The following is a 288,358-nucleotide window of genomic DNA, read 5'->3' as shown; positions in this document are numbered from 1 at the left end:
GAATTTTGGAAGACAGTGGCTATTTTTATTGAACTATTTATGTGGGGTTTCAGAGACACTCAACGAGTTCCTACGTTGACCTCTAAGGTCACTGAGCCGGAGACCAATGACATAAATAAATAATTGCAATCACTTGGATAAATAAATGGGACAAGGCAGAATCGGCGTGGAGTTAAAATGGGAGGCTAGAGACGGCACATATATTTGAAACATTTTCCACATAGAAGTGTTATATCACTGTAAACAAACGCACCACAATCCCTTCTGGCTTTACAGTCTAGCTGAAAAATGTGTAATAGCCTTAGAGCAGAGGTGGCATAAAGTTCTTAATATTTGTATGAGTTTCTTATAATAGCCGCCAGTTTCAGCTTTTCACTGCCTGCCTGTGCCAGCTGCTAACCACTGACTCTAGCTTTTCACATACTACCCACCAGAATGTTGTGGTCAACACCCCATGCCCCTTCAATACAGGGCCTCTCTGTTGGAATTCAGGCCCCTTGCTGTAGTGGTTTTCTTGAGAACTCATAGCTATGTCACACAGGCAGGAATTTTCATCAATTTTCTAGTAAAGTGTTTAATATATATTTCAATAGCCATTATTTTAAGTGGTCAGGTGTTAATGTCACTTATCTATTTTTGTGTAGCTTGCAACCAGTATGTGTTAATACCCTTAAAGCTTGGGCTTGAAAGCTGTGCTCTTCAGAGTCCGATCAGTGTGCATTGGATATCATGCAAATGGACGTGGCCAAGTTTGGGATTTTATTTTGCATTTGTGAAATAGTATTTGTCCTATTTTGTTTTTAATCTCTCTGATTGTGATTTTGCAGTAATATCCGATTGAAAAGAAAACATGCATTTTTTTTTTCGAGGTGGGAATGATTGGATATTCGTGAGGCTTCTATAAAGGCTCCGATTTGTGTAGTTGATGTTCTTTGACTTTAAAAATAGTTAACTTTTGTTTTCTCCGGGGGTACGTCAGTATCCTGCCACCGCCTTCTTGGATGGATGTGCGCTTTCTGTGTGGGCAGAGCCGCACACTAATTTGTGGACATAAGTTGTATGTGCGTGTTAAAATAAAAAGGTCTGCTTGCTGCATTTTCTAAATGCTCAACAGTCGACATGCATGCTTTAACTGTTCACTATTGCGTGCAGTATTAGCTTGTAGAGGATTTTTTAGTGCATATGTTGTGGCAATGCTATTAGTGCTCATAATATTGTTTTATTTAGTCCACATGCACAAAAACAAGCTATATACTGTATATCTGCATGTGAGTTTAGCATGGGTGCAATATAATGTGTGCATATTATCAATGCACAGTATTTTGATGACGTGCCTGTATAATGAATATGGTTTGTACAGTCTGTGTGGCATACTGTGCATATGCATTAGGTGCCTAGTTTATGTGTACATTGCCTAAACAGTAAAGTGTGAATACATGACAAATTTGCTCATTTTATTCAGTGCATTTTGCATGAGTGTCTATAATATAGTGTAAGCATGGGCCAACACGCTGCACCATTTTATCTCATTTATGTTAAATAAGATTTGCACAGGAAATGGTGACTAGCATCCCAAAAATTGCCATGCTCCCCACCCCCCACAATGTGAACCTCTTCCTCCCCCCACCCCGGGCCAAGCCCAGCCCCACCACTCTCAAACTTCACCAACCGCCACTGGGTGTAGACCTGGGTATCTTTCTCTTTCAGTTACAGTACTAGGTATTTGCATATCCACACAAATCCTGATATCATCAGTATCTTTTTTTGGAACTATAAAAATAGGTGATACCCAAGGAGTTAGACCACTGACTGACTCAATTACATCCTGTTGAAGTAACAAATGTATTTCCTTTTCTACTTTTGCTTGTAAATGTATTGGAACTCTTCTATGCGTTTGGGCTACTGGTTTTATTGCTTCATTAATATAAAACGTTATTACTGTATCTTTTAATTTCCCAAGTCTATTAAATAAATTTGGATTTTTTTTTTATATGTGATGTTCTGAGGTCATATTGCAAGTCATTGCTAGTAAACCCACAACTTGGGCAATAACATTACTTCATAAACATGGTCCTGGAAATTCACTTCTTTATACATGTCCCTCCCAAAATTGAAAAATATATACTCCCTTTAACCTGGCCCATCTGGGGGGGTTTAAAAAAATAAAAAAATGTGCGGGACAATGCACTTGTTTTTTTAAACATGTTTGTGGCAAAATAAAAAATAAAAAAAACATTTTTGGTCCCAGGCAGGGTCCCTTTGGGACTCCTCAACCAGGCGTAGGGAGGAAGGGTATTCCTACCATTCCCGCTTGTATCTTTTTAACATTTTTTTATTTTAGGACTCGAGTCCTACGATGGCTTTACACCAAAACACAGAAAGCATTCTTTCTGAACCTAGATCTAGCTGTTTGTCAAATTTGGTGTAAATCCGTTCAGTGGTTTAGGTTGTACCTGTGTCTAAATTTCCAATGAGAAAATGAAAGGAGAAAATGTGTTTTGGGCCTTCCCTTTTTACTCAGCCCCCGCTTGACAGATCACCCTGAAACCTTCCATGTGTACAAAGGTTAAAAAAATAATACTTTCCCAGAAAGTTTTGTGTTGATTCATCAAACAGCACCAGAGTTATTAGCAACACAAAGAATGCATTTCCTACGGAAACAAAATCCTAGCAATAACTACCCAGTGGCGACTGCCAATGGGTAATACATATATCCCCCTGGGCTATTGCTGGAGCTGTCAAACTCTCATGTGAGACTCCTGCTCGACTGACAGACTTTTTTTTTTGTTTTTGTTTTTTTTTTACTTCAAGGGAAGGGGTCCAGGGATGGGGTGGCAGGGTACCCTTATGCTTCCCCCTACTACCTTTCTGTTTCAGGACAGGACGACCGAGCCCCCATGTCCTGTAATGAAGGCGTAGCATTTTTTTCATATTATAGTCAACCAGTGACAGTGCTTGGTTCCATATGCCTACTGAGTCTTGTGGGAGCGCATCTGCCGATTAGGGGGGTAAAGTCTACGCGCCCAATCAGAATACTCTATTGTTTAATTTGTGGGCCCGCAAGACTTCCGTGGAGCCAACCATCCAGAAAGGTCTATTTTTTTCAAGCTTAATTTCTTGAAAATGTCTGAACGGATTGACACCAAATCACAAAATGCAGGCTTTCTGACAAATTTGGTTTTATTCTGTTCATTTGTTTCTTTGTATTGTTGTCTAATCTTTCCAATGGTAATTGCATGGGAAGGGGGTGGTATTTCAGCACCCCTTCTATTTCTCTGCCCATGTTTGACTGATCACCTCAAAACTTTCCAGGAAGGCTTTGAGGAGGATTAACTTTTTTGGAGTGTTTGGTGAAGGTTCGTCAAATGGTACCAAAGTTATTAGCAGAATAAAAAACTTGTATATAACTACACAGTGGCTAGCACCACTGATGTATTACATTTTGTGTGTGTGTGTATTTATACACCCAGACATATATATATCACTGGTGTGAAGCTTTAGTTAGGTCAGATTTCCACGGGAAGTTAATTTGCTAATCACTGTGATTACATTTGAAGAAACTTTCCAAACACAAAGTTCATCCACAGCAGCTCTTCCATGGAAAATGTCAGGGTGATCCACTAAGCAGCGGCCATGAAAAAAACGGGGGTGGTCCCAAAACAGTAATTTGCCATATTAATTTCCCATAGGAAATTAATACAGGAAAACAGCTGAACGGAAATACAAGTTTGGCAATAAATTAAAACTTTGCTCAGAAAGCATGGTTTTCATTGTTTGGTTTAAATCCATTTAGCAGTTTTTGAAAAATGTGTGTTTAAAGAGGCCCTCTGGATGATCATAAAGGGGTTAAAACGTTATTTCTGGATAGTTGGAGTCCATATAAGCTCTGATTGGCTACTTTCAAGAGCCTGATTAGCTGGCCACAACCTGAACAGTATGTTATCAGTTACAGGACGCAGGCACATGGTGCCTGCATCCTGAAAATGAAATTAAAAAAGAAGTAGGCAAGATGAGCATAGCCGGACCTCACTGGACATGTAGGCTGGCCCCAAAGGGACCTGCTTGCTTGATTGCCTGGCCACAGCCTGGACATATAGTTATGGCAGCCATTACAGGGGATGGGGAAAGGGTGTCCGGTAAAATGCATGGTAGTGAATCCCAAAGTTTTCCAGGTCACTAAAAGAGGCACATATAAAGTGTGAAACAGATTTCAGTCAAAAAATAAATCATATGTTTGTGGCACTATATGATTTTTAGGAATTGTGGTGTGTCCTAATGTGATTTTATCCCATGAAAAATACTGATCCTCTGCTGTTACTTAGTGAACCATGTTTAAAAGAAAAGTGTTTTCTCTTATGATCGTTCCCATAGAGGTTATGGAAGGTGCTCCTGAAGCTAAAATGACAGCACAGTTTCTATAGGTTCACACTGTCTTGCTCGGCAATGTGAGAATAAAGTCTAAGTAAAACATGTGCTTCCAACGGCAGCTGCAGCTTGTCAGTTTATTCCCAAGTGTTCTACTTCGGCTTCCCAAGTGTTTTAATGAACAACTAGAGCACTAGCACTCTGTAGTCATGAAAAACTGTAGCATACCTGAAGCCACTTCGATGGAATCAAACCTGTAAACCTTGAAGCATTTTCTTAACAAATTAATACAATGAGGGGGTTCTTTTTGTCATATAAGTTATGATTAGTGCTTTATAAAGCTAAAACGAGGGCACATTTTCTATGAGTTCCCAAATATCTTTTTCATCCATTTCAGTAAAACATTCTGACATGCAGAGTGAAACATGTGCTTCCAACACCAGCAGCAGTCTGCCCTAATAATAATAACCTACAGCTTTCCACTCTGTTCTAATAAACAGCTGGAACACCAACATTCTGTATTTATGACAAAGTGATGGCACACCTAAACGTCATCTTGATGGAATCAAACCTGTAAAACTGAAAGCATTTTCTAAAGGGGATACTGTATTAAATAAGAAAAGTGAGGGAGTCCTTTTGTTAGTCCTCTAGAAAGCTAAAATCAGATTACAATTTTTTATGAGTTCTCAAATAACTCTTACCCTAAAGTAACTATAATTTGCACCCCGCCATGAACAGCATTATCAACAATGATAGCATTTCAGATGTGATTAGAGATGTCATAAATGTAGTCAACTAATATGTCATGAGTGACTTAATATGTGAGGGTAAAAGCAATGCCTGGCGAGGTACAAAGTAATAGTTACTTTAGGGTCGACTTATAGTTACTTGAGATAACTATCACTGGTGAATTTCATTGGTTTTGTTAGTTTCACATGGTATGTTTTAACCTCTTAGCTGCTGGGCCTTTTCTCCCCCCGGTGCTGAGCCCTTTTTTGGCTATTTGCGGTAGTTCGCACTTAGGCCTTCATAACGTTTTGTCCACATAAGCTATCCACGCCAAATTTGCGTCCTTTTTTTCCAACATCCTAGGGATTCTAAAGGTACCCAGAGTTTGTGGGTTCACCTGGAGGAGACCAAGAAATTAGCCAAAATAAGGCTAAAATTTTGTTTTGTTTTAAAAAAAAAAAGAAATGGGAAAAAAGGGCTGCCAAAGAAGGCTTGTGTTTTTTTCCCTGAAAATGGCACCAACAAAAGGTTTGCAGTGCTAAGATCACCATCTTCCCAGCTTTCAGGAACAGGCAGACTTGAATCAGAAAACCACATTTTTCAACACAATTTTGGCATTTTACTGGGACATACTTCATTTTTACTATTTTTGGTGCTTTCAGTCTCCTTCCAGTTAGTGACAGGAATGGGTGTGAAACCAATACTGGATTCCGGAAAGCTAAGCATTTCTGAAAAGTAGACAACACTCTGAATTCAGCAAGGGGTCATTTGTGTAGATCCTACAAGGTTTTCCTACAGAAAATAACAGTTGAAATAAAAAAATATTGAAATTGAGCTGTCTTTTTTAGACACTGTCTTACATTTGGAAGGAAACAAATGTAGAGAAAGACAACGGGCAATAACACTTGTTGTGCTATTCTGTGTTCCCCGATAAAAATGGTACCTCACTTGCGTGGGTAGGCCTAATGCTCGCGACAGGAAAGGCAACATGGACACATCACATTTTTACATTGAAACCTGACGGGTTTTTTGCAAAGTGCCTAGCTGTAGATTTTGGCCTCTAGCTCAGCCGGCACCTAGGGAAACCTACCAAACCTGCACATTTTTGAAAACTAGACACCAAGGGGAATCCAGGATGGGCTGACTTGTGGGGCTCTCACCAGGTTCTGTTACCCAGAATCCTTTGTTAACCTCAATATTTGAACAAACAAACACTTTTTCCTCACATTTCAGTGACAGAAAGTTCTGGAAACTGAGAGGAGCCACAAATTTCCTTCCACCCAGCATTCCCCCAAGTCTCCCGATAAAAATGGTACCTCACTTGTGTGGGTAGGCCTAGTGCCCGCGATAGAAGTAGATCATAATGGCCAATGTTGGTCCTTACATGAGGCAACTGTTGACCCTGGGGTGGTCCATTCCTGACGCAGGCACCAGGTATAGGCACTCAAGTGGGATAGTGTTTTTATCAGGACAGTTGAGGAATCACTGGGTGGTAGAAATGTTGTGGATTGCAGCATATTCCTGTAGTTTGTGTGACAGAAATGCAAGAAAAATTGAGTTTTTATTCAACATTTCAGCTTTGCAGGGTATTCTGGGTAAGAAAACCTTGGGGAATCCACACAAGTCACACCTCAGTGAACTCCCCCGGATGTCTAGTTTCCAGAAATGTTTGGTTTTAGTATGTTTCCCTATATGGCCGCCGAACCCAGGACCAAAATCACAGGTGCCTGCCTTACAAAAACAGTTTGTTTTGTGATTGATAATTTTGATGTCTCCACAATACAATCTGGGCAGTGGAATTGGGGCTTAACTAAATTGGGGAGCTCCCAAGAGAGCACACACTCTGTGCTTGCCGCCGCAATCACCTGCTCTCTGGGTTGGGCTAACTCACTATAGCCCCGTTGCACAAACTTGCGAAGGGACAACAGGACTGCCCTCATCACCTCCCTCACAATTTACTGGAAGAGGAGTTACCCAATGGGAAAAATCACTCCCAGAGTCTGCGCCATTGTCCTATCCCTCAGATGCTGTCTCAGATCCTATGTCAGAGCTGTCCTCTGTAACCCGAGTGACGGCGTCAGCAGCAGTCATCCATCAAGATGCCATCTCTGCCATTGGCTAAACTGTTGCTCTAAAACACTAGCCTACGTAGACAGTCACAAAATTGCTGGGGAATGGGGGTGTGGTGTGGTGTGGTGTGGTGTGGTGTGGTGTGGTGTGGTGTGTGTGTGTGTGTGTGTGTGTGTGTGTGTGTGAGATACGTGCAACAGTAGAGGCCACCTCACCTGCCCTTCTTCCCTCAATCAGCACGTTCTTTCAAGACACTCAAAGAACACCTTGTCACATAACATTTGTCACAGTCTTTAGCACCTCCTGCGCCCAGTTCAACAATCAATTTTGGTGCTCCCACTCCCATGTCCTCCTCCTCGGATTCCCTCATTACCACCCAGCAAAAGTGCTCTTTATCTCTCCAGAGCCACGCCCCATTCCGCACATACATTTCATTTGTATTATAGAGCAGGTAATGGCTGACTTTACTAATGTACTCAGCTATTTAAATAAAATACAGATTTGCTCTTTGTAGTAGGCATATAAACCTTCTGCGCTTCTTTATGGCACTAAAACTGCCACTAGACAAAAGTCTGATCCTATTGTAGGAGAAACATAATCACAAGACTTACTTGACTTTTTTATTGCTGCCTAAAAGCTACAGTTGAAATGCGTCAGTTGAAGTATGTGCATTGCTTTGAGGACGCAAGCTGCAACTGCAAGACAACTGGTGGCAAATATATATATGTGGGTCTGGTTTTCCTGAGGGCCGATCGCAGCCCCCAGGGAAACCACACATGCATTGGCAAAAGTGATCTATATATCTATCTATATCTATCTATCTATCTATCTATCTATCTATCTATCTATCTATCTATCTATCTATCTATCTATCTATCTATCTATATATATCTCAATCCATGTAGATAGATATATCTATCTACATGGATTGAGATATATATATATATATACATATATATATATATATATATAGATCTATATTTTTTTTGGTAGTTGTAGGGTTTCCTTGGGGGCCAAAGGAAACCCTACAACTACTAAAAAAAAAAAGTATTGCCGCCAAAGGGGGTCGCCCTGCCAACGGACGACCCCCTGTCAATTTCTTTATTTTGTTTGTAAAAACAATTAGCCCCTGGGGGTAGCGCGATCGCCTCCAGGGGCCACCAACCTTCAAATAAAAAAATATGGTGGAAGGGCCGGCCTGTTTTCCGAGGGGGCCAACCCCGCCCAAGTGAAATCCCTGGTGTCTAGTGGCGTTTCGTGGCCCTCGATCGCAGCTGTGCTGTGATTGAGGGCCAGGAAATGCGTTCAGGAAGGCCTCGTATGAAAGGGGAGAGTTCTAACCCCCTCCCTGGTGTTGGCCACTGGTCGTGAGCCGCACCAGGGGGGCTGGCACCAAAGGGGTGAACTGAGATATATACCTAAATATAACATCCCTTTAACCTTTGTTTTTTTCAGTGAATTTCTAAGGGACTTGTTTTTAATGTAAAGTTAGATAGCCTTACAATTCCTAACTATAACATCACTTCAGCCTTTGTTTTTTTTCAGTGAATTTCTAGGGTTTTTTAATGTAAAGTGAGCGGTCATTGTAATTCATGGTGGAGGGGGCTAGAAGCAGGGTCTGGCCTGGCACTCTCAGTCCAAGCTTGCTGCCCCTGCCTCTCCCTCCTCCTTGCCCTCCATTGTCCAAGTCCATGCCCCTTCCCCCTTGTCAAGCCCTGTATGGCAGCTGTTCTGCCAGTGCCCTTCCCACCTACTCTGCACAGTTAGCTTGCTACCCCTACCCACCTCCTCCCTGCCCTCTGTTGTACGAGCCCATGCACCAGCCCCCTCCCTCCTGCCCTGCATGGTCCAATGTACTGCCACTGCCCTCTAGTTACCTTGATGTCCTTGCTCACTCCTCCTGCCCTCCATTGTCTATGCCCCTATTACTGCCTCCTGCTTAGTGTCCATGCTCAACTAGCTGCCCCACCCTCCTTCCCCCTGCCCTTGGAAATCTTTGTGCATTCCCCTTCTCCCTCCTTTTTGCCCACCATGTTCCATTGACCTGCCACTGCCCCTCCTATCTACTCTGAATGTTCTGTTGAGCTGCCACTGGCCCTCCCACCTGCCTAGCATGGTCAGATGACTGCTGCTGGTCCCTGCCTCCACCACCCTGCCTTCCACTCTCCGAGTTCCATGCCCTATCCCCTCCTTCCTATCCTCCATGGTCCATTTTGCTGCCACTAACTTTTGCCCTCCGTGCTCTGTTGTGCTGCAAGTGTTCCTCGTGCCCGTCCTATGTGGTCTGTTCTGAAGCCCCTGCCCCCTTCCCCTGCCCTCTCTTGTCTTTCTCCAGGCCCCTCCTCTCCCTTCTGCCCTCCATGCGTCTTTGTGCATGCACCTGTCCATCATGGCTGTAGCGCTGCCACTAGCCCTCCTGCTTACCCTGCATGGCTTTCTGTGCTCCCACTTGCCCTGTGTGGTTAGCTTGCTGCCCCTGTCCCTCTCCCACCTTCTCTCCATTTTCTGTGTGTATACCATTATAGTCTTTCTCTTGCCCTCCATGGTGTGTTGTGCTTCCAGTGCCCAAACTGACTGCCCTCCATGGTCAGCGTGTCCTTCATGCTTCTTTGTGCATACACCTGCTCCCTCCATCTTGCCCACCATGGCTATTGTACTGCCACTAACCCTCCTGCTTGCCATGCATGGACTTCTGCCACAGCCCCTTCCACTTGCCCTGTGTGGTCAGCTTGCTGCCCTGCCCCCTCCCACCTTCTCTCCATTGTCTCTGTGTATACCATTATAGTCTTGATGTTGCCCTCCATGGTGTGTTGTGCTTCCAGTGCCCAACCTGACTGCCCTCCCTGGTCAGCCTGCTGCTCCAGCCCTACCACCTTTCCTCCTGCCCTCCGTTTTCCATGTGCAGGCCCCTATCCCCTCCCTCCTGCCTTGTCTGGTCTGTTGTTGCGCCCTTCCCTCCTCTCTCCTGCCCTTCATGGTCCGTTATGCTGCAACTGTCTCTTCTGTCTGTCTGGAATGGTCAGCTTGCTGCCCTTGCCTCTTTCCCCTCTGCTCTCTGTTGTCCATGTACATGGCCCTGTCCCCTCCCTATTGCTTTCCATGGTCTGTTGTGCTGCACTGCTGTCCCGCTTACTTTGTGTGGTGTAATGTGCTCCTGCTACCCCTGATGCCTGCCCTGTAAGGTCAGTTTACTGCCCCTGCTCTTCTCGCCCCTTTTACTGCCCCTGCCCATCTCCCTCCTTTTACTGCCCCTGCCCTTTCTCCCTCCTTTTACTGCCCCTGCCCATCTCCCTCCTGCCCTCTGTTATCCAAGTCCATATCCCTACTGCATTCCTCCTGCCCTCAATGATCCAATGTACCATACTTGCCAACATTTTGAATACAGCAGGAGGGAGATTTGGGGAAACAAATACCTGAGGAATTGATTTTTCACATCGACTTACATTAAAAAAGAGGACATTTTTGGGCAGGAAACAGATAAAATAAAATCATTTAGCTCTTAAAAACATCGGGAGTCTCCTCCCTGAATAGGGTCTATTGGCATGCATGGTTGTACTGCCACTGCCTCTTCCTTCTGCCCTCAACGGTCTGTTATATTGCCACAGTCTCTTATGCCTCTCCTGTATGGTTGGTTTATTGCCTTTGTCCCCCTTCCTCCTGGCCTCCATGGTCCCTTGTGCTGCCACTACCCCTCCTGTCTGCCCAGTGTGGTCAACTTGTTACCTCTGCTCCCTCCTCCCTGCCCTCAATTATCAGAGTCCGTGCCCCTGACATCTGCCTCCAAACAGTATTCTAATGAACAACTAGATTGCTAACATTCTATATTTATTACAAAAGTGTGGTATGCCTCATGTCATCTTGATGTAATCTACCTAAAGCATTTCTTTTAGAAATTATAAAAAAATGAGAGGGTCTTATTCCCATTTAAATTATGGTTAGTGCTTTAAAAAACTAAAATGAGGACATATTTTCTGAGTTCTCAAATAGACACAAAGCACTTTTGACAGTATTTGCTATCTTGATATTTTTTAATACAGTTGATACAGATGTTGCACTTGTGGTGTTACAGCCAGCTGCAGACTTTGCAACTGGGAAACCAGGTTCAAGTTTCAGCGTCCGCTTGATATACTGTGATTCGGGGCAAATCACTTAATCTCTTCATGCCTAAAGCCCAAAAGGAATGTGTTCTTGTGTAACTTAACTGATACCCATGTAAAGCACTCCAAAACCTTCAAGTCAAGTCTGCGCTATATAAAAATGAAAAAAAAGATTACGTGTTTTGCACACTCTTGTCATTGGGCTAGTGTTCTGCTCTGTTTCAGACTGAGAGGGAACATAGTGAAAAGAATGCAAAGAATGCAGCACTCTTAGTCTGTGTAATGAATTCATTAAGGCACTTCCCAAGTTTCATACACGGAAAAATAACACAAGCTGTTATTTCAAATGCAGCAACACACGTACAGTTCTGAACATAATCACACTAGTAGAATAATAATGATCACAGAAACAAAGAAAATTCAGGGGCATATTTATACTCCGTTTGCGCCGAATGTGCGTCAAAAATTTTGACGCACTTTCAGCGCAAACGTTGCCCCATATTTAAACCCTGACGCCCGAGCCGGCGCACAAGGAAAATGGCGCTATGTGCGCCAGTTTTTGGAAGCGGCACCCCGCCCTGCATTAATGACATGCAGGGTAGGCGTTCCTGTCCAAAAATCGACGCACACAGCGGTGCGTCGTATTTATGCTTCCGGGCAAAAATCACTCCCGCGCGGCAGGCGGTGCAAAAAAATCACGCAAAGCACGAATATCGTGAAATTTTAACGCCTGGGTCAGGGCAGGCGTTAAAATGGGGCAAACACACCTGTACTTAATCAGAACACACAGAACAAACAACAGAGCAGCAGAGCAGCAGAGCAGCAACAGGGAGACATGGAGGTGCTTTTTCTTCAGCGTGCACGTAGACGCAGAGCCCTGCAGCAACAACAGCAGCCACAACAACAACAGCAGGGACCCCAAAGACAGCGCAGAAGGCAGGAGAGGATATTCCGCCCAAGAACAACCCTGCATGGCCTCAGGGAACGAGACATCATCCAGAGGTACCGGTTGAACTGGCAGGCCATTCAGCAGCTGCTGACAAATATTGAACAGCAATTGGCCCCCACTTTAGTGACTCCACGCACTATCCCAACAGAAACAAAGCTGCTTGCCGTACTTCACATGCTGGCAAGTGGCTCCTTTCAGACAACTGGTGCCCTGGTTGGTGGAATATCACAACCATCATTCTCCGCCTTATTACCCAAAGTACTGGATGCCATCATTCGGCTGACACCCCGCCACATCTGCTTCCCTAACACAGTGCAGAAGCAGCAGGAAACAAAACAGGGATTCTACGCCATCAGTGGCTTTCCGCACGTCCTTGGTGCAATCGACTGCACACACGTACGCCTTGTGCCACCTGCTGCGAGTGAACACCTCTACCGCAACAGGAAGCACACACATTCAATCAACGTGCAGGCCATAGTCGATCACCAAGGACTGATCAGCAACATTGTGGCTAAATATCCTGGGAGTGTACATGACGCATTCATCTTCCGTCACTGCACCATCAACCAACACTTCCAGGATGGACGGTATGGCAATGGACTACTTGTTGGTAAGGACAAAAATCTACTTATATACTCACTGCACAGAAACCCTCTAGGATAAACAACCCATACACCACAATAGCAACACCTAGACATGAACACACTGAGGTACTCACATCACTAGCCATGTTTCACAAGTCACCATTGAACCTCTCACACATTGGAATTTACTCTACAGCTTAGTGTGAAGACATTAATGACTGTGGTTGCCTAAATGTCACCTTGCAAATTGGAAGGCTCACAATAACCTGTACAGTAATACAATGCATAAGTTTAAAGGGATGGGATGGCCTGGGTATGTTCATATGAAAGTTTCCAATACACTTTCATGTTTCAACTCTGCATGGAACTATCATCACACCCCCAGTGAGGACACATGGACACCTGTATCACAAGTCACAATGCAAGGGAGGGCACACTGTACTTGAGAAACCAATACATCCTGCTGACAAACAGTTAGCCAACAAACACTTGCTCAGCCAAGGAAAAAAAACAATGCCAAAGTTTTCACCAACAACCATAGGTTGTCACATTAGTACACAAAATAGTCACAGACAACACAACACAACTACTGCCATCAAAGATACGTACAACAGTGCCTCCTACATCTAATTGATACCATTCTGTGTTTCTCTTTCAGCTGATCAGGGGTATGGCATCCAGCCTTGGATAATGACACCATATGGGAACCCAAATACTGCTGCTGAGCGGGCATACAATGACGCCCACAAGAGGACACGCAGCATTGTGGAGCGGACCTTTGGGATCCTAAAGTCAAGGTTCCGCTGCCTTGACATAACTGGCAGTAGCCTACTCTATTCCCCAGAGATGGTCTGTAAGATCATACTCACTTGTGCCATATTACACAATATTTGTGTGAAAAGGAACATTCCCCTCCTTGAACCGGACCCAGACATGCCTGAGGATGACGATGAGGAGGATGCTGGCCTGCAACAGGAGGGGGAACAACCTAACACGGCAGCAGGAGTGCGTAGGCGCCAACAGCTTGTCAACAATTTTTTTACTTAATTTATTATAATCACTTGTATTCCACACTTGTAAATAAACACCGATAAGAGACACCACATCATGCTTTGGCCTATTCATTTCTGAACACCTTTAGTTTGAAATTGCTGAAGATGAATGTCGTCTCATTGAGCAAGAATGCTATAACATTCATCACACCAAAAATAAACATCACAAATGTATGCACAGAGGGTAGGATGTGACATGATACATTACCAACAGGAGTACAAATGTGGCAATTACACATGCCGGATCCAAACAACTGAAACTGTCTCTCATCCAGCCCAAAATTGGAGATCATTTGAAAGTCACATCACACGTGTTCAGAGACAGGGTGGGACCATCCATGTGTACGTGAGCATGTCATCAATGGCTTCTCTCAAGTGTGTGATATGAGCAATACACAATTGGTACAACATCAGCTGCCACTAACTCAGGAGGAGACCTTGAAGTTACAGTGACAACATACACCCAGACAGGTGATAGTGGATCCAAATTCCCACACACATGTACACATATGTCATAAAATCAACCTAATATTTGAAAGTAGACCATCACAGTTGTGTCCCAGTTTGAACCTAGCAGGAAGATTGTAACATGCCACTAAACCAGTTTATGCAGAAAGGGACACAGACAACCAAAAAATTATTCTCATTATCACATCGGGAACGCTGAGAGTCTTGCAAGCATAGTCATAGGAAAATGGTATGCAAGTTTGCTCCAATTCATCATTACTGCAAACGTCAAATGGGCTAATGAGATGAATGAATGGTCAACAGTCATTCATACCATATGGCCTTACATTAGCCTGCTGCTGCAGGTTTGCCATGATATAATAAATATACTCCATGGATACAGTAGCTATTCTGGATGGTCAAATCCTAGGGTGCTGGGGGCCTAAGTCCACCTCTACCGCCCCCAAAACATACAAGAATCATGTACTTGTGAACTAAACACATGCATAAGGCACATGTGTGGCCTACATGTCATAAGTCCAACACAAATCTGAAACACAAAATCATAATGGGACATGGTTAGCCCCATAAAAACTGTAATTGACTCTTCCACTCCCTGTTAGGACTACAGATAAAGGCATCACCATCATAAATGTGGACACATTTTGGAGAAGGAATACATAATGGTATCCCATCCATCATTTCAAAATAGCCATCAGCAATTAAACCAAATATGTCGTCAAATATGGTTAATACATTAGTTAACGTATCCCAAACATTACAGTGTGAATGCCTTCTATACATAAAACAACGGATATGTGTCATATCCAAACACAAATGTGTATCACATCGCACCGTTTGACCATGACAAATCACCTTTCCAAAGGTAAAAACATGAAGACATAAGGAAAAATTTGCTCCATATTCTACGCATACAGCATGGGCGTCATAATTTGTTCACGTACATGAGTGCACACAATGCAGAGTCAAATACAAATGTATCCAAAAGTGTATTAATATTTCGCCTTCAAAGTATAATTTACATCCACAATATTTTTGACTCTGCATCATGTGCACTACTGTACGTGTAAAAAAATTGACGCCCATGATGTATGCGTGGTAAAATTGACGCTACATGGACAATATGTTGGTCATCTCATGTACATTGAAAATGATTAATATTCATATCATATTTTTTCACTCTGCATCATGTGCACTACTGTACGTGTAAAAAAATTGACGCCCATGATGTATGCGTGGTAAAATTGACGCTACATGGACAATATGTTGGTCATCTCTTGTACATTAAAAATTATTAATATTCATATCATATTTTTTCACTCCGCATCATGTGCACTACTGTACGTGTAAAAAAATTTACGCCCATGATGTATGCGTGGTAAAATTGACGCTACATGGACAATATGTTGGTCATCTCATGTACATTAAAAATTATTAATATTCATATCATATTTTTTCACTCCGCATCATGTGCACTACTGTACGTGTAAAAAAATTGACGCCCATGATGTATGCATGGTAAAATTGACGCTACATGGACAATATGTTGGTCATCTCATGTACATAAAAAATTATTAATATTCATATCATATTTTTTCACTCCGCATCATGTGCACTACTGTACGTGTAAAAAAATTGACGCCCATGATGTATGCGTGGTAAAATTGACGCTACATGGACAATATGTTGGTCATCTCATGTACAGGGGTGTGGAATTTATTAAAATATCTACTTGTCCAGGGGACAGGTTGCTTCTCAAATCTACTTGTCCTGTAAAAAGATCTACTTGTCCCTTTGGTGCCATGTAGTGTGGCGACAAATTATGGCAGCAATTAATAGCCTCTCTGATTATGCCAGGGCTACTACCATAGTAGGGCTTGAATACTTGGAGTTTCAATCCCTACTGTAGCAATTTCCTTATTTTGCCACCTTTCTGCAGATCTGCATACTGGGGCTGGAGGAAGCAGTAAGTAATAGTTCCAGGGCTGGAATGCCTTTGAGTCTGCAAACCTACTAACCTGCATGTTTTAAAGATTTTTACCAGCTTCTCTCTAATATTTTCCCATAATAAGAAAGGTTGGAAATTTACTCCTGACAATGGCAGAATTAGAACTTCTTCCAGGGTTGGGAAGAAAGTGGCTGGAGGGAAAATGAACTTGCAAATGCTCAATAGATTTTCACATGAGCAAATCTACACATCGTATTTACCCACGCTAAAATACAGTTCACAAATATTTTATAGGGGTACGACATATACCATGGGTGCACTTTTGTGACTTTCTTTAAGAATTTGGGGCCACAAGTAGGTAGGTTCAGATTTGTGACCTGCAAATTGCGAGTCGCAAATCCGAAAGTAGGATGGTGTCCTTGACACCATCTGTGATTCGCAAGGGCTTCGCAAATGCCCACATCATGAATAATCATGAGGTGGGTCGCAATTTGCGACCCCCTCACGAATGGTGGCCTGCTGGAGACAGCAGACCACCATGTCTGTGACTGCTTTTCAATAAAGCAGTTTTTTTTGTAATGCAGCCCGTTTTCCTTAAAGGAAAACGAGATGCATAACAAAAACGAAAAATGAAACGTTTTCGTTTCATTTTTTCAGAGCAGGCAGTGGACCACACAGGACCACTGCTTGCTCTGAAAAAATGTTTACAGTGACATTCACAATGGGAAAGGGGTCCCTGGGGATCCCTTCCCTTTTGCGAAAGTGTTAGCACCCATTTGAAATGGGTGCAAACTGCGATTGGTTTGCGCCCGGGTTCGCGGTCACAAAACAATCCTACATTGCACTGCGAGTTGCAATTAGGAAGGGAACACCCCTTACTAATTGCGAGTCGCAAACCCGTTTTGTGATTCGGTAACCAGGTTACTGAATCGCAAAACTGGGTTTGTGCATCGCAATGTGCTTTTTGCACGTCGCAAACAGCGAAAGTCGCTGTTTGCGACATGCAAAAAGCTACCTACATGTGGGTCTTGGTCCCTAATTAGGTCTGGTGTTAACAAAGACATTTTGTTTTTATTAAACTTCTATTTCTCTCTCTTTCGGCTGGCTTTACTGTGAGTGATCGCATTCTGCTCTTCCACAAGGAGCATATTGCCACACAAAGTAGTTTTGTTCAGTGTCAGGAACTACAGTGGCAATCAGTGACGTAACGAAACTGGAGGGTGCCCCTTTGCAAAGAACATGGAGGAGCCCCCTCTCCAGACTCACTCAGGGCAGGTGCTGTGCTGAAGGGGCCCCCTGGAGGGCGGCTGCGGGGCCTTTGTTATGCCGCTGGTGGCAACGTGTGCTTTAAGAGTTCAAAAACTTTTTGGGGGGGTTTTGCCAATGTTTGTTACAATGTTGAGGGCCTGGTAGCTCCCACAACAATAAAGTGTTACAAAAGCCATGTCAAAACAAGACACGCATTGATGAAACTAAAAGACTTATAAAAATATGTCAGATCAGTTGGCTTTGTCAGTGTTTGTTTATTTTCATGCTTCCCATAATCGTGTTGAAAATGGTTACACTGATTTTCCATTAGAAATATTTTTGGGAAATACTTGCATGCATCAACACATTTTACTAAATGACACTTCATTTGCATATAATCAGAGAGCATTCTGGGAGCATTATACTTAGCCTCTTAGCCTAAACTTTTCAAACATGTGTGTACATGTTTTTTTTTTTTGTACTGGAACCAACGTCAGTAGTGAAGTGTGACCTTAAAACATTTATTTACAGCACGCACCCTAATAATGAAGGCTTTCAAATAATGAACCATAAATACAAGTTCGAACAGCATTATCTTTTGGAAACACATTACCTCAACTGCAGAGAGTTCAACTCTCTGTAAACAGGCAGCCAAAGGGTTTGTGCTGCAGGGGGTTGGGCCTACTTGTCCCAAGGACAAAGTAAACATAAAAACTTGTTGCCCTTGACCCCAAACAAGATGTCCCGGGCGTCGGGCGATAGGAATTCCACATCCCTGCATGTACATTCAAAATTATTAATATTCATATCATATTTTTTGACTCGGCATCATGTGCAATGTAATGCGTAAAAAAAAAATGACGCACAACTGTGTATGCGTGAAAATATGACGCATAACGGGAAAATAAAAACGGCGGCCATTTTATGCAGGAAGTGATGTAATAGGATATCCTGTTTACCAAATCTATACTGGGAGTTAACTTTCACTTTCACTTTGTAGTCTCAGATTTATCTAGACTGTGTAGTTGTGTGAAAGTTGTTGTCCTGTGTTTTACTGCTTTAGTGTCCTGTGTGCCTTGTATTTTGTCTTAGTGTCAATCTATTATTGTTGTATAACATTGTCTCAGTCTGTTTAGTCTTGTTTTGTCTATTCCTGTGATAGTTTGTATTGTCTGTGGGAGTCTGTTGTGGGTAGCATAGTTTGGGGGGTTAGTTGGGCTATTTTTCTCCTTCTTCTTTTTCTTTCACACCTCTACCTTTCCCCATTTCCCACTTTTACTTTCATATTTCATTTGTCCATTTTTAGACCTCTCAATATGTCAGGTAGGCCTTGCCTGTCCAGGATGGGTGAAGACGAGTTGGGGGGGTTCATATGGCTAGTAAGCAATTTCCTCCCACTGATGCTGGAGGCTGGGGGCCGTGTGATACAGGGGTATCACACGGAGGCGAGGAAAATCCGGTGGGAGAAGGTGCGCCATCACCTGGTCCGGGTCTACGGGAGTCTGCGAAATGTCCATCAACTCAAGCACCGCTGGGCAGATCTGATCACCAGGGAACAGGACCTGCTGGACCACCTGGGACTCCGGATTGGTGGCCATGTTGGTGAGTACAAATCAATTACATGGGAATAATAGAAATCTGTGTGTGAACATGTGATGATTGTTAGCCAATCTGCAAATTAAGTAGCTGACTGTGTGTAATGCTAGGGAAACCTAGGCCCATGGTTATACACATAAATCCCCATTTTTGCAACACATGTACACGCAATAACAGCAGTAAATTCCAACATCTATTTGTATTTTGCTAAGTAGCCCCCTCTCTGCGTCACAAAATGATGCAAATGCTGCGCTACAAAGGTATACATATGTGTCCTAATGTGTATTTGTTGCAGAATGTGTATGAAGACCAATGCTACCAGTCCGATGGCTCATTTTTGCAACACATACCAGATGCCTGTAGCTGCATGTAATGTAGTGTTGCATTTGTGTCAGAAAAGCAACACGTGAACGGCTCTATTTGTACTCTACTGGTCATAATGGCCAGTGAGTACGTCATGTAGAAACAACATACCTACATATGTAGACGCCATAGCTAGACAGAAAATTGGAAACACATGATGATGCTATACATGTGTGTTGGCTTCACGTCACATGAAGTTAGTCATGTTGTCCACACATATGTCACATGTGTGTCTGGTTGCTGTGTGTTGAACCTGTCCACATAGCCTGTTTCATTGTGAGTGGTCATGCAGTCCTCATGGAACCAGTTTTGGAATGTCTCTCTGGGATGCACATGCTGAGATGTATGGATAACATTATTGTTGGGGCATACTAATGGAGGATTAACTTGGACGACACATGACTGTCCTGGCCACTGCATGAGTGTAGTAGGGTGTGTCACTGGAGCAGGAGACTCATCCAATGATAATGTTGAATACAAAGTCATCCATGCAGGATGAGCATGTGTGAAAGTGTATCATTACCATGTCATATTCACACAGTGTCATTGTAACAGAAATTATTTGTCCGTTCACCCAGTCTGAGTATATTCTTCCTTTCATGCTTTACAGGTGGACCAGCCCCGTACACCGTGGGAGAGGTGGCCCATTTTGACGACCCCGATACCTACAGTGAGTGTCGCCTGAGTGCTATTTTCATTGTTTGGTAATGAAGCATGATTGATTACTGTGTGTTCAAGAGAATTCATGATTTGATGCGCTGGCCGTTCATTGGCATTGTTGTTTTAGTGTGATATCAAATAGGAATAATGTTTCTGTAAAGCAATACCTAGTCATCTCTCAGATTGAGGGGCTGTAGGTCATTCAAGTTGGGCGGCAATTGGGAATGGTATGACTCATTTGTAATACACTGGTCAATGTTAGACTTGGTCAGGGACTTGCCATGAACTGAGTCTGCATATCAGACTGACAGTCTCCCAGATAGCTTAGGCACATGGCTTTGATGACAAGTGCTTCTTCCTAGTTGAGGATGGACTGTGTACACTGTAGGTCGGATCTTCCGGGGGTATGTACTTCCACAAGGTGAACTCGAAGTGTGTGTGACTTGAGTGCAATGGCCTAGGTGTTCTGTTGAATCATGAGAATGGGTGTTCTGCCTCCTCTGTGTGTGTTGTAAAACATGCCTCACTGATAGTATGTTATGCTGGGCAAAGTCATATCATTTTGACATGTGTGGACCTGGGATGTGACAAGGTTGGGCTGACTACAACGTGTTGCTAGCCCTTCATAGGTGTTGTGTGAAGGCACATACTTGTTGAACTTTCTGTACACTCCTGGGTGTGCATTGAACATGGGATTGTTGGTTGTTCTTCCCACACCACCCACAAAGACTGGGATGTTACTGTGAAACAGGGTACCTAGGACTGTAGCAAACAGTATGTTACACGTACTTAACACCTTTTGTGACTTGAGTTAGTACCTAGGGCCAGATGTAGCAAAATGTCTACACGTTGCAAATGGCATAAATTTCTTTTTTGTGAGTTGCAAACGTCTGTTTCCTATTCCAAAATGTATTTGGTGGTCATGTACATATTAGCAAAATGAAAATAATAAAGGGGTTTACCAGACCTACTTGCAACTCACAGTGGTAGGCAATCCCATTTGCAACCGAGTACGTGGTTGCAAAGTGAGTCGCTGTTATCATCCACTTGAAGTGGATGGTAACCAACTTGCTGACTGGAAGGGGTCCCCATTGTAAACCTTCACCTTTGTGAGTGGACCAAAATAATCCTGCGCAAAACAGCCCGTGGTCTAAGGGACCACTAATTACCGTGAAATTTTCCAAGTTGAAATTGTTGTGATTTTTAACTAATTGCAGCTCATTTTCCTTTCAGGTAAACGGCCTACACTTGGGGAAAAATAACTTGCTTTATTTAAAAGCAGTCACGTCTATGGAGTTCTGCTGTTCCCAGCAGGCCTCCATCCCCGTGAGTGCCCATAGTCGCTAAGGTGGGGCAACTTGGAACCCACATCATTGATGTTCATGAGGTGGGTTTTAGGGACCCCATAGCGACTCGCAGACGGTGTCAGAGACACCGTTCTGCATTGCAAATTGCTCGTTGCATTTTCAAAATTCCTACATCTGGCCCCTAGTGTGGACATATGATTCTGGGCCAGGGGTTCAATCTTAGCACACAACTAATTCCAAATGCCATTGAGTGAGGAGTGTGATTGTTATCACATAGAATGACATGTGTAGTGAAGTCAGTATGCGGAAGAGCTTGTGCCATGATGTCTAATGCTTTAGGTATGATTTGGATGAGTAGTTTAGGGTGATGTCATCCATCATGTAGAGGCATGGATATGCTAGGTGTGATATGCCCTTATGTATGCATGCTTCACATGTACTTCCTCTGAGCCTTTCCGTGAACTATGTTGTAACAATTGCTGCAACCAATACATTTCTAGTAATGGACAAATGACCCATTGTGGTATTCAACCCACTGCAAATCCAATGCTAAATATTTCCCTTTTCTCTTCACAGCTGCAAACCTGAGTGCCGCAGATCGCAACCAGTTCGAGCGCAGTGCGATGAGGTACAGGCACATCCTGCAGGTGCAGTGTGGGTATCGGAGGATGGCCCGCAGATATCATTCGGATCGGGCCTCCGGGGCGTGGTGGGCCACACCACAGGCTCCCCCAACGGTGCCACCAACAACCACCGCCACTACATCCACCAGGTCTGCCCAAGTGGACCCAGCAACGGACCAAGCATCTTCCTCCAGACCTGGACCCAGCCATGTGGTGGGAGCAGGGCTGTCCCGTGGCCACACAACTCCAGCAACAACATCCACCTCCACTGGCACGCAAACCAGCACTGACCCTCCTATCGACCCTGCGGCCTTCCAGGCATTGTCCCGAAAATTTGACAGGTTGATTCGAAAGGTTGACAACCTGACGGAGGACATGAATGAGGTCAAGAAGAAGGTGCGCTCCATCCGGCGCACACTACGGAGGGCAAATCTGTAGTGCTTTTGCCCTCCTGAACTTTTACCCCTCCCCTCTCACCTCTTTCCTATTTCATACTGTTAGTTGGGTTTGGGGGGTTAGTTATAGGATAAGTATAGGTAATTAGCTTAGTTAGTGTTAGGTAAGAGGGTGGGGGGTCCTTATTCTTTCTATCTTATATTTTTGTGTGGGTGGGTGGGTGGGGGTCAATGTTGGGATTCCTGTTTAAAAAAAAAATATATATATCAAAAAAATATATGTTTGTTTAGGATAGTATAGTATGTGTGTAGGTTAGTAAGTGTTGTCCTGCATGTGTCTTGTCTCATAATGGTGGGTGGGGGGTTGATGTTTAGATCGTTTCGTTACATGTGTAGAGTAAGTTTAGCTTAGGTTAGTTAGGGACAGTTGTGGGTTAGTAGTAGTCAGGTTAGATTAGTGTAGGTTTACCTTTCCCTTAGTTGCCTCTTTTATTACTTCTTTGAAAAAAAAATTTGGTTAACCCTTTACATGATGCGTTAGGTGCTACCTTTTCATGGCCTTGACATCAGTGTAGCAGAAAGTTTTAGTATGCCATTTGTGTCCTATGCTCGCTATCCCCAGGCTATTGAGGTTTAACATGCCAGCTACCCGTGTGCTAACTTGGTAAGTATCCACCATGTGGGAGAGCCACCATTGGTAGTGTGCATTGATCATCAAGTTTTGGTGTTGGCATGTATCCTACTTCACAAAGAGTGCTTCCAGACTTGTTATTGTAGGTAAATAGATAGGTCGGACAGCAGTGTGAAGTTCAGGGAGATCTTTGTAGATGAGGATTTGTTCACACTCTTGTCTTGTTGCTGTCATTGCTGACCTACATCATGTGTTTACTGATTCAGCATGACTTTCCTTCATGGAAGTATACGCCGTAAGGGTGATTGATGCAGTGTAATTTGTTTATGATTCCTTTCATTTTACAGCATTATTTCTAATTTTAGTATTGCATGGTGCCTACATTTCTCAGCCACCATTAGTTGTCTAGAATAGCTATAGATGGTGCATCATTCTGTCCAACACAGCATGATTGTGTGTGCTTAGTCCCTTCATCAGTTATTTTCCTCAGTATAGTAAAGCTAAGATGCAATCCTGGCCACTGCACAGATGTTTCAGTATACATGAAATCAGGACAGTAGTATAGAGAATCTACATGGTTGCCACACAGCCACTTTGGAGTTATGTACTGCACAGTTGAAGTGTGAAATAACACAGAGACACAATAGGTGTGCAAGTGATATTTATTTTTAGGTGGTGTAGTGCAAAATGTCCATTCACAATGTTAGCTGAGTCCGTTCTGGTGCATTCTTACATGGTGATCCTACAGACGGGGTGTGGATGATGCTCCTGACATGCTGGGGTGATGTCACAGACAGTGCAGAGGAACAGGAATTGCCAAATAGTAGGAGAGAAACATTCACTGCCAATGGGGACAAGTCATACAGTGGATTGCCGAACAGTCATTGAGGGTAGTTGTAGTGAGACTGGCATGTGTCAAAACGTAGGACCTTGGTCAGAGTAGGCCATGGTGCAGGGACTAGGGCTTCCGGGTACTCTTGCGTGTGAATGTTATCTGTTCCATGTCTTCTTCTTCTGATGTGTGTGTTGCCTGGTGTATCCTTGTTGTTGTTGGTTGTGAAGGGGCAACACACACCTCAGTGTTAGAAGACATGGAGGCAGACATCCCGGGGGCTGATCCCTGTCGAGTAATGAAGGGCAGTACTGCAGCAAGGAGGGCCTGCTGGTTTTTCAGAATGGCAGCCACATCCCGATGGTAGGCAGCCAGGTCGGCCCTGAGGGGTTCTATGTTGCATTCGTGCACACGTTGACTGGCTTGCAGTTGGAGTTGTTGTGTCAACTGGATGACAGCTGTGCAGATTTCCTTCTGTTTTTTTAAAAGTTCCTCCAAGAGCAATGTTCTGGCTTGCATTGCAGCTGCCTGATTTGCAGTTGACAACATGCACGAACGCACCCCCTCAAGGCTGGCTGCCATAGTTTGCATCCCCACCCGCACCTCCTTGGCCAGCTCCCGCTGGACCCCAACGACTGTTCTTTCGAAGCTGGTGCCAGTGTCGTCAGAGTCCTCAGCTGTGTTGGAGCTGGCAGGTCTTACAATTGGGGTGGCGGGTGGTTCTCCTGTGGTGGCTGCTTCTTCTGTGCTCCTCCTTGTGACTGAAGGTGGGGTTTGGAGGCTTTCAAGGACCATGTCAATGGTCTCTTGTGGGAGGTTGATTGTCTCGTCACCCATGTCATCAGGGAACTCATGGACAGGCATATCGGCAGGAGATCCGTGTTCCTCTGCAATGAAACAGGGTACAATTAGTGTGTCTGTGTTGTGACAATTTTGCACTAAGATACAAGCCTTTGGATGCCTTAACTTTGTACTCTGTGTTTGTCTTGGTATCTGCTGTCCGTCATAGGGCATTGTTGTAGGCCTATGGCCCACCTGTGTGTCACATGTATGATATGGAGCTATCAGACATGTCTGCCAGGTCGCCTCTAGGTGTTGCTTTGTAATTATTTAGGAAAAGGCGTTTTTTCGTCCTACTCCTCCCTCAGTGTTTAACTATTGTTATGGAGGGACATTTTGTTAGGTGGGCTCTCATTATCCTACATGTGATTCTTGGCTTTCTAGGCAGCAGGATAGCTAATGGTGTGGGGGACTAAGTTTGACCCACTTGTAAATAACTCTGTCACCCAGATATTTCATTTTGCTCAGACTGACTAGCAGTGCCTCTGGTCTCCCACATCAAAGGACTGTTTAGACATCCGAGCGCATGACATCTTTGGAAATTCTCAGGGAAGTGGTGGTCACTCAGATCCTACACAATTCTATCTTTTCCGGTATGTTCCCATACACAAATGACAAAGACAGTATTTGTTTAATATGAAGTTTCAGTGTACAACTGACTTGTAGAAATTTAGGTGTGAGCCCCAATAACCCAAACAATACACACTGTTAGAATTGAAATAGTCCGCAGGAGAGTAATACATTAGTACACAGCTATCATGGTGCCTAACAGTTTCTACTCTCCCTCTGCTTGTTCTATGTATAGCACAGCATGTTAAGTTTGGAGCTTGCCTGTCGGAATCACAGGGGAGACATCATCCCTCATATCAGAGGAATGGGCTGGGATCTGGTTGTGCATCAGCAGCAAGGCAGGCAGCATCTAGTTGTGATTTTCTGTTTGGAAACTCCCTCTTGCGTGTCTTGGGACGAGGAAGTGAATTTAAAAGTCATATGTCATGGTGATGACAAAGTTTCCCTACGCAGGAATGCCAAACCTTAACCCCTACCACATCTATCAGCAACGTACCAGACGGTATCCTTGACTGGGGCACAGAGTGAATATGTTCTGGCAAACTCCAGTGCAGAAGTATGCAAAACAGTGTGATTTGACTAATTGACAACACCTTAGGACTGACTATTTGCGACATTAACTGATTGGAAGGGCAATGAGATTCATTTAGTGCAAAGTGCTCTGAGGCTCTTAGATGTGAGCAAATGAGTATAAGTACATTCAGGGTAAGATGCACAAAGGCCTCCAGCCTGAGGCTAATGCGCAAAGTATACGTTTCACTTGCCACAATACACTTTGACTGACTGTGGGTGTTGTGACTGCCCGTCCAGCACACTTGCCTCTCAGGCCCTGCCCCATACACTTTTTATTCACATTGCATGAACTGTACATGTTACGTGGCATTACCTATGCATGTCAATGTTAGGATGTGGTATGGATGTAAACATTGTTGATGTTTGAATATGATGGGGGATCATGTGTGTCTTACTGGATTGGCCTGTTTATCGTATGAATGTCCTATTTGTTTGTCAGACTGTGCAGGTGTGTTTCAGTGACCAGTTGCCTGTGTCCCCTCCTCAATGTTGTTGTCTGAGCAGTATGACATTAGTGATGTAGGCTTGTTAGCCAGGCACGTGAGGGACCCTGACGTATGCAGCATGTGTGTGTCCTTAGTGCTGTGTGGCTCCTATTGCTGTTTACTTAGGCTTATGTATGTGTCAGGTATGGACATTCGGCATTTGAGTGTACTGGTACCTTTGTCTTATTTCTAGGAGTAGTTGCAGATGTCATCCTCACCCCCTAATTTAGGTATGTATGTTCCAGGGTGGGGTTCCTGCCATTTGGTACTATAGCTGCACAGAGATGAGAGGTGTTATTGTCAACTGTTGTGGCAGTTACGTTGCAGTTGTTGTTTTTGCTACTGCATTACAGGTAGGGACCTAGTTGATGTAGAATAGATTTTGCAATACAAGTGCCTGGATGTGGATTTGAGGTAGTGTCCTTCCCACCTGTCACTGCTTTCCCTTGGCTCTCTTGTTGTAATTACAGGATGTCCCCATGGGACTGTTGTTGTTGCTATATTTTGTCGTGCCCCAGCTTTGGTCAGTACTGGGCATGCCCCCCTGCCGTGCCCCTTTCCCCATGCCACTTCATATATGTGCTAAGTTACATGCATTGTGTAGTAGGTATCCCCCCCTGCTTACAGTCCCCATTATTGCATTTGAATTCCCCATGCGACTTACCCTGCATGTGCGTTATGTCGTGGTAGTCTGCGCTGTCCAGTCCTTGAATCCCTGTGACGATCTCCTCCGGGATGACAGCTGCGACCATCTCCTCCATGTGGTCCAGGGCCTCCTGTTGTGCTGGACTCCCCCCTCCAGTCTGCATTGCTGCCTTCCTGTTCCTGGCCATTTTCTCTTTGGTCCTACGTTTGCAGTCATGCCAGCGTTTCTTACACTCGGTGACTGTCCGGCGTTCTTCAGCCACACTGTTAATCTTGTCCACAATTTGTTTCCAGATGGCGCCTCTCCTACTGAGTGGCAATTTTGAGGAGATGAAAAGTTGGTGCTGGTGTTCCGTCACCTCTTTCACCAGGATTTCCTGCTCCTCTTCACTGAAGCGACACTTTCTTTTTTTTTAAAAAATATCCTGGTTCCTGTATGGATCCTCCTGGCTGGTTCCTGGTCTGCTCTCATCCTCCTGGGGTCTGTTGGGGCATCTAGGGTCCATTTTGGCTCTCCTCTGCTGAAAGGGCAGTTTTCGTGCAAAAATTTAATGCAATAGCGTGAAAAAAACCAGCGTTTTCACGATTGCGCTGTCGTAAATCGACCCACAGTGATGTGCGTCGCATTTACGTTGGTTTCCTTTACGACAGACCGATGCTGTGTGCGTCACGAAATAATGACTCCCACCTGTTGGTTGCGCCGCCGTACGTCAAAGTATAAATTTGACGCCCGCATGGCGCTTCAAAATGGCGTTAGACGGCGCTAATTTTTTTGACGCAAAACTGCGTTAGCGCAGTTTTGCGTGAAAAAGTATAAATATGGCCCTCAATACTTCAACAATGGATACCATCTATATATATATATATATATATATATATATATATACACACACACACTATGTATTCATGCATGCAAAACTCAAAGCTAAAAATAAGAACTAAAAATGCATCACCATGGGGTTTGATACCGGCTTCATCCCTTTTGTATGCCAACTTCAGATCTTGGAACCCTGGACATCCGAAAAAAAAAGGAGATTACCTGCAATGGAATTATTATCTGAGCAAGGTGTCCCTTCTCAGATGAGTTCCTTCTTCCCAGCTGTCCAGCTTCCCACCTTATATACTTTTAACAAACTTAAGAGGAAGGTTCTAGAACCCCCCTCCCCCAAGAGTAAATTGTGAAATTCACACATTGACTATGTCAGGTCAGTGTTGAGAAAACGCGCATCAGACTGGCTAAATCTCACTGTGTTTTTCCAAGACCAAACTGTACCCTGCTCTATCATAACATTCTCAGCCTAGTACCTGCTTATCTTCAGCGTTCCCCCATGTTTTTGTTCCTTCCCCTGGTGAGAAGAGCGAAACCCAATTAACAAGCTGTGCATGGAAAAATATCTGCACCACCAATGTGACAGTGTTTGAAGATAAGCTAGGGACAAAATGGAGTCAGTGGTCAAGATGGAGCTGGTGGTTAAATACAGGTCTCATTACAGCTAGACGTAGACTACATTTGGGTGATATTTGTGCTACTTTGGGCTCTTTTGTACTCTGATGGCAATCTTGGGAGACTCCTTTGTTATGAAGCTCCCTTATCTCATTTACTGCAGTATCCTCAGTAGAAAATATTTTACATTTTCCACTTCAAGTCCATCAAGATGATGGTCAGATGTGCCACACTTTGGCATAAATTCAGAATGTGCATGTTTCAGACTACGTGTCAGAATGTTTTAATGAAATATAAGAGGAAGATATTTGAGAACTCACTTAAAACTTTCTATTTTTTCTTTCTACAGTACTAACCATAATTTCTATGACAAAATGAAACCCCTCATTTTGTTGATTCCTAAATTAAATGATTCAATCGAGATGGCTTCAGGTGTGCTACAATTTTGTCATAAGTAAGACTGTTAGCACTCTAGTTGTTCTTTAGAAAACACTGAGAGATTGCAGTAGACCACAAGAGAAAGAGCTGACAGGTTGCTCTTTTTAGAAGTACATGTTTTACTGAGAATGTCAGGCCTCATTCTCATATGGCTGCGAAAGATAGTGTGAATTTGCAGAAAATATGCTCTCATTTTAGCTTCTGGAACACCTTCCATAACCTCTATGGGAAAACAAATTCTCTCAAACATGATTAATGAAATTCCAGCAGAAGGCTTTTTCACAGCATAAATTCACATTAGCAACAAATGATTAATATTGCAACTAAAATCTGTTATCACCCTTTATATGTTCTCCTTTTTGTGACCCTCAAAACCTGCCATTCATTACAATGCATTTCAATGGGGTGCTATTATGTATGTTGGTCCCAAAATGGCTGACATCACTTTCTGGTTGAAGTGCGGACAGCCAATTAGATATCACCATGTGATCTGTGCTTAGGCTCTACCCATATATACAAATATAGATTTTCTTTAATATCTCGAAAGCAACTGAACTGATTTACACCAAATAACAAAAAGCATGCTTTCTGGACCAACTGCTACCTTTTTGCCAAACTTGGTGTAATTCTGTCCAGCGGTTCCGGCTGTAATCATGTTCAAAATCCCTATAAGAATTAAAATGGGAAACACACTTTTTCTAACCCCCCTTTTTTTTCTTGGCCCCAACTTGACGGATCACCCTGAAAGTTTCCATGTTCAACAAGACCCTTGGCCGCACTTGTTTTTGGAAAATTCAAACGGCGCCGAAGATATAGCCACATCAAAAAATGCTTTTTCTATGGAAACTAGGTCATAACTATAACTATCTACTGGTGACCGCCAGTAGGTAATATATACATTTTTACAAAATGCACAAGCAGAAAATAATTTGGCAGCAGGAAAAACCCACTGAAAGGTAGGACTAATTTTGGATTAACCAAATTGAATAGTTTTTTTCTGGCCAAATACATAATTGTAAGTTGTGCAATAATGGCAAGAGAATGACATAAAACGCCCACTGGAGGGCAGACAAAACATGTGAGTGACCACAAGTTCCAGAATGCATTTCAATTGCTTTCCACTCAGGATGTCCACGAGAGGGCCAAAAGTATAAATATCGGCAATTCTAAGAAGGGTCACTGGATTGCCAGACTGCCTTTGATAAAGGCTAAGAGACCGAAATGTGTCAGGACTGCCAAACAGCTTAAGAAAGATTAAAAGTCACTTACCATTACATCTGAGAGTGCAGCTCATTTCTTCTTTAATGAGGGAGTTGGTTTTATATATTTTCTTACTGAAAAAAACAAACATTACAAATATTTTACAGCGAGGTGGAAATGTCACTTAAAACATACTGCGTTAAACTAACAAAACCACTGAAATTTATCAGTTCTAACAAGTACCTATAACTTGTGCCCTGCCATGCACAATGTTGTCAGATTGATGTCATTTCAGACTCTGAAGAAGGCGCAAGTTATAGTTACTTTAAGGCAGGAGTTATAGATACATGAGACAACTATAACTCGTGAATTTGTGTTTTTGTTCTTTTAAAACGATGTTTTAACTGAAATTTCCACCCATCTATAACCTTTGGCTTTTTTTTAAATTCAATATATATATGTATACAAGAGAGAAAACCACAGCACATCGTAGCTGTGTGAAAGTTTCACTTTATTCTTCTATAATGTCTCTAGATGAAAATGACATCTGGCCCAATAGGACATCTTGGGCACAGTGTCAGAAGGCAAATGCAAATCTCATGTTCGGAAAAACAACAGCCGACATGTGTTTCTTCAAAGATTGACTTTGTCAAGGCTGTGGACATATTCAGATGGAATGTGTCAATCACAGATGTTGCTAGTGTATAAAAATACTACAATATCTAACAAGAAAAATTCTTGTGAATGAGTAGAGAGGCCCAGCACCACAGACAGATGACATATCCTGTTTGTGCTGTAAATGTGAGCATGCCATTTTCGTGACGCCTATGAGAATTTAAAATATTCCCGTAATTGTTATGTCAATTGTCTTAACCAGAGAGTACTAATAAAAACATGCCACAGTGAGTAGAAACGTAATCACGAAGAAAGAGAACCCGGGTGCTAGTACTGTGTGGACAGTTAAAGAGAGAATCTGTGTCAGAATGTGATGATGGTGAAGAGAATTATTTGTTATGAAAAGAGAAAACATATGCATGCGGAACAATATGAAGAGTAGAGCAAATCATACCTCCAAAGCATGGAAGTATCCAATGGTGTTCCAGAATTCCAATGGCCGCTAGTCTATTGAAGGATAAAATGCCAAGGGATGGAAGGAGTGTCTGAAGACCATGATAAGCCTGAATATGAAAAAGGGAATTGTGCAAGCGTAAAGATGCAAGTTTAAACTAATGGCCACAAGAGCAGAGGAATGGAGGATAGGGGCAGTAGGATGTAACTAGGTCTAAACAACGACAAAATGCTGGACCAAGTTGCTGTGGTGAAGCACCCGCCGTTTGGGGCTATGGCTGGAAGCGACCTGAGACTCGCATGGCGGCTGCTGGAGCAGGTGAAGGTGAGGCACGCCCACTCTCGGCACAACCACAGACAGCGGCACTGCAGGAGGATTGCTGACCTACAGGGCCGCTGACACCTGCGGAGCGGTCCGCCTCATTGGCGCCGATTGTAGCGGCCTGAATGCACACGCTCGGGTGAGAAGCAGCCGTGCCACAGAGCAAGGACAGAGGCACGAAGCAATGGGCAGCCCCTCTAGAGATCTCTGGGCCCCTGCGAGCCGCGTAGGAGCACTGGCTTTGCCCTGCTACACTTGAATGGACCGGCAGTATGTGGGAGGCCCCCAGAGACCACGCAGAGCACCAGAGAGGATCGCTGGGTCACTTGAGCTTCCTGCATTGGGCCGCAATCACCTGGCAATCGTTCCAACACCCTGGGGTGGGACCCAAGGACATTAACCATCGCAGATGAACATATACACTGGTGGAAACACCCCCCACCTCTGCCCAGAGTATACATTGAAGCTGGGACAATGGATAACGGAGCCATTGCGCCCTGCTGAGTGGGGTTTTGAGTGGAACCTTGGACTTCGGTTTGCCTGCACGAACCACTTGCATGTACTGAGATGAGATATTGCTGGGGTTACCCTTGCTGACGGAGACCAGTGAGCTGTGTAGTGACCAATTGCTAGGGCAGAGTTGAGGGCCCTGACCCTATCTGTGGCCACCTCCTGAGGCAAGATTGTGAGGAGCACAGTTCTGTCTCCCACTTTATAAACCTGCACTGTAACTCTACTTCCAGTGAGGACAATGGGAGGAGAGGGGCCTGTGACAAGGGTTGCTAAAATGAAGACTCTACCTCACCCTTTTGAGGAGCTGCTGCATAATACTAACCAGGTAAGAGGGCCATCTAAACCTTGTGGGGGCTTGTCAAGCACCTATCTTCCTGATATACACAAACTCTAAGCGAGTAGGGATAATATCTCAACTGCTGCCTGGTCCTGCAGGGATAATGTTACTGGCCATCATTCCTCTGCCAATCCACACATAGTTGATCCCTTGTGCGTGCTGATTGCTGTGACAAAACACCTGCTGGACATGGGAAAACCACATCTGGAGAGACTGGGGTGGTGGACACCATGACATCCCCTATGCAACTCGAGTTTGACAAAATATTGGCAGCTATCGCTGATGCCAAAACTGCCTTCCAACGAGACATAAGTGAGGTTTCAGTAGGGCTAGGACTGTTGACAGCAGAGCACCAGAAGTTAGCAGACAAAGTACAAGAGGCCGAAGTTAGGATTGAAGAGCTGTGCCTGGCTCAGTAGAACCTCACCCCGCAGGTCGCAGCACTATTAGATATAGTGCGAATATTGGAGCATTGAGCAGAGGATGTGAAAGGTCGGAACAGGCAAAACATTGTTTGCATTGTGAGCCTCCCAGAGGGACACAACATGGTGGCCTAACTCGAGAACTGGATGCAGACTGCAGTTGCCCCAAATCATCTAACACCCTTCTCCGCACTCGATCGGGCACACAGGGTACCCGCCCGTTCTCTGGCCTCCGGCCGACCACAATGCCCGGTGGTTGCCACGTTACTGCACTTTAGGGACAGAGGTGCCCTATTATAGCGTGTCTCCTTGTTTCTGGATTATATGGCTGCGGGCCAGGCCAAGAGAGCTTCCTACACCTAAGTGAAAAAAGCACTTACAGAAGGTAGCCTCCAATACTCTCTAGTGTTCCCGGTTAAACTGAATATTATGCTACACAGTAAAACTCACTTCTGTGGGGAGCCGCAGGAGGCCTAGGACAGGCTAGAGATATATACAGCCAGAGCCCCTCTGGCAAAAACGCAACAAACCCCGAGAGAGATCAAGCACTGGCTCAAAAAACAACACAGAAGGACCAGAAGTAGAGGCGTATTGAAGACCAATACACAGGCTGAGCAGCAGAGGGCAACGGCACTTCAGGCAGCAGATATCGCCCTACAGACTGGATTGGAATCTGAGAATGGCTCCATGTCAGAGAATCCCTCAGCAGACTGAATCAGAAAGATCCATCTAGGATGAGGGTGGGCTCCCTGTGGTGACACCATAAACAGTGGATGATCTGATTTCATACCGCATCGCTACGTACACACGCTATGCCGCACCATGCTAATGCCTGGGGACTCCCAGAGGGATGGGACTTTACGGAAGAGTCTCAGGGGATGAGAGTCATGGCAAGTGATGAGGAGTCAGTCTTCTTTGCAGCTCCCCCCAGGGGGGGAGGTAGGTATGGAGGTTTAACATTATGTCTCCTGAAAGGTTTTGACGTTACCCAGCTAGAAGTTCGACTGCCAGACTTTCCCTGCATCTGGTGTAAGTACCATGTATGGCCTGGTCATTGGATTAAGAGTGCCTAAACCCCACCACCTGACTTTTCACAGGAGCCCGGTGGCGCTTCGCTCATGTCTCGGATTGTCTTATTGGTTATACTTCCCTTGGGCAGACAGCTGTTGCTGCTCGGCCCTGGGGATGGGGAGTTTGCTGTTGGAGATTTGTAGTTTTTGATTGTCTTGGGAGGACCTGTGTAGATGGAGGGGGAGCATGGATTCAGGGGTGGCTTGAAACTGGCTAGACCTGGTTCACAATAAGGTACTCTGAATAGTTAACAGAACACAAGAACTTCTTAAATTAAACTGGAATGTTCAGGGATGGGATTTGCTGCAAAGCGCCATAATATCCACAAGTACCTGTGGCATAGCGGGGTACACACAGCAATGCTGCAGGAGATTCACCTCATGGGGATGGAGATGGAGCGCTTATGCGATAGATGCTGTGGACTACTATATGCTACCTCCTACTCATCCTATGCTAGGGGGGCACTGGTGTGGGTCAGGGCTGGAACCCAGTTCACAGTCACTTATTGACAAAGAGGGAATGTCTTGGTGGGCAGTAGGTTACTGGGGCGAGAGGTGACTTTGGGTAGTGTTAATGCACCCAATCAAGACCAGCTTACATTCCTCCCGGCTCTATTGGCTCCGCTAGGACAGCTGGTGGGAGGAGAATTTTCTCTGGGAGGGGACTTTAATTGTGCCTCAGACATCTCTCTAGACCGCTCTACACCCTCTACACCCCCTTTACAGGGAGCACCGGCCCATAAAATAGCATTGGGTTTAGAGACTGGTTAAAACACTGGGAGCTGACAGATATTTGGCTCACCCAGCATGGTCTAGAATGGGACTTTTCATATTTCTCCCACATTCATGTCCTTAAAACCAGGTTGGATAGATTTCTGTGTTCAAGGAGGTTGTGCTAATATGTGACGTTTACTGAATATCTAGGGAGCACTCTCTAGGACCACAACCCTCTCCTCCTGCGGATTTGCCTCCTGGACGACAGACCGGCAATCCCCTTGTGGCAGCTTTAACCCACAGCGCTCGAGGACAAACGCTACAGGGAGTCCCTAAACACAGCTATCACCGAGTACTTCACAACTAATTAAGGCTCAGCGTCATCTGCCCTGATAGAGTGGGGGGCCTTTAAGGTACTAGTTCGTAGTCACTGTATGGGTCAGTCAGTAGGTATTTGCAGAGAGCTGCATACATTACGCAACACCACCTATACTTTAGATAGTGCTTTAGGATTAGTCCCCTCTACATATTGAGAACTCTTAGACACAAAGGAGCACTATAATACTCTCCTGGACAGACTGAGATGCCATGACTATAAGAATAATATAGCTAAAACCCACGATGACGAGGGTAAATCTGGGAGACTGTTAGCATGGCTCATCCGTCCTGAACTGCGCGGCACACCCATTACGCACTTAATAACTTGTACAGGGGCACACATTTGCTCATCAGGCCCATTAATGATGAGTTCTGGCCCTATTATGTGGCCCTCTAGTGTTGCTCGAAAGCACTCCTAGAGTCCCCACACAGCAGGTTTCTAGATCTTACACACCTCTCAACCTTACCTCCTGGGGCATGTACTTCATTAGGGGGACCAATCACAATTCCAGAAATAAGACACACCATTAAAGAGATGGCCACAGGGTCAGACGGACTCAGCGGATTTTTACTCGAACTACATGGAAGATCTGGCCCCAAAATTAGAAATTCTCTATGCCGAATCTCTGAGTACTGGCCACCTGCCTGATTCTACCAGGAATGCACTTGTGATCCCCCTCCCCAAAACGAAAGCTTCAGGTGCACCTACCATTGCCTTTCACCCATTATTCATGCTGAACAAGGACTTTAAGGTCATTAGTAAGATTTTGGCAAGAAGACTGCTCCCTTACATGCAGATGCTAAATCATAAAGATCAAAATGGTTTTATACCAAACCGCAGTACTTCCTTTAGTCTAAGAAGACTCTACCATGTTCTAGATCACCTTGAGGTGCAGGCCGAATGACACGATGCACGTCAGTGGATCTTGAGAAAGCTTTTGATTTGATAAAACGGGACTTACGAATGAAAGTCATGTCAAAGATGGGTCTAGGGGACGATGGGATTCGATGGATTACACTACTATATACTGATCCAAGGGTCAGGACAGGCTCCACGATATCCCCTACATATGATATATTTAGAGGGACCAGACAGGGCTGCCCGCTGTCACCCTTACTTTTCGCCCTGGCCATAGAGAAGCTGGTGGAACTGTTTGGAAGGGAGAGTGAAAGCAGCGACATTAAGATGGACGGCCAAGAACATATTATCTCGCTTTATGCAGATTACCTCATATATCTGGCAGATGGTCCCAGGTGAGTGCAGGATGCAATCAAGCGCCTTGAGGAGTTTGGGAGAGTGTCTGGCTTATGCCTCAACAGCACTAGTACCTGTCTGTTCTCTTGAGTGGAAGGCACCCCGTGCCCACAGGATTTCCCCTCTGGGCTTTGGTGGTCGCCCACCTCCTTTAAGTATCTAGGTATCCAACTATATCATAACCTAGAGGGCCTATGCGAGGGGAATCTGGGTGGAACATATTGTTCTCCCCTTTACTCCGTGTCTCCCGAGTGTCTGCTCGCCTGAGTGCCTCCGCCGTCCCCCTCGTCCTTCCGCCGTTTTTCTCCTCTTTTTTCGTACCTTTTGAGGTACTTTTCGTTTTTCAGGCCTCCTCGCCGTTCTCAAGACCTCCCGCCGCTTTTTTTCCCTACCCGCCCGCCTCCCGCCTCCCAGCTGACCCCGCCTCCCCGGCTACCCCTTAAATGGCGGCCGCTGCGAGGCCGCGCAGCGGATGCGGGCACGCCTAAGGCAAGCCCGTCTGCGCCCGTCCGCGCCTGGACCGCGCCCAGCGCCCGAACACCTGGTCCCCACGACCCCCACCCCACCCTCCACCACCGCCTGACCTACGACACCACCACCCTCACCGCCCTCAACCCCGGCCGCACGCCGGGCTGCTACCGCGCCACCCCGAAGCGGACCCACGGATCCTTCACCTGCCGCAACTGCCACTTCACCTGCCCACGAACACACATCGCACCCATTAAGAACGACTCCCACGGAAACAACCTCAACTGCATCGTGATCAACACCCGATCCGTCCACAGGCACGCCACCGAACTGTGGAACCTCATCGACTCAACAAACCCGGACATCGCCTTCCTCACCGAGACCTGGATGAACCCCTCCTCGGCACCCGACATCGCCATAGCCATCCCCGACGTCTACAAAATCATCCGGAAAGATCGCACCAACCGCACCGGAGGAGGCATCGCCATCGCACACAAAAACTCCATCCGCATCTCGACCCACGTCGACGACTCACTCCCCGACGCCGAACACCTCCACTTCGCAATCCACAGTGACCCCAAGACCACCCTCAGAGGCACCCTCATGTACAGACCACCAGGACCACGCACTAAGTTCAGCGAAGACATCGCAGACTTCGTCAGCCCACACGCACTCCCGTCCACCGACTACATCCTCCTAGGGGACCTCAACTTCCACCTGGAGAACCACACCGACAACAACACCACCGACTTACTGGACAACCTCGCCAACCTGGGACTGAAACAGCTAGTCAACACCCCCACCCACTACGCCGGACACACGCTCGACCCCATCTTCTCCTCCAGCAAACACATCTCTTTCAGCCACACCACCGTACTCGCCTGGTCGGACCACAGCTGTGTCCACTTCAGCTTCAAGAAGACCACCATGCACCACCACACCCAGCAACCACCAAGAAGACAATGGAATCGAATCACCACGGAACAACTCACATCGACCCTCTCCCAGAACCAACCGACCAGCACCACAGACCCCAACGAAGCCGCCAACAACCTCACGAGCTGGATCTCCGACTGCGCCAACCTCCGGGCCCCCCCTGAAGACCCAAGCAAACAGCAACAACCACAAGAAAAACTCCTGGTTTACCCCCGACCTCAAGGACTCCAAAAAAGAATGCCGCACCCTCGAGAAGACTTGGTGCCTCAACCAGACCGAAGAGAACATGTCTGCTCTCAGGAACGCCACCCGCCAACACCACCAACGCCTCCGCGCCGCACGAAAATCAGCCTTCCAGAACAGACTAGACAACAACGCCCACAACAGCAAGGAACTATTTGGCATCGTCAAAGAACTCTCCAACCCCGACGCAGAAAACAACTCCATCCCTCCCTCACAGGACCTCTGCGACTCCCTCGCAGCCTTCTTCCACCACAAGATCACCGACATCTACAACAGCTTTACCACTACCAACACGAACCCACCACTGGAACCCGCCACCGACAACACCACCATCCTCACCTTGAACCCAACCACCACCGAGGAAACCACCCGCATCATGAACTCCATCCACTCAGGATCACCATCCGACCCCTGCCCGCACCACATCTTCAACAAAGCCGACAACATCATCGCACCCCACCTCCGAGACGTCATCAACGCGTCTTTTACCACCGCCACCTTTCCGGAGAACTGGAAACTCGGCTTCAGAGCTAATCACAGCACCGAGACCGCCCTCATCGCAGCCACGGACGACATCAGATCCCTGACCGACAAAGGAGAAACCGTGGCACTCATCCTCCTGGACCTCTCTGCAGCCTTCGACACGGTATGCCACCGTACCCTGATACGCCGCCTCAGCAACGCCAGCATCAGAGGCAAGGCCCTGGAATGGATCATCTCCTTCCTCTCCGGAAGAACTCAGAGAGTCCGCCTCCCCCCTTCAGATCCACAGCCACGGAGATCATCTGCGGCGTCCCCCAAGGATCCTCCCTCAGCCCCACCCTCTTCAACATCTACATGACCCCCCTGGCGAACATCGCACGAAAACACGGACTCAACCTCATATCCTACGCCGACGACACCCAGCTCATCTTATCCCTCACCAACAACCCCACCTCAGCAAGAGCCAGACTACACGAAGGTATGAAGGAAGTAGCGAACTGGATGACAGACAGCCGGCTTAAACTGAATACAGAGAAGACGGAGGTCCTCATCCTCGGCCCTACACCAACTGCCTGGGACGACTCCTGGTGGCCATGCTCCGCAAGATCTTCCGCTGGATCCCCACCGACACCAGGAAGACCATCACCCACGCCCTCGTCACCAGTCGCTTGGACTATGGGAACGCTCTGTACGCCGGCATCACCATAAAGCTGCAGAGGAAACTTCAACGAATCCAGAACGCTGCCGCACGACTCATCCTGAACATACCCCGCCACCACCACATCTCCGGACACCTGAAGAAACTTCACTGGCTACCAGTCAACAAGAGGATCACCTTCAGACTCCTCACCCACGCACACAAAGCCCTGCACTACCTCGGACCAAAACTCATCAACCACCGCGTCTTCTTCTACACTCCTCCGCGCACCCTACGCTCGACCGGACAAGCCCTGGCAGCCGTACCCCGCATCCGCAAAGCCACCGCCGGAGGAAGATCCTTTTCTTTCCTGGCAGCGAAGACCTGGAACTCTCTTCCCAGCCATCTTCGCGCCACACAGGACCACCTCTCCTTCAGAAGGCAGCTCAAGACCTGGCTCTTCGAGCACTGACCCCCCCACCCCCTCCAGCGCCTTGAGACCCTTACGGGTGAGTAGCGCACTTTATAAATGTGATTGATTGTTCTCTTAAGGGTTGTGTCACCTTCTGGAGAGCTCTACAACTGTCCCTCATGGCATGGATCTCAGTCTCCAAGATGGTAATGCTTGCTTGCAACTTCGAAAACTAATTTGGGATGGTGACTGGCATTGTGTGTCCCTTGAGGTACTGCAGCTCCCACCGGACTTCGAACTATACTATCTAGCAGCAAAACTGCAATTGATAGCTAGATGGCTTAATGAGTTCCAGCGAAGTGCATTGGACCTGATGGGCCTGACCCTTCACCAGAGTCTTCTCCTGCTCAGGTTACTGCATCCAGATGTAGCCATCCCACGCCTGAACACCATGTTATGAGTGTCTGCGTATCCTTGACGACGATGTCTAGTGCAGACCAGGAGGGAGCTGCTGTGTGCGCCAGCTTTACCACTGGTGTGTCTTCCAACATGAAACCCCAGTCACCAGTTTTACCTCCACCCAGCTGTCCAATAGGACAGAAGCGGGGTTGAGGACAGCAGAGAACTGCTTCTCAACAGGCATGCTCATACTTTTGGAGGAACTATCAGAGCAATACGCATTTCCCAGGGGTCAATTCTTGAATTATGAGGCCTTAGTGCAGACTTTTGCAGATCTGTGGGACAGTGGGCGGGACGAGCCTTCCCCCCCTCTTGCCACACTCCAGCTTTTGCTTTCTATAAGTCCAGCCAGACGGTGGGTTATATGGTTCTCCTGTTCCCTGAATGATAGGGGGAGGAAGCCATTGACAGACTTGAGGGCGTGATGGGATGGCATCCTGGGCCGCAAGATTACATACAGTGAGTAACGCATGATAGTGGTCTACCCTAAAAAGGTTTCCTGTAATAGAAGGCTTAAATATATTCATGACATACCTTACACCTCATAGACTACAGGTAATTTACAGTGGGGACCCACAGTGATGCCCCAGATGCAGGCTTCCTGATGCTGACTTCTGCCACATGACATGGAGCTGCCCTACTCTCCAGGTATTGTAGAATGTGGTTCTCAACCGACTGCACCTCACACTAGTGCGCACTGTTCCATGCTCAATGGAGGCCTGCATATTGGGAAGGTTCCCTGGACCTAAGAAACGCAAAGTTAGTTCTAAGTTTTTAGACTTGTCATAACCAAATGCAGAATAACAATGGCCTGGAAATCGGAGAGAGGGACACTATTTGATATATGGGTGAAGGATGTTGTGGCTTGGGCAGTGGCAGAGGAAAGGGTTCTGTATAGAGAAGATGGCAGGGGAATCTGGGGGTGCCCTTTAGCCGATGGGACGAAAATCCAGGAGATGATACGATTCAGATTAGGGTACCCCTGACGACCCTGGGAATGGACCCCAGGGAGACAGAGCAGATAGGGAGAACGAAAGAGGGACAACTTATGGAGAATCAGAAGACTGCCCAGATTGATGGCCTCATGTAGGTCATGCCCCATGGTGCCAGTCCTGCAACCCCTTTCCCACTCCCGGACTCATGTATTCATACATCAGACATCATAAGATGCAAATAAGAGTCTGGCACCTACTGGTGGACAGACCCCGACCTACCCATTTACCGAAGTAGCCCACACTCTCTGAGACCCTTTAGTTAGATTTAAATTCCTTTTAATTTCTAATTGTTTCAGCTTGGCTATTGAATAGATTGTAACTCGTCCCACTATGAGGTGCTCATTTTCTATGATTAATTTGGGCCACTCCTGTGCTCCCTCCCCCTCCTCCCCCGTCTCCGATACAGAGTCACCAGGGAAATACACATTCACATTACCCAGGAGACTTACCTGAGCCTTAGTTGAGGCCTTGCAGACCGATAAGGGAAGAGTTCATACATACTTGACAATACAAGCTGAGCCTCATGGATATCAATGCAACATACAGTCTTGAGAGAATTGTGCTAAAATCAGGTTTGAACAAATGTGTGACCGCTGAAGTGATATTTCTGTTCAATGTACAAGTGCCTGCATGATACCCCTGATGGTGATGATTTTATGGACTATGTAACTAACTTTTTCAGATATTTCTAAATGCCAATAAAGATATTTAAATAAGGACATGTGGGTTTAGGTTTTAAATGTCCTGGTTTTGAAAAACTCAATGTTTTGTTTTCACCATTGCAAGGCATATCTATTGGGTTATTTACCTCATTATATTCACTAAGTGATAGATTCAACATTTTTATTCCATGCTTTGGAACTCCTAGGAGGTCCACATATAGCAAAGACATACAAAAGTATAACACAAACAAAAATCATAAAAGCAATTAGGGTATTACCATTCTTACAATCATCATATTAGCATATCACAAGGCCAGAAATTCATACTAAAATGTTCAACATAAGTTTAAAAATGATTTAGAAAAGTTAAAAGCTTAGATACAAAACATTTCATTTGGGGGGATTGTATAGTAATTGCATGTCCTCAGCTGTGGTTTGCGTAGAAAACTTAAAGAAAAGAGGTCTCAGCAACTTGCGACAACCTGATAATAAGGCAGGGCAGACAAATAAGACATGTTTCAAATCCTACGGATACTATTTTGCTACAGATTACAAACGTTTGAGCAACCATGCCATTTAGAATTTAATACATTTAATGGTAGCATATCCAGACTCAGTATAATCCAAAAGCGCCTAAACTCATATAGCAAATGCAATGGCAAATATGGTTGCAAACTTTTCTCAGTAACAGAATTTATTAATACCTCAAACTTCTTTTTTGCAGCAGAAGTCAGTATCCAGACAATAACTTAAGTCTGAAGAAGCTTGTTTTAGGCAAGCCTATAACTGGGTTGCAGATAAAGATACCACATTTTGATCCAACCCAAGTTGGTCGAGTGCATACTTAAAGTTTCTGAAAAACTGAATTTTCTCTCTTCAGGTCAAAACTCTCCTTACATATAAAGTGGCTTACTGAGGGAACATCACTTCTCATCGGGCAATAAAGCCAACGTACCACTCCTGCCAAACCTTTTACAAATTAAACTTTAATACCAAATCCTAGTCTTAAAGCAGGTATCATCGCTAAAGTATCACATGAGAATAGATGTGTTAGAATTTGACCTTCGGTCTTATCTAACAAACTCCAACTTGCCACGTCTATTAGCTTCACAGCATACAGTAAGGTGGGAGGAATCTTAACACGGAATACAGAGAGGAGGTGGAAGAAAGGCCTCCTACCTACAGCATTATAGAAAGCACCCAGCCCCTTGTCCGGAGACTGCGCTGTACCAACATGGTTTGAAATATTATCTGAATTACTAAGGGCACTGGACATAATTTTTCCTAGGAAACTATATGATCTAATCTTTCCAATTTTTGGGAACCCAAGTGTCATAAAACAAATTACCATCTTTACGAGGGAGCATGGCTAACCGGCCATAATGGCGGATGCTTCAATTGCTAGATCTGCTCCAGCCTGTAATTACTCCTGGTACGTCACCCACATGGAGTACCATCTGACCCCGGAACTGTGAGCAGGGGGACATCCGTGGTGACTTCTAGAGCTCGGTAATCTCCCTCCTTGGACTCGAGGGCGACAGCCAACAAGGAACATGCTGGAGGGTGTGAAGTCTGGGCCTTCCTGTCCCTGCGGTGTCCTGGGAGCGGGGAGTGAACAACTGCCCGCCACCACGTGAATCCCAGGCAGCGTGCCGATGCAACCTCGCCCAGGTGTGTTTCCTAGGTGGGCGACAACGTGCTGCCAGCCGGGTGTCGAGAGAGGCCTGACAGCGATGGAGGATCACGAGGCCCTGAAGTCAGGGAGGTGAGTGAGATCCCTGTGGAGCCATAGCCTGGTAGGAAGAGGACCTGCGGCGAGACGAGTGCCCTGCTGCCCACTGTCACGCAGGAGGGGCTGCATAATTGCCCATTAATGGACCCCTATGTCCTTGATATGAAACAAGGTGTCCCCAGGTTCCGCTAATGATCCGATCTAGTAAGCAGACCAGGAACCTCTGAATACAGCAGGGGGCAGTCAGCTGCACTGACCATACATACTGCACCACCCACCTACAGTGATGGGGTGACTGCAGCCAGGAGGGGCGGCCCTAAGAGTGAATAGCGCTGGCCTGGGGAATATAGTGAAGAATACCAGGCCCATTCATCAAAGATGGGCTATACAGTGGAACTGTCAGAGGAAGAGCAGGTTAATCACACTGGAATTCGGTGGGAGGCCTGAACAGGAGGCACGCTCTCAGCCGAGGTTCTCCTGTGGGGGGAACAACTGGGAGTAATACCCTGAACACATGGGGGAGGCTAACATTGGTGGCAAGAGGCCGATCCCGGCCGAACAGCCCTATACCGTAGTGCACGCAATTTGGGGTGCTGCCTCAAGGTGTAATTCATATACCCAACAGACATAATAAACCTGAGCTATGCAACAAGAAATCCCGCAAGTTTTAATCGGAGATTCCGGTGACTTGACTTATCAGCTGCTCGAAGACAGCCAACAGTGGTGGCAAGAGGCTATCCATACTGAGAAGTGCACTCCACCCATAAATGGGCCAAGGCGCGACCTGAGGAACCAGAGCAACTGTAGACCCCCGAGGGAGGATAGTCCAAGGTGGCTATGAGAATCCTTGATGTCAACCATGGGTAAAGCAAAAGCCAAAACGCAGGGACCACGCCTGAATTGCACCTGGATGTTCCAGACCGGGAAGCAGCCTGGGATAGATGGACTCCTGGACGGAGGTGAGACAGGTGACCGTGGGGGACTGTTTCCAGTCAAATAACCTTATCCCATTTGGAGACCTAGATGAGAGTAGTGGCCTACCATTGGGGCAATTCCTTACCTATGAAACAGTGACCTGAGCTATATGCGATTTGTGGGATACCTTGAGTACTGAACCCCCTCCACAAACAGTCCTTCAACTCCTCCTGATCATGGGAGCCAGCTCTCACCTTGTCACAGTGCTCAATGGGCTGACTTTGAAACCCCTGGATACACTCAAACCTCGCTAGGAACTAAGCACTGCAGCATATATCATGCCACCCTAGGGGACCCCTCATTAAACACATGCACACTGCCATTGAAGACTGTGTGTGCTGGTGGGGGGAAAAAAGGTAAAGTCAACATGGCACCCCTCTCAGGGTGCCATGCTCATAAACCACTGCCTGTGGCATAGGTAAGTCACCCCTCAAGCAGGCCTTACAGCCCTAAGGCAGGGTGCACTATACTACAGGTGAGGGCATAGCTGTATGAGCAAAGCAATATGCCCCTACAGTGTGTAAGTGCATTCTTAGACCCAGTATGTGCAGTGCAGCCATATTGAGTACATGGGCTGGGGGTTTGTCATTATGAATTCCACAGCTCCACGATTGCTTCACTGAATGCAGATGCCCTCTGTATTTCACCCAATTCTCTAGTGCAAGGCTGACCGGTCTGTGCCAGCCTGCCACTAACGGACACGTTTCTGACACCATGGGTTGAGAGCATTTCTACTCTCTTGGGTCAGGGCCAAAAGCCTGCTGCTCTGGGTGGAGGTGCTTCCCCCCTGCAGAAACTGCAACATTTAGTGGTGATCCTCAAAGCCCCCTGCCTTTTGTTGCACTGCCCAGGGCACTCCAGCTAGTGGAGATGCCCACCCCCTGGACCAGGCTTCACTTCTGGCAGCTGGTTCCAGTGGGAAAATTAGTAAACACCAGGAGGAACATCCACCCCAGCTGGGACCAACCCTAGGGTGCCCAGAGCTGAAGTGAACCCCTCATGACAGAATCCTACATCTTGCTGTGGACAGTGTTATCCAATAGGGTTAGGAATATGCCCTCTTCCCCAGAGGGAGTGGGCACAGGAAGGGTGCAGTCACCCTCAGGGACACTATCCATTGGCTACTGCCTTCTGGCCCCTCTAACGCCCCTAAAGCTAGTATTTAGGGGCACCGTTGAACCTTGCTTTTCAGATTCCTGGTGACCTGAAATGAAGGAGGACTGAAGAGCCGCACCAGCAGAAGAAGACACCAGATGACAATCGACTTGACCCGAGCCTTACCGGAGGAATGTATGCATTTATCACTAACAATGGGTCACTCACACTCTCATCTATTTTTGGGACAATTTTCAAAGTTTGAAAAAGAGTAGAAGGATCTTTCAAATTCTTGTATTCCCAATTAAGCAGAGTAGCAATCCCTCCTTTTGCATGCCCTTTCTTGAATGGGATAGCACTACAGCTTAGTACAAAGTAGCTGTCACACAGAAAGTCCGAGGAGCACCAGGTTTCCTGGATGCAGATCATGTCTGGTTTTAAGCTATTTAAAAATTCCAGTTTCTCCAGAGTATTCATTAAACTGGCTGAATCCCAGGAAACCACTTTTATGTTATTGCTAATTATATGGCTTAGATGCGGGTCCTGATGCACAGGTGGAGTGTATGAGTTAGCCAATTCCATTTCATGCTTTCATCCTCTGCTGAGATTACCCTAGATTCATAATGCCTTACACGTCTCCCTCCATTAAATATGGAGACCTGCGGGAGATTTAAGTTTCCAGCATACTGCTCAGAAATTATTGTTTTCATTGTATCAAGCTGCCTACTGGAGATTTTATTTTCCCCAAGTACAAGGATAACATCAATCCCTCTACATCGGAGGAAGTCACTATTTTGGAGAATCAAGTTAGTAACAATTTTAAAATGGAACTGAACTCTTGTTTTCAACACTGCTGGCAAATGCATTAAGTGATAACTTGAGTTTGGGAGCGATAAGGAAATGATGTTTACACTCAAATGAATTGTGATTAAAAACCCTTTGTAATGGTAGAGTTGGATTTTAAGTCATGGTTCTGAAAATGCCACTTTGAGGAAGTTAGCAATTTTTTGCCCAAACAATTTGTGCCTTCTGCTAGTATCCTGGGTCACATGACTGAGGTTAGTTTAGTTACTAGCCTTTGTGTATCCCTCCCAGACAGTGAGACAAAAAGGGACTATGTGTTGGCAGGATTGGCCATTCTGCCAGGATGCTTTGGGGTGGAGTTGTTCCCTGCCCCACTTACATTTCACCATAGACTACTTGGAGTCTTGGCAGGAAAAGAAGGAACTTTTCCAAACCAGATGTGGGGGAAGAATAGGCAGTTCCCCCAATTCAAAAGCTGACAACAGGTATAAATATTTACCTCCTGGCCACTCATCAAATCACTTCTGGACCTCTGGAAGGCTCAGATGGACTGCCCTGCTACCTTGCTGCTGGAAGGAGTACCCTGCTGGAAGAACTGCACTGCCTCAGGAAGGAAGCCTCAACTTATTTCTTGAACCCAGGACCACCAGGGTGACTTCAAGGGATAGCTGGCTGGCCCTCCTGTATGAGCTACAGTGACATACCAAGCTCCAGAGACCTGTCCTGCATCTGTCCAGCTGACCAGACCCAAATGGACCCACCTGTGCCTTAGTGCTGACCTCTGCTGCAGTGACCCCTGATCTACAAGAAGTGCCCCCCCATGTTGTGAGCCCTTGGCTTTTATCAGAGTGTACTTCTCCTTGCCCAACTGAGGGTTTGTTCAAAACCCATGCAGTGTAACGCAACTCGGTGCAGGACCTTGCGTTCCTGCCTGGAAGCCTTATCATAATCAACACAGCATGACACTAACAAAGCTGGACTTCTCATGCCTGCCACTCGCAGCTCCTGATCAGCGACCTAATTGAAAAAGACCCAGCATGACGCAGCAGCTCGCAACTCTTGATTGGTGGCCTCATTGGAACTGACGCAGCATGACGCAACTCGAGGAAAGTACCTTTGGAGCTCCGGATCAGCGGACCCAACAGAACAGATGGGGGATTAAGCAACTTCACACAGGACTTTGCACCTCAGCCCAAGTACAACGAGGCACACTGTCCAGAGGACTGAGTTCTATCTTGTATCGGGCCTGCGCTCCATCACAGTCAGTCTGAACTTGTGACTTTGTCCTAGTCTGGTACAACCAGATAACCACAGTTAGGACATTGCATTTTCTGCTACTGTTATTTAACGACTTTGAAATTGCATCTCTCCAGTTCTATTCATTGGAGTTTTGCCATTCTAGTATCATTTTACTTATTAAAATGTACTCTATTTTCTGGTGTGCCGATTCCGCATGCCCTGCCAGAACTTTCTGGGTTGGTATTCCGGTTATGGAGGGTGGCGCAGCATTGGACTGGTGGAACAAGAGAATCGGCACTGCAGCACCCCCCAAGCCCCCCGATGGCAGGGTAGTTGGTAAATATTAAGACAGTGCAGCTTGAGCAGTTCAGCAAGTGGGATCTTATTGGCATCTCTAGTCTGGGGGATATGTGTGGTAGGATTCCTGTATGCGGTCCTTCCAGGAACTTCAAGCAGGCTTCTACATGAATCAATCCCAATTCTATCAATTTCTACGACTCCGCCATGCATTACTGTCTCAGAGGTACTGAATCGGTGTGCCCCCAAATTCAGTCACCTGGAAGCCCAAATGATGGTGGATCCGCTGGGATATCTCACATTTATAAATCTTTAGTTATCAACTCACCAGACCGGTTTGCCCACTTGAGAGCCAAGTGGGATGCATGAGTGGACCCCTTGGAAAATGGTGAATGGATGGAGGCCCTGATAGTGCCAATGGAATTGCCAATCTCCTCCAGGCTTCATTTTATTCAAATGAATTTCTTGCATGTCACCTCCCTGACTCCCTCGTGCCTGTGGAGGGCAGGAAGTTGTCACCCCTCCGCTTAAGTCACAATGCGGGGCAGAGGACACAGAGTATTTTCATGAAGTGTGGTCCTGTGCAGTGGTCATGAAATATTGGGTGGCCATTGTCCGCCCTCTCTTGCGGGTACTGGAGCGTGCATTGGACACATCTCCACAGGTTGCTCTGCTTGGTTTGTTGGAGGATATGTAGGGTATGGGGGAGAGTGCACTTGTTGGACTAGGAACATCGATCGAAAGTGATGCATTACCCAGGGATGGAGCCTGGCGAACCCCACTCTGCGAATTGCCTGGCATAAGGCAATGGACTGGTGTGCCAAAATTGAGAAGTCGATATATGTGGGGAGTGGGTGTCTTCACAAGAAAATCTGGGGCAAATGGCAGGGTTTCTATGGGCTGGAGTAATTTGTAGATCATTAATATCTGTGAAGGGTACATGTATGCTGTACTTGACCATGATTGCTGCAAGAGTTGTCACTATTTTTACCTTTCAAAAAAGCAATGAAATTTGGTTCATTAATTTTTCTAAATCGGTATGAGACTTTTTTTGTGTTGTATTTTCACTTTATTACTGTTTGAGGGCTGCATACACACTGCCTCTAAATTAAGCATTGACTACGTTTGTGCCAGGGCATTAAGCACAGGTTAATTTAGTGACTTTTTGTGGCTCACTTTGACTAGGATTGGGTTCATTCCTTGAGAAGGGATTCATTCCTCAACCAACAACCCAATTTCTCACACAGGTTTTTAGTTTGTAATCCATCATTATGATGAATTCTTAAAATGAATGAAGTCAGCGTGAAGAAAAAGAGGCGGATGGATTTTCATATTAGAGAAGTTTTTGTGCAAAAGGTAAATGTTAATTTTAAAAAGAGGCAATGTAGTCTTTCTGTTATGCCTACCACAACCTGGTACTAAAAAAGGACAAAGAAAAACAATGTTACAGGACAACAGAATAGGAAACTGTGCAAATAAGATAAAAAGGGAATAGGTGGTCGATATGCATGGTGGAGAAGTGAAGGCTGTTAGAGATCCATAAAAATAATGGGAGTAATGTGAGAGGGTGAGAAACACAAGGCATATTTAAAAGTAGGGCAGATGGTTAATGATCAAGGGGAACCCCGAGTGTTAATGATAGAGGGGATCCCCTCCTTAAAAAAGCGTTAAGGTGGTAAACCTCCCTGTTAGAAATTAGGTTACTGGTTTACTGGGGTGTGAGCCCTGGTCCTGCAGCAACCACAAACTTTTTCAGGGTAAGGCACAAGCAAACTTCAAATTAACCTGTGCTCAACCCCCTGGTAGCTTGCCACAGAGCAGTCAGGCTTACGTATTTATGCCAACACTTCAAACAGTAAAAAACACTGTGCAAAAGGTATCTCACACCAGGTTAGAAAAATGGAGCAAAATTTCATAAATAAAACAAGACCAAAATGACAAAAATCTAATCCGTAGAACTTGAGTTATGACTTTTTAAAGAATAAACTGTAAAATAGCACCTAGAGTCCCGTTCGTGTGGGAGAAGATCGCCTGGAGCAAGGAAAGCATCACTGGTGGTTGTCACCGTGGCACGTGGAGCAGGCCAGGCATCACAGACGGCTGGATTGGAGCCCTGCATTGGTGTCCACGCAGGCGAACGATGTTTGCAGTACAAAAGATGAACTTGCAGCGGCTCATGTCGCTTTTTATGTGAGCAGCACAGTTCTGGGGCAAAGAGCCCAAAAGCTTGAACTGGAGAACTCAAGAGTCAACCAAAGGGCCCAGGACCTGACAGGCTCCTGTTGGGGTCAGGAACTCATGGAAGACACATTCAGGAAATGTGGAGGACCCTACTATGTTCCTGAGGCTCAGATCAGGAGGCCAGAAGACCTGCCCTTTAAGTCACTCTGGGGCCCGGAGTTTGCAGGTCCATTTCTCCCTAAGGCAAGAAGCCAGTAGGCAGCAGGTCAGCACAGCAAGGCAACAGATCCTTCAGAGTAGCAGTCCAGTAGTCCTTCTTCCAAACAGAGTATCCACAGGTCCAGAAGTGTACTGGAGTGGTGGTGTCTGAGATCCTTCTTTTATACACAAGTGCCCTAGCTCTGGAAGCAAATTCCATGTCTTTGAAATGCATGGAATTCCCTGCCTCCCCTTCCCTCACTCCAAGCTAGTTGAAGTCACAAGGCAGGGTAAATAAGCTCATTTCTGTGGAGACAGTACACAGCCTACTCAGGTATAAGTTCCTCCCTCCCATCCTGCCATTAATGGCCCAACCAATCACACCTAAGCTGTGTATGGCTGTCTAGGAGGGTTGGACTGTTCCAATGGGGAGCAGGGTTGAGATTGATTTGCATATGTCTTGGCCCATACTGGCAGGGGAAGCAAAAACACTGATGGATTAAACCCAGATCTGTGACTAGGGGTGAATGTTTGATTTGTTCAGCATTTCGTCCCATCATGTTTTTTCTTTTTGCAAGTTATAAAATGAAACAAGGTAACTCCAATGTTATCCTATGGGACAGATATGCCTTGCAGTAGTGAAAAACACAAATTTGAGTTTTTCATTCCCAGGACATGTGAAACTTAAAAGTACACATCCTATCTTTTAACTACACCACACCTTGCCCGCTGGGCTTTCCACAGCCTACTCAAAAGGTGACTTATGCATAAAAAGGAAGGTGTGGGCCTGGAAAAGGGTTTATTTTGCCAGGTCGACATGACCGATTTCAAGGCGCACACATAGGCTCTGCAATGGCAGGCATGAGACATGTTTAAAGGGCTACTTAACTGAGCGTCACAATCAGTGCTGCAGGCCCACTAGGAGCATTTAATTTTCATCTCCTTGGCACATGTAGTGAACTTTACTAAGGACTTATAAATAAGTTAAATAAGCCAATATTACTATGTTTAGAAGTGAGAGCACTTTAGCACTTGGTAGAGTGCCCTGAGTTCTAAGTCCCACAAGAATGTATTTAGCAAAAATAGGAGGAGTAAAAGCTAAAGGTTTGGGGATGACCTAGCAGAATGGGCCTTTGCCAACATTCCTTTAGAAAAAGAAAACAGAAAAAAGAAAGAAGTGTTCATGAAGAAAGGCTTTCTCAATGTTTCTTTTGTAAACCTGGTTATCCATTTTTGTAGATAAATTTTTTGAGATCAATGATTTGAAAAAGACGGTGTTAGAACCACTTTCTTCAGGGTGGCTTTTTGTCCTAAAGAAAAACAACCTTCTAGTTAGCTCTGTTGTCGATCACACCAGTGCCCAGAGATACCACTTAAAATACTACATAAATATACTCAAAGTGTGCATTTTATATATGTATATATTAATTCTAATATTTTGTAAAGCACTGCTCTGTGACACAAGCTATTTCATAGTACTGTATAAAGAATGCTATATAAATGTAAGCACTGTCATCCTTCCTAAGTATCCACTACCAACACAATGCTGCGGAAGTCTACCTGTTAAATGAGTTGCTTCCTTTCAGTACACTTCATTCTGAAAATGATTGAACTGAGAGAGCAATGAAACGAGATAAAGAGCTTTTATCGAACTAATAAACTTCACTGTTTGCATGTCTGGTTTACTTTGTGCATGGCTGTGCAAACATAGCTAGGCAATGACTGCTCATTAATGAATGGTTGCCTTTTATTGGTTTGAAGTAGATAACTCCATAGACAGGAAAGCCGTCTTCGGAAACTGAAATTGCTGGGAGTTGCCAAAGAATACCAGAGCTTGTCTTTCTTTATGTTTATCTGCACAATATGCAGGAATTACTGTGTGACCAGTTTTTCTTTAAACATTCCTGCCCGCAATCGGGTTATTCACAAAGGTAACTTACACCTGTGAGTAATTTACAATGTTAATTTACTCTTAAATGTTTTAGTAAATTCAATACGTTTTGCAAAACCAGTGTCTATAGTTACTCAAATATGTAGACTTGCATGTCTCTACACCCTTAACAAGGAGGTGTAGACAAATGTACGAGTGAAAGTTACTACTGCCAAAAAGAGCAAGCATTTGCAATTCTAGCATTGGCTTGAGTTAGACCTATCAGTATTGTAATTTTCTAACTGGACTTTTCTTGCAACTTAAATTGAAATGGAAATTGAAACAATTGACATAACTGAGCCGATTCAAAGCACCATGGCCAGCATGAGCGCGAAGGCAAGACACAAAAAGAAAAAGAAGTTTACTTGCAGTCAAACGTATCAGCAATTGTGCAATTATCCATGTAACAGGGGCAGTCTGCAAGGCGGTAACAAAACTGCCCTAAGGAGGGACAAACATAAAGCATTTACCAATGATAACATATGATTTTTGAAAGGCAAGCCCACGAACAAGTGAAAGTGATGGGCTTATGGAAGGCATGATTAAAAGCCCACAATACTTATAACAGGTCAAAGTGCTTGCACGCTCGCCCTAAACAATGTAGTTCAAAAATGTTCATCCAAGTGGAAGAGTAAATTCAAAGTCCAAAGACATGTAGTTGAAGTTGATAGAAGTTTATTCTTGTTGAGAGATAATGAATCCAATATACAGCTGACACACGTTTCATCACATTGACTTTATCAAGGCTGCAGATCAAATAGGCAAGGAAAGAGATAACAATAAAAACATTGTAGATGGTAACAGGGAATTTTAATCGTGTTAATGTCACAAGTTAAAGAAAAGGAAAGGACTTCAAGGTGATCATGCCATCTAAAAAAGCTAACTGATTTATCTATAGAGAATGATTAGGTACTAAACTACTAGCTGTGTGTGGTTAAGACCCAAGTGGAGAGAAAGACCCGTATTCCATGTAGAAAGAGTATTTTGAGTATATATTTTGGAACCATATAAAATTCCCTGTTACCATCTACAATGTAAACTTCTATCAACTTCAACTACGTGTCTTTGGACTTTGAATTTACTCTTCCACTTGGTTGAACATTTTTGAACTACATTGGTGTGCCCTGGTGTATATAGTGTTCAAATTCTACAGGGAGTGCAGAATTATTAGGCAAATGAGTATTTTGACCACATCATCCTCTTTATGCATGTTGTCTTACTCCAAGCTGTATAGGCTCGAAAGCCTACTACCAATTAAGCATATTAGGTGATGTGCATCTCTGTAATGAGAAGGGGTGTGGTCTAATGACATCAACACCCTATATCAGGTGTGCATAATTATTAGGCAACTTCCTTTCCTTTGGCAAAATGGGTCAAAAGAAGGACTTGACAGGCTCAGAAAAGTCAAAAATAGTGAGATATCTTGCAGAGGGATGCAGCACTCTTAAAATTGCAAAGCTTCTGAAGCGTGATCATCGAACAATCAAGCGTTTCATTCAAAATAGTCAACAGGGTCACAAGAAGCGTGTGGAAAAACCAAGGCGCAAAATAACTGCCCATGAACTGAGAAAAGTCAAGCGTGCAGCTGCCACGATGCCACTTGCCACCAGTTTGGCCATATTTCAGAGCTGCAACATCACTGGAGTGCCCAAAAGCACAAGGTGTGCAATACTCAGAGACATGGCCAAGGTAAGAAAGGCTGAAAGACGACCACCACTGAACAAGACACACAAGCTGAAACGTCAAGACTGGGCCAAGAAATATCTCAAGACTGATTTTCTAAGGTTTTATGGACTGATGAAATGAGAGAGAGTCTTGATGGGCCAGATGGATGGGCCCGTGGCTGGATTGGTAAAGGGCAGAGAGCTCCAGTCCGACTCAGACGCCAGCAAGGTGGAGGTGGAGTACTGGTTTGGGCTGGTATCATCAAAGATGAGCTTGTGGGGCCTTTTCGGGTTGAGGATGGAGTCAAGCTCAACTCCCAGTCCTACTGCCAGTTCCTGGTAGACACCTTCTTCAAGCAGTGGTACAGGAAGAAGTCTGCATCCTTCAAGAAAAACATGATTTTCATGCAGGACAATGCTCCATCACACGCGTCCAAGTACTCCACAGCGTGGCTGGCAAGAAAGGGTATAAAAGAAGGAAATCTAATGACATGGCCTCCTTGTTCACCTGATCTGAACCCCATTGAGAACCTGTGGTCCATCATCAAATGTGAGATTTACAAGGAGGGAAAACAGTACACCTCTCTGAACAGTGTCTGGGAGGCTGTGGTTGCTGCTTCACGCAATGTTGATGGTGAACAGATCAAAACACTGACAGAATCCATGGATGGCAGGCTTTTGAGTGTCCTTGCAAAGAAAGGTGGCTATATTGGTCACTGATTTGATTTTGTTTTGTTTTTGAATGTCAGAAATGTATATTTGTGAATGTTGAGATGTTATATTGGTTTCACTGGTAATAATAAATAATTGAAATGGGTATATATTTGTTTTTTGTTAAGTTGCCTAATAATTATGCACAGTAATAGTCACCTGCACACACAGATATCCCCCTAACATAGCTAAAACTAAAAACAAACTAAAAACTACTCCCAAAAATATTCAGCTTTGATATTAATGAGTTTTTTGGGTTCATTGAGAACATGGTTGTTGTTCAATAATAAAATTAATCCTCAAAAATACAACTTGCCTAATAATTCTGCACTCCCTGTATTTCTGATTGGCCTTCCAGTCAGTAATTTTTTACACCCATGGTGGTTGAGTGTCACACTAGGTTGGCACCCACACTGTACGTCTCTACAAAGACCTAGGATCTTCCCCATAATTAATCATATTTACACGTTGGATTGCATGTGCAAACTTTATGGCATTAACCATCATTTCTGTTGTATGTATGTAATTGTAAAATATGTTAACCACTTTTTAGAATTTAGAGATTACCGTAGCATTTTTATTAACATACAGTTAAACTGCTTTCAATTAATTATATATCTCACTTTATAAAATATTTTTACTATGCATTAAAAAATTTTTTAACGTATCTCGGTATTTACTTCCTTAATTTAAACTTCAGAGAAATAATTTTAAAGTATTTGTACTGGGATGGCTATATGTTGGTTGGATAGCAGCCCGGTCACATCAGCAAACCTATTCTCAAGTCTAGTAAGCTTAAGACCAACTTGCCTTCTAAAAAGACATTATATTAGTATTTCTCAGGAATCTCTTTAATTAATTCCTGCAATGATTCACAGTAGTACTTGAGATCTGGGCAACTCCAGAACACATGTATTAAGTTTGAATTAGGACTACAACCTCTGGGACAACATTCTGGCAACGTCTGGAAAATCCTATGCAACCTTCTAGGTGTCGGGTTTGCTCTATGGAGTATCAGAAATCAGGCGTTACTAGAGCCTTTCAGATATTTGAGACTACTCTTTGGGAGTGAAATACCGTCCAACATCCCTTTTCTGCAGTATACTGTGTAATTAGGCTGTGTCATAACTATTCTGGTGGCACCGTGTGTCAACATACTTCATAGTATACCACAAGAGACTGGCTCCTCATCTCTCTGTGGATTTTAAATATTGCACCAGTGACCCAAATACTAGAATTTGATCCACAGAAATGTGTGTACTCTCTCACAACTTCTAGAAGGTAGTGAGCCTCATGGTTAACATACAAACCTCTCAAAGTTGTCACGTCAACGTTCTCCCAGGGAGCCTTCCCAGTAGTGTGTTCCAACTTAGTTAAGGATGTATCCGTAATGGAATCTCTAGAGGATATGCCTCTTTTGTATCGGTCTGAAGCAAGCACCACCTCCAGCTGTACCTAGAAACCTCTACTAATCTGTGGTTATTCTGCCTCCCAATCCCTGACTACATTACTTCTGTCAAAAGTCCCCCTACACCTACCACTTGCCCATAGTGTTTAATTTCTTCTGACTAGAAGCTGCTTAAACATCTAGCCACCCACTGCAGAAAGGGCTGAAGTATAGTCGCTTTCATAGTCAGGAGCTGCCTAGAAGCTACAGTTTACATAGAACCACCACTGTTCTCTCAAACAACAACCCATTTATATCTCTGGGCTACAGTTTACATAGCGCTTACACTGCATCCTCCAGCAACAACTATTTATATATCTCAAATACATAAAGGGCATCACCAATGGAACTGTGGCGAAACAATATGAGGCGTGTAAGTTTACCAATTTTGGAAGTGCCAATCCACAGGGCAACTTTATCCAAAACCACACAGACTCTCTTGCAGCAAATATCTTCTTACTGAGATTTCCCTCTATCACATCTTGTGGTGCATGAACAACTTGGATCCATAGGTACCTGAAAGACATTGCACATAATTATAGTGGTAGGTCAGGAGCAGTCACTTTTTCCCCTCAGGTCTCAGACAGAATAAGGAGGATTTTTGAATATTCTGCTTCAGTCCAGAACATGACCTAAATCCCTTTAACTGCTCTAGGACCACTGGAAGGCCTACAGTCGGATTCCTAAAATATATTAACACATCATTTGCATATACGGAAAGCAGATGTGTGAGGCTATGCAGGGTCACTCATCTATCTTGCTACTCCTGTCCAAGTGTGGTTGCCCTATGTTCCTTCCCCTTGTGAATAGCAACAGCAATAGGGGGCATCCCTATCTCTTCCCCTGCTCCTCCGGCCATGCTTTGGACATGACCCTGCCACTATGTATCCTTGCTGTTGGCTTAGGCATATAACAGCCTCACCCATTCCCTAACCTCCACTTCAAACCCCATCTCCTTGAGCACCAGCTGCGAATAGGTCCGATTCAAGGTATCAAATGGCTTTTCCATGTCAATTTGGCAAGGATTTAAATCTGGGTTCTCCGCTCAAAAGCATTGCATGATTTTGCTGCAAGATAATTTAAATGGCACGTTTTATCTACATTTTATTTGTGTATTCATTCAAATGCCTGGATTGTGACAAGAGCTATATCGTTGTTATGAAAAATGAGTCATGTATAATGTTAGTGCTCTATGCCCACCTACTTCTTAACTATCAACCCTTATCCAATTTTCACCAGCAAGACCATGAAAAAGGAGGCGAGGAGACAACTTCAAGAGTGTGTGAAATTAAAAAGCATCCATCCGTTAGTCTGGATTCATGGCAGCTATTGATACTGAATCAGCTCTAGCTAACATCAAGGATAAGGCCCCCCCTTTCCAGGTATAAAAACAAGAAAACATCGGTCATACTCCTCGAACTATCCTTTGACATTGTTGATTATGCAATACAGGTAGACAGACAAGAGAAGTAGACATAGTTTCAGCACCAGCTCTTTTCTGGAAACAAGGACAAGTTATTTTCCTAAACCAATTTTTCCTCACCCAACCACGTCCAAATTTAAGAATTGGGTTAGTCAATTAACTGTCTTGCAGCTCATCTTTCTATTTACTCTTCAAGCAGTAGGTGCACTTCCAAATACATACAGATGCTGCACAAATCCACTTTCAGCTAGAAAGCAGATCATTCCTCCAACCTACCTTCATGCCAGGACTAGGTCTTCCACTGCATGAAGGTGAATTTCTACTACATTAATGATGCCAAGACTGAGATCCTAATACTGTGAGTATCACTATCCTTCACTGGGCTACAGTTTGCTGAACCCCTCCATCCACCTCCATAAATGTACACAACCTTGGATGCTTTTTGATGCTGAACTTGTTTGCCACTCGCGTCAACGTTGTGGTAAAAGGTGTCAATTGGTACCTCTCTCCATTCCATAAAATCTTACACTTCTCCAAATCATCCATTGTTTGGAGCTGACAAGCATCCTTGTTACTGCAAGCTTCAACTATTACAATACTATACCAGTGCCTTGCCTACGAAACTCATTGCCAGACTCTAAAGACTACAAAAAAGCCAGAATGTGCTGAAAACTCTACAAGCTCGGTCACTTCTAACCTACCCTTAAAGAACACTACTGCCTTCCAGTTGACTCCAGTGTCAATTTTAAGGTTCTCTGCACCTTCCAAAAACAAATACTTCTTTAGGAGCCTACCAGAAAGCTCCATTCCTCATATTACCACCTATGAACAACTGTTTCTTCAGGAGGCTAAAATACAGATATACTTATGTGCTACTTACCCATTATGTACACAGCTCAAAGAAATGTTATTACAGATGAAATGTATTACCTATGACCCACTGCTATACAGATTCTGAGAGGTTAAGGTGGTTTTATGAGATAGGTATTAGTACTTATGATGTATTGAGCTCTTGTGAGGTACCTGAAATTCAAAACTGGTTTATATTGATAATGAAGTGTTATACAAATTGAGAAGGGTGCTGTTTGTTTGTACCAGGGCCCTTGGTTTACAGGGATCATCATTAAGAAGGTCACCGACAAGCTGTTTAACACACCCAGTGCTATCAGATGAGGAAGATGTGTTGCGCTGTATTTGTTGGCCACTCGTAGCTTGCACTGACCCAAGTTATTCAATAGTGTGTTTGGGGTGGGACTGGGTTTTATGTGAGGGCTTCTGTTTTTTTGTTTAATTGCACTTTCTCACCACATTCAAATTTGTTGGGTCTACTTTTCTAGTGCTGGTCAAACATGAACACTGCCAGTTTGTAGGAAAGTGCCCTTTTTGGCATGGTTGCCCCCCCCCCCCACCACCACCTTTTGCCTGATATTGATGCTAACGTGACAAAGGGTTGGGATCCTGCTAACCAGACCACAGCACCAGTGTTCTTTCCCAAAACTGTGCCATTGCTTCCACAATTGGCATAGTGGAGATGCCTCCCCCCATCACCCCCTTCCCCCCCAGACAAAGCCCCACTTTTTGCAGAAAGTCCAGTGGGAAAATTAGGAAAAACAAGAAGGAGTGACCACTTCAGCTAGGACCACCCTTAAGGTGTCCAGAGCTGAAGTGACTCCTTCCTTGCAAAATCCTCCATCTTGGTTTGGAGGACAGACGGGGACCAATAGGGTTAGATCCCCAAAGGGAGTGGACACCGGAAGGTTGTAGTCACCCTCCAGGACAGTAGCCATTGACCTCAAGAGGACTACCTGCACCCCCAGAGGACACAGATCTCCCGTGGACAGCCGCACTGTCCAGAAAGAAACTCCAACGAAGGACTCCAGATCCGTCCTGGATTCGCAAGTCCTGCCCACATTGCACCTGATGCCCATGGCCCTGTCCAGGTGGCCCAACCTACTAGAGCTGGTCTCCAGGCGATTCTGAGCAAGTGCCCACCCTGGGTTGAACACTCCTCTACAACACAACAACGCATGCAGCCTGACTCTGGAGGACCCCCATGACCACGACAGAACAGGACAGAGATTCCAGATGCCTAAAGGTACCCCTGCACCCACAGCCCCCTGGCCTTGGGGAATCCAACCTCCAATGCAGCAGACAGCCCTCCTCTTTGTCCAACTTTCACCTACAACATCTTTGTGATCCCTGGGGTCCCCCTATAGGAAAGCATTGGGAGCCCAATGCTGTGCCTGCACCCGGCCGCCTGATGGTGTGTGTTTGGTGCTGAACTGTGTGCCCCCACCCGGTGCTCCTCTAAAGCACCCAGGTGTGCCCTCCGAAGACGTGGGTACTTATCTGCAAGAAGGCCTGATTCAGAGTGCCCTCGGTCTCGATAGGTCGGTTAAACCAACCTCAGCTTTGACGTCTGCACACAGCCGGACCCGTGTTGCTGGTAGTGGATGTTTGGGGTTAACTTGAACCCCAACCTTTGGACATCCTTACCCCTAGAGACTGGAACTGTAAGTCTTGTACTTACCTTGAAACTGTGGTAACATTTTCTTCCTCCCTAGAACTATTTCTGAAAATTGCAGTCAACTTTTAAAACAGATATTTGCTATTTTCTTGAAAACCATTTAACTTGCCAAATTGAAACAAAGTGGTATTGATACCTATGTTGTTATTTACTTGCAAAATGTACTTACTTACCTGCAATTTGAATCTTGTGGTTCTAGAAACAAAAATATATTTTTTGCTAAATAAAAACCATTGACCTGGAGTTAGTCTTTAAGTGTGTGTTTCCCTTATTGCCTGTGTGAGTGCAACAAATGCTTTGCACTACCCTCTGATAAGCCTAACTGCTCGACCACACTACCACAAAAGAGAACATTAGTATTATCTACTTTAGCCTCTGGGGAACCCCTGGACTCTGTGCACACTATATCTCACTTTGATATAGTATATACAGAGCCAGCGTCCCACACAGTTGTGTCCACTAGGTATATGCGATTCATATACTGACTCACTCATGTTCCCATTAAGTGGCTAACAAGAAAGAAGGTAGGCATTTTTCAATGATACATACTACTTGATATGACCTGGTTTGTTACCACTGTGTTGATCCTACACATCAAAGGTATGACCAAGAGACAGGAATTGGTGTAGGGAAAGCAATTAAGATGAGAAATAGGTGGGTAGGCAAATCTGCTTGCTCTTCTGTTTCCAAAAAGAAAATGGCCTAGTGACAATGATCTCTAAGAGCTCAGGAATACAAAGCTCTAGAGAACCTTAATTCACCTGATCCAGGTCGACTTTGTGAATAGAAGATTTGCCTCAGATAACACTAGGTTGGTTAGCCATGTTATTCAGAAAGCCAAACTGCTGAATAACCAGACGTCACTGGCACTGGACACACAAAAAGCCTTTGGTAAGGTTTATGGGGTTTTTGTGTACAGAATTGCGAACAGGTTTTCATTGAGTTAGGAACTAGATAAGAAGCACCCTTTGCCTTCTGTTATTTTTGCTAACTACAGAACCTCTTCTATTTGTTATTACAGTAAATCACAACATATCCGGAACCTCCTTCAAGAAAAGGAACCTACATAATAGCAGGATATGCCAATGGCATCCTCATCTTTAGTGCAAAAACAGGAGAAGCAATCCCTACTATACTATAGGTTATTCCCTGAACAAGGACAAAATAGATGCCCTTCCCATACATAACCTGTGCCAATTTTTGTTCATAGACAATACGGGTTTGTTATGGGGGAAATTCCAGGATAAAAAAAAATCTCAGCATCTGATTTGGATCCAATCATATAAACTCCTTAAAATATAATCGAAAACGAATCAGTTAGACAACTTTAGGACCAACCAATGGGCCTCCAAATTTACCATATGTGCGGTTGGGATAGAAACTGTCAAAATAACATCACTACTTGTTAATTTACTTATAAGTATGTCTTCAATCAAAGTTTCTGAAAAAAACTTATTTACTCCTTTCAGATTTCATATGGTGCTCAAAAAAGCCCAAAATCGCATCAACCACATTGCAATTACCAAAACATCTTAGATGCCTCATCCTCCTATATTTCTGCAGCTATTAAACAGATTATCAGGTGAGAGAAGGCCTCCAATGGCAGTCAACCATTTCTCACAGGTAGCCTCTTTCTGATCGAGTAACATTTTGATCAAACTACTGAGTTCAGTAGCAACCATTACTTTGGGACATAAACAAACATAACAATTCTCAAACATATCTAACAGCACGATTCCATGGATGATACTTCTCAAAGATCTACGACATCCCCATTCCCTTTTTCTCTTACCCGAGGTGAACATTTACCAATACAAGTTTCTAAAATTCAAGATCACACACTCTAAAATTCTATCTCTACATGATCCAGACTTACCCAGACTAGGAGGGCAATCACTAAAAGGAGGATGCAAAGTTGAAAACCACCATGAAAATTAAACAAAAAAACAAAAAAAGAAGTCCTTCACCCTGGAATTTCCAATATGTACCCATAGTACACACTGGAAGATTATTTGGCCAATTCTCACCACCTTGAAAATCGTTCCTGCATTACCCCACTGTAGATTTGGGCTCGCTTGCAGTGTGTTATGGTCCTCTTCGAAACTACACAAGTCCCTTGTCACCAAAAATAAAACTGTTGGAGCAGTCAGAAGGAACAATGTCACCCTAGAAACATGCATTTACACTGCCCCCACATTGAATCCTTCTGGGAAGTGAGTTGAAGCACTATGTGCAAAGGTCCTTGAATGATGACTGGACACCTGACCTTCCTTCAATCATCTTTCGGGCTTTACCCCACCCCTGTGCTCATCGCTCTGCAAGCAATAATTTCTCGCCACTAGATCACATGATAACTCTGTGGGGGGGGGGGATGATCCCATTCCATCTGAAATGGAAGAACACAACTATCCGCATGTATAAGGTGGGCTTGGGTCCAATTCACCAGAAGCGCAGACAACATTCCGAAGGTATAGAGTAACAGAAATTGTTAAAGAAAAGGCCTTCTTTCTACAATCACCTAAACCCCAATAATCGAACAACACCAAATTGACTCAAGAATACTACTGGAGCTCTAATGCTTGCAGGGAACAACATCATTATGCAGTGCAAACTGGCTCCAGCCTATCCTTGCTCTTTTTGGACCAATGCAAACTCTCTCCTCTCCCTCTCTTCCTCATCTGCTAAATTATGAGGACCTTTAGGAAGGGGCTCATTAACTGTTCACACATTGAATTAACTTATTAATGGCCGACAGAAGATAGTTATTAGAATGTATTAATATGACAACTCCCTTTTCATGTAAATACAATAGCATGAAATGTTCTATTTCTCTATTCAGAAGATATAAGAATAGGTTTACTAATAAGAAAAACAAGAGTCCTATTTATTGTTTATGTATGCTCCTGATGTTTAAACTTCAACACATTGTTAAGTTAAAAAGAGGATTTCGATCAGGTAACTCAACCTCTCTTGTATTATCAAATATCCATTTTATCCTAAATACAGATTTCAATCTTTATGGCATAATATGCGGAAAAATGCAAAAGTCTTTGTAGAGAGTTCATTGATCGAGGCATACTGAATTGAATGACCAATTTTAGATTTCAGAAACGGTTTCTGCTTTTCATGAACCTAAAAATGATTCCCATGTTGTTTTTGTTGAAATTTCTGAATTCCACATTGATAAGAAAGTAATACTTGGCACTTTCCACAGTATTGATGAGGATGGAAAGATTACGGCTGGTAACTCCATACTGAAGTTGAAGTTAGTCCATAGTTTTCCTGTTTTGTACATTCAGGAAGCGGGTATTCCATCATTTTGTGCAGCTGTCTTTGGATCTTGTGGCTCACAAACTGGGGCCTTCCAGGGTCTCCAATCAGAACTTTTGTTTTATACCTGTGGATGCACTGCCCCAGCCAGTAATGGAGACCATCGGCAAGCTGTTCATCATAAAACATATCACCTAAAACAATAACGCTCCAGCGTTCGGGATCGGAGCCAGTAATATTTTTGGTTAGCACTGGGATAGGTTTCACATTGTTGAGCTCGCAGTTCAATGCTATGGCTGTTGCTGCAACTGAAAACAGAAAATACAGTTAGAAATGGCTTCGGTCAAAAACGCTACCTGTCAATTACTATTTTTTGTATATTGTTTGGGATATAATAGAATACCTAAGACAATGCTTAATTTACCGATGAGCAAGCAATAAGACTTTTGAAAACCCTACAGATCTGTTCTACTGCTCTATGGCTCAAACCTAGTGCCCTTTGGCACCTACACTGATAGATTTTGTTTTTTATTGCAACAACTTTATTTTTGTAAGGTGAGCATGGCATGGCAAAGCGAACGACATGGGAACAACAGATGAAACGTTAGCGGTTTACAGACAATGCTTTCAACGCATGTGGAAGCTGTGGAGCTTCCTCTAGTCACAAATGTAGTTTTGGAAGTCTGGAAAGGGTAACACAGGGCTTATATCAGAATGTTGGGAGAGAAGTAATTTAATATAGCCTTAGAGCCCGCCACAACGGTATATGCCGGCCATTAAAGGCCTGCTCCAGCGTTAAAGGACCGAAGGAGAGGGCCTTTAATAAGGGAGCAGGACTTTGCCATTATAACCCAGCTACGAAGGGCTATTACAACATTCTGCCACTATAGGGCAGAATGCTGTAATAAATAAAACAAAGTCCTCACTGAGCCAGGTACTGAAATCCCCCGGGCTCTATGAGGCCTATGTTCACAGAATTGTGAATGTTGACATTCAGGGCTTTTACCAGCCAGTAAAAGCCTTGTCTCTAATGGAGCTCACAACATTCTAATGTTCTAATATTATTTATAATCTAGAATAGAATAGGTCTGTAAATAGATACTTTAATAAAACGAAAAAACAATGGCAGACATCAGCTGTCTATCAGGGCTGTTATCTCTGTTTTGGGCATGCGCTTACACAGCTGTGATGAAGGAAATTAACAATATCCCAGAGTAAGGGCATGTTAGCTTTCGGTGATAACTCCTTGGAGGGCTCTACATGACACATTAGATGTCTAGCTATGCAAGATGTCGGCACTCCGGTCCACAGTTGAGTAACCTTCAGGTATTCTATAAAACTGACAGTCAGATTATCAGAGAAGTGCTATCAAAAAGCAACATGCCTTATCCTTTCAAATTTGGTTTAAATCTTCGAAGAAGCTTAAACCAAGAATAAATATTTTTCACTTGCAGGTGATCTAAAAACCTGTGATCCACAAAAACAAACTAATTTATGGGTTGATCCTTTTGGTAGCATTTGTAATGGCAAGCAAACTGTACCATTTTGAGGGGATTACAATATTCAGAGGAACTGAACAAGTTACTTACCTTCCGTAATGCCTTACCTGGTCGAGATTTTATATCTAGCTGCAAATTCCTTACCTTAGAATATTACCCAGGCATCAGACTGCATCCGGAAAATCTTGAGAAGTTTCTCTGCGTCCATAGGTGGCGTCTATCATCTCCATGCTGGTGACTTCATCCACGTCAGATCTGATGTGTGCAGTGCCTATATAGCAGCTACACCCGGCACACTGACATCAGTTTCTTTTCATGACTACTTCAACGCCAGAAGCACAGAGGCACGTCAGAAGGCTGATTTAACATGTGTGCCAAAACTATGGGCCTGCTGGGACCTCTTTTAGGTGGGAAGGCTGATTCAGAGAAGCAGGGAGTTTGGAAGGGTTGGTAAGGAATATGTGGCTACACAGTCCCTACAAGATAAGGCATCACTAAAAGTAAGTGACTTGTTCATCTGATCAAGATTTCTAGTCGCAGATTCCTTACCTTTGAATAGATACCAAAGCAGTACCTCCATGGAGCACCGCACAGGCAAAGTGCCTGTCACAACAGACCTCACTGTCAAGGCAGTAATGTTTGATGAACGTGTGTAAAGATGCCCACGTCGCAGCCTGAGGGATGTCCAGGACAGGGACTCTGTGAGCTAATGCAGTGGCTGCAGCTTTGGTTCTGGTGGAGTGATCCTGCAAGCCCATAGCAGATCTTAATGCAAAGTACTATCCATTTGGAGATGGCCTATTTCTGCAGTACTTTCCCCTTCTTTGCTCTAGCAAACCCAACAAAGAGCTGATTGTCCACCCTATTTATACTGGCGCGACTGATGTACTATGAAAAAGCTGTTTTTGGGTCCAAATGGTGGAGTCCCTCCTCCTTCCTGGAGGAATGAGGTGGGGCAAAGAAGGTTGGTGGCGTGATGCTTAGGCTGACATGGAAGGGTGTGAACACCTTAGGCCGAACGGAGGTACAGTTTGTTTGGGAAGAAGCTGGTATACAGAGGGTTAACAGAAAGACATGCAGCCCCCTTACCCGATGTGATGGCCACCAAGAAAACTGTTTTGATAGTCAGATGTCTTAGGGGGCAAGAATGAATGGCTTTAAAAGGTGAACACATCAAGAAAGTTAAAACCAAATTAATATTCCATTTGAGCATAATAAAGGCTTGGGTGGAAACATATGTTGGAGGTACCCAACTAATAAAGGAAAGGCCATTGAATGAATGAATGAGGTGTAAGATACTACTGGAGTGTCCCGGCGTTGGGTAAAGAATGGCCAAGAAAAGGAACGGCATCAGTTAGTCTTTAAGATGGGTTTTCAATTGTTTCCAAAAGAGTTTTTTCTCTGGAATGCATTTGAGGGGAAGAGGAAGGTCATTCCAGTATTTGGCTGCTAGAACGGAGCAGGAAGAGCCACCCCACTTCCCTTTGGTGAAGGGCATGGACAGAAGATGAGCAGACTGAAAGCTTAAGATTCTTCAGCTCAAGAACCTTTTGTGCACGTATGAGGGGCCAGTTTTATATAACGCCGAGTGTGCTATAGTAGGAGCCTTAAAAATTATCCTTTTTTTTTTTTTTTTTACTGGTAGCCAGTGCAGCTGGTTGCAGTACAGGGTGAGTGAGGCAGATTTTGGAAAATTTAATAGAAGACAGGCTGCCATGTTCTGAATCTTTTGCAATCTATGTATAAGGTACTCATGAAGTCCTATACATAGGACATTTGCATAGTCCAGTCTTCACAGGATTAGTACCTGTACCACTGTCTTGTGGTCCTCCTATGGCAGAAGTTTGAAAAATGTCCTCAGCATCCTTAAAATCCAGTATGCAGACTTAACCAAAGCTGCAATCTGAGATTGGAGCGAGAGGCGAGTGTCAATAAGAACCCATAAGTTCCGGCCAGCTCAGTGGGGGAGGGGGGGGGGGCAGGAGTAAAACTGTCTGGCCATGATCCTATCCATCCGGGCAGAGGGTCGACTCCGAATAGCAGGATCTCTGTTTTTCCTGGATTACTTTGCAAGGAATTCGTTTTGAGCGATCCCATAACTGATGTCAGAAAGGCTGAACATTTATTTTTGGCCTCAGGCTCATGATTGTTATAGGTCAGCAGTATTTAAGTATCGTCTGTGTAGGAGACCACCTGAATGTCAAAAGATTCAATGAGATACGCCAGTGGGGTCAAATACATGTTAGCCCTGAGGCACTTCATACTTAATGAGATTAGCTTTAGAGGAGAATGACTTAAACCAAACCACATGTTTCCTATGTTCTAAGAGGGAGCCTAACCAAACCAACGCCTTCCCCTACACCACAATATGTGGAAGACTATGTAGCAGGATCTCTTGTGAGATTGTGTCAAATGCCGCCGAGAAGTCAAGCAAGATCAGTGAAGCATTTTGAACAGCGTCCAGTGTCAACTAAATGGAGTCCGTAATCTTCATAAGTGTTGTCTCCGTACTTTGTAGGGCCCTAAAGCCGGACTGAGACAGATGGAGGAGTTTAAAGGTTTCCAGAAAAGACGTAAACTGGGTGTTAATTTTTTCAATGATCTTAGAGACCCCAAAGTATTTTTGGATCTGCATTAGTTTTTTTTTTTTTAAAGGGGATGACGTTAGCTTTTTTCTAAGCAGAGAGGGGGTACTATCCCAAAATTCAGGGAAGTTGTAAAGAGCTCCTGGTAGATAAAGGCTAGGCTGTTCCTTACCAATCCCATGGTTTGGGGGGAGAAAGGGACCCAGTAAGGAGCTGGATTTATTTTTAGAGAAAACACATTCTAATTCATTGGTTGTTGTGGGGGGTGGGAGGGATAAACTGTAGTAATTTGTCTAGGGCTCTAGGCACTAGTAGCCTTTCATTATTCACAGAGGCCGTATAGGCCACAATCTAAGACTACCACGTTGTTTGTGGGAACGTTACTAAGAGGTTGTCCTGGATTGTATAGATTTTGTCCTCAAAAAAGTAATCAATTGTCTGGTACGATTTAAAAAATGTCCTTGGTGTTATGGTTAGCTCTTTCATTTGTTTTTGATTAGTAAGTGCTACTAGAGCAGCTATAGAGGCAGCCTCAGAAAGCCAGTTGTTCACCTTGCCTGCATCTAATGTAACACTTCCCACGAGTGTAGGCTTGGTGGAATCAAGAGAAGCCTTCAATAGAGATATGTCCACCTTGCTGAGAGTGCCTCGCTCTCCCTAGATTGTTTGGGGCTGACCAAAGCCATGAGAAGGAAGTGGTCTGACCACAAAACGTCCATTGACATGGCAATCTCCAACTTTATGCTAGAGAAGATGGTGTCAATACTATGTCCTCCCTTATATGTGGGACCCATCATCGTCATAGAAAGATCACTGTCAGCAAATGAGTCACACAGTTTTGATGCCAGACTGTCAGTGGAATTATCCAGTTGGATTTGAAGTTCCCTGTAAAGTTTGTATGATTAAAAACTTTATGGCCTCGAGCTTGGGAAATAGAGTTAGGGAACTCGCCTGCATGGCCGGGGGTTAGGGGCAGTAAAATAGAACTCCTGCAAAGGAGCACTGCACAGAGGGTCAGATAACAAACCCCAAAGCTTCTGCCTCCACCAAGTTATCAACTTTAAAGGGGTGCATTTCAGAGAATTTTTAAAAGCAATGGCCACCTCACTAACCCTCTTGCAAGCAAAGTGTGGTGGGAGTGCCAGGTGTAGGTCAAGGCAGGAGAACTTGGTTAGCCAGATCTCAATCCGAAGGAAAACATCTAGTTGTTCTTCCTCAAGTAGATTATAGATATCTAAAGCAGGTTTAGAAGTGAGCTGACATTTATTAATGCAGCTTTAAGTTTCCTGTGGGTGACCACCTGCTTCTTAATGTCGCTAGTACCTAAATTTCAAGGACATTGGCTTTAGATGGTGTAATTCTGCCGAAGTATAAGAAAAAAAGAGGGCTCACCTCTGAAACAGCATTGGCAGGCTGTCTGCCGCTGGCGGGATGCAGCTCGGCTTGCCATAGGTGTGCTTTTGGCTGGGCACGTCCACGGTGTGGCCATGTTTATATGCTCCCAACTGGTGTGGGCTACTGAAAAACTAGAGCACTGCCTCTGTGTTCAGTGCCGCGCCCTCTAATATGACCTCCCCATGCCGTAGAGCGCATGTGAAGGTCCTTAATAAGAGTGCAGGTAAGTGTGCGCAATTGGGCGCAACAATATTGACTAATGCTGATTAAAAATGAATATTTAGCGAGCTAATGGCAATTAAAGGTCAGGTTGATTTCAAAGACGTGTGAGAGACAGAATTGTCTCTTCAAGTTAATTTTGTAGCAGAGTGCATGTTCCTTATATACATGCAAAATAAGGCAGGCTCTCATAACGACTTAAGATCAGTGAAGATAAAAAGTGAACGAGACAGAAAGGCGCACTTGTCTCTTGAGTTAGTATAACACAGAATTCAGATTCAATACAGCATTTGGTAACAATTAGCAATTCTGTTTTGTGATCAAGTTTAGTGTAACAACACGGAACCGGATTCAATACAACATTTGACAACAATAAGCAATTCAGTTTTGTAGTCAAGATCCCTCCTAAAAAAAATGACAGTTACCTCCTAAAGGCCAAACTAGCTCTTTGGGTATACTCTGAGACACCTTTACTACGGTCTTTCTGGATCCCTGCTTTAAATGCAGTAATAATTTGTATAAGTACTCCCAATTCTGGTTGAGTCCACCCTGGTGGTACTGTCCTACCAGAGTGTGGCTAAGCGCCATTAATGAAGCATGCCACTTTATAGTGGGTGAGGCATCTATTCCAAAATCTTTGGATGATCCCTAGGAAACGTTTGTGTGAATTCAACCTAGTTGCCCGTAGGCATCCTCTCAATGTCTCTTTTGACCAAAAGGGCAAGCATTTCCTAAGGCAGCAGAAGAGATGGTCCTCCGTCAGCTGATCTGAGGCTAGTGGCATGGGCAGCAAGGTAAATTTGGTGCACCCCTTTGTCCAAAGTTATGGACTGGCTGCAGGACAGGTGGTGCTTGATCCTGCCACCAACCAGTTACCCATGATGTAAGGGCATAATAAAGGTGTTTGGAGATGGCAGCAGGTGTTGAGGGGGGGGGGGGGGCGGGTGGGGTGGGTGTATGCGAACTGAGCATATCCCTGACTTTTGGTCCCATGAGGCTTGTGGGAGCCATGGCCACGAAAGGACTGGGGAGCCTGTTGGCCATGGTGCCTGGGTGGAAATAGGTGCAGCTGGTTGCCCCTACCGTAGCCATGGAAGGAGCGGGTGGCAGAATGGTGCTGGCATGGGGACATGGAGAGTGGCTACAACAAGGCAATAGCGCTGCTGTCCTTAAAGCACTCGAGCGCTGAATCGGCCTTATCACCAGAGGCAAGTGGCATCAAAGGGCATGTCTATGAGGAAAACTTGGACATCTCACGAGGTGTTAGTTGGACTCAGTCAGGCATGGCGACAGTGGCACCCACAAAGCAATCACTCTACAAAGCCAGTCTGTTGTATTCAGTACAGCATATCGTGAACCTTGTTGCATCCCTGCCGTCTGCAACAGCCATGTCAGGATGTCTCGGGGCTCCGATGAGATCATGGGTAGCATTTGAGACAGAGTGTCATACTGGGTAGATATACTGGCCTAAGAGGCATACAGTGTTCACAGTTTGCAGTGAAAGGCTAGCAGAATAGAACATCCTCTTGCCAAAGTTATCCAGCCTCCTGGATTCCCTACCCACTGATGTGTGCGAGAATGCGCCAAGTTTGGCTTTGTACGTTGAGGCCTGGACTAGACTCTGCGAGGTGGAGTACTGTGTGAAGAAGGCCAGGAGCGGGGTGGTAGGAGATTGTCCTGTGCACAGGAATGCCTATGCAGGGCTTGGCCCAGATCCAAAGCAAGCCATCTTTGAGGCTTCATTAAAATGAAGAAGTGGTTCAATGGGGGCTACACCTGGTTGAAGTACATCCATCAAGATGTTGGTCTTGACTGCCACAGAAAGCAGCGTATGGTATTGAACCTCAGCCTCCCTCCGCACCACTCTGGCAAATAAAGCCCCTACCTCCGTAGCTACACTTGGAGTAGGGACCAGGCCACTGTTTTGCATGCAAGGTCTCCAGACTACTGGAATCAGCCAGTTCCTCGTACCAGTTATCTTTGGCCAAGGACTCTTCAAAGGGGTCAGGACAACTGTTTGGATCCTCAGATCTGCCCCAATCGAATCTCCACATGACCTGGAAGAAAGGGGAGGCTCTTGGTCTGGTCAGTGCTGGAGTCGATGTTGGTCCACCTCCGTTTCAGAGTTGGGAATGATGATGGGGTTGGTGGCACCAGGAACAGCACCACTGGGACAGACTCCAGTAACGATCGTGGATTCGTGACCAGAGTTGGTTTGGATCCAGGAACGAATACAAAGAGCACTGAAGGCAAACCTGTTGGTGGAAGCCCAGTTGGGGCACTTACAGAACCCATCAGGCCCAAAGGTCCTCCAGAGGGGTCGGCTCCCACAAATATGAGGTGCAGGCCACATAAAACTTCTTTAATTTTACAGGTGTTACTCCTTCTCTGGGAAATTCTAAGAGGTACGGATCAGACGCAGACTCAGCCTCCATGGGTGAAGTGTGGTAGTACGATATATACTTGTGGCATTGTTTCCGCACCTCGTCTAAAAACAATTAGACTTCTTGCCCGCCTTCTTCTTCTTGTGGGATTTACCCGATGAGAATTCGGACCACAATGACAACCGACGAGTATGACTCTGAGAGCAGGCCTGGGACCAGGAGCGGTACAGAGTTGTGCTGTGTTGAGCAACCAGGAGCTTCAGGACATGCTCCCGGTCTTGGCAAGCCTTGGAGTCATGGTCCAGCTCCAGGCACCACAAGCAAATTAGGTGGTTGTCTGTCAGACATGTGCCTGTGACAGGCTGTAAAGGGTTTAGAATTCACAGGCTTTTGAGGGGGCATCCCTAAAGCACACCGGGAGTGAAAGCTTCAAAAGAGTACAACAATAGTCGAAAACAATAGTCAAAAAATTACTGCGGTAGCTCTTCCAGATCTGCGCTAATGGAGGAAAAAGAAATGTCACCGCACTGGGGGTGGCGCCTATATAGGCACCGCGCACATTACATCTGACACAGACCCAACGATGCCTCCTACTAGAACGTAAAGTTACTGCTCAAGATGTTACGGATCCAGTCTGACATCTGGGGAATATTCTAAAGTAAAGAATATTCGGCTACAAGTCTCTATCAGATAGTATTGTACAAATGCAGGCGTGACAAAAATTACTGTGTTAATGATACTAAACAAAACTTTGCAATGCAGTCCTTAATTGGTGTTTCAATTTCTATCACACTGATTTCTCTACTCTTTTGTGAAACCATCAGAGGCTTACTTAACATCTAATTCACATTTAGCAAATATTTCCAGGTCTGCCTGTGCATAAATGTTCAACCCTCTAGTCTCTAGAATGCCCAATGGAGGCTCGTGGAAGTGACGTGCAATAGCCAAAACGAGAGAACACAGCCAGACAAAAGCAGACACTGAAGACACACACAGGTATGCAAAAGTCAATTCTCATTCTTCTGCACTTCGATCAAAGCCCGAGGAATCAATTCATTTTGAGAAAATGCATACAGGAGCACATCAACCAATGCTGTAGAAGAGCATAACTCATTTCGCCCAAGCTACCAAAGAAGAGGCCCTGGAGAAAAATTACAAACACAAGTTGATTTAGAGTAAAGTAGGCCCATCTAAAGTTTAAGAAGAGGATGGGCAGAAAGGGATAAACGATAGAAACAAACAAAGCTTAGACGGTCCACCTTACTTTTCTTCCTGTGTGAAATCATTAGATTATATATATGTATGACGAAGTGTGTAGCAATATATTAAGAATGTTGCTCCTTATTGATTTGAAGTATCTATTAGTCTCAAATAGGATTGCTAAGTTTCATGACTTTAGTAGGCCAAGAAGTTGTTACTCACAGTTGTACATTTGCACATTTCTGCAAAGCATAACAACATTTTCAATCATGGCAAACGGAAGCTGGATTTTGAGAGAATAAGGAGTTCAGTATTATATTCATGTATGATATTTTCTCCTCAAGCTCACTTTTTCTTGGAGAATATCCCGCCACCTGCTCATTAAAGTGTTTGTTGAAATGAATACGTTTGTGACACATGATTAGGTTTCACTGACTTGTATTGAGAGAAAACCTATTTAAACTGTCCTGAAGTATATATATTATAGCATTATGCACCAAATGACCATTTTCTAGTGAGAGCCCTGTTAAGTTGAAATGACAATTTTCTTTCATTTATTTTGCTTTGCTTCTTGCTATTTTGCTTTAATTGCAAGTTAGATTTTGGGCTTCTGGCGGTGTTGTTTTATTTTTAACAGCGGGAATATATCAGGCCATGCCTCTTACCACATATCCTAGACACATATTTGCTAGTCTGAACCAGAACAAGAAGACATTGCACCTGTGTCACGAAAAGTCTCCAACCACTTAAGACGAGCACCAGTTTCCTCCAGTTTTAAGAACAGAAGGCTCTAACCTTTAGGCCCAACTACTAGGCGGAATAACCCCACTCCTGCCCGCATATCGGCATCAATTGTGGAAAGTACATGATATTGTGTCCAAGATTCCGCTGTCTCAAACTGTAGAAAACAACTTTTGTGATACTTCTCACTTAGGGGGCAGTGAGGCTGGAGTCATCCTGGAGCACCACAACAGAGGCCCAAAGAGGTGGGAGGATGCTGCATCTGGCGGTCATCCACCACACGGAAGGAATAATCAGGGAAGGATAAAAGGGTAGGCATCACCTAAGGGATTCCTTCATTTTCACAACAGTCTGCAGTTTCACCCTTCAGCCCTACCATCCACCAAAAAGAAGGGCTCGGTAAGACTAATCAGCAGCTTCTTGCTAACTAAAAGGATTCACAAACTTTCTAAATGCAGTCCTATCTTCATTCCCCTCAAATCAATGTCTGGGTCTCATCCCCGCAGCTACAGGATTGCAGGTAATACATTTTCGCTGTCTAAGTGCATGTTCCAGAACACATCCAAAATGGACCCAACTGGCCTATATTACTCAGACTCAGTCACAAACAATTTATTACCATGCACGTTTTAAATGCTCACTTGCTTGACATACACACATGTACAAACACAAAATGTCAGCACTGGTATGGGTGTACAGACAAAAGAAGACCTGTATATAGGTGGGGCTGTAGGTCCTTCCTTCAGTGACACAGATAAAATGGCCTGGTCACACTACTGATTTCCTTTAAAACATGTTAAGCTGCCACCACCACTTAATGCATTACGCCAAAAACAAAAGGGATAGTAGTCCACTTACATGAATGAGCACATGTTTCGGTGTCCCCCTTCCCACCCACAGGTCATGCATGAGAGGTCCTGGACATCTCAATCAGGAACAAGACTAGGCCTCTGCACACACAGATGCCAGGGCTAAAATAAGTCAGCAGACATACTTGCATCACAGATGGATATTTAGAGCAGAGGGGCATGCCTGCTGATTACTATCCCAGGGATAATCCGTTCCCAACAGACCCAGCACCAGTGAACTTAACGTAATGAACTGGCTTCAAATGTAACATCCTGTCATTTAGAAGGAAACTGTGACCCCGCACAAACCCTGAATGTCAAACTGTGCTTTTCTGGAGAATTGCACATGGATCAGCCATTTGTCCAAGCATGACGAGATCTTGATTCATTCTACATGCACATTTGGGGCCAATGGCACAGTAAAAGAAAGGGACCAAAAACAGAAAGTGCTGGCCCACTACAGAACCTAAAGAATCTTTAATGTTGAAAACCAGCTGGGATATGGGACTATCCATTATGAGGATGTATAGCATTCAAAAAAACAAAAGGGAAGAACCCAAGTAGGTCAGAAATGTGTGTGAGTGGTGAGCATGAGGTCTGGTGAGAGTAGATTTTAATAGTGTTTTTGATAACTGAATAATGTCAAATATAATACAATGAGAAAATATGTTCCTACGAATTATGAAATAAAAATATGTGCATACTTTTTTAAGTCTGCTTGAACAAAAAATAGTAAAAGTACATTTATACCAGAGATATAGTTCTAATTGACAGGAAACTCAATCTTCAGGAAGACTCCAGTGCTTAATGTGTTTGTTTACTCAACCTTCAATTTCCTGCCCTAGTTTTCCACCTCAGACAACTGTCTAATTGATAAGAAATATTCAATGATCTTCAGGAAGCCTCCAATGCTTAATGGGTTTGTTTACTCAAGCTTCAATTTCTTGCCCTGGTCTCCCTGGAGACAGCATTCTAATTGACAGGAAACACTCAGCAGGTTTGCAGGAAGGCTCAAGATAAACATTTATATGACAGTCTATACATACAGCTTACAAACACAGCTCCATGCTTGGCTTTGTCGGTCCATCTTGAGACAGGGATGTCTCCCATTAGTGCCATTGTTGAGTTGTGAGCCCTGTCGCCTGCAACAAGAATAACCTGGATATCTTCACCTGGAAGTTGGGAACCAACAACCCCTTTTGGAAGTCCATCCCTCCAAGACAGCCTCCAACAATCCTGAACCATGAAACCTGGCTGATCACTCAGCACTGTCATACCCCATCCCTTTGACTATGACCATCTTTTTGCCATTTAACCCTCCAGCTATTCTGACCCTTTACAAGGATATCAAGTTAGTGCACTAACCAGGCGCTTCTAGTTTTGGTGTCAGCTTTTTCTCCAAGGACAAACTTGCAACCTGAGTTTGAACAAGAAAGCCCTGGCTGAAAGAAAATGACTAGCTGTGTGAAATAACACATTATTAAGGACAGATACATATTTTAGAATCATCAGAGCAGAGACTAAGAAATACATGATCTGCACTTAACGCAGGAGTCAGTGCTCAAGGGCTGTTCACCTGGACTCAAATTTGTTATAGTAATTCTTGTTTGGTATGCTTATAAAGGGCTCACACCTTGGACCGATTGTCAAGCATTCATGTATGATTGTCTGAAATTATTTTGTTCTTGTGCAGAGTACCTGTACTGACTGTACGAGTGTGCTTTGACTCTAGAACTTGAGGTGTCCTGCTCTGAAGGATTAACACCCAACCATAATTTTTTCCATGGGAGCTCCAGGTACAGTAGAACCATCCACCTCTCTCTCTCTCCACTCTCTGTAACCCTCCTTTCTCCCGGGACTAGTCACTGGTATCAGTCATCATTTCTGATACTAAGGATTCAGCTCAAGGGGAAGTGGTGCTGAAATTCTGGGAATTCAGATGAGCCTAGGGTGTGACAAAAGCAAAGAGGAGATAGAAGTGTTAGCAAATTGATAAACTACGTCTGTTTGTTCAAGTAGAGAACAGGCAGCAGCAGCCACTTAAACTGTAAGTGTCACTTCTTTGACTGCCTCTGGAATCAGAATGTTGGTGACGGAACATTCTACTGAATTTATAGTTAAAAGGAAAAGGGAACAAATGGAAGACGATGAGGTAAGGATCCAAGGAAAAGGGAAAGGTAACACATTAAAACATCTCCCACTAGAGGGCTAACAACAGCCGAAAGATGACTTGAGAGTTCAATATATATGTTGGAAATGGCCCTTTTTGCAGGGTTATCCCCAAACTTTTTGCCTTCTTCCTCCTATTTTTTTAGGTCTGTTTTTGGTGGTGTCTCTGCTAACTTTACCACTGCTAATCAGTGCTAAAGTGCAAGTTCTCCCCATATAAATTGTACTGTAGATTGGTTTATCCATAATTGGCATATTTGATTTACTAATAAGTCCCTAGTAACGTGCCCTAGAGGTGCCCAGGGCCTGTGAATCAAATGCTACTAGTGGGCCTGTAGCACTGGTTGTGCCACCCACATTAGTAGCCCTGTAAACATGACTCAGACCTGCCATTGCAGTGTCTCTGTGTGCAGTTTTAAACTGTCAATTCGACTTGGCAAGTGTACCCACTTACCAGGCCTCAACCTTCCCTTTTACTACATGTAAGGCACCCCTAAGTTAGGCCCTAGGTAGCCCCCGGGGCAGGGGGCAGTGTATGTTTAAGGTAGGACATATACTAGTGTGTTTTCTATGTCCTAACAGTAAAATACTGCCAAATTCGGTATTCACTGTCCAAGGCCTATCTCTCTCATAGGTTAACATGGGGGCTGCCTTTAAATATCCTTAAAGCGCAGATTCTCTTTGAGAGCAGATAAAAATGTGGCGTTTAGGGCCTCTGAGCTCACAATTTAAAAATACATCTTTTAGTGAAGTTGGTTTTTAGATTGTTAGTTTGAAAATGCCACTTTTAGAAAGTAGGCATTTTCTTGCTTAATCCATTCTGTGACTCTGCCTGTTTGTGGATTCCCCGTCTGGGTCAGTTTGACAGTTGGGCTGTTCACGCCTCTCCTCTAGACAGTGACACAAAGGGGGCTGGGGTGTAGCCTGCATATCTTGATTAGCCATCTGTGCTAGAGGGGAGGGGAGGAGGGGTCACTCACACCTGAAAGGACTGTGTCTGCCCTCACACAATGCCGGCTCCGACCCCCTGGTGTGCATCTGGGGCCTGGCCTGGACAAGGAAGGATCTTGCAAACACTTGAGACTTTGCTTTGAAGTTTCCCAACTTCAAAGGCAGAACTGGGTATAAGAAGAAGACCCAAAACCCCAGACTGGTAGAATCTTTCTGGAATCAAGAGGAACCTCTGCCCAGGAGAAGAGCTGAAGAGCTGAAGGAGGAGTACTGTCCCTTTGCTGTGTTGCTTTGCTGGACTGCCTGCAGTTGCTGCTTCTGCCTGAAAAGAGTGCAAAGGGTGAACTTTGCTGTGTCCCCTGCTTGAGAAAATTCTCCAAGGGCTTGGAGTAGAGCTTGCCTCCAGTTGGAAGTCTCAGGGACACCAAAAACTTTAGTTTCCTCGACCGGCATCACTGGGAATTGTGTGTTTTGTGCTGTTCAAGAGGAGAAACCACTGCGACGCCACCAACGACGCCGCTGGCCTGCACCGTGACCTGCCAATGCCACACAGAGACGCATTGCCCCGCTTCGCGACCCTGGTCTCACCGAAGCTGTCATCGGACGACTTCACCGAGCCGCTGCTCGTACCGCGACCTGTGGGCCCACACTCCGGCATCGCCTGCTCACACCGCAGCCTGGGCATCCCCGTCGTCTCTCTTGCTGACACCGGCGCCGCTGCCTGCACCATGGCCTGTGGACACCGCTCATGAGGTACACAAAGCAGCGTTCCGTCCCGCGCCACAGCCCCGGTCCACCGACGGCAGCACCATCGACTCCTGTGTCGTCACCAGGCATCCTGCCTGCACCGTGGCCTGTGGACACCGCTCGTGAGGGTCATGAAGCACCGTCCCGTACTGCACCGCTGGCTTGGGCCTACCAACGACAGCGCTTCAGCAACAATGATGCCGATGCCTGCACCGTGACCTGTGGACACTGCACGTCGCATCATCCCACTTCGCACCGCAGCCCCGCCGCCATCCACGCGTGTGACCTCAAGGGCCCGACGACTCTTGCACCGACTCCGGACCCGAAACCGTGACGTCACCTCCGGAGTTCACAGTGAGGATCACGACGTCCTGCAAATCCAAGGTACTGTTTGCGAGTCTTCCCAACACCGTAGCTGGCCCACAACACCGCGGCTGGCCTGAACTTTTGGTTTTGTTGATCACAACGCTGTGATAGCCCCAGGTGGAGCTATCGACTTCAAGGAACTGTAGTTTTGAGTAAATCTTGCATAATTCATATTTTTCTCACTGTATGTTGGATTCTTATCGTATTTGGTCTTGTTTTATATAGATAAATATTGGCTATTTTTCTAAAACTGGTGTGGTGTCCTTTTGTAGTGTTTTCACTTATTACTGTGTGTTATGTGCAAATGCTTTACACATTGCTTCTGAGATAAGCCTGACTGCTCGTGCCAAGCTACCAAGGGGGTGAGCAGGGGTTATCTGAGCGGGTATCTCCCTTATCCCGACTAGAGTGAGGGTCCCTACTTGGACAGGGTGCAAACCAACTGCCATCTAGAGACCCCATTTCTAACACTGGTTGTCAGCGGTGAGGATAGGACTTGCATTTGCACTTGACCTACAGCGATTGGTGTACACTACTACCATATCGCAGACCATTACGTACCACATAAATTTTTATGTTTTTGATTTTTTTCCTCTTTGACCTATTTTGGATCTTGAGTTCAAGTGAACCCCAACGAGGACATGTCTCAATCAAGAGCATCTTCAGTTGTATCCCAGGATTTGTTTTTTAAGGAGGATAGGTTGGAAACCTATTCCATGAAGGAACTGAAGGCAGTTTGTAAAAACCTCAAAGTTCAGATCAGAGGCCTCACCAAAAAGGAGGAGCTACAGAAGGTGCTGAGGGGCCTGGGTAGCAGCCAGAACTGCCAGTGGGCAGTCTGAGAATCCAAAGGAGAGTCTACTGACACAAATTTTAGGGAAGATGTACTGAGGGTGCAGGAGCTGCCAGGGGGGGGGGGGAGGTACCCCCTGTGCCAAGCAGCAGTGCTGGATCAAAAGGACTGACTCAAGAGGAGCTAGAGGACAGGACAGAAGCCAGGAGGCACTAGATTGAGTTGGAGAGATTAAAAATGGAGGCTCAGAGGGAACAGCGAGCCATGGAGGAAAGAAAGATGCTTTTGGACCATGAGCTTAAAGTAAAAGAGCTGGATGTGAGGAGCAGGTCCAGCCAGGATGGTGGCAGCAATTCCTCAGTGCAGTCAGACAGGATTGTTCACATTCCTAAAAACTTAGGGAAAGAGTACAAGAAGGGAGATGACATACAGAGGTGGTTTCAGGGATATGAGGCGTCCATCCACATGAATGGGGTCCCTGAGAAGAATTGGGGAGCAGGATTGTGGAACTACTTCACAGAGGAGGGAAGGGACACTTTGCTAGCTTTGGGTAAGGGGTACAACCTCTCCTACGCTGACATGAAGGAGGCCCTTCTCACTCGGTATGGTTTCACTCCTGACAAGTACAGGGATCAGCTTAGGCAGAGTAAGAAAACTGAGTTCCAGACCTGGTTAGAGTGTGTAGATTTGCTTTGCAGAGCACTGGATGGCTGGGTGAAGGGCAGTAAAGTGACAGATTTTCAGGGGCTTTACAACTTAATTGCGTGGCAGCACTTGTCCAGTCTGTGTTTTGCAGAGAGTTCGCCAGCACTTGACTGATAGTAAGCTGACTGACCCCAGGAAGCTTGCTATGGAGGCGGACCTCTGGGTGAGTACCAGGGTCCACAAGAAGGTTTATGGGGGAGATTCCGCCAAAGGTGGGCAGGGTTCCCAGAAGAAGGAGAGGGAAGTCAAGGGAGAAGCAGACATGTCCCAGGATAAGGAGGGAGAAAAAGAGTCCCAGGCCCCTTCTGACAGGAAGGAGGGAGGTTCTGGTAGGCGGTGGCCCAGGGCACCCCATTTTCAACCCCGGTGCTTTGAGTGTTCCCAGTTAGGACACATGAAAGGGGACTCTGTCTGTCCTAAGACAACCCACATTAGTGGCCCCTCTACCGAGGTGGCTAATGTGGCCTTAGGGGGAGATAGCCCCCAGGGGCAGGTTATAGACCATGCTGTGATATCCCTTAGTTGGGAGGTTGACTCAGAGGGTGAGTTGGTGATCCCTGAGGATAGGAGTCGTCACTTCCACCAGGTAACAGTGAATGGGGTCCCAGTCACTGCTCTGAGGGACAGTGGGGCTAGCCATACAATGATGGTGGAAAGGCTTATCTCCCCAGAACAATACACCGGCCAGGTGTGTAGGGTGACACGAGCCCATGGGCAGGACTTCTTCCGTCCTATGGCCCTGGTATCCCTAGATTGGAGTGGGGAAGTGACCCAGAGGCGGGTCATAGTCAGTCCCCAGAGGCACCCTCACAGTTCAGTTGTCTGGGGGTACCACTCCAAGGCAGAGGGTACCGGATCCCAGCACGATGGACAGGAGGAGGGAGAGCCCACCCCTGTCCCCTGCTCAGCCTGAGGGTACAGACCCAAGGGTGATTGACCAGTCTCAGGACACCACTCCTGAACAGGTGGGAAGGGAAGTGGAAAAAGGGTGCAAGTCACCTGGTGTTACTGCCTCCCACTTTTTAAAACCACAGAGGCGATAGACCCTAGCATGGCCTGGGTCCTGGCTCTTGACACTGACAGCTGTCAGTGGCCTCTGTTGGTTGTTATCCTTGTGGTCAGAGTTTTCCCTGGGAGGGGGACTGAAGTCAGACCCCAGGTGTGGAATGGGCCACATCACACTGTTGGCCCTGGTGGTACTGTCTGCCTACTAGGATGCATCTGTGAGCAAGGTAAGGTTAGGTGCTACACAGATGGAGTTCTCAGATGAGGAGAAGAGGCCCCCCAAGGTTAGCTCAGTGGGCCCTGAGAGTGTTGGCCGAGGGATCAACCTGGGTTCAGAGAGGCATAGAACTCACAAGAGCTCCTGCAGTAGTGGGCCATTGTCCAGGTTCTATCGCCCTGAGCAGGGAAGTCCAGCAAGGTATTGATTGGCCTACCCTGGCTTTAGGCTGTGAGGGGGTTGTGTTGGAACTGGCCCTTTTTGCAGGGTTATCCCCATACTTTTTGCCTTCTTCCTCCTATTGTTTTAGGTCTGTTTTTGCTGGTTTATTGTCTGTGCTCACTTTACCATTGCTAATCAGTGCTAAAGTGCAGGTTCTCCCCATATAAATTGTACTGTGGATTGGTTTATCCATAATTGGCATATTTGATTTACTAATACGTCCCTAGTAACGTGCCCTAGAGGGTCCCAGGTCCTGTGAATCAAATGCTACTAGTGGGCCTGTAGCACTGGTTGTACCACCCACATTAGTAGCTCTGTAAACATGACTCAGACCTGCCATTGCAGTGTCTCTGTGTGCAGCACAGTTTTAAACTGTCAATTCGACTTGGCAAGTGTACCCACTTGCCAGGCCTCAACCTTCCCTTTTACTACATGTAAGGCACCCCTAAGTTAGGCCCTAGGTAGACCCCGGGGCAGGGTGCAGTGTATGTTTAAGGTAGGACATATACTAGTGTGTTTTATATGTCCTAACGGTGAAATACTGCCAAATTCGGTTTTCACTGTGCAAGGCCTATCTCTCTCATAGGTTAACATGGGGGCTGCCTTTAAATATCCTTAAATCGCAGATTCCCTTTGAGAGCAGAAAGAAATGTGGAGTTTAGGGCCTCTGAGCTCACAATGTAAAAGTACATCTTTTAGTGAAGTTGGTTTTTAGATTGTTAGTTTGAAAATGCCACTTTTAGAAAGTAGGCATTTTCTTGCTTAATCCATTCTGTGACTGCCTGTTTGTGGATTCCCCGTCTGGGTCAGTTTGACAGTTGGGCTGTTCACGCCTCTTCTCTAGACAGTGACACAAAGGGGGCTGGGGTGTAGCCTGCATATCTTGATTAGCCATCTGTGCTGGAGGGGAGGGGAGGAGTGGTCACTCAAACCTGAAAGGACTGTTTCTGCCCTCACACAATGCCGTCTCTGACCCTCTGGTGAGTGTCTGGGACCTCGCCTGGACAAGGAAGGATCTTGCAAACACTTGAGACTTTGATTTGAAGTTTCTTTCTGGAATCAATAGGAACCTCTGCCCAGGAGAAGAGCTGAAGGAGGAGTACTGTCCCTTTGCTGTGTTGCTTTGCTGGACTGGCCTGCAGTTGCTGCTTCTGCCTGAAAAGAGTGCAAAGGGTGAACTTTGCTGTGTCCCCTGCTTGAGAAAATTCTCCAAGGGCTTGGAGTAGAGCTTGCCTCCTGTTGGAAGTCTCAGGGACACCAAAGACTTCAGTTTCCTCGACCGGCAGCACTGGGAACTGTGTGTTTTGTGCTGTTCAAGAGGAGAAACCACTGCGACGCCACTAGCGACGCCGCTGCCCTGCACCGGGACCTGCCGACGCCACAAGGAGTCGCATTGCCCCGCTTCGCACCGCGACCCTGGTCTCACCGATGCCCTCATCGGCCGACTTCACCAAGCCGATGCTCGCAATGCGACCTGTGGGCCCCTCACTCCGGCATCGCCTGCTCACACCGCAGCCTGGGCATCCCCGATGACGATGCTCCTGCTGACACCGGCGCCGCTGCCTGCACCGTGGCCTGTGGACACCGCTCATGAGGTACACGAAGCACCGTCCTGTCCCGCGCCGCAGCCCCGGTCCACAGACGCCAGCACCATTGACTCCTGTGTCGTCACCAGGCATCCTGCCTGCACCGTGGCCTGTGGACACCGCTCGTGAGGGTCACGAAGCACCGTCCCATCCTGCACCGCTGGCTTGGGCCTACCAATGACAGCGCTTCAGCAATGACGACGCCGCTGCCTTCACCGTGACCTGTGGACACCGCACGTCGCACCGCCCCACTTCACACCGCAGCCCTGGTCTCACCGACGCAGCTGGACGCAGTCACCGAGCCACTGCCTGCACCGTGACGTGTGGACATCGCACGTCGCATCATCCCACTTCGCACCGCAGCCCCGACGCCATCCACACTGGCGCACCTGACTTCATCAACCTGGAGTTCGATCTGCAACGCGTGTGACCTCAAGGGCCCGACGACTCCTGCACCGACTCCGGACCCGAAACTGCAACGTCAGTTACGCCGCCTCAGGAGTTCACCGAGAGGATCACGACGTCCTGCAAATCCAAGGTACTGTTTGCGGGTCTTCCCGACACCGTAGCTGGCCAGCAACGCTGCGGCTGGCCTGAACTGTTGGTTTTGTTGATCACGACGCCATGATAGCCCCAGGTGGAGCTATCGACTTCAAAGATCTGTAGTTTTGAGTAAATCTTGCATAATTCATATTTTTCTCACTGTATGTTGGATTCTTATCGTATTTGGTCTTGTTTTATATAGATAAATATTGGCTATTTTTCTAAAACTGGTGTGATGTCCTTTTGTAGTGTTTTCACTTATTACTGTGTGTTATGTGCAAATGCTTTACACATTGCTTCTAAGATAAGCCTGACTGCTCGGGCCAAGCTCCCAAGGGGGTGAGCAGGGGTTATCTGAGCGGGTATCTCCCTTATCCTGACTAGAGTGAGGGTCCCTACTTGGACAGGGTGCAAACCAACTGCCATCTAGAGACCCCATTTCTAACAATATACATACAACAAAAAGGAATGGTGAAGTTCCATATAAACACAATGAGTATTAAAGTATTTTTTTTTTTAGCTAGTACAACCATATAGTATGTGCAATAAAGAGAAATGGTGGAAGTCCTATAATGTTTTCGGTAAGAGATTATGAGCAATCTGTAAGCCAATTCAGCACCTACCTCTTGTCTTCTGCTTGCCTGAAACAAATAATTGCCCTCGCACTTGTCCCCTCTTCCCATGTCCAGGGACAGGATGCAAGTGTAGCTGCTGTGTGTGTTTCTCCCTGTCACTCTTTTGACGAAGGAGCAGAGAAACGTCATGCCACAATTAGAAGGCCTAGGTGGGAGTGAAGGAAAATCCTAGGGTGTGGCACATTCAACAGCTGGAGTAGATTAGTCTAACAAAACTAGGAGGGAACACCTTATCAGATGGTTCTCAAAATGCATTAAATATGGCTGTGAATCACTGACACCACTTGCCAGATAAACAGCTTGCAGTATTGCCTCGGTCTAGTGGCAATGATATGACATCCCCTCCCAACATCCTCAGATAAACCGGAAATGCACCAGAAATCTGTAAGATATATTTGTGATAATCAAGGCACAGAATGGAGATACTGTCATACTTGAGGAAGAAAGAACTCAGGGATAAAATGGAAAACATGGACCAAAGTCATCTCAGAAGACTAGAGCCCTTCATACTAATCTAACAATCAACTTCCTCTGACCGAAATAAATCTCACCCTCTTACTTGATCTGATCAGGAAGAAGTGCCAAGGAAAAGCATGTCAGTCCCTTCATATTTATCTCTGTGGCTCAATCCAGATGGTCTCTAACACTTTTACCAGGAGTACAACTTTGCAGCAAAACCTTCCAAATATAGAGTCTAGAAAATAGGATGATAAACAACTCCGAATTACACCGCAGTCACCAGAAGTCTTGCCCAACACTAAAGTCAGGTTGAGGACGTGGTACACTTGGTTCAGTTGTAGCATGGTAAAATTAGGACTGCATATTTGCATCGCTGCAAAGCAGAACTGCCGCTCCAGGAGGTAAACAATCTTTGTGCAATTATGGACTCCAACTTCGCACTTAAAATCCTAATTAAGAAAAAAACAGAGATGCTTTCTTCAATATGAAAACTCTATAATATATCTTTCTTTACTTAGGTCTATCACACAGGATTCAGTCTTGAATTACTCTAGATGTCGGGATTATGCGAAAGGCCTCCAGGCCTCAAATAATCTACTCGCTCACTAACTATTGAAACTCATATTTTAATCAAGTCAAGCTATTTTTAAGACTTACTTGCCCCTTCTGGCGAGTTGACAAAGAACAGGCGTTCAGTTCAGTCATAAAGTGAAAAGGAGGCCTTTAAATCTTCTTGCCAGGTTTGCTCTGTGTTCAGAAACAGAGGTCGAAAGTCAGTTTATCTTTTCTCATTCTGAGTGCAGAGTTCCAGGATTTTTGAGGTGACCTGTCTGACCTGCCGTAAAAAGGGTGAAATGAAAGGCTGTGTAGGTGTTTCCTAGCACACAATATTTAAATAACTAAGTCAAATGTAAGACCATTTTCTGTTCTGCAGTGTGACGAAAAAATATTTTAATAGGATGAAAACAAATAGAAACACGTCACTTGGTGATGTGCAAATGATAAATATGTTTCCTGAAAGTCGGTTTTCACAGATTATTAATACACTACATAGTTTTAGCAGTAAAGCTGCTAGTCGGTGGGAAGGTTTGTGGACATTTCTTGGAAATGTACTGTCTGTAAATGACAATGTGCTACCACATCATGCTTCAGTAATATATTGAAAGTGAGTGTTTATACAAACTGGGAAATACTTCTGCCCTGATGGCAATGCCATTAGTAAACTTAGACAAGTCATGGATCATGTATTCCCTATATGTGGGCTAGATTGGTATTATACATGGAGCAAACGTTTAGTCTATTTAATCAAACAAAATAGGTTTTTTGTTCAGCAGAAATGCTGAACTCACATGTTTGAAGGTGCACTCGTGAGAATGTAGGAAAAGGTGACTGTGTGATTCTAGGCAAATATTTTATTTTACATTTTGAGACCCATTTACTGGTCAAGTAGATTATTCAAGTTACTCGACCTGCAGGTCTAGAAAGAATTTTATGATTTTTCGAGACCTGGCCTCTATGTCAGACTTCCTAAAACATAATAGGCTACAAAGAATCTAGAACGTGTCAACACACATTACTATCACTATACATTATATGAACTTGCCATTACTCATACGATGTCAGTTTACTTTTCTATTTTGAGCTCCACCAATCTGGGCATTAGTGCCCAACTAAGGTCATGTCACAGGTCAAATGTAAAGGTACTGAGGTTGTCGCGTAGGCTCTCATCATTCTAATGAGACTACTGGATTTGAGCAGCAGAATCACCTGCGGTGTGGGGGACTGAGTTTCACCCACTACAGGTGGCACCTGTTGGCCTAATCCAGGTTTTGCTCCGGCTAACTAGCAGTGCCTCATCTCCACCCAAGAGCAGGGACAATTGGGCAGCCAAGCGCATGACACAATGGACTCCTCAGGAAAATCGTGGTCACTCAGATCACATCCGTTTCTCTCATTTACATTAGTCTCACATATACAAGGACAATCAGAGGCAGTATGTTTCAATAAGGTTTTAATTAAGCAACTGATTCTTAAATAATAAAGCATGTACTGCAATAACCAGGATAATGAAGCATGACAGGATTAAAATTGTGACAAGGAGAGTAAAGCATAAAAATAACGCTACCATGTTGTCACTAGAGTCAGTAAAATAATTCCTACCTAGGCTATGTTAGAGCACAGCATGTTAAGCTCTAGTTCTGCCCTTCAGGTTCCCCTGGGAAGACATCATCCCTCATACCTGAGCAAAGGCCTGTAGTCTACAGAAGCAGCTGTAGTGAAATGTTCAGCAATCAGCATACAGTCGTGGTCATCTGGCTGGAATCTCCCTCTAACATGTATGGGACAGAGAAGTGTTTTTATAATAAAACTGCTGGTGTTCTGAGAAAATGTCCCTACGTAAGGATGTGTATGTTTCTATGAACACTAGAGACAAAGTGTTACCACGTTTACTGGCAACCTATCTTACTGCAACCTTGAGAAAAGCACAGAGTGAAAGAAATGTCTTGTTTAAGAACGCAGTGCTGACCTAGGCAAAGAACAGCTAGATAGAGAGAAATAAAACAAGACCGCAAATGTGGCTATTATTAAAATACTAAATGAAGCTGAATAAAATATATCTAGGTTAAAGTGCACAGCGGCAGGCCTAGTTCTCTAAAATAATGTATATGGAGCTATAACTAAAATAACTACACAACACCCTCCCCTTGCCGGTTCAAAGGTGGTTCAAAGCCTAGTTATAAAGCTGTTAAAATCTAACCTAAGGTATATATAAAAATGTCAATAATGACAAGTGAAAAAGACACTTGAGCATGTATAAAAGGACAATTTAAAAATGTGAACTTGTGGCGTAAAAAAGGCAGAATTTCAAAAGTCAGTTTCATTTTGGAAGTTGCCAATTGAATCTGGGATAATTGAAGACAGGAAATCCTCCACTTCGGCAGGTGGTAAAGTAGGAAATTCATCACCAAGGAAAACCAAGGAGCAGTCTTGTTCCAAAGCCTGAGCTCCAGCCAAGGCAGCAGCATTCCATGGTGTGCCCAACAATGAGTTTAGCGCTGCATCCTCCATGAAGAGCAACTCATAAGCAACTTCCCGTAGCAAACGCACCCTCAACGCACATGTCTGGCAATGAGCCCTCAACGAAAACATCAACAGATCAGCATCCAATGAAAGCAAGCGCTGCGTAGAAAGACAAATTTTCAGTGCATGTTCAAACGAGCACCAGCGGCACCGAAACACGGGCTGCACACAGCGCAAAACCGGTCTGAATGACAGGGACCAGTCACACTCCAATTGCTCCAGGAGGGTTGCTCCAAAGTACTGCATCATGCGTTCACGACACAGCTGCGCTGGTGGAAACGCTTTCAGTCCTCCCTGTTGTAACGGGACAGCCACTGCGCAGAAAAAGTAGCAATAGCAAGATGCCACCTACAGCCAAAGTTATCGGAAATCCCCCGAAAATACTGGAGAATATTGAGTGGATGGCTGATGGTATTAAACCGGATATAGAGGAGAAGGTGTGAACGAAACCAGAACCAACAGCCTTACAGAAATTTGCGATTCCAGTAGTACTGGACGCATTAAATATCAGTCCCACGAGCTCACCAGTGTGTCTCAGAAAGTTGGTACTTAAAAGGGACTGTATCTCTGCTGAACTTGCCACCTGAAGCGCGTAGGTCTCGCATGCAGATGTAAGCGCCACATGTTTTTGGAACAATAAAGCCTTGAGTCTGCTCAACTTGTCAAAATTCACATTAGAAGTAGCGATATGGGGCCAAAACTCAGCTACTTCTCTCTGTCTTGTGGGAGGAAAAAGTACGTTCCCGCAGCATGTAACAATCTTAGAGACCGAAACAACATAAACTATTCTGGCTCACATCCTACAACAGTTTTCACTATTGAGGAGAACACAGCAGCCATTTGAGAGCACTTGGAACGCAGGTCTAATCAAGGGGGCTGGGACTCCCTTCAGATAACACGCCAAGTTTGTTGCTGAAGCGTTACACACCCCATGCAAGGACAGCTGTTTACAAACCACTGAATGGCTGACAGAAGTCTCGAATTCACTGACGCTAAGAAAGACCTCTTTCATGCCACTGAGACATTTGTACGAGAATGGCAGCTCTCACACCTCATGGATGTAACTATCTCCTAGCCTTTCATATCTGCCTACTTGAATGTGTTTTAAGCAGGACGTAAATTGAAGTGTTGAAATAGGCAGATTAGTACCCGATTGTATTAACCACTCAGCGGATGGTATTTAAGCCATAGTAAAAGGCAACTTTTCTAACTTTTCAATATTTAGCACAGGGATACTCAAATTACGGCCCGCGGGCCTCATGCGGCCCCTCTGACCTTTACATGCGGCCCCTTGGGCACAGGAGCACTGGGCAGCTGTTTGCTTGACTCCGCACTAACAAAAATATTAAATACACACAATAAATCATTTATTTCAAACTGAATTGGTGTTAAAGAAAGGATGTAACTAGGGACTCTTGCACTTAACTTTAGAAACGCCTTCATTTTTAAAGACATCTTGCAGCATAAGTGTAAAACTAAGACAGTCGCTTCAAAATAAAAAAAGTGTATTTAGTTAACATGCAGAACCTTTTCGTCTTAGTACAATTTATTTTATCAGTGCATTGAGATGTATTCATTTAAAAGTTATAGTTTTCAAACATACATTTGGAAACAAATTTGGAAACATTAATTATTTTCCTTACCCTGAGAACACCACCAATAGTAAATTAAAGAGGCAAGTCACTTGGTATGTGCACTTTATGGGTGGCCTGGGTTCCTATCATACATGAATCATGTATTTCGAGGTCATCTTAAATGTGATAATGGAGAAAAAGGAGGGAAAGTGACACTAAACAATTGCCTAGGATCACACAATTTGGAAAAGTGGGTAAGCCGGGATTAATTCTAGGTTTTCTGGTTTTCTATTGTTTATTTCAGCCACTAGATGTATATCCTTTGCTTCCCCTACACCTACCTTGCCATCAATCCCCCTAGCCACCCCACCCAACCGCCGCTACCCTGGCATCAATGCGGCCCCCAGGCACGTCACAGACCAAACTTTTTGGCCCCTTGGAAAATGTTTGTGAGTACCCATGATTTAGCATGACATAAGTCGCTTCTTTCTTAGCCATTAGTAGTTGTTGTCGCGTTAAATTAAATGAGGAAAATATGTCCCTCGCGCTAACATGTTGCCAGGGAACGCGACCAGCCTTCAATGTTTGAAGTGTCCAACCTAACTGCATAATGGACCTTCGTTGACTCTGTCCATGGTGTAACGAAGACATATCACTTTATATTAGGTCTATTGCAGAAGAAACAATGTTGTTTAAGGTGTATATCCGGTCAAACAGGGTATTAATCCCATTATCTACAACAGCTAATGCCTTCTGTAAGTTTTCCTGATCTATTTGCCTTAACCGGGCAGCAGCTTCTTGTTGGGAAAGCTTCAAAATGTCATTATAGACTGCATATAAAAAGCGCTTTCTGCGTTGTTTTCTGGGGCCTAACAGGAGGTCCTGTAAATCAGTGTTATTAGACAGGAGAGGGAGGTGTTCTTTAACGGCATCTAGTGAGGAACTCTTCAACCATTGCTGGCATAGTTTCCCTACACTGTATGTTGTTACTTTACCTGCATGTTCAGATGACACATAGCGAGGGTCCGGCCTACTACTTCTAAAATTCCCCATGGAGTTTATAAAACGTTTATGACACCCATTGCGATCTATTGGCCATAATAACCACCTGCCAGGACGTGACCGTGAAGCATTAAACGTGCCATTCTGGACCCATTCATCGAGCTGATCTTCAGTTGCATTTATATAATTTTGCCATTTGTAAAGTTTTGCAGGGGCAGGAATACTGGGCTCATTCAATTCCTTAATCTTTGCTAAGCATAAACAACTTGTCTGTTGTACAGTTTCATTTAAAAATATCATTTGAACAGATATCAGGCATGCTCTAAATAAAGCTTCCTTCCCCCTTATTTGCCAATTTCTTGTTTCCCACACACTTTTCAAGTCAATCAACTTCAACCAATATTCATAGCCTTCTATAGCCAGCCGGGAAACAAAGGAATCGGAATAAACACATTTTCCATCTGTCAATAATATGTGTACATTTTCCATTGATGGCAATTTAAAATAATATGACTCAGCATATTTAACATTGTGCCCAGAAAAATATGCACATTTTTCAGAATACGTTTTAGAACTCCCTTGTGGTGGAGTTGGACAATGTTCCCATTGTATGTAATAAAAAAATAGTTTTTGGGGTACTTGCTCTGTGAATGAAATGGTGTCCATAATAATTATAGCAAAACTTATAACCATAATTCTCATTAGATTGATAAACATCTTCACTTTCAAATACAGTGAAATACTGCAATTCAGTCATCATAGAATCAACTGTTGTCACATCCCACTCATCAGAAACAACTCCGGGTATTATTACATCGTTCATGGAAACTTTAAACACATATGGTATTTGAATGACCTCTGTGGGGCCGTATATATGGAATGTGACTTTATCCCAAACAATCCCATGAGGAATTGGTATGGTAGAAATGTTCACGAAAGACAAGTCTCTGCAGACGTTGTGTGAAGAAAAATGGGGTTTTAAGACCTCATCCACCAGTTCAACTGTTGATCTTTTAGGAAGAAAATGACCATGTATTAATAGAAAGAATGTTATGACAAAGCCAATCCAAAGTAGGAAAGCTAATGCAGTCAAGGAAAGCCACAGATGGTTCCATTGGAAAATAAAGTAATTTGTTTTGAGCAAGCTTATAAGCTTACGTGTTTTTGACAGTTCAGATGTAGAAAAGGCAAATGAGTCCGAGAAAGTGTTGGTGATGTCGGCAAAGTATCCAGAAGCAGTTCGTACAAAAGCCGGAGCTGTACTTGTAGGAGGACAACTGGTAGTTGGTTCACATTAAATGACGCCATCCGTCTGTGTTGAAGTTGTGTCAAATTGATCAGTAATTTCTATATCATTTGTTGTAACAGATGTTAGTGGGACTAATGCAAGATCATTTTCCACCCTCCCCAAGCTCAGAGAGGTGTCAGCGCTGCTGCTCAAAACTTGTAGAGTGACATCTTGACCAGTAGTAAGAGGTATTCGGGAACTACTGGCTGCTCCTCTTGGTCTTCTGTGCAGGGTCGGCCACATGGTGTAATTTGATATTGTCGATAGATACAAAGCGCTTTTCTTTAGCACCAGCCAACGGTGGTAGAATGACAGTTCTGGTACCGTGTATTCCCAAGACTGGGACAAGTGCACGATAAGAAGGACCAAACTCCTTTTTCACGTATTAGATCCCCAACTTTTGGAATCCAGCCCGTAGAAGTTATTGGTACACCCTTAATTCCTGGGAAGGCAGCACTAGCAGAAGCGTTGTCGTCACGGAACTGTTGTAATTCCTGCAAGACAGTGACAGGTTCATTTATGTCAAAAGGTGTGTCTACCACCTCCACGCCAAGACCATTAAGATCTGCAACATACATTTGAGTTCCAAACAGGCACTCGTATGAAGTACGACCCCTTCTAGGCAGATTGTTAAGTGCTCTCTGGACTCCATACGTACCTAAGACTCTGGCTGTTAAGGACTGCTTTAAATCATGGTTTCCTCACTCCACAACACTTTCCCTCGGGATGAAATGGAGAGGAGTAATAGAGTTGGACCCCTTACGAAGCCATGGCGTACCTGAATGCCCTTGAGGCGAAAGCAGGGCCCTGGTCTGAGTGGAAAGCTGCAACTGCATAAGTGACGATAAAGACTTGCAAATCTTTAATAACAGTCTGAGCGTCAGCAGAGTGTTGTGGCCACACCCATAGAAATCTGGAGCAAGAGTCAACAGTGACTAAAATGTATTTGCATGCACTGTCCGGTGTTAGGGGACCACATTGGTCCAAGTACACACATTGTAAGGGTTTGTTGGAAATTAGGAGGGGTGACTGCGGTGGGCGTTTGACGGTGGAACCCTTAATTTGTTAGCAGATGTCACAGCAAAGGACATACTGCTTGGCCTGTTTCTCTAGGCCTGGCCACCAATAACGAGCTGGCAATAATGCTATTGTTGCCGCCACATCAGCATGGGCAGATGCAACCCCCTCATGCGCTGCTTTAATCAACTCTGATCTTATGTCATTGTTTGGAATAACTCAAACCCCCATGCCTGGTATTTTTACTTCGGCGTCAAGACAGCCTCCCATTTGGTAGGAATATTTAACAGGAAAAGCTTTTGGATAGGGTGTGTCTTCAGCCGTAGCTTTCACGGCAACCCATAGGTCATCGTACGGTTTCGTTCCAGAACGAGGTACTGCAGCAACAGCAGCCGTAGCTATTGCTGATTTGGCTGCTTCATCAGCCAGTGTATTTCCAGCAACGTGTATTCCAATGCGCTGGTGCCCAAGTGTATGTTTAACATGGATGTTTGGTAGCATTTCCTTCAGATCCGCTACTTTCCCCCACACTAGTCTGTGTTTGATGGTGTTGCCTTTAGAATCTCTGAACCCATTCTGGTGCCAGTAATGGAGGTATTCAATGAAGGACTGGACACAATAGTACGAATCACAGAAAATCAGTGTTAGCTGTGCAGGATCCATGTGTTCTAGTGCCATCACCAGAGCCTTTAGCTCTGCTAGTTGTGCTGTGCAATCCCCTAGGGTTTGCGTAAATGTATGCTGGGGACAGAATTTATTATCCTCCATGTAGCCACTTATGACTGCGCAAGCAGCGGAGTATTGATGTTTTGTGCCTATTGCAGGTTGTGCTGAGCCATCGGTGTACACGACTCTTTGATATTGATCAACAGGCAGTGTATTTGCCAGAACTGGGTATTCTAGTTCATATTGCAAAAATTCTTGACTTTGTAATTTTGGGTTAAAAATGTAGTCAACATCAATGGCTGTCAAAGGCGTTGCCCATTGAATCCAACGTGGATGTAATGCTTTAGCGTTTGGAACGCTGGCTTTGGTAACAGCCTCAAGGGCTAGAATTGGAGAGGCGACAATAATGCGTTTCTACTGGGCAAGTGGCCTTTCATTAATGACAGCCATCTGAACATCAGTGAGAATTTTCTCAGTGGGAGCAAAGCGTTGTTCTGCTGCTGAATACAAATTTGATTTGTGTGCATTCTGGACTGTCTCACCCTCATTGAAAGTTACATAGGTGAAACCAATGGCACTAGCAATTACTCTGATGACCAGATGTTTTTTATTGTCCCTTGTGTGTAATTGTTGTGCTGCACGCATGTCTGTTTGCAAAGCTCTGAGAATGCGTGTTTGTTCGAATGCCTAAAATTTACTGGAAAAGTCTGGACGTATTAAGTCATATAAGGGTTTTATGCGTGATGAGTTATCTGGAATGTAAATTCTACCAAAATTTAGGAAACCCAATAGGGATTGGAGTTTTTTTAATTGTATTTGGAGGTTGTAATTGTGTGCATTTTTCCAAGAATTGTGGCGCTAGGCTCTTTCCTTCACTTGATAGCTAATATCCCAAAGACAGGAAGCTAAGGAAGGCTATTTTTGTTTTCTTGAAGTAGAATTTATAGGCAAATTTGGCAAATCCTACAACAATGCGGGCTACCCGTCTTAGATGTTGCAGTAATTCATCATCCGTGAGATAGATATCATCTACACAGGACAATGCTTCAGGGTCAATGTCGTGCAATACTGAAGTCACATGAGCCACGAACAGTCCTGGACTGTTCTTGTACCCCTGGGGTAAACAACAGAATTTTTTCTGGGAGGCTAGTGCGCTTAAACTTGTTAGGTCTCTACTCTCAGGCACTACATTTTGGCAGAAGAAACCACTGGAAATGTCCAGTGTTTTGTATTTTTTGCACACTGTTGTTCATGATTGCTGTGCTATGTGAGTTTTGTATAGCGTATGTGCGTGTATGACTGTTTAAATGTCTGTAGTTTAAGACTATTCTGTATGAATGATCCGGTTTAGCTACTGGGAATAAGGGATTATTCATTGGTGAGACACAGGGTTTAATTACGCCCTGGCACTCTAGTTGTGTGAGGATTTCCCTCATGGGTGCTGTAAGGAAATGCCTCCGTGGCATAGTTACCCCCTGACTTTTTGCCTTTTGTTGATGCTACTTATGACGGAAAGTGTGCTGGGACCCTGCTAACCAGGCCCCAGCACCAGTGTTCTTTCCCTAAACTGCACCTTTGTACTCACAATTGGCACAGCCCTGGCACCCAGATAAGTCCCTTGTAAATGGTACCCCTGGTACTAAGGGCCCTGATGCCAGGGAAGGTCTTTAAGGGCTGCAGCATGTTTTATGCCACCCTGGAGACCCCTCACTCAGCACATGCACACTGCCTCACAGCTTGTGTGTGCTGGTGGGGAGAAAATGACTAAGTCGACATGGCACTCCCCTCAGAGTGCCATGCCCACCTCACACTGCCTGTGGCATAGGTAAGTCACCCCTCTAGCAGGCCTTACAGCCCTAAGGCAGGGTGCACTATACCATAGGTGAGGGCATGTGTGCATGAGCACTATGCCCCTACAGTGTCTAAGCAAAACCTTAGACATTGTAAGTGCAGGGTAGCCATAAAGAGTATATGGTCTGGGAGTGTGTCTCAAACACACTCCACAGTTCCATAATGGCTACACTGACATCTGGGAAGTTTGGTATCAAACTTCTCAGCACAATAATTGCCACTGATGTCAGTGTGGAATTTATTGTAAAATGCACCCAGAGGGCATCTTAGAGATGCCCACTGAATACCAGTCCGACTCCTAGTGCTAGGCTGACCAGTCTCTGCCAGCCTGCCAGAACCAGACTTGTTTCTGGCCACATGGGGAGAGTGCCTTTGTCACTCTGTGGCCAGGAACAAAGCCTGTACTGGGTGGAGGTGCTTCTCACCTTCCCCCTGCAGGAACTGTAACACCTGGCGGTGAGCCTCAAAGGCTCATGCCTTTTGTTACAGCACTCCAGGGCATCCCAGCTAGTGGAGATGCCCGCCCCTCCGCCCACTTCCCCCACTTTTGGCGGCAAGGCTGGAGGAGATAATTAGAAAAACAAGGAGGAGTCACTCACCAGTCAGGACAGCCCCTAAGGTGCCCTGATCTGAGGTGACCCCTGCCTTTAGAAATCCTCCATCTTGAGATTGGAGGATTCCCCCAATAGGATTAGGGATGTGCCCCCCTCCCCTCAGGGAGGAGGCACAAAGAGGGTGTAGCCACCCTCAGGGCTAGTAGCCAGCTTCTGCCCTCCTGACCTAAACACATCCCTAAATCTAGTATTTAGGGACAACCCAGAACCCAGGAAATCAGATTCCTGCAACCTACAACAAGAAGAAGGACTGCTGACCTGAAAGCCCTCAGAGATGACGGAGACGACAACTGACTTGGCCCCAGCCCTACCGGCTTGTCTCCAGACTCAAAGAACCTGCACAGCGATGCATCCGACAGGGACCAGCGACCTCTGAAGCCTCAGAGGACTGCCCTGAACCTGAAGGACCAAGAAACTCCCGAGAACAGCGGCACTGTTCAAAAACAGCAACAACTTTGCAACTTTCAAAGACTTCACTCTTCCCACCGGAAGCGTGAGACTTCACACACTGCACCAGACGCCCCCGGCTCGAGCTCCAGAGAACCAACACTGCAGTGAGGACACCCAAGCGACTGCGACCTCATGAGTAACCTGAGACAGCTCCCTTGGACCCCCCCACAGCGACACATGCAGAGAGGATCCAGAGGCTATCCCTGAACATGACTGCCTGGGACAAAGAACCCGACGCCTGGACCAAGCACTGCACCTGCAGCCCCCAGGACCAGAAGGAACCGAACTCCAGTGCAGGAGTGACCATCAGGCGACCCTCTGTCTAGCCCAGTCGGTGGCTGGCCCGAGAAGCCCCCCTGTGGCCTGCACCGCTAGAGTGACCACCCCCCCCCGGGTTCCTCCATTGATTTCTATTGAAAACCCGATGCCTACTAAGCACACTGCACCCGGCCACCCCTGTGCCACTGAGGGTGTGTTTTGTGTGCCTACTTGTGTCCCCCCCCAGTGCTCTACAAAACCCCCCCCGTCTGCCCTCCGAAGACGCAGGTACATACCTGTTGGCAGACTGGAACCGGAGCACCCCTGTTCTCCAAACACGCCTATGTGTTTTGGGCCCTCCTTTCACCTCTGCACCTGACTGGCCCTGTGTTGCTGGTGCGGTTACTTTGGGGTTGCCTTGAACCCCCAACGCTGGGCTGCCTATGCCCAGGAAACTGAACTTGTAAGTGTGTTACTTACCTCCGAAACTTAACCTTACTTACCTCCCCCAGGAACTGTTGATTTTTGCACTGTGTCCACTTTTAAAATAGTTTATTGCCATTTTAACTAATACTGTGTATGCTACTGCTCTAATTCAAAGTTCCTTACTTACCTGTGTGGAGTACCTTGCATTTTATGTATTTACTTCAAATCTTGAATCGTGTGGTTCTAAAATAAATTAAGAAATGATATTTTTCTATATAAAAACTATTGGCCTGGAGTTAAGTCTTTGAGTGTGTGTTCCTCATTTATTGCGTGTGTGTACAACAAATGTTTAACACTACCCTCTGATAAGCCTACTGCTCGACCACACCACCACAAAATAGAGCATTAGTATTATCTAATTTTACCACTATCTTACCTCTAAGGGGAACCCTTGGACTCTGTGCACACTATCTCTCAATTTGAGATAGTATATACAGAGCCAACTTCCTACAGGTGCTCTAGCATCATGTTTTATTGGATTTTGGGGTTGTGGTTGATTTTTAATGGGAATTACATGATAGGGGGAGTCTTTATCCCATCCTACGTGGTTGCGATATAACGCGGTTGCCTGTGCTAATGCCCAATCGATGGCGTAGGATTCTGCAAGCTCCTCGGGAACAAGAGGCGAGAAAGGTTTGATAACTTCCCCATATGGCCAATCCCTTTCGGCCAGTAGAATATCATATATTTTTACAACGCAGTCCCAAAAGATTGCTTTGATTGTGCGCTCAATGTCTCCTTCTAACTGTAATGTTACTTTGTACACCCAATCAGGCACGGAGAAACGCATGTCTGCAGTTTCTACTTGTAGGAAGTCATCAGTTGCTTTCACCTCCAGATGCTCTAGAAGATTCTGGTGAACCCTTGTGACCTCTGCCATGCTTGTCTAATAGCGCTAATGCTCACTTCTTGTTCTTCAATAGAGCCCTCTTCTTGAGTGGCAAGTCGAACTGCAACTGCTGCCACCTTTTTCTTTTTAAATTGGGGTTTTTGTTGGGGAAGTTTATTTTCTTTTTTAACAGAAACTTCTGTTGAGCGTTGCGATTCCTGTCTCGGTTTCACGTACTCAGTTCTTCGCTCTGACCGCCCAACTCTCTCACTGCGTTTTTCCGGTGAGTCCTGAAAGGAACAAGATTGGCGTGTATCAGTATATCGATATCTGTCCGGCGTTTTTAGATTATCTCTATTTCTGAGATTATATCTATTCTGTGGGGTCTAAATATGCAGAGATTCTCCTCTTTCTTTTTTAGGTGTTTGTTTTTTATCCCAGCATTTCTTAGTACCCTCAGGAGCTTGCTTGGTAGAATCTTTATTAGTTTTGCCCTGGAATTGTGGTTTTGTAGGTCTGGCCCCCAGACTATCTCGACCAATACTAGAGTAGGTCTCCACAATAATCTTTGGCAGCTCACATTCTTGCTCCTGTGGACGAACTTCCTGGAGCTGCATGCGCACCAGTAATGCAACTGCTTCCCCTTTAAGGTGCCTTAATATAATTGAGGATAATGTGGCAATATTGCCCATTAGTTGCATCCCAAACTCAAGGGCCGGGGCAGCCCTATATTCATCGTGAATTTGTTTCAACACTTCCGGTAAATTGGCAAGTGTCGGTGTGCCATGTGCGGTAGTGTAGAGCGTGGCAAATACTGTGCCCCAAGTATTACAGTTATCTATACTTATCCCAAATGGCAAGCACATAGTTAATATTCTATGCTTATCCTGAGGTCCCGTATGAGGAAATACTGCTTCCATTGCATTTATTTTTTGAGCTAACCAAAACGAAATTTCTTCCTGTTTGGCGGGTACCTTACCCATGATTGAATGAAGAGTCGCAGGATTAATGCCTGGCGTTACTGCATGTGGTTGCGCCGGAGCAGCACGTCCTTGGTTTGTATTTAATGTTTGCATTACAAACTGTACTAATCGTCTATATAGTTCCGTCAGCTCAGCGTATTAGCGCAGGACTTCAGCTACTGTCAATGTTGCTGCATCATGGTGAGGTGTATAAGTGGCCAATAAAGGCAAGGTAGGACCATCATTACTTAGAGGACCTACCCTAACATGTAAAATTGTGTGGGGTAGGGCGCCATCAAGCCAATTATTATGTTCTTGATAAGATAGAGGAATTTCTAAATATGCATATGCTCTGTATTGTGCAGGTATATTTGCAGGTGTATAGTGATGAAATGTATTTGTGTTCCCATCAGCTGCTGGAAATTTGACCCAAGAATAACAAATTTCTGTTCTATAGACTGGATGAGCCTCAACAACAAATGTGACTGGACCCCCCTGGGTCGTTAGGCCATGTGACAATAGATGTGCAGTAAGGGGTGGTCGCATATTGACTGCAATTGCTACCCGTTGTGGGTTCGCCATAATGAATGGTAAATTTGTTCAGGGATAAGCACACCAAATGGGGATTATCCTTTTAATCGTTCAAGCTTGAACAACCTACAGCGTTAGTTAGGTACTCCCTACTTAGCTGAGGAGGAAAATCCTCAATACCACGGACGTCTCCGTATATAGTACTGAGGTGTCTTTGTATGTAGTGAGACAGAGATACTCAGGAGGACCTGAAAACTAGAGCCTGACCAAACGCTGGCAGCGCCATGTCACTTAGGCTCTCATCATTCTAATGAGACTACTGGATTTGAGCGGCAGAATCAACTGCGGTGTGGGGGACTGAGTCTCACCCACTACAGGTGACACCTGTCGGCCTAATCCAGGTTTTGCTCTGGCAAACTAGCAGTGCCTCATCTCCACCCAAGAGCAGGGATGCTTGGGCAGCCGAGCACATGACACAATTGACTCCTCAGGTAAATCGTGGTCACTCAGATCGCATCAGTTTCTCTCAGTTACATTAGTCTCACATATACAAGGACAATCAGAGGCAGTGTATGTTTCAATAAGGTTTTAATTAAGCAAATGCTTCTTAAATAATGAAGCATGTACTGCAAAAACCAGGATGATGAAGCATGACAGGATTAAAATTGTGACAAGGAGAGTAAAGCACAAAAATAACGCTACCATGTTGTCACTAGAGTCATTAAAATAATTCCTACCTAGGCTATGTTCGAGCACAGCATGTTAAGCTCTAGTTCTGCCCTTCAGGTTCCCCTGGGAAGATATCATCCCTCATACCTGAGCAAAGGCCTGTAGTCTACAGAAGTAGCTGTAGCGAGGCGTTCAGCAATCAGCATACAGTCGTGGTCACCTGGCTGAAATCTCCCTCTAACATGTACGGAACAGAGAAGTGTTTTTATAATAAAACAGCTGGGTATTCTGAGAAAATGTCCCTACGTAAGGATGTGTATGTTTCTATGAACTCTGGAGACAAAGCGTTACCATGTTTACTGGCAACCTATCTTACTGCAGCCTTGAGAAAAGCACAGAGTGAAAGAAATGTCTTGTTTAAGAACGCGGTGCTGGCCTAGGCAAAGAACAGCTAGATAGAGACGAATAAAACAAGACCGCAAATGTGGCTATTGTCAAAATAATAAACAAAGCTGAATAAAATAGGTAAAGTGCACAGCAGCAGGCCTAGTTCGCTAAAATAATGTATATGGAGCTATAACTAAAATGGCTACAAAACAAGGAAATGGAGATGCACCGGCCAAATACCACTCAGGAAGAGACGTGAATGAAGATCAAGGTGCTTTGCTTCTGGAAAATCAACACTACCCAATTTCATAGATGTATTATCACACACAGACAGTCCAGATTAGGTGTGGGGGGGCGAGGAATGTGTCTGGAATCTTACTGTCATTGAGGCTATTTATCTATCTATTCTGCACCTCTCATGCTGTCAATTTCTAAAACTGTTGGCGAAACCACCCCTAGATTTTGTATGGGGGTTTCGTGAAAGGCTGTTAAGTGGCAAAGGTCTACTTCAATACAGAATATTTTCATTTATCCTTATTTATTGGAGAGTTTACGCCTACTGAAAAGCTTTACCAGTAGAGTGAAAACCCACAGAATAAGGGCCAGATGTATCAACAATTTGTTTGACCACAAAATAGTTTTTGCAATTTATAAATCCCATTTTTTGAGTCCATAATGTTTTGCTGGACTGTGAATGGAAACTAGTCTGGTATTTGAAAAGGCATCCTTTCCAAATACTGATCCAGTATGCAACGTATCAGTGGTTTAAGACTAATTCTGGTTGGTAACCATTGAAAAGTTACAGACCCCTAATTTGGGGTGGTAACACATTCACAAAAGGGAAAGGCCCTCTGTGGACCACTAACTTTTTGCAGGAAAAAAAAAAAAAAAAAAAACTTAAGACAAGCAAGCAGTTTGGTTTTTAATGTAAACCAGGCGTGGCCGGTACCTTTTGCCCCTCATGTAGAGTGTCTGTCAGGCTGAGCAAAGGTCAGCCTGACAGACACTCTTCATGTTCAGGTCAGGCAGCCAGGAGCAGACGTGCGATTTGCGCAGACTCCTGGCTGCCGGAGCTGAACTTTGCTGGGCTGAAGAGGTCACAGCTCCTATGGGCGTGACCTCCTAGGCTCAGCAAAGGTGACTCAAGGCCCTCCCCTGGGTGACGAGGAAAGCGTCACCCATTGACTTCGACCTGGGCGCTTCAGGTTTAAGCCCTGAAGGGCCCAGGGCGAGTGTCAATCAGTGACACTTCGTCACAGAGTGGGGTGGGGTCAGCAGTCTGACTGACCCCAACCCACTCTGTGACGAGGCTGGGACTGCTGCCTTCCCTCATTGGCTGACCTAACTAAGGTCAGCCTGTGAGGGAAGGCAGCAGTCCCAACCCTCCTTGGACCTCCGATGCTGAAGGGGGGTGGGGGGGGGAGGGGTGAAGAGAGAGAGAGAGAGAGAGAGAGATATCTGTTTAAATGTATATTTGCTGTGTGCGTGTATGTTTGAATGTTGTTAATGGATGTGCGTGTGTGTGTGAAAGTGTGAGTGTATTACCTGCCCCTCCTAAAACTGCTGTCCGCCACTGATGTAAACACAACATGGTGGTCTGCTGACCACTGCAGGCCACAATCCCTGGGACTGTGTCCAAATACGACTGAGTTAAAATTTGCGTCTTACTTCATGAATATTAATGAGGTGGGTCAGACTGCGACCCACTCATGTTCAGACTTTTGTTACCAGACCTATTGGCACGTAGGTCAGACTGCAAAATTCCACACTGGTCGCAGAAATACTAATCGCTAAATGCGACCAGTTTTTGTGACCAAGATAATAATATATCTGGCCATAAATGATCAAGATGGTGCGGAAAGGGATATGTCTTGCCAGCCGAAACCTAGCTGTATGCCTGCCTCAGGACTTGCAGGTGGTTGTAGAAGCTCCACCAGCAAAGTTCAAGACCTTCCTAGCAGGCTGCCTCTCCAGCCAGAAATAAAACTGCTCACCTAGTGAAGGTATTGCAAGAATGGTGGCTGTCCTGTCACACTGGTAAGGGTGTTGTAGGAGGCTGGACTGGCTTGTAGTGAGTACCTAGGGGTACTTGCACCAGGCCCAGTTATCCCTTATTAGTGTATAGGGTGTCTAGCAGCATAGGCTGATAGATAATGGTAGCTTAGCAGAGCAGCTTAGGCTGAACTAGGAGACGAGTGAAGCTCCTACAGTACCACTTAGTGTCATATGCACAATATCATAAGAAAACCCAATACACAGATATACTAAAAATAAAGGTACTTTATTTTTATGACAATATGCCAAAAGTATCTCAGTGAGTACCCTCAGTATGAGGATAGCAAATATACACAAGGTATATGTACACAATACCAAAATATGCAGTAATAGTATTAGAAAACAGTGCAAACAATGTATAGTTACAATAGGATGCAATGGAGACATAGGGATAGGGGCAACACAAACCATATACTCCAAAAGTGGAATGCGAACCATGAATGGACCCCAAACCTATGTGACCTTGTAGAGGGTCGCTGGGACTATTAGAAAATAGTAAGGGTTAGAAAAATAGCCCACCCCAAGACCCTGAAAAGTGAGTGCAAAGTGCACTAAAGTTCCCCAAAGGACATAGAAGTCGTGATAGGGGAATTCTGCAGGAAAGACACAAACCAATAATGCAACAACGATGGATTTCCAGTCGAGGGTACCTGTGGAACAAGGGGACCAAGTCCAAAAGTCACAAGCAAGTCGGAGATGGACAGATGCCCAGGAAATGCCAGCTGTAGGTGCAAAGATGCTGCTACTGGATAGTAGAAGCGTAGGTTTCTGCAAGAACGACAAGGGCTAGAGACTTCCCCTTTGGAGGACGGATCCCTCACGCCGTGGAGAGTCGTGCAGAAGTGTTTTCCCGCCGAAATACCACCAACAAGCCTTGCTAGCTGCAAATCATGCGGTAAGGGTTTTTGGATGCTGCTGTGGCCCAGGAGGGACCAGGATGTCGCAAATTGCGTCAGGGGACAGAGGGGACGTCGAGCAAGACAAGGAGCCCTCTCAGCAGCAGGTAGCACCCGGAGAAGTGCCAGAAACAGGCACTACGAGGATGCGTGAAACGGTGCTCACCCGAAGTCGCACAAAGGAGTCCCACGTCGCCAGAGAACAACTTAGGAGGTCGTGCAATGCAGGTTAGAGTGCTGTGGACCCAGGCTGGACTGTGCACAAAGGATTTCCTCCGGAAGTGCACGGAGGCCGGAGTAGCTGCAAAAGTCGCAGTTTCCAACAATGCAGTCTGGCGTGGGGAGGCAAGGACTTACTTCCACCAAACTTGGACTGAAGAGTCACTGGACTGTGGGAGTCACTTGGACAGAGTTGCTGGATTCAAGGGACCTCGCTCGTCGTGCTGAGAGGAGACCCAAGGTACCGGTGATGCAGTTCTGTGGTGCCTGCGGTTGCAGGGGGACGATTCCGTCGACCCACGGGAGATTTCTTCGGAGCTTCTAGTGCAGAGAGGAGGCAGACTACCCCCACAGCATGCACCACCAGGAAAACAGTCGAGAAGGCGGCAGGATCAGCGTTACAGAGTTGCAGTAGTCGTCTTTGCTACTATGTTGCAGTTTTGCAGGCTTCCAGCGCGGTCAGCAGTCGATTCCTTGGCAGAAGGTGAAGAGAGAGATGCAGAGGAACTCGGATGAGCTCTTGCATTCGTTATCTAAGGAATCCCAAGAGACAGAGACCCTAAATAGCCAGAAAAGAGGGTTTGGCTACCTAGGCGAGAGGATAGGCTAGCAACACCTGAAGGAGCCTATCACAAGGAGTCTCTGACGTCACCTGGTGGCACTGGCCACTCACAGCAGTCCAGTGTGCCAGCAGCACCTCTGTTTCCGCGATGGCAGAGGTCTGGAGCACACTGGAGGAGCTCTGGGCACCTCCCAGGGGAGGTACAGGTCAGGGGAGTGGTCACTCCCCTTTCCTTTGTCCAGTTTCGCGCCAGAGCAGGGCTAAGGGGTCCCTGAACCGGTGTAGACTGGCTTATGCAGAAATGGGCACCAAATGTGCCCATGAAAGCATTTCCAGAGGCTGGGGGAGGCTACTCCTCCCCTGCCTTCACACCATTTTCCAAAGGGAGAGGGTGTAACACCCTCTCTCAGAGGAAGTCCTTTGTTCTGCCATCCTGGGCCAGGCCTGGCTGGACCCCAGGAGGGCAGATGCCTGTCTGAGGGGTTGGCAGCAGCAGCAGCTGCAGTGAAACCCCGGGAAAGGCAGTTTGGCAGTACCAGGGTCTGTGCTACAGACCACTGGGATCATGGGATTGTGCCAACTATGCCAGGATGGTATAGAGGGGGCAATTCCATGATCATAGACATATTACATGGCCATATTCGGAGTTACCATTGTGAAGCTACATATAGGTAGTGACCTATATGTAGTGCACGCGTGTAATGGTGTCCCCGCACTCACAAAGTCCGGAGAATTGGCCCTGAACAATGTGGGGGCACCTTGGCTTGTGCCAGGGTGCCCTCACACTAAGTAACTTAGCACCCAACCTTTACCAGGTAAAGGTTAGACATATAGGTGATTTATAAGTTACTTAAGTGCAGTGTAAAATGGCTGTGAAATAACGTGGACGTTATTTCACTCAGGCTGCAGTGGCAGGCCTGTGTAAGAATTGTCAGAGCTCCCTATGGGTGGCAAAATAAATGCTGCAGCCCATAGGGATCTCCTGGAACCCCAATACCCTGGGTACCTCAGTACCATATACTAGGGAATTATAAGGGTGTTCCAGTAAGCCAATGTAAATTGGTAAAATTGGTCACTAGCCTGTTAGTGACAATTTGAAAGTAATGAGAGAGCATAACCACTGAGGTTCTGGTTAGCAGAGCCTCAGTGAGACAGTTAGTCATAACACAGGTAACACATTCAGGCACACTTATGAGCACTGGGGCCCTGACTAGCAGGGTCCCAGTGACACATACAAAACAACATATATACAGTGAAAAATGGGGGTAACATGCCAGGCAAGATGGTACTTTCCTACAGGTGTCACGAACAAGAAGAATGGTGTTTGCAGGGATTTTCAGTGCTCCGGCTAAAATTAGCATTTTCCCTGCTGCGGTACTCGGCATACACTAAGAAAACACACTTTTCAGGCCTCTATTACAATCTGGTGCCATGAGACTTTTGCTTTACCTCGTCTAGAGCCGTTCGTTGCACCCCAAACAGATTATAAATAATGTTTTCGTGCTGGTGCAACTCACCTTTTGGAAGATCATGGATGAGTCATGATGTTCCTGCATATGTAAGCCATGTTGTGTTATGTCAATAGCTATTTATTGAGCGCACATACACACACCATAGGCTTCTTGGCTCACAAGGGCCCCTTCCTGTGACCGTAAGCGCTGTGAATATGCAGGATATTAGTTAAACAATATGTGACACACTGTATAACGCAGCCTACACAATTAAAAAATATCAAGGCTTCACACAGTGTAACATAAACCGCTGCAAAAATGAGCACAAAAGATTTTAAAGGAAACATTTTCTAGTCATCTTTTGAAAGGTGTGTTTTTGTTTTCTGTCTTGATAATCCTGCACCCTACCCGCGATGCCACAGCATCGATGCGGCCCTTGAGCATACCCCAAACTGTACAATGTGTTCCCCGTGAACGTGTTTGAGTGCCCATGCTGAAGAGGTTCCAGGAGATGACCCCCAGGTGCAAGGCGGTATGTAGATAGAACAGGTGCCAAGTATACATGCTGAGAGTGTCAGTTGTAAGTTTCACACTTTGGGTCCTTTCAGCTAGACAGGCATAAATGTGTCACCCACCCTGCCTTCTGATCATTATCGGAAACGAGGAGGGTGTGGGTGAGAAAGCAAAGAATACATTGTTCTTTCTTTCCTTTTATTTGACTATTTAGTTAGTTATAAATGTTTATTTCGGATTCGTGATCCATAAAACACGCATAGTTAAAAAACATACAATTAAATACAATCAAAGCATCCCGGCCAAGAAAGAGAAGAATCAATAAAACCTTGTATAAAAACAATGACTGACTGCGTCCCATATGCAAGATATCAAATACAAAATTTTCATTCAATTAAGATAGGGCACAGTTCCAACAAGAGTTCGGCAGCATCAAGGAATACATCTTTAGCTCAATATGCTTCACTAAAAGAAAAAAGAAATAGGTTAGGGAAAGAGCCATCATTTATCTCTTTTTTTTCCTCCCTTTTCTTCACTTTTTCAATAAACCCGAAGGGAAACTTGCAGAGCACAGCTGCTTGTAGTTAATCCTTGCTTTGAATGAAGTCTCGCCCACGCAACAAGTCAGCGCTTCGCGTCTATCCCTGTGTATATAAGGACTGTGTGAGAACTGTATGTCAGATCCTTAACTCAGAGCCCCTGCTGCAGTAGAACTGAATGAAGGTTGCTGAAGTCCCCTCATGGCTGATCTCCTATTGCGTAGCAGTGCATTGTTACTTTGGCTCTCTCAAAACTTTTAAAGGCAATGCAGCCACTGTTAAAATGGTTATGGTGCAGCGGCGGCTGCAACAAATCTCAAGGGGAAGGGGATGGAGGGAGGGACGGGGGAATACAAAAAAAATTAAAAAATATATATATATATATAAATCAATCACTTTTTTGCCGTCGTCACCACCGCTGCCACCACCTCCTGCTGCGTTGCCCCTCTGGTCTTCTTGTGGTGTCCCAGCGAGCAATCCTGGCGCTGCTTACATGCTAAACATAACATGTACGCAGCGTCAGGATTGGTCTGAGTGGCTCGGAGTGCCGCTCAGACACAAGCTTGGGGGTCATCTTTTTTCCCCAGCCCAGCTGTGTATACAGGGAGTGCAGAATTATTAGGCAAGTTGTATTTTTGAGGATTAATTTTATTATTGAACAACAACCATGTTCTCAATGAACCCAAAAAACTCATTAATATCAAAACTGAATATTTTTGGAAGTAGTTTTTAGTTTGTTTTTAGTTTTAGCTATGTTAGGGGGATATCTGTGTGTGCAGGTGACTATCACTGTGCATAATTATTAGGCAACTTAACAAAAAAAAATATATATACCCATTTCAATTATTTTTCATTACCAGTGAAACCAATATAACATCTCAACATTCACAAATATAAATTTCTGACATTCAAAAACAAAACAAAAACAAATCAGTGACCAATATAGCCACCTTTCTTTGCAAGGACACTCAAAAGCCTGCCATCCATGGATTCTGTCAGTGTTTTGATCTGTTCACCATCAACATTGCGTGCAGCAGCAACCACAGCCTCCCAGACACTGTTTTCCCTCCTTGTAAATCTCACATTTTATGATGGACCACAGGTTCTCAATGGGGTTCAGATCAGGTGAACAAGGAGGCCATGTCATTAGATTTCCTTCTTTTATACCCTTTCTTGCCAGCCACGCTGTGGAGTACTTGGACGCGTGTGATGGAGCATTGTCCTGCATGAAAATCATGTTTTTCTTGAAGGATGCAGACTTCTTCCTGTACCACTGCTTGAAGAAGGTGTCTTCCAGGAACTGGCAGTAGGACTGGGAGTTGAGCTTGACTCCATCCTCAACCCGAAAAGGCCCCACAAGCTCATCTTTGATGATACCAGCCCAAACCAGTACTCCACCTCCACCTTGCTGGCGTCTGAGTCGGACTGGAGCTCTCTGCCCTTTACCAATCCAGCCACGGGCCCATCCATCTGGCCCATCAAGACTCACTCTCATTTCATCAGTCCATAAAACCTTAGAAAAATCAGTCTTGAGATATTTCTTGGCCCAGTCTTGACGTTTCAGCTTGTGTGTCGTGGTGGTCGTCTTTCAGCCTTTCTTACCTTGGCCATGTCTCTGAGTATTGCACACCTTGTGCTTTTGGGCACTCCAGTGATGTTGCAGCTCTGAAATATGGCCAAACTGGTGGCAAGTGGCATCGTGGCAGCTGCACGCTTGACTTTTCTCAGTTCATGGGCAGTTATTTTGCGCCTTGGTTTTTCCACACGCTTCTTGCGACCCTGTTGACTATTTTGAATGAAACGCTTGATTGTTCGATGATCACACCTTCAGAAGCTTTGCAATTTTAAGAGTGCTGCATCCCTCTGCAAGATATCTCACTATTTTTGACTTTTCTGAGCCTGTCAAGTCCTTCTTTTGACCCATTTTGCCAAAGGAAAGGAAGTTGCCTAATAATTATGCACACCTGATATAGGGTGTTTGTTAGAAATGGGGTTTTTGGTTGGCAGTCAGGTTACCCTCTGTCCAAGCAAAAGCCCTCACTCTAGTCAGGGTAAGTCACACACTATCCAAGATTATCCTGTGCCCACCCTCTGGTAGCTTGGCACGAGCAGTCAGGCTTAACTTAGAAGGCAATGTGTAAAGTATTTGTGCAATAAGTCATACAATACCACCATATAACACCACAAAAGTACACCACACAGTGTTTAGAAAAATATATAATATTTATCAGGATAATTGTAGGTCAAAAAGAATAAAGATGCAATGGAAAATTGTAGAACTATCACAGGAAAGTGATATAAAGTGTCTTAAGTCTTTAGAATGCAATACAGTGTCTTTCAAGCACAAAGTACCTGGTTTCTGGTGGAAAATCTCCTCAGAGGGCCACAGGAAAAGGGATGCGTGGAAAAAGGGTGTGTGCGTCGATTTCTCCTCAGCACACAAAGACTTGCGTCGTTCTTTTCCACGCGGGGAAGTCGGGCGTCGTTTTCCGGCGCGCAGACAGTCTCTTTTCGTGGATCGCGGGGATTACCAGATGTCCCGGGTCTGTGCGTGGATTCTCCTACTTGTTTTCCGGCTGCGCGTCGTTCTGCGGGACTGCGCGTCGAAGTTTCGATCTCACGGCAGGCGTCGCGTCGATTTCTCCTTGGAAGTCGGGCGGCGTTGTCCTTGCGAGGCCGTGCGTCGAAATTTTGGTCTCACGGCAGGCGTCGCGTCGATTTCTCCTCGGAAGTCGGGCGGTGTTGTCCTTGCGAGGCCGTGCGTCAAAGTTTCGCGTTCACGGTAGGCGTCGCGTCGATTTCTCCTGGAAAGTCGGGCGGCGTTGTCCTTGCGAGGTGGTGCGTCGAAGTCTCGATCGTCCCGAGAGCGTCGCGTTGATCAGCATCGGTGTGCGGCGTTTTTCTCGCCGCGAAACAAGCTGTGCGTCGAAATTTTCGGCGCACGGAGCGTCCAAGTGAAAGGAAGAAGTCTTTTTGGTCCTGAGACTTCAAGGAACAGGAGGCAAGCTCTATCCAAGCCCTTGGAGAGCACTTTCACAGCCAGACAAGAGTTCAGCAAGGCAGCAGGGCAACAGCAAGACAGCAGTCCTTTGTAGAAAGCAGACAGGTGAGTCCTTTGAGCAGCCAGGCAGTTCTTCTTGGCAGGATGTAGTTTCTGGTTCCGGTTTCTTCTCCAGCAAGTGTCTGATGAGGTAGGGCAGAGGCCCTGTTTTATACCCAAATGTGCCTTTGAAGTGGGGGAGACTTCAAAGAGTGGCTAAGAAGTGCACCAGGTCCCCTTTCAGTTCAATCCTGTCTGCCAGGGTCCCAGTAGGGGGTGTGGCAGTCCTTTGTGTGAGGGTAGGCCCTCCACCCTCCCAGCCCAGGAAGACCCATTCAAAATGCAGATGTATGCAAGTGAGGCTGAGTACCCTGTGTTTGGGGTGTGTCTGAGTGAATGCACAAGGAGCTGTCAACTAAACCTAGCCAGACGTGGATTGTAAGGCACAGAAGGATTTAAGTGCAAAGAAATGCTCACTTTCTAAAAGTGGCATTTCTAGAATAGTAATATTAAATCCGACTTCACCAGTCAGTAGGATTTTGTATTACCATTCTGGCCATACTAAATATGACCTCCCTGCTCCTTTCAGATCAGCAGCTGCCACTTCAACAGTGTATGAGGGCAGCCCCAATGTTAGCCTATGAAGGGAGCAGGTCTCACAGCAGTGCAAAAATGAATTGAGGGTTTTTTACACTACCAGGACATATAACTACACAGGTACATGTCCTGCCTTTTACCTACACAGCACCCTGCTCTAGGGGATACCCAGGGCACACATTAAGGGTGACTTATATGTAGAGAAAGGGGAGCTCTATGCTTGGCAGGTACTTTTAAATGCCAAGTCGAGGTGGCAGTGAAACTGCCCACACAGGCCTAGCAATGGTAGGCCTGAGACAAGGAAAAGGGGCTACTTAAGTGGGTGGCACAATCCGTGCTGCAGGTCCACTAGTAGCATTTAATCTATAGGCCCTAGGCACCTGGAGTGCACATTACTGGGGACTTATAAGTAGATTAAATAGTTCAATCAGGTATGATCCAAAGTTACCATGTTTACAGAGAGAGAGCATATGCACTTTAGCACTGGTTAGCAGTGTTAAAGTGCGCAGAGTCTAAAAACCAGCAAAAACAGTATCCACAAAGTGGAGGGAGGCAGGTAAAAAGTTAGGGGTGACTACCCTAAGGCTGTCAGGTCTAACATGTGTCCCCCCCAGCTGAAAGTGGGGAGAGCTACCCGACCTCTTGGGAGCTCTCATCGCTAAGGCGGAAGTACCTGGAGAGACCATCAGCATTGGCGTGGTCAACCCCTGGGCGATGTTCCACCGTAAAGTCCATCCCCTGTAGGGAAATGGACCACCTCAAGAGTTTTGGATTCTCACCCCTCATCTGCATGAGCCATCTGAGGGGCCTGTGGTCTGTCTGAACTAGGAAGTGAGTCCCAAACAGGTAGGGTCTCAGCTTCTTCAGTGCCCAGACCACAGCAAAAGCTTCTCTTTCAATAGCACTCCACCTCTGTTCCCGTGGTAATAGTCTTCTGCTAATAAAGACTACCGGTTGATCTCTGCCCTCCTCATTCAGCTGTGCTAGAACTGCCCCTATGCCATGCTCTGAAGCGTCTGTCTGCACGATAAATTCCTGGGAGTAGTCAGGGGCCTTGAGCACGGGGGCCGTGCACATGGCTTCCTTCAGGGCGTCAAAGGCTTTCTGACAAGCCTCTGTCCAATTCACCAACCTAGGTTGCTTCTTGGACGTGAGTTCTGTCAAGGGGGACACAATGGTACCATAGCCCTTGACAAACCTGCGGTAGTATCCGGTGAGGCCTAAAAAGGCTCTCACCTGAGTCTGGGTTCGAGGTGGTTGCCAGGCCTTGATAGTTTCGATCTTGGCCTGGAGTGGCTGCACCTTGCCACCACCTACTAGGTGTCCCAAGTACACCACGGAACCCTGCCCAATCTGGCACTTACTAGCCTTGATGGTCAGGCCTGCCTGTTGCAGGGCCTGAAGCACCTCCTTGAGGTGGAGCAGGTGTTCCTCCCAGCTGGAACTGTAGACAGCTATGTCATCCAGGTAGGCTGCACAGAAGGCATCCTTGCCAGCCAGGACCCCGTTAACCAACCGTTGGAAGGTAGCGGGGGCATTTTTCAATCCAAACGGCATCACCCGGAACTGGTAATGGCCGTCAGGGGTGGAAAAGGCGGACCTTTCCTTAGCCCCCTCAGTCAGGGCGATCTGCCAGTACCCTGAAGTAAGATCAAACGTACTCAGGAACTGGGCAGCGCCTAGCCTGTCCACGAGCTCATCAGCTCGGGGGATGGGGTGAGCATCAGTCCGTGTGACTGAGTTGAGACCCCGGTAGTCCACGCAGAACCGGAGTTCTGGCTTCGCGCCTGGGGCAGTAGCCTTAGGGACCAACACCACTGGGCTGGCCCAGGGACTACTGGACTTCTCAATAACCCCTAGCGTCAACATCTTGGAGACCTCCTCCTTGATGCTGGCCTTCACCTTATCTGACAACCTGTAAATTTTGTTCTTCACAGGGAGACTGTCACCGGTGTCAATATCATGAACACAGAGGTGGGTCAGTCCAGGAGTAAGGGAGAAGAGGGGGGAGAACTGCTCCAACAGCTCATAGCAGTCTCCTTTCTGGTTTAGAGTCAGGGAGTCAGACAGAATGACCCCGCTTACGGACCCATCACCTTCTTGGGCAGAGAGGAGGTCAGGGAGAGGTTCACTCTCCTCTTCCATTCCTTCATCTGTGACCAGAAGCATGTTGATCTCCGACCTCTCAAAATGAGCTTTTAGTCGGTTCACGTGGAGCACCCTTAGGGGGTTCCTAGGGGTTTGGAGGTCCACTAGGTAAGTGGCCTCCCCTTTCCGCTCCTTTATTTCAAATGGGCCAGACCAGCGGTCCTGGAGAGCTCTGGGCTCTACTGGCTCCATTACCCACACTTTGTCTCCAGGTTGAAACTCTACCAGAGTGGCCTTCTGGTCATACCATTGTTTCATCACCTCTTGACTGGCCTCCAGGTTACTTTGGGCCTCTTTCCAGAAGCGGGTCATCTGATTGCGGAGGGCCAACATGTAGCTGACCACGTCCTGAGGGGGTGTCTTTGGAGCGTTCTCCAATCCCTCCTTGACAATGCTTAAGGGTCCCCTGACGGGGTACCCATAGAGAAGCTCAAAGGGACTGAACCCTACCCCCCTCTGGGGGACCTCTCTGTAAGCAAAGAGAAGGCATGGTAAGAGGACGTCCCATTTACGCCTCATGGCCTCAGGGAGGCCACCAATCATGCCTTTCAGGGTCTTGTTGAATCTCTCCACAAGCCCATTAGACTGGGGGTGATAGGGTGTGGTGAACTTGTAGGTTACACCACACGCATCCCACAGATGCTTCATGTACGCGGACATGAAGTTAGTGCCTCTGTCAGACACTATCTCCTTGGGGAATCCCACACGGGTAAATATCCCCATCAGGGTTCTGGCTACCACCGATGCAGTTACGGTCCTCAGAGGGATTGCCTCTGGGTACCGGGTGGCATGGTCCACCAAAACCAGGATAAACCTGTTGCCTAAGGCAGTTTTGGGGTCCAAGGGGCCAACAATGTCGACGCCCACCCTTTCAAAGGGGGTGCCAACGACAGGAAGTGGAATCAGGGGGGTTTTAACCCTCTTTCCTGCTTTACCACTAGCCTGGCAGGTAGGACAAGCCCTGCAGAATTTGTCTGAGTGTGTCCTCATTTTGGGCCAGTGAAAGTGGGTGACAAGCCTGTTGAAGGTCTTGTCTTGTCCCAAATGTCCTGCCAGGGGAATGTCGTGAGCCAGACCCAGTAGGAAGGCTCGGTAACATTGGGGGACCACCAGCACACGTGCTGCCCCAAAGACCGGAACCCTAGGCTCACTGTAGAGGAGATCATTCTCCCAATATAGGTGGTGATTGCCAGAGGCGTCACCTGCTGCCTGGTTTAAGGCTTGTTTCCTCAACCCTTCTAGAGTGGGACACTCTTTCTGCGCCTTGCAGAATTCCTCCCTGGTGGGTCCACCCTCAACTTGCCAGCCAGCAAGCTCAGGTAAGTCACCTAGGGTGGCAATGTCTTCCCCAGTTGGCTCGGGAGTCTCCTCCTCAGGAGCCCCGTCAGCCACTGTGGGAACTTCTGGGGCCGGTTTCCCGCGCCCCTCGTCCCTCCTCTTGGCAGCTCTCTGGGCCATCGTTCCAGGCTCCAGATGCCCTTGACTTCCCTCTCGGTCAGCCATGGACCGGGTGGTCATGCAGACCCACTCAGGTAACCCTAACATCTCCAGGTGAGATCTGAGCTCTACTTCTTTCCAAGCAGTATGCTCTAGATCATTGCCTAACAGACAATCTACAGGCATGGCAGGACTCACAGCTACTTTCAGAGTACCAGAGACCCCCCCCCACTCAAAGGGAACCCGAGCCACCGGTAGGTGACTCTCGCGATTGTCAGCGACTATGACCTGGTGGAATGTATTAGGGATTATCTGCTCTGTGAACACCAGCTGACTCTTGATAGTAGTCATACTGGCTCCTGTGTCACGCAGAGCCTCCACCTTCTGCCAATCAATGAGGACCCACTGCCGGTACTTGGAAGTATTTTTAGGCATGTGGACCTTGGACATCATTTCTCCTTCTCCCAGGGACACTAGGGAAATCTCTACCTGTCCCCCACAGCTATCTGGGTCCATCTCCCCCCCGAGCGCTACACTAGTCAACCCAGGGACCTGTCCAGTAGTGGACGGTGCCCTCTTGGGGCACTGGGGATCGCCTTTATAGTGACCATACTGGTAACACTCCATGCATTTGGGGCTAGATTTTCCTGACCTGTCAAATGTCCCTGGCTTTTTCCCAAATTTGGAAAAGGAAGGGTTGCCACCCCCTCCCTGGGAATTCTTTTGGGGGCCTTTAGAGAGTTCCTTATCTGTAAGTTTATCTCCCCCCTCTTTCTTCTGTTGGGAACCCTGACCACCTTTGTGGGAGTCCCCCCCAGGTACCTTTTTGGACACTCTGGTGCTAGCCCAGAGGTCCGCCTCCTCAGCAAGCTTCCTGGGATCAGTCAGCTTACTATCCACTAGGTGCTGGCGCAAATCGGTATAAGTAACATTAAGCATATGCTCTCTCAGGATCAAGTCATATAAACCTTTATAATCTGCTACTTTGTTGCCCCGCACCCATCCATTCAGTGCCTTACTAGAGAAATCAAAGAAATCTACCCATGTTTGTGTGGTTTGTTTGGTGCTGTCCCTGAACCTCTGACGGTATCCCTCAGGGGTCAGCCCAAACTTGGCAAGTAAAGTGGCTTTCTGGAGTGGGTATGTGTTTTGATCCGGTGGATCCAATGTGAGAAGTGTGTCTCTCCCCAATGGCGGCACATAACCCCACATAGCTACCCCCCATTGCCCTTCAGGAACCTCATGAGCCCTTAGTGCAACTTCATAAGCAGCTAACCATTTATCTATGTCATCTCCCACCACAAAACTGGGCACCACATTTTTGGGTATACGAACCTTCTTTTCTCCAGCAGGTCCTGTCTGTATGCTGCCACCATTATTGCTGGATTCAGACTGTCTTGCCTTGATCTCCAGCTCCTTGAGACTCAGTTCATGAGCCAACAATAGTTTCTTTTCAGCCAAAGCTCTTTCAGCTTCCACTTGTTTGGCTGTTCTTTCAGCTTCTGCTTGTTTGGCTGTTCTTTCAGCTTCAATCTGTTTGGCTGCTCTTTCAGCCTCAGCTTGTTTGGCTTCTCTTTCTGCCCTCCTCTCCTCCTGTTGTGCCTCAATTTTCAGTTTTGCCATTTGCAATTGGAACTCCCTTTCCTCTCTCCTTTCCTCTGCGGTCAGGCTTTGCATGGAGACACTGCTCCCTGGTCTGGAAGGGTGCACAATTGCAGTGGTAACACCATCCATAGATAGTGAAAATCCTTCTGAGGGGCCATTTTCTGGCTCCTCTTCCTCATCATCCTCTAAATGGGCTTCTGCCCAGGCCCTCAGCGCCACTTGAAAGTCCTCCTTTCTGGAGGCCCCTTGGGTGGGTACCCTTAATGCCCTGCAGAATCCTCTTAGTTGTTTGACCGTGTATGTATCCAACTGGACTAGGTCAAAGTCCCCTGTCTGAGACCCAGTCAGAGACATGTTGAGTGAGGATTTCGTTTTTGAAAATTGTCAGGAAAAAAACGGATTTTCAAAAAGAGATAAAAACCAAGTTGACCTTCAACTGTGGGTAGGTAGTGAAATACTTAGCTACTGTATGTCACTGCACAAATACAAGTCCTATCCTCACCGCTGATCACCAATGTTAGAAATGGGGTTTTTGGTTGGCAGTCAGGTTACCCTCTGTCCAAGCAAAAGCCCTCACTCTAGTCAGGGTAAGTCACACACTATCCAAGATTATCCTGTGCCCACCCTCTGGTAGCTTGGCACGAGCAGTCAGGCTTAACTTAGAAGGCAATGTGTAAAGTATTTGTGCAATAAGTCATACAATACCACCATATAACACCACAAAAGTACACCACACAGTGTTTAGAAAAATATATAATATTTATCAGGATAATTGTAGGTCAAAAAGAATAAAGATGCAATGGAAAATTGTAGAACTATCACAGGAAAGTGATATAAAGTGTCTTAAGTCTTTAGAATGCAATACAGTGTCTTTCAAGCACAAAGTACCTGGTTTCTGGTGGAAAATCTCCTCAGAGGGCCACAGGAAAAGGGATGCGTGGAAAAAGGGTGTGTGCGTCGATTTCTCCTCAGCACACAAAGACTTGCGTCGTTCTTTTCCACGCGGGGAAATCGGGCGTCGTTTTCCGGCGCGCAGACAGTCTCTTTTCGTGGATCGCGGGGATTACCAGATGTCCCGGGTCTGTGCGTAGATTCTCCTACTTGTTTTCCGGCTGCGCGTCGTTCTGCGGGACTGCGCGTCGAAGTTTCGATCTCACGGCAGGCGTCGCGTCGATTTCTCCTTGGAAGTCGGGCGGCGTTGTCCTTGCGAGGCCGTGCGTCGAAATTTTGGTCTCACGGCAGGCGTCGCGTCGATTTCTCCTCGGAAGTCGGGCGGCGTTGTCCTTGCGAGGCCGTGCGTCAAAGTTTCGCGTTCACGGTAGGCGTCGCGTCGATTTCTCCTGGAAAGTCGGGCGGCGTTGTCCTTGCAAGGTGGTGCGTCGAAGTCTCGATCGTCCCGAGAGCGTCGCGTTGATCAGCATCGGTGTGCGGCGTTTTTCTCGCCGCGAAACAAGCTGTGCGTCGAAATTTTCGGCGCACGGAGCGTCCAAGTGAAAGGAAGAAGTCTTTTTGGTCCTGAGACTTCAAGGAACAGGAGGCAAGCTCTATCCAAGCCCTTGGAGAGCACTTTCACAGCCAGACAAGAGTTCAGCAAGGCAGCAGGGCAACAGCAAGACAGCAGTCCTTTGTAGAAAGCAGACAGGTGAGTCCTTTGAGCAGCCAGGCAGTTCTTCTTGGCAGGATGTAGTTTCTGGTTCCGGTTTCTTCTCCAGCAAGTGTCTGATGAGGTAGGGCAGAGGCCCTGTTTTATACCCAAATGTGCCTTTGAAGTGGGGGAGACTTCAAAGAGTGGCTAAGAAGTGCACCAGGTCCCCTTTCAGTTCAATCCTGTCTGCCAGGGTCCCAGTAGGGGGTGTGGCAGTCCTTTGTGTGAGGGTAGGCCCTCCACCCTCCCAGCCCAGGAAGACCCATTCAAAATGCAGATGTATGCAAGTGAGGCTGAGTACCCTGTGTTTGGGGTGTGTCTGAGTGAATGCACAAGGAGCTGTCAACTAAACCTAGCCAGACGTGGATTGTAAGGCACAGAAGGATTTAAGTGCAAAGAAATGCTCACTTTCTAAAAGTGGCATTTCTAGAATAGTAATATTAAATCCGACTTCACCAGTCAGTAGGATTTTGTATTACCATTCTGGCCATACTAAATATGACCTCCCTGCTCCTTTCAGATCAGCAGCTGCCACTTCAACAGTGTATGAGGGCAGCCCCAATGTTAGCCTATGAAGGGAGCAGGTCTCACAGCAGTGCAAAAATGAATTGAGGGTTTTTTACACTACCAGGACATATAACTACACAGGTACATGTCCTGCCTTTTACCTACACAGCACCCTGCTCTAGGGGATACCCAGGGCACACATTAAGGGTGACTTATATGTAGAGAAAGGGGAGCTCTATGCTTGGCAGGTACTTTTAAATGCCAAGTCGAGGTGGCAGTGAAACTGCCCACACAGGCCTAGCAATGGTAGGCCTGAGACAAGGAAAAGGGGCTACTTAAGTGGGTGGCACAATCCGTGCTGCAGGTCCACTAGTAGCATTTAATCTATAGGCCCTAGGCACCTGGAGTGCACATTACTGGGGACTTATAAGTAGATTAAATAGTTCAATCAGGTATGATCCAAAGTTACCATGTTTACAGAGAGAGAGCATATGCACTTTAGCACTGGTTAGCAGTGGTAAAGTGCGCAGAGTCTAAAAACCAGCAAAAACAGTATCCACAAAGTGGAGGGAGGCAGGCAAAAAGTTAGGGGTGACTACCCTAAGGCTGTCAGGTCTAACATGTGTCCCCCCCAGCTGAAAGTGGGGAGAGCTACCCGACCTCTTGGGAGCTCTCATCGCTAAGGCGGAAGTACCTGGAGAGACCATCAGCATTGGCGTGGTCAACCCCTGGGCGATGTTCCACCGTAAAGTCCATCCCCTGTAGGGAAATGGACCACCTCAAGAGTTTTGGATTCTCACCCCTCATCTGCATGAGCCATCTGAGGGGCCTGTGGTCTGTCTGAACTAGGAAGTGAGTCCCAAACAGGTAGGGTCTCAGCTTCTTCAGTGCCCAGACCACAGCAAAAGCTTCTCTTTCAATAGCACTCCACCTCTGTTCCCGTGGTAATAGTCTTCTGCTAATAAAGACTACCGGTTGATCTCTGCCCTCTTCATTCAGCTGTGCTAGAACTGCCCCTATGCCATGCTCTGAAGCGTCTGTCTGCACGATAAATTCCTGGGAGTAGTCAGGGGCCTTGAGCACGGGGGCCGTGCACATGGCTTCCTTCAGGGCGTCAAAGGCTTTCTGACAAGCCTCTGTCCAATTCACCAACCTAGGTTGCTTCTTGGACGTGAGTTCTGTCAAGGGGGACACAATGGTACCATAGCCCTTGACAAACCTGCGGTAGTATCCGGTGAGGCCTAAAAAGGCTCTCACCTCAGTCTGGGTTCGAGGTGGTTGCCAGGCCTTGATAGTTTCGATCTTGGCCTGGAGTTGCTGCACCTTGCCACCACCTACTAGGTGTCCCAAGTACACCACGGAACCCTGCCCAATCTGGCACTTACTAGCCTTGATGGTCAGGCCTGCCTGTTGCAGGGCCTGAAGCACCTCCTTGAGGTGGAGCAGGTGTTCCTCCCAGCTGGAACTGTAGACAGCTATGTCATCCAGGTAGGCTGCACAGAAGGCATCCTTGCCAGCCAGGACCCCGTTAACCAACCGTTGGAAGGTAGCAGGGGCATTTTTCAATCCAAACGGCATCACCCGGAACTGGTAATGGCCGTCAGGGGTGGAAAAGGCGGACCTTTCCTTTGCCCCCTCAGTCAGGGCGATCTGCCAGTACCCTGAAGTAAGATCAAACGTACTCAGGAACTGGGCAGCGCCTAGCCTGTCCACGAGCTCATCAGCTCGGGGGATGGGGTGAGCATCAGTCCGTGTGACTGAGTTGAGACCCCGGTAGTCCACGCAGAACCGGAGTTCTGGCTTCGCGCCTGGGGCAGTAGCCTTAGGGACCAACACCACTGGGCTGGCCCAGGGACTACTGGACTTCTCAATAACCCCTAGCGTCAACATCTTGGAGACCTCCTCCTTGATGCTGGCCTTCACCTTATCTGACAACCTGTAAATTTTGTTCTTCACAGGGAGACTGTCACCGGTGTCAATATCATGAACACAGAGGTGGGTCAGTCCAGGAGTAAGGGAGAAGAGGGGGGAGAACTGCTCCAACAGCTCATAGCAGTCTCCTTTCTGGTTTAGAGTCAGGGAGTCAGACAGAATGACCCCGCTTACGGACCCATCACCTTCTTGGGCAGAGAGGAGGTCAGGGAGAGGTTCACTCTCCTCTTCCATTCCTTCATCTGTGACCAGAAGCATGTTGATCTCCGACCTCTCAAAATGAGCTTTTAGTCGGTTCACGTGGAGCACCCTTAGGGGGTTCCTAGGGGTTTGGAGGTCCACTAGGTAAGTGGCCTCCCCTTTCCGCTCCTTTATTTCAAATGGGCCAGACCAGCGGTCCTGGAGAGCTCTGGGCTCTACTGGCTCCATTACCCACACTTTGTCTCCAGGTTGAAACTCTACCAGAGTGGCCTTCTGGTCATACCATTGTTTCATCACCTCTTGACTGGCCTCCAGGTTACTTTGGGCCTCTTTCCAGAAGCGGGTCATCTGATTGCGGAGGGCCAACATGTAGCTGACCACGTCCTGAGGGGGTGTCTTTGGAGCGTTCTCCAATCCCTCCTTGACAATGCTTAAGGGTCCCCTGACGGGGTACCCATAGAGAAGCTCAAAGGGACTGAACCATACCCCCCTCTGGGGGACCTCTCTGTAAGCAAAGAGAAGGCATGGTAAGAGGACGTCCCATTTACGCCTCATGGCCTCAGGGAGGCCACCAATCATGCCTTTCAGGGTCTTGTTGAATCTCTCCACAAGCCCATTAGACTGGGGGTGATAGGGTGTGGTGAACTTGTAGGTTACACCACACGCATCCCACAGATGCTTCATGTACGCGGACATGAAGTTAGTGCCTCTGTCAGACACTATCTCCTTGGGGAATCCCACACGGGTAAATATCCCCATCAGGGTTCTGGCTACCACCGATGCAGTTACGGTCCTCAGAGGGATTGCCTCTGGGTACCGGGTGGCATGGTCCACCAAAACCAGGATAAACCTGTTGCCTAAGGCAGTTTTGGGGTCCAAGGGGCCAACAATGTCGACGCCCACCCTTTCAAAGGGGGTGCCAACGACAGGAAGTGGAATCAGGGGGTTTTTAACCCTCTTTCCTGCTTTACCACTAGCCTGGCAGGTAGGACAAGCCCTGCAGAATTTGTCTGAGTGTGTCCTCATTTTGGGCCAGTGAAAGTGGGTGACAAGCCTGTTGAAGGTCTTGTCTTGTCCCAAATGTCCTGCCAGGGGAATGTCGTGAGCCAGACCCAGTAGGAAGGCTCGGTAACATTGGGGGACCACCAGCACACGTGCTGCCCCAAAGACCGGAACCCTAGGCTCACTGTAGAGGAGATCATTCTCCCAATATAGGTGGTGATTGCCAGAGGCGTCACCTGCTGCCTGGTTTAAGGCTTGTTTCCTCAACCCTTCTAGAGTGGGACACTCTTTCTGCGCCTTGCAGAATTCCTCCCTGGTGGGTCCACCCTCAACTTGCCAGCCAGCAAGCTCAGGTAAGTCACCTAGGGTGGCAATGTCTTCCCCAGTTGGCTCGGGAGTCTCCTCCTCAGGAGCCCCGTCAGCCACTGTGGGAACTTCTGGGGCCGGTTTCCCGCGCCCCTCGTCCTTCCTCTTGGCAGCTCTCTGGGCCATCGTTCCAGGCTCCAGATGCCCTTGACTTCCCTCTCGGTCAGCCATGGACCGGGTGGTCATGCAGACCCACTCAGGTAACCCTAACATCTCCAGGTGAGATCTGAGCTCTACTTCTTTCCAAGCAGTATGCTCTAGATCATTGCCTAACAGACAATCTACAGGCATGGCAGGACTCACAGCTACTTTCAGAGTACCAGAGACCCCCCCCCACTCAAAGGGAACCCGAGCCACCGGTAGGTGACTCTCGCGATTGTCAGCGACTATGACCTGGTGGAATGTATTAGGGATTATCTGCTCTGTGGACACCAGCTGACTCTTGATAGTAGTCATACTGGCTCCTGTGTCACGCAGAGCCTCCACCTTCTGCCAATCAATGAGGACCCACTGCCGGTACTTGGAAGTATTTTTAGGCATGTGGACCTTGGACATCATTTCTCCTTCTCCCAGGGACACTAGGGAAATCTCTACCTGTCCCCCACAGCTATCTGGGTCCATCTCCCCCCCGAGCGCTACACTAGTCAACCCAGGGACCTGTCCAGTAGTGGACGGTGCCCTCTTGGGGCACTGGGGATCGCCTTTATAGTGACCATACTGGTAACACTCCATGCATTTGGGGCTAGATTTTCCTGACCTGTCAAATGTCCCTGGCTTTTTCCCAAATTTGGAAAAGGAAGGGTTGCCACCCCCTCCCTGGGAATTCTTTTGGGGGCCTTTAGAGAGTTCCTTATCTGTAAGTTTATCTCCCCCCTCTTTCTTCTGTTGGGAACCCTGACCACCTTTGTGGGAGTCCCCCCCAGGTACCTTTTTGGACACTCTGGTGCTAGCCCAGAGGTCCGCCTCCTCAGCAAGCTTCCTGGGATCAGTCAGCTTACTATCCACTAGGTGCTGGCGCAAATCGGTATAAGTAACATTAAGCATATGCTCTCTCAGGATCAAGTCATATAAACCTTTATAATCTGCTACTTTGTTGCCCCGCACCCATCCATTCAGTGCCTTACTAGAGAAATCAAAGAAATCTACCCATGTTTGTGTGGTTTGTTTGGTGCTGTCCCTGAACCTCTGACGGTATCCCTCAGGGGTCAGCCCAAACTTGGCAAGTAAAGTGGCTTTCTGGAGTGGGTATGTGTTTTGATCCGGTGGATCCAATGTGAGAAGTGTGTCCCTCCCCAATGGCGGCACATAACCCCACATAGCTACCCCCCATTGCCCTTCAGGAACCTCATGAGCCCTTAGTGCAACTTCATAAGCAGCTAACCATTTATCTATGTCATCTCCCACCACAAAACTGGGCACCACATTTTTGGGTATACGAACCTTCTTTTCTCCAGCAGGTCCTGTCTGTATGCTGCCACCATTATTGCTGGATTCAGACTGTCTTGCCTTGATCTCCAGCTCCTTGAGACTCAGTTCATGAGCCAACAATAGTTTCTTTTCAGCCAAAGCTCTTTCAGCTTCCACTTGTTTGGCTGTTCTTTCAGCTTCTGCTTGTTTGGCTGTTCTTTCAGCTTCAATCTGTTTGGCTGCTCTTTCAGCCTCAGCTTGTTTGGCTTCTCTTTCTGCCCTCCTCTCCTCCTGTTGTGCCTCAATTTTCAGTTTTGCCATTTGCAATTGGAACTCCCTTTCCTCTCTCCTTTCCTCTGCGGTCAGGCTTTGCATGGAGACACTGCTCCCTGGTCTGGAAGGGTGCACAATTGCAGTGGTAACACCATCCATAGATAGTGAAAATCCTTCTGAGGGGCCATTTTCTGGCTCCTCTTCCTCATCATCCTCTAAATGGGCTTCTGCCCAGGCCCTCAGCGCCACTTGAAAGTCCTCCTTTCTGGAGGCCCCTTGGGTGGGTACCCTTAATGCCCTGCAGAATCCTCTTAGTTGTTTGACCGTGTATGTATCCAACTGGACTAGGTCAAAGTCCCCTGTCTGAGACCCAGTCAGAGACATGTTGAGTGAGGATTTAGTTTTTGAAAATTGTCAGGAAAAAAACGGATTTTCAAAAAGAGATAAAAACCAAGTTGACCTTCAACTGTGGGTAGGTAGTGAAATACTTAGCTACTGTATGTCACTGCACAAATACAAGTCCTATCCTCACCGCTGATCACCAATGTTAGAAATGGGGTTTTTGGTTGGCAGTCAGGTTACCCTCTGTCCAAGCAAAAGCCCTCACTCTAGTCAGGGTAAGTCACACACTATCCAAGATTATCCTGTGCCCACCCTCTGGTAGCTTGGCACGAGCAGTCAGGCTTAACTTAGAAGGCAATGTGTAAAGTATTTGTGCAATAAGTCATACAATACCACCATATAACACCACAAAAGTACACCACACAGTGTTTAGAAAAATATATAATATTTATCAGGATAATTGTAGGTCAAAAAGAATAAAGATGCAATGGAAAATTGTAGAACTATCACAGGAAAGTGATATAAAGTGTCTTAAGTCTTTAGAATGCAATACAGTGTCTTTCAAGCACAAAGTACCTGGTTTCTGGTGGAAAATCTCCTCAGAGGGCCACAGGAAAAGGGATGCGTGGAAAAAGGGTGTGTGCGTCGATTTCTCCTCAGCACACAAAGACTTGCGTCGTTCTTTTCCACGCGGGGAAATCGGGCGTCGTTTTCCGGCGCGCAGACAGTCTCTTTTCGTGGATCGCGGGGATTACCAGATGTCCCGGGTCTGTGCGTGGATTCTCCTACTTGTTTTCCGGCTGCGCGTCGTTCTGCGGGACTGCGCGTCGAAGTTTCGATCTCACGGCAGGCGTCGCGTCGATTTCTCCTTGGAAGTCGGGCGGCGTTGTCCTTGCGAGGCCGTGCGTCGAAATTTTGGTCTCACGGCAGGCGTCGCGTCGATTTCTCCTCGGAAGTCGGGCGGCGTTGTCCTTGCGAGGCCGTGCGTCAAAGTTTCGCGTTCACGGTAGGCGTCGCGTCGATTTCTCCTGGAAAGTCGGGCGGCGTTGTCCTTGCGAGGTGGTGCGTCGAAGTCTCGATCGTCCCGAGAGCGTCGCGTTGATCAGCATCGGTGTGCGGCGTTTTTCTCGCCGCGAAACAAGCTGTGCGTCGAAATTTTCGGCGCACGGAGCGTCCAAGTGAAAGGAAGAAGTCTTTTTGGTCCTGAGACTTCAAGGAACAGGAGGCAAGCTCTATCCAAGCCCTTGGAGAGCACTTTCACAGCCAGACAAGAGTTCAGCAAGGCAGCAGGGCAACAGCAAGACAGCAGTCCTTTGTAGAAAGCAGACAGGTGAGTCCTTTGAGCAGCCAGGCAGTTCTTCTTGGCAGGATGTAGTTTCTGGTTCCGGTTTCTTCTCCAGCAAGTGTCTGATGAGGTAGGGCAGAGGCCCTGTTTTATACCCAAATGTGCCTTTGAAGTGGGGGAGACTTCAAAGAGTGGCTAAGAAGTGCACCAGGTCCCCTTTCAGTTCAATCCTGTCTGCCAGGGTCCCAGTAGGGGGTGTGGCAGTCCTTTGTGTGAGGGTAGGCCCTCCACCCTCCCAGCCCAGGAAGACCCATTCAAAATGCAGATGTATGCAAGTGAGGCTGAGTACCCTGTGTTTGGGGTGTGTCTGAGTGAATGCACAAGGAGCTGTCAACTAAACCTAGCCAGACGTGGATTGTAAGGCACAGAAGGATTTAAGTGCAAAGAAATGCTCACTTTCTAAAAGTGGCATTTCTAGAATAGTAATATTAAATCCGACTTCACCAGTCAGTAGGATTTTGTATTACCATTCTGGCCATACTAAATATGACCTCCCTGCTCCTTTCAGATCAGCAGCTGCCACTTCAACAGTGTATGAGGGCAGCCCCAATGTTAGCCTATGAAGGGAGCAGGTCTCACAGCAGTGCAAAAATGAATTGAGGGTTTTTTACACTACCAGGACATATAACTACACAGGTACATGTCCTGCCTTTTACCTACACAGCACCCTGCTCTAGGGGATACCCAGGGCACACATTAAGGGTGACTTATATGTAGAGAAAGGGGAGCTCTATGCTTGGCAGGTACTTTTAAATGCCAAGTCGAGGTGGCAGTGAAACTGCCCACACAGGCCTAGCAATGGTAGGCCTGAGACAAGGAAAAGGGGCTACTTAAGTGGGTGGCACAATCCGTGCTGCAGGTCCACTAGTAGCATTTAATCTATAGGCCCTAGGCACCTGGAGTGCACATTACTGGGGACTTATAAGTAGATTAAATAGTTCAATCAGGTATGATCCAAAGTTACCATGTTTACAGAGAGAGAGCATATGCACTTTAGCACTGGTTAGCAGTGGTAAAGTGCGCAGAGTCTAAAAACCAGCAAAAACAGTATCCACAAAGTGGAGGGAGGCAGGCAAAAAGTTAGGGGTGACTACCCTAAGGCTGTCAGGGCTAACAGTGTTGATGTCATTAGACCACACCCCTTCTCATTACAGAGATGCACATCACCTAATATGCTTAATTGGTAGCAGGCTTTCGAGCCTATACAGCTTGGAGTAAGACAACATGCATAAAGAGGATGATGTGGTCAAAATACTCATTTGCCTAATAATTCTGCACTCCCTGTAGAGCCGGGCTGGTGACACCTAAGAGCACATGTGTGTCTGGCCAGCCTCACACACCCGGCCAAACACACATGCGCACTTAGTGATCTCTCTCCTCTTCCCTCTTCCCTCTTCCCTCTTCCCTCTTCCCTCTTCCCTCTTCCCTCTTCCCACCTCCCACCTCCCACAGCCCAGCCCCGCCCCACCCCGAACACACTGCTGGCTGAGCCAGCAGATGAAAGATAAAACGATAATTCAATATTGTTTTATCTTTCATCTCCTGGCTTAGCCAGGAGTGCGCCACTCCCTCGCCATTGCGAAGGCGCCGCCCCTGGTATGCCGAGTCCCCATGAAACATCGCAATTTTTGTAGTACTGAAGTGCCATCTGGATGACTTGGGAGCTGAAAACCCAGACTTGTCACTTTGTTTTGTATGGTTTGGAGCTTGCAGAGCCTATTTCTTGGTAGCCCCTGGTACCGCAAGTTGGAGTATTCCAGTCTCAAAGGGATTACTGCCGTTATTAATCAATTTGCATGCTTCAGATAAAGGAATCAGAAGTGTTTTGCAAAGTTCTTATGAAGAAAACTCATTTCGATACTAACAATGCTATTTGAGCTTCTGGAGTAAGATTGGAATCCATCATGATTCCCAAACTTTTTATACAGGCTTTAGGAGGGGGTGTTAGCCCCTTTTCTTGGGGCCAATATGAGTCGCCCCAAAGGAGAGGTTGTTATTAAGAATAAAGATTTCAGTTTTATCCGTATTATGTTATAATTTGTTGGAATTCATATACTAAACTATGACTTGCATTGTGTCTTGAAATTCTAGTTGGGAAGTGGATATTCCACCAGAAAGCAGTAAAAGTTAGGAATCGTCGGTCTAGTGGTAAAGCCTTCAACTCATGGTTGCCGATTACTGTATTAAAGTTTTGGCATATTTGCTGAATAAGTGAGCAGATAAAGATCCTTGTGAAACTCAACATTCTAGACTAACAGTTTTTGCCACAGCGTTAGCAATCTGGACCCCTTGAGGCCGTCCAATTAAGAGAGATTTAACCAGCTCATTATTGTACCATTGAATACTTCCTCCTGTACACAGCCGGCCAGAATTTCATGGTCTACAGTGTTGATACAGCAGATAAATCCAACACGACAAGTCCCTGGTTGTCATCCTACCTTAGATCATTGACTACTGAGGTGGGCAATGGGAGGATGCCTGCCTGCAAGGGAGATAAGTAATTCGAGGCTTAGAGGTGATTACATATCTCCTGCGCCACATGTGCTTCCATGATTTTTGCTGTATAAGGAAGAAATGATATAGGTCGGTATTTTTTCAAAATGTAAGGGTCATCGCCTTGTTTTATTAGAAGTGGGATTATAATGGCATTTTTAAATGGCGTGGGCACAATGCTCGGGTCAAGAGACTTGAGTAAACTACATAAATGTTCATTGATGACTGTCACTAAACTGTTGCTTATTTTAGGAGAACATGGGGCAGAAAGGGAACCAAATTGATCAGAAGCTCTCCTATGTATTTCTCATCTGTCCTTTGAAATGAAGTAAGAGCCTTATGATAAGACAAATGTCCTTTTTTTAGGTCTTGCCTACTAGACAGCGGAAGCTGCCTGGTTGCAAAAAGACCTATTGTTAGCTTACAGCCCACCCATTGCTTTCCATTAGTTGGCATCATGGCACTCTTGTTTGCTTACATTTGTTAGCTACTGGGGGATCTCCTTCCTCTTCTTGTGTTTGTCCCTACCCTAGATCAGAGCCTCATTGCTTGTGTCCTTTCACTACTCACTTTTCAGGAACTACCTTTTTCTTTTTGGTTAATCACACCATGAGAGGACATGTGATTTCGACCTCGGGCTATATGCATTGGTAAACATATTGCCTGATTTTATATGTATTTTTAAATTTTTTCTCCCACTGATTCCTAAGGTGCGTAATTACGCACTGTTGGAAAATGGGTTATTGGTAAGGGCAGGTAGGTACCTACACCTAGCAACAAGCCACTAACCTCCACCTAGGTACAGTTAGGTCTCAGTAAATTAATCCCAGCTCAACCCTTGGTAGCTTGGCAACGAGCGTCAAGGCTTAACTTAGGAGACAGTGTGTAAAGCATTCAAATATCACAAAACAGTAATTAAATAAAACACAGGAAACAGTTTAAAAATCCAAAACCAATTTATAAAAATAGTTTATATTTTTATCTTTAAAATGACACAAAAACGAATAAAATTGGTTCAGGGGAACCGGAGATATGAATTTTTAAAGTATTATTATTTTTCTAGCGCTTAGAAACAAAAAGCGCCAATCGGGTCATCTGGTTGCACCAGGACCGGGACAAAGTCAAAGTTTCAGGCCGACCGCGATGGAGCCCTGCTCGGCTACAAGTCGCGGGAGGCCTCGGTTAAAAAGTTACCTTCTGACTTAGTCTTTATTTTGAAGTTTTTCTTCACCGGGACGAACCTGCCAGTTGAATCCGACCTCCTGGAGCCCTTGTCCGGATACGCGATGTGGGTTTTCTCGGTGGTGATTTCTACCTTCGGACTTAGTCGTTTTTTCGAGACGAAAATCCTTCGACCGGGGTAAACCTGGATCTTGATCCGACGTCCGTGGAGCCCTTCTCGGATACGATGGCTGGGAGGTCCCGGTCAACTTTTTACCTTCGGACTTAGTCTCTTTTTCGGATGTTTTTCTTTACCGGGACGAACCACGAAGTCAGGCCGGGTCGCGGTTGAGGCAAGCCGGCTAGAATTTCCGCGGCGGGTCGGTCCCTCTCTGGAGCTTTTTTTCAAAAATTCTCAAATCTTTTCCAAACTTCTGGGGCTTCACCCAGATGTTCTTTTAAGGTTCTTTTGGGGTCCACAGCTCACCCCAAGGGTCCAGAAGTTCTGTGATGGTCCTTGGGGGGTGCGGACTTCAACTCCCAGAATGCACCTGGCGCAAACTCCTTTTTGGCCACTGGGCAGTGGTCAACTGGTCTCTTTTTTAGGAGTTGGTACAGGGGACTCTGAATAGCAATTTTTCACCTGTAGCAAACAGGGAGTCCCTCCTTGAACCAGTTGAAGCCAGGCAAAGTCCTTCTTGTGGTGAAGCCCAAGTGTGCAGCTGGTGCAGTCCTTCTGAGTGTAGGGTCCAGGTGCAGGCCAGGGGTCCAGCAGGGCAATCCTTCTTCTCCTTAAGTTCCTTCTTCTTGAAAGTTGGCGGGGATCTGAGGTGTGGGGGCAGGTCTGCCAGTTTTATCCTTGCTCCTGGGTGAAAAGCAGGGGGGTCCTGGTCCTCCAATCAGGTACAGGGTCGTCCCCCTGTGATGACCACTTCCTGGGAAGTGTGGCAAAAATCCATCCCAAAAGGCAACAGTCTCTAAAAATCCAACATGGCTGAATCTGATTTTTGGAGGTTACATCTGGTTGAGCCCACCCACTGGTGTGGCTAAAAATCATAAACACACCCCTCTCCTGCCCTCTCCTAATCTAATCAAGGGGGCACCTAGTTGTCTGGGGTTGCAGGATGTGGGGGTGTTGCTGGGTGCTCCAGATGTCCTTCTCTGCCTTTGAAGACCAGTTTGGCAGCCCTCCCCTTTCCTGCCTCACCATCTGCTGAGGGGAGATTCTCTCCCCCAAGCACATTCCTTTGTGTGAAGCCAGGCCACTTCACACCTCATCAAGGTAGAAGCTGCTGCAGGCTGGCCAATCAGCAGCAAAAACAATCCAGAGCTGAAATTGGCAACTTTTTAGGTAAAGTCTAAACTTTTTACCTGAACAAGTTATATTAAATCCAACAACTGGAAGTTGTGGGATTTAATACAACAATTAATTTGATACCAAATTCTTGGTATGTAACATTTAAGGAGACTTTAAAATTTAAAATAAAGTCTGCCCCTTCTAGCCTATGAAGGCCATTTACTTCAATGAGGGAAAAACGAATTTGGCTGTTTTTACCTCACCAGGGCTTATAAATCTATTTTTATAAAGTCCCTGCTTATAGTTACATGGCACCCAGCCCTAGGGGCACATAGGGCACACCTTAGGGGTGACTTATATGTAAAAATAAGGTAGTTTAAGACTTTGGAAGTACCTTTAATTCCAAAGTCGAATTTGCATATAACTTTAATTTAAAAGCAGCCAGCCAGGCAGGCTTGCTTTTAAAATGACACTGGGCACCTCAGCAGTGCACCTAGGTGTGCACCACCTATGCTGTGGTCCCTAAACCTACATGCCCTACCATATACTAGGGACTTATAGGTAGGTTAACTTAGCCAATTATAATTAGCCTAATTTGCATATCCATTTTACGCAGAGCACTGGCCCTGGGACTGGTAAGCAGTACCCAGGGCACAGCCAAGAGTCAGTAACCACCAGTACCTATCCAAAAAGTGTGGGGGTGATCAGGCAAAAAAGGAGGACTTTCCTACACGCACTCAAGACTATTTTTTCTCAACTTGAAAAATCATAACTTAAAAAGTACTTGCCTGATTTTGATGATCTTGGTCTTAATTTTTTTTTTTATAAAAGTCCAAAGTATTTTGGTAAATTGGTCTCAAGTTATTCCTTTAAGTGTGTGTCTTGCTTTATTGATACTGTGAGTACAACAAATGCTTTGAATTTCTCCAAGATTGGCATAACTGCTCGACCAAGCTACCATAAACATTAGGGCATTAGGTGGTCTAGTTTTTACCTCTGTAACCCAACGTGTGGGTCCCCGGACTCTCTGCACAGTGTGCCTGGTTTTGCACACTACATAGAGAGCTAGCCTCCTACACCCTCTATCCTCCAGCACAGAGGCATCCAGACGGCAACCAACGCCACCACACAGTCCCTTGCAGGAACGTAGACTGTGCCAGTAAGACTGAAACCTGTTAGGTAGTCTAGGGCTGTGTTCATACGATGGTTGCAATATTGTGAAAACCCTATTCCTCAAGTGCTCAGAAGTGCTCAACTTCCTGTGTGGACACAGTGCATGAGCAGCCCAGGACATGAGTGGCCTTGTTTACCGACAAACAAATCTAGCAGGCTTCTTTAAGTTGCAGGACTTCCCTCCTCTCACTAAATAGCTCAAGCATGGCTCTCACATCTAGATTTTCCTAGCGATGAGACAGTTTTATCTTCTAAAACACCCATGTTGCCCCGGTTAGTGCTTGCCTTCCTACGGTGTCCAGTTTGTCTCTGTGTGAAGGCTTTCCTTACTCACTCTGTGTTTGTTCCCCATTTGCCCATGTCAAGCATTTGTAGCCCTCATTAGCTATTCTCTAGGATATGAACCTCTGTCCAGCCAGCTGTAACTGTTCGTCTTACTGCGTCAGCACATGCAGCAGATGCAGTCACCAGGAATGTACAACAGGAGGTATTCTACCACATAGAGTAAAAAATAACAAGTTTTCTGTGTCAAGGGAAGACAACATCATAGCTTATGACATGTAACAACACAGCAGATGCATGTAACAACAGTGGCAGCCTCAACCGTGCACACTGATTTCTTCCTTAGCAGATAAATTATGAGTACTGGAAAAATAGTGTTTTTTTTTTTTTTTTTTAAGCTGTGTTATATTGCGCAAAATCGAAACAAAGATATTGGAGTGCTTTACATGAGCACCAGTTACATTACACAAGGAAGCATTCATTTTTTGTGGGCACAGGGAAATTTAAGTATTTTGCCCAAAATCACAAGGTGTTGAGCGGACGCTGAAACTCCAACAGGGTCCCTCAGTTCCAAAGTCAGCAGCTCTGGCTGTTACATCACAACCTCTCCTTTCTTCTACACCTCCCCACAAACCTCGACTCCCACCTCCCACTCCCCGTCTGATACTCCCTTCTTCCTCCCTGACTCGTTTTGTTTACCCAATATCCCCTTTGGCCATGAATACAATGATTTATTGCAAAAAGTATGTTGAGGTTTTTGTTTGAAAGATTGCTAGTGAGAAATAGCATTGGTTTTCTGCTCGCTATTTGTGTGTTTATTTTCTTTGCCTAATGTGTATATTATAACACAAATGTTCTCGTTGCCCTTGCCACTAGCCTCCAACTAATTGAAGATAAAGAAAGGAAGTAACTAGGGTATGCTGCACCTCTTAACTTTAGAAACACCTTCATTAATAGAAATCTTGCAGCAAAACTACAGGGAGTGCAGAATTATTAGGCAAATTAGTATTTTGACCACATCATCCTCTTTATGCATGTTGTCTTACTCCAAGCTGCATAGGCTCGAAAGCCTACTACCAATTAAGCATATTAGGTGATGTGCATCTCTGTAATGAGAAGGGGTGTGGTCTAATGACATCAACACCCTATATCAGGTGTGCATAATTATTAGGCAACTTCCTTTCCTTTGGCAAAATGGGTCAAAAGAAGGACTTGACAGGCTCAGAAAAGTCAAAAATAGTGAGATATCTTGCAGAGGGATGCAGCACTCTTAAAATTGCAAAGCTTCTGAAGCGTGATCATCGAACAATCAAGCGTTTCATTCAAAATAGTCAACAGGGTCGCAAGAAGCGTGTGGAAAAACCAAGGCGCAAAATAACTGCCCATGAACTGAGAAAAGTCAAGCGTGCAGCTGCCACGATGCCACTTGCCACCAGTTTGGCCATATTTCAGAGCTGCAACATCACTGGAGTGCCCAAAAGCACAAGGTGTGCAATACTCAGAGACATGGCCAAGGTAAGAAAGGCTGAAAGACGACCACCACTGAACAAGACACACAAGCTGAAACGTCAAGACTGGGTCAAGAAATATCTCAAGACTGATTTTTCTAAGGTTTTATGGACTGGTGAAATGAGAGTGAGTCTTGATGGGCCAGATGGATGGGCCTGTGGCTGGATTGGTAAAGGGCAGAGAGCTCCAGTCCGACTCAGACGCCAGCAAGGTGGAGGTGGAGTACTGGTTTGGGCTGGTATCATCAAAGATGAGCTTGTGGGGCCTTTTCGGGTTGAGGATGGAGTCAAGCTCAACTCCCAGTCCTACTGCCAGTTCCTGGAAGACACCTTCTTCAAGCAGTGGTACAGGAAGAAGTCTGCATCCTTCAAGAAAAACATGATTTTCACGCAGGACAATGCTCCATCACACGCGTCCAAGTACTCCACAGCGTGGCTGGCAAGAAAGGGTATAAAAGAAGGAAATCTAATGACATGGCCTCCTTGTTCACCTGATCTGAACCCCATTGAGAACCTGTGGTCCATCATCAAATGTGAGATTTACAAGGAGGGAAAACAGTACACCTCTCTGAACAGTGTCTGGGAGGCTGTGGTTGCTGCTGCACGCAATGTTGATGGTGAACAGATCAAAACACTGACAGAATCCATGGATGGCAGGCTTTTGAGTGTCCTTGCAAAGAAAGGTTGCTATATTGGTCACTGATTTGTTTTTGTTTTGTTTTTGAATGTCAGAAATGTATATTTGTGAATGTTGAGATGTTATATTGGTTTCACTGGTAATAATAAATAATTGAAATGGGTATATATTTTTTTTTTGTTAAGTTGCCTAATAATTATGCACAGTAATAGTCACCTGCACACACAGATATCCCCCTAACATAGCTAAAACTAAAAACAAACTAAAAACTACTTCCAAAAATATTCAGCTTTGATATTAATGAGTTTTTTGGGTTCATTGAGAACATGGTTGTTGTTCAATAATAAAATTAATCCTCAAAAATACAACTTGCCTAATAATTCTGCACTCCCTGTATAAAAGTATGATAAAATCTGTTCCGAAATTCAAAAAGTGCATTTCAATAACATGCAGCACCGTTTCACCTTAGTACCCAAGATTTTATCAGTGCATTGAGAAGTAATTTTTTTAAAGTTATAGTTTTCAAACATGAATTTAGAAACGTTCATTCATCCCCCTACCCTGACAACATCAGACAACATGAATTGTGAACCAAGAGGCAAGTAAGTTGTTATGTGAACTGTTTGGGAGGACTGGGTTTCTATTTCACATAAACAACATTATAGTTTACTAAATCAGACATGAAAGGTTTGTACAGCATACATCCTGAAGGCTTGTATTTCAAGGTATGCGATACCGAAGCAAAAGGAAGGTAAAGTGAAATAAAACAATTGCCTAGTATCACACAATTTAGTTAAGTGGAGAAGCCAGGATTTATACCCAAGTTTCTTGTTTCACATTGTGCACTTCAGAAACTAGATGTATATACTTCACTTCCCCAACATCCACCTTACCACCACTATCCTCTGCCTCCCCACCCCCAACTCCAGCCCACCACCCCGCTTGCATCGCTGAAGCCCTTGGTCACAACACAGACCATCCGGTGTAGCCCCTGGGAAAATGTTTATGAGTACCCAGGGGCTACGGAATCACCTCCCCCACCCAAGTGGGCAACAGCAGCCACTTACGCTCCGCCATGAGTTTATTTTTTATATTTAATTACAGCAAGCTAGTGGGGGCATCATACAGGGCATGAAATGGCTCCACATCTTGCAGTCCACCCTGCCTGCAGTCGGTCCGCAGTGATAGTCTTCAGTTCTGTGGAAGCCGCTGGGGTCTCCTTTCATTGTCCCTACCCAACAGAAGGGCCTTTCTTCACTTCTGTTTATTGCCAGAGTCCTCCCTCCTTTCTCCCAACAGTTGTGTGCCGAAGCCAACAACAGTTCCTCACAAACACATCTAAACTATTTCTACTTTATGTAAAGTAAGACCTCGTTGATGATTAATAGAGCAGTATTCACTGGCACAGGACATTACATTATTATACGGGGTTTTACATGAAGAAATATAGCCCTGTGTATTACAGGTAGGGCACATACACTAATGAGTTGGCAAGTGGTGTGGTTTGTGCACTTGTCTTGTTCACACTGAGCAATAACAGCAAAGTGCTTATTGTTTTTAGTGTGTTTGGTTTATCTTTTCTGAAACCCAGAGTAAACTTTTGTTTTTCCTTTAACAAGAGATTTGCCTATAAAATAACTCTCAGCAACAGGGCGTTTCATTTTTATGGGCGAGCACAAAGTGCTCCGTCCATTCTGTAATCTCTCTTTGGGATTCAAACCATGCCCATGCCACATCAGTCACTTACATTGGTTCGTGGGCTTGCCTTAAAATCCGCCTGCTTTCATTTGTGAAAGGCATGCATATGTCATGCCTTTTCCGGTGTTTAGCCCACCTACACAGCACCGGTAAAGTACCAAAAACATACGAGGCTCGATGTTTTCAGCCTGGAGTCCGGACTACTTTATCTGTTTATTTTCCACGCAGCGCGATCGCGCTGCATTTTACATAGCGCGATATCGATGCGTTTTTTTGTGCTTTACAACACTAATAGCTCGAACTCGAACAAATGCGAGACCTGTTGCACTGAAAATGCTTGTTTCCTTTTGTTGTTCATTTTGTGTTGAAATGAATTTTACAAATATATCATGCCCTCAACTACCAGCCTAACTCTATGTTGTATCCAGGAAAAACGAAGTCGCACAGGTAGGATTATATTCCACGTTTATTTCCAAACAGAAAAGAACCACCTCCAGTATATGTCCCCGGCACCACTCCAACCGCCTTCCTTACTCGCCGCACTTCCCGCATTCCAACCCTCGAGCCCCCATTCGACCCTCTACATTCTACACGACTCGCGAGCAAACATACTACACGACCCGCGAGCCAAACACAACACTTTATGAACGTCCAAGAGAGCTGCAATCACAGCAATCAATAACCACCAGCAGCACACAACTGTAAAATCTTTCCTGCTCACAAGTGCTTTACTAATACACTGCCCTATGAATATTCACTAGTGGGCACACTAAGTATAGAAATCAAAGCTTTAAGGTGTTCAGCACCACAGCCAATATGTTATGTTTATGCATTTTACCCATTTACATTACACACACACATACATACACACAGATGTAAAGTGGTGCTGGTCTCTGCTAAAGGGGCGCTTGTATATTTATTGCTCTCTCTGTGATGTGACATCAAAGCCCACTGAATAGGATTTTACCACTTATACACAGAGGTATAACTTGTGCCATCAAGGCATCAATCTAATTATTAATACTTTGTCATTTATCACAAGCCTAGCCAATAATAGATAGAAAGGAGAGCTGAAGGATTCCATCTCCAGCCATTAATCATACAGCATAGTGCAAAAATTGTCACTTCTGAGCAAAATAACTGAGGCTTACTATTGGTAAAATGTACTGTCACTCTCACTGGTTTGCTTCTTATTTAATGGCTTTCCTTATCTCAGCTTCTCTATCTGGTCTTTGTCTCGCTCTTGGAGCATATCCTCTTTACCATCTCTCTAAATGGCCAGCGTCTATCCTTCTGCTGCTCACTTTTGGGAAACTACTTTTTTCACTTTGGTTAAACACTCCATGAGAGTTTGTGTGTTTTCCAGCTCTCTTGTATGCTCCCCTCAAATACCCACCAGATCTCAGTGTTTCTCTCTCTTGTACTTTTCCCCCTCATGACGCTTGTACACCATGCTTTTCTTGCCCCCGTGTGCTTCTCCCTGCTACTTTTGTTGCTGTCACTTGTGTGCTTCTCTTTCTCTCTGGTGCCTTTCACCCCCACGCTGTTTTCTTCTCTTCGCCATGCTCTGTGTTCTTCTCTCCATGTGTGCGTCACCCCCGCCCACCTGTGTTCTTTATTACCTCGTGCAATGCTCCCTCCGCCACCAGCTGCTACCCTCATATGCTCCTGTTACCCTCCAATACCTACAGCCCCCCCCCCTTTTTTTTTTTTAGCTCTTTCGTGCACAAGTATTTTTTTTATTTGCGTATCCAGGTGGCTGCCCTCATCTTGGATTGGTAAATATAAAATTAACAGAAATGGAAAGGCACGTGCATGGGTTATAAGACATTCACCATTGGAATTACATGACCACCTGTAGTGGTCACTTCACTACATATGTTTTTCTCTTCTTTTTCTCTTTAAAGATGATGCACATCGTCAAGAAAAAAGGTGGTGGCTGTAGGGCAATGCCAAAAGGCATAGGCAAGGTCAACAGGTCCCAAAAGGGAGACCTATTGGCTTTGTCAATGCTTGTTGACAAAGGTAGACACACACCAAGGTTGATGATTGCCTTTATGACCTTAGAAGCCGGTAAAAAACGGTATGATCCTGCAGAAGCATATCACAACAAGGACCACAGTGTGCAAATCAGACCTACAGCAGGTGAATAATTTTCAAGTTCTAACACGCTTTGATGATTTAGTGCTGTAAAAGAAAACAAATAAACGAGGTAAAACCAGAGGAGCCAACACTAAAATAAAACAAGAGAGGATCACAATATATCTCATGAATTGCAGACACCAGCCAATGTCACTGGAAGGTAGGATGGTGGCTGTAAAGATGTCCACTCTCCTTAAGATCTTGCATGTGTTCCAGATTACGCAACTGGGCTTCGGAAAGCCTTCCAGGTGACACCAAGGACTATGATCGGATTCCATATGATAGGCGAGCAGAGCTAGAAGAGGATACAGTCAAGCTCCCGAGGCTGTGGGTCCCTGAAGTAGTAAAACACCAACAAGACTGGGCCAGGTGAGAGTCTGGCATGGGCTGGTGCATTACAGACCATGCGCTCAGCAGAAGGCTTCTAGGGGAGGTGGTGTGGCTGCGTAAGTTTCAGCAGGATTTGAAACTTTGTTTCCCCAGTCCACACACATAAGGAAACGGGACTGACTGAGCACACGTGGACGCCACACTATATTCTTGACATCCTTCATGCCACTAAGGGGCAACACCGACTCCGTGTTGGGCTCAGCCTGGAAGTAGGGGAGTGCACAACCCTGAAACATCTATACCACAAGGGACAGATCAAGCCCTTAGAGCAAGCGATGGACGACTCTGGGCTGGGGAGAACGGATGCTTCAGGTTCACGCTGCTGAGGCCCTTGGCTCAGAACTCAGCAGTTAAAAAGGGAGCGACAAGACAGCTAGCAGCAGTTGCGATACAATGCTTTCCCCTAGAAGGGTTTGGCATTATCCTCTCATCTGCGTAGCGTCATCAATGCACGCAAGATGGGGGAAAGCTCAGATTCCAGAAGGTTCGGGATACAGCTAGATCAGGATCAGAGAGGAGACATCGTGGGACGAACAGATCAATAAGTTCACGTCACCTGCAGGAGGAAAGGGAACTCTTTGTAGGATCCTGTACAGATGATGCAACATCCTGCATCACAGTCACACTATGAAAAGGCAGGAGTGCCCTGTGCCGCCGGCAGTGTGGGGGAGAGGGAATAGACGTGAGGAACAACGGAGTATCCTCCATGCCAATGAGTTTAGGGCGCTCCGCAGCCCTACACAGCTATGGGTGCTAAGCGTTCTGGAGAGACCCAAAACAAACGCTGAAGCGAGAATGTGGGCAGTACCATGAGACAAGAATGGGTGATGGCAATTGATTTCTTACTGGAAGCCAAACAACCTTGTATCCAGTTGGGAACGTGCCCATGGTTGGGCAAGGGATTAAAAAGGGTGGGAAGGGCGTTATTGTGGCACCATTTTTTTTTGCCATTTCCAGATAGTCATGGCCTTTATATGATGTAACTTTCAATACAAATGTGTTAAAACTTTTTTTTTTACTTTTAAATCAGTCTCTGGAACCAAACACGTTTTTTTCTAAGGATTTCCGTTCCATATTGTTTGTAGTTCAGATTACAAAAAAATGATTGCCGTTATGTTATGCTTGTATACTAGAATGTTTTAAATAGGACCATTTTGATATTTTCAGACTGAAACAGGATTCAGTACTGATCTCCTCTTATCCTCATCATGTCAGACTGCAAAGTTGGGGGAGGGTGTTCGTTTTTTTGGAAGTAGTAATTGCTTTTACTGGACCTGCAATGGTATGTGCTGGTTTCGGAAACACAGGCGGGAGGCAGGGGTGGGAAGTTTGAGGTCTGGGCATTTGCTGAGGTCTGTAAAGGAATCTGCATAATACAGCACAGCAAACAATTCAGCATAAACACAAAACTACACTACAACACACCAAAACCAAAAAAAATACAGCAACACAATGCAACAAAAATGCAATTTAACAAAACATAACATATAAATAAGCACTGGTAAATGCATTAGGTTTCGCTATGGGATTAAGGTGTGGGAGCAGTGTATGAGTGCAGGGAGAATGGTGTGAGTGCTCTCTGTGCAGGTTAAGTGGTGCATGAATGAAGACTGATAAGTGCCTAAGTGCAGGGTAGAAGTGCCTCTATGCATGGTGACTGATGTGTGTTCAGTGCAGAATGAGAAATGTGCGAGTACATACTTAACTACAAAATGTATCTAGCGCTTTATGCTGCACTTCTGTGGTTTATACGCTCTGTAAATAGCAGGAGCTATTATCCCTCGGTTAAATGACACTCAATTTATTTACTTTGGAAATGTGACACACTGCATTGACTGGCGAAATTCGAACGCACAACCTATAGCTAACCGCACATGTATTTCAGTAGCAAAAGTTCAACTCGCTGAGCCATCAAGCCGACTTCCAAGCACACACAAGTTTCAGAGGCAGACTTAAGAAAACATAACTTCAAATGTCCTTCAAATGCCATTTTGCATGTGCGCATCACCACATAACAGGGGATCAAATGCATCAACTCTCTCGGTCTCAAATACTGAAGAAAATGCTCCTTACACTGGAGAGACAGGGTTGACCTGTACGTGCTGAGAGAGTCATGCATAATACGTGCAGCATCCGCCACTGTCCTGGGGCATGGCACCAAAAACGCATTCAAGCTCTTTTGTGTCTTGAATACTTCCTGTTGCTAGACATCTGGGCGGGGATCATCTGCCCGCACTAGCGCTGCTGAGTTGGCGAAGCCACCTTGCTAAGTGGTACTCAACTAGCAGTGCTTTCCTAGAAAATGGCGACTTTGAGCCGAACCTCTTAAATGAAGGAAAAAAGCTGCCCTTGGTTGTTAAATGAAATGTGATAGCTGGGAGGGCTCTGCCTGGCAGCGCATGTGCAGTGAATGTTGCCTCGTGCCTCGGTTCCCCGGGCGCGCGTGCACACGGCAGGATCTTTTCCCTGCAAGCACCAAAACAGTTGAGGGATGGCAGTTTGTGGCAGCAGATTATGCTATGTCCCGGCACAAACGGTGTACTAATTGCGAGTTATAACATAATCTGCACTTTTGTGTGATGGTACTTTTATTCTATTCCATGCTCAGTGAGGGAAAATCCCTCCCTAATGGTGTGGAAGGCAGGGGTTACCCATACAAATAAAGGAGGGACGTAACATCCCCAGTAGCCAATAGTATAGTGCTAAGAAAGCCTCACCTTTAAAGGGGGCGTGAACTTTCAAGGGGGGGGGGGGGGGGGACTCAGATCGACCTCCAGAGTCACCATAATGAAACAGGCAGAAAGTACCAGAGGACTATTACATGATTGCAATGAAATGCTCTTGTAAGAAAAACAAACAATAAAACAAATATAAATAAAAAATGAACTGCTGGGGAGCTGGCTTTAAGTCTCAGCGTCGGCTCACAGGCACGCTTAAATGCGTGGTAACAGAAAAAGTTTAAATCAAAGGGAGAAACAAAAAAACATGCCGATGACAAGCACACTTCAAATGCGTGCTGACAGCGAGATTAGTAAACAGTGCACACAAAGAAGTTCCACACCAAAGCAGATGAAAACAGTACTTAAGCCAAGGGACACTGACAAGAGCAAACAAATGAGGAACAAACATTGGCAAATGCAGGAAACAGCGCTACAGTCAATCAAAACGGAGGAAAATTAAGTGGCAAGCATAGAAACCAATGAAAAGCAAGGGGGCGGGTTGTAAGCCCCTTTTAAGATTTATATTAATTACAATAGATTTCACAAGCACAGCGCAAGAGCTGTGCAGGCGAAACCTAAAAACAACAGAACCCCAAACGCATTATCAAAACTTAAGATAACTGTGTTCTGTAAGGTTGTTTTATATTAGTATATTGTGCTGTGGTGTTATTACGTTTAATCATTTTTGTATCTACTGATGTTGTATTATGTTAGTCTAATGTGGTGCTGTGGTGTTGTTGATGTGGTATTGTTGCATCACAGCTGCAGACCCGATGTACTCTCAGATAAGGCAGGAAATTGTTCTTGAAGCAGCCGGAGACTTCTGCTTTCTGCTGCTTGCTACATGCTTTTGAAAACAGATTAGTTAATCAATTGAACTACAGCGCCACCAAGCGGACGCAGAGCAGAAGCTATTTTTCTATTTAAGAAAATAATTTAGAACAACCACTAAGGTCTTTGATTTGACCTATTGCTAGCAAATGGGAGGTCAGTTGCAAACCAAGACATCCGAAGGGGCTCTGGGAAACTCGTATATTTAAAGAGGCTGCTATCCATCCACTGCACTTAATTTATTTATGTCCTTTGTAAGATACATATATTCCAAATTCCTGCTTTGAAATACAAGGTGAGAACAGGGGAATCAATACAAAGGCAAAGCCTCGGAGTTAGCCAGGCTCACTGACAAGTTTGACTCATCCAGTGGTGCGATCTAGTTCTAAATTATATATGGATAGCTGTGCGTAACTGGCACGTTTTTCCTCAAGGGGCTCCGAGTGACATGAAACAGGCAAGAGTGAAACTTGTCTTTCCTTCGCTGGTCTTACAAAAAAATGAGCTCAAAAAGTCGACATACATTTTTTCAAGATCACGCAAGGCTAAGAAACCTGGACTACCTCGGTAACCAAACCAAACAAGTTGAATCACTACTTGATGATTTAAGACAGCTTTGCAATACTTGTATTACGGTACTCTTGCTTAGCACAGTTATCTGCTGGCTGATAAACCGGGGTTACATCTCTCTGAGCAGCTACAATATTTACCCAAACCTCATTACAATATGAATTTATGTTTCCCCCTTCAGTAGTACCTGGTATTGACTTAGGGCCCTGACATTCAGCTGTGAAATACACTTACACTTCCTAACCCACTCCCTATGCGGTGATGAAGTACACTCGTAATGCAGAAATATTCACAGCTTCTCGATTTACAGAATGTACAGGTCGTGTACTGTGGGATATTTGAGATATCTTGGATTGTTAAGTCCCCACTGGTATTACCTCTAATAAGATTCATTTGCTAAGAGCGCTTGCGATTCCTTTATCTTACAGCCACCGCTTGAATATTTTTAGAGAATTGTAAATGGCCTCCCAAGGCCGGTCTTTTAAAAACTGGAGAAAGGGTGTGGGCAGACCGGCCCAATTTAGAACTGGGGAACAAAAGTATAGTCTCAGCGTCGGCTCCCGAGATTCTGGACAAACCACTTAACCTCCCTGTGCCTAAAACACACACCAAAAATGAATGTAACTTGTACTCATGTATAGTACACCAACTGTACCTTCGGGTACAGTCTGAGCTATATAAAAAAAAAAACTTAAAAAAAGAAATAGATCTATTCGCCACTATGAACATTTCTACAACAAGATCCATTAGTGCTGACATCAATTTATTATTAAATGATTTCCCTTGTGAGGGACTGCATGTTACCTCAATGCTTTGTTTATTACCGGAAATGTTGCTTGCCACAGGAATATTCTATGGGATAATGGGAATGTGGAAGTTATAAATCACAGCTTGATCCATTGCTTCACTACTAGTACTACTTTCACCAATAATTCATTCTTCAGAAATTCCGCCTTTATGCACTTTCCCGGATAAAGGGGCTATTTTTTATTTCACCATGGGCATTTGTAGGATATTGAAACAATAGGTGATAATCATGGTCATTCCAATAAGGGGAGCCAATTCAGAATTTTGTTGAGTTCTGGAGGGAAAGTTCTTGTCATCTAGGAGTAGATCACTGGGTAAACTTGCCAGATTCAAAATCAATAAACACACAAGTAGTTGTTCTAGGGGATGGTGTAGTGGTTAGTTTATCATGTTTATGAAATCTGATTATCTTGCTGGCCTTCCTTTACCTAAAATATGCATTGAAGCCTTTAGAATATGGTACGGTATTTTCTCGGAGATGCTTGATGGGTTTTCCCAGCCAAGTAGTGTTCTCTTCAGACGAGCCACTCAAGCAGTGTTAGGTAATAGTCAAAAAGTTAATTTCTACTAAATTCTAAAAACCTCTATTTGAATCATCCCACACAATAGATAAGCTGCCACAGTAGCAACAGAAAAAGTAGATGCAGGAAGTGGCCATCAGACAGAGAAGGTCCACAATTACATCTATTCCAGGGCAATCTATCAGAGATCACTATTCTTATAGCATAGTCAGTGAGAGAACATATAGACGAAGAGCTATAAGCAATCTTATACATGTGCTATGTGCTAATAGATCACTATTCTTATAGCATAGTCAGTGAGAGAACATACAGACGAAGAGCTATAAGCAATCTTATACATGTGCTATGTATCAGAGCCTTATTTTTACAAACAGTTAATATTTTATAAGTTAGAGAGCTGGTTTCTATGATGGCCTTCATTGACAAGAATACTGAAAATGCTGGGCCTATCCCAACATAATCATTTATTAAACTATGAAACTGTTTTAATAGTGAGAATAACACTCAGCAGGCCTCGAAAAATCTACTTCCCAAATCACTATGGCAAGTGAGATTTTATCATGTTGAGCTATTTTTAGGACGTATTGGACCCTTCTGGCAAGTGAACTTGAGCTGGAAACAAACAGGTGTTCTGTTCATTCAGAAAATGAATGAGCAACATAAGATGCCTGTAAATCTTGTTTTATCTTGACCCATTTGCTGTCTGTTCAAGGACAGAGGTCACATATCAGTTTGTCTTTTTATTAAGTGCTGCTTATCTTATCCTAAAAATGGTGTTTACTTTTTTTCTCTTACTACAGTGAGAAGATTTTGTAAAGTGAGCTTTCTGGCAATCATTATGAAACAAAAGGCTGTAGGATGTCAGTTTTGTTCTAACGCACAACATTTAAATAGCTTGTAAATAAATAGTACAAATATTTCAAAATGTATCAGGAATTACAAATGCACTTTTTTGTAATTCAGAAGTATGATACAAAGATTTAAATACGAGGAAAACAAATTTGAACACCTTACCTGGTGATTTCCAAATGACAAATATTTGCAGAAACTTGATTTCTAAACATTACTGTTTGTACACTGTATAATTTTATCAGCAAAACCGCATGTCGCTTGGAAATTTTGTGTCTATTTCAATGTAAACTGTGCTGACTGGAAATGACAGTATGTTGCCACTTCATGCTTTAGTTACATGTTCATTAAAAGTGATATTATTGAGCCATGATAAGAGAAATATTCTTGCCTCGCCCTGATGACAGTGCTGTTAGTGAACGAAGAGGAGGACCACTGGAATTATGCAGCAGGAGAGGTCCAAATTATGTGTCAGGGTTGAGTAAATTATGTGGCAAGACAAGCCACATAATGTGGCATAATGCTTTACATTGTACAATAATATTACTTCACTATTTTGTCATTTTTCTTTTTATAAAGATTATTGATTTTATGAAGAACAAATTAACAAATGCAAAGCAAAGCATAACACCAAAAGAAAGGAAAGAATAATTAAGCTTTGGGACGTTTGAAACAAAATAGTGGTTCCAATAGCACCATCATTAATAATTACATGTACACAATAAATCCAGATTCTGCTGTTTGAGTGACGCCTGCATAATACTAATATTAATGCTAGTGTTAACATCGTCTCTTGTGCGCTCTGGCTGTGGCCAAAACAGAAAAACTATGTCTTCTATGTCCATCGGGTGGCCTTGCAGATATGTGCACGCGTAGAAAGTCTCGCCCTCTGGTGCGTCAAGCAGGCTACTTATCTCTCCATCTACCCCATATCTTGTTGTATTTGTTCAGACATCCCCTAGCCTCATATACAGGTTTTTCACATAATGCACACCAGTCTACACCTCGCCGCCACTTAGCCATAGTGGGCGCTGTGTGGGACTTCCACTCCACCATAATGTCTCTCTTTGCTACCAGGCAGGCCACTCCCAAATAAATTCGATCCGCCCTCCCCAGCCCCACCTCCCCCACATCCCCCAAGAGGAGCGACGTGGACGAAGCCTCCAGCTCTACATGTAGAACTCTTTCGACTTCTCTTAGAACTGCCCTCCAGTAAGTTGCTATTACCGGGCAGGTCCAGACCCTATGGAAAAAGTCAGTGTCTGGGCAGGAGCATCGGGGCAGTCGGCTGATGATCGCAGGCCTGCTTTGAATAGTCTTTCAGGAGTGAGGTAAGCTGTGTGTAGGTAAAAGGTTTGGAGTACCCGAAATCTGGATGTCATGGTCAGGGTTCTGGGGGCCATCAGCACGTCCCTCCAGTCCTCCTCCTCTATGGGACCCACCCATCCCTCCCATTTGTGTCGTAGACTCACAAGAGGGGGAGTGGCGTAGGCAAGTAGGGAACGGTAGATCTGAGAGACTCCCTTCCCGCCCAGGCTTCCCATCAAGGTCTTTGCTTCCATGGGGCTATATTCAGGGATGTTGTCTCCCAGTCGGATATGTATCAATAGTGCGTGCCTAAGTTGCAAGTATTTGTGGAATTGGGTTTTGTTTAGTGAGTAGATTTGATGGATCTCCACAAAAGATCGCATGTGTGACCCCTCCCAGACCTCTCAATGTTATCCCATTTCCGGAATCCCTCTAATGTTGAGACTTCCAGTAAACGTCTCCCTTGCCACAGGGGGATCTGCTGAGTGAGACGACCCCACCAGCTCGTCACTTTCTGGGCTGCACGCCAACCCATCAGCACCACCCTAGTGACGTCCGGGATGTCCTGGGGGATGGGACCACTCTATAGTGAATTGAAGATCCCGGGGTAACCCATTGTCTGGAGCTCGAGTCTATAATCGGGGTCCATCCAGCCACCTCCCACCCAGTCGTTGATCACTAATAATTGCATTGCTAGGTGGTAAAAGTATACGTTGGACATCCCCAGTCCTCCATCGTAGGAGTCTCTTTGGCAAGTGGTGAGGGCCTGTTTGGCTCGGGAACCATGCCACAGGAACTGTCGTGCCACTATGTCCATCTCTATGGAAAATTTTGCAGGAGGTATAAAAATCTGGGCAGTATCATCATTTTGTAAAGTGCTATTCTGCCTAGCAGGTTGAGGGGCAGCTTCCTCCATTTTTGGAGGTCCTCTTTAATTTTCTTTGTGAGTGGTGTGACGTTTAGCTCCCATGTTAGTTCAGGTAGCAGGGCTATGTGCACTCCTAAATACTTGAAGTTACTGCGCCTGATCGGAATTATTTGCCGCCAATCAATGCATTCTCTGGAGGGGTGCAGCGGGACAAGAAGGGGCTTACTGGGGTTCAGGGTCAGGCAAGATGCTTGAGAGAAGAGGTCCAGGATTTGTAAGATCCGTGGACCGCTCGCGACTGGGTTGGAGAGGTATATGAGGACGTCATCCGCGTACAGCGCCACTCGAGCCTCAGGGCCTGCCGGCCATGTCCAGCCCTCTATTAGGGGATCCTCTCTTAGTAATTTCGCTAGGGGTTCTATCGCGAGCGCAAATAATAACAGGGCTTGATAGCATCCTTGACGGGTGCTGCGGCGTATAGGGAATGGGTTCTATTTTGTTATTTGTAAACTAGGTAACACACTCTAGGCATTGGGTGCACCTCATTAGTACCAATTTATCACCAAAATATAGCAATAAGCAACAGAAAGGTGAACCGTCCAGGTTTAAAAAAGGACCTTTCACTGCGCTGCAAAATGAGTTGTCGCATATTTAGTAACTTTTGAACTGTTCGAACTAGAAACACATTTTGTTAAAATCTGCAGGTTATGCAGCAAATGATGAAGCATGTGGCAAGTGAGGCAAATCTATAATTATGCGAAAATAGCCAAGCCACACAATTGCATAATTCCAGTGGCCCTGACTAAGAGGCAAGTCACAGGTCATGTGTATCTTATAGGTGGCTGGATTTGTATTATATATGGAGCAAACATTTAGACTATTAAACAGGAGTTTTTTTGGACAGCAGACATTCTGCACTAACATATTTAAATGTGCTATCATATGTGATAATGAAAAAAAGGGCGGCTCAATGAATTAAAATATTTGCCTAGGATGACTTAATTTGAAACCACTTTATGGGTTAAGAGCATTACAGTTAGGTCGAGTAGAATATTTAAGTCGCTAGACCTGCAGGCCTGGTAAGATTTTTATGATTTTTCGATACATGTAGTTATGTGTCTAGTAATTTGATAGTTCAAGAATAAGGAAGAGTATTTAGCTGAATCACAAAGGAAACAATAAAACTGATACGTCTGTGGGCATCATTCTTTTTTCAGGCTTGGAACAAGAGTATACCCATGAATAAAGCTTGAAGAGTGGTACTCATTTAGTGCAAGTGTTATATCACAAAAATAAATTCCTTTTAGAAAATGTGCAGGTAGTCCAGACAAATTTGAATACTGTAATTATGTAGCACCCAAAAAAGGTCTTTTTAAATTACACGTCAAGTAGTGTTTGTTTTTTTAAGCAATCTTTTATTTATGGTACTTTGTTGTCAGGATCAATATTGTTGAGTTTACGTTTACACTGTATCTCCGCCGCCCGCCAAGGCTGAACCGCCAAACGGCCACATATGCAGCCGCAAACCCGGCACCCGCATTTCAACATCCCCGCCGGCCCAGCAGGGACGTGGGCCGTAACTTTGCAGCCGGCTCCTATTGGAGCCAGCGGCAATGTGCCGGTGCGGCAGCACCCGTCGCGCTTTCCACTGTCTACTAGGAAGACAGTGGAAATCACGATGGGGCTGTGCCTGGGGGCCCCACGAGTCCCCTTACCACCAGCCTTTCCATGGCGGTGTCTACCGCCATGGACAGGCTGGCGGTAAGGGGAGTCAAAAATCCCCAGGGCAGCGCTGCCCTGGCAGATTGTGACCGCCGGGACCGCCATGGCGGTATACCGCTGGTCCTGGGGTGTGACCGCGGCGGTACCGCCAGCCTGTTGGCGGTACGAACGCCACTTTAACCCTGGTGGTCGGTGACCGCCAGGGTTAAAATGAGGCACTTTGATTTTGCACATGGAAATTAGCATAATGTTAGATCCTTAGGAGTGTTATGAATTAGTATTTGGTGAATCTTTTGAATCTTTCATGCTGTGTTATTAACAGTCTGTTTTCATTCATTTGTAGCTTTGAGAATCTGATACTAGATCACGAAACACGTGTCGGCCGTTTGGAATGTTAAAGATACTTCCGTTGGCAGACTCAAGTGATTTCAAACTCTTTAACTGGATTTCTTGTTGGACATATTTTTCAATTGAATGAAAATGACTGTAACAATCACTATTAACCTCATAACAGACTGCAAGAGTCGGTTTTGAAATTAGTCAAATTAACAGAATTTTCTTTTTGTTTTTCATTACATTCATTTAATTCTCCTTTGAATCATCCAAGGACGTAGCCTGATGCAGCTGGTGCACAACTTAGTGTTCTGAACCCATTCACTTACACCCCTTATATTAGATAGCTATTAATAGTTTGTTTTTCATCTAGAATTCTGATCTTAGGGCAGCCCTCTTAATCGCAGGTACTAATGCCATCCTCAATTGTCTTCATGTTATCAACACTGGAAGGATGGAAGGCAGAGTCTGCCTTGCAGGTATTTTAACCTGTAACCTTTAAACTACACAAGCACATAACTCTGCAATGGGTGCATTAATCTTGGAAGCCAATAAATATGTAATCACTACATATAAGGGGTAATTTCAGCCTTTAGACAGAGCCAGTGCTAAAATCATTATAAAAAATGATTTCAGCATTTATTGTCCTTTCTTGGGCTATGGTGTATTTCACTCTGCACAGGAGACGTGTGCCAGTGGCTGACAATTGTGAAAGAATATTATGCAATCAAGCTAAGCCTATGAGGAAGGGTACAGTGCCCTTGCCTTTAAAGCCTGTGGATATGTTCAACTAGTGCACTTTGAAAAAGGAATCTCCTCTAAGTACTTGTAGGAATTTATGGGGTTCACTTAGCTCTCATGAGATGCGCTGGATTGAGAATACTATAAACAGAACCTGCAGCCCCCTCCACCACCCTGAGCTCATGAAGTCCTCAGTCTTCCAAAGTGGGTCATGAATGACACTGACACCAGTGGGTGCTTCCCCTCTAAGGTTCAACGCTTTCCCTACACATGCTAGCAACAAAATCACCAAGTGGAAACGGAGATTAATCACTAACAGATCAGGCCCAAATGAGCAGCCTGGTTGGGAAAGACACTCTAAGACCACGAAGAACCTTACATCTCCCTGTAAACAGTGCAGGTGAAGTCCTACCAGGATTCTGTGTTGTCCCAGAAGGTGGGCACCGTGCCCTTAATGTACAACAATAAAGCTTAAATCCTGGTATACTTGCACACATAGTCGGACCAGCTGCATTTTTTTTTTTTATTCGAAGATATTCCATTAAAAGCGCTAACTTAACATACATCCTCAATAGGTGCAGCGGGTACTAGTGGTCAGCCATGGGACTCATTATGTGCACTGCATGGACCGTGCATCATGGGGGATTTCTTGCTTTTTTGCAATCTTTTTTTATATTTTTTGATTTTTTAAAAGTGCAGTGCAGTAACCGCTATTAATACCAGGACAATCTGGCAGCCACACCCACAATCTGCAACATCGTGCATGTGTTCGGTGTGCAGCAGACCGCAGTCTTGGACCAACACTTGTCACAGTAGCTCACACCACCCAAGTGACTGCTATGGGCGATGTTGCAATGTGTAGAAGGCATAACCAGGTTGAGTAAAAGCAGTGGTATTGTTTAAGCTATTGGATAGTTTATTGGACAGGCAAGAAGAATGAAGAACTTGCACTTGTAACCACTATCAATCTTTTATTCAAGTTTTTATAAAATAGGTAAAATAGTTCAACTCCTGCATGAGTAACTTGCATACCTTCTCTTACTTATTAATAGAGTAACCATATTATACTGCCTTGTAGATGCAAGTGGGGAAAATGTTCTTAAAAGGGCTGTGCCAAACAGATGGCTATAATTACGATGAACACATCTTTTTATTGGTGTTAGTCTGTGTTATCGCTCCGGGATTCATTAAGGTTTTTCATATAAATAAAATGTATTGGTAGAAGCTGTCAGCATTTGAAATGTGCTTTGGGTGGTTTATAATTGCAGTATGAATTTAGAAGCGTTTATACTTCATTCTAGTCTGAACTCTAAGTCATGATGTCCAGCACCACCATACGAAATCTAGGCTTAGTTCAGCATGTCCTTTTGGAGACTATAGTCTTGGATGTCCGAGTGATGCTACTGAAGACAGTGATGTGGCACGGAAGGCTGTCTAGCCAGTTGACAGACCATGGATTTATTTAGAGATAAAACAAAAGGCACTAGATAATGTTAGGGCCTGACCCTCCATGGCCAGACAGCATTCTGAAAAAAAGTAATGGCCATGCAAGGTCAGCTGACGCGTGGAATGTGGCACACTCTACTGATCTTTTGATGTGCTATGAAAGTAAGTAACCATGTAAGACCATCTACTGCTGCAGAGGATCTTGTAGAACTGTACTAGTAGCAGATTAATCTACCTTCTAACCTACTATAGTTAGCTAACCTACTATAGTTAGCAGATTAACCATAATACAACTATGTTTTTGGCCTCCCTCCAAGTTGGACCAAGTGCTACCATCAAAGTAGTGGGCAGCACTTAAAGTGGCAGGGCATGGCACCAACGGTGGATGTGTGAGGCCCTGACAGTAACGATGGGCGGTTCTCTCCTAAGAAAACTTTTGGGATTGGGCTCTGGTTCACCATGTACAGACTGTCCACTTTTTAAAAAACTTTGATTCAGTAAGCAAAGATGATCTATAATTAGTATAGCAGACACAAATCAAGCAGCTCAACTATGTTCAGCAGCTACAGTGTAGATTTCAGGGAAGTTAAGATGGCTGGATCCTTATAAGTGATATTCAGTTTAATTCAGCATCGTATCAAGATGGATGCTGGCTAATTACAAAGTCACCTTTGAGTTCAGGGAGATGGGGCTGCATCTATTTAGCATGTCCAATTCCCTTGTGATTGTGCAGTTTCCTGCTAGATGCTTTGTCTGTGATGGTCAAAGCAAATTACTTAGTATGTTACTTTGAGGTGGATGTACTACTCATATTAATATATATAACATTTCCATCTGCCTAGTGGTCACTACAGACAGAATTGTCTTTTGGTGATCAACATAACTCACATATTTCATCAATCAATTTGCAGGAGTTTTTGTGCATTTTATAAAATCGTGCATTATTTACAATGTGCAGGAATACGGATCTACACTTGGGTTTGCATGTCCATACATAGCTTATATGACTGCTTTTGAAACAATTTTGCTATGATCTATTTAAGTGGCTTTTAATCGTTCATGCTAACTAGGCCTCAGTTTGGCGTCAACGCCATCTTAATCAAATGGATGTCTCATCGTGCACATTCACTGTTTACTATTTCTGCTGTACATAGTGAAGCAAGGTCATGCTTTTTATTTCTAAATTAAGTTGTTCTTGTTTTTCTAGAACAAATGATTCCAATATGGGCTCAGTAATGCTTCAACTGCTCATGGTCTCCTCCGCTGCCTCCTGTATTGCATTCATTCACAATAGTCCACTGTTGTTTTTTTAACTGGTTTATTCTGCCATCTTTGGATGGCTTCAGTCCCCCCCCCTTATCTGCAACAATATCCACGTAGTGACATAGTGCTTATGTGGTAGGGTAGTATGATGTACTAATTTTCTGTACTCTGATTTGCTAAAATTGTAGTCTTTTGCACACACCAATATGAATCATTAAGTCTTGTGGAACATCTTCTATGCAAACCCTCAAACTTGTTGGTGAGTGGAAAACCCCTTGAGACTTTTCCAATGCTACTGGGGATGTTGTCCGATTTCTTATTGATTTTGCTGTTCATCTGGGACTTAGAATAAGGATTTACTTTGTCTATTTTTCTAAATTGCCCAATTGTTAAGAGACTTCCTGGCAATGACTTCATGCACCGGCACTTATGATTTTTGTATTGTACCTTATGAATTTCTGTAATAAATCTTCTTAAATTGTCTAATTCCACCCTAGAACTCAATTACTGAGTCTGCCCTTACTTAATTGACTGTATTTGATATCCTGTGTGGTGCCTTTTCCTGGGGAAACACTGCCTCATGAAATTGAGGTTTAACATCGTCCCAGATTCTCGATCCGTTGACGTGTTCTTGAGGTGTTTTTTGGGGCGTATCATTTTAGGTTATTACCGCATCCAGATCTGCATTTATGTATGTGGTACTTTTATAGCACAAACCTAACCAGAAGACAGCAGAGCTCTGTACAGGCTCAAACACAAAGTCGAAGAGTGATAGGAGAGGTAGCTAGTATTCTCCGAGAGATCAGAAGTTGGATCGTCCATACCATAACTCAAACCAACAACCTGCACTTTACCAATATACCTTTGAAGAAAGTGCTTAATCAACTCCGCTGTTCTGCATAAATACAATGAACATGGAAATGTATCCACCGTTTACTCACCAGGGTCTATGTCATTTGCCATGACCTGCGATGCACCACTCATACAAGCAGCAATCGCTGAAGCACCGCATCCACTTCCAATATCCAACACTGAACCATTTCTAACAACATGTGGGTTGTCCAAGAGATACCTAATGAAATAACAATTTCACAAATAAGTTAGTGTGAATGACAGGTGACAATGTGCTCAAATTAATTGAGGTTATCCAAATTATTCACCAGTGAAAGATATATTTTTTCTTTTTTGCACTTTGATTCAATCAAGTTGGGCGGGTTTGGTCATATGCATAGCGCACACTGCAAACTTAACCCTTTGGCGTTAATCACAGTAGCTCATGTTGGTTACCTGAAACATCTCTGGTTGAAAGGTTGGTTTTGAAACAGGTTTTGAAACTAGAGAGCAGATTTCTTTCATTATACGGTGATGACGGAGGTGGTTCTCTGAAGAGGAGCCAGTAGTATGTGTAAGTAACATGTCTCCAACCCAGACTCGCTTAGGTGGGTGACGTCTCTCCCAAAACACCTCACTGACCCTTCCTAAACCTCTCTAACTCCTCCATCATCCCATCCCGTTTAGGAGTGACCCTGACTTTTCCCACCTTATCCACTGTGTCAGTCCCACATTTACAACTAAAACCTATACTTACATGTAAAGAGACGCAGTCTGGATGGAGAACGCCATAAATATAGGTCAAAGTTACATTTTGTAGTACATTTTGTAGTACCACAAGATGTACTATAAAGTACAGTTTGTAAATCAGGCCTTCCATATTTTACATAGGTAAAGACTTTGAATATGTTAGCATTTGTAAACTCTCTTTACATTACTGTAATTTTGTTTTAAAATGGAATTTGATTTTGAGCAGGGCACTCACCAAATATATGTCATGCTGGCAACAGAACCAATAGCAGAACACATGAATGTTGTGCTGGATGACAGGGGGTGCGGGTAGGGAAACTGGTACACACGATCCCGCTTTACAGGGATGACACATTTTTATAGCTGTGCAGTCCTGATGTGGCTGTGCCATTACTAATGTTGGAGATGAGAGGATCTCTGGCCTAAAAATAATCCAGACAAGTCACTGGCATTCCCACTTTCTGGGCTGGAGGATAGACTGTGGGAGCTACCAGCACCTTGAGAACCTCACGGGTGAGTAGTCCGCTTTACAAATACTATGATTGATTAACTGACTGAGCTGCTTCCAGCACTAGAAGTCGTTGGGAACTGGACAACTTCCACCACTTGGGCATTCAAGTGGCCCACACACAGGATAAACAGTATGACTACAACATGGGGAAGGTACTCACAGGCTTGCAGGGATCGGTGACATTTTGGAATAAACTCCTGGTACTCGTAGCTAGCTGAGTGGTACTTGCAACAATGGTGGTGGTTCCTAGATGTTTGTACGCCCTGCAGAACAGGCAGTGCGAGATACAAAGGAACACTTTCCAAACACTTGACAGTATCCTCACAGCACTAGTATGGGTGAGGAAGAGCAGTAGAGCGGGACTTCAAGTTCTGAAGAGAGACCTGGAAGTTGGTGGGTTGGGACTTGCGAACTTCGAGCTCTATTACCTCACGGTGTAGCTACTACACACAGCCGCTTGGTGCACAGGGCGAAAACTGGGAGCAAAGATAGCTGGAAAGGGACCCTGGGGCTGACAGCCTTTCATCACGTTTAATGGCAGGGCCACAGCTTGACGCATGGTGGTAAGGGTGTGGGACGTGTGATCCGGATGGTATTGCAGAAACACCCCTTCTCCTGGCAGTTGCCGATCTGGTGGCTGTGACTCTTCTTGGACATCGACAAGCATATTTCCTTGGTAAGACGGCAAGTAAAGGGGGCAGGAGGGGTGGGACGGATGCAGGGTGTGAAACGCTGGGGGATCTTTATCCAGGAGATCATTGTATTACTGTTCAAGAGGCACAGGAACAGTTCCTACATTGAGCTTAATTGACTAAAATGCTTAGAGAGATTTGGTAAGGGTTTCCAGATCTGTCACAGGAGTCGTATACCCTAGAGGTCATGTTAGATATGGGCTCCCCTAGGCATTTGGTGTCCCGATTCTATGTCAGGAGCGGAGGCGAGGATTATGCATAACTTTCATCACTTTATTTCTACAACAGATTCAAAGAACAGAAAAAAAGTTAAAGATAAACAAAGACTACATGTCCCATGAGGCTTATAATATTAGAGTCTTTAAACAGTCCAATCAGAACACAGTCCAGCATATAAGTAGATAGGATGTCCCTTCCTGTTCCTCTTTCTTCACTGCTCGTCAGTTAAGTGCAAACTTTCTTATAAACGATTTTCCTTAACATTAATTATTTACCATTGTTTAAATTTATATGTTATTTGTTTTAACTTGAAGCATGGTAGGTTTCTTGCTTGAGCGCTTACTTTATTGTTTTTCTCCCGCTGCTCGACGGATGCGCATGTGCGTCGCTCATCGAACTGTCCGGCGCATCAGCGGTTTTTGAGGCAGCTCTCTAAGAGCGACTCAGCTGATGGCTACACGCGTGCTTCGGGGAAATGCTGACAGGAAATTCTTTTAATTCCTGTCACACTCTGTTTTTCCCTGGACCAACACTGGCTTAAAAAATTTTTTTGCTGTTTATTTTTTCCTATATCTTTTCAACTAATATTAAGAGCACCAACAAGGGGGCTGCCACTTATTATTTGGGTGATAATATATTTTTCCTTAAAACATTTTTGTCCTAAAATATTTAAAAAAAAGAAAAGAAAGAAAAGAAAGAAAAGAAGGAAAATATATTTTTTAAATATACTCTTATTTTGAGTTTGGTGCTCTCACCCTCATAATGGACCAGTCTGTTGGCAATGAAAACACATCCTTTCAGGATGCACAGCAAGAGTGGCCTCCCCAATGTCTTTCCCCAGAGGTGAGTCAAGCGTTTTCCATTGCCATTCCCAATGCCCTTGCACCTCTTAGAGAACAGGTTGATCAGCTCGCGAAGAGCATTTCGGGGGTTTTTAATGATTCCGTTCAGCCCAAACCAGGTCCTAGTGGTGTAAAATCAGGGGAAAAGAAGACCTCAAAGTGTGACGCGGGTCACAGGGAAGGTTTCGATAGACTAACCAAAACTTCCCATAAGAATGCGCGCATGCTTAAACATTTACCCTACCGGGAGGAAGATAAACTCAAAGAAATTCAGACCCTTTCTTTGGGGTCCCCCATGGAGGGGAGGGTATTTCGGATGCCGATTTTTCCTCAGATGAGGAACAAGAATTGAGTAGACCTTGGCGTCCTAAGTCGGTTTCCCCTGAATTCTCCTGAAGAAGACTCCCAGTTCTTCTGAATGGGTCCCTGGACCTAAGATAGCTGATTATGTGGCTGATGCAATACGCCAACCCCTACAGAAAGAGGGCAGAGCAAAACTTAGGGCAGAATGTCCCAGACCTTCTTTACCCACAAAGTCACAGTTACTCCCAACATAGATCCACAGCTATGTACATTTTTTAGCAAGTATATTAAAGATCCTGAAAAGGGTATTGACAGATCTTGGAGAAATTGACAAGATAAACTTTTAGACATAGTTGGCCCGCTGACACAGATTATCCAGTTAGTGGAACAGGCTAAGCAATCTGGAACCCAGCTCTCGTGGATGTTATCGCTGGTTGGGCTCAAAGAGCTATTTGCATCTTGGGACATGCGAATTGTGCTCTCGCCGCAGAACGCAGGAGATCGCTGCTTATCAAAATTGACCCCAAAACTTGGTGAATTGGCTACATCAGAGGCAGGCGCTATAGCCCAGGGCAATCTTTTTGGGGAACCTTTTGCCAAGGAATCAGGCAACTTTGTGTTGACCTCTTGCTGCCCTAGACAAAGCCCAAAACTCTATTAAAAAGATCTTCCCTGCCAGGATTTTTGCTGGGGACGGATGAGGAAGGGGTCGTTCCTCCAGACGTTTTTCCCATTAAGGTCCCTCTAGAGGATACCCAAAAAGGAACAATGGCTGGAATGATGGTCGTCACGAAACATTCTATCCCTCTCGAGTTTCCGGCAGAGCCAAAGGCAACCGCATCAGGGGAGGAGCTAACGCACCAGGAGGAGTTTCTGGTAAGCATTATCCCTTCTTCCCCTCTAGATCTAGGGGGAAGACTTCTGATATTTGCTCACAACTGGGAGACAATAAGAAAGGATCCTTGGATCCTTAAAACAGTTTGTGGTTTTCACATAGAGTTCTATGGAACTCCACTACAACAAACCCGTCCCAGACCTTTAGTTTTCTCAACTCAAGAAATGAATCTCATAAATTTAGAAGTGGAGGATCTCCTACAGAAAAAAAGAAGATCTGCTCTTCACCTGAGCTGTGTTTTGAGCAAAAAAATGTATGGCAGAGAAGAAAGACAAGGGTTTTCGCCCTGTAGTAAACTTGAGGGAGTTCAGCAAATGGATAATTTATCGCCACTTCAAAACGGAAGGCATTCATCTATTGAGAGACATTCTACTTCCGAACGACTGGAAGATCAGATCATACCTCAAAGATGCATATCTTTTCAGTCCCCATTTTTCCTCCTCACCGGAGATTTCTTCAGTTTTTGTGGAAAGGGCAGATATACGAGTTTAAAGCTCTCCCTTTCGGACTGTCATCAGCTCCTTGGTGTTTTACCAAACTCATGAGACCGGTAGTAGAATTCCTTCATATCAGGGGAATAAGGATGATAATTTATCTAGATGATATTCTTCTGATGGACCAGTCCCTAGCTCAACTCAAATCTAATCTGAACAGGACTACTGCATTCCTCCAAAATCTCGGCTTTGTGATCAACAAATCCAAATCAGAACTAAATCCATCCCAACAAATAGTATTTCTAAGTTTCCTTATAAATTCTGTTGCAGCATCTCTCAGCCTACCATTATCAAAGCTTTCCAAGATTTGTAAAGAACTCAGGAAGGTTCTCAGAAGAGAGAGAATTTCCCTCTGTCAACTGGCCAGGATTGTGGGACTATATCATCGTCAATGCAAGCCATCTTCACAGGTCCTCTTCATTACCCTGCATTACAGAGATTAAAAGCTACTCACCTCTGAAAGGGTCTAACTTAGTTGGAAATGATTTCCTGATCTCCAGAAGCCAAAACAGAACTCCAGTGGTGGACAGACAACATGGAAGCTTGGAATGGCATGACAATATTCAGCACTTCACCGGACATGATTACAGAATCAGATGCAAGTAGTCTGGGATGGGGAGCCAGATATGGGGAATTATCCAGGGGCGGCAAATGGTCAGAGGAAGAACTCTCTCTCCATATCAATTGTTTGGAAATTCTAGCAGGATCCTTCACAATCAAGTCTTTCACGAAGGACCAATTCCCTTATTTTGACACTGGCGGTAAAAACCGCCTACCGCCACGTGGATGGCCACCAAAAGACCGTTGCCGTGACTACCAGCCGTCTGCCACATTATGACCACAGCCGGGCTTCTGCCACAAGAAGGGTGTAAATCCAGCTGTGGCCATGGCGGCGGATGGCGGTAAGGTGGCGCTACCGCTACCAGCAGCGCCACACCAGTAAACTGCCACCTGGTGGTGTTCTGCTGGCGGGTGCTGCTGGCGGTAGCAGTGGCCCGTCCAGTCTCCTGCCGGAGGACCCCCTGACTACAGGGGACGGGAGTGCGGGGTGGTGTGTGTGTGTGTGTGTGTGTGTGGGTGTGCTTATGTTTGTGTGTGCGTGGATGCGGGTGTGTGTTGTGTGATGAATGCGTGTGTGCATGTATGGAGGTGTGAATACCTGTCTTTTGTAATGTAACTGCATGTCTGCGTGTATGTGTGAAAGTGCGTGCAGATGTGTGTGAGAATGGATGTAGGCATGCGTGGATGCATGTTGGGATGGGTGTGTGTATGTGTGTGTGTGTGTATTAAGGGGGGGCGTGAATGTAGGGCGGTGGGGAGGGTCTGGGTGGTGAGGGGGTAACTAGAGTGGAAGGGGGAACAGGGGAAGACCTCTATCAGTGACAGGGAGGGAATTCCCTGTCACTGATATGGCCTACCGCCATGGTTTTCGTGGCGTTACGAACGCCATGGAAAGGTGGGGTCATAATCCTGCAGTCAGAACAATGACGCCCAGTGGGCTGGAGATGGATATCTCCAGCCTGGCGGCTGTTACCGTTGTGGCGGTCGGAGTGGTACATTGGCGGGTTGGCTTCAGCCAACCCCCCCAATGTCATAATATGGCTGTAGGTACCGCCAGCCTGTTGGTGGTACTTACCGCCATATTACCACCGATCGCCGGGGTCATAATGACCCCCAAATTGTGTTGTTCCATTCTCCTGAGGCTGGACAACATATTAGCGTTCCAGTATATCAATCGCCTGGGGGGCACTCGATCGAAGGCCCTCTCAGAACTAGCGAAGGATTTCTGGCATTATTGCCTTCAGAAACCGATCTTTGTAGTGGAAGAGTATCTTCCAGGGATCAAAAACACTGTAGCAGACTAACTCCAGGAACTTCACAGACAGCATGGATTGGAAATTAGATCAAACATTTTTTCTAGCCCTGATGGAAAGATGGGGGCCTTGTGACCTAGACCTCTTTGCTTCCCGTCTGTATCACCAACTGACGAGATATGTCAGCTGGAGACCAGATCCGGAAACAATAGCGATAGATGCTTTTCTTCAAGATTGGTTGAGGGATCTTCCATATGCCTTTCCCCCATTCATAATGATTCCCAGAGTTGAAGCTCAGGTAAGATGTCAAACTGTGTCCTTGGTTCTACTGTCTCTGGTTTGGAAATCTCAAGCATGGTTCCCGGCACTAATGGAATCGTCTTGGGATCTCCCAATCACATTACCATCATTCCCTTCAATACTTCTCGATCATCAAGGATCTCCTCATCCATTAGTTCCTCCAAGGCCATCTTGGTCTCATGGCCTGGAGGATTTACGGGGACTTTGAAAAAACAGACACCTTTCAAAAGAAGCTAATCACTTCATTCAACAGGCCTGGTCCTCAAGTACTACCAAAACATATAAATTGGCTTGCAACTGATGGAATCGTTAATGTATGGAGAAACATCTTGATCCCTTGGGGGCGGAACTTATGTATATCCTAAACTTCTTGGCGGAGCTGGCCCACTCGGGTCTAGCTTATTGCACCATTAATACCTTTAGGTCAGCCATCTCTGCAGGCCATATCTCCATTAATAACAAACCAGTGGGTGAACATCCATGGGTATGTAAATTAATGAAAGGCATTAGTCTTTCTAAGCCCCCTGAACCCAGATATTCAGGACTATGGGACGTTAACGTAATTTAAATTTTTCTCTCCCAATTGCACGATAATCACCTCTTATGTTGTAAACAGTTATCAGCTAAATTGGCTACCCTACTATGTCTCATTTCCTGTAAAGGAGTATCTGATGTTAGAGCCTTAGGTCTATCTGCTAGAGCCTTTACTTCAGAAGGTGTTACTTTCACTATTTCTAAGAGAACCAAAACCAGTATTAAAGTGGTCTCTTATCCTGCTTTTCCGGATTATCCACAATTACGTGTAGTTAACTGTATCAAGGCATACAAAGACAGGACACTGCATGTCACACCTGCAGGAAAGAATCAACTTCTCATTGCCTTACAAAAATCATTTAAAGCAGTTTCATACCCTACTATTGCTAGATTGGTTAGATGGATCATGACAGAGGCAGGTATTGACATTCGTAGATTTGGAGCCCATTCCACGAGAGGAGCAATGGCTTCTAAAGCCATTCAGGTAGGTGGTAGATTTGAAGATATCATGAATGCAGCGGATTGGTCATCGGAATCCACCTTCAAAAAATTCTATTTTAAACCCATTTTAGAACCTGCATCTCTGGTTGTCAGTAACCTTTAAACAAGCATAATCCTCGCCTCCGGTCCTTACATAGAATGAAAAATGTCCTAGTTAAGAAGGAAAGTTCCAGTTCTATTAAAGATACGGAGGCAATGGTGGATAGACCATTTAAATGCCTGGTGCGACAGAACTATCTTTGTGTCAGCCCCTGATCTTGTGTTAGAATCAGATGCAAGCCGGACAGGATTTGGCACCGTTGTGCAGCAATCTCAACTGGCGATACATGGTCCAGTGAGGGGTCAGATTGCACATCAGTTGTTTAGAGATGCTTGCAGGCTCCTATGCAATCAAAAGCCTGTCAAGAGACAGGGTTTGTTGCGCTTTCCTTCTTCGTATGGATAACATCTCCGCTGTGCGATACATAAATCATTTTGCCGGAACCACATCAAAGCATTTAGCGGAACTAGCCAAAAGTTTTGGGGAATTCTGCCTCTAAAATAACATTTCAGTACTCACAGAATACTTGCCAGGAGATATCAACTGTGTAGCAGACTGGCACTCACGCCACTCACAGGACTTGAGCAAACTGAAGCTTCATCCTTGGATATTTCACTTCCTGCTTCACAAATGGGGTCATTTTCAAATAGACCTGTTTGCTTCCAGACTCAGTCATCAACTTCCGCTATTCTTCAGTTGGAACCCGGATCCCTTAGCTTCAGACGCCTTTCTTCAGGAGTGGGCCCCTGGCGACAATTATGCTTTCCCTCCTTTCATAATGATGAACAGAGTCTTGTCCTAGGCCAGATGCCAGAAAGCAATGATCATTCTAGTGGCCCCCTTCTGGAAATCACAGGTTTGCTTCCCTCCTCTTGTGGAATAATCCATCAATTTTCCAGTCCTCTTTCCTTCTTTCCCCGACCTACTGAACCTACCCGGTCTTCTTCACAACCTGGTGTTGGACAATTTTCTAACTCTTTCTTCTTGAAAGATATCCAGACTTCCCAATTTTCCCCTATCATTTCAACAGAAGCTTTAATGTACATCAATAACTCCTGTGCTCCTGGGACTACCAAAGCTTACAAATCAGCTTGGTCTTTATGGACAGGCTGGTGTGTGGGAAAATCTGTCAATCCCTTTTCAGCAGATAAAACTTACATTGTTAATTCCTTAGCAGCCGAAGCTAGCGGAGGAAAAACTTACCGTAGTATTAATCTTTACAGCTCTGCCATCTCTACATCAACTTGTCGGTCAACTGCTGAAGGGAGTAAAATTTTCGAATCTTCCTGTTCGTAAGTACAGTAAATTGTAGGATGTAAATGTTGTGTTAAACTTGTTTATTTCATGGTCAGATGTCAACCTTTCATTATAAATGTCAGCAAAACTCACCATGTTTTTATGCTTAATATCTATTAAACGTTTGTCTGATGTTAGAGCTCTGGGAATTTCATTTCCTCAGTTTACACCAACAGGTGTGCTGTTTACAGTTTGTAGACGTACAAAGACAACTCTAACGTCTGTTTTCTTATCCCTATTTCTCTGATCAACCTAAACTTTGTGTTGGACAATGCCTCAAAGTTAATGAAAAGAATACAAATGATCTCAGAAAATCCTCAGATGCTCATCTTCTAATTTCCTTCAGGACACCCCATAAACTAGTTTTGGCCCCGACACTTGCTCGCTGGGTTAAGTGGGTCAGGTTACTAGCGGGTATTAATACCTCGATTTTTGGTGCTCACTCTTCTTGATGAGCCATGGCTTCCAAAGTCTTTTGGGCTGGCTCACGACTAGAGGATATTCTGAGAACAGACGATTGGTCTAATGATAATGTGTTTCATACTTTCTATTGTAAGCCTGTTTGTAAAGCATCTTCCGTTGTAGTTAGTATGCTTAAAAAAAGCAGAATAGGAGCCTCCGGTCTTGCAATAAAATAAAGATTTTCCTATTAATTTAAATGTTATTAAAGACATGGTGACAAGTATTCCCACCCCGAACAAGTGAACCTCATCTTACTTCCCTCCCTGACAGTGACTTCAGCTCTTCCGCCTATTTCATCCTAAGGAAGGCTCTACTCGGACTCCATCTCCGGGACGACAGTATTCTACAATGGTTCCAAACGCCAAGAGGTGTTCTTCGGTGGATGTTTTCATGGGTCCAAGAGCTATTGACTTTTCCAAGGATCTGTTGACAGACTGTGTTTTGGGCATTTTCTATTGTTTTATCCAATTTTCCTTTATTCAATAAGTATACATAACTTCTTGCACAACAAAAGAGGACTGTTCGCAGTCAAGATAAGTATTGTAGGTAGTACTACTGTTATTGGTTACGGAGATCCTATGTAGTTCTCTCCCAATGGCTGGCTGTCCTCCAAACCAATGGGATTTGTATTTTTTTTTGTTTATTTCTTGACTACTGCTGCTGAATTAAAGCAAGAACAGAGAAGCATTACTCACCTTTAATAAAATCAAGACTTCAATAAAATTAAGACTATCCTTCATAAATTACTAGGAAAATCTACACTGTGCTACACGGAATCTCTCCGAGTCTGAAAATACACGAGTGCCACTTTCGTGCAAATAGGGAGAAAGCTAGTCTTTTGGAATAGACAACACCAACTAGCATGCTGCGTCATACCACAATGCCAGTCAAGCCTGTTATTCCGCTTTTGCGGCCCTCAAGCCGTGTGTTCTCCCTTCCCGTACTGCCTAGTCTAAATTGGTCTGCACCATTAACAAAGATACCAGGATTCACTCAAAATATTTGTGGTTCAAAAAGACAAGGCTATCTACGTTTATGACAAAGGCGTATCTGCAATTGGGACAGACTGGTAAGGTCATGAACATACATGGCATGGCCAATCGCAGAGTCGCACACTTCTGTAGTCCAACACTGAGGAGTGTAGAGTTGTGGTGAAAAGGTGCCATAAGTGAGTTGTACTGAGCAGGAGAATGACCCTATAAAATGAGGTGGTAAAGGAGGCGTAACAAAGATAGTATCTGTAAGGCCAATGAGTAGGACCAGAATTTTAAAGTAAAAAAAGGGACATTTCATAAACATAGAAAACAGACTACAATTTTACTTCAACTGAGTGCGCAGAATGACATCACTTATCAGCATAAAATTAAAGCAGACACTAAGAACATAAATAAAATGCACAGTTTAAACCCAGTATGTTATTTAAATTGCTTTCCTGTAACAGCTTGTGGCTACCTCTACTTTGGAAAACATAAAAAGGCACCTCTCGCCGTTTTCAGTGAACCCTCTTTAAAAACATGAGCTAAATTTTATGACAAGACCGGAGACTCCTATTATGCCTATCTTTTCTTGCTTTATTAAACAGCAGCAGCGCAGTAACGAATTATAAATATATTGAAATACAAATAGTAAAACACGCAATGTAAATAAATATTAATAGTGGAATGAGGAAGGAACTAAAGGTACTTAACTTGGCTGCGGGCAGCAAGAAAAGAGGGCTGTTCGCAGTCAAGTGACGTAATAATAGCATACATATATCTTTATTAATTTTTCTGTCTGAACTACCTTTTGTTTCCCATTGGCTCGTTTCTTCTTCACTTCTGGGATTTGTAGTTCTTTGTTCACTTGCTGATGTTTAATAAAGCAAGAAAGGAAACGCATAATACTCGCCTCCGTGTCTTTAATAAAATTAAGACTTTTGGTCATTAAAACTAGGAAAATCTACATTTCCTGAAATCTGCCGGGACTGCTGGCGAAACACCGGGACTGTCCCGGCAAATCCGGGCCACCCTACCAAAGAGGCTGCGTCCACACGAGTTTAATATATCTGTGCAGCGTTTAAAGCATCCAAAACCTGCGAGACGCAGGGGTGCACCCCGACAGAAAGGACTCCATGCAGCGAACTAATTGCAGACTTGTCTGACACATCTGGCATTTCGGGCCAATTTTATGAGCATGGTCTGGTGCGTGGCACATTCAGCTTGTGAAACTTCCATGGTAATGCAATCGATATCTTGGAAGTCAAGGGCGGACTAACGGGTGCAACGAGCAGAGATGGTTTCAAGCACCTCAGCTGAGGTAACCAGAAGCCAGCTCCGAGGGCACAACACACCAGAGGGTTTACATGGCCTTGGCGCGCAGCCTTATCGAGTTGGCCATGTGTTCTGCACTGTGCAGCATTCCACTTGTATTCTTCTGGGCGTGTGAGACGCCACTCGGGGCACTCGTGATGGTGTGTCTAATCTGTTTGCACAATGTGACAGGATTCTTCCCTCGGAGGTAGACGACCTTGGGCTGGTCTTCCGTTATCGTGTGAATGAACAAATACCATGCGCACTGTATTTTCTGTTCGTCTTTTGGCACATATCTATAGCTAGGTAACTAACTTGAAGCCCGTAACCAAACTTGGCACGGTAGTAATTAAATGAAGCGGCGATTACACAGAACGTAAACTTTCGAAATAAATGTTAATCCAACATACGCTAACCATCCGAAATACATTTTACGGTATCTAGCGTCCTCTAGTGGCAGAACTTCCACCAAGCAGAAAAGCTCGATTGAGCCAATTTCAAATATTTATGCATTTAAAATATTTCAAATATTTATGCATGTACTCAGGTTTTAACATTGACGATCCAACAGAGGTGGAAGCAGGGTGATGGATAATAGCCCTCATGCACTCATGTATGCAGTCCATATGAGACGAAAGTGTAAACAAGGCGCAAATGGCATGAGGTGAGGCAGCACTACTGCTCTATAATGAGGCAAGATAGATTGACATTTCACAAGCCAATGGCTGAAAGAGGCTCTTTAAAGACAATATGGTTGAACTCGGCTGACTCAAAGCTCTTTGTAAGTATATTGGAAACAATAGGTCAGTTTGGACAGCTGCACTTTCAAATCCTAAAAGAAGACTTCGGCTTCAAGTGGAAAGAGAGTGGGGTATTGGCTGTTACCAACCAATGTCAATAATGGGGTCTTTTCAAGATGTACACACTATATATTGTGTTACACGGATGCATCTCACTGGCAACAGAACTCCCCAGGGGTGTCAGTAATGCGATAGCAGGACGGTGCACAGGGAACTTGGAATGGGCTGTTTTCACATCCGTCTTTTCGAGTGCTTTAAATGGGCAGATACTCATCGGTACTCAGTGCCTGCACTCCCTTAATTTCAAAGGGAGAGTATGTGCACTTCTCAGCAGTGCTATGATACATGTACCAGCACCTTCCAGGCGCAAACAGGTATTCTGGCGATACTGTACCAGCATTTCTGTATTTCCATTTAAAGCACTGGTCTGATCCACGAGCGTGGAAAAGCAACTGGGGTGCCGGTGAGTGAGGTGCACTGACACGCCTGCGTGGGTCTCAGTACTGAATGTCAGGGGACACTAAGGGTCAGAGGTTAGGTGAAGCCATGGCTGTGTAGAGCCGTGGCTCCTGTGGGTCTGGATTGAAGTTCCCCATTAGAGCTGTGCTTTCCTCTGCCTTCAAAGTTAGTATGATGTTTTAGGTGACAAGTGTGGGGTCCTGAACAGCTGTAGCCAGGTCAACATACTGTACGCGAAGGGAAGTATTAACAGGGGTGCTGTGTCGGGCCTGGATACGGCAGAGTAGGGCTGGGGTGTTTAGCTCCCAGTTGTGGAATAAGAAAAGGCCCATAAGTAAGAAATAAAAAGCATTGTGAAAAGTGTACGTGAAGCTAAGGCAAGGAATCCAAGCATAGAGCACGCGAGATTAATCCGTACTAGCAGAGCTACTCTGCCGGGTTTCAGATCCGGAAGAGCAGGGAACGTTTCTGGACAGAGAATCAGTCTAAGTGCATAAAAAAAAACTACGGGAACAGTGATGCTGTGCGCAATAATGGCGGGGTGAGTGCGCGTGGGGGCGATGTCAAAGATGTGGCTTTACAAAAATAAAATATTCTGTAACTTGTTTTCGGTCTTTAATCTTCAGGTAACTACAATATAAAATAAATGAAAAATAAATGCCAGTTAACAAGTGGGAAATGCACTATTGTACTTTCTGAAATCTTCATTAGTTAATGCAGGCAGAGGTCTGTCCGGAGAGCCACACAATTTAATCCTGGTTGGTGCAGAGGAGGGTAGTGACTTATGTATTTTTGGTGCAAAGATGTCCCAGTATGGAACAGAAAGCACTGTGAATACGCAAGTCATTATTCTGAACCTGCATTACACACAGCATAGGACAGGCAGGTAAGGCTGCTACAAAATGCGCAAAAATGGTTAAGATAAAAAATGCTTCCAAAATATAGATTTCAGTATTATCCAGACTATGTAGTGCAATTTTTTTATAACTGTCCTTTCAAAGCACACACTTCACAGCTCAACTGGGAACTCCCTTCCAATACAACTCAAAAAGAATAAATCTGTCATCAGGAAGCTTAAAGTGATTCCTTCAATTAAAGCCAATACAAGATTTTAAGCACGCTTTACAACTGCAGATTGTTCAGTTGCTCACATTTATATTTCTTTCAGGCAGCAGCCACCTGATCAGAAGGTTTGTTTAGCTGTCTGACCCCCCCTCGGTTTCAAAGCACTGGATAGTCCTTGCCTTACCTTCAGTTGATGCACTTCAGCTGTCAGAAACAACTGTCCCAGGACGGTTGTTTTTGCACAAAAAAGGGAAATTGTTTTTCTTAAATTCCAAAAAGTATGAGCACGTCGTGCCCCTCAGATCCCACCCACTTCGACCACTGGGACGGAAGTACTTTGTGTTGTTACCACTGTTGGGACAGGAGAATTCTCTGTGGGGCAGTAAAGAGGTGCAGTGGCGGAGCTGTGTGTGGGAGAAAGGAATTAGTAACAAATGCTAATCTGTTACTCAGGACTAAGGAAATATGTGAAGAGATGGGACAAGCCCAATAACATAGCACCCAGGGCAATCATGCATCAACCAAGACAGGGGTTCAGAAGGAAACCATCTTGGTTTATACATGGCCAGGATTAAGGTCCATTGGAACAACTCAATGGACTCAAGGTTTGAAAAAGTAAGGGATACTGCAGGGCAGGAATGAGGTGCACTGGCACATCTGTTGATTCAAGGTTGCAACAATGGAATTACAAAGGCTGAGGCAGATTACAATTGAGGTGCTTTGGTAGAGCACAGTCACACTGACAGATGTGACTGATTCTACAAACGGGAATAGCAGGGGTTAGTGCAAGCAGGATATGGTGCATTGGTACAGCTTGTGATCTCAGGGCAAGGGTGGCCCGGGTTAGGTTTGCGGTGTATTAGAAGCGTCGTGTGTAGATCCCTGTTCTGGAACAGCAAGGGTGTTACATGCAGTTTAGAGCTGCAGATGGAATTGGCAGTATTGTGTGTCCGGCTAATGAGGGAACTAGCTGGAGCCCTGGCTGCAGATCAGGGTTGAGATGCACATAACTGTGTGCCGGACCAGAATTGAATCAGTGGGAGCAGGTGCTGGTCTGGTCTATAATGCAGTGGTTGAGCTGTATGTGGTTACCTATTCTCCATTCTTGCCATCAGCTGAACCAAACAGAAGTGCCAACTTCCACATTTCCTTAGCTACTTGGCCTTAAAGGACAACCTGTGAGGCAAGCAAGGTAGCAGGAAGAAACAGCAAGGAAGTGGCATTTCATGATATGAGGCACTGTGAGGAGATCATGGAGCAGATAGAAATACGTATGTGGGCAGGAGGGGGGCCGGTGATGTGGGACTGATCCTTTGGCAGCTGAAGATGCAAGGAGGCAAGCAGTGGCAACTGATATTAGAGGGGTATGCAGTGTCGGGGGGACATTGAAGGGGAGTGTTGCTGCATAAAGACTGAAAAAAGGCAAGTTGAAAAACAGATGTAGTCTGGCAATGGGAGGAAAGGGGTAGTACATGGTAGATTGTACCACTGTCACACAAGCTGACGAGCAGGGTTAGGTTCTGAGGGAAGTAGGATTACATGAAGGTTGATGTGAACCAGTGGATCTTATGACCGGCTGCAAGGAATACATGTGGACATATTGAGCCACCCAAACCACCCCGATCTGTACAGTGACTGGCACTTGCGGCAATGGCCATGGTTTGGAAGGGTGGCTTGGGGTGGTTGGGCAGCCCATCCAAGTTCAAACCTCTAGTGAACAAACAGTTCTCCTGGTTTCTCTACTGGTATAAACATATCAGAAGTGTAGCGCAAAGTACGGGTTTTCCCGACCCAGCAGCAGCGCAGGTCTAGCAGTCATGTTGGCAGTAAGGATAAACACAGCTCTTTGCGTCCGCTTCTGGTGGCCAATGCGCTAAGATGATGGGAAGGGTGCTCCGTTTAAAAGGGGGAGCTCTGAATCATATCAGACAAATAGGATTTAAGAAGAGCAGAAAAGGAGGTGTCAGACATGCTGGCCACCTATCAGCTCTGAAGATATCAAGAGCGGGTCGGAGGGGAGCCTTTGTAGCCCTCAACAGCAACCCCTCTCCAGAGCTGAGATGGCCATGCTTAAAGATGGGCGCTGTCCCAATGCACTTACCTTCTTCCACTGGGAGGGAGGGGCACACGCGAGAGGTAGATAGATGCCAGTAACTAGGGATACACTGAGGCTGGCATCAGGGGATGTTTAAGGGGAGGAAGAGTTGTACACGAAGCAGGAGCTTGGTACTGATATGTGGCAAAGATTTTAAGGAGTCTCTGACCCTCTTCCACACACTCTCTCACACACACACACACACACACACACTGTCATCCTCCCCGCTGCATCTGAATCCTTTGTCACTTTAGTCCTTTTTTATCCTTCGTTCGCCCCCATCTAGTCATAACTTTTACTTCCTGTCTCACGATTCCTTACCCTCGTCATTATTATGTTTTCCTCCGCTACATTTGTCTCCACGTTTCCGCTTCACACTCTTAGTCCTGTTCCCCCTCTTCCTTCCCCCCCTTACTGGAAATTACAAATTGTTCCATGCCGGTTTCATGTAACTCCTCCAGTCCTACTGTAGAATCCCGATTCGAATAATCCTGAATTAAGTCAACGAGATGTAAAACGACCAATGCCACAATGCAAAGAAAAAACTGGATCCTAAAAACTCCTAACGCTGGACAGGAGACAATTTCATATATCTAGATTGTTGTCTTGCCACTGGATAAACAGACTGCGTGGTTGTCCAAGTTTGTAATACAGCAATTTACTTTGAAGCACAAAGAGATAAGGCTGCAGATAAAAGCTCACCGACAGTTTTCGTTAATCTTAAAGATTGCGGTCCTTTTAACAGGTTTTGAGACGAGTCTGTAATGATTGTCAATTTTGAAGTAATGTTTACTAGAGTCTCTAATGCCACACGACAATTAATGAAGAAAAGTCCCCTGAATGGCTTCTGAAAGCATACACCCCTGCTTCAAATTCAAGCTGTACCTTAGGGACCCACGCTTCAGCACACATCAGGATCATAATCATGCCCTGGAATTACCATTTTCTAACCTGAGCCTGAGCCAGGCTTTCCGATCGGAGGGGCCTTTGAAGAAAGAGGACTACTTTAAGCTCGCCAGGCTGTAGAGCACGGACTGGTAGCAGACCAGACCCTTTGCCTGCTGCTTGCTAGGGAGAGTGCCCTAGCATTCTCTGCCAGGTTTTTAAAAATGGTCTGCCTTTCCCCTACACCCAGTCCTTCACTCGCCCATGTGGAACATTGATGTTGCCTGTGTGTACTGCTTCAATTATGTAGAGGATGCATGTATGCCTTAGCCACGCTGGGATCCATCTTATATTTGCTCGATTTTGGGTTGTATGTAATGCAGTTGACTTTGAAAATGTTGACTACATTAAAGTCGAGTTAAAATTGTGGAGGTGATAATGCCCTGTTCTTTGTAATTATCTATGTTGGGTTTAAAAGTTGCTTTTATCACATGCATTCTTTAATTAACTAACTGTACCCTAATAACGCTTTAGTACCCTTTAACGCTTCTCATCATGGAACTCCTAAAACCCCAAACTACCCCTCAAAGCTTCCCTTCACTGAACCCCAAAAAATCCTCATTACACCTTAATGCTACCCTTCCCTGATACCCAAATCCCCTTCCAATCCGTTTACGCATCATTCCCTACATCCTAAAAACCCTTTACTAATCCTTAATGCTAAACTTCCCTGAATCCTAAAAAAAAACCTAATTCTCCTTGATACTTTAATTCCCTGAACAAAAAAAAAAAACCTTTACTATCCCTTAATGCTACCTTCCATGAACAAAAAAACCCTTACTACCCTTCGCCGAACCCTAAAAATCTCTTGCTAACCCGTAATACTACCCTTCAATGAACCTCAAAGCCCATTACTACTCTTTTGTGCTACCCATCGTTGAACCCTAAAAATCTGAAACACCTGTTATTGTTACCCTTCCCCAACCCCTAAAACAACCTATTGCTACTCTTATGTTACCCATTCCTGAACTCTAGAAACTGCAAACCACCCCTTAAAGATACCCTTCCTTGAACCCTAAAACCCCCTTACTTTCTATTGCTCGACTTCCCTGTTTCCAAAAAATCCTTACTGCCCCTTACTACTAACCTTTCATGAACCCTAAAAAAACCTTACTACTCTTTTATGCCACCCATCACTGACCATAGAAAACAGAAATACCCCATCTACCCTTCCCTCAACTATGCTAAACAAACATTACTACCCGTTAATGCTACCCTTCAAGGAAACCCAATAGTCCCCAACTACCCTTACTATTAGCAATCCCTAAACCAACCAACCCCTTACTATCCCTTAATGCTACCCTTCACTGAATTAAAAAACCTACGTACTTGTCCCCCCATCCCTTCCCCATCTCACTTTCATCTTTAGGAGGATGGTGCCCTCTCACCCCTGGTCCCACTTATATTTGCCATATTAACCGTGGCATGTTCTGATTTTAGCACATTTTCCTGTTTTTTGTTTTAGTAGAAAAAATAAGAATTTATTTCGGGGTTTTTTTTCTCCACAATATTTTTACTCTCAACCTCATTTTAGTATAATCTAACATGACGGGTTACAAGGAAAGCCCACACAGCGGTTGTGACTTTTAGGGTTTCCCTTCCCCAGAAAGTTCCACGGATACTTTGTAGTGTTACACCCTGAGAGGTGATAGACTGAAGGCCGATTAGTACCTGCGGAGTTTACTCCTGCTCTTTTCTGGACCTCTACTCCCCCTTCCGACAGATTAACAGGTAGCTATTTGGGCAGCCTCCCTACCCTTTTCCATTTGCTTTGGGTTTCTCTAGCCTGGAGTTTCCCAGCTCCACCCCATTTTCCTGCTCACAGTTTACGACAAAGACCTTGGCTATACCTGTCTCAGTGTAATAAGCAAAAGGGTAGAACTGCCCAGGACCAGACTCCAAGCTGACTTGTGGAACACACAGCGATCTGCAATTTAGGTAAAATATAAGGAAAACGTTCAGCAAGTGAACCAAGATTTGTGAACCAGATGTCAGGGTACTCACACCAGTGATGACAAGAAACCCTCTACTCTAGCCGACTCCCCTTGCCAAGTTCAGGACCAGAAACTTGGAAAATTTGCTTTGAACTACCTGGAGAGGACGACTGATTGAACTCTGAGACAGAGGTGACCTATCACTCAGGATGGACTTTATAGTTGTCCTGGCACAATAGACCCACTGCTCAGAAGAAGCAGGACTGTAAAGGATCTGAGGCAGGACACACGAGACATCGACTGTAAACTGGAGAAGAATTTCCACTGCTCTGTGAGGATAAAACCCAGGTGTCCCCGAGGTGCCACGGACTGTGGCCACCACAGAAGTTAAGTCTGCACAAGTTCCCCTTAAAACTTCCAAGCTTTGCAAAGCCATGAAGCACTACAAGAAACCGGACCAAAGCCAACGTGCCACAGGAGAGTTGCCAACAACAGGAACTAACTACCACCATGTGGCGGGTACTTCTGTTTTTGGTTATTAATTTGTGACTGGACCTGAGGAAGATCCCCAAAGCACTAGATATACTGCGGTGCGAGCATCACAACCTACCTGCCACCTCTACAACTGGGGCTGCTGCTGCCTCTGCTCACTTGAGATCTGTGTGGTGCTGCAGATTCCGATAGCACGCCACCTGGATGGTCCAGTGCAGATCACTGCGATCTGAATTACAGGGCCTGGTAATTCTATCTGCCCTGTAACACTAGATTCATTGTTTTTAAATATTTTTGAAGGAAGCCTATTTACCTGTCTGTGGTATTTCAATAGCACTGATTTTGCTCAAGAGCTAGGGTGCCAATACTACACGTGCCTTTCCATCTGAACACTGCTGTGATGGCCCTATTCCAAATCAACTGGCCATAGTACTTAAGTTCAGTATGGTAGTGTTACGCCATGCAGTCAAAGTGGCTCTCACTCAAGCTGTGGATTGCAGCAGTCTCCTTATTCTTGGCATGGTTCAGCATTTGACTCCTATATTTGTCTAAGCATGAGCACGCCACTGTATCCTGAAGCAACTCAACACACTTGATCATTTTTAAAGGTCAAAGAATGTACAAACACCATATTGGCTGTCCCCTTACCTCTGATCCAATTTCCAACACTTTTCTCAACTTCCATTTAGTCCATGTCGATAACATCCATCTTTCATAAAATGGCTCCTATTGAAACTTTCCATGAAGAAACAGGAAGTGACATGTTTGGTTCCCCCCAAACCATCATGATCACCTCGTAGTGAGCAATGTTGTCACATCCCACAGCCTATGATGTCAACACTGCCTCCTGAATTGTCACTTCTTGCTTCATCTTTCACTTTCTTCATGTTTCAACCTTCAAAAGGAGCTGGAACTCACAGTAAGTACTATGCATCGCAAATGATCCATTAGCTAAAGAAGTGGGTTTCCTTCCTGGTAACACGCTGCTGCTTTCTTGTATTTTCCTACTCGGCTTTATCTCCTGAAATCCTTGCTTCAACTTTTGGAATCCTGCTTCTCCTGAAATCCGATCCTCGCCTAGTCCGAAGGGTTCCTCTACAAGTGTTTACTTGATATCCTGTCTGCCTGGATATTTATGTCACATGCAACCTTTCAAGAAGACCCCTGTTGCTTCCATGTGATAGCCCTATGTGTTAAGCAACACAGTGGCTACAGGAAGCCTTCACTGTTGGCAGCTTCAACGAAGGCAAACGATGCAACCACTGCACCCAGCTACTGACAAGTAGCGTTGCACCCCCTTCATCTGGTGGGACAGAACTGACCTCTGGAAATTAATGTGAATGATCGAAAGAGGAAAAAAAAGAGATGGAAAGGGGAAAATAAAAGAAAAGGCATAAGGGAGGTAATTTAGGACCTACATAGAGACAAAATAATTCCTTCAAAACGTTGCAGTGAAGCTCTAACATTAAAAAAAATATCAATAGTGCGCCATTACAATACAAGATGTATCGTCATCCAATTAAAAACAAGTGCATCATGCTCCCTGATAGTGGAATTGTATACACCACGACCATCGCAAATGTAACTTTAACAAAATTAGAATGACTATGTCAAAGATGACACAGAGAACTACAGTGAATTGTTAAGCAAATGGACACCTGGTGAGACTGGAAACAACTGTCCACAACCCTCCTTAGAACGTCTATAATTGTTATCAAACATTCATGAAATAGTGCAGAGTTTCTAAAAGATTTTATTACAAGACAGGAGGCTCATATTATGCTTTTCTTTTCATGCTTTATTTTAAACAGCAGCCAAGAAACTACAAATCCCAGAATCCCTGGGGGAAAAAAACTACCAAACTGCGTCACAATGGAGTCCACCAATCACATGACGAGCCCCATAATAACTATCTTGACTGAGAGCAACAAGCCCTCTTTTCTTGCTGCTCGCAGTCAAGATAAGAACACTGCTCGCTTTATATATATTTTGTCTATCGCATTATAATGTAGTTATAAGGTGTTTTATATGTTTCTAACTTTTATTATGTCCCTGTTGCTTTGTGGGGGTTATATCTTTGTTAAAGTGCCCCTCCGTGGTTTATTTTCCCTTCGATAACGCTCGTGCGCTCCATTGTGCATTTTCGTGCTGGCAGGCCGATTGTCAGAACGTTCGGTCAACGTTCTGACAGCCGTGCCTCAAGCAACGGCATTCCGGACATTCTTCCTCACACGCGGCTGATACAGCGTGTGCTCAGGCTCCTTCACGCTCGATTTATTTACGAGAGTTTGGTTTATATTTCTTCCACTTCATTAAGCGGCCGACACAGCATGTGTTTAAACTCCTTCACGCTCGATTTATTTTACGAGCGTTTGGTTTCTATTTCTTCCGCCTCATTGAGCGCCCCCAGGCGTGTTCAGCTACACGCTTGACTGCCTGGCTCAATTTTATTGACCTTTATTAGGAATTCCTCAGTTGCCTTCACACGCTTTCCAGTGCTTCAAACGCGTTTCCCTCAAGGTTAGTAGCACACCCCCTTATACCCCCAGCCAGCCTCCCCAAGCCATTTAACCCTTTCCCAACTATACTCCTTTAGTTAAACAAGATTTTTTCCTGCTTCTTCTCCTTTCTTATTAATTTTAACTATTGTCTTTCCCCAATATGTCAGAAGACGACCAAACCCAGTCCATAAAGGACAATTTGAAATCCTTTATCAAGGATTCAGTCCAACACGCTGTTTCAGTGTCTATGTTGGACGTTTCAAAAAATTTGGAAGCCTCTATCTCAAAAATGCTTCACGCACCCAAAGTGAACCCTTTTTTGAGAGGCAAGAAACGTGTGTCCTATTCCAAGGACTGTTCAAAAGGCGTTTCCCATAAATTTGGGCCTCCAACCCGAGAGGCGAAATCTTCGGGTCTCCCCTCCTCCCCCCTTAATATCCTTCATTTACGGGACACGGATAGTGATGGGGATGATGATGTCTTACAAGACACTCTAGATGATGATTATTTTGATGGGCCTCCGGAGAAAAGGCGAAAAATTTCTCCTCATGAGCATTCCCCTAACTTAGTGCCCGAGGACCTGGTTGATCCGGTTGGCGAACCCTTATTTGACCCTACTTCCATCCATCATCCAAACTCCTCGGAATGGTTCCCCTCCGACCACGTTTCGGATTATGTCTCCTTCTATCTCCGACATCCCCTGGATAAATCATCCAGAAATAAATTGAAATCGGAATGTCCCAGACCTTCCCTTCCCTGTAAAGTTACTGATACCCCTGCCATTGATCCCAATATGCTCCTTTTCTTCACGAAATTTGGTAAAGACCCTAAGAAGGGAGTTGACCGGGCCTGGTCAAATTGTCAAGACAGGCTCCTAGACTTGGTGGGTCCCCTCACCAGGATTTTTGACCTTGCTGAGGACGCCAAGTTGGAGGGCTCGCAAGTGGATCCCAACACCCTCTCCAACTGGGCTCAACGGGCAATTTGTATGTTGGGCAACGCCAACTCCTATATTTCCCAGGAACGTCGCAAAAGCCTCCTCCTCAGGATTGATCCAAAACTCAGCACTCTTGCTTCTAAGGAGGAAGGCCTTAATGCTGATGGTCTTCTCTTTGGAGACTCTTTCATAAAAGAGATGGGCAAGTACGTCTCTACCTTTAATTCTCTGGACAAAGACCATTATTCAATGAAGAGAATTTTTTCCAATCGGGTTTTTAGAAGGGCCGGCAAAGGAAGGAGCCATTTTGCCGGCCGCTTCTCAGCAAGAGGTCAATCCCTCAGCAGAGGCTCCTCCAACCAGTCCAACCAGCTTGAAGTGTATCAAGGATACAAGCCCCAATTCTACCCCCTCAAATTCCGCGGTGGCCGCAACAGGGGTTACAGAGCCAAAGGAGAACAACTTGCAGGTAAGAACTTTCAGTTCTGGCCTTCCTCCAGTAGGAGGCAGACTAGCTTTTTTAAATGCTTGGTTGTCAATAACTTCCGACCCTTGGGTAATCCAGGCCGTCCAAGGCTATTGCATAGAACTTTACCAGACTCCTCTTCAACCCTTCCTTCCTCGCCCTCTTCACTTTTCCCACGATCAATCTCGCCTCAATCGAGACGAGATACAAAGTTTACTGTCAAAGCAAGCTATTGAAGAAGTGGTGTTCGACGCTTCGGGGTTTCTCAGCAATATCTTTCTGGTTCAAAAGAAAAACAAAAAACATCGCCCGATCATAAACTTAAAGGAGTTCAACAACTTCGTAGTGTATCACCACTTCAAGATGGAAACTATTCTCCATCTCAGGGATATCCTTCTTCACAACGACTGGTTAGTTCGCATAGATCTCCAGGACGCCTACCTCTCAGTACCGGTGCACCCTTCATTCAGAAAATTCCTTCAGTTTCGGTGGGAACACACTTTCTTTAGTTTCAAAACTCTTCCCTTCGGTCTTTCTTCTGCCCCTTGGTGCTTCACCAAGATACTCAAACCCGTGGTGACCTTTCTCAGGGCTAAAGGAATACGCCTTATCGTCTATCTCAATGACTTCCTTCTCATGGCCCAAGACAAGTCTTCCCTGACATCCCATCTAAAAATTTGTCAGGACCTCCTTTCTCAATTGGGGTTCCATATAAACTTCCAAAAGTCATCTCTTGTTCCTTCTCAAACTCTCGAGTTCCTTGGATTCCTCGTCAACACCGCCGAGTCGACTCTCCAACTTCCTCAGGACAAAGTTCCTTTGATAAAGAAAGAAATTGGTCATGCCTTGTCTCTCCCTTCTACTTCCCTCAGGGCACTGGCTCGGCTAGTAGGCCTCCTTTCCTCTTCCATCCAGGCCATCTTTCCGGGGCCTCTTCATTACAGAGCCCTTCAGAGGCTCAAGATCCGCCACCTTCAACAGGGACTGTCATATTCGGATCAGGTTGTCCTCGACGCGGACTCCAGGGAAGAACTCACATGGTGGATGAGTCATTTAGACGCCTGGAACGGGAGAACGATTTTCTCTGCCGCCCCAGATCTTGTCTTAGAATCAGATGCAAGTCTGACAGGATGGGGCGCAAGATGTGGTCCACACTCGACTGGCGGACCATGGTCCGTTCAGGAGTCATCAATGCACATAAACTGTTTAGAGATGCTTGCAGGTTCCTTTGCCATCTAGTCCTTTACCAAAGACAGAGTAAAATGTTCCATTCTTCTCAGAATGGACAATCTATCTGCAGTAACTTACATAAACCGCCTGGGCGGGACTCGATCCAAACCTTTAGCTCTCTTGGCCAAGAGTCTTTGGGAGTTTTGTCTTCACAAAAATATTTCGGTCAGAGCGGAATACCTCCCAGGCAATCTCAATGTTGTGGCCGATTGGTTCTCGAGACACTCCCACGACTCAAGCGATTGGCGACTTCACCCTTCTATATTCAAGCGTCTTTCTTCGATCTTCAGTACAATGTCCATAGACCTCTTTGCCTCAAGACTCAATTCCCATCTTCCCAAATTCTTCAGCTGGAGACCAGATCCCTTAGCCTTGGCTTCCGACGCCTTTCTCCAACCGTGGCCTCCTTCCCTTCTGTACGCCTTCCCCCCCTTCCTTTTTATTGCCCGGGTCCTAGCACATGTCCTCCGTCAGGGCTCCTCCCTAGTTTTAATCACCCCATTCTGGCAGTCTCAACCCTGGTTTCTGACCCTTTTAGAACTCTCGTCAGATCTTCCAGTTCTCATCTCCCCTTTTCCAGACCTTCTTCTGAATCCCCAAGGACATCCTCACAACCTCATAGTACAAGGTTCCCTATTCCTCATAGCTTGGAGAGTTTCGGGGCTTCCTGGAGAACCCCAGGAATTTCGCAACAGGCTGTCCAATTCATTCAACAATCCTGGGCTCCGGGTACCTCAAAGGTCTATCGAGCGGCTTGGTCAGTATGGTGCAGCTGGTGTATGGACAGGGATTCCGATCCCGTTTCAGCTGACGTTACCTTAATGGTAAATTTTCTAGCTTCCTTAACCTCTCAGGGCAAGGCATACCGCACCGTCAATACCTATAGATCAGCAATATCTTCAGAACATGTCAGGGTGGATGGTAGACCAGTGGGAGAGCACCCCTTAGTTTGCCACCTACTAAAAGGAATACGTTTCTCCAAACCCCCAACCCCCAAATATAATTCTATGTGGGATGTGAATTCCGTCCTTTGTCTTCTCCTTTCTTGGCCCGATAATTCGGACCTCTCGTTGAAATACTTGCCTGCTAAAATCACTATGCTCCTCTGTTTGGTCTCTATCAAACGAGTTTCTGATGTTAAAGCTCTGGATGTTTCCTCCTTTCATTTCTCTGCCTTCGGTGTGTGTTTTAATGTGGCTAGGCGTACTAAGACCAATTTGTCTTCTGTGCTTTATCCCTTTTTTCCCTCCCAACCTAAGTTGTGTGTGGCTAACTGCTTGAAAACGTACGTTTCACGAACTGCAGATCTCAGGACAGCCTCTTCTTCTCAGTTGCTGATTTCCTACCAAAAGCCCCACAAACCTGTCTCATCTCCCACTTTAGCCCGTTGGCTCAAGTGGCTGATGGATTTGGCTGGTGTCCCTATTGACATTTATGGTGCCCATTCTGTTAGAGGAGCTACGGCCTCTAAGGCCTTTTTTGCAGGGGCTAGTTTACAGGATATCCTCAGATCTGCAGATTGGTCTAATGTCAATACGTTTAGAACGTTCTATTGTAAACCGGTTGATCATCCTCTGCAAAATGTTGTTTCATTGCTTTGAACAAGCATAATATGAGCCTCCTGTCTTGTAATAAAATTGAGATTTTCCTAGCCTTGGTGTCAGAAAGGCTAGATTTTATTAAAGACAAGGAGGCGAGTATTATCCCACCTCTTCTAACCCTCCCTGTTCGTTTATTATAGTTGCCTCAACTGCAACCAATAACAACGCTGCCGTCTCACCAGCTTCCTTCAGCTCCTCCTTCTGGACCTTCTCTTCAGCCAAGAGGATCTTTACAGGGTTATCCTTTCCCTCAAGGCCTTCTGTATAGACGTCCTCTCAGCATTTTTGACTCTTTATGGTTTACTGTTGTTTTTCTCGCATCGTTCTATTGACTGACTTTCGCAAGAAAAGAGGGCTTGTTGCTCTCAGTCAAGATAGTTATTATGGGGCTGGTCATGTGATTGGTGGACTCCATTGTGACGCAGTTTGGTAGTTTTTTCCCCAGGGATTCTGGGATTTGTAGTTTCTTGGCTGCTGTTTAAAATAAAGCATGAAAAGAAAAGCATAATACTCGCCTCCTTGTCTTTAATAAAATCTAGCCTTTCTGACACCAAGGCTAGGAAAGTCTCAATTCTCCAACCCATACATTCCAACCTTCAGACAAGAGTCATTACCACGAAATAAAGGATCTAGGGCCATATGTACGAAAGCTTTTTCCCATAGGCACAGAATGGGTAAAATCCTTTGGTACATCTAGCCCCTAATGTTCTTGAATAGCATCCCTACAAATGAATGCACCTGGGTCCAATTTAGGAACATTACCGTTTGCAATTGTTTTTTTATCATATATTGACAATCTAGCACATTCGATGATAAAAGCCTTTCCCTAGCTGGGCTGATATGGACATTATCACAGTTAGTAGAGCTTTGCCTGAAGTACGGATTAACTCTCCTAATCTGGACCCTAACTTTCCGCTTGAGAGCATTCTTCTTCACGCTTTCGACTGTTTCTAACGAGTTACAAATTGTATTTCCTTAGCAAGAATCCAAGAAGATAGTCCACAGATTAGGTTTACTTGTAACAATGGACTTTTACAATAGTGCCCTAATCGTATCAGTTACTATTAGTTTCATGTAGGCTTCAGTAAAACAATAAAACGGACCTATCACATAAATTGGAATCCGCTGTATGAGCTAATTTAAGTCTACAAGTGCTTTGCCTAAAATCCAAAACAGTGCAAAGTGCATTAGCTTCTATAATATCCAATTGCAACTTACAGCAACCTCAAAAAGCAACATTGCAATAACATGGTACAGTGTCTATTTTAACCTCAAAAACTTTGATGACAGAGATAGGACTGCACCGCAGCCCCATGAGTCATACATAAAGGTCTCATTGCTTATACACCCTCAAGGTTTCTTTCCCCAACCTTAGTGTTGCTTCTGTCCCTGCCCTCCACTTCATCGGCGTACTTCCCCCCTGCTTTCGTGTCAACTCCCCTGTTGCTTAAGAGTTCCCCTACAGACCCACCTGTTCACCCTCTACCCTCTTCTGTGTTGCTTACTCTTCCCCATCCGGCAACATAAAAAAATAAAAAAAAATAAAAAAACACTTCTGTGCATTTTATTTCCTTTTTATTACCTATCCAACTAGGCAAGGTGGCTTAAAAAATTAGGGGCCCACTTTTGCCAACATGCACAGCAAAGCAAATGCAATGCAGCGTGGCTACAAACCTTTGGCAAAGCCAATAGGTCACAAAGGTGAAACTGACTGGCTTTGCCAATGCTCGTTTTGACTGAAAAAAACAAATTCACTCATTCCCTTTATTTTAGAAGTGATTTTTGTTAGTTCTATTTTACTTTACATCTACTTTGTATTTCTGTTTTGCTTTTTTTTCTGGAATAGTCGCATAAACTTTCGTGAGTGGGTACATTTTATTTGTTTTGTATTTTATAGCATTAATTGCATATATTTAACTGCAGAACACTATACTGTTGGCATTTTCTAAGCTTAATGAATGTTCTTGCTGTTAAATCAATGAAAACAACTGAGCTGAACACCAAACACCTTTAAAGTTCTATTTCTTTGATTAATGTTTCATTGCCTGGTGGGTGAAGAGGGTGGCTGAAGTAGCCATTAAACAGTAAACAATATTGCATATCCAGCTTTGCCATCTCTTGCAACTTGTCTCCTGACAATTGATAGGCACACAACCAAAGAAAGTTAGATGCCTTTTCTGGGCATGCACCTCTCACAGACATCTGAAGAGCAGCTAGATGGGTTACCTCACATACAATCTTTTAGCACTAGATTATTGCTACATCTTCTAGAACTGCTGCTCAATTTGGAGCGAATGTTCACACCAAATTCAGCATCACTTCTAGAAGAACTATCAATAATCTAGTAGTAACATATTCAGACTTTTCTTGTGCTCTGTTTTCTTCCTCCTTAATGACAATTTACTCATAGATCAGAAATAGGAGATACCCAGGTCACAGGAGTAGGGCTGGTCATTCATATTGTTAGGTTACTCCTAGTTGACGGCTTTCCTATTCCAACATCCTTCTTCAAATCCCTCTACCAAACCAGGATGGAAATAAATGAATTATCAGAGGCCCTCTAAATTCAAGAGGACTGCCAATTAACCTCAATTTAAGCTGGTGAGCATTCCCTAACTGAGCAGTACTTTTACTGCAATCCTCATACTACAATTTTGCAAGTAACTCTAATGCAGAGGACTCTTGGAGGTTTTTACCACAGAAAACATTTACTTCAGAAACTTTGGACACTAGTGGTTGATGATTCCTGTGTATAATCCACCTAAGCACTTTCCTCACGAAGTATATCCACTGAAACGCATACAGACATGATGACACATGTTTGCACCATTTCAAAAACACCAGTATTTAACTATGCAGTTTAGTAAGCTAAATATTAGAACAGAATAGATAGATAATGCTTGCATCATATATTCTGGACAGAACTAGACATAAGTGCTTTGATGCCCTGAGAAAAACATATACTTGAAAATCTACGCATTAACTCCAAGGAAACACTGTACCCACTACATTTGTGACCTGCTTCGCCATGGTTTATTAGGCAACAAATAGCACCTCTAGGTTCTTTACTCTGTGCACACTGTTGCCAAAACCACAACTTTGAGAGACAATTCACTACCAACTGACTCTACAAGGGACTCACAAAATACTTATTTGAAACTTCAACAAATCAGTCTAAGAACTTCACCAGCAGTGCGATTCTTGAATAGATACAACACCATCACCCATGGTCTCACGGCCCTACACAGGTTACCTGTAGAAAGAAAAACATCGTTCAAAGCCCCCTTTATTACCCACAAGACAATCCATTATATGGGACAAATTGTTCTCCTATTCAAATAGGAACCTTACACCCAAAGGAGAAACCTTAGATCTAGAAATTCCCCAAAGTCACAAACACGCATTGGCCAAGCCAATAAGTCTGGCTTTGATCATCAGCCTTTTGGCTTTGACAATTCTTGTGCTGTTAAGTCATAGTTTTTGCAAACCTTTATTGCTGAGGAAGCTGCTGGACCCACATCAAACTGAAAAAAACATTGGCTAGAGGAAAAATATTTTCTTGGTCTCAAAAAAGCACACATTACCATAGTAATCCCTGGCCCTAAAGGGAAACTATTGGGGCGGGGCCAAGATGGCGGCGTGAGCAGGCATGCTGCTGAGGCTCTCCGCCGCCCTGTGCCAACATTTGAGGGGATCAGCAGCACCTGGCAAAAGTTCACGTCCTCCCTGTGGCAGGACTGATAGCGAGTGCATGGGCAGGCAGATGGGAGGATTTTGTTGCTGCCACAGCGCGGAGCGGGGCCCACAAGGACGATTCACCATGGTTCTAGAGAGGAAGGAGACCGGCCGCCCGGGGATAGCTGAGGGCCGCAAGCAGTGGCTGCAGAAGGGCCCCCGACAGGCGGCCTGGGTGCCGGAGACGAGTGGCTGCTGGGCCCTCCAGCATGGGGCGCTTGACAGGCAGCCTGGTGTTGATCAGGGCCTGGAGACCGTGGAAAACAGAGAGGCCGCCCTGAGGCCAAGTGGACCTGCTGCGACTCACGGGAACGTCCTTCGGCCGGTTGATGGTGGGGGGCTGTCGGCAGAACCGCCTTTCTGGTGCAGCTGATGAGAGGAAGAACCGAGGTGGGCCCTGAGGAGTCCAACGAAGAGGTGAGAGCAGTGGGTGTACTAGAACTCTCTCACCACCACTGAGTGTGACGTGCTGGCGCTAGGATTGTCTAAGCCTCGGACTGGATCTGGTCCTGGGCCTGCTGACAGAAACACACCAAGGGCGAGAGTATAAAGCGGCCCAGTGGCGCAGACGCTCAGCTCCACCGCAACAGCATGGATCATGACGGAGGGTGGCAGACTTAGGGGTCCCCTTTGCTGATAGAGCAAGCCGCTGGCAGATACGGCCTGAACAGCAGCTCAACCCGGGATGCACCTACCGCTCCTTGGACCATGGCCACCTCAAAACATAAAAAAGAGCAGTCAGTCCAAGAGATGGAAACTAGATCCACACCAGCGCCACTCAAATAGACAGATACCACCCCTAACCCTCGCTACAGGCTTATAACCAGGAGATATCTGGTGATGAGCTTGCACCGGTCACGAGGGGCTTTCTCACGTCCTTGAGTGACTCTAAAGACCTTAGTAAAGACCTTTTCCAAGAAATGTGCAATCTTCGCTCAGGCCTCGCCTCAATTGGGGAATGGGTCTCGTGCCTCGAAGACAATGAGCTAGTGAGAGATGAGGATGTTGCACAATTACACCAACAAATTCTGCGACTACGGGAACAGCAGGACTAGCTGCGGATCTTGTCTGAGGACCTTGAGAACCGCTCCCGTCACCACAACATTCGAGTCAGGGGTGCTCCTACTGGAGCCAAAGGAGAGAACATTAGAGAGTACACCATGGCCTTGTTCTGTTCTGTTATGAGAAGGCAATAAAGATACCCTGTAAGATCACGCGCATAGAGCAGGTTGCACTGGCTGAGCTAGATCAAGGCCTCCGGACACATTAGCGTGTGTCCATAACTACCTGATCAAAGAACACATTCTCCAGCTAGCAAAGAGCAAGCAGCATATTCAGTTCAGAGGTCATACGCTATAGCAATTCTAGGACTTATCCCTACTTACACTTCAGCGGCGCAGAGGTCAAACCCATTACAGATTATCTTTGATATTGCAGCGTCTCATATGGCTGGGGACATCTATTCAGGCTCATATTTTGCTTGGAGGGCCAACTACACCAATTGGAGACAGTTAAGGAGGCCCAACGGGTTCTGGAGATGGCAGAGAGACCATCTGACTCCGAGGCCAGGGCCTCTAGAGAAACCTCCCCTGGGGGGGGCGGCCCCGATGGAGACAAGCAGCTCGACGGTGAAAACACAACAGACCGTCTCCCAAGTAAAGAGCACAGGAATGACAGGCGGTCTTAGACAGTATTTCTTCTGCCACCTGCAACTAGAGGCTGAGAGAAGGGGTCTTTATAGCGGCTATGCCCTGCATCAACTGTTGGGTCCCTGGTCCGCTATGCTACAACAACAGGGCCTGAGGCGGCGGGGTCCTTGCGTAGATTGAATGTCACCATCGGACGCCCTTGAGCCAGATAGATGCCCTCTTCTTGGATTTCCCTGAGATAAGGACTCTGTTTTATGTTTGGTAAGGTACATGTTTGTAACGATATCTGTATTTAACCACTGCTCCATCTTGACCACTGACTCCATTTTGTGCTTAGCTTCCCACACCGTCACATTGGTGGCCACCAGTTCCATTTTGATACAGACTCCATTTTTGTGCGTAACTTAGCTTTAGCCACTGTCACGTCAGAGGTGCAGGTATTTTTCTGCACACAAGTTATGCAATGTGTTTTTCACTCATGTTTTCACTATTAGTGCTCTTTCTCACCAAGGGCTAGAACATAACATGGAGGAGTGCTAGTCAGATAGGGATGTACCAGAATAATGTTTATGGTACGGTAGGGAACAGCTCGATCTTGGGAGCGCACCTTGGGATACGGCCAAATCGCTAACCTGCTCTTCCAACACTGACTGATACGGCTTGTGTTTCAACAACAACTCACAGAAGGAGAGGGGTTTTTCTAGAATTCTCTCCAGCTTGTTTAAAGTGTGTAAGAGGAGGAAAATAGACGACTGTCGATTTTTTAACTCTGGTCGGGACGGGGACGCCTGTGCCTGCCACTCCCTTGAGGGTAGTTCTCTCTTCACGGTCGACTGGGTTCACGGCCTGTTGCTGGGAAAGAAATGAAGCAAGCGAGCCCCATGGTGATTAATTCTTTTTAATTATTATTTCTAGCTTTGCATTGTGAATTAATATATAATCACTGTATATGCAGATATATAATCCAAGATTAACGTAGGGTATTTTCATTGTTCGTTTCTATGAGCATTGTTATTCTACTGCTGTGATTAGTTTTGGAAGTGTATTCCTGTTGCTGCATTTGACCTACATGATTCCGCTATTCAAACCTGAAATAGTGTTTCAATAAATGTATTACTCAGACTAAGGGCTCTGCATTGGTAGAATTCATTTAATTTGTGTTTCCTTTCAGTTTAAAGTAAAAGGAGAACACTTATTTCACTGCAGTGACTTTCTTCAAATGTGCACTTGTGTTGTACATAATTGACCTTTTTATGCAAACCCTGTGATGTGTCTTGATAAATGTATTTCTCGGACTGAGAGGGTTGCATACCAGAAATTCCTTTCAGTATTTGTGTATTTAGTCTTAGTCTGCAGTAAAGCAAAACAACGTTGTACCATTCAGTTGCCTGTTCCACCTCCTTTCTACATAGAAAGATGCTAAGTTATGGCGAGCTCCAATATCTGCATAACATTTGGCAGCACATCTTATACACCCCTCTACATAGCATACAAGCGACATTTGCCCTCCCTGCCCCCAACACACCTGACACTTAAATTTCTGGGCAGCAACGCTCGAGGCCTCAACAACACTGCAAAACGGTTGGCGATACTCTCCCGACTTGAGCGCTCTGAGAGCCACATTTGCTTATTGCAGGAAACTCCTCTCCTCCCTAAAGAGGTCTTTCGAATGTGCTCCAAATGATTCCCTCAACAGTTCTGGTCCTCTGCACACATGAAGCACGGCGGAGTGGCGATCTTGGTATCTAGATCTTTCCCAGGGGAATTTCTCACTAAGATAGCTGAGATAAAGAGTAGATTCTTAGCATATAGAGTTCGGGTGAGTACCTTTCACTTTACACTTGCCACAATCTACGCCCCCAATGTGAAACAAGAGGCATTCATCACGGACGCCCTCACTCCGACAGCGACCACCCAAAACCCGGCGCTCCTTATAGGAGGTGACTTTAACCTAGTTCTGGACAACAACCTAGACCGGTCAGGCCACCAGTATGGCCAAAGCAGAGCTTTTCCCCCTACAGAGCTACAGTGGCTTAGGGACTGTGGACTGGTAGATACATGGCGAGAGGTAAACCCGAACGCCTGTGACTACACCTTTTACTCAGCAGCGACACCCATATAGACTATTTTCTAGCCTCCCCAGCTATTCAGGCCTGTATTAGAGACGTCACGATAGAACCCAGGTCCCTGTCAGATCATGCCCGCTCTCTCTAATAGCCCAATGTGAGTTAACTCACTTTCGTTCTCTTAGTTGGAGATTTTGAGATTCCATACTCCAATCACGTAGTATGGTGGAGGCAATACGACAGTCCATTAGACTACCTCAACATCAATGATAATGAGTTATCATCCCTTCCGTCCATTTGTGACTCCTCAAATCAGTGGTATGGGAAGAGGTGATATCTCTCTCCGAGAATAAAGCTCAAAGAGAGCTGTGGCTGCAGCTTGAGCAGAAGCTGGCAGAGTGGGAATGAATCCACAAACGCACGGGGGCACCCAGAGTCTGGAGAGTTAGAAAAAGCCAGTCTCCAACTGACGCTTCTAGACCTAGACCGAGCGGACTATGCCATTATAAGACTAAAGCATAAATATTATGTAGGGGGCAACCGATGTGGAGGTTGTTAGCACAAACTGCGGGCGCGTGCCCAAGCCGCCACTATTAAAATGATGTGATCCCCCTTACAGGAGGGGCATGAAAGGATCCCCAAATCAGAGCTACATTTTGCGAATTCTACCAAACTCTCTACATGGCCATTACAACTATAACCACTGACCCTTCCTCCAACCTAGATGGGTGTGCCCTCACACCGCTACCTCAGGCCGACTCGGACTCCCTCAACCAACCAATTCAAGCGGATGAGGTCATCTCGGCTATCTCCCGACTGAAACTCGGGAAGTCACTGGGCCCAGACAGAATCACACCACTCTTCTATATAACCTTCTGCCTAGAGGTAGCACCGTCACTCACAAGACTATTTAACTCATTTGCTGAGACTAATTCTCTTATTGATAGCATGCTCGATGCGACTATAACTGTGATCCCGAAGCAGGGCAAAGACCCAGAGGAGTGCGGGTCTTACCGGCCTATCACGCTCCTCAGTATAGACACCAAGTTGTTTACAAGCATTCTGGCATACCGCCTTAACCTTCTCATGCCCAGGCTGGTGGACCCAGATCAAACAGGCTTGATCCCACATAGGTAATGTGGGGACAATACGAAACAGCTCCCAGATATTATTGATAAGATACATAGATCGAAGCAGGAGGTGTTGCTATTGTCCATCAATGCTGAGAAAGCATTCGATAGGGTCCACTGGCCCTACCTTTTTGGAGGTGCTAGCTCCCTTTGGCTTTGGCCCTAAGATAATGCGTTGGATAAAAAGTGTCTATCAGGAGCCCGGGGCCTCAGTCCGGGTGAACGGCATGTCCTCTCAGCCATTTCCAGTTAGGCGAGGGATGAGGCAGGGATGCCCCCTCTCCCCACTCCTTTTCGCCCTCTATGTTGAATCCCTGGCCCAACGCATACGTATGAATCCCAACATAACTGGTATCAAATTCGGGGGTGACCATCACCTTATCAGTCTATACACGGACAACATGATATTAGCCCTGTCCGACCCACTGATCTCATTACCGGCCCGGACTGCTTCTCTGCAAGAGTTCGGGGCTATTTCAGGTCTTCGAGAGAACATGCAAAAATCTCAAATTCTGAACCTCATGGTCTCCCCGGCCCATGAAGCAGAGCTGTGCTCCTGATTCCACTTCCTACGGACCTCCTCCCACATGCCATACTTAGGCATCGAACTAGCTGGCACCTCTTCAGGAACTGCCCACTCTAAACTTGTGTTGGCAGATCTCGAGGTGTGGAGCAAACATAAATTATCATGGCTCGGGCCAGGTAGCAGTGATTAAAATGACAATAGTATTTTATATCTTTTTCAAACTATTTCCCTCCCTCCTCCGGCCAAGACACTAAAAACACTGTAGTCTGCACTCCTCAAATTCATATGGGGCGGGAGGACCCCGCGCCTATAAAGGCAGATACTTTTTCTCCCTAAAAGAAAGGGGGGACTGGCGGTCCCATGCCTCGCAAGATATTTTCAGGCCGTCCAACTGAGCTTCATTATAGACTGGAGCCATCCATACAGTGAAAAACACTGGTGTTTAATGTGCCAAGCAGTCGTGGGGTCCCACATTTGGAAAGAACCGTGGCTCCCACACAAACACAGGGCTAAGGGGCTCTACTCTTCCCCCATCACTGGCACATCGTCCCAGATCTGGGACACAGTCGCCACCAAAGCTGGACTAACATCTTTCCAATCACCTATGGCACCAATACGTGCCAACCCAGATTTCACCCCTGGCATGAACATGGACTGCTTTTGTAGATGGCATGCCAGAGGATGCAAGAGAATAGATAGCTTATTCAACATAGATGGCATTATCCCTTTTGACCGCCTGAAGGACGACTATGGGCTAACGGAGGCTGACAGGTTGACGTACTTACAGGTTAGGCACTGGGTCCTTCAGCCTTCGGTCTGATCCCTCACAAGACCCCTTAGGCCATTTGAAAAATGGGTAACACATAAGCAGGACAACAAACGAGTGAACTCGGAGATTTACACACACCTAACCACCAAGGCACAAGTGCCCAAATCCCTGGGGCTCCGTACATAGGAGGCTGAGATAGGGAGAGAGCTATCAGACACTGAATGGGGAGACATTCACTATAGGACCCATCACATCGGACACAGTGCAGCGGGTATGGAGACAGCTTACAAAATGGCCTCTTATTGGTATCATACTCCAGCACGGATACACTCCTGGGACCGCTCTAAACTGATACCTGCTGGAGAGGGTGCGGTAACACAGGCACACTACTACACCTACTCTGGCACTGCCCCAAGTTGCACAGATATTAGAAGGGCATTTTAGATGAAATAGACAAAGCATTCAAAACAGAGATACCTAGACTACCAACATATAACGTGCTCTGCCTTTCTAACCCACTAACATTCCCTCTGCGCTCTATGAGAGGAAGACAGCCCATCAAACCATCTTATCACTTTAGGGTACTGACAGAATTCCCAATCATATATCCTGGCTTCATATCTCTGCTACCTACTGGGGATGGAGAAGCTCTCACTCACGACGGAGCAACGGGCTGCAGACTTTGCTACCCTATGGGCACCCTTCATTCAAATTCTGTCTGCCGAGCTTAATGAAATTACATGCCCCACATACTTAAGTCTTACATCTACTGGGTTAGGGTGATAGAATGGTACCTGCCGCACTAAGCCACACCTCTCGTCGCTTGGGTGGTCAAAGGGATTCGCAACTCCTCTGATTACCACTTGGGGGTTTAGGCAGTAGGGGCGAGCCAGAATGAGTACAATGAGGGAAGGGGACCTGTTCTTCTTCGTGTTATTATACAGTTTCTTAATTTCTTTTTACAGCATCCATTGCGGCTAATTACACTGCCGAGGCCAGGGCTGTGGCATCAAAGCTGTGTTGTGTACTACTTAAATGCTACTAATGCTGCCGGCCTGAAAGGTTGTAGGCATACAGCTGTGTTTGTCCTAAAACTGTAATAAAATAGAACTTATCTAGAAAGAGAACTATTTTGTGTGTGGATGTGCTCCTTGTGAACAGGAAGTGTACCCTACTTCACAGTGAAGTCGGCCAATAGCCGAAGTGGGCTGAACCACTGCCTCATGATGCCTGCTGGTGTGAATGGAAGAAACATTTTAATGGTACAGTATTAGACTAATGGATGAAATCTGGCTGAAAATGCACATAATTAACTAATATATATATATATATATATATATATATATATATATATATATATATATACCAGGCTTAAATAAAAAGGGAATCAGTGTGCCTTTGGCTGCCAGCCTAATTTACTTTGCTAAGTTTTTTAGGTTTGCTTGCTTGTGAAATCTATTGTTAATACATATCTTAGAAGGGCTTACATCCCACCCCTTGCTTTTCATTGGTTCCTGTGCTTGCCACTTACTTTTCCTTTGTTACTATTGGCTGTAACATACTACTTCCTGTTTGCTCTTGTAAGTGTCCCAAGTGTCATCTGCTATTGGGGAACTTTTGTTTTATGTTTTGCAGAGTTTTGCTCTCCCTTCTTCTTATTTACTTTGGCCAATGTCGATGGTGCAGCAGAGCCATATGCTCACTGTTAACACACCCACTACTACATACGCTTAGTTCTTCATTTTTAGTCGGTAAAACAAGACCGTTATCTTATCCTGGCCTGCTCCAGACTACAACTCCCATCAGCCCGCGTCTCCTTCCCTCTGATTATCCCTTTTCTTCCTTCCTTTGGCCTTCTATTTAAGCTGTTGCGCTGTGCTTGTTTTATTTGTTTCCTGCACGTCTGTGCTGTCCCCAAGGTAACAGAGCGCTTTGCATGAGCACCAGCTGCATTAAAGCCGGACAGGGACTTATGGACACAGCGTACACACACAGCGCAGTGGCAGCAAAGGGCTTGTTAAAACTGGATGTTATGTTGAAACTGTACGTATTTTTAACGGCGTTTCCTAAGAAAAGAAAAAAAAAACAGAAGCAATCCTTGTGCACAGTGAGAAGGCGGAATATGACATCAACTGAGGTGATTGCTTCGTTACATTCACTTCGACCCGTCATATGTGGAGGTAAAGAACAAGATGGCCGGCACTGCCTTGGAACGCATAATGGGAATGCATTTCAATTTTGCATTCTAAAGGAGTGCCAGCCATCTTGTCTTAATTACAGCCAGTGGGAGCGCTCCTGTGCTGTCAGTTGTCATGTCATGAAGCTCCCATCAAATTTCTACTGCTACATTTTATTGGTGATCCTGCAAAATAGGAAACCGGTTTGAGTCATGGCTTCTGCTCAACATTCTGTGGTTCTGGACAAAAGCCAATGCTTGTTTTCTCCTCTGCATGCCCCGCACATGATGCTCACTAATAACCATTTGCATAAGGCATCGTGCTGGTAGGAATGCTGTTTTGTATTTAAGGATGCATTGGATTTTAGGGCGCACCAGGTGTTTAGGCTTACAGCTCAGGCTTTTTAGGGATCTGACCCTACCTGCACACTGTCATTCCTTACAGAGTGAGGGTTCCTTTGGCTGCTCGGGCACTTAGTGATCTGGTATGACTTAGCATGCAAGATAAAGCAGATAAAGTAATGGGCATAACAATGGTTTTGTCGCTGCACTCTTTTTGAACAGTGGCAGATGTTCCTGTGCTCCAAGAACATGGCTCAGGCTCTTCCAGCAGCAGTTCCGCACACCCCTCAGTAGCATGCACCGCAAAACTAGTGATGTCATTGGGGGGGGTCATTGCTTTCAGTGAACGCATCACCATGACAGCACTAGGTTATTCCTAGCACGGAAAGTTCAAGTAAGTGTAATTCAGTTTATAATCTTACTGTACCCAGCATGCTTTCTGATGCTCTTCTGCAGTTATTTTACCTTCCTAAATGTGAAGGATGTGGGCACAAAATAATCTAACTATTATGAATCACATACGCAAAACCTAATGCATTTACTAATGCTTGTTTGTTATGTTTTGTAAAGCTTTATTTCAAACAGTCAGAAAAGGTTGAAAAGATAGCTGAAAGGAGATGTCTGCAAAGGCAAATAGAGAAGGTGGTATACACAGACAAACAGGTAGACACACGCATAGACAGAGATAGCTGCAGAGATACATAGCTAGATAGAGTCGCATAAACAAAGAAGATTGCATATATAGAGAGGGCTGCCTGGATAAAGAGACAGACTTGTAGATAGGGTTCCAAGGATAGACAGATAGAACAGAAAAACTGGAATAAACGGTACAGTTTCAATTAGTAATATAATAGCTCAATGTTAGCATTAGCACAACAAACATCAGCGCAGAAACAAACTGGGAAGATATACAAGCAGGATACACAGACTAATTGGTTTAAATGTATAACTGTAGTCCTCACATAAAACACACCAGCATGAGATACCGAAGTATAGTTATAAATGCACTTCACTGCATGCATACTAAAAGAGGATAACTTTATTAAGAACAATTTCAAATGGACACAATCTGGTCTGCTGTGAAATAGCAGCAGTCAGATAAACAAAGGCCACTCCAAAAGGAATTTACAACAACATTAGCAGGAGAGAGGATCTTATAAAACTGTAAGGTGCCCTTAAGTCCACATCAAAACCAGCATGAAGAGCTGGGAGAAAACATCCTGCTATCAAATCAAGCTCTAAACAGAAAGTCAACACTAAAGTAATAAACTAAAACCAAAAACACTGGCCCTGAAGGGAACTTTTGTGTGTGCAGATATGCTACTTGTGAAAGAGTAAAGTTAGCTGTTGGCTGATCAACTGCCCCATGCTGTATGCAGAAGCAAAATGTGAATTACACAGCACATCACTGGATGAAGAGAACTGGCTGGAAATCCCTTTAACTTAGTATATTATTATACATATAAATTTAGTAAAAACCAAATGATCTTCGGTTATGGCTGACCTGAAAAACAGTACTTTACTGCATTTATATAGCACTTTCTACCCCTAATAAGGAACTAACGTGCTTTGGGGTGGTTAGCACACCATTCTGGAAACCCAGGATTACTGATTATTCCAGTGGTTATTAGCTATTTTTGGTTATTGGGTTAGTCTTGTGTATTCAGGAAATTGGGTTCTGTTTGTTTCCCCCAGTTCCTTTGTGGCAGATTAAGTTTAAAGGCATCAGGTGATGCCATTATTGTGATCTGATGCAAACTGTAGTAGGGACGGAACGATAGGATGTGGAGGGTAGATAATCTTAGATTGCAAGGGATGGTTACAGAGGACAGTTTTTAATGTGTCATGTGATGTATTGTCAGTTTGCTTTAATATAGTGGAGACTGAGGCAGATAGGCATGTGATACAGTAGGTTACAATCAGACAGGAAGGCATGCAAATGATGGAAGCTTAAGAGAGGATGATTTGGTTATAAGCAAGAGGAGAGGAACAATCAGTACATATAATTCAAAGTCAATTTTCATGCAGTGTATTTAGGAATGAAGCTGAAGTGAAGCCTTTCGAGATAGAATGAGTCTGATGATATAAAGGTGTAGAAAGAAGCAAAGGCATGTAGCAGAGGAAGCTGCTCCTCATTTACCCCCATGTTAGATCCCAACCTAAGAAGTATTGTTTATCAGTAGAGCTCTGGTATTTACATTTGTGTATGCTAATATCCTCTAACTTAGGAGTCTGGGAGTTTGGGTGACATAGCTTCGGAGCAAAGCTGCAGGGCTTCAGCACTCTCTCTCCTCTGATGCCATGTTACAGGTGGGACTTTCTAGGTTCAGACCTGCAAACTATAGAACACCCAGTCCAAGAACATAGATGTAGAGGGCCACCCAGCTTCTACCATGAAAAGTAGCCACTTATCCCTCTGAGGACCAGACGCAGTCCGAGGAGATAAATAATGAGGCATTTGGTCGCCTGGGGCCATTGCCGATAGATTGTGTGCAGTACTCTGGTGTATTGAATACTGTGCTGCTAGGCCTAGTTATCACTGTCATTAGGCATTAGCCCCCGCAATCAAACCAGATTGCTGCACTACTGAGCTGCATGCTTGCCACACACTGAGCCGCCCATCTGAAATGTGTACCGGCTCCTGGGGAGAATGCTGTTTTGATGGGGAGTGCCTGTTGGGACCCATAGTTCTCTCCAAGCGTATCCTGGACTGCCTCTGTGCCAGTGCTCTCACCTGCTGTCCTGCCACACCGCACCTGCTCAGCATTTCAGAGGCCTCAGAGATTCCAGTGCATCGCACCCGGCTAGTCGTGGCCAAAAGAGGCCTTCCTCTGCGGGTGTGTGCCCCACTGCACAGGGCAGCTGCTCCTCGCACGCCACCATCTGCCACCTATGAGACTGGCCTCCGAGCACCTATGGGACCGTCCATGTACCCAACTGCGACCCTTCAACTGCCAGGCACAAGACAGCACACTGCCCACCACGTGGGTTTTCCCCTGCAGCATCAGCGAAAGGGGAACAGCGCTGCCTGTCGCACCACATTGACTCAATAAGCCAGATAAGGAAAGGCTGAACAGTTTTGGGGCGCTGAGTGACTAGTGGACTGTTGTCTGTGTGAAGTTGCCATCATTCTGGGAAGAGTGATACTTTTTGAGACCCTGTTGCACACCAAGGAAAATAGTAAGAAAGGAGACAGCTACAAAAACAAAAAAGAAGAAATACGAAATATACATTGGAAAGGGAGGTGAAGATACAGCATCGTGCCTAAAAGGGAACCTGCACATGATATTTTTAGGGTGCACTTCAGACTGATTGCCAAAAAGAGCGTGACATGAACAGGGAAGTGGCCACTCACAAACTGAGCCGCAGAAGACAACAGTGCAATTAGGAAGGGTGTCGGCAAGCTCCTGGCTACCATGAGCGAACACCGAGCCCTTCCCACTCCAGCCCCCTACGCACATGCCTCAGTGACTCCACTGTCACACTTTAGCCAACTGTAGGACCCTGCCTTGGCAGCACCCAGGTGGAGATCATGGATTGGGAGATTACAGCATTAGTTCCACGTCATGAGGGAAACAGATGGAGCTGTAAAGAGATCCTTGTTGATGCATTTTATAGGCAATGAGATAAATGAGCTGCTCAAAACCCCACTAAACACTGGGGAGGAAACCGACCACGATGCAGCTGTTGCGGCCCTAAAGAGGCATTTTGATCCGCAACTCAATCTGGACTACGAATGCTTTAAGCTGTGCCGGGCCAAACAAACAGACATCGAATCAGTAGACATGTTTTATGCCCAACTGAGGAAGCTAGCCAGCACATGTACAGGCATCAACCAGCATAAGGAGATACGTGCACAGATCATACAAGGCTGCAAATCGATGTTGCTACAAGGGCTCATTCTCAGACAGCCGAGCATCTTGCTGGATGAAATCCTGATCCCAGCTCGATCACATAAACTGGCAAACAGTTGGGCAGAGGATATGGAAGCGGCCATGAGCAAATAAGCATTCATGTCTGAGTCTCAGAAGGCGCTAGCTGTGAAAGAAGAATGAGTTGATGCTGTGCGGAGGAGCCAAGGACCAACATGGCCGGCGGGGAACACCAAAGCACCAAGTGAAAACTGCGGTAACTGTGGCCTGGAACACAAGACCCCGGGGGTCCATCCAGCCTGGGTAAAGACCTGCTTAAAGTGTAAGAAGGCCAACCACTTTGCAAAAGTGTGCCGAAGCAGGAGACAAATGTCCAATGTGGAATATCCCAAAAAATCAACTGCAGCCATGCCTCAACTCACACTCAAAGACACCACAGAAGCCAAAAACATCCATCAGCAGTGGAGCTGTCGCTCAACATGATGGCGAGGATGATGACATCTTTGTGATCTCATTTGCTGGGCGAACAGGTCATAAGAGATGATCCCCACCCATGTGCACTGTAGTGATTAGGGGAATTCCTGTGACCACCCTCATTGACACGGGGGCGTCCATAAATGTAATGGACTCTGAGAAGTTTGAAAAGTTGATGCTGCGCCAGTCGCTATCACCCAGCCAGGCGAAAATCAACACTTATGGCGGGATGGAACCGCTACCCCTCCGAGGAACTATAGAGGTGGACATCAAGTCCGACAACCGCTCAACTATGGCAAAATTCCATGTCACAGAAGGAGGGAAAGGAACACTGCTCGGCTATCACACGGCTGAATATTTGGAGCTAGTCTTTTTTGCAAAAGAAATACATGATTTGCATGCGGACGCCCTGCTTGCAGAATTTCCACAACTATACAGTAGTCTGGGGAAGTTGAAAGGCAAACAAGTGAAGTTGTATATCAATGACTCCATCAGGCCCACGACCTCAAGACACTGATGAGTCCCCATTCATCTGCAGCCACAGGTAGCACGGAGCTGCAAGAGTTGGAAAAACAGAGAGTCATCAAGAATGTGACTGGGTCCATGCGGTGGGTGTCGCCACTCGCCATAGCACCTAAGCCGACACAGCCAGGGACTACATGACTGTGTGTAGACATGCGGCTCCCAAAGAAAGCCATTCGAAGAAAGAGACACACACCTACAGTGGATGGAATTGTGGCAGACCTCAACAGGGCAAAATGTTTTTCAAAATTGGATCTCAATTCAGGCTACCACCAACTGGAGCTTGTCCCAGAAAGTTGCTACACCATGACCTTTTCAACACAAGTGGGTCTTAGAAGCAACCCAAGACTGAGTTTTGGTGTCTCGTCCGCTGTGGAGGTCTTTCAGAATGCCATTAAAGAAGCCCTTTCTGGACTGATGGGAGTGATCAATTTGAGGGATATCTTAATCTTTTCAGAGAGCCTGGAGTAACATCCTGTACGACTGAGATCTACCTTACTGTGACCTGCAGATTGTAGCCTAACATTGCACAAGAAGAAGTGCTCTTTCTATCGGGACTCCATCAAATTCTTTGGTTATATCTTTTCAAAGGAGGGGCTTAAGGTGGATCCGAAGAAGGGCAAAGCCATCCAGAATGCACCAGTACCCCAGAATCCAACGGAAGTGCACAGTTTTCTGGGAATAGCGATGTACTGCAGGAGGTTCTACCTGAACCTCGCCACAATGTCAGAATCACTACGAGCCCTCAGATGAACAGGCATTCCATGGGCTTGTAGTCCAAAAGCAGAAAAGTCATTCCGGGCAGTAAAAGAAGCTCGCTTCAACAAAGCCACTATGGCCTAGTTCCACCCACAGCGGAAGGCAGAACTGGTGGCTGAAGCCAGTCCATGGGACTAGGGACGGTGCTTTTGCAACAGAGTGAAGACAGAGAGTGGGTACCGATGGCATTCTGAAGCTGAGCACTCTTGACCACAGAGACTCACTGTGCTCAAATTGAGCAGGATGCCGTACCTATCAGGTGGGCCAGTCACCATTTTCATCTATACCTGTACGGTCACGAATTCAGAGTGGTGACAGATCACAAACGCCTCATGTAGTGCTGATCGACTCCCGCTCAAAGGTCCCAGTGGTCGAGCTGGTGCCATCCACGGAATTTTCACATGTCAAGCCTGGCTTAGAGAAGATCTTTTCAATCCTCAAACTACCGGAGGAAGTCAGGTCAGATAATGGACCCCTGTTCCAGGGTCTCAAGCTAATGACGAAGTTGAGAGGTTTATGAGAACGTTAAACAGACCTTTGAGGATAGGGGTGGAACAAGGAGAACAAATTCTTGAGTGCGTACAGACAGACTCCGCATAGCACTACAAACTGCACTCTTGCTACCCTGCTGTTCAGGCAGCCCCGAGAGACAGCATCTCAGCAGACCTAGACAGGCGACCTGCTAACTTAGACATTGAGGTAACCCAGAGAAGGAGGCAAGCCACCAATGAGAAAGCCAGCTGACATAGACGTGCGCGAAACCCTGCCCTTAACGTCGGAACCAAAGACATCATGAAGGACCAACACCCTGCTGGAAGTTTCGAACACCCTACGAGTCAGAAGTGTGGGAGGTGGTTGAGATGGATGGCACCATGGTCACGGTGCAGCGAGGAAGTCGCACAGTTGAGGAATGTCTCATGGTCCAAGGAGGTGGTTGGAGCAGATGGCACCGGTGGACACGAATTAGAGGAGGATGTTGGGTGCGAAAGGAGTACAACATTCTCACCTCTATGAAGTGGTAATCCCCGGACACCCATTTGAAATGGAAGAGACTCGGTCACAGACATTTTCTCATCCTGGGTCAACTGAAAATAACCAGTCTCCCCGGCCGGGGAAACCTGTGGGGGCAACCCTGCAGAGAGTGGGAACAAGAACACATCCAGAAGTCAGAAGTATGGCCTTTGGCCAAATCCTGCTCCCAGTCAGAGACTGAAAGATTCTGGCCCTCATTACAACCCTGGCGGTCGGTGGAATAGTGGAGGTATTACCGCCAACAGGCTGGCGGTACCTACCTCCACTATTATGACATTGGCAGTTTGGCCAAAGCCAAACCACCAATATACCACACCGACCGTCACAGCGGTAACGACCGCCGGACTGGAGACTTCAGTCTCCAGCCCAGCGGCTGTCACTAGGCTGCCCATGGCATTAAGACCCCGCCCACCGCCATGGTTTCAGTACCACCACTGAAACCATGGCGGTAGGCACTATCAGTGCCAGGGAATTTCTTCCCTGGCACTGATAGGGGTCTCCCCCGCCCCCTCCCCAGAATCCTCCCCCACCCTCCCTCTCCCCCGCACATTTACACACACACGCTCATATATACACACCCATACACACAGGCACACACGCATTCATACACACTCACAGCAACACTCACAAACATACATCCAGTCACACACGCAATCTCATGACACAACATGAACGACTCATGCACACATGCATTACACACGCATGCACACATTCACACACAGTCACACACACCCCACTCACACACACAACACCACCCTCTCCAGACGGAGAACCAGACTTACCTGCTTGCAGGGGTTCCAACAGCAGGAGACGGGATGTGGCGCTGCTGCCAGCAGCAGCATCCGCCAGCAAAACACCGCCAGGCCGTATCATGGAACATGATATGGTAGGTGGTGTATTTCTGGCGTGGCGTGGCGCTGCTGCTGGCAGCAGCGCCACCTTACCGCCGTCCGCCGCCATGATTGTTGACGGAATTCCGCCAGCCTTCTGGCGGTATTTCGTCTACGGTCATAATGCCATGGACGGTCGGTAGCCACAGCAACGGTATGTTGGCATCCGTCGCCGTGGCGGTAGGCGGCATTTGCCGCCAATGTCATAATGAGGGCCTTTGTGTGTGTGTTTTGCAGGGCAGTTAAATTAAAGTTTGTCAATTATTTTAAAAAAATCGAAGCTATGTGGAGGGCCACCCGGCCTCTACCCTAAAACGTAGGCACTTATCACTCCGAGGCGATAAATAAAGGGACATAGGGTCACTAGGGCCCATTGCCAAAAAATCCAGCGAGTGTGCGATATTTTGGTGTACTGAATACCGTGTTGCTAGGCTCAGTCATCACCTTTATTAGGCCCTGGCCCAGCTACAATAAGGTCGATCAGCAACCAGCTAAACATCAGAAAAGCAATAAAAATGTGTTTATTCTAAAACATGACTCAACATGTTTCTTCATGAAACGTGACAAATACCGTGTTACCTATCAAACGTACAAAAAATGCTGACTGTGCTCTTTACGTTTAGAGATCACACGTTACCATATTAAATGAAACTACGTATATTCATTATTTACATTTTTTTTAACACTTACACAGACATAAAGTGTACCAAAGAGTTAACTACGTTTACACCTATTCTCGTTATTCTGGAGATAATTCTACCTGGAGAGAGCTTGGCCTCCTGGCCAGTAGATTGCCCAGTAGGGGTCAGCAAACGGCCAGGAATCGGGTCGCCCATGCCAGAATGGGCAGCGTGGGGTGAGCAGCATGAGCCTGATCTCTGGGGTCAGATGCTCCTTGGAAATCTCTGTGTTCTGCTCAATGAACTCTTTGACTTTTGAAGCAGGGAGACCCTGCTTCCTACTCGTGTGGCAGGATCTGATTCCCCGTGCTCTCGCTGAGCTTCCCAGGAGAACATGCATGCACATACATCTCCGTACAAGAGCATTCAAGCAACACATGGCATAAATGAACTTTCGCCATGAAATCTTACAGCTGCAAGACAGCCTCGCTAAGAACACTGAAAGAGGACTGTGTAGCTGAGCTGCAGATGAAGGTCACGCAAACGTGCCGGACATCTTGGAATTGTTTTATTCGTCGGATATTCCTCTACTTTTAACAACCTTGTAATATGAATATTGCAAACGTTTGGAGAAAACTCACCTGCTTTCGTTTTAGTAAGATCCAAAGAATGTTTAGTGCGCTTTCTGTAACGCTATTTTAGTTATCGTTGAATTCCAGCCATATCCTTTTCTACAAGCAGCGCCTCATAAGTTAATATGGGGAATATGCTATAAATATGAAGATCTGGATGCGATTTAATAAGAAAAAGCCATGTTTTGTTATCAACATTAAATGGAGATTGTGTAAGATTTGGAGTGCAAAATAATAAAAGATATATGCAAACATCTAAATCAGGGATATTAGCGATGGTTCCAAATAGGGACGTAAAGAAGCAAAGTATTTGACTATAGAAAATGTTCTAGCAGTTGCGACAAGTATTTTAGATTCTGTTCAGGACACAGAGGCAAGGACTATTCTTCTTAATCTTTAATTCTCCAAAACTAGCAGCCAATGAAAAAACAGTAAAACAGTATAAACACACTACATATCCCATGAGGCTTTGAACCAAGCCTCTAATCAACCTACCAATAGTCTGTTGGTATCACATACAAAATAGAGAGACACTGGTGTGTTGTGATCTGATGTTGGAACCTTACTTTGCACGTGGTGTTCCGACAGCGCGTTCAATAACCAGCAGTTGCTGGTCGCCGAGCAGGCCATCATGAGGGTCGTGTGCTGTCTTCACTTATAAGCAGATTAAAAAAAAGAAGTAAACAATCTACAACCATTTCCTATGTGTTGACTTTCTTCCGACATCACAGGAAATCTGGCGACGAGGGTAACTATGGCATGCGAGCCGCGCGGCTCGAGGATGGCTTGTGGATCGAATGTTGATCAAAAACATTCGATCCACCTTGAGTTGGGATTCGGAGGTCGACGGTTGGGGGAAAGGAGAGCAGCGGCTTGGGTGTACGTTGCTGGACATCGCTCCTGCAAGGACCTGACTCACTAATATTCTTTTTCTTAAAACAATTTAATAAAAAAAGTATATTAATCACCGTTCCCAGTCTCAATAATGGCGACGAGGCGGGCAGGAGCGATGTCGCGTTGATACTTGTTGTTCAAGTTCTGGAAGTGCGTCGGCCCGGTCGGATTCTTCATGTAAGATTCATAATTTTCTTAATTCTGCTGCAGAGGACGACGAGTTGAGCTCAACTATATGGAAATACTGTTGATGTTGTATGGAATTCTGGGTGATAGCAAGCCCGAATTCCTTTGGAAAAGACTGAAATTCACGGCGGCCATATTGAAGGATTGGGAACCACACAAGCATGGAGTTATGGGTAACAATGTGCCCAAATTACTTTTGAAATAATGTGTGAGGTTTTTGGTGGCCATTTTGAGGATCTTTGGGAAGCGCTGCATTTAATAACATTGGACCATGGAGATAGGCACACCTTCCTGATTAATAGTCAAAGGATTGTGGGAACTCTATTTTCTTCTACAATTATAAATGAACTACGGTGTTGGGCACATCTTCGTGCTTATCATTCAAATAATTTTGAGAATCACCGGTGATAAGAACATCTGCCTTTTGTTCTGTTTTTTTTTTGTTTTAGTTACGTTTATACTTGTAATATATTGAATGTAATTTTTTTTTGGGGGGGGGAAATTTGTGAAAGTTGTAGTTTCTAGTATTAGAGTGTGGTAGTATATATATATATATATGTATATATATATATATATGTTTTTTTTGACTTGTTAACCTATACAACCCTGTGTGAAATGTCTAGTATCCAACCTCCACCATTTTTTTAAAATGAACCTGGGGATCCTCCCATTCAGTGGGAATTGCGGTTAGACTTATTTGAAGCGTATGTTGATGTATTAGAAGAAGGTGAGTGTTCTCCTGAAAGACATTTGTCTTTGCTTAAACATCGTTTGGGAGCTGTTGGTTTGAGGGAATTCAAAAATTTTACACCAGTGGAAAATGTGAATGCAGATGATGTATATAAATGCACGTTGAAACAGTTACAGGAGAGGTACGGTAGAAAGATTAATGTGGTTATGGAGAGATACAAGTTTTATTCCAGGGAACAGAAAGTAGATGAATCTATTGACCAGTACATGGCAGTGTTAAGAGGTCTTGCAGTTACTTTTGCGTTTGATCATATGACTTATGACCAAGTTTTAAGAGATCAATTGTTGATGAAAACTAAACCTAAAAAAATACAAGAGAAACTGTGGTCTTCAGGAGAATTATCCTTGAAAACAGCTATTGAAGTGGCAAGGGGTATCGAGATAACGGAGGGTTGCATACAAATTATGAGGAATGAAGTCAGAGATAGTGGTACTGTGTGTAGTGTGACTGGTGATAAGGATGATAAGGATAAGAAAAAGAAAGGTATTACACGGGTTGTTGGTGGATCTAACAAAAATAGTGTGAGTAACAATATCAGGTTGTGTTTCAGATGTGGTGCTAGTACACATTTTGCGAATTTTAGTGGGTGTCCTGCTATGGGTAAAGTTTGCAGTATTTGCAAAATAAGGGGCATTTTGCACGTGTTTGTAAGAGTTCAGGGAGATCTGGGAGTTGTGTTGTGGAGAGTGTGGATGATGGGATTGAAGAAGACATGCAGAACATGGTGTTAAGTATTCAGAGTGGTAATGTGAAGGAGAACAGTTATTGTTTTCCAAGGTGTTGTTTGAGTATTGATGGTGTTCAAGTGGAAACTATGGTAGACTTGTGTGCGTGGTACACCATTATGGGGAAATCGTTATTTGATCAGTTATGGCCCGGGAGGGAATTACAAAATACTAGATTAACTCCATGTAGTTATTCTGGACATAAAATTGTGATTGTGGGGAAAATGCAAGCAGTGATTGAATTTGCAAACAAAAGGTGTTCAGGAGAGATTCTCATAGCTGAGAGTGGTGCGACAATTTTGGTTTGGCCACATATATGTAAATTAGGATTAAAAGTAGATCCTAATACTAATCCACCAGTCTACACTGTGGGCGAGGAAGAGTTGTTGCAGAATGACTTGTACAAAGACTTAAAAAATATGTTTCCAACAGTCTTTAGCAGTCAATTGGGAAGTATGAAAGATTTCCAACACACGATTGTGTTAAAGGAGAATGCTGTTCCTGTGAGGCAAAGGTTAAGAAATGTTCCCTTTAATTATAGAGGAAAATTAAAGGAGATGTTACAGGATTTGTGCAATAAGGATATTTTTGAACCCATAGAGTGTTCGGATTGGGTCTCTCCTATTGTAATTTCAGTGAAGTCTAATGGAGACCTTAGGCTGTGTGTGGACTTGAGAGCACTGAATGATGCAATTTGGGTAGATGCTTTTTCATTACCTAATTTGCAGGAATTAATGTCCTCAATTGGGGATGCTACAGTGTTTTCAACAATTGACTTGGCTAGTGCTTACCATCAAATACGCTTGAATCCTGAATCAAAGCATTGTTCAGCATTTATTACACCTGCAGGAATGTTTCAGTATAAAAGGATGCCATTTGGTTTGGCCAGTGCATCTGCAGTTTTCCAAAGGAAGTTATCTAAAATACTTTCGGATGTAAAGGGTGCGAAGGTGTCCAGGATGACATATTGGTATACGGGAAGGATAAAATTTAACATGACAATAATTTAAAGGATGTTCTGCGGGCACTAAAGGATTCCGGATTGATTGTTAAGGAACAAAAATGTAAATTTGGTGAGAGTCACGTAGAATATTTAGGCCACATTATTTCTAAGGATGGAATTCGGCCTAAGGTTAGCCACGTGAAGGCTATTCGTGAAGCTCCGGAACCTACAAGTAATGAGCAACTCCTCTCAGTTTTAGGATTAGCTGAATTTTATTCTCGTTTTGTGGAGAATTTTGCAACCAAGGTGGAGAATGTTCGTGCCCTTCTCAGGAAAAATATGACCTTTTCCTGGAAACAAATACATGCTGAGGAGTTTGCAGCTATAAAAGAAGACATTGTGAATGCATCTTGTTTAAAATAATTCGATGAGACTGCTGAATGCACCATATCAGTGGATGCTTGTGGATATGGCATTGGTGCGGTATTGTCTCAACAAAGGCAAGGGAAACCACGGGTGGTTGCGCATGCATCCCGTACTTTGTCACCTGCGGAAAGGAACAATTCAGTGATTGAGAAAGAGTTATTGGCATCGACATGGGCGGTGCAATGATTCAGAATGTATATATGGGGGCGCAAATTAAAAATATGTACAGATCAAAAACCTCTGGTCAACATATTGAGTTCAGGGGGTGGAGGAAACCTTACCCCTAGGTTGGCAAGAGTGGCCTCAAAACTACAGATGTATCATTTTGAAATTGTACACTAACCTGGGAAAAGTAATTGTGTGGCAGATAGGTTATCTAGATTACCTCTGTTACCAGGAGATATTGAAGAGAATGATGACAACGAATGGGAGGTTGCATATACCTATGAGGACATGATGTCTCATAAAAAAGGAGAGATGGACAGTGAGATATCTGAGTGTGTGTGGATGGAGGAAATGCAAAAAGATGAGGTCTTATTGAAGGTGAAAGATTTTATTTTGAAAGGGTGGCCAGCAAAACGTAGTTTGCAAGGTGAGTGTAGTACATTTTGGAAAGTTAAAGAAGAGTTGTCGTTGTCGAATGATATTGTATTAAGAGGCGACAAAATTGTACCACCCTATGGTATGCGCAATGTCATAGTAAAACTGGGACATGGGGGCCATTGAGGAATGGCGAGAGCTAGGAGGAAGATTAAGGAAATCTTTTGGTGGCCAGGTCTGGATGGCATGGTGGACTGTTGGGTGAGAGATTGTGAGGAGTGTATGATGAGTGACAAATCTGTGAAGCCGTTAGTGGTACCATTACAAATTGTGGAATTACCTGATGGTCCATGGCGTAAAGTTGCAATAGATTTTATGGGCCCATTCATCACTTTATCTTCTAAGAAAGCATATGCAATTGTTTTAATTGACTATTTTTCTAAGTGGCCAGAAGTCAGTATGGTGAGAAATATAACTACTGACACAGTCGTTGAATTTTTAAAGGATGTATTCGCAAGAGAAGGTATTCCTGAAACCTTGGTTTCAGACAATGGGGTGCAACTCACTTCCGAGAAAATGCAATCATTCCTGAAGAGCTGTGGTATAACACATGTGAGAGTATCATTGTATCCTCCTGAAAGGAATGGTCAGGTGGAAAGGTTTAACAAGGTGATTAAGAAAGCAATACAATTGGCTTTAGCAGCTAAGTTATCCTGGAGGCCATCCAAAATATGTTGTTGTCTTACAGGATCACACCACATTCAGTTACTGTCAAAACACCTTTTGAATTGTTAAGAGGTCAGAAACCATCTTCCAAACTGATTCTTGGTGGCTAAAGAATAGGAAAGATAAGAATCTGGGTGGTAATGATTTCGGTGTGGTGAGGAAAAAGGTGCAAGAATACCAAGGTAAAGATTTGCAGAGAATCAATAGTGGAAAAACTATGCCAAAGCTGGTGGTTGGTCAATATGTTTGTGTAAGGAATTATGGATTGATACATAAAGGGGATGCCCAGTGGTCACGACCCATGAAAATTGTGAAGGTTTTGAATGGAGGTGTTCAACTTGAAGATGGGAGGTTACGTAATTTGCAGTATCTGAGTTTGTTTAAAGCAAACTGTATTCCAGATGGAAGTATGTGCGAGAATTCTTTTGTTAGAAAGATAATATGTATGTTGTTATTTCTTAGGGTATAATAGTAGTAGGAAGTTTTTTTTGTTTTTTTGATAAGGGGAAAAGATGTGTGGTGCGCGAGCTGCGCGGCTCTAGGGTGGCTTGTGGATCGAATGTTGATCAATAACATTCGATCTACCTCAAGTAGGGATTTGGAGGTCGACGGTTGGGGGAAAGGAGAGTAGCGGCTTGGGTGTACGTTGCTGGACATCGCTCCTGCAAGGACCTGACTCACTAATATTCTTTTTCTTAAAACAATTTATTAAAAAAAGTATATTAATCACCATTCCCCGTCTCAATAGGAACCTTACCTACGTGATGTGTAGACAGCACCAGTACACCCATTGTGCTGCGTTATATTCCGCTCTCCAATAATGCGACACTCCGGTGAGTGTGTTTCTTGCCGTGGGACTTGTCAGCTAATCTCCGTATGCGGCGCCGTATTTCTGGATCTTTATTACATTTGGCCTACCTCGTTTCTAAAGCCCTGTTGGTTATCGAGAGGTGGTGATGTCATCAGTGTGCCCAACCAACCTTAAAAACAGACCTAAATAACTTTGACAGCCATATTTTGGGAACGTCTCATCATTTTGTCAAAACAGGACCAACCTGTTTTAGAAAATAGGCTGAACGTTTGTGGGAGCCGTTTTGCAGTATTTTATCATTGCATTTGCTCAGAATTGTCCTACAAACTCTCAAAACGAATATTGTACAAGCAATTTCAGTGGGATTTTTCCCACTGAAAGTTATCATAGTATTGCAGTTACATTTCGTCTTACAACATAAATATTCCTCCACCATTTTTACCTGAACCAGGTGTTAGGAAACACAAGTGGATACATTGGTTCTATAATTTTGATAGTTATTTGACAGCTATTGATGTTGATAAGTTTTCAGCCAAACGGAAATTTGCGATTCTTTATAATTGTTTGGGCGCTGAAGGTCAACGTATTTTTGATCATTTACCTACTGTGGTACAAGCTTCAACTTCAGATTTGGATGTATTCGCAGAAGCTCTTATTAAACATGAAAGCCATTTTAAGGATGAAACAAGCATTATTGTGGAGACACATATTTTTCACCAGGAAACATTTGCAATTTGAATCTATTGATGCTTATTTGGCTGAATTGAGGGTATTAGTGGTTACCTGCAGGTTTGATAGTGACTTGAATAATTATTTTAGAGATCAAATTGTAGTCCATTGCTTTGACAAACGCATTCAAGAGAAATTGTTGTGTTGTTGGGATCCAAATCTACAAGAAACTGGAAATAGAAAGAGGGACTGAAAGGTCAATACAAGCTTCAAAAGAACTTAATGCAGAAAAGGAACATTTTAACATCAAACCTGTCAATGCCATAAATACCAGATCTATTTTACCTGACTCGTTGGGTGGAAATCAGAAGAAAAGTGGATCCTATAACTGTTTCCGATGCGGCTCTCATAATAATTTAGCTAATGGAAAGAACTGTCCAGCTGTAATAAGTTGTGTCTTAAATGCAAGGAAATAGGTCACTTTGCAAAAGTTGTTAGGAACACTCCAAAATCTGCTTGGATAAAAGAAGAAAGTGTGGTTAATGCACTTGATTTAGTTGATAAATTGGATAACTGAGTCGTGCTATCAGTTGACATGTTAGAGACAAGGGAAGATCATATTGGTGCTCCTGTTTGTAACATACCGGTTGACAGTTGCAAGGTGAATGTGAAGGTTGATTCAGGATAACCTGTTTCTATTGTCATGGAAACATTGTACAAGTCAAATTGGGATTTGGTTTCCTTATCAACTCCAGATATTCACACCATTGCTTTTGGGGGACACAATATTGATTTGTTGGGTTTCTTTGAGACCACCATTCAATTTCAGGATAGGTCAATAATGTCAAAAGTTTACGTGGCAAATAAAGGTTATAATATTTTAGGATGGAAGGACCAAGGTTCATTATGAATGATATTAACACCGGGTACTGCTCATCCTATATCCTTGGTTGAATTGACCAGTGCACCAAGTTGCTTGGATGAAATTATTGTAAAGCGTAAATGTTTATTTGAAGATCGTCTAGATATTGTGAAGGGATTTAAACATGAGATCATTCTAAAGAAAGACGCAATCCCTGTTGTACATGAAGTGAGAAATATTCAGTTGAGCGTCAGGGACCAATTGAAAGGACATTTGGACAAATTATGTTCGGACGGAGTTATTGAGCCTGTCAATTCGTCCAAATGGGTTTCTCCAATTGTCGTGGAGAGAAAGAGAAATGGGGAGTTGTGACTTTGTGTGGGCTTGAGGTCGCTCAACAAAAATATTTTGGTGGACTGTTTTCCGCTTCCTAAGATACAGGAACTGCTGGCGCAGTTGGGGAATGCAAAGTTCTTCTCCACCATAGATTTGCGTTCTGCGTATCACCAAACTGAACTGTGTAGTGAGTCTAGAGATCTTACCACCTTTAATACACCGTTTGGCGCATACAGATTCTTATGAATGCCGTTTAGTTTGGCATCTGCCGGGTTGGTGTTTCAGAAACTTATATTCAAACTGTTTGGTAGGAACAAACATGTTTTAGTCTATCAAGATGACATTCTCATTTTCACTGAAAACGAGCAGGACCATTTAGTAGTTGTGGATGAAGTTTTAGGTATCCTCGAAAATAATGGCTGGACAGTTAAAAAGGAGAAATGTAGGTTTATGACTTCTCAGGTGGAATATTTGGGTCATGTACTGTCCAAAATTGACATCAGGCCCAAGTCACAAGTGGTTGATGCAATTAAGTTGAGTCCTGAACCTCAATACAAGGAACAGCTAAGATCATTTTTGGGATTGTGTGAATATTATTCTAGGTTCATTGAAAATTTTGCTGTACAAACTGAACCTCTCAGGAGATTGATAAAGAAGGGACCTGAATTTGTGTGGGGGTCTGAGGAGAATGAAGATTTTGCTAACCTTAAAAAGCTCATTATTGAAACTTCAGGGTTACACCCTTTTGTGGACGGGGAGAAACCAATCGTCACAGTTGATGCCAGTGGGGTTGGTTTAGGTACAGTCTTGTCGCAATTCATCGATGGTAAGGAAAATATAATTGCATTTGCTTCCAGGTGTCTGTCAGTTGTTGAACATAACCACAGCACGATTGAACGAGAAGCTTTAGCGTGTGTGGTCAACCAAACATTTTGCTACATACTTGTGGGGACAAAAATTTGCTTTAGTTACTGATCACACACCATTGGTGTTTTGCTTACTGATAAGGATTCAGAGAAGGCCAGTCCCAGGTTAGTCAGGTTGCTTGCAAGAATGTATGAGTATAATTTTGAATTAAGGCATATACCAGGGAATAAGAATATTAGGGTTGACTTTTTGTCTAGATGTCCCATCAAAAGTCAGGGGGGGTGAGCGTGTTGACTAGGAAGTTGAGTGTGTAGTAGGACTGGTGGATGGTATCACTGTACTGGATAAAACTATTCCTTGCAGGAATGGCTGGATTGTGTGAAGAAGGACAATGCGCTGAGTAAACTGAAAGTTGCTATCGTCAAGGGTTGGCCTAATGAGAGAAATGTGGAAAGTGATGTGAAACCTTTTTATAAAGTTAAGGAGGAATTGTCTGTACAGGGCGACTTAGTGTTATGGGCGAATATGCTTATTTCACCAAGTAGTCTCAGGAACAGATTGGTGAATCTGGCTCATCGTGGTCATTCCGGAATGACCAGCACAAGAAAAAAGATTTGCGCATTTTATTGGTGGCCAGGAATGGATGATGAGATTAATTTGTGGGTTGGCGGTTTTCCTGAATGTAACCATGCAGATAACACCCATGGCACCACAAAGACACCCCCGTTTCACAGAGGAGGAGCTAAGGGTCATGGTGGAGGAAATTGTCAGGGTAGAGCCACAGCTATTTGGAGCACAGGTGCAGAAGATATGTATAGCTAGGAAGATGGAGCTATGGCGGAGAATCGTGGACAGGGTCAATGCCGTGGTACAGCACCCCAGAAATAGGAATGACATCAGGAAGAGGTGGAACGACCTACGGGGGAAGGTACGTTCCATAGCAGCAAGAACACTAGCTCGCTATCCAGGGGACTGGCAGTGGCTCCCCACCTCCTCCCCCACAACTCACAGCTTGGGAGGACCAAGTCTTGACAATACTGCATCCCGAGGGCCTGGCTGGAGTCAGAGGAGGACTGGAGTAAACTCTCTACTATTATCCCCCCCCTACCTTCATGCCATCACATTCTCTCACCCTCCCTTCCATCACTCCACTACATCCCACATACTCCACCATCACATCTCACACATCCCAATGCCAAGCCATGCATGCTGTACCAATGCATGGACACCCCTCACAGCCCTGCATGGACACTCATCACCAAAGCATGCACACCATAGAGAACTAACAATCCTACCATACACTAACATACACAAGTGAAAGCTGGCAGGGCAAATCCAACCATAGAGGGGAAGCCACGGATGTACAATATGTTAAACACATAAACCATAACACATCATTTACATTCCCACAGGTACCCTAGCCAATGTCAGTGGAGAGGAGGTGCCAGCAATATCCAGTCCCCCAACAGAAGAGGCCCACAGTGATGACAGTAACTCTGGTCTTCAGGATCTGGACGACCTACCTGGTCCATCAGGGACCACTGGACAGCCGGTTAGCCGAGTCCTGTCACACACCACCACAGAGCCTCCCCCATCAGGATCCACAGCACCCACCCAGCGTACCCACACCTCTGTCCACAGGACACGCCAATCAGCAGTGTGTCCACCTCTGCAGGGACCCCAGGCCACAACTCGCCCCCAAGACAATCAGGGACCTGGGGTCAGTGGCATTGGGCACACGGTTTAGGGGAAAGAGGCACAGGCCAACAGGGAAACTAGGAGGAGTGCAGTGCGCCAGAGGGAGGACAGGCCCAAGAAACCGATTCTCCAGGAGGCACTCTCCGAGATCCTGGGAGCCTACCAACATTCCCAGGACACGATGGGCTAGATCCTGGACAACGTGCAGGAGAACAGGCGGCTGCAGGAGGGACAGTACCAATGGATCAGGGAGGACTTGCAGGCCATTAACACCCCGATCTCCATAGCAGGGGTGCTGGCAGACATGGCCAACATTATGAGGGAGGCAGTCTCACATCAGCGGGCATTGCCACTAGCCAGACATCTGAACAGCCTTCACCTTCCACTGCCACTAGGGGCCAGCAGGCCCCGCCACAGGAGTCACAGGCCACCAGCACCCCTCCCCCTGCAGAAGGTGAACCACCCAGCAAACGTTCCCTGTGATCCAGACAGAAGCCAGAGACACTTGCCAAGACCCCTGCCAGGAAATGAGACTCTCCTGATTGTCCCCCTTGTGTCCCACTCAGCCACTCTGTCCACCTTGAACTGCCATTTCTCCCCTTCCTATGTCCTCTTGGACAATGCAGCTGTGCTACAAACAGATTGGAACAATACCCTGGACTTTCCTCCATCATCACCCCATCCCATTGCACTTTCCCCCATATGTTAGCACTTCAATAAACACCCTTTGGAAAAAAACAATTTGGAGTATGTCATGTATATCAAATATGTATTATTTGGAACAGATACAAACATTGCAAATTAACTGTACATAGAATGAGTATAGATTAATGACCTGTAGCTGAGTATAGTGATCACACCAGGAGTACATGTCAAGTCACCAACATCTGCAAAATGAATTGCCAGAGGGAACAGTAAGTGGGCATAGAAGTGGGAAATATCAGCATGCCATTGACACACAGATTACAACCAAAGTCATTGAAATGTAAAGTTACACTGTCCTACCTGTGTGTCATTGGAAGTATTGTCGTATAATTGATGTTCTGTCGTCCTCATCCTCTGCCTCCTCATCCTCACTGTCCACAGGGTCTACTGCTGCCACACGGACCTCTCCAGTCTCCTCCTCCTACAGAAAAGGGACATGGCGTCTGAGGGCCAGGTTGTGCAACATGCAGCATGCCACTACTATCTGGCAGACCTTCTTGGGTGAGTAGCACAGGGATCCAACTGTTAAACAGAGGCACCGGAACCTGGCCTTCAGGAGGCCAAAGGTCCTTTAAATTATCCTTCTGGTTCACTCATGTGCCTCATTATAACGTTTTTCTAACCTTGTCCTGGCATTCCTCACAGGGGTCAGCAGCCAGTATAGGTTTGGGTAACCTGAGTTACCTGCAAATATTGAGGGACAATATTTAGCCACACACTATCCTATATGGCCTACACCATACCCATACACCAATATCTACTGGGTGGAAACCAGAGCTCACCTATTAGCCACACCCTGTGCCTCTGTAGTTGGCACATCACCTTTGGAATGCTGCTATTCCTCAGGACAAAGGTATCATGCACCGACACAGGATACTTAGCATTGACGTGGGAGATGTACTGGTCTGCCAAGCACACCATATGAACATTCATGGAGTGGAAACTCTTATGATTCCTGAACACCTGTACATTCTGGCAGGGGGAGGACAAATGCAATATGTGTACCATCAGTCGCCCCAATTATGTTGGGGATATGTCCCATTGCATAAAACTCGGCCTCCACAGTGGCCAAATCCTCAACCTGGGGGAAAATAAAGTAGCTGCACATGTGTTTTATCAGGGCAGACAACACTCTTTGACACGATTGAGAACATTGGCTGTGACATTCCTTCTGCCAAGCCCACTGTTACTTGGAAAGAACCAGTTGCCAGGAAATTAAGTACAGATAGCACTTGCACAAGAGGGGGGATCCCAGTGAGGTGATGGATAGCAGATATCAGGTCAGGCTCCAATCGGGCACACAGCTCTTTGATTGTGGCCCTGTCAAGTCTATAGGTGAGGATAATGTGCCTTTCCTCCAGTGTTGCCAAGTCCACCAGGGCTCTGTACATCGGGGTATGTCTCCATCTCCTATCTCCTATTCATCCACAGCAGTAGGTATTCAAGGGACACAAGAGTGAGGAGGCTGTCACAAACTGAACATTGGAGCCACAACAGGAGTTTGCAATATGTAAACTTGTAATGGGTCAGTGCGATTTGTCCAGTATGTGCCTATTTCACCTGTGTCACAGCATTAATCCATTGGGCTGCGCCCCCTGGACAGGTGGAACTGAGGTAATTCCGCTGACCTTGTGCGCCGTGGTGGGAGGCGGTTGGGAACCGCCGTGCAACTCCTCATTGGTTAATATTGGGCCCTATGGAGTACAGTGGCCAATGTTGATCTACGCCGGCGGTGACGGTATGCACTGCCGCAAACATGACCACCATTTTCTATCATATTCCTCACTTGCTACCTGACCTTCCATAGAAGAGGACCTACACTGCATGTGCTGCTGTGACCTGTTTCTGGAACCTACCATGGCCCGTGTGACCGGGGAAAGGGCCCCAGCCTTCACTTCAGAGGAGTTGGAGAGATTGGTGGATGGGGTCCTACCCCAGTACGGACTGCTGTATGGTCCTCCAGTGTGGGCACGATGAATGCGGCATGAATGCATGGAGTTATGTGTGTGAAGGCCTCGTGTAAGGAGGGGGTGGATGTCTTCTTTGTGGTGTACACACTGTGTGCTGGGCTATGTGTGTGCCAATGGTGATGGAAACAGGTATGGTGGCCCATATGTGTAACAGGCTGGACTGTTTGTCTAATGGTGTTTTCCTGTGTGTATTGCCTCTGCAGGTCAGCGCCCATCAAAAGAATGGTATATGGCGTGCCATCGCCAAGGAGGTGCGGACCCTGGGGGTCTATGGCAGGCGGAGCAACCACTGTCGCAAACGGTGGGAGGACCTGCGATGCTGGGCACAGAAGGCTGCGGAGGCCCAGCTGGGGATGGCCTCTCAACGAGGAAGGGGTGCCCGTTGAACCCTGATGGCCCACATACTTGCGGTGGCCTATCCAGAGCTGGATGGGTGCTTGAGGGCATCACAGCAGCCACAAGGGTGTGAGTACAGTGGCTATCATTACAATTTACGGCTAGTGAGGTGGTATCCGGGTAGTGGATGTGTATCAGTGGTTGCCCCTAGGCCAGGCCTGACATAGCAGTGTAGGTCCTCTGGTGGCTAGGGTTCTGAAGGGATAATCCTGCCTACCTAGCTTGTAAGCATCCACTACTGGTCAGGGCTGCATGGGTCCCAGGTGTGCTACAGTTGGCGGTGTATGCCCCTCCTTATGCCTTGGTGGCTGGCGATATCAGTGGTGGTGCAATGCATAGTGCGTAGGCCTGTTCCCTGTGTGTGAGGGTGCTGTGCACGCCAACGGTGGTGTTGGTGCAGCCACTGACCCAGTGTATCCTTTGTCACTTCCCCCCCTTTCTTGTTTTGTCATCCTGTCCTTATGTTCATTAGCATCATCTGGCGGAGGAGCAGAGGCACCTGCGATGGAGGGAGCTTCATCCCACAGGACCCAGGAGGCAGAGTTCACTGACGCTGAGGGCACCAGTGGGATGGGGGGCCAGGGGAGCACCACGGCGGAGACTGGAGGGCACAATTCAGACACAGATACCTCCTTCGATGGAAGCTCCCTGGTAGTGGCGGGCACTTCTGTGACCACCCCAGCTACAGGTACAGCTGTCACCACCGTACCAGCACCGCCCTCACAGCAACCCCTCATCGAGTTGCCCGTGTCTGCTCGCCCAGGAGGGTGGGCATCTTCGTCCCAGGCACCTCAAGCTCTGCCCCTGTGAGCCCTGCTGCCCTGAGTGAGTAAGGAGGCTATTGACCTCCTGAGATCTGTCTCTGTAGGGCAGTCAACCATTGTGAATGCTATCCAGGGGCTGGCAGTCCAGATGAAACAATCTAATGCATTACTGGAGGGCATTCACACTGGTTTGGCGGCCCAACAGAGATCGATCCAGGCTCTGGCCTCCTGTCTGATTGCAGCCATTGTCCCTGTTTCTACTGTCCCCCCTCCAACTTCCTATTCCCAGTCCCATTCTCCTCTACCCCAACCCATCCTAAGCACACAGCCAGAAGAGCATTCACACAGGACAACACCCACGAGTGTCACAGGGAAACACAAGCACCACACTTCATCCCCCAAGCACTCACGCAAACACCATACAGTTGCAGACACTACAACATCCACTGCCTCCACTGTCTTCCCTCCTTCCCCTCCACCACCTCCCTCCCAGTCACTTCCAAAGTCACACCTGCATGCACTGCATCAGCATCTACTACCAGCATCATCACCACACCAAGCAGAACACACACCTCACTGGCAGACACCTCCACAACATCCACGCACACATTTCTTGTATCCAGTCCCACTATGTGTCTGTCCACCCCCACCTAAAGTACATAAACGCAAGCACTCAGATACCCAACAGCCATCCACCTCACAACAGCATACAACCTATGTACCTGCACCCAAATCCAGTAGACAGACACCTCCAACAACCACTCCCTCATCCTCCACTCCCATTCCTTCTCCCTCTTCCCGCCCCAATGTCCCTAAGAAACTTTTCCCATCCACCATTGACCTCTTCCCTGCCCCCCGTCCTGCACGTATAGCCAGGCTATCACAAACCCAGTCAAGCACCTCAGCCACACAGTCCACGGGCCCAGTTCCATCCGCACCTACTCGTGGTGGAAAGGATTCCAGGCCACATATACTAAAGGGGAAGGAGCCTGCACCAGCATGCAAGAAGGGCAAGGAGCCTGCACTAGCAGGCAAAAAGGGGAAGGAGCCTGCACCTGCCACCCAAAAGGGCAAGGATCCTGCACCTGCCACTTGAAAGAGCAAGGAGTCTGCACTAGCAGGCAAGAAGGACCAGGAGCCTGCACCAGCAGCTGTCACTGAGCCCCCACCACCAAGCATGGTTGTGCATCCATCTGAGGGTGCTGGGCCTGTGCAGGAGCCTCCCATCACCAACAGCACCATCACAGTGCATCCATCCGAGGGTGTAGGGGATGTGCAGGAGCCTCCCACCACAACCACCAGCACCACCACAGTGCATCCATCCGAGGGTGCCGGGGATGTGCAGGAGCCACCCACCACCACCAGCACCACCACAGTGCATCCATCCGAGGGTGCTGGGCCTGTGCAGGAGCCTCCCACTACCACCACCAGCACCACAATTGTGCATCCATCCAAGGGTGCAGGGGTTGTGCATGAGCCTCCAACCACCACCACCAACGTAGTGCAGTCGTCACCGCCAGGGGACACAATGTGATCCTGCCTCCATGGGCTGCTGTGCGGCCTGTCCACTCCCGAACCAGTAGGCAAGACACCCACTCAAGAGACTGTGGCCCATCACTACCCAGGACCAAGCACAGGGCATGTTGCCCCCTCCAGAACCAGTGGGCAAGACACCCACTCGAGAGACTGTGGCCCATCATTCCTCAGGACCAAGCACAGGGCATATTGCCCCCTCCAGAACCAGTGGGCAAGACACCCACTCGAGAGACTGTGACCTTGCACTCCCCAGGACCAAGCACAGGGCATGTTGCCCCCTCCAGAACGAGTGGGCAAGACACCCACTCAGAGACTGTGGCCCATCACTCCCCAGCACCAAGTACAGGGCATGATGCCTCCTCCAGAACCAGTGGGGAAGACACCCACTCGAAAGACTGTGGCCCATCTCTCCCCAAGACCAAGTACAGGGCATGTTGCCCCCTCCACCACCAGTGGGCAAGACACCCACTCAAGAGACTGTGGCCCATCACTCCCCAGGACCCAGAACAGGGCATGTTGCCCCCTCCAGAACCAGTGGGCAAGACACCCACTCAAGAGTCTGTGGCCCATCACTCCCGAGGACCAAGCACAGGGCATATTGCCCCCTCCAGAACCAGTGGTCGTGTTTCCGCATCCGGCTGAGGTTCCCCCTCTCCCCCTGAGGTGCCTGACTATTTGCCAACTGATGCCCCTGCAGTGTTCTCTCTGTATTGATGCAGGTGACAAGTGGGGCCTTGGACTTTGCCCTGTGGCCATGTGGCCCACGCGAACTGAGGACTGGGCAGTGTCCCTTTTTCTGTACATTTGCAGATATCTGTAACATTGGCTAAGTTATTTTTATACTGTGTTGATATTATTACACTCACTTTAGTAAATTTGTTTTGTCCTTGCATAATTCAGCCGATTTAGGGGGATTAACTTGCTTTCTTGTGCATCTGATTGTGTGTATGGGGTGTGTGTATGGGGTGTGTGTGTCACTCTCGTTTTCCTCCCCCCTCCCTTGTGTGCTAGGTGGCTGTACTCACCGTCGTTGTCTTCACTGGTGTTGGTGTTCGTGGTGGAGCAGAACGTAGAATGTCATCGTAAATACATGCAGTTCGGGTTCCATGGCGGCGTGGTTGTTCCCTGTGTCTCCAATGGTGAGTCATTTCACTTCTGAGCTCTGTTTCCGCCAGGCTTTTGATGTTGTTGTACCGCCTCGGAAAAGGTGGCGGTTTTTAGGGTCATAATATGGTGGGCGGAACTTTGACTTCCGCCTGGCTGTAGGGGGCTACCGCCGTGGTGGCTGTTGTTTCCACCCTGGCAGACGGTGGGGTACGTTGGCTGGCTTTCGGAGATCTTTCCACCATGGTAATAATTTGGCGGTAATTACAGCTGACCTGTTGCCGGTATTACTGCCACTTTATCAACGACCCCCCGGGTCGTAATGAGGGCCTATGTTCTGAACTAGTGGTCAACCTCATCGTTATACTGATTTTTGAGTTGCAACAAAGGACGTTGTATCCTTTGAACTTTGTTTAGTTCATCATTAACAAGCATGTTTTTCCAGTTTTAGTCGTAGTGGGTTGTTACAGTTATTCTGTTCTTATACTTTAAGTGTTGTTAAAGTCCTTTCTTTTTGTTAAGGGGGAATGATGTTATGTTGTGATTTCATGCTGGAACCTTACTTTGCACGCGGCGTTCTGAGGGTGCATTCGACAAACGGGAGTTGCTGGTTCCCGAGCGGGCCGTCGAGAGGGTCGTGTGCTGTCTTAACTTATAAGTGGATTTTAAAAGAAGAAACAAACAATCTACAACCATTTCCTATGCGTGGAGTTTCTTCCGCCATCACAGGCACCCTCTTTACTGCCTTTTTCTTTGGGAGGAACGTAGTCTAAGGAATAAGAAAAACCATGTCCATAAAATGAACGAAGAACAGTTCAAACGACTCTCAACGGAGAGTTACCAAATTCTAGCATGTCACATCTCCAAAGGAAGGAGGTCTGAATACTGCAACAAGATATGCGAATACAGTCCACAGGAAGCAGCCCTCCACAGGCGCTTCACTTTTGTTTTGATTCAGAGCTTGAAAAGAAACGTAAAATAAATCCCATCTCAATACATACATAATCACAAGGGTGGGCCAATAAAAACAGTCTGTGCATAACAGATACTCTGACATCAAAGATATCATACATCTTGCCTGTCCCAACAAGTGGGATAATCCTTGCCTTCGTGTCCTTAATAGAATATAAAATTGTTGTCTCAACTGCTAGAAAATGTTCTATTCTTTGGCAGGACCGGAGGCTCCCATTATGCTGGTTCAAAGCTGACCAACCACACCAGAAGAAACATGTACAATAGGCGTATAATAAAAAATCTTAAAGACAGAATCAGATGACCAATCAGCAGCACAAAGAATATCTTCTAGCCTAGATCCTAACACAAAAGCTTTTGATGCCATGGCTCCTCTAACTGAATGAGCACCATACTGAGAAACATCAATGCCAGCTTCCAACATGACCCAGCAGACTCAACAGGCCAAAGTCACTGCCGAACCTGGACGGAAAGGCCTCTGAATAGCCAAAAACAGGGTACCTAGAGGATCATCTCTATGAGCCATAGTGCGTTCTTCATAAACTTTGAGACATTTTTCAACATACAACTTTATATATAGTTCTTGTCTGTTTTGAAATAAGAAACTAAACACCCTCTGTAGAAAACAACCTACCTGCAAGATCCAGGACTTGTACATCCGACACTCGTCAGCACAAAATCAAACATAAAAGCATAGTCAATTTAGCAGACAGTTGTTTCAATGATAAATCAGAATTGGCAGGTTATAACTCCAGTAATGACAGAACCTGTGTCACATACCATAACTGCGAATATCTAGGTTTTGCGGGATGAGCCACCCTAATAGCTTTTAACAACTTACACACCAGAGGATGGATGCCTACCGCCTTGCCATTGATGAGATCGTGACCAGCAAACAAAGAGAGACTGAAATTATTTACCGACCTGTAACCTAATCCAGATTCAGCACACTACAAAATGAAATTTAGAGTATATTTTACCTCGGATCCCATGGGATCCACCTCCTGTTGAAGGCACCAACCTATCCATCTCTTCCATGCAGAAAATTATTGTTTGCGGGTGGAAGGATCCCAACCGTGGTGAATAAAATTGGCAGCAGCCGATGAAAGACCTGCAATCTTGCCCTGTCTCTTGATATCTTCCAAGCACAAGAGTCAATTGGTTCTGAAGAACCAGAAGGTGCGGGTATCCCACCGGAACCAAGAGAAGTTGCGGGAAGACAGGGAAGAGTTATTGACATTTCCAGAGCTGTCGGAAGCCAAGATTGTGTTTTCCACACTGGAGTAATAAGAACAAGGGTAACCAATTGACGTCTGGCCTGAGCTGCGGCCCTCCGAATCAGCATCGGAAATGCATAGTTCACGAAACCTGCCCAAGTCTGTAGAAAAACATCTGTCACTACAGCCATCAGATCCAATCTCCAACTGTAAAACTCTTTCAGTTGAGCATTCAAGCGAGATGCAAAAAGATCCACCTGACATGGCCCCTAGGGCTGAACAATCCTCTGGAAGATATACAGATGGAGCTTTCAATCGCTGTAATCCACCAGAAACCTGGAGTTCCAATCCACCACAAGATTGTCCTTTCCTGGAAGGAACTCTGCTAGAACTGTCATCTTCGGAGAAAGGCAAAAGTGACAAAATTTCTCGAGCAATGTTCTCCAGAAAGAGGGATCTGGTCCCCCCAAGCTGTTGATGTAACGAACTGCTGCGACACTGTCCATCCACAAGAGAATGCAGCAATACTCTTGACGGGAGAAAGGGACCTTATGGCGAAGGAGCCTGCCAGGAGCTACAAACAGTTGATGTGCAATTCCAGTTCTTTTAACAACCATTGACCATCAGTAGAAAACTTTGCCATTCCACGCATCCATGTGTAGGACCCACCACTGAAGCTCTTACTGGGCATCGGGGGACAACAGAATCAGGTGGTTGTAACTGAAACCCTGCTGTAGATAATGAATCTTCAAGCGTTGAAGAGCTCTGTAGTGTAACGGACCCAAGAACACTGCTAAGATCGAAGACGCCAACAATCCCACAATCCACACCAGGGACCTCAAAGACACCATCTATTTGGATAGAGTAGAGCTCAACTCCTGTTTGATGGATTTCACCTTCAGGGAAGGAAGGAATAATTTTGACGGAATATACTTGACACCCCAAGAATTGTTGTGAGGGAATCATCATGGATTTTTTGGCATTGATCACAAAACCCAGGTTTTGTAGAAGAGACACTGTCCAAGATGGATGTGTCATTTGTTGACATTGGTCTTGAGCTAAGATGAGCATGTCGTCTAGATATACGATCATGCAAACCCCCATCTCCTGCAAGCGGACAACCACTGTTTTCAGAAGTTTGGTGAACACTAAAGGGGCTGGGGAGATATGCAAAGGAAGGGACTGATACTCGTACCATTGACCTCTCCAGCGGAACTGAAGATACTGTCTGTGGGAGGGAGAAATGGAAACTGACAAATAGGCACCTTTTAGATTGAGACAAACCATCCAATCTAGTTCTCAAACCAAATCCCTCAGCAGATGGATGCCTTCCATCTTGAAATGATGGTAAATCACAAAAGGTTTGAATTGTCTTAGGTTGAGAATGAGTCTCTGACCTCCACCCTTCTTCTGAACCAGAAGCACACTGCTGCAGAAACCCTGTGGATGCAGGGATGTTGGCACAATAGCCTGTTTTACCAAACACTCTAGAATTTCAGAGCCTATAAAAGACATGTTTGGGACAAGAGGATGGGACAGCTCTATACAATAACCTCAAACTGTATGGAGCACCCAGCAATCCGAAGAAATTTTGGGCCAATTGTTTGAAAAATGTCTCAGTCTTCCCCCCAGAGGAAGAAATAGAGGAACATTGAGGTTCCTTACCTGTAGACTGCGTATTGGAGGCACAATAGCCCCTGTTGACCTCTCTGTTAAAATGACCTTGGGATCCCCTGGATCTGGTAGAAGCCCACCTTAGAGAAGAATAGAGTAGAAGCATCTGGGGTAAAACCTCTTGGAGGACTTTGTTGGTTGAAGCAGCCAGTCGCACGACCTCTGCCGCAGCCAGCCCAGCCAAAAAGGGAATTGAACATATATTTCAAAGTCTGTGACTTGTCAAGAGATGTAAAAGTGCTGCCAAATTTGTCAATGTCTTGTACAAAACAGTCTCCAAATAACTGACCTTCAGCCAGGGGCCCCAGTTCAGCAGTTGCCAGTTCAACCAATTGCAGATCAATCCGCAGCAACACTGATTTGCGGCATTCTGAGGCTAAAGCGCAGTTAGTGTTACCCAAGGGGCAGATCACTCATTGCACTGCAGGATGAATGTGAGCACCTTTCTCCTGTGTTTGAAGGGCCAGTTCAAGAATCTTAGCCAAGGCGCCAGAGACATCAAGAAGCTTACCTTGACAAGCCTGAAGGGGTCTGTCTATGGCCTTCTTGGGATCTTTGTTGAATGTTTTGAGAAAGGTCAGCATGGAGACATCAAAATTAGGGGTAAGAGCTGTTTTATAAAAATAGATTCAGTCTAGAGGCATTCAGACTTGAGTCGGAATCTGACTTCTTTGTTGCCTTTGTGAAGATTCAGATGCATGTAATCAGCCACCGCAGGAGCAGGGGCCCAATCGGAGGATCTAGGGTTACAATTTCTGAAGGATGAAAAGTGAAAGGTGTGGGAAGAGGGGTGGGGGAATGGGAGAGCTTACGATTCTTGGAACGTTTGGAAACATGGGACTCTTGGGAAGAAGGTGAATCGGAATCAGAGTCGGTGGCAGGGGAAGATACTGGAGGGGGAGGAGGACTGGGTGTGCTCCTGTACTATTAGCATGGTCAGTTAAAGTACCCCGGGCCACTTTATTAATGACAATGGAGAGCATCCTGACAGTTCTTCCAGAAGTTGTGAAATGGGTTGAAGGGCTGAGCTGAGGGCTTTAGCAAGGGATTTCTGTACAGATATCAATAACTTCTTCCATGCCCTTTTCATATTAATTACCTGTAGACTGCATATTGGAGGCACAATAGCCCCTGTTGACCCCTCTGTTAAAATGACCTTGGGATCCCCTGGATCTGGTAGAAGCCCACCTTAGAGAAGAATAGAGTAGAAGCATCTGGGGTAAAACCTCTTGGAGGACTTTGTTGGTTGAAGCAGCCAGTCGCACGACCTCTGCCGCAGCCAGCCCAGCCAAAAAGGGAATTGAACATACATTTCAAAGTCTGTGACTTGTCAAGAGATGTAAAAGTGCTGACAAATTTGTCAATGTCTTTTGCAAAACAGTCTCCAAATAACTGACCTTCAGCCAGAGGCCCCAGTTCAGCAGTTGCCAGTTCAACCAATTGCAGATCAATCCGCGGTAACACCGATTTGCGGCATTCTGAGGCTAAAGCGCAGTTAGTGTTGCCCAAGGGGCAGATCACTCATTGCACTGCAGGATGAATGTGAGCACCTTTCTCCTGTGTTTGAAGGGCCAGTTCAAGAATCTTAGCCAAGGCGCCAGAGACATCAAGAAGCTTACCTTGACAAGCCCGAAGGGGTCTGTCTATGGCCTTCTTGGGATCTTTGTTGAATGTTTTGAGAAAGGTCAGCATGGGGACATCAAAATCAGGGGTAAGAGCAGTTTTATAAAATAGATTCAGTCTAGAGGCATTCAGACTTGAGTCGGAATCTGACTTCTTTGTTGCCTTTGTGAAGATTCAGATGTATGTAATCAGCCACCGCAGGAGCAGGGGTCCAATCGGAGGATCTAGGGTTACAATTTCTGAAGGATGAAAAGTGAAAGGAGTGGGAAGAGGGGTGGGGGAATGGGAGAGCTTACGTTTCTTGGAACGTTTGGGAACATGGGACTCTTGGGAAGAAAGTGAATCAGAATCAGAGTCAGTGGCAGGGGAAGATACTGGAGGGGGAGGAGGACTGGGTGTACTCCTGTACTATAAGCATGGTCAGTTAAGGCACCCCGGGCCACTTTATTAATGACAATGGAATTCGGCCAGAAGATGCTGTGGTAGTATCCACAGATACCAGAAGGTATCTGGTATGACAGCCCCAGATGGAGAAGGGACGGAGGAGCATCCTGACAGTTCTTCCAGAAATTGTGAAATGGGTTGAAGGGCTGAGCTGAGGGCTTTAGCAAGGGATTTCTGTACAGATATATCAATAACTTCTTCCATGCCCTTTTCATATTAATAATCCTCATCCTCATTAAGCCCGTAAGCCTCCAGGCCCTTATGAAATGTCTCATATTCAGGCATGCTCACTGGAGAAAAATTCCTCACACTCAGAATCTCCAGAGGGAAGCAAGGGTCCTCAAGCAACACAAAAGGGGGGAAAGAGAGGGAAGAGAGACCTTGTAAATATGAATTGTTACAATCCTGCCCATCTCAGGGATCAGGAAGTCAATGGGACCAAGAGGCTGTCAGCAGGATCTTGAGAATCACCAAAGAATCCAAAACATATAGCAAAGACTTAAATCAGGGAGAAAAACGCACTGAAATGCCTTGAATCAGAAAATAAACTTCGCCCCAGGTGACACAAGTCTGCACAGGCCCCCGGGTTTACAGTCTGGGTAGAGGCAGCACCAGCAAAGAAATCAGGAAGCCGGTGAGCGTGAGATAGGTGCTCCACTCAGCTATCCCAGAGGCACATTCGTGTAGCCCAATTGGGCTACACATATGACCTTGCTCCTGGAAAGGGCTCGCAGCTCCTAATGCGGCTGCATGAATGCACAATGGGGAGAAAAAAGGGGGGCAAGAATCGGGGGAAAGACAAGACAACAAGGAGCACCACCCACCTGGAATGAGTGAGGAGCGCGTGGGCCGATGAGTGGCTGCGTCAGCTGACTGATGCTAAACATGACCATACAGTAAGCAGCTCAGATTGCCCGTTCAGTATAAGAAACAATTTAGATGCATAAAAGCAGCATAAAGGCAATAAACATATACGCAAGTGAAGTAATATGGAGAGGCACTTATCTTGACTGCAGAGCAGCAAAGAAAGAGGCAGTAAAGATGATGCCTCTCTATTTTGTATGTGATGCCAACAGACTATTGGTGGGTTGATTAGAGACATGGTTCAAAGCCTCACAGGATATGTAGTGAGTTTACTGTTTTTTCATTAGCTGCTAATTTTGGAGTAGTAAAGACTGAGAAGAATAATCAGAGCCTCCAATCCTGCCACAGAATTCTCCCTGTAGTCTACCATTGTATATGCATAATTTTTCTCAAACTCTGCCCTAAATAAATTGACAAAAGGGAAACTGTTTGGAAAACCTGTCTTCTTAATTGCACACCAACCAACTGCATTTTAGGAGAACTTGAGGGTTAAGGTACCTGTTGCAACAGCTCCATGTTTCTTGCGAGTTCAAAATGTTTTAGGTTGTTAATGCACTTGCTGGAGAAGAGTGTGTGTGCATGCACACAGGGTCTAACACATGTGTTCTGGACCAGTGTCAGGTCATTTCACCCCTTTCAATGAAAAGGGTTTGAGTTTCCTGTTGGGGAACTGTTTCCTCAGGGCTGTAAGTGGGACGGGTCCTCCCAGGTCTCAGAGCCCGTGTAATTAACAAGCATTGACATTGCCAGTAGGTCTGGCTATAAAAGAATGTTGCATGGTTTTCTGAAGCATTACAAGTAGATAGCATGGGACTGGATATGTATTTGTATGGAAGCACAGAACTGTAGAATAATACTGGAGTAGGTTAAAACGTCAGGTGACATTTGTACTAACAAGCCAGACCTAAAAATCCATGTAGGTTAGAGACTGGTCTCTTCCCATCTGTGCTGCTGCCAGAGAAAAACACCATAATTTAATTATGTAAGGCACTATAAGAGCTTTTGCAATGTCATGTGTGTGCCCTTGAAAGTTCAAACTCAGACAGCAGGATGAATAAATAAAATGATCACACCTGTGTCAGCACACAATTCTGTTTCTCTTTTGCTTACCAATAGCGTTCCAAAAGTTTGGGCCAGGAGCGGCGCAGTCCCTATATGGACTTTGGTGCTCCCCAATCAGACCCGTCTCTAATACAAGTAATCTCACACATAGGAATAAGGCTGTAACATTATCAGTAACAATGACAGACACAGGCCAAAGATTTAAAGGTTTAAATAAAGATTTATCAAACCAGTGTACATAAAATAAACCATCAATAAAGTCTGCCTAAATGCATATAAATCACAAGTACAAAGAACTCATTAAAGTTTAAGAAAAATCCAGAATAGATTTGCTTTCTTAGAATGGGAAATGGGGTTCCATTAAACAGAGGAAAGGTATGTTTTTTTATAGGATTTTAGACAAAGTATTTCACAAATTCACAGATTGTACACAAGTACATGGTTCTCAGGATAAACACCAATGGGAAGCAAGCATAAAGAAACAATTTACTACAGAATGCTTTTTAAGATTCTCTCATAATGCTATTGCATTAGATTCAGAGGTTCTCAGACTCTATTTAGGTAACATGAGTTGAAACACAGTTTATAATACGGTTTGAGGCAACTAGGTTGTCCTTGATTAAGTACATCATGATCAGAAGACTGGAAAGGTTACCTGTCTCTCTGTGCAAAGCTTATAACACTTTGTTATAGCAGGAAAACAACAACAGTAACAACAATCATGTGGTGTATTGCAACGTCATTTCAAAATGAAAGGAAGAACAATTTCGATTCATGTTAGTGCAAGTTCAATTTCTAATACATTAGGATCTAAGTGAAGGTAAAACAGAGTCCGCAGCTGTGTGGATGCCAAACATTTTTTTGTGGAAGCACACAACTTCTAGCCAGTCGAAACATATACTCCTGTTTCCCAACATGTGAGCGGAGGCAAAGCCCCACTCCTGGTGGTCCTCACAAAACTGTCTGTCAACAGCTGGGCTTTCAAGCCGGACCACAAAAACTGCCTTTGAAACGGGCTCCTATTGAGTCCAATAATAATGTCTTTAACTTTACAGGCAAAAATTCTGACCTCTTTCTCAACAATATGTTCAAGAATCCTTAAGGGAATCCATGCCATCAAGACAGTCCCTATTTACACTTCACATAATTTACTTCATCTTGCATGTCCTTCAATTATTATTATGTTCAGATGTTTTTCTGTGTTTTTGTTATGCAACATATGAGTTTTCTATAGTGCATATTGTGAACTGACTGTGCACTTGGTGTCTGTGTGTGAGTGTTCATGACAGGGAACAACTGAGAGATCTATCGATGACGCTGAAGGCAGTAGGAATTTCTCACAGTGCCTGTCTATGAGTCGTAAAAGTGTTTAGTGTATGTGCTCATTACCACCTCGTCCGTCTTCCTCAAGACAGTCCTTACATTGTGAGTGGTGATCTGTCCCATAAACGTAATTCATCAGCTAAACTAAAATAATTCTCCCAATATGGATGTTATTTTCCCAGCAGTGCCATAAATGGAAGGAACTATGAGCTCTCTTCCTGATCCTTTCTTCAGTTGGGGTCAGAGAGCTCTTCATGATTGCTGAAGTAAGAATTTTTTTGTTTTATAATATATTTTATAGTATCTGTTCTTGGTGAAACTTTTTCTTTCCGATGTTGAGGCTTGCATTAGCACCTTCTAATACACCTTTTAGGTACAGTCGTTCAACATCTTACTGTACCAGACAGACTGTCTATTTCTAAAAACAGCCCGGTCAGGACTCTGTAAGCCGTCTGGTTTTAAGGAGCATATTTCTCTTAGTGTAGGGAGGAGTTTGAAATATATTGCATTCTCAATACACTGTTGTCCTGGTGGGCGCACCGACCTCAAGATGGCACCTTGCACAACGTTTCACTGGCACCTTTCATACCTCAGTAGAGACCAGCCGACTGAGGTACTGTTGGTCAGTTGAGTGTTCATCCTTTTGCTAACAGGTGCCCTTTTACAGCCCACAATTGAAGATGCAGTGGATTCACGGGCGGCATTACTTCATCCTGGTCCTTCCTTGCAGCAAATGACTGTAGCTTTTAAAGCATATGAGAGCATGCCCCTTCCATCTAAGGTGTGCAGGTTGCAAGATCCTACTGATCATGCTGATGAACCTGAGGGTGATGATTGCAGAGGTTGTTTTATTCAGGGCATAGATCTTAGGGAGATTCTACAGCATCTGCTGGACAATTGAAATTTTCTCCCACAATTTCTTTCGGGGGGGAAAAGCATGACTTTTTGATGCAATACCAGGACACTGAAGAAGAAGCCCTTCCTTTGCATGGGGCTATTCAGTGTATTCTTTCCCTTGAGTGGAAGAATGTGGATAAGATGACTTTTCCAAGGTTGTTGGCTATGTGCTACTCTTTGGGTAAATATTCAGATGAGTTCGCTACAGTAGTGAATGTTGATCACTTCATGGCTGGTCTCTCTTCTCAAGGAACTATCACCTCAGAAGATTCTTTGCCCTCTGATCCCGTTGACAAAAAAGTGGTAAAGTCAAAGCAACCTATGGCAGTTCATCAGGACGAGGATTGGGGCTGCAAAAATACTATACACATTGCCTCTAAGTTAAACCTGAATGTTTTTGCACCACGCTACCAAGGGTTAAGGAAAGATTAATTTAGTGACTTTTGTGTTTCACCCTGATAAGGATTGTGGTTGTTGCCTGAATGGAGCCTCCACCTCCCTCAAATCAAACAAAAAAGCAATTTCTCACAATTTCTCTCTTACATCACCTTTGATGATTTATGTGCTTCAGCCAAAGCCTCAGGATCTTCAATGGTGGCACAGCATCATTTGTGAATATGCAGCACAAACAGACATCGCATCTCATGAAGTTGCTTTTCGATGGTTCAAAGCTCTTTGGGCAGCACCTGAGGGCATGGTGAAAAAGTTGGTTGAAAACAAGAAGCTTATGTCACATGTCCAGACTTTTTCCCATGGAAGAGATTTGCCTTTAAAAAGGATTTTCTGCCAGGTTCAGCATATGGGGACTCTCAGCCCTTTGGGGTAGGCGTTGCGGCCAGGGGAAATTCTACAGGAAAAGTCATGGTTCCAGCCAGCTTCTACCACTCCAACTCCCCCTCCTCCAAAAATATAACTATGCTGGGTTACCAGTCGGGTGACATCTTCTCCTTTTTCAGGACAAATGGCAGAAGACTGGCTCAGATGTACTGTATGGGCACTGGTAGTAGTCTCAGAAGGCTACCGTATTGAATTTTCAGATGCCTCGGTAAGCAACTTTTGACAGACTCCTCTTCCTCAGGACCCTTTGCATCAACTGGCTCTTCTTCTGGGGTTTCAGTGTTTGCTGAAGAAGTCCCAGTTCCATCAGCCGATCATTACCAGGGCTATTATTCAATTCTGTTCCTCGTACAAAAGCCTTTTGGGGGAGGGGCTTTCGGCTTGAAGGGAGTGAATCAATTTCTGCTCCATCACACTTTCAAAAAGTGAACTTGCAGTCCATCTTGTTCCCCTTGTTCAGATAGGGTGATTATTTAGCATATCTCAAAATGCTGAATGGCTACCTACATGTTCCAATTCATCTGGCACACCAACAATAGTTGAGGTTTGCCGTTATGGGTAAACATTTCCAGTTTACAGTGCTTCCCTTCGGACTGGCCTCAGCAACAAGGGTCTTTAGAAAGCTCTTAGCTCCACTGGTTGCTATCATGAATGCTCAAGATATACAGGTATATCCATATCTTGATGACTGGCTAATTGCTTCTGCTTCTCTTTTTAAGGCCCCCTCAGACATACATTAGGTGGGCACTCTTCTCTGGAATTATGGTTTTTTTCTGAATTACAGAAAAAAACATATCCTGCATGCGATCCCACTCTCCCTAGTTCATTAACATCAGTTTCAACTGGATATAGAAGTTTTTCTCAGCACAGAGAGAAAAGAGATAATTTTGTCGCACCTGAGTTTTCTTCTGTAGACTTCTTAGGTCTCTGCAAGACTGTGCCTCAGGAGTCAGGGAGAAATTACCTTGACTCTATTTCTTTTCTCTTGGAGCTGGCTTCACCTCTATCCTACTTTCCAACATATTCTGCAAGTTTGAGATCCTATCTATACGAATTATGAGGCTCCAATCCCGGTCACTGCAGAGGTTTGCAGGGACCTGCAGTGGTAGTTGGTTCCAGCCAATCTAGACAGGGAATTTCAACTCAACTCCCCTCCTCTGATGACACTTTCAACGGTTTCTAGTAAAATGGGCTGGGGGGGGCAGCCCTAGGCTCTTCTCAGGCACAGGGAAGATGGTCCCTTGAGGAAGCATCCAGCTCATCCAATTGGAGGGAACTTGTGGCAGTGCTGACGGCACTGCATAATTTTCTCCCCCAATTCAGAACCTGGCTGTCTAACTCAACTGCCAGGGGGATGCAGTATTTCCTACTATTTCTTTTCAGAGATATAGGTCTCTGGGTGGAACATAACTCCACTCTTTCACTCCAGTCTATATTCCAGGAAGGGAGAATGGGCCTGCTGATCTCCTGAGTTGGAAATCCCATCTTCTGTTGCTCTGTGTCTCTCCCCTTACATCATTCATGATTTTATATGGAGGTTTGGACAGCCTTGGCTGGACCTCATCGCCATAGAATCCAACCAGTCGTAACTTGAGGGAGGGAGACGGGGCAGTGCGGCACGCGGTGGAGGGAACTACAAAACAATATATAATCATTTTTTTAAACGTACCTTTTCGGCCGTGCCACATCACGCCGCTCCGGTCTTGCATTGCAGGCACAGGCTCTCAGTATGCCCTGCATCCAATCCTAGTGCTACTTTCATGCTGCTGGCACATTGAAAGCAGCGTTAGGATTGGATGGAGCACTCAGCCAGGGCACTCCGAGGCAGAGTGGGAGCCTCTGCCTGCTCTCTCCAACCCGGCACTGGGTTGGAGAGGGCCTAGTGTGCATGTATGTTTAGCTGGCCTGAAAAGGCCAGCCAAACATACATGGGCACTGGGGGGGGAGTGCTGTGCACTCCCCTTCTGTCCCTGTCACACCCGTGCCCCACCACCTTTACAGTAAAAACACAACAAACATAGTTTATTATGTTTTTACTGTAAACGTGTTTTGCAGCTGCTCCTGCTGGGGGGGGGGAAATGCTCCTCCACCATAGCAGAGGAGCCGCCCCAGTGCCCACTCTGTTGGCAAAATTATGCTTCACAGTACTATGCAGGAGGGCCTGGGCAATAGACCCCCATTTGCTTCATTGGCCTCAGGAACGTCTGTATTGCTTCTCTACTCACTCCCTCATTCCTAAGGTGTTGAAGATGATTCAGGAGAATCACATCAGGGTGCTACTACTGGTTTCACAGCAGCAAAGGAAGCTTTGGTTTCCCCTCCTGCACCAGTTAGTGGTCCGCCCTTGTTTGCCGTATCCAACACGTCCATCCTCTCTCAGCCTTACAGACCTGCCCGGGGACATTCTCATTCTCAGACGTCTGAGTCTGGGTTCTGGCTCTAAATTGTCTAAGCTTTCTTGGTCAGGAATGCTCAAGTGGGCTGGCAGAGTCTATCTAACATTCTACCAGCAAGGTTTGCTCCAGTCACTGGAGCAATTTTGAGTTTTGTGCCATAACAAGACTTACTCTCTCTCTCTTCTTGTAATCCATTTCACAACAAGAGGGAATGCTTCTTGTTAGGGTTGGCAGGCTCCACCACACAAGCTCAATGGGTGGCAATTTAGGCTTTCAGGGTGCAGACTGCAGTGTCGGTAGCTCCTCTTACTTCTAGGTTGTTGAGGAGTTTTTTTCTTTCTAGAGATTAAACTCACTCCCCGTCTCCTCTTGGGATTTACCTGTGGTACCCAGGTTTCTAGAAGGTCCACCATTTGAACCTATGAAGAGGGTGGATTTGCAGTTTCTAACCTACAAAGCTGTTACTCTGGCTGCTATTTGTTCAGGAAGGAGAGATGGAGAAATTGGAGCCTTGCTTACAGTTTCTCCTTTTCTTTTTGAATCGGGGGGTCCCCTTTTTCTTCCCAAAATGCATTCTACATTTCATTTTTGGAGGACATTGTTCTTGCTGTTTTCTGTCCAGACCCCTCCTCTCGTGAAGAAATGTCTTTACATACTTTGGATGCATGCAGGTGTAGGAAAGTGCTATTGTTGGCATGGTTACCCCCCACTTTTTGTCTAGTGTTGATGCCAACTTTGATTGAAAGTGGGCTGAGACCCTGCTAACCAAACCCCAGCGTTCTTTCCCTAAAACTGTACCTTTGTTCAACAATTGGCACAACCCTGGCACACAGTTAAGTCCCTTGTAAAAGGTACCTATGGTACCAAGGGAAGGTCTCTAAGGGCTGTACCATGTATCATGCCACCCTAGGGGATCCCTCACCAAGCACATACACACTGCCTTGCAGCTTGTGTGTGCTGGTGGAGAGAAAAAGACAAAGTCGACATGGCACCCCTCTCAGGGGGCCATGCCCACACATCACTGCCTATGGCATAGGTAAGTCACCCCTCTAGCAGGCCTTACAGCCCTAAGGCAGGGTGCACTATACCACAGGTGAGAGCATAGCTGCATGAGCAATATGCCCCTACAGTGTCTAAGTCCATTCTTAGACATTGTAAGTGCAGTGTGGCCATATTGATTATATGGTCTGGGAGGTTGTCATTACGAACTCCACCTCTCCATAATGGCTTCACTGAATACTTGGAAGTTTGGTATCAAACTTCTCAGCACAATAACCCCAGTGTGGGATTTATTGAAAAATGCACACAGAGGATTAGAGATGCCCCCTGTATGTTAGCCAAACTGCTGGTGTAGGACTGACCGGTTTGTGCCAGCCTGCCAGACAAGTTTCTGACTACATGGGTGAGTGCCTTTGTGCACTCTGTGATCAGAAACAAAGCCTGTCCTGGGTGGAGGTGCTTCAGACCCCTCCCCTACAGGAACTGTAACACCTGGCGGTGAGCCTCACAGGCTCAAGCCTCAGGTTACAGTGCCCCAGGGCACGCCAGCTAGTGGAGATGCCCGCCCCCAGACAAAGCCCCACTTTTGGCGGCAACTCTGGTGGGAAAATTAGGGAAAACAGGGAGGAGTGTCCACCCCAGCCAGGACCACCCCTAACATGTCCAGAGCTGAGGTGACCCCTTCCCTCCATCTTGGTTTGGAGGACAGGGACCAATAGGGATCGGAATGTGCCTCCCTCCCCAAAGGGAGTGATCACGATGAGGGTGTAGCCATTGGCTACTGCCCTCTGACCCCTAAAACGCCCCTATAACTAGGATTTGAGGTACTCCCTGAACCCAGCTCACCAGATTCCTTGCGACCTACAAGAAGAAGAAGGACCACTAAGCTGAAATCCCCAGCAGACCGGCGTGTCTCCTGCTTCAAAGAAACTGCAAAAGACCAGTGATGCGTCCAGTGGGACCAGCGACCTCTGCCCAACTCCAGAGGACTGCCCTGCACCCAAAAAGACCAAGAACTCCCGAGGACAGAGGCTCTGTCTAAGAAAAACCTACAACCAAGGACTCCCACCTCACTACGGATGCGTGAGTCCTGACCCCTGTGCACCCGACACCCACGGCCAGTGTCCAGGTGGTCCACCCAGCAAGACAAGGTCCCCAGGCGATTGCGAGCAAGTGCCCACCCTGAGTTGACCTCTCTACCCCTCCACAACGCCACCTGCAGAGGGAATCCTGAGGACCCACGTGATTGCGAAGCTCCGGATGAAGATAACCAACTCCTGAGGACACACTGCACCCGCAGCCCCCAAGCCTTGGAGAATCCAAAACCCGGAGCATCTACATTCAACAGGCGGCCCTCCTCCCTATCCGACCGGCAGTGTGCCTGAGACACCTCCCCGGACCTCGCCTGCAGCCTCTGAGTGAGCCCCGGGGTCTCCTCATAGACCAGCATTGGAAGCCCGACGTCCTGTTTGCACTCCGCACCCGTCCGCCCCTGTGCCGCTGAGGGTGTGTGTTTGGTGCCTACTTGTGGCTCCTCCAGTGCTCTTCTAATCCCCCCTGGTCTGCCCTCCGAGTCACGGATACTTACCTGCAGGCAGACCGGATTCTAAGTACCCCTGTCTCCATAGGAGCCCACGTTAAAATTGCTCATCTTTGACCTCTGCATAAAGCCGGCCCGTGTTGCTGGATATTTGGGGTTAACTTGAACCCTAACAGGTGACTTCCTAAAACCCAGACTGAAACTGTAAGTGCTGTACTTACCTGTAAACCGATATAACATTTCTTCCCCCCAAGAACTGTTTCTGAAAAGTGTCCATTTTGAAAACAGACTATTGCCAATAATTCGGAACTGTATTACTTATCTATTTCAAACCAAGTACTGTTGATACTTGTGTGAAACATGAAACCTTTAAGGTACTTTCCTGCAACTTGAATCTTGTGGTTCTAAAAATAAATTAAGAAAATATATTTTTGATATATAAAAACCATTGGTTAGGTGTCCAGTCATTAAGTGTGGGCTGCTTCTATTGTCTGTGTGTGCACAATAAATGCTTGGCACTACCCTCTGATAAGCCTGGCTGCTCAACCACACTATCACAAAAGAGAGCATTAGTATTATCTACTTTAGCCTCTGTCAAGCCTCTGGGGAACCCCTGGACTCCGTGCACACTATGGCCCTCTTTATGATACTGGCGGTAAAAACCGCCTACCGCCGCAGTGACTGCCACCAAAAGACCGTCGCCGCGGCAACCAGCTGTCAGCCAGATTATGACTACAGCTGGATTTCTGCCAGAAGGATAGCGGAAATCCAGCTGTGACCATGCTGAACGCAGCGCCACGCTAGTGGACCGCCACAGATCGTATCATGACCCATGATACTGCCTGGTGGCGTTCTGCTGGCGGATGCTGCTGCTGGCAGCAGCGCCTCATCCCATCTTCTGCGGGAGGACCCCCCTGACATCAGGTAAGTCGGGTGCTCCGACAGGGGAGGGGGGTGGGAGGTGTAGTGTGTGTGGGTGGTGGTGTGTGTGAATGTCTGTGTGTGTATGCGGGTGTGTGATGCGTGTTGTATGTGTGTGCATGTATGGATGTGTGAGTGCATGTATGTTCTGTTATGTGAATGCTTGTGTGCTTGTATGTATGTCAGTGTGTGTGGATGTGTGTGTGAATGGATGTATGCATGCATGGATGATAGTGGGTATGAGTGTGTGTATGCATGTGTGATTATGTTTGAATGAAGGTGCGTGTATGTAGTGGGGGGTCTGGGGAGGGGGATGGAGGGAGGAATCTGGGGAGGGGGGCAGGTAAGACCCCTAGTAGTGACAGGGAAGGGATTCCTTGTCACTGATAGTGCCTACCGCCATGCTTTTTGTGGTGGTAAGGTTGCCACGAAAACCATGGCGGTAGGCGGGGTCATAATCCCGCAGGCGGGCAAGTGACAGCTGCCGGGCTGGAGACTGGTGTCCCCAGCCCGGCGGTTGTTACTGCAGTGGCAGTCGGTGTAGGAGGCTGGCCTGGCTTATAGTGGGTACCCAGTGGTACTTCCACCTTTTGCCAGGTCCAGTTATCCCTTATTAGTAGAATAGGGGTTTCTAGCAGCTTAGGCTGTTAGAGGTAGCTATGGCAAAGCAGCTTAGGCTGAACTAGGAGACATGCAAAGCTCCTACTATACCACTTATATCATATAGCACAATATCACAAGAAAACACAATACACAGAGGCACTCATTCCGACTCTTCATGCGGCCAAAATACCGCTTCCCGCATTCGGACATTCCCGCTGGTCCGAATGGAGCCGGCGGTGTTGTGGCGGTGCGACGGGTGCAGTTGCACCCGTCGCGCTTTTCACTGTCTGCTAGGCAGACAGTGAAAAGCATCATGGGGCCCTGTTAGGGGGCCCCTGCACTGCTCATGCCAGTGGCATGGGCAGTGCAGGGGCCCCCAGGGGCCCCAAGACACCCGTTCCCGCCAGCCTCTTCCTGGCGGTGACAACCGCCAGAAACAGGCTGGCGGGAAGGGGGTCAGAATCCCCAAGGCAGCGCTGCTTGCAGCGCTGCTTGCAGCGCTGCCCTGGCGGATTCGCCCAGCCGGGGGAAAACCGGCGGGAAACCGGCGGGAAACCGCCGGTCCCGGTTTTCTGACCGCGGCTTTACCGCCGCGGTCAGAATGGCCATGGAAGCACCGCCAGCCTGTTGGCGGTGCTTCCGTCATTCGCGACCCTGGCGGTCAAAGACCGCCAGGGTCAGAATGACCCCCAGAGTTACTAAAAATAAAGGTACTTTATTTTAGTGACAATATGCCAAAAGTATCTCAGAGGAAACCTTCACTTAGGAGGTAAGTAATATACACAAAGTATTTGTACACAAACCCAAAACAGGTAAGTAACAGTAGGAAAAGTAGTACAAACAATGTAGAATCACAATAGGATGCAATAGGTAGACATAGGCCTAGGGGCAACACAACCCATATACTCCAAAAGTGGAATGCGAATCACAAATGGACCCCAGGCCTATGGGAGGTTTTAGAGGGTCGTTGGGACTGTAAGAAAACAGTAAGGGTGTCCAAAATAACCCACCCCAACACCCTGAAAAGTAGGAGTAAAGTCACCCTACTAACCCAGAAAGACACAATAGTCGTGATGGGGATTCTGCAAGAACCACGAGCAACAGCAAAACACTGAAGACGGATTCCTGGACCTGAGGACATGTAAAGGAAGGGGACCAAGTCCAAGAGTCACGAAAGTGTCCGGGGGGGCAGGAGCCCACTAAAACCCCGGATGAAGGTACAAAAGGGCTGCCTCCAGGTGGAAGAAGCCAAAGATTCTGCAACAACAAAAAGGGCTAGGAACTTCTCCTTTGGATGGAAGATGTCCCACGGCGTGCTGGAGGTTGCAGAAGTGTTTTCAGGCATAAATACCGCAAACAAGCCTTGCTAGCTGCAAGAGTCGCAGTTAAGGATTTTGGGTGCTGCTGGAGACTAGGAAGGACCAGGATGTCGCCCCTTGGAGGAGGAGACAAAGGGGGCACTCAGCAACTCAGAGAGCCCCCGCAGAAGCAGGCAGCACCCGCAGAAGTACTGGAACAGACAGTTAGAAAATCTGAGGACAGCAGTCAACTCAGAGCCACAAAGGAGGGTCCCACGACGTCGGATTTCAACTCAGCGAGTTGGGCAATGTAGGACGGAGTGCTGGGGACCCAGGCTAGGTTGTGTACAAAGGAAGTCCTGGAAAAGTGCACAGAAGCCGGAGCAGCTGCAAATCACACAGTACACAGGTTTGCTGTCTGGCGTGGGGAGGCAAGGACTTACCTCCACCAAATTTGGACAGAAGGGCCACTGGACTGTGGGAGACCCTTGGGCCCAGCTCCTGTGTTCCAGGGACCACGCTCATCAGGATGAGAGGGGACCCAGAGGACCGGTGATGCAGAAGTTTGGTGCCTGCGTTGGCAGGGGGAAGATTCAGTCGACCCACAGGAGATTTCTTCTTGGCTTCCAGTGCAGGGTGAAGGCAGACAGCCCTCAGAGCATGCACCACCAGGAAACAGTTGAGAAAGCCGGCAGGATGAGGCGCTACAATGTTGCTGGTAGTCGTCTTGCTACTTTGTTGCGGTTTTGCAGGCGTCCTGGAGCAGTCAGCGGTCGATCCTTGGCAGAAGTCGAAGAGGGAAGTGCACAGGAACTCTGGTGAGCTCTTGCATTCGTTAACTGAGGAATAGCCCAGAGGAGAGACCCTAAATAGCCCAAAAAGGAGGTTTGGCTACTGAAAAAGGAGGCTTGGCTACTAAGAGAGGTAAGCACCTATCATTAGGGGTCTCTGACATCACCTGCTGGCACTGGCCACTCAGAGCTGTCCATTGTGCCCCAACACCTTTGAATCCAAGATGGCAGAGGTCTGGGACACACTGAAGGAGCTCTGGGCACCTCCTCTGGGAGGTGCTGGTCAGGGGAGTGGTCACTCCCCTTTCCTTTGTCCAGTTTCGTGCCAGAGCAGGGTTGGGGGATCCCTGAACCGGTGTAGACTGGCTTATGCAGAGATGGGCACCATCTGTGCCCATCAAAGCATTTCCAGAGGCTGGGGAGGCTACTCCTCCCCAGCCCTTCACACCTATTTCCAAAGGGAGAGGGTGTAACACCCTCTCTCAGAGGAAATCCTTTGTTCTGCCTTCCTGGGACCAGGCTGCCCAGGCCCCAGGGGGGCAGAATCCTGTCTGAGGGGTTGGTAGCAGCAGCAGCTGCAGTGGAGACCCCGGAAAGGCAGTTTGGCAGTACCAGGGTTCTGTGCTAGAGACCCGGGGATGCATGGAATTGTCCCCCCAATACCAGAATTGCATGATCCTATACATGTTACATGGCCATGTTCGGAGTAACCATTGTGACGCCACATATAGGTATTGACCTATATGTAGTGCACGCGTGTAATGGTGTCCTGCACTCACAAAGTCCAGGGAATTTGACCTGAACAATGTGGGGGCACCTTGGCTAGTGACAGGGTGCCCAAACACTAAGGGTGTCATTCCAACCCTGGCGGTCAATGACCGCCGGGTTGGAGGACCGCGGGAGCACCGCCGACAGGCCGGCGGTGCTCCCAAGGGCATTCCGACCGTGGCGGTAAAGCCGCGGTCGGACCGGCAACACTGGCGGTCTCCCGCCAGTGTACCGCCGCCCTTTGGAATCCTCCAAGGCAGCGCAGCTAGCTGCGCCGCCGAGGGGATTCCGACCCCCCCTACCGCCATCCAGTTCCCGGCGGTCCGCCCGCCGGGAACCGGATGGCGGTAGGGGGGGTCGCGGGGCCCCTGGGGGCCCCTGCAGTGCCCATGCCACTGGCAGGGGCCCCCGTAAGAGGGCCCCTACAAGTATTTCACTGTCTGCTTGGCAGACAGTGAAATACGCGACGGGTGCAACAGCACCCGTCGCACCTTCCCACTCCACCGGCTCGATTACGAGCCGGCATCCTCGTGGGAAGGGAGTTTTTCCCTGGGCTGGCGGGCGGTCTTTTGGCGACCGCCCACCAGCCCAGGGAAAAACTTAGAATACCCTCCGCGGTCTTTCGACCGCGGAGCGGTATTTCGGAGGGGGGAAGTCTGGCGGGCGGCCTCCGCCGCCCGCCAGACTTGGAATGACCCCCTAAGTAACTTTGCACCTTACCTTCACCAAGTCAGGGTTAGACATATAGGTGACTTATAAGATACTTATGTGCAGTGAAAAATGGCTGTGAAATAACGTGGACGTTATTTCACTCAGGCTGCAGTGGCAGTCCTGTGTAAGAATTGTCTGAGCTCCCTATGGGTGGCAAAAGAAATGATGCAGCCCATAGGGATCTCCTGGAACCCCAATACCTTGGGTACCTAGGTAGGGTGTTCCAGTGTGCCAATGAGAATTGGTAAAATTAGTCACTAGCCTGCAGTGACAATTTTAAAAAAGCAGAGAGAGCATAAACATTGAGGTTCTGGTTAGCAGAGTCTCAGTGATACAGTTAGGCACCACACAGGGAACACATATAGGCCACAAACTTATGAGCACTGGGGTCCTGGCTAGCAGGATCACAGTGACACATATCAAACATGCTGACAGCACGGGGTTTTCACTATGAGCACTGGACCCTGGCTAGCAGGAGCCCAGTGAGACAGTAAAAACACCCTGACATATACTCACAAACAGGCCAAAAGTGGGGGTAACAAGGCTAAAAAGAGGCTATCTTCCTACAGTCGGTGTGGTTCATTGGCGGTTTGGCTTTAGGCAAACCGCCAATGTCTTAATATGGAGAACAGTACCGCCAGCCTATTGGGAGTACTTTCTCCATATTAACGCTGTCCGCCGGGGACATAATGACCCCCTATATCTCACTTTGATATAGTATGTACACAGCCAGCTTCCTACAGCAGGGCTATGTCTATTTACTTGGAAATATCAGCACACTTTTGCAGGCCAGACTGACTTTTTGTTACCTTCCGTCTCTCAAACAGGGGCATTCACCCTTCTTTAACAACCATTTCTAGTCTACCATTCTCAAATGCTAGGAGCTTGCAGGTTTCACTTTTCCCAATTAGGTTGAAGGACGGACAACTAGGAGCATGGCTAGCTCAAGTCACTGAATACATTATTTTCCCATTACCATATACAATTGGGTGGAGGTGTTACAGCAGACTTTGGGAGTTATGTATTGTCTTCTGTTCAGGATGTTTAATGCTATGTAAGCACAGGGTCCTCAGTGGTCAAAAATACAGAATTATCTAAATTAAAGTACACTGGTATTGTATTCAGTGGGTGTTTTGGCTATTTAGTTTTTCCATTTCAAATAATCGATCTGCCTTTGCTTGGGTATTGGGTCACAATGTTAGGACTGTTTCAAGGAAGATGGACGAGGAGGTAATGACCTAGCTACTTACCTGTAATCTTTGCTACTCCGGGTCCAGGTCTTCCTTGATACATTCCTGAATCCCTCTCCCCTTCCAGGGCCAGGGATTGATTATGTTTTCCCTTGCTCTGCTGCTTGGTGATTAGCAGGAAGTATGTTCATAGTTCCTCCCATTTATGGCATTGCTGGGAAAGTAGCAGCCATATTGGGAGAATAATTTTAGTTCAGCTGGGGAATAACGTCTGTGGCACAGAGAATCTCTCATGATGGAAGGACCTTGTAGAGGAAGACCTGGACTCCGACAAACGAAGATTAATGTCAAGTAACCAGGTCATTCAATCCTAGGCCACTCTGCAGAGCGCACCGAGCAGTGTTCCCATATTGTAATTACACATGTATTTGAAAGTATCTGAAAGAGGTGTTAGACCAGGCCCTCTCTGCAGCGTCACCCCTCATTTTTACCTTCCTTTGCTGAACCCATTTATGTTAACTTTTAGCACATTGTGCATTTTACTCCTGCTAACCAGTGGCAGTGTGCTTGTGTTCTCCCTTCTAAACATGGTAAAACTGATTGATACATTTATTTCACTTGGAAGTCCTTAGTACATGGTATACAGGGCATGTAAATTAATTGCTACTAGTGGCCTGCAGCACTCATTTTGACGCCCAGTGTGCACCCATTGTGCAGCCATATAAAAACATATCTGAGGCCTGTTGCTGCAGCATGTAGTGCAGTTTTAAACTGCCATTTCAACCTGTCAGAATAACCATTTTGCCATGTCTAAAACTTCCTTTTTAATACTTCTAAGTCACCCCTAAGGTAGGCCTTAACCACTCCTAGGGCAGGGTGCATGGTACTTAAAAAGTAGGACATGTGTATTTACGTTTTTGCATTTCCTGACAGTGAAAAACTCCTAAAGTCGTTTCTCATTGTTGTAATGCTATTTCTTCCATAGGCCAACACTGAATTATCTTACTAGTCTTAATAAGTGATAACTTCAGCTTGGGAACAGGTACAGAAATTAAAAATCCTCTTTTATGGTCAACTGGATCATAAGTTATTATTTAGAAAATGCCGCCTTTAGAAAGTTGAATTTGTCTGCCTAAACCACGTGCCTTTCTGCCAGTGCCCAGGGTCACTTATCTGTGAATGTCTCTCCTGTGGTGTTTTGTCTTTTCCTTCCAGACATAGGGGCCAAATGGCCTTGGGTGTGGGTGGGTGTGGGACAGGCTCTTTCTTTCCTGAGCTTCAAAGGGTAGCCTCTAGGCTTGCCCACCCCCTTCCTGACTTCTAAGGGCTCTATGCCCTGCCACTGACAAATGCAGCTTATACCTAGACCTGCCTTCCTTTTGTTGCCCTAGACAGTTTGGAGCCAAACCCAGGAAAGGCAAAAGGTCAGAAAAAAGGGAACATCCCCTCCCACAGGGTGGCACTGGGGATAAAAGTGGACATTTCAGAACCTCTTATCAGAAAACCTCAGGACCCGTGGAAGATTCAGAAGAAGGATTGTCCTAATGTCTGAAGAAGGAAGACTGGACCTGCTTGCCCTGAACCCGGGCTCCCCTGAAGTGACTTCAAGGATCAGTGTGCTGACCTCCTGTTTGCGCTACACAGAAACAAGCTTCCAGAGCCCTCACCACAACTGACCAGCACCAAATGGACCTGCCTGGATCTGTCAAAGTCCTGCTACAGGCCTCAGCAGGATAGAGCCCTGATCCCCAAGAGGTGCCCCCGAGGTCCTGGACCTTTGGCTGGCATCAGAGTGCAATCCTTCTGAACTCAAGGTGAAAGTCCAATTGTTTTGGGCTTCTCGTTACTGTGAAGTGGAGTCTTCACGCCGAACAACGACAGTTCCAGCTACCAACTCGAATCTCCATCTACAATCTGTTCTTAGCATCAGCTCCAAGATCCAGCACCATGGCAACAGTCTGCATCTCCTGCCAACCCAAAGCTCCAGTAACAACTCTTTTCTCCAAACAGCAAACATTTGCAACACCAGACCTACCCCTAGCCCCAGCAATGGACTCCAACCAACCCCCCCACCCCTTTCCCCCCAGCAACATGAACTTCCATCTGCAGCTCCTCACAACTCTTCATCGGGACAAAGATGGTCCCTAAATCGGATCCATACACCTTCGCAGTCAGTCTGAACTTGTGATTTTGCGCTGGTCTAGCGTGCCAGATAACCACAATTGACTATTTGTGCTTTTAGTGCTATTTGTACCTAAAATCTTTAGAATTCTAAACTCCTGTTTGAATAATTGGATTTTTGTTGTTTTGATGTCATTTTATTTATAAAAAATTACTTCATTTTACTAAATTGGTTTGGGATTTTCCTTATGTTTTTACTTTATTACTGTTTGAATGTTTGCATGTTGCATAAATACCTTACACATTGCCTCCAAGGTAAACCTGACTACTTTTGTTGCAAGGCCAAGTACAGGGTTATTTAGTGACTTTTGTGCTTCACGCTGTCAAGGATTGTGTTTATTATTTGAATGGGGCTTCCAACCCTCTCATTTAATAATCCAGTTTCTTACAGGAGGTTTTTACACATGTTGAAATATTGACAGCATCAAAGGAAAAGAAAATGTCTTGCTTATAGGTAAGGGAAGAAATTGTGTGTGTTTGTAAAGGAGATGAGGCAGGAAGTACACGAAGCAGCACAGATTGTAAAGACAGTCATGAAGAGGCAGCAGATAATGTGAGATATGCAGATGGAGGATTTCAGAAAGACGTCAGTAAAAAAGAACAAAAGTATACAACAGAGTAAGAGACTGCAGAGGAGAAGGCAAGAACTTTATTATCTGAGACACTCGAAGATCATTATCCCTTACACAGACCTTAGTAGTGTTTAATTCACAGTCTCATATTTTCAGAATTTAAATATTTTTACTTGTACTTACTCACAACAAAATACATCCTGTTATACATTTATTTGATAAAGCTAACAAGCATTTTCAAAGCCAATAGGTCTGCCTTGTATTAGGCGTACGATCATTATTGTGTGCTATGTCTGAATTTAGTAAGAGAACACAGACATGCACCCATATACTGGTTAGGTGGCATACTATGTGAAGGACAAGATTTAAGTTCATGTTTTAAAATACCCTCCTAATTACATATGCTGTGCCTCTAGAAAACGATCTGTAGTTATGCTTCAGCGACTTTACCCCTTTCAGAATCTACCCACACCCTTTCCATCTCACTTAACATCTAACTTAAATAAGTGGACACCCTCCCCGTGAAGAATAGTGCTTAGATCCTGCAGCTGCATCAGCACACAGGTTAGCAGCATTAAGAGTCTGTATAGTAGCCTACCACATGCGGGGCTCCGCTTGCCATTAAGTGATTACGATGAATGTTACTATCTTTATTTGGGTTAGTTATCTCGTGTTATGATATTGGGATGTGTAGAGAACATGTCTGTTATTGGAATGTGGTCCTGGAGATAGGCAGACACATTCTTTGTAGTCAGCTGGTGCTCTAAGAGCTGAAGCTGAGGTATGCAGAGTGGCATTGTTGCAGCAGAGTGAGTCCACCATACCTCCCTTACAAAGACTTAACTGACACACGCACACAGGGACGGCTTTAGCGGTGGTGGCACCCTGCGCGACAGTCATTTTTGGCACTCCCCCTTCCCACGACCACTTCCCCAAATTCACTCTCTACCACACAGCACATTTCTCCCTCATCTCTCCATAGCCCCCCTTTCGCATACATTTGTTTGTTTTAAAGCTCTTGAAAATTCTGGCTTTACTAATCCACATAGCTAACACATAAAATATACTTATGTTCTTTGCAGCAGGTACATTAACAATCTACCCTACTTTATGGCGAGTCACAGCTGCCCTAGACGAAACTCCTACGTAGCAGGAACATTAATCACAGGAGGTATCTTGACATTTTAATTTCTTCCTGAAGTCTGGAGCACAAGGAACTTTTCAACAGGCAGTGGCGTAGCGTGGGGGGTGCAGGGGGGGGCGGCCGCACCGGGCGCAACATCTTGGAAGAGACTAAATCCACGGGTTAGGGGGCGCAAATTAATTGCCTTGCCCCGGGTTAGGGGGCGCAAATTACTTGCCTTGCCCCGGGTGCTGACAACCCACGCTACGCCACTGTCAACAGGTGCTTTTAAATCACGACTTTCGTAAGTTATTGCTAAACACAGCACCCCCCTGAGGTCAGCACCCCCCAATCCAGGTCAGCACCCGGTGCGGCCGCACCGCTCGCTCTGCTCTAAAGCCGGCCCTGCACGCACAGAAAATCAGTGGCGCAGAGAACAGATTATTGTCATGCCTCATAGAATCGACAGAACGCCCTCTGCTCAAACACCCCTTCCAAGTTCCCCTTCTAACCCAATTCCAAGGATAATGGATGTCCAATCGTGCAGTGCTGGCTCGTCAGACAAATATATTATCTAATCCCATTATTCTTTGGGTGGTTATTCTGCCTCAGCAGATAGCTGCCCCAAAGAGATATTCTGGAGATTCACGGAAACTAAGCAAAAATTAAGAGTTTAGAGGACAGCACACAATCTATGTTTGTAGTGTTGATCATTCGCATCGGACCAATCCCCCTCCACAACTTACTCAGGGTCACGTGGTCTGTTACTCACAAGCAAAGCAAGGACCTCAGGATACATCTTCAAGAGATTTTCTTTTCGGAAATGCATGTTTTATACATATTTATGAGTGTGCATGAATTGACAATCTCATGATTTGGTCTCTCATTGGCACACAGCTCACGCATACACAAAAACAGAGCAGGAGGCTGCAACTTCTCTTACATGCCCTCTAAAGCCTGGAACAACCACCTGCAACACATCAGCGCCTCCTCCTCTCTTCTTGACTTTCACAAGAATACCTTTTTTCCAGTAATCCCTCTAGGGGTGGCCTCATACACCTGCTACAGAGTGCCTGGATACCTTCAGGGATGATTAGAGCGCTATAAAATACACTGTTAACATAACATGCAAAAACAAAAATAAAAGAGCTTGAAGAGGTTGCTTTCCTTGTGAATGTGCCGATTCATTTAGTTGTTTCCCTCCTTAGCCTGTTCCTTTTAGATGATGTATTATACCCACTGTACCTGGTGTTACTGGAGCCCTGTTATACATAGGGCATATATTCTCCGTTTGTGCCATGGCGCACCTAAAAACATGTGCCCTTTGGCAGCAAAAATCGAGCTGCCCTGGGGGCAGCGCATTTAAGTGAAAAACAGAGCAGCTGCTTTACAGCCGCTCCGTGTTTCGCTGTGCAGGGGCAACTCGCCTTCACATTTAAGGGGGTTTAGGGAACCCCTTGCAGGCAGGTGTAGTGATTGACTGCACCTGCCTGCAAGGGGATATCTGGGGGGTCTATGGGCTGCCAGCAGGTGGCGCACTGTCAGTGTGCCTTCTGACAGAATCTTTGCCTCTACGCCCCCATGCAAATGAGGGAACACCCTCTGGTGATAACGCTGGCACTATATGTGCGCCATTGCTATCTGTACTACAGAACGGGCCACACAACCATCTGTGGCCCTTTCTGTAATACTAACGTGCTACGGGGGTGCGCAAAGAGGGCACAAACATCTGTTGCATCCATGGGACACTTCTGTAATACAGTCCCTAGTGGACTAAAATAAGTGCCTTCCTTCTTGCGTGTCATGACTGAAATCACTCCAGGAGGCCAACTGTCTTCATGTAAGTCTGTGTGGAAACATAAAATGCTCTGATTCAGAAACTACAGCTGTGTGCTTTACAGAAAAAAGTCAAGAAGTTATTTGAGCAACAAAGTCTCTGCCAATGGCTTTAAAATGCAAGTACAATTGCCCATTTGAGGGAATCATAGCTCAACTTAAAAAAACGTGTACTAAATCATGAATCAGAAGTGCCTCAGTTTTTGGGCCACCACATATTGCTACATCTCATGTAGCGTTTTATTCATTTTCAGAAAGAAACCACCAAAGCAGGTTTTTGTTTCTGACTGGTAAAAAAAGACTGACCCTGGTGCGTAGGAAGCTTCCACCCTGCATGTTCTGTCAATTGTTTGTTTTCCCTGCCCAGGTTCACCCTGCCTTGCGTGGCTATCCTGGACAGGGAAATCTGCATCAGCAGGACTGCCATAAATAAGGCAAACAACCCTATGTATCAAAGGTGTTGGGCATATGGAGGATAGGCAGCTACCAACATTTTTTCGCATTTTCATATAGCGCCAGCTGTACCAGAAGGGATTGAAGCACTTTACATGAGCAGCAGTTGCATTACACAAGGACACATTCCTTTTTTGTAGGCACGAGGATATTAAGTGGCCCTCATTACAACCCCGGCAGTCGGTGTTAAAGCGGCGTTAATACCGCCAACAGGCCGGTGGTAAAAAAAATGGGATTTTGTCCCTGGCGGTAACGGCCATCAAAGACCGCCACTTTAACACACCGACCGCCAGGGTGGTAAAGGCCTCTGGGCTGGAGACTTTGGTCTCCAGCCCGGCGGTAGTCACAATCGCACCCTCGGGATTACGACCCGGCCTACCGCCATGGTTTTCGTGCCAAACTTACTGCCACGAAAACCATGGTGGTAGGCACTATCAGTGCCAGGGAATCCCTTCCCTGGCACTGATAGGGGTCTCCCCGCCCCCCTCCCTCTTTCTAGAATTCTCCTCCCCTGCTCCCCCTCCCTCTCCTGCCCCCTGAACATATACACACCCACAAGCGCACCCATTTACACACATGCACACACGCATACCCACCACCACCCACGTATGCACATATACATACCCACACACCGCAACACACACCAACATACCTTGTCACACACAACACTCACAATCACTCATTCCCCAATGCATTCATCGCGACTCACACCCACATGTACGCATTCCAAAACATAGTACGCATTCCAAAACATACACCCCCCCTCCAAATGGACACAACACCCCCCTCTTCTGTCGGAGAACCCGACTTACCTGCTTGCAGGGGGTCCTCCTGATGGTGACTGTCCGTGGCGCTGCTGTCAGCAGCAGAGTCCGCCAGCAAAACACCGCCAGGCCATATCATTGCTCATGATACGGTCGGTGGTGTTTTGCTGGCATGGCTGTGCTGCTGTCAGCAGCGCCGCCTTACCGCCATCCGGCACCATGACCGTTGGCGGTGTTCCGCCAGCATTCTGGCGGTATACTGTCAGCGGTCATGATACGCGTAGACGGCTGGTAGCCAGGGCGGCGGTATGTTGGTGCCCGTCGCCGTGGCCGTAGGCAGTAGTTACCGCCAATGTTGTAATGAGGGACTAAGTGATTTGCCCAGCATCACAATTACAAATACAATTACATTGATCAATGGTGGACCAAGCCAACGCTCCACTTGCAAGTAGTGAATAGGCGTTTCCTCCATCTTTTAGTGAAGTTGTGCTAGAGCTTCTAGACCATCATTCTTTGATAAGCAAGTCCTTGAATTCCAGACTTAGGCTAAAGCGGTTGGTCACTTCTTTAAAGCCTTGCAGCGAGGGCAGCAAATTTTGAATGAGTTTTGGGCTGTATGTTTTGAATGTGATTTAGGGTGTCCGATATGAATGGGTTTGGATTCTCAGTTAGGCTTATGGTGTGTTTCAGAGGGTGTATCACCTGGTTTATTTGTCGCTAGGATAATAGTAGGGTTATCAATGAAAGGCTTTTTTGGTGCCTGGGAGCAATAATTTTCTGCAATCCTTGACCAATTTTAAATAGCACACTGGGCAGAGGGGAAGAACCTTAACTTGTTCTATGTCTTCACTCGTTCTCAGGGCTCACTTTAGGGTGGAGTGACAGGTGCAGTTTCACCTGGCACTGACCTCGGGTAGAGGAGGTACTGTGTTCAGAAATAACATCGTTTTCGGTTTAAATCTGTTTTATTAAGTTTCATGAAATAAACAATACAGAACAGTCTCCTCACCTACAACCGTAGGCCAACGAGGTATAAAAATAGGAAAGGGAATTTAACCATAGGGAGGGGAAGTTAGGACAAGAGACTGGCAGGGGAGGAGAGGGGCGGGGGTAAGGGAAAAAGGAATGTCCAGAGAAGGAAGGTAGGGATGGATTGACTTGAAAACTCCCACTGGCAGGGAATACAGTGTGTACAGGCCCGGCGGTAGATGAAGCAGGTTGAGTCGCTGCTTCCACCCCTCAGTCAACGTCATTGTCCGTTTGTGTGAAGCAAAGTACCCGCAGGAAGCATGAGCAGGATAGTTCCCTGAATTCTTGAGATAGAAACCGTATCCAGGGCCCCCACATTTTATCAGACTGTAGCAATTTGTGATCCACTATCGCCATCAGCTTCTCAATGCCACGGTGTTCCCATAATTTATGCTGCCAATCCAGCCTTGTTGGTGTCCTATCTGAACTACACTTGGACAGTATGATTTGCTTGGCTGCACAGAGGGCAAGGGTAATAGCCCTCTCATTTGCCAATCATAGGGGGTTTGTTAAGGTGTTGGGGAGGCCCAACATAATATAGCTGGGTAACCGGGTAGGCTGGTTTCGTACATTTCATCAAGGTCTGCCAAGACATCCATCCAATATTGCTGTATTTTGGGGCAAAGCCAGAAAATGTGTCAATGTGCCTAAATGCCCGCATTGCCTCTATCATCTCTCATCCCCTCCTTGTTTCCATTTGGCCATTCTAGCAGGGGTGTAGTACCAATAATACATAATTTTAAGTAAAGTCTTCTTACTGGAGGCACTACAAGCAGATGTGAGAGCTCCATGTAAAATTTCAGACCAATCTTTAGGGGTAAATGGGTTCTCACACTCCAGTTCCCATCGCCGCTGTGCTAGAGATTTAGTATTGATTATCGGTGAGTTAAGAAAGGCATAGATGCTGATTAGAAGGCCTTTGTCCCTGCAACGAATGAGGAGCTTTTTCTCAAGATGTGAGGGGTCGGCTGGCATGGGGGCGTATGTGTGGCTGTGTAGCCCAGTGCCAAATAGCAACATGCTACCAATGTGCGCTGAAGGGATGCCATCATTAAATTGAATCTTTACGAAGTCCATAAGACCATCTTGGTCTAAGACATCCCCCACCCTTTTACAATTGGATTTTTGCCACTGTGAAAATGCGGTCCCCTGGAGAGCTGGCGGAAGTCAAGATCCCCCATGATCGGTCTGTGGTGATACATGGGCGGAGAACTTCTGTGCCAACTGCAACTTGTCCCAGGCTCCCACTGTTGCCCTAGATATTGGAAAGATATTAACCCTTGGTGGTCGCTGTGGCCTGAGGAGCCATGGTACTTTCCAGATATGGATCCCAATTACCGCTTGGTCTATAAAGCATAAGTGCTTCTCAGTATGAGGCCTAGACCATTCTATCAAATAGCGGAGCCGCGCTGCCTGATAGTACTGTGTCAAGTGGGGTATGCCCAGACCACCCTCTGCCACAGAAAGGTGTGCTTGTTTCTTTGCCATGCATGCCTTTTTACCATCCCATATATAATCTTCAATTATATGATGTAATTTACCAAGAACATGCATGGGAAGCTGCAGTGGCAATGTCTGCATATCATAGTATCTTGGCAAGTAGAGTCATCTTAACCACCGCAAACCTTCCCAACCAAGATAGGGATCCTCCCTTCCAAGATTGAAGACCTGATTGACCACTAGAGCGAAATGCAGTGTAGTTGTGCTCCACTGTACACTCTAGTGTGGGGACTGCAGGCCTAGGTATGTAACCCTGTGGGTGGCCCAGAGAAAGAGAAAGAGGTGTTCTAGTTGGAGTTAGTCTGCATGTGGAATGGTAAAATTAAGAGCCTGTGATTCTGGAGATTTACCTTAAAGCCCGAGGTTCTCCCAAAGGTTTCTAATTCCTACATCAGTGGGGAGAGGGATGTGAAAGGTTGTGTAACAGCTATCATTACATCATCAGCATATAATGCAATTTTATGCTCCCTACCCACCAGGGTGAGGCCTGCTATGTGAGGGTGTCTGTGCATGCTTTCTGCGAACGGGACAACATAGAGGGCAAAAAGGAGTGGTGACAAGTTACATTGAGGGTTGTGACATCAGCCCTTTGACTCCAAACGTGGCCATAGGGCTAGTGTAACTACACCATATCCAGTGCCGGAATCTGTCACCAAGACCAGCCTTAGCCAGCACCATCTGCAGATATGGTTACTGCACCTGGTCAAATGCCTTTTCAACATTGACTGAGAGTAGGAGTGCTGGACTTTGAGAGCAATGAATCTTATCTATGAAGTGGAAGAGGTGCTTGGTGTTGCTGCCACAGTCCCTCTCAGGAATGAACCTGGCCTGATCAGGGTCTACTAGGACCTGCCTATAAGGGGCAATTTGATTTGCCAATATACCAGTGAAGATCTCAGTATCAACATTTAACAATGAGATGGGGCGATATGAAGAACAGAATGCAGAGTTCCTTCCAGGTTTGGGGGGTGCTGTAATTTCAGCCCCTCTCATAGTGTCTGTGGGGGAGTGAGAGGCGCTGAAGGAGTCATATAGGCACTAAGGGGGGGCAGTGGAACCACAAATGCCTTATCAAAAGTCTGAAGTGTAACTGCCTTGGCCAGGCGCTTTACGTGACTTCAGGCAAGTTATGGCCATACGTCCCTCAGTGGGATGAATATTCTTATCTAACTGTAAGGCATCATCTCCTAGGTCAAGCACCCCTGCCGTGTATAATGTAGAGTAAAAGTGCTATAATTCTTGAGCAATTTGTGTGTCTTGAAACACTCTGCAGTTCTGTGACCCTTCAATCCCTGTTATTCTCTGTTCGAGTACCTGAGCGTGTGCCAAAGGAAGCCCTGATTTTTTTCCAACCACATTATATTTTTGTTTAGTACGAAGGGGGGTGGATTCCACTGTATCCATGCCTAGGGCCTTAAGCTGTTTGTGGACTATCGTTAGTTGGTGCCATACTGTATAGGAACCAAACTGCTTATGGGCCTTCTCTAATTCCCTCACCTGCCTCTCTAGGCGAAGTCGCTTGTCTTCTCTGTTTCTATTAAGTCGGGCAGCGATAGCTATAAAGTTGCCTCGTAACACTTACTTCAGGGTGTCCCATAGCAAGGTGACAGGGGTATCAGATGTGTCATTGGTGCTAAGAAAGGTGCAGATAGCGTTATTCAGTCATATGTTAGGAGCTTATGATTGAGGCAGCAAATGTGGGGCTGTGATTTAGAGTCTGAAATGCTCAGTGTGGTAGAGGTGGGTGAGTGGTCTGAATGAGCGGCCACACCAATGTCCACCAGTGTGGTAGCTGCTGTAAAGCACAGCAAGGTCAGAAAGAAATCTATCCTGGCATATGTTTGGTGGGGTGCTGAGAAGTAGGTGTAACCTTTTACTGCTGGGTGACGCAATCGCCACACATCTACCAATCCCATGTCTCCCAGCCATTTGAGGCCTGCCAGTGTGAGTGCCCTTGCCTGCCTCGTCCTCTCAGCAGATCTGTCCAGAAGTGTATCAGGGACTAGTTTAAAGTTGTCCCCTATTAAAGTGTCAGCATTGGGGGTGGCCGTCACCCGGCCCAAAACATTCAGGAGGAAGGCCTCTTGGTAATCATTTCGGGCATAGATGTTAGCAAGTGTGATCTGGATTACCCGACCCAGGAAGTGGGTGGCCAAAAGGACTGCCACTCTTGTCTGTTTCCCTGGACCAAAGGAGAAGTATTGATGATCAAAAAGCAAGACCGTAGGCACTTCGAATCCGCTTTAAGAAGGTGAGTTTCTTGGATAAGGCAAATATCACAGTTAGAGTCTCTAAGCATAGAGAAAAGTGTCAAACACTTTATTGGACCATTTAATCCTCGGACCTTTAGACTGAGTATTTTAACCATTTACTAGAGTATATAAAAAAGTCAGACTAACAAGGAGAGAATGAGCAGCAGTGCGTCTCCCCCATCAGGCCAGCTCAGCCATCACCACCTGAGGTGGGAGTATCCTTGCATGAGTCGTCGGGCAAGAGGAAAGGGGATGCAACACAGAACAGGACAACTGCAGCGCTCCCTCCAATGAACATGGTGAACAAAGTAAAAGAGGTCCGTGTCGTCGGCAAGTGATTGTCTCGGAGTCAGAGTTGGAATGTGAGCAGAGCTTTGCTGCTTTACAAAAAAAGGTGACAATAAAGAGGGGCTAAGATGGCAGGGGTGTTGTGGTTCTAAGCCAGGGTGACCCCTGGAGCATTGATGATCGAGCCAGACGTCCAGCAGATAAGGAGCAGGCAACTCAACCTCTTACTAGTCATTGTCAGAGTCAGGCACATTGTCCTGGTGCTGGAGCTGGGGCAATAAAGCTGTTCTCTCTTTGCGGCTCTGTTTTGGTGGTATTTTCACGCCACAACATGGTGGATGAATCTGAATAAATCCTTGGGCTTGTTGGTTTTGTCATACGTTGATGACACTCAGATTGTGGTATCAGTGTCCTCAAATTTAGAAGACACTATGCTGAGATTCAGCACTTGTATGTCACATATTGACAATTGGATGAGACAAAAATGCTTAAAGCTTAATTTGGGAAAAACTGAGGGGAAAAACTGAGGGGCATATTTATACACTGTTTGACGCACATTCGGCTTAAACAGTGCACCATATTTAAACTTTGACGCCTGAGCCCACGGACATCAAAATTCCTCCGTGTGAGTCATTTTTTGGATGCGGGAAACTGCCATGCGTTAATGACATGCAAGGTAGGCGTTCCCGCCCAAAAAATGACTTTAAGGCCCGTGCGCCTTATTTATACTCCCACGTCATTTTGACGCACAGGAGAGGGCGGGCCTTAAAAAACGGCGCACAGCCTGATGTGCACAGTTTTGCACAGTTTTTTAATGCCTGGGTCTGGGCAGGCGTTAAGGGACATGTGGGCTCACCTCCATGGTCTCTGACCATGGAAGGAGTCCAGAGGTGCCCTTCCCTGCCCCCAGGGACTGCCACCCTCGCCCACCCCATGGAGGACACCCATGGATGGGGGGACCCATCCCTGGTAAGTACAGGTAAGTTGAGGTAAGTATTTTTCTTTTTCTTTTTTTAAAGTGGCATAGGGGGGCCTAATGTGGGCCCCCCTACATGCCACTGTGCCCAATGACCATGCCCAGGGGACAGAAGTCCCCTGGGCATGGTCATTGGGCAAAGGGGCATGACTCCTGTCTTTGCTAAGACAGGAGTAATTTCAATGGGGGTTGTGCGTCATAAAATGGCGCAAGTCTGGTTTGAGGCATGATTTTTGCTTCAAACCTGACTTGCACCATTTCTTGACGCACTTTCCCCTACGCCATTTTCCCCTACGCCGGCGCTGCCTGGTTTGAGTCTTTTTTTTTTACTCTGACCAGTCCGCCACGCTAACGTCATTCCTTAAATAAGGCGCGCGCGTAGGAATGGCGTTAGCCGGAGGTAATATTTTTGACGTAAACCAACGCCGGCGCTGGTTTGCGTCAAAAAGTATAAATATGGGCCTGAGACTCTTGTTTTAGGTAGGGGCAAATCATTTTGGTCACTAGGAATTAGGGTCTCTCCCCGTGCCAGTGGAGAAAGTAAGAAACTTGGGGATAATTTTTGGTGACAGACTCACGTTTGAACAGATTCTTTAGTCTCCTTTCTGTTTTTCACATTAAAAATTAGAAAAATTACCCCTTTTCTTAAACTGGATGTTCAGAAAACTGTTATTACCACACTTGAGCTATCCAGATTGGATTATTGTAATGCCCTGTACCTCGGCATCCCAAAAAATACTTTTTATAGACTTTAGATGCTGCAGAACGCGGCGGCTCAGCTCCTGTTAAGAACGCCAAAATATCAATCCATATCGCAGGCATTGATTAAGCTGCATTGGCCCCCAGTACCTAAGAGATTAGAATTTAAGGCCCTTTGTATTGCACTTTAGTCACTTCATTATACTGGCCTGGATTATTTACGGAACGGATTTGTGTGGTTTACACCTGCTCGGACACTTAGAGTAGCGGCAACTAAGCTCTTGGTCCTACCTAAAGTCAAGCAAGCAACTTGGGGTGGCAGGAGTTTCTTTTTGAGGACTGGCTAACTTTGGAATCGGCTTCCTCTGTGCCTAAAACAGTGTTCAGACGTATTGTCCTTTCAAAAGCGCCTCAAGACATGGCTTTTTAACCAGTAATGTCTTTGGTTTTTGTTCTACACTGTCTGTCTGCAAGTTCAGGAGTAGTGCCAAGATGCCCCAGGGCATTCGAGCACTGTCTAAAACTGTGAAACAAATCAATCGAATCACTGAGATGGGCTCTGTAGCTTCGGGAGATTGTTCTCCTCCTCCTGCAGTGCCTCCATGTCCAGCACTGACTGCGACTCCTCCAAAGTGCAGACTGCGTGTGTCTCGTTATTCCAGATGAAGATGAGCTGAAAGGGGAGACCCTACTTACACCGGATCTGTACACAGCCAGGCTGCAGAAACACACATGCGCACTTGGTGCACACAAGTCCTCGCCCCCCCTCCCACTTTTGGAGGCCCAGCCCCACCCCTCCCTGCACTTGCTGGCTGAGCCACAGAAAAATAAAACGATATTCATATATTGTTTTATTTTTCTGCTGCTGGCTCTTAGCCATTGGAGTGATGTTCCTGCGCAACTGTGGGGGTGCCGCCCCTGGGAGGTTGTTGCACCAGGCGCCACCAGCGCTAAAGCTGGCCCTGCTCGTTCTCTACAAACCTATCTCCGACCATGCACTGCTCATCTCACCCCTGCACCTTTCCCCCAAACTCTTCACCTATCATATGCATCTAATGCCTTCTCTCTATTTCTCTGCACTCAACCTGCACTTAATATCCAAGGCCCACTGTGATCTTTCTGCCTCTCTGTGTCTCCCTCATCTTTACTGCAGCTCCCTCTCTCCTTCATGCCATTCGTCTCTCCCTTGTAACAGCCCCCTGGATCTTCACTTCTCCATCCGCTCCTGCAACTTTCACCGAATTCCTGTAGAAGCCACCTCAGCCCTCAGCCCCTAACCTGCACCGTGTACCCCTTCTCTGCACCTTTCACCCTCTCCCAGCACCAGTATTTCTTTTACCTGCCTATGGTCCTTGTTTTCGCCCTCTGTTGTTCTTCACTCTCACTTGCACTTCTTCAATTTCCCCTGCACCTCTCAGGTCCTTTGCACTTTTCATCTCCTTTTGCATGGGTTCCTTCCACCCCTTTCTACCCTAAACATCTCGCACTCGCCGGCTCCATCACCTGCGCCAATCCCTCTTCCATGCGCCTCTTCTGACAACCTTTCCCCTCCCACTCTCTCCTCTCCCATCCATTTCGAATCTGGACTTCCTTCCTTCCCCTTGTTTTCAGAATGCGCACAGAGGCACCAGCAACTTGAGTACCAGGACCGGCGCTACATTAAGGCAACTGTAGTCATCTGCCTTATAGCGCCAGTGAAAGAGGCCACAATATTGTAAGACATACTCTCAATAAATGGGCTTGTTACTCGAGAATGGGGCGTAGCCATGTTATTTTGCCCGTGGGTCTGACAATGTGCGCCTTAGAGCTGTTAAGTACTGATGACTCAAAGGACTGGCTTTATTTACCGTCATAAGAAGGAGCTAGATTCAGCTTATAGACTCCAGGCCAAAACACTGAGGCTTACTTCAGCTTTCTTGTGCCATGCCTTCCTCGTGAGGCTCTTCATTGAGTCTCTCCATACAGCATATAAAAAGCCTTTCTAGAGCACCAAAGAGCAACAGATCAAACCACAGCATTACAAATGCAGATAGCATCTGGACATTGATTATACTGTGAGTTCACGATTGATTCGGGCACTGTACAGTCTGTCGCTTAAAAGCTTCCCCCGGATGTTATCTGCCCGGGACGAGACTACCGGGGTACACATGATGCGCTCTGAGCTGACCTGGGAAAACGATGAGCCGGTGGAAAATACGTGGTACGGTCACAGGGCATCCTTTCTGCACAGCTATGCCCAGATTTATACTTGCATTGCGCCGAATTTGTGTCAATTTTTTTAGGCTAACTTGGCGCACACCTAACTCCAGATTTATACTTTGGCGCTAGACCCGTCTAGTGCCAAAGTTATGGAGTTAAAGTCATTTTTTGTTAGCAGGAAACTACCTTGCGTCAATGAGCTGCAAGGTAGGCGTTCCCGGGCAAAAAATGACGATATGGCCTTAGCGCCATATCTATCCCCGTGCTAAAACCAAGAACGGGTAAGAGGGCCTTAAATAATGGCGCTAAGCTTGCCTAGCATCATTATTTAACTCCTGGGTCAGGGCAGGTGTTAGAAGACCTGTGAGCCTATTTCTATGGTCAGAGACCATCGAATGGGCCCACAGGTGCCCTTCCCTAGCACCAGAGGCACCCCCACCCACACAAGAGGGACGCCCGAGGACGGGGGAAGCCCATCCTCTGGCGAGTCCGGAAAGTACAGGTAAGTAATTTTTTATTTTTTACAAAAGTGCCATGGAAGGCCTAACATAGCCCCCCCCCCCTACATGGCACTGGGCCCAATGGCAATGCCCACCGGACATATGGGCCTGGGCATGGCCATTGGAGTGGTGGGCATGACTGCTGTCTTTAGTAAAGCAGGAGTCAAGTCCATGGGGGTTGTGCATCAAAGGATGATGCTAGTCTGGTTAGAGGCATATTTATACCTCTTACCAGACTAGCGTCATCCATTGACGCACAACCTCCTGTTCCCCCTACGCCTGCCCCCACCCGGCTAGCATCCTTAATCAAGATGCTAGCCGGGCCTTACTGCCAGCTACCATCATACCATAAATATGACGCCCGGCTGGCGTCTTGGGATGGCGCTAGCCAGCGGTGTACTTTAGCGCAGTTTTAAGTGAAAGAGTATAAATCAGGGTCCTAGTTTCTTCATACTGGGCACAATGCTAACAATATTGGGCTCGGTGTAAACATCCGGGGCTTTCAAATTCTCTTTCAAGTAACTGAGCAATGGATACAGCGTTTAGCTGCCATGATCTATACGTTTGCTGTTCATCCTATATTTTAACAAGGCCGAGGCGCAAAAGCAGCACGAATCACCTGCTTTAACCAATGCTAAAGAGCTATATGTCTTTGTTATGTGTCTCTCTTAATTGCATCGCTGTAGATTTATAGCTGGTGCCTACTCAATAGTTTATTGCATTCTGGAGTGGTATGGCTGCACACGGTCTATAGTTAATCAATTTTATATCTTCCTCGTGGCAATATGTCAAATGAAGATTCACGTGGTCTACGTGAAGTGGGGTTTTCAGCAGGACTGCTCAACGGAAACAGGACGGCTGTGTGGTCTCTCTTAAGTCAAGTTTTGCTGTTATCACTTTGTGTTCTACTGCATTGTCTTATCTGAGCCCCTGGCTTATTTTTTTGTTAAATTATCCAAAATGTGCAAAATCAGAGGTAGACCCAGTAAACATACCCTGGAGAAGGAACAGGTAGATACCGAAGAAGAACGCATTTTCTTCCTACTCAGTGCCATTTCGGAGGCATCAAGTAAGGCTTTAACTTGTTAAAACCTGGGGCCTAACAGAAAAGAACAAGAGAAACATAACCTGGTAAAACTGTGCGGACTTGTAGATTTGTCTCCCTGTGCAGTCGCTGAGATTACATTGACTTGCATATCTGTTCCTCCTTCTTATTTTCTTTTCAGCATTATGTTTTGATTTTCTTATGACTTGTTCATTAATTGCATTTTTAATCTGATTGTTTAATATGTATATATTTCCCGTGCCAAAGACATACCTTCTTGTGGAAAGCATCTGCATTATAAACCTTCTTATCTGTCACTAAACCATCCTGGAGCCAGTCCCTCTGGATAACATCCAGTGCGCTGTGAGAGTCCGTCTCTATCGTGACCCTCCGAGAATCACTTGGAACATTCAAGGTCCGATTAACCGAGCAAGTTGTAAACGTGGAGCAAGTGTGTAAGGTGTATAAGCATAAATTATTCAAATTCCAAAAATGGAAGAGATGAAGCATCAGCATGTGTTGAGTAGGTGGTGCATGTTGGTAGCAACAGCAGAACTTCTGCTAAGGTAAATTATAAACGGAAATGGAGAGAGTGGGAGGAAAAGTCAAAAATTCTGTGGGAAAGAAAAGGGGGCCTGAACTTCCTAACGCACAGCACTGTCGTACCACGTCTCCAGAACTGAGCATCATGTACCGGCAATGAAGGTCAAAGTACCTGCATCCCTGGAAGTCCCATACCCGAGGCAAGCATCAGATCAGGGTCCCAGGAACTTAAGGCTCAGGATGACATCCCAGTGCCACCAGGGAGTTTGGAGGACCTCTGAAAGATGAGCTGTGTGCTTCTATGCCTGTATGGAGCATTCCAATACAATATTCCTTATTTCTGAGTCAGGCATTTACCAGAGTGGTAATTCTGATTTATTTACATTTCATGGGCTCAGACAATTCCTTTTGGGGTGGGTCCTCGGTCTTTCCGTTTGAGCTCAGATGCTAGTGACGTAATTTGATGCCTGGTTTGGGTTAGACATTCTCTTTCATTGTTCAACCACACTGACTATCCTAACGCCCAAGGTTGGTGACAGCCAACTTTCCATTTATCTAGGTTTCCTAACATTACATTTACAATTTATAAAAGGATTGTGGAGGGGATAAAAGGAGAGAGAGAGGGCATGGCCAAGAGCCATGGAATGAGGAGCTGAGATTTGGAGCTCCCGCTGACACCCTCTCATGCCACACAATCCTGAAATAATTTAGGAGCCCGGAGGGATGCTAACCTCAATTTATACCCCTCCACCTCTTTCCCCCCAACTGTTATCAATTGAGGGGGGTTCCCGAGAAGGACGAGAAACGAGATAGCACGATTCCCCTGATGTAAGCCCCAGAAAGACAAGATGGCGGCAGAATGCTGAGGGAGGACTAGGGCCGATGATTGAGCCAACGTTGACCCCTCCTGGCCCCAACAAGCAAAAAGAGACAGACTTGTGACTGGAGGAGAACTGGCTTTGAGTAGGCCTGCCATGCCGGGAAGGGGCTTTGGAAAAGGAACGTAGGGGCATAGTCAGTGTCCGCACGGGGCCCAGAGGAGGTGTGTGAGAGAGGGTACCGCCGGCTAGAACCCTGCCCATAGCTGGCTGCGCCAGCAGTGGCGAGACCCCCCCAGTGTCACCGCACTTTCCTAGAGGTACTGTGGACACAACTTGAGACGCACCGAGAGCGGGACCCCAAGACGGCCTGGGAAGGCGCAACCTACTGAACCTTACAGTGCAGCCCAGAAGTACGAGAGTGGCACATGGAGACCTGCTGGGTCACTCACAGAGGCTGGATCGGCACGAGATGCCTATAGCAAGTCCTCTGCACACCACGAGGGACACAGCTGCTGAAACCTGATGGGGGGGGCAAACCATACTTTGCAATTACATTACTATGGATTACAAACTTTGAACAGCTGAACCAAGCCCCCACCCACTGCTGCCCCCCCTGGTTTGGAGACTTCTGGGCGAGCAGGAATAATTAGCCCTGACTTATAGCCTAAACAAAATCACTCCCTAAGGAAGCAATTGATGCTCTGAAAAGGTGCCTTCACCCCCGCCGATTGTGTGCACTTACAGAAGCTGAGATGAGAGGGGACCACTTATGACGAGAAGTGGTAGGCAAGACACCAGCTGCACCAGCTGTTGTCAGGTGGGTCCTTGATGAAAAGGGGCTTGGGCCCAGAGTTGTGAAAGACCCAGGAGTCTAGAGGAGACAGTGGGCTGCCACCCTTACTCTTGCGCTAAAGAAGGCACTGAAAACGTTAAGGCGAGGATACTGAGAGTTTGCAGGAGGACTTGGGGACTCCATTGCCTATCCCCTGAGAGAAAGTAAAAAATCCTTGAGAGGCACCCCCAAACTAGAGACAAACTGCTTCAGGCTCACAGGGAACCACTCCCTTTGTGCCACATCTGAACGTGAGCACAACTAGCATTGTAGGGGACAAATAAGATACGCTGGCAGATCTGAGTTGCTACTGCAGAAGTTCTTGGTAAGGCACTGCTACAGTGCACATAACTAGCTGGTAAGGTTCGTGAGACCAATCCCGACAAGCCACTATGGGGAAAATAGTAGCAAAAAAGAGAGCTTTGGACACCCCCGGGATGGTGACCACTGGCACTGCAAGGACAACCAGGAGCGAAGATTTGCCTTTTCGTATTAAAGAGCACATGGAGGGCCCACTGCTACAGGATATACTCCAGGAAATCACAACTTCCTGGAAGGCACTGGAAACTAAAATCGATTTGCTGGGAGTGCAATTCGGCATACTGAAGGATGATCACAGGCGCTTGGCTGAAAGGATCTCAATGGCCAAAAGAAGGATCACATGGCTCCCAGTGGACATGACAACACTCTGCAAATGCCTCATGACAATGGAAAGAAAGATCCAAGTACCAGAGCTGAGAGCAGAAGTTATGGAGAATAGTTCCAGAAGAAACAATATCTGGGTTCTGTGCATACCGGAGTAGATAGAAGGGACAAACATGGTAGCCTACCTGGAGAGGTGGCTCAGAGAACAGGTGGCACCGGTTGGCCTGTCCCTTTTCTGTGCCCTGGAGCGAGCGCACCGGGTGCCACCACCACCACCGCCTGGAGTGGCCCCAAGGCCAGTAATTGCTAAACTTCTCCATTACAGGAACATGGGCCATATCTTAGCTCAATCCAGGAAGAAAGATGAGGTAATGATTGAGAACAGCAAGGTCATGCTCTCGGATTTCTCAAGGGAGGTCCAAAAACACAGAGCAACACTTATGGATGCCAAAAAATAATTCAGACAGATGGAAATCCCCTATGCAATGTTATTTCTGGCCAGACTTCGAATGCAGACACCCAACAGAGTGAAGTTCTTTGGGAATCCACAATCTGTATGGAACTGGATCGATATGCAGCCCCAGATGGGCCCTGAGCGACGGCTGCAACGCAAATGGAGTAAATGAGAGACAGACACTGGAGCCCACAAGGAGGTGGACCATGAAACGAGGAGGCCATTAGAGACCAGTAGAGGGTGATAGAGCTGGCGGCAGCACTGAGTAATGGGGGGGCAAGCCCAACATCTGTCAACACCAGAGCAGTACGCGCTCTATTGGCGACAAAAATGCAAAAACCCTGCACTCTCAAAACAAAGTAATTTATGCATTGTGCTGATATGTTGTGGTTTAACCTTTTGCATTGCAGAGTTCAATCCTGAAAACGTATTTTTAATATGCTTAAAAATACTGTTCCTTTGCAATGTATTGCCGCAGGTTTTCAGAGTGTGTAAGGGTGTGGATCTTCCAGTCTTCTGCCCTTCATCCTTCATTGGTGATCATTGTTCCAGGCGGTAAGACGGTGGTTGGACTGTCCCAACACCGTTATTAGAATTTTCATATTCTTGGTTTAATTCTTAAATTAGTAACAGATTACTTGCACGCTACCATTTCTTGACATTTATATGGTAGTTTACAAATAGGCAAGACGCGCGATTTGTTTCATAAAGGTTTGACTTTGTTATTCAATGTGTGCTACCATTTCTTGACATTGGCATGGCGGCTTAAGAATCGGCAAGACGCGCAATTCGTTTTATGGTGTTTAAACATTGTTGTCCATTGCGCGCTACTATTTCTTGACATTTACATGATGTTTTACGAATTGGCAAGACGCGCAACTAGTTTCATGAGGATTTAACTTTGTTGTTCATTGCGCGCTACCATTTCTTGACATTTACATGGTGGCTTAAGAATCGGCAAAAGAAGCGCGATTCGTTTCATTGTACTTTGATCTTGTGATTTATTGTGAGCTGTTATTTCTTGACATTTACATCGTGTTTTACGAATCGGCAAGACGCGCAATTCGATTAATGATGATTTGACTTTGATATTCATTGCGTGCTGCCATTTCTTGGTATTTTACATGGTGACACTTGAATCGGCAAGACGCACGATTCTCTCCTCAAGTTTATTTCATGTTGTTTATTGTATGCCACTATTCTAAGATATTTATTATGTAATATTCGAGTTGACAAGTTATGTGATTTGTTTCCTGAATCGATATTGTGTTATTCATGGTGCACAATCCTTTTATGGTGTTTACTATATATATATATATATATATATATATATATATATATATATATATATATGCAATATGCGCAATTTGTGTTGAAACATTTTAAGAGTACACAGAAGGCCAGAGTTTCTAGATGCAATATTGTATGGTCCTAGTATACATTCTCAAAACAAAAACTATATATGCATAACTTCTGGAGTGTCTCTGCCGCTTCAACTACACCGCACATGCCTCAAAGGTACAGAGAGGAGATAAGGCAGGCCGGCTACTAGCGTGGCTCGCTAAACAAGACTCTAGCCCAAGCCTGATCACTGAACTAACTACCCCATCCGGCACCACAGACTTCACCCAGGAGGGCATTCTCCACCTTTTTTACACCTATTACTGAACCCTGTATAAAGCATTGCCTGAACCCTCAGTGGACTACTCCTAGGCATTCTTAACAGAGCCCTCAATACCCTTCATCCCCACAAGCATGCAACAAGCCCTCAATGCCAAGATAGCCACCGAAGATATTGTACAGGCAATCAAAGACCTGGCCCGTAATAAGACTTCTGGCCTTGATGGATACCCGCTTGGATTCTATGACACCTTCTGCTTTTCAATTGCTCCCAGACTGTGGGCCACCTACGGAGCAGCCTTAGATCTAGGTGAACTGCCCACATAGCTCCGGGAATCGCTCCTAGTATCAATACTAAAACCCGGTAAAAACCCGTCCCACCCATCCTCATACCGACCAATAGCTATCTTAGGATCGGACTATAAAATTCTAGGTAAACTGCTAGCAAACTGATACGTGAGGATACTCCCACATTGTATACATATCAATCGAAATGGCTTTGTACCAGGCCATAGTACATCCTAAAATATTTGACAGTTACATCATATCCAAGACCAGGTTCAGGGATATTTCCCACATGAAGCATGCCTGATACTAGACCTGGAGAAGGCATTTGGGGCCAGATGTAGCAAAGGTTTTTACCCATTCTGTGTCTATGGGAAAAAGTGTTTGTACATATGGCCCTTGATTCCCTATCATGGCACTACCTGTTCCAAGTATTTACTAGGTTTGGAATAGGCCAGTGTCTGCTAGCATACACGTCTACTTCACACCAACCTCACATCCTGAGTTTGCTTGGAAAATTGCATGTCAACCTCTTTTTCAGTGAGTAGAGGGACTCAACAGGACTGCCCCCTCTCCCTCCAGCTCTTTGCACTCGCCATGGAGCCACTGACACTACGCCTCCAACGCGGGGGCGTAGACTGGGGGATACCTCTGGAGGATAGGACCCACACAGTGCCATTATATGATGTTGATCTTCTCATCTATGTGCGAAACATCACCCAAGACACTCACTCCGATCCGCACAAACGTGGATGAATTTGCCAGGGCTACCGGGCTCTGGGTGAATTGGGATAAATCCACAATCTATCCGCTACACCCTAATCAACCACCCCCCAGGTACACCTAGGCACTACTCCCCTCCGTTGGTAGGGGCCGGCAACCTGGGCATCTGGCTATATCATACGCCGACAGACATGTTTGAAGGTAATCTATGGTTTGCCTTAGCAGGAATCAAATCGCAAATGCATTTCTGGAGCTCACTCCCCCTGGCCACACTAGGCAAGATAGCACTTCAAAAATGATCATATTGCCCCGCCTGCTCTATTACTTTACTAACCTCCCCAAATGCCTTCCCCGCTCCTTATTCAAAAAACTTGACTCACTTCTAGGCGACTGAACTTGGGTGGCCCTCCCTAAGCTCCAACTCCCACCAGACCAAGGGAGGCTGGGAGCTCCATCATTTGAAGCTTATTTAGCGGCACAGCTGCACTGGCTATCTCGATGGACAGATGTCAGACATGTTGGGGAGGCTTGCAAAATAAACAGCATAATGTCTCCCTCCGTGATCTACCACCTACTCCTCCCGAAAACCCCGTTCCCCCCCTCACCGCCCATACAGGTGACTGTAGCGCACACTTGCATATCCAGAATCCACTGTACGGCTCCTGATAAACTAACATACACACCTGCGCTCCTGCTCGTAGGTCTCCCCAGGTTTCCTGGCTTCTACACCTATCGTGAGTTGACCCCTCGGGCGGTCCATCAGATTACTACAGCTGGTGACCTTTTTCAAAACAATCAACTTGTCTCCTTTACCCAGCTAACAACAGATTATGGCGTCCCCCCAGGACAGTTCCTCAATCACGATCAATTTATTTGCACGTTGCACACTCTTTGGAACATGACTACATCGGAGCCCACACCTCACCCCGTGTTGCAGACAATCCTAACGGTGGGCCCTGGCTGGCACCTTATCACCTGGCTTTATAAAGCCGTCTGCACACTACCAGCACAAACCTTAGACCCGCTCCGACATACTTGAGAGGAGAAATTTGAGAGCCTGTTACATGATAAAGAGTAGACCATTGCCCTGGAATTCCCACGACAGGAGTCACACAATTCTCACTTCAGAAACCTTCAATTTTAAATGCTACACCGAGCGTACCTCACTCCAGCCCGGATCAACTGCATTTGCCCTCTTGTGGGAGCACAGTGTCTGCGCTTCTGACTCCCAAGTGAAGATTTCCAACACATGCTTTGGTCCTGTTCTACTCTTATTGGCAAGTGGTGCATGATACACTACAACACATCACAGAACTCACTGAGATACACACGTGGGAAGCATGCTCGCTGGATATCTTCAAAAGTTGCAGCAATACAAGATACACTCTTGGTTCACCTCACTCACACCCCTCCTCGCTAAACACACAATAGCTATGCATTGGCGCTCCCCGTCACCCTCCTCATTACCCACCTGGCATGGAGCGGTTGAGAAGTAGGGAGCTGCGGAGGAAGACTCTCCACTACAAGGAAATAAGAGGTCTCTCGTTAAATGACCCACCTCCCCACAGTGGGGCACACTCCTACTGCAGTTCATACAACATACTAAAGGCATAGCTCCCACAACACAGAACATGCCTAACTTCAGGGGATTATGTATAGGACATTTAATTTGCCCCCTCCCCTTTTTGTCTCTTTTCCTTTTTCCTCACTTATGGTGCGCCTAATCACCTGTGCAACCACAACAATTCCCACACTATCACAGAAGCTGTGTTATACCTAACTGCAACCCTCATACCCAAGTTCCACCCACAGTTTCCTCCACTGTTTGTCACCCCAGTTCATCCAACAAGACACCCAGTGGCCTAGATACACCACTTCTGTCTCACCTTGAGCAGGCAGGACACAAAAGTGATTATGTTTTAAATTTCATGCACCAAAACTTTGCATGTACGCAATTTTCAGCTGTGCTGTATACTCAACTGTAATATTTGTGTGTACATTACTTTCCAGAAACCTGTTGTTAACTATCTTAACCATGTTATATAAACCCAATAAAAATATTTTTGTAAGAAGTCTTTGTAGTGCACCAGACTCTGCCTTTCCCTACCCTTCCCCCAGACACACTCCGGGGGGCTGGAGACTGCTTTGCATGAGGACAGGCACAGCTCTATTAAGGTGCAAGTGTGAGCTCATCCCACCACTCTAGCTCAGGAAGGCCCATCAGCCTGGTGATGGGCCATCAGGATATGCAGGGTACACCTCAGCTCTCTTTGTGTGATTGTCTAGAGTGAAGGCACAAACAGCCCAACTGTCATCCTGACCCAGGCATATATTCAGCAGGGAAAGGCATAGAATGGTTAGGCAATAAAATGCCCACGTTCTAAAAGTAGCATTTTCAAACTCACAGTTCAAAAACCAATTTCACCAAAAGATGTATTTTTAAATTGTGAGTTCAGACACCCCAAACCCCACATCTCTATCTGCTCCCATGGGGAAATTATAATTGAAAGATATTTCAAGGCAATCCCCATTTCACCTTATAGGAGATATAAGCCTTGGAATAGTGAAAAACAAATTCAGCAGTATTTCACTTTCAGGACATGTAAAACACACCAGTCCCACCTTCTAAATACACTGCACCCTGCCCATGGGGCTGCCTTGTGCCTACGTTAGGGGTGACTTACATGTAGAAAAAGGGAAGGTTTGGGCCTAGCAAGTAGGTGCACTTGCCAGTTCGAAATAGCAGTTTAAAACTGCATACACAGACACCGCAGTTGCAGGTCTGAGACATGTTTAAAGGGCTAGTCATGTGAATGGGACAAACAGTGCTGCAGGCCCCCTAGTAGCATTGGATGTACAAGCCCGGGGCACACATAGTGCACTTTACTATGGACTTACTAGGAAGTGAAATATGCCAATCATGAATAAACCAATCACCAATACAATTTAGACAGGCAGCACTTCCCCTTTAGCACCAGTCAGCAGTGGTAAAGTGCCCAGAGTCCTAAATCCAGCAAAACCAAAATACAGCACAGTCAATAACAGGAGGTCAGAGGCAAGTTTTTTGGGGATAACCCTGCAAAAAGGGCCATTTCCAGCAGTGATGTAAAGCAAGCAATTTGTTCTTCACAGGGGATAAATGGCTACAATCGTAATACATAGGTAATTTACCTAAGGGGGAGACGACCTCTGGACCACCATAGAGCACTCTCACTTTTATTTAGGGTGGGTGGTGGAGAACAACCTTCCTGCTGCATGCCCCCACTAGGTGACTAGTTTACTAGTTGTTTGCAGTGGTACTCCTGTGCGCGTGGAAAACCAGAGAGGTAGCTTAGATGGGGATGTGTTGCTTACTTGTCCTGGGGAGTGGGCCTTGGGGTATTATTTTCTGGTTGTTTCTAAGATACCTGAGTTGGAGGAAACTGCTGATGTCTCTTGACTTGGATAACTCTGGTATGTTGAATGAGGAGGGTAAATGTGGGATTGGGGTAGGTGGACACTGGCTATGGGAATGTTTATGATGACAGCGGGTGATACATATAAACTTCTGACTTGAAACATAAGGGGCATGAATACTATGTCTAAAAGACACAAGGTTTACTCATATCTCAACAGAATGGGAGTCCAAATAGTGTTTCTTCAAGAAACACACTTAATGACTAAGGAAGGGGCCACGCTCCAATGATGATGGAGAGGACAGATGTATTATACCACCTATTCTCCATTAGCCTGGGTTACAATAATCTGCATTAAACCTGGCGTTCCCTTTCAGCACACAGGAAATTTGGTAGACACGGAGGGGAGATACACAATGGTCTCGGGAAAACTAGATTGGAGGGACATAACGTTTATAAATATATTTGCTTCAAATATAGACCAGAGGGCATTTTAAGATACTTTATCATGAAGATTAGCATCATATTAAGCAGGAATAGTAATGATAGGATGGATTACAATTGTGTGGCCAACCCAGGACTGGATAGGTCACACACTCCACTGCCTGATTCTACAGTATTTAGGTTAGTCTGCTCGTTTGCAGATTGGCAGGTGGAATGGGCTTTAGTGGATTCCTGAAGGAGGTTGCATCCCCAGGAAAGGGACTACCACAACTTTTCCGCCCTCCATGACCTCCATATGCAGTTGGACACCTTTTTGTGTTCCTCTGCTTTAAATGGGAATATCAATTTGATGGAATATTTGATGTGCACAGTGTCAGATTATAACCCTGTACTCCTGACTGTCCACAGAGGAGGTCTCAGATACCGACCTGTAAACTGAAGCCAGATGCGTTAGAAGATTCGGCATTTCGAGAGACCCTATGGGGAGCCATACAATATATAGCAGATAATGAGGGGACTGTTTCTAAACCCCAAATAGAATGGGATGCCCTGAGGTTGGTTGCTACAATATATAGCAGATAATGAGGGGACTGCTTCTAAACCCCAAATAGAATGGGATGCCCTGAGGGTGGTTGTAAGGGGCAGATGTATTTCAGAAGTGGTGGGGTGAGGTGCACCATCTTAGGGGAGATTATAGCAGCGGAGGAAATGTTGCGCAGGGCATAACTGCAGCAACCAGATCACCCAGAGATCCAATCGGAACTCTTGGAGGCAAAGAAAAAGGTAGCAGAGCAAGTGGAGCTCCTTTGGAGCTTTAACTATAGAGATTTTATGATTAAGGCACATGCAGAACAGGATCGCACTGGCATGCTACTGGTGTGGCTGGCGAACCTGACGAAGAGGAGCTCAGCCCCTCTAGAACTTGAAACAGATGCGGGACAATGGCTGTCACCCACAGTGACATTAATAGAGATTTTCTGTACTATTATGCGGCACTATATACTAGCCTGTCTCAAACCTCTCAAACCTCTGCTGTGGAGGTAGATGAGTTTATAAGACCCTTAGATCTTCCGACATTAGCCCCAACGGAGGTGGCCACTTTGGGTGGAGATATAATACTGCCAGAGGTCATAGCGGCAATTAAAGCAATGGCCAGAGGCAAAATGCCGGGGACTGACGATCTCCCGGTAGAATTTTATGCTGCTTATGTGGATTAGCTTGACCCCAAACTAGTCAATCTTTTCAATACCTCTAAGGGCTCAGGCTTACTTCCAGGAGCCACATGACAGGCTTTGGTAGTCCCCTTGTTGAAACCTGGAAAGGTAGCACATGATAAACGGGCCTATTGCCCGTTATCAGTATTAAACACTGACTACAATGTCCTTAGTAGGATTCTGGCAGTGAGATTGCTAACCTCACATGTCCACCTTAACACATCCAGATCAGGCCAGCTTTATCCCTGGCCGGAAAACAGCTATTAATATTCGCAGCTTGTTAGCAATACTGGAACATGATACCTATGACTGCACAGAAGCAGTGGTGTTTGCAGTGGATATATTTAGAAGGCATTTGACAGCCTCGAGTGGACCTTCCTTTACACGTCAGGGATAGATTTAATCTGGGAGCACATTTCATTGTATGGTCTAGACTCCTATATACAGAACCGATGGCCGGGGTAAGCATGGGGGGATACATATCAGACCAATATCAAGTTGGCAGACACCAGATAGGGTTGTCCTCTGTCACCCTTGTTGTTTGCCTTGGCGATAGAACCACTGCCGGCTTACGCTAAGACTGGGACTATCCATAGGGGTATTCAGAGTGGGGGGATACACGCATCACATTGCGTTCTACACTGACGACCTACTGATTTTCCTCTAGGACGCAGCTGATGAACTGGCAGAGGCAAGTGGATTGTTTGAACGATATGGGCATTATTTGGGGTTAAAGGTCAATTAGCAGAAATCACAGGAGTTCCCCACGATTTAGAGACACCCTCCACCACACACCCTAGCTTGGATCCAAACTACTTTCAGTATCTAGGAGTAAGACTCTATCTTGCCCCTGCTGATATGCTGATATATAAGATGGAAACGTAGGGAGAGCAACTAGGGAACTTAAGAGAAGTATGGGATTTTGGAGTACACTCCCTCTCTCAGTAGCTGGCAGGGTGGTGCTATTAAAGATGCTTGCTCTGCCAAGATGACTCTACTACTTTGGTGTTCTACCATTGTGGATCTCTAGGGCAGTATATAAAGACTTGTATTCCCTAATGGTGGCTTCTCTGTGGGAGTCGGTCCGCAGGCGCATAGCACTGAATACCCTAAAGAGTCCAAGTGACAATGGAGGACTCACTGTGCCAGACGTTTAAACTTATTACGTGGCTGTGCAGCTTCAGTGGCTGACACAGTGGGTGTCGAGTAGACTGACACCAGGGCGAGCAAGAGCAACAAGGGCGCCTGACACCCACACATTGTGCAGCACAATATTGAAGCTGAGATGTCCAGTGGAGAGGGACACAGCAGAATTTCAGACATTAAGGCGCAGCTGGATTTGGGTGCTACAGAAACCCCAAACAAAAACCTCATACTCACCAGATATACCACTGAAACAACTAATAGCGTGTGGCATGGGGGGGGCAGGAGAGGACTGGAGACCTGAGTAGAGGTGGGAGCGAAGTCGATCAGGACTTCTATAGAGAGAATACTCTCCTCCTGTTAGCGGAATTTGGGCCTGAATATGACCTGCCTGGAGGCCACTTTCTTTTACATAGGGCGGTGACTTCTGCGGTACGGAAACACTGGGGGAGGAGATTGGAGGAGCAACCGCCTCATAAAACCTGTCAATACATTTTTCTGTCCTCAGGAACATATATGGCTGTCACTTGTTCATACAGATCAATGGTGGTGGATGGGCTGGTTCCTTTGCATAAACACAGAACCAAGGGCCATATGTACGAACACATTTTCCCATAGACACAGAATGGGTAAAACCCTTTGATACATCTGGCCCTAAATGGTAAGCTGACCTAGGAAGCCCAATACCCGATAAGGACTGGGCAGCCATATTAGAGCAGGTGCCAAAGGTGTAAAGCAGTGGTTCCCAACCTGTGGTCCGGGGACCCCTGGGGGTCCGCGAAGCCTTCTCAGGGGGTTCGCAAGATCCTAGAAAATTACAAAATATTAACAAATATTGACAATTTTGGTCCCTAGCTTCCAGTAATGACTCAGGCGGGGGTCCCCGGATTCTAATGATGATTCAGTGGGGGTCCCTGGGTTTCATTAATGTTAAAGTGGGGGTCCACAGAAATCAAAAGGTTGGGAACCACTGGTGTAAAGAAATGCCCACTTGAAATTGATCAACTACTATGTAATCCACCAGGCTTATCTTATGCTAGGGAGAATTAGCTATCACTTTCACGTCACAACTGCAAAATGCCCGAGATGTAATGAATGGGAGCAGACCTGTTACATATGCTTTGGGCCTGCCCACAGCTGAAGAATTGGGAACACATAACTGATATCCTCACTGACATTATAGATAGACAGCACCCCACAACAATGCCCGCTTCACTGGTTCCCACATACAGCAAAAAAAACCACTAGAAATAGGTTCCAAGACTTGGCATTTATAGTTGCAAAACGGGAAATAGCACTCAATTGGAAGGAACCAACAGGCCCTAAACTTAATGTGTGGAAGTAAGAGTTGGAGAGAGGGGCTGAAGCTAAGAGAGGGCGGGGCTCCCTAGATGGCTAGAGAATGGGGAACGTTAGAGGACAGTTTACTGAACCCAGATACCTCCCTTGAAGGTACACTAAGGGGAACCCCATGAATAAACTAGGTAATACTTTTGATCGGGCTGAAGTGATAATGATACATGCATTGTATGTACTGCTTTTGAACAAGTGCCCACTGTACACACTGAAAGACAACTATGGACTAACTACTGGATACAACCACATCTGGCCACTCCTGAAATGATTATTACTATGCACAGAGGGAGGGGGGCATGGCGGCAGGAGGGCAGGAGGGCAGGTAATAGAGTTTGTAGCAGTTTGATGGCAGCTGACACTATAATGTCGATAAACTCCTTCTATGCAATATACAAAATGGCGGAACTACTACCTGCTTATTGTTTTCAAAACTCAATAACATCTGTTAAAAAATGATAATAGGAGAGAGATGCTGAATGCGTTCTGGGGAAGGTGCCTCTCTGAAGGTGATCAGAGTGGTGTGGCAAATATTTGATGACAGTTCCTCTGGCTTTCAATGTTTCCGTTGAGTATCTCCTGAGGAGGAATCTGGAGAGCAAGGGATCAAGACATTCTACTGAATCCTGATGGTCTCTGACACTACTTTTAAAGTTATTCAAATATTTCAATAAACAGATAGATGAAATTAGTTTTTATAAGGAAAAAAACAATGATTGCTCTCTGCCTCCAAAACAAACAAGGATTACAGTAGCTAGTTGATATAGTATAACAAATTCAAATTTGCGAGCCTTTATGGTTTGGCTGTAGAATACTTGTTTGCAAAAAAAGCAACTTATTCTGTCAAGCGGAATAAAGAATAGGTAAGGGCCAGCTTGATGGGCAGAAATGTTAATGGTGTCTAATCATACACATTGTACAAGAAGAAATGCTGTTTGCATGTAGGTCTGTAAGGTTGACTTATACCCCTCTAAGAAAAATAAATGTAGCCATAAAGCCTCATGAGACCAAATCAAACAAGTTTAAACTCCTAACAAGCACGCCTAAGGTCTCGGTGACAGCATCCGCCTCTGGCCATCTTGGTACCCACCTTGAATGTTGATATGGTACCTGGCACTGTTGCATCTATTTGCAGTCACAGCCCTTAGTAATGCATCATGGACCACCACCCGTTTTTTCACAAGCAGATGAGAGACAGTGTACCTGGTCCTAATTTCTACAAGCAGTTTATGATGTAAAACAAAACCAATTCTAACTCCTGCTTCCGGGCCCTCACAATATCGGTTTGCTTCTCATTCTTAAGGGAAGGAACACTCATGAGGCTTACCATTACAATTAAATTTTTTTAGAAACTACACTGGCTATGGTCTTGAATTATTGTTGTAGAGAAGATTGGGGTCTATAATAAGTCTGTCCTTCATTCTAGCATCTCAGCACTCTTGAGGTCACGACGGAAGAGTCAGTGGGCCCAATCCAATAAGGTTTAACCAATACCAGCTCTTACAAACCCAGCATCCAAAAGTAATCTGAGGATGGCAAACAACTTATAATGAGTTTTCTGATTGGAAAGGGAAAACTAGATCACATTTTATGTCATGTGGATGACCAGCCTACTTGGTCCTAATCGCTATAATCAGTGTTAATTCAACAAAACTATAGAGCACCATTGGAGACTGAAGCATGGTCCTAAATCAATTAAAGGTGCCGTGGGGTTTATCGAAACAAGATGGCACCTCCCGGTTGAGATCCATGTTTTTTTAGTGTTGGAGGGCAACCAAGGAAGAAGTGCTCCCTCTGAACAAGGTGGAATCTGCTGGGAGCAGAGGCATCCTAATTTGGATGACAGCAAAACTTGAATCTGTAACAAACTGGAAACAATAAGTAATAGATGGTTCAAGGCCGAGGCACTCCTCAATGGATTGGAGGTCAAGTGTATAGCTGGGCAGGACAATGATTTTCAGTGACAGTGGGGATTACTTTATACTTTGACATTTCATATTATCTGACTAGGACACCACTGGGAAACATTCTCAGACATCTATTAGGAAACCCAACTGGCATCAAATATTGTTTTTTTACAAGTTAAAGAATCTCTTTTTCGTAGACTCAGATAAAAGATACAGATGGAACTCTTTCTGCTCAATGTATAGAAAATGTCAAAGGCAGACGCCTGACACCTCTCTGTTTTACAAAAAAGCACTCTAGCTACATGCATCCCTGGCAATACCCCAAGAATTTGGGAAATCTATCTATTCAAATCAAGAATGATATTTGTTTTTCATTTTCTTCAAAAACAAAAAAAATCCTTTGAAAAAATACTTACATCTGCTACTGTGACCCTTATGCAGATCTGCAGCTATCTACGTTCTAAATGCCTGTAGGTCCTTCAAACTCTCACTCCATTCTCAATGCCCCCCTTATATAAACTTGCCTCAGCGCTTATTATTACCGGATCCAGCATTATCTATATTTCCACTCATAAGATTTAGATTTTCGAAGCCCCATGAGGAAGACTAAACGCCTGATTTACATACTAGCGGACGAGTTACTTTGTTACAATGGTGGCGGATATCCTGTCCGCCGAAATCTAAACCCCGTAGGCTACAGTGGTATTTAGATTTCGGCGGATGGGATATCGCCTGCCAATATCTAAATCAGGCCCTAAATCCACTATAAAACATGTTTAATCCCCTCATCACGTTATCCTACATTTTATAAATTGTTCTTTATTTTCATTTCATATTTTTCATTGTACACCTTATCACTATCACAAATAACTATTGTTGCCAATATTTGTATTTGAGGACTATCTGTCTACAATCCCACTCGTTCATACAATTTAGCAATTATATTTCTTATCTCAAGCTTGCTGTCCTTCATGTATTATCCCCAGATGTGGCAGGGAGATGGAGACTGGCAAGCAGAGGTTCAACTGAATGATAAACTAAAACAATGAAACACGTTGTCCTTCCAGAACCACGCCCCCCTCCCTCCATGTACATAATCAAATGTTTGGTACTCCTATGACCCACAACGTTCTCTTACCAGTACTGAATACTGTGTGGGCTTGGACTTTCGTCCCCTCTCTGTAGAATTCGAATGGACAGGTTGACCCTCGGACACTGTACTTGTATGTGATCGAATAGGGTTTTTCCTAGTTCAAGATGGCCATTTGTCTGATTTGGCCTCCAGTGCCAACATATATGTGTGCCACGTCATACCCAGAGGGGTGCCTTCCTTCTTCCTTTGTAAGTCTATAAGCGTGTCAGCCTCAGCAGTCGCCCACCTCACCAGGTCGGGTCCCAAAGCCAAACTACCAGTTCAGAGGCAAAAGCCGATCTCCACATCACAGTTTGATAAGGACAAGTGCGAGATCTCTAAATCTGGTCAGATGTTTGGTTTTATTGGATCTAGTCATAATTCCCAGCAGGCGCAGAGTGGGATCCCCATCCACCATCTTCCCTGTTATAGCAGCCAGACCTCTAAAGCTTTTCCCCTTAATAAGTGCAGCATTGTGCATTCAAAAATGGTTTCTCTGCGCACACATATCCTAAATTTATTTTCGGTCAGTATAATAACCATAATATTTTGTGATTAATCACAATGCGTTATCCACTCAAAATCTGTTTTTTTTGTACTCAAGTTCAATGTATATAACAATATATCCGTTTACACAATATATTGCGCTGTTCACCAGTCAATGATGATGATGATCTATCAAGGGAACCAAAAAACAGCAGGTACACTTTAGTACATCATCAGCCATTGCCATGTGCACGTGATTTTTAATTTGTTTTTATGGTTCATTTGTAATTAACTATGCTTGTCAGAACCTCTTTCAGAGGGCCAAAAGGCCCAACAGTGGGGTGTGTGGCTTTTCACTCCTGCTGTCCCTGGGCCTGACTATAGGTCATGAGTGACTGCACCATATACTGCCCCTTTCAGCACTTGACTCTCAGTGGCAGTGTGAGTTGAGCAGTGCAAGTCTCTCCGAGTGGGAGGTAGGTGTGAGGCATGCCCTGGTACAATACAAATACAAAAGGTAATGGCAATAAGCTGATTGTCAAATGAAATACTTTTATGAAAAAGGAGTGTTTTAATGCAAACACACAAAGCATAGAAACAGAACACAAAATAATACCCACAGCCTCTTAAGGCCGCCGTGTTAGCAGCATTCTAGGCGGAACCCCTGGCCCCTCTTTCCCCTGTAGCGTTGTTGGTTATTCCCTTTTTGATAAATGAGGCAGGTTTCAGATTTGGCCCATGCTAGTCCCCATGTGACAATGGACAATGTCTAAGTTTGGCCTTAAGAGTCAATGGTAGCAGCGCTAGATGCTAAGTTTCTGCTTTTCTCCAGAAGACTCGACTGCCTAGAACAGTCTTATCCAACCCAGTGGCAGCCGCCAAACGTACGCGGCCTGGGTGCTTTTTCACAGGCTCTGGTTTTCCTAAGAAGAGGGCCTGCAATGCCTTGTGGTTTTTCTATGATGGGGCTTCGGGCCTCCTCAGTTTTTGGACGGACCGCGTCAGTGTTGGACATCCTCTCTTTCATGGAGCACAGGGTTGCTGATCTCAGCATGTACAAGGGCGATGGTTTGAGCTATATTGAGGCCCTCTCCTAGCACTTCATTCCTAGTTCTCAAAAGGGTGATGATCCCTGCTTCCTGATGGCCAGCTCCTGGCCCCTGGGGGTCACTGATCTCAACTCTCACAAGGGCTTCAGCACTAGGTTCTGCAAGAGTAGCCACACAGCCCACACTCTTACAATGGTCCTAACTGTAGCTGGTGTCTCAAGCTTGGCAGGATCGCCGCTGGGCCTCGCTTCCTCCAGGTGTTGTCCTCCTCCTCCTCACAGGATCTGCTGATTTTGGCAGGTAGGCAGGCAGAAGACTGTTTTTTCCGGCTCAGGACAAGTAGTCTTGACTTGCTGAATGATGGCCCCTCACCCAGCAGGAATAGTAGCAGACCTTGGTCCCTACTCCTGGTTTTACCAACTTAAAGTTTTGGTGATCGTCTCTCCAGTTAAACCCAGCTGTAGAACAGTGCTGTCGAAGAGTGCTGTTGAACAACTTGTGGGACTCCTAAAAATTGAAACGAGGGTGAAAACTAGATTAATTGGCGCCCCTTCTCCCCACTTAGTTGCTAATTCTGTGTGTACTACGGTGCCCAACACTAGGATTACACCCTCTTCATCGCCCTATATGATAACATAAAGTTATCCAAAAACTGTCACATAATGTGAAGGCAAATTTCATACATAGTAAACTATCTATTCAAGATATTCATGATACTATGATGCTAATGACGATCACGGAATATGAAGAATATCCACTAACATTATCTACTGTCTTACGAGACTTAAATATATCATCGGATTTACACGTTACGAGTGGTTTGAAACAAAGATCGACTTGGGTACCCAAATCTTTAATGGATAGTAGTATTGAAACATTTTTTAAATTAGTATGGTGTGACTTAGACAAGGAAGAGAAGAAGAGAAAGTATTGGAGTAGATACAATTTGACACGGGAAGAATTTGGGGCCAGATGTAGCAAAACAAAAAATTGCGACTCGCATTTTGCGAGTTTATGCGACTCGCAAAATGCGAGTCGCAATTTGTAATGCAAGGAAAAAAAACCTTCCAAAATAGCGACTCGCACCCGGACTTGCAACGCAGTGTGCGAGTCCGCAGATTGCGAGGTCGCTTTTTGCGAGTGTGCAAAAAACGAACTCGCAATTAGCGAGTAGGTGTCGCAAATTGCGATTACCTTGAAAATTGCTTACAGGTGCAGCAGAACACTCCAGAAACCACACCAGAACACTCTGGAAACACTTCCTGGCACATGATGATGACATCACAGCCAGGAAGTTTACAAATACACCTGGGAGGAGGGAGGACCACACCCTTTTATAACTGCTGAATTTCACACAGGACAAACAGCAGCTGCCATGGAGGGAACCCCAAGAAAGAGGAAGCTCAAATTTTCTGAGAGGGAGCTGGAGGTGCTGACAGAGGAATGCTGTCAGCACTATGATGACTTGTTTGGGAGAGCAGCCCACAATGTTCCTGAGGCCACAAAAAAACAACTGTGGCAGGACATCCAGGACAAGATTAATTCCCTGGGGGTGAGCCATAGGACCATCGACGACATCAAGAAGAGGTGGTATGACCTCTGCTCCTGGACCAAGGAGAGGGTGGCTGAAAGGCTCCGGGAGATGAGAGGCACAGGAGGGGGACCATTGTCTGTGCCACCACCCACACCCCTGGAAGAAAGGGTGGAAGAAACCTTGGAGCAGGAGGCAGTGTCTGGATTTGGGGACCTGGACACCTCAGAGCCCAGCACATCAACCGGTGAGTACCATGTGATATGCCTGTACCCCTATCAATGCCATACCCCCACCCACCATGTACTCAGGGGCATGCACAACCAAAATAGCTCCATTTCAGGGTAGCAAATGCCAGAATGATGCATTATGGGAAATGTAGTCAAGTAGGCAGTTCATAGGCAAATGTTTATTAGGAAGTGTGCAATAGATAGTAGACACTGACAGTCTGTTCCCCATGTCCCACAGGTCTCCAGCAAGACACCACCAACACTCCAAGCACCCAGGCCCATTAGGACACCCCAGGACCCCACAGCACCCCCACCTGCACGGTCAGCAGCATCCCTGCAGTAGCCACACCTGCTGCAACAATTCCGCAAGAGTCTGCCCCAGCAACAGGCAGGGAGGAGACAGGTGGAAGCACAGGGCAGCCACCGATGCGCAGGCGTCGCAGGTCAATACCATCTGGGCTGCAGTCTGCATCCGGGCTACTTCCTCCAACCACCAGTGAGGCACATTTGCAGCGTGGTCAGCGCCTGCAGAACAGAATTTTGGGCAGAATTAGTGGTGTGCTGCACCGCTTTGTGCGCAACAACCATGCCAGCATGCAGCACCTCAACACACGGATGGACATGATCTGCAGTAACACTGGGGACCTTGCCCTTGCCATGAGGGAACTGGCGGGAGGACTACTGGCCCAGGCAGAAGGTGGGCAGCGCAGGGATCGGCAGATCATGCACAGACTGGACAGGATGGCCACATCCATCGGCAGGCTCGCCATGAATACCACAGGCCTGTCGAGGAGGACAGTTGGGCTGCAAGTGGAGATGGGCCATTTCGCTGGGGATGTGGCAAGGGGCCTGGGACGTCTCACCCACATTATCGAACTGATGGAGACACAGGAAATGTTGAGGGCCACAGGGGAAACACCCCAGGACAGTGAGGAGGGCTCAACAGTAAGCAGTGTCTCTGTCACTGACAGCAGGGTGCTCAGGAGTGGCAGGCAGAGCACCACGGAAGCAGCAGGGACCAGCCAGGATGGCAGGAGGGGCAGAAGGTCTTAGAGATCACCCTGGACCATTAAATGTGGCACATGACGTTAATGTGCCACATGCCTGGTTGGCATTTTACTGCCCATGGACAATCTTCACTTGTGAATAGTTTATTTAATACACTAATAAAACAGTTATTTTTTTGCCATTTAACAAATGGAGTTTTTGGTTAATAGGTGAGTATGGTTGGAGTTGACACGTACCATCCAAAATATTGTGTTGCAATGTGTTCCCGTCTCAGTCTGCCTTGATTTGCCAAACTCCTATCCCCATGATGGCGATGTGGTTGTTCTTGCTCTTCATCATCAGGATCTGGGTCTGCAGGGGTGAGAGGTAGCCCACGTCGGGTGGCTATGTTGTGGAGGATGGCGCATGCGACCACAATTTTAAATGCGGTAATGGGGGTGTATTGGAGGGCACCTCCACTGCGGTGGAGGCATCTGAATCTTGCCTTCAGGAGTCCGAAGGTGCGCTCAATGAGGTTCCTGGTCCTCTTATGTGCACTGTTGTATTGCCTCTCTGAATCATTGCTGGGTGTTAAAAACTGAGTCATGATCCAAGGCCTGAGAGCATATGCACTGTCACCTGTTGGGCACAAAAGTACACTGTTAGGAAGTCCAGATTGTCGTGCACAGTGACCTGTGTGTATGTCTGCAAGTGTCTGTGGCTCTACCTAGGAGGTAACCGTCTCCGAATTCCCCACGTTCCAGGTGTTGATGTATCCCACTATGCCTAAAAATGTATGAGTCATGGGTACTGCCTGGAAACTTAGCTACAATGTCAGTGATGACATAATGGGCGTCACAAACAACCTGAATATTGAGTGAGTGGGTACACTTTCTGTTGCGGAAAATGTGTTCTAGATTAGCAGGGGGGCATATTTGAATGTGTGTCCCATCTACACACCCTATGACATGGGGAAAGTGGGCAATGCGGTAAAAGTCCAGCTTGGGGCTGTTCATTTCTGCATCATTCCTTGGTAAGTATATGAAGTGGGACATGTGCGTGACTAAGGCATCTAGGAAGGCCCTGAGGAACCTTGACACTGCACTTTGGGATACCCCACCTGCCACAGCAATGACCCCTTGATAGCTCCCTGAGGCCAAGAGGTGCAGTGAGCATAGCACTTGCACATGCGTAGGGATGGCGCAGCCACGCAGAGTTTGGTGCTCTAGCTGTGGTTTGAGTAAATCTATTAATTCTAGGATGGCTGCCCTGCTAAGGCGGTATTTGTCATAGATCTCATCCTCAGTTTGCTGAAAAAGAGTCTGCCTTGTTCTATATATCTTCTCCTGTCTGTGGCCCCTCCTCCTCCTCTGCTGGGCTGCGTGGACTCTCCTTCTCACTGCTATCAGGTATATCTCCGCCATCTTGTGTAACCCAGATGCCTTCTGGGTCCCCTTTTATACTTTGGTAATGGTTACCACCTGCTCTGAGTTAGTGGTAAATGGGACATGCAAAATGGCCTTTTTGCGACTAGTCGCAATTTGCGAGTTGCAATTGCATAAGGTTTGCGACTCGCAAATTGCGACTTGGTATTTGCGGGTCGCAAAATGGGGTCGCAACGGATGCGACTCGCAAGCGGGTCCCATCGCTTTTTGCGAGTCGGAAATGGGCTTTTTGCATCCCATTTCCGATTTTGCACTGTCGCAAATTGCGATTCTGCCCGTTTGCGAGTCGCAAACCTTTGCTACATCTGGCCCATAGTGCATTAGAAGTTCTGAAATCTGATGTGGATCTAGTTATCAAAAGAGCAGATAAGGGTGGAAATATAGTGGTTATGAATCGTACAGACTATGAACAAGAGATATATACACAATTGAATGATACGAATTGTTACGAAAACTCTCATATAATCCTATACCAACACTAACGGGTAAATTAAACAGAATGTTAAAAAGTTGGAGAGAGAGGAATCTATTGGATGAGGAAGAATATCTTTATTTACAAGTACATCGTCCTAAATTTCCATGTCTGTATATGCTGCTTAAGATACATAAAGAGTCAAAAGTTCCGCCAGGTAGACCAATATTCTCTGGAATGTGGGGACCCACTGAAAGACTCTCAGAGTTTGTGGATATATTTCTCCAACCATTGGTTTGTAACTTACCTTCACATATTAAAGATACCAAACATATACTGAGTCTGTTATAAGATATTCAATGGGAACCCGGCATGATGATGGTAACTCTGGACGTGGTAGCTTTGTATACCAGTATACAACATAAATGAGGAATGAAAGCAATAGAACATATTTTGAACAGAAGATCGGTGAGTTTATTTTAACATACGCAGATGATACTGAGTATGATAGACTTTATATTGAGTAACAACTATTTTCTGGTTGAAAAAGACTGGTTTAGACAGAAACAGGGTGTAGCAATGGGTTCCAGGTTTTCCCCCTCACATGCTAATCTATTTATGGGGTGGTTTGAAGAGAACTGGATCTGGGGCCCAGGAGCAGCGAGATGGCACCCATATATCATATACTGGGGGCGATACATCGACAACTGTTTTATGCTATGGACAGGAGATGTGGCTACTTTGGATAATTTCTGTAAACATCTTAATGAGAATGAAGTCAACATTAAATTTACTTATAAATATAGCGAGACCTGCATAGAATTTTTAGATGTGGAACTATTTGTAGATAACGTCAGAATAGAGAGTCGACTATACCGTAAACCCACCTCTTGTAACACGTTATTACATGCAACGAGTGCCCATCCGAAGCACCAGATTGAAGCTATACCATTAGTGGAGATGGTTAGAGCTCGAAGAAATTGTAGCAGAGACTGTGATTTTCAAAAGACCATAGAGGATATGGGATATAGATTTGCAGCTAGAGGTTACCCGAGGACGGTGATACGTAAATCACAAGATAAAGCTTGGAGGATTTCTCGTCCACAGACACTACTGAAATTTACTTAAAAAAATAAGAGAGAGAAGGAGAGTAATCAGAATCTTAGAATCATATTGGATTATACAGAAAGTTCTCAGAAACTGTTGAAAATTATGAAAAAACATTGGTCAATACTTACCAAGGATGTAATATTGAAAAAGTATATAGGTGAAAGACCAGAGGTCTCTTTTAGAAGAGGCAGTACCCTTAATAATATTTTAAGCCCCAGTTACTTGGTAGATAGAAACAAACAAGATTGCCTCAGTGTACGAAATATGGGCTTTTACAGATGTGGATCATGTGCAATGTGTAAATGGGCATGGCAAGCCAAAAAAGACTTTGAGGACATAAATGGCCGTAGGATTAATATAAAAATGCACATAGACTGTAATACGAAGTATGTAGTTTACATGCTTGTATGTAAATGTGAAAAAATCTATGTAGGCAGCACAATACGCCCTCTCAAGGTTAGAATTTCTGAACATTGGAGGGCAATCAGGCAAGAAGATGAGAGATATCCATTAGCATCACATATGAAAGCATGTGAAGCACAGGGAAGTCACAAAACATTTAATTTTTTTGGGTTTGATTACTGTAGCCTAAATCCACGAGGAGGCAATAGGGAACTAGCCCTGCGTAGAAGAGAGTCAACATGGATCATAAAATTAGGGGCTGTAGAACTGGGATTAAATACAGATTATGAGATGGAATATTTTCTTGGAGATTAATAAATGAGCAAAAAGAGAAGAATTATATTTGAAATAGCCTGGGAATAATATAGAATCACACGTGAAGTTATAATATGCAGAAATATATGCATAGGATATAAATAAGGTCTGACAATATGCAGATTTAATAATGGGATGAGATAGATATTTTGGGTTTACATTTAGAATATCTTCTGTTATGAAATGTCTGGTATTGCTTCAAGACTATAATGTGTAACCGTAAAATAGATAAGGATTATCTCTGTAGCTTCCATTATGAGAATTTTTATTAATTTCATTAGTATAGTGGTTGCAGTAGCTTTGATTACACTTCTTTATAATATTATTTTCTATTGGGTAATTTAATTTATAGGTAAGATATATTGTATATAAGGATGGTATCAAGGTATAGGACAAGTATGATAAATTTGTAGTCGATGAGAAAAGTAAGTATTCACATGATCATGGGAAAACCACTATATGAATGAGGATTAGGTCGTTTTCTATGTCTATTTAAGGTAGTATTTATGCACAGGATAAATATGTGAAAAAATTTGAAGTCGGTTAGAGAAGCGAGTATTCACACGATCACGGGACAACAACCATACAAATGAGGTTCAGTCCGTTTTCTATGTTTATCATTAATGCACAGGACAAGTATGAATAAAAAATTTGAAGTCTCAAGAGAAGCGAATATTTACACAATCGTGGGAAAACAACTATAGGAAAGAGGAGTAGGCCGTTTTTTAAGTTTAAATAAGGGTAGCATCAATGCACTAGGTAAGTATGATAAAATCTGAAGTCGATTAGAGAAGCGAATATCTACACGATCATGGGTATAATAATTACAGTATTGAGGATTAGTCCGTTTTCTATGTCTACTAACACGGACACAGACGTTTCTGTAGTCCGTTGTCTATTGTTACGGAGTAATGGCACAGTTTAACCGGTTCTGTTCCTTGGACGAGATGATCTCGTCCAAGGCTACAGTTCCCCTGTGCCTTGGACGAGATCATCTCGTCCTAGGCACAGGGGAACTTGGGGGAGCGCTAGCGCGCCCCCCGTGCACCCCCCTAGCCCCCCAGGCGGGGATGGAAGGGGAAGACCTTCCCCTTCCACCCCGCCCCCCCCCCCCACGGCAATCCGATGACGTCAGCGCGCGCATAGCGCGCTGACGTCATCTAGTGTTGCCGGGCGCGCTGAAGCCATTTGCTTCCAGCGCGTCTTCGGAGGAGGACATCAAAGGTGAGTCCTCTCCGTTTTTGGGGCGCGGGGGTGGTGAAAACAGACACGGGGGAAAGGAAAGGGTTTTTCCTTTCCCCCTGTGCCTGTTTTCACAAGATTCCTGCTCCACGATCGCGGGCAGGGCCCGCGATCGTGGAGCAGGAATCTCCACTAGCCACCAGGGATTTTCTTTGTTGGTTATTTTGGGGGCGACCCCTTGGGCAAGGGTCGCCCCCCCCGGGGGCAATTTTTATTTGTATTTCGCCCCCCCCCCTGGGGGCAGATCCGCCGATTTTTCGGGGGATCTGCCCCGGGGGGGGGGGCGAAAACCACTAGACACCAGGGATATTTTTATTTATGTGTATTTTGGGGGCAATTTTTTTTTGTATTTCGCCCCCCCCCGGGGGCAGATCCGCCGATTTTTTGGCGGATCTGCCCCCAGGGGGGGGCGAAAACCACTAGACACCAGGGATATTTTTATTTATGTGTATTTTGGGGGCGACCCCTTGGGCAAGGGTCGCCCCCCCCGGGGGCAATTTTTTTTTTCTCTATTTCGCCCCCCCGGGGGCAATAACCACTAGACACCAGGGATTTATTTTTATTGTAAAGTTTTTTTGGGGGGCGACCCCTTGGGCAAGGGGCGCCCCACTGGGGGGCTATTTTTTTAGTATTTCGCCCCCCCCCCCCCGGGGGCAGATTGCCAATTTTTGGCCTGATCTGCCGCCAGGGGGGAGGGGGCGAAATCCACTAGACACCAGGGATTTTGTTTTTATTGTTTATTTTGGGGGCAACTCCTTGGGCAAGGGTCGCTCTTTTTTTTTTTCTGTTTCGGCCCCCCCGATGGCAGACCAGCCATTTTTTGGACGATCTGGCCCGGGGGTGGAGGGGTGGAAGCACACTAGGCACCAGGGATTGTGTTGTGTGTGTTTGGGGGCACCCTTTGGGCAACGGTCGCCCCCCTAAGGTGGGGAAAATTTGTATTGGCCATCTCTGCCCCTAATTTTGTAGGCCCATCTGCCCCCAAGGAGGGCAGAAACCACCAATACGGCAGGGATTTTTTTGTTTTGTTTTGTGTTGTGCTGGGGGTGCCCCCTTTGGGAAGGGTCGCCCCCTGAAAGGGGGCACAGAGGTGTTGCCCATTTCTGCCCCCCTTGGGGGCAGATTGGCCAATTTTTTTACGCCCATCTACCCCCGAGGGGGGCAGGATCCACTTAGGTACCAGGGACAACTTCTAAGTTCTTGGTGGTGGGGTGTTTGTCAACTGGCAAAGTATTTGTATTTGTGATTATAACAATGTATTTCTTCTTTTTCTTCTAGTTCAACTCTTTTGCTTCCTTTGCTGTGGATCTTTGCGGTTTTGGCAGTAGTTGTCCTGTGGTTTGCATAGTTGCATGTTTTAGGTAAGTGAAAGCAATTTACTCCAAAGGAGTATTGTTGACATGCATGAATGACATGTTTGTAGGTGGTGTACTAAATGCAGTATTGTGTGTTTGACATTGTCCTTAGATTTGAGCACAGTGATGTTTGTGTTGTCATATGTCTAATTTGCTTTTTTCTTTTTTCTTTTTAGTGGGATATCATTGGTGATTGCTGTGTCGGTGCAGAGTAGTTGCTTGGTGAGTAGCTATTTCAGGCAACTGAGTGGTATAGTTTTTTGTAGTACATAACTCTTTGTGATAAAGCTAAAGCTACACTTTGTTTATTACTTATTTTAGTGCTAGTTGTTGTTGGCAATCCATTTGTTGTTAGGATCATGGCTAGCCGCAAGGTGACCGCTCAGCAGGTTGTTCGCATGCTCTTTGAGTCGTCTTCAGACCATGATTACGACACTGACTCTGCATCTGAGGCAGAGGAGGAAGCAGGAGATTCTGAAAGTGAGTTTTCTGTCCGAGAGTATTCTTCTGATGAGGAAGCTACTCTCAGTGCAGATGAAGGGCCTGTGTTAGAGGAGGACATTGATGTGCCAAGAGTGCAGCAGCCTGGGGCTGAAGGGTTTCCCATTGGAAGACCTGACACCTGGATTGCCCCAAACATGGAGCAGCCACAGTTACCTGCATTTACTGGTCTCCCAGGGTGTAGAGTTAATACGGAAAACTTTCTGCCTGTCCATTTCTTTCACTTGTTTATGGACGATGTATTTTTGGAAGAGATTGTGGAGCAGACAAATGTGTATGCAGAGCAATATTTGCGGGACAACGCTGCCAGACTTAAGCCTCAGTCTAGAGCTACTCATTGGGTTCCCACATATCTGGAAAAGATGAAAAGGTTTTTAGGTTTGTCTTTTTTGATGGGGTTGATCAGGAAGCCGTCACTGGCTTCTTATTGGTCTACTAGTCCCTTGATGGCAACTGCTATATTTCCTGCAACTATGACACGTAATCGGTATTTGCTTCTTCTTCGTATGCTGCATTTTGTAGACAATGCTTTAGCCTTGCCACGAGATCACCCTGATTGTGACCACCTTTTTAAGATTAGGCCTGTCCTTGATCATTTTGTGGATCGGTTTTCAGAGGTCTATGTTCCAGGCAAAGAGATAATTGTAGACGAGTCTTTGGTCCTTTTCAAGGGGCGTTTAGTTTTTAAGCAGTACATTCCTAGTAAGAGGGCACGGTATGGGATTAAATTGTATCTGCTGTCAGAAAGCAGTACAGGATATGTGTATAATTTCCGGGTCTACACTGGTAGGGATTCCAGTATTGACCCTCCTGGTTGTCCGGCCACTTTTGGAGTTAGCGAAAAAATTGTGTGGGAACTTGCTAGACGGCTGTTTAACAAAGGTCACCATTTGTACGTAGATAATTTCTACACTGGAGTGCAGTTGTTCAAGGAGTTGTTTAGGGTGGACACTGTTGCTTGTGGCACAATCCGTTCTAACCGGAAAGGCTATCCAAGGGAGCTTGTCTATAAAAAACTTGAGAGGGGACAGTGCAGTGCCTTGAGGAATAATGAGCTGCTAGCTCTGAAATTTTCAGACAGGAGGGATGTGTACATGCTATCGACCATCCATGATGAGAGTACTTCCCCTGTGGCTGTTTGGGGTCAGGTTGCGGAAGTGCGCAAACCTGCGTGCATTTTGGACTACAATAGGCACATGGGTGGTGTTGATAGAGTAGATCAGAGGTTAGAACCTTACACTGCTCTTCGTAAGTCTTATGTGTGGTATAAAAAGTTGGCCCTACATTTATTTCATTTGGCAACTTTTAATGCCTTTATTGTATACAAGGATTGTTCACCTGAGTCAAGGATGACATTTGTTAAATTTCAGGAGTCTGTGATAGAAAGCCTTATTGTGGTGGAACCGGCAAGAGTTCCTAGAGTAGAAGTGGTGGAGGATGTGGCTAGATTGAAAGATCGGCACTTTCCAGATCACATTCCTCCCACTCCCAAAAAAGACATGCCCACAAAGAAATGTAGAGTATGTGCCCGGAGATTAATCCGGAGGGAGAGCCGGATGTACTGCCCCGAATGCCCTTCAAAGCCTGGGCTGTGTGTTCCCGGCTGTTACAGAAGTTACCATACCCCAAAAAAATTCTGGGAAATACCTTGAGCGCAAGCTGTCTGTTTTATATTTTCATATGTTTCACGGTTAGCATCTCTGTCATGTATTTAGTTAGAGCTTTTGTGTTTGTAGTTTTGTGCTTATTTTATAATTAGTGGTTTCTTTGTTGTTTATAAACAAAAAAAGTGATGGTGGTGTGCTTGGGGTGGCGCTTGGCTGGCGGTGTGCGTGGGGTGGCGCTTGGCTGGCGGTGTGCTTGGGGTGGCGCTTGGCTGGCGGTGTGCGTGGGGTGGCCCTTGGCTGGCGGTGTGCTTGGGGTGGCGCTTGGCTGGCGGTGTGTGTGGGGTGGCGCTTGGCTGGCGGTGTGCGTGGGGTGGCGCTTGGCTGGCGGTGTGCGTGGGGTGGCGCTTGGCTGGCAGTGTGCTTGGGGTGGCGCTTGGCTGGCGGTGTGCGTGGGGTGGCGCTTGGCTGGCGGTGCCAGCCAAACGCCAGTCCACACTCCCATCAGCTGGTGTGATTCTTGTATCAGGCATGTGGGCGTATGTAAGTGATGGGCCCTTGAGTGGCGCGGTCTGTCGATGTGAGTGTTGTAATGTGCTGGGCCCGTGGCTGGCAGTGTGAATGGTCTTGTGCGTGTCATGTATGAAAGGTGTGTGAATGGACTGTAAAGCGGTTGGTGCCTTGTCGCGGCTTTACAGCTCACGAGCTGTGAGTCATTGGTTCAGTTTTTTGCCTTTCAGTTATTAGCAGTGCATTTCATTTTTGTGAAATCTCTTGTTAATAAAGTTTGATCCACTGAACCATCACTCACCCTTGTGCCAAATCCAACCAGTATGTGTGGTAAAAATGACAAAACCTGCTCCGCTGTAATCAGGCGTCGCAGCACACCTGTGACACGCTAGGTGCCTCGGGTGGGACCCCGATGATGAAGCATGCCACCAACTTGGTTGGTGGGAGAGGGGTCTTCTTCACATAACCTAAGTGTATTTCTTTTCACAATTTTAGTGTTTGGTACATCACGGACGTATGTGCACACATCAATATGATATATTACAAAAATACCTGTTTTTGGGGGGGAGGGCCCACCTATGTTTTTGGTCCTGGGTGCGGCCTTCATCTAGGGAAACCTACAAAACCCAGAAATTTTTGAAAACTAGACACCCCAAGGAGTCCAGGGAGGTGTGGCTTGCGTGGCTCCCCCAACATTTTCTTACCCAGACTCCTCTGTAAACCTCAAAATTTGCATAAAAAAGCATATTTTCCTGACTTTTCTTAGTAGGATCACCGCTCCAGCAGAAAATTCCTACTCCCCAGTTTTCCCCTCAGTCTCCAAAGTAAAATGACACCTCACTTATGTGGGTCCCCAAAGCAGAGTCCGTCTAAAGATGTATAAAAGAATATGCCCTTATAAACTCGCTGTGCTATCCCTTCTATCTCTTCAAGTTTTGGGCCTTATTCTGTTGCAGGCACCTGGCCCACCCACACAAGTGAGGTATGATTTTTACCTGGAGACTTGGGGCAATGCTGGGTGGAAGGAAATTTGTGGCTCCTCTCAGATTCCAGAACTTTCTGCCACAGAAATGTGAGGAAAATTTGTTTTTTTAGCCAAAGTTTGAGGTTTGCAAAGGATTCTGGGTAACAGAACCTGGTCCGAGCCCCACAAGTCACCCCATCTTGGATTCCCCAAGGTCTTTAGTTTTCAAAAATGCACAGGGTTGGTAGGTTTCCCTAGGTGCCGGCTGAGCTACAGGCCAAAATCCACAGGTAGGCACTGTTTTCTTTTGAAAAATGGGATGTGTCCACGGTGCGTTTTGGGGCATTTCCTGTCGCGGGGGCTAGGCCTACCCACACAAGTGAGGCATCATTTTTATCGGAAGACTTGGGGGAACGCTGGGTGGAAGGAAATTTGTGGCTCCTCTCAGATTCCAGAACTTTCTGCCACAGAAATGTGAGGAACATGTGTTTTTTTAGCCAAATTTTGAGGTTTGCACAGGACTCTGGGTAACAGAACCTGGTCCGAGCCCCGCAAGTCACCCCTCCTTGGATTCCCCTAGGTCTCTAGTTTTCAGAAATGCACAGGTTTGGTAGGTTTACCTAGGTGCCGGTTGAGCTAGAGGCCAAAATCTACAGGTAGGCACTTTGCAAAAAACACCTCTGTTTTCTTCCAAAATTTTGGATGTGTCCACGTTGCGCTTTGGGGCGTTTCCTGTCGCGGGGGCTAGGCCTACCCACACAAGTGAGGTATCATTTTTATCGGGAGACTTGGGGGAACGCTGGGTGGAAGGAAATTTGTGGCTCCTCTCAGATTCCAGAACTTTCTGCCACAGAAATGTGAGGAACATGTGTTTTTTTAGCCAAATTTTGAGGTTTGCAAAGGACTCTGGGTAACAGAACCTGGTCCGAGCCCCGCAACTCACCCCTCCTTGGATTCCCCTAGGTCTCTAGTTTTCAGAAATGCACAGGTTTGGTAGGTTTCCCTAGGTGCCGGCTGAACTAGGGGCCAAAATCTACAGGTAGGCTCTTCGCAAAAAACACCTCTGTTTTCTTCAAAAATTTTGGATGTGTCCACGTTGCGCTTTGGGGCGTTTCCTGTCGCGGGCGCTAGGCCTACCCACACAAGTGAGGTATCATTTTTATCGGGAGACTTGGGGGAACGCTGGGTGGAAGGAAATTTGTGGCTCCTCTCAGATTCCATTACTTTCTGCCACAGAAATGTGAGGAACATGTGGTTTTTTAGCCAAATTTTGAGGTTTGCAAAGGACTCTGGGTAACAGAACCTGGTCCGAGCCCCGCTAGTCACCCCTCCTTGGATTCCCCTAGGTCTCTAGTTTTCAGAAATGCACAGGTTTGGTAGGTTTCCCTAGGTGCCGGCTGAGCTAGAGGCCAAAACCTACAGGTAGGCACTTCGCAAAAAACACCTCTGTTTTCTTCCAAAATTTTGGATGTGTCCACGTTGCGCTTTGGGGTGTTTCCTGTCGCGGGCGCTAGGCCTACCCACACAAGTGAGGTATCATTTTTATCGGGAGACTTGGGGGAACGCTGGGTGGAAGGAAATTTGTGGCTCCTCTCAGATTCCAGAACTTTCTGCCACAGAAATGTGAGGAACATGTGTTTTTTTAGCCAAATTTTGAGGTTTGCAAAGGATTCTGGGTAACAGAACCTAGTCCGAGCCCTGCAAGTCACCCCATCTTGGATTCCCCTAGGTCTCTAGTTTTCAGAAATGCACAGGTTTGGTAGGTTTCCTTAGGTGCCGGCTGAGCTAGAGGCCAAAATCTACAGGTAGGCACTTCGCAAAAAACACCTCTGTTTTCTTCCAAAATTTTGGATGTGTCCACGTTGCGCTTTGGGGCGTTTCCTGTCGAGGGCGCTAGGCCTACCCACACAAGTGAGTTATCATTTTTATTGGGAGACTTGGGGGAACGCTGGGTGGAAGGAAATTTGTGGCTCCTCTCAGATTCCAGAACTTTCTGCCACAG

General features: G+C 45.8%; 1 protein-coding gene across 1 annotated transcript; it reads right to left on the bottom strand.

Annotated features, from left to right (window-relative positions):
- Positions 1-54,163: 54,163 nt before the first annotated feature.
- Positions 54,164-199,106, bottom strand: ETFBKMT (electron transfer flavoprotein subunit beta lysine methyltransferase). Its single transcript, XM_069228201.1, has 3 exons — positions 198,755-199,106; positions 151,697-151,827; positions 54,164-63,287 (listed from the first exon to the last, which is right to left on the bottom strand). The coding sequence occupies exons 1-3, from the start codon at positions 199,051-199,053 to the stop codon at positions 62,944-62,946; spliced, it is 774 nt and encodes a 257-aa protein (XP_069084302.1). The 5' UTR covers positions 199,054-199,106; the 3' UTR covers positions 54,164-62,943.
- Positions 199,107-288,358: the final 89,252 nt, after the last annotated feature.

Source organism: Pleurodeles waltl, chromosome 4_1 (genome assembly GCF_031143425.1).
Source record: "Pleurodeles waltl isolate 20211129_DDA chromosome 4_1, aPleWal1.hap1.20221129, whole genome shotgun sequence".
NCBI lineage: Eukaryota > Metazoa > Chordata > Amphibia > Caudata > Salamandridae > Pleurodeles > Pleurodeles waltl.
The sequence above is the reverse complement of the archived record's forward strand: the minus strand, read 5'-3'. Positions and strand labels throughout refer to the sequence as shown.

Excerpts from the sequence above, each read along its gene's own strand:
- ETFBKMT (XM_069228201.1), bottom strand. The coding sequence starts at position 199,053 with ATGTGTTGCTTGAATGCTCTTGTACGGAGATGTATGTGCATGCATGTT. Across the intron at positions 151,828-198,754 it reads GGAGGCCAAGCTCTCTCCAG|GTATCTCTTGGACAACCCAC; the intron begins GTAGAATTATCT and ends TTATTTCATTAG. Across the intron at positions 63,288-151,696 it reads GGCAAATGACATAGACCCTG|TTGCAGCAACAGCCATAGCA; the intron begins GTGAGTAAACGG and ends TTCTGTTTTCAG.